This window comes from Magallana gigas, chromosome 3 (assembly GCF_963853765.1).
Source record: "Magallana gigas chromosome 3, xbMagGiga1.1, whole genome shotgun sequence".
NCBI classification, from domain to species: domain Eukaryota; kingdom Metazoa; phylum Mollusca; class Bivalvia; order Ostreida; family Ostreidae; genus Magallana; species Magallana gigas.
In genome coordinates, this window is record NC_088855.1 from 13,806,735 (window position 1) to 14,013,231 (window position 206,497).

At 34.0% G+C, this 206,497-nt stretch overlaps 12 protein-coding genes and 2 long non-coding RNA genes across 30 annotated transcripts; 4 read left to right on the forward strand and 10 right to left on the reverse strand.

The window, feature by feature from the left end:
* Positions 1 to 9,953: 9,953 nt before the first annotated feature.
* LOC105331924 (toll-like receptor 13) lies at positions 9,954 to 17,445 on the reverse strand. The gene is made up of 4 exons (XM_066078574.1): positions 17,307 to 17,445; positions 15,277 to 15,392; positions 15,055 to 15,176; positions 9,954 to 12,823 (listed from the first exon to the last, which is right to left on the reverse strand). The coding sequence occupies exons 3-4, from the start codon at positions 15,055 to 15,057 to the stop codon at positions 10,181 to 10,183; spliced, it is 2,646 nt and encodes an 881-aa protein (XP_065934646.1). The 5' UTR covers positions 15,058 to 15,176; positions 15,277 to 15,392; positions 17,307 to 17,445; the 3' UTR covers positions 9,954 to 10,180.
* Positions 17,446 to 23,697: 6,252 nt separating this feature from the next.
* LOC117692820 (uncharacterized) lies at positions 23,698 to 29,117 on the reverse strand. 8 transcript variants are annotated; one of them, XM_066078578.1, is made up of 9 exons: positions 28,976 to 29,114; positions 27,327 to 27,395; positions 27,077 to 27,107; positions 25,944 to 26,212; positions 25,408 to 25,650; positions 25,129 to 25,182; positions 24,647 to 24,706; positions 24,239 to 24,289; positions 23,698 to 24,046 (listed from the first exon to the last, which is right to left on the reverse strand). In XM_066078578.1, exons 4-9 carry the CDS (start codon positions 26,206 to 26,208, stop codon positions 23,910 to 23,912), a joined length of 810 nt encoding a protein of 269 aa, XP_065934650.1. In that variant the 5' UTR covers positions 26,209 to 26,212; positions 27,077 to 27,107; positions 27,327 to 27,395; positions 28,976 to 29,114; the 3' UTR covers positions 23,698 to 23,909. The 8 variants fall into 8 exon arrangements, with proteins under 8 accessions (XP_065934650.1, XP_065934651.1, XP_065934652.1 ...); XM_066078579.1 differs by lacking the exon at positions 28,976 to 29,114 and adding an exon at positions 28,379 to 28,511; XM_066078580.1 differs by lacking the exon at positions 28,976 to 29,114 and adding an exon at positions 28,182 to 28,356.
* Positions 29,118 to 36,805: 7,688 nt separating this feature from the next.
* LOC105331971 (uncharacterized) lies at positions 36,806 to 39,229 on the reverse strand. Its single transcript, XM_011434375.4, has 2 exons — positions 37,958 to 39,229; positions 36,806 to 37,824 (listed from the first exon to the last, which is right to left on the reverse strand). The coding sequence occupies exons 1-2, from the start codon at positions 39,187 to 39,189 to the stop codon at positions 37,554 to 37,556; spliced, it is 1,503 nt and encodes a 500-aa protein (XP_011432677.3). The 5' UTR covers positions 39,190 to 39,229; the 3' UTR covers positions 36,806 to 37,553.
* A 14,325-nt stretch (positions 39,230 to 53,554) lies between these two features.
* Positions 53,555 to 58,090, reverse strand: LOC117692824 (uncharacterized). Its single transcript, XM_034482000.2, has 2 exons — positions 56,545 to 58,090; positions 53,555 to 54,001 (listed from the first exon to the last, which is right to left on the reverse strand). The coding sequence occupies exons 1-2, from the start codon at positions 58,044 to 58,046 to the stop codon at positions 53,734 to 53,736; spliced, it is 1,770 nt and encodes a 589-aa protein (XP_034337891.2). The 5' UTR covers positions 58,047 to 58,090; the 3' UTR covers positions 53,555 to 53,733.
* A 7,461-nt stretch (positions 58,091 to 65,551) lies between these two features.
* Positions 65,552 to 68,691, reverse strand: LOC117692825 (uncharacterized). Its single transcript, XM_034482002.2, has 2 exons — positions 67,190 to 68,691; positions 65,552 to 66,116 (listed from the first exon to the last, which is right to left on the reverse strand). The coding sequence occupies exons 1-2, from the start codon at positions 68,623 to 68,625 to the stop codon at positions 65,837 to 65,839; spliced, it is 1,716 nt and encodes a 571-aa protein (XP_034337893.2). The 5' UTR covers positions 68,626 to 68,691; the 3' UTR covers positions 65,552 to 65,836.
* Positions 68,692 to 71,761: 3,070 nt separating this feature from the next.
* Positions 71,762 to 75,368, reverse strand: LOC109619211 (uncharacterized). Its single transcript, XR_002200004.3, has 3 exons — positions 74,600 to 75,368; positions 73,844 to 74,037; positions 71,762 to 72,013 (listed from the first exon to the last, which is right to left on the reverse strand). It is a non-coding gene; the product is annotated as an uncharacterized lncRNA (long non-coding RNA).
* Positions 75,369 to 76,271: 903 nt separating this feature from the next.
* On the reverse strand, positions 76,272 to 80,164 carry LOC105331917 (uncharacterized). The gene is made up of 2 exons (XM_011434283.4): positions 78,355 to 80,164; positions 76,272 to 76,868 (listed from the first exon to the last, which is right to left on the reverse strand). The coding sequence occupies exons 1-2, from the start codon at positions 79,860 to 79,862 to the stop codon at positions 76,595 to 76,597; spliced, it is 1,782 nt and encodes a 593-aa protein (XP_011432585.3). The 5' UTR covers positions 79,863 to 80,164; the 3' UTR covers positions 76,272 to 76,594.
* Positions 80,165 to 80,947: 783 nt separating this feature from the next.
* Positions 80,948 to 100,102, reverse strand: LOC105331919 (peroxisome biogenesis factor 2). Its single transcript, XM_034482003.2, has 8 exons — positions 99,981 to 100,102; positions 98,116 to 98,193; positions 97,153 to 97,215; positions 85,929 to 86,126; positions 85,269 to 85,421; positions 84,847 to 84,894; positions 82,678 to 82,872; positions 80,948 to 81,237 (listed from the first exon to the last, which is right to left on the reverse strand). Exons 1-8 carry the CDS (start codon positions 100,023 to 100,025, stop codon positions 81,139 to 81,141), a joined length of 879 nt encoding a protein of 292 aa, XP_034337894.2. The 5' UTR covers positions 100,026 to 100,102; the 3' UTR covers positions 80,948 to 81,138.
* LOC105331920 (rootletin) lies at positions 86,854 to 144,573 on the forward strand. Of its 9 annotated transcripts, none has more exons than XM_066078585.1 (33): positions 86,854 to 87,114; positions 104,460 to 104,735; positions 119,520 to 119,705; positions 120,626 to 120,709; positions 121,975 to 122,078; positions 123,807 to 123,972; positions 124,143 to 124,355; positions 124,654 to 124,775; positions 124,881 to 125,438; positions 125,669 to 125,920; positions 126,287 to 126,414; positions 126,773 to 126,936; positions 127,502 to 127,625; positions 128,461 to 128,567; positions 130,377 to 130,527; positions 130,905 to 131,075; positions 131,205 to 131,374; positions 131,469 to 131,648; positions 132,233 to 132,429; positions 132,563 to 132,738; positions 132,838 to 133,023; positions 133,156 to 133,400; positions 133,699 to 134,131; positions 134,407 to 134,630; positions 134,749 to 134,869; positions 138,096 to 138,259; positions 138,860 to 139,039; positions 140,114 to 140,394; positions 140,693 to 140,822; positions 140,911 to 141,111; positions 141,315 to 141,484; positions 142,602 to 142,743; positions 142,870 to 144,573. In XM_066078585.1, the coding sequence occupies exons 1-33, from the start codon at positions 86,857 to 86,859 to the stop codon at positions 143,212 to 143,214; spliced, it is 6,609 nt and encodes a 2,202-aa protein (XP_065934657.1). In that variant the 5' UTR covers positions 86,854 to 86,856; the 3' UTR covers positions 143,215 to 144,573. The 9 variants fall into 9 exon arrangements, with proteins under 9 accessions (XP_065934657.1, XP_011432588.3, XP_011432589.3 ...); XM_011434286.4 differs by lacking the exon at positions 86,854 to 87,114 and adding an exon at positions 91,542 to 92,497; XM_011434287.4 differs by lacking the exons at positions 86,854 to 87,114; positions 120,626 to 120,709 and adding exons at positions 91,542 to 92,497; positions 120,790 to 120,870.
* Positions 144,574 to 145,187: 614 nt separating this feature from the next.
* Positions 145,188 to 151,198, reverse strand: LOC105331916 (alanine--glyoxylate aminotransferase). Of its 2 annotated transcripts, none has more exons than XR_900699.4 (13): positions 150,823 to 151,198; positions 150,358 to 150,436; positions 150,063 to 150,176; positions 149,574 to 149,638; positions 149,204 to 149,304; positions 148,753 to 148,823; positions 148,440 to 148,524; positions 148,123 to 148,218; positions 147,863 to 147,932; positions 147,437 to 147,532; positions 147,201 to 147,283; positions 146,116 to 146,828; positions 145,188 to 145,413 (listed from the first exon to the last, which is right to left on the reverse strand). XR_900699.4 is itself a non-coding variant. In XM_011434282.4 (13 exons), the coding sequence occupies exons 1-13, from the start codon at positions 151,096 to 151,098 to the stop codon at positions 145,409 to 145,411; spliced, it is 1,281 nt and encodes a 426-aa protein (XP_011432584.3). In that variant the 5' UTR covers positions 151,099 to 151,197; the 3' UTR covers positions 145,188 to 145,408. The 2 variants fall into 2 exon arrangements, 1 of the variants encoding a protein (XP_011432584.3); XM_011434282.4 differs by having other exon boundaries at positions 146,689 to 146,828; positions 150,823 to 151,197.
* Positions 151,199 to 153,514: 2,316 nt separating this feature from the next.
* On the forward strand, positions 153,515 to 182,568 carry LOC105340678 (rho guanine nucleotide exchange factor 17). Its single transcript, XM_066077719.1, has 27 exons — positions 153,515 to 153,652; positions 154,391 to 154,536; positions 156,143 to 156,298; positions 156,841 to 157,588; positions 157,840 to 158,058; positions 158,288 to 158,320; positions 160,860 to 160,925; positions 164,383 to 164,517; positions 165,293 to 165,459; positions 166,068 to 166,112; positions 167,209 to 167,286; positions 167,971 to 168,144; positions 168,236 to 168,352; positions 168,459 to 168,551; positions 168,886 to 169,098; positions 169,340 to 169,419; positions 170,069 to 170,222; positions 170,469 to 170,627; positions 170,950 to 171,074; positions 172,359 to 172,447; positions 172,685 to 172,803; positions 173,080 to 173,345; positions 173,659 to 173,834; positions 174,069 to 174,217; positions 178,035 to 178,058; positions 179,015 to 179,183; positions 179,750 to 182,568. Exons 2-27 carry the CDS (start codon positions 154,483 to 154,485, stop codon positions 180,754 to 180,756), a joined length of 4,815 nt encoding a protein of 1,604 aa, XP_065933791.1. The 5' UTR covers positions 153,515 to 153,652; positions 154,391 to 154,482; the 3' UTR covers positions 180,757 to 182,568.
* A 3,353-nt stretch (positions 182,569 to 185,921) lies between these two features.
* On the forward strand, positions 185,922 to 189,948 carry LOC105331912 (pancreatic lipase-related protein 2). The gene is made up of 7 exons (XM_034482014.2): positions 185,922 to 186,019; positions 186,791 to 186,842; positions 187,269 to 187,576; positions 187,792 to 188,032; positions 188,280 to 188,396; positions 188,794 to 188,916; positions 189,657 to 189,948. The coding sequence occupies exons 1-7, from the start codon at positions 186,017 to 186,019 to the stop codon at positions 189,893 to 189,895; spliced, it is 1,083 nt and encodes a 360-aa protein (XP_034337905.2). The 5' UTR covers positions 185,922 to 186,016; the 3' UTR covers positions 189,896 to 189,948.
* A 2,837-nt stretch (positions 189,949 to 192,785) lies between these two features.
* LOC136269665 (inactive pancreatic lipase-related protein 1-like) lies at positions 192,786 to 198,510 on the forward strand. The gene is made up of 7 exons (XM_066078588.1): positions 192,786 to 192,883; positions 193,715 to 193,766; positions 194,984 to 195,300; positions 195,681 to 195,921; positions 197,271 to 197,387; positions 197,741 to 197,863; positions 198,206 to 198,510. The coding sequence occupies exons 1-7, from the start codon at positions 192,881 to 192,883 to the stop codon at positions 198,442 to 198,444; spliced, it is 1,092 nt and encodes a 363-aa protein (XP_065934660.1). The 5' UTR covers positions 192,786 to 192,880; the 3' UTR covers positions 198,445 to 198,510.
* Positions 198,511 to 201,675: 3,165 nt separating this feature from the next.
* Positions 201,676 to 206,257, reverse strand: LOC117692826 (uncharacterized). Its single transcript, XR_004604133.2, has 2 exons — positions 206,156 to 206,257; positions 201,676 to 202,770 (listed from the first exon to the last, which is right to left on the reverse strand). It is a non-coding gene; the product is annotated as an uncharacterized lncRNA (long non-coding RNA).
* Between the last annotated feature and the right edge of the window lie 240 nt (positions 206,258 to 206,497).

Below are 206,497 nucleotides of genomic sequence, written 5' to 3' on the forward strand. Positions count from 1 at the left end.
CCCTTGTTATGGTTCTTTATTCAAAATTTGTATAATTACTTTTTGATGTTTTATAGTACTACCAGGGACATTTATGTATATCACCGCCTGACATGGAATGCACCGATCCAGCTTGTTTTCCTTGGGGAGGTGGGGGGGGGGGGGGGTTGGGGGTTGGGTTCGGAGTGACATTTTAGTTTGCCAGGGGGTCAGAGGCATATTTTCGATATTTCTTTATGTAAATTTAAATTTTCAAGGGGGTCCGTCCGGTCAATGATACGCGTTTTGTCACTGCCGGTTTGATACTCAGCATAGCATTAGCTTTGAAATTCGTTATCATTTATATGTTCTAATTAGAAACCAATGATATTTTTTTCATTATAGCCGAAGCACTTGTTCATTCTTGAAAATGATTCTCAAAATCATGTATGTGTTGCATTTAACTTGGATTTACAGGAAATAATTTAATTGAATGATCAGCCCAAATTTGTGGCATCCCGTTTAATACATGTTAAGAAGCCCGATAATTAACAGTGTTTTAAAACTTACACACACTTGTATTGATTGGCAAGAAACGAATATATTAAAGCAACACAGCAGTTAATGTTGCCAGTTTATGAAAAGTTGTTCAATTTAGTTTTTTCGTCTGGTAAGATTCCCTCTATTTGGTTGGAGGGAAATATTATACCAATATACAAAAACAAGGGAGTTAAAACCAACCCACAAAACTACAGACCAATCACTATACTAAGCTGTATTGGAAAACTTTTTACCTCCATTCTTAACGAACGACTGAATACATTTTCAGATGAATTTAACGTATTACATGAAAACCAAACAGGTTTTAGAAAAGAATATTCAACCATTGATAATATTTTTACATTACATATTCTATTCGAACTTTTGAGAATGAAGAAGAAAAAACTTTATTGTATGTTTGTAGATTTCGAAAAAGCGTTTGATAACGTATGGCGAAAAGCATTGTGGTTTAAACTATTATCCCATAATATTTGTGGCAAAATGTTTAATATTATTTTCAATATGTACAGTCATATTAAGTCAAGAATTGTTTACAATAATGAAACCTCTACTTTTTTTCATTGTCAAAACGGAGTGAGGCAAGGTGAAAATATGTCAGCCTTCTTATTCTCTATGTACCTTAATGATTTGCATGACTTTTTAAATGAGTCTAATGTACAAGGTTTACCAACTATTACTGACATGTTAGAAAATAAGTTAGATATATTTTTCAAATTATTTGCTATATTATATGCAGACGACACTGTACTGTTAGCTGAATCTCCCGAGGAATTGCAAAGAGAGATAGATTGCTTTCATACTTATTGCATAAAATGGAACCTGAAAATGAATATCGATAAATCTAAAATAATAATATTTAGCAAAGGTAGACAGAAAGAAAACGTGCAGATAAAATATAACGATAAATTTATTGAAGTTGTTACTGATTTTAACTACTTGGGAATAGTATTTAGCAGAGCAGGATCTTTTAAAATTGCAATACAGAAATTAGCCGAAAAAGCTACAAAAGCATTATATGAAGTGTTAAAAAAGGGGAGATTTCATAATCTATCAGTACAGTGTCAACTAGATTTATTTGACAAAATTGTCCAACCTATACTGTTATATGGATGTGAAGTCTGGGGCTTTTCAAATATTGCAATTATAGAAAGAATTCATCTCAAATTTTGTAAACTTCTACTCCATTTAAAACAATCAACTCCAGATTTCATGATATATGGTGAACTTGGTCGATACCCACTTGAAATTCAAATTAAAACACGCATTATTTCTTATTGGTCAAGAATACTTACCGGAAAAGATACAAAAATTGCAAAGTTAATATATGATCTAGGAATTTGTATGAATCACGAAATTGGGGGGAAAATCCCTTGGTATGAAAATATCAAACATATTCTAAATAATTGCGGTTTATCTAATATATGGATTAATCAAACTATACATAACTCACAATGGCTAAAGGCAAAAATAAAACTCACGTTGGTAGACCAATTCAAACAAAATTGGCAATCTATTCTACAATCATCCCCAAAAGCTCTAAATTATAGAATTTATAAGGAAGAGTTGAAATTTGAACATTATTTTGATACATTATCAAAAAAAGATGCAATTACATTTTGTAGATTTCGAACATGTAATCACCATCTACCCATTGAAAGTGGACGTTGGGCAAATATTCCCAGACATGAAAGATTCTGTGCTCATTGTAATAAGTGTGAAATAGGAGATGAATTTCACTACATACTTAGTTGTAACTCGTTGCAGCAAGAACGCAAGCAATGCTTATCAAATATAAATATAAAAATAAAAAATGCTATTAGTTTTAAATTTATAATGGCAAGTACAAAACACTGTTCTTTGAGGAAATTATGTGCTTTTATTAGAAAAATAAATAAAAAATGCTCCCCAGGTTAGAACCCCCATACTTCACATTTGTATTAACGAGTCAGAGTTGTATATGTTTTTTTTTTCTCTCTCTCTCTCTCGCTTACGCATGCATTGTTAATTATTAAGAAATACCACATATTGTATTATTATAATCTCTGTGTACCATTGTGCAATGGTGTTGAGATTGAAATAAATGAATGAATGAATGAATGAGCAAAATGTGAATATAATAATCTTCGTTTCGGGATGGCATTGTAACGGGCTTAGCAAAACCAGGGACGTTGGTGTCTCACTGGCAAGACAACTACCATTTACTTAAAATGATATATGTCGCATTGATCCACGTAAATATCTTATGCCAAAAGCTATCTGAATCAATAATTCATTAATATTGATAGTAACGATTAAAAGTTGGTGAATAATGTTTACATTCACATAATAAAAACCGTGTTTGATTTCGTAGAGACGGAAGACCTTAATGATAAGTGTTCGGTAAAAATTTCTCGCTTCTGAACTTCCAAAAAAAAAAAATAATAAGAACGCAGAACCTTTAAAATGGATGAAAAACAATCCAAAATTAATATAAAGATTCACAATTCACTCCTTGTATGTGCCAAATTTCCATTTTATCATGCAACTTGATAAAGTGGTTCACAGCCAATTTCCAAAACTAGGAAGTGGAGTGAAGACTAACGAGGGGAATAATTTTGCTATCATGAGCAGTAAGTACATGTGTATGTTCTTAATTATTTTCTTCATCCAATTTTAGCCTCGAGCGAGTTCACCTGTGTCACGCGTTTCTGTTCAATCTGGTATCTGCTCGCACGTGTCTTACACGTGTATATCTCCATTCTTTGTAGAACAATAGGGTGCTAATTAATATACACATACTGACACCTGTAGATACTGCCATGTGAATTGGTAGATGCTTTAGGACAATAGGATAGTAATTAGGTATACACAGAATGTGTCTCCTTGGTCAGTTGACTTATCTATGAGGAATTCATAATGAACACAACAAAGACTTTTAATGCTACATGTACACAGCTGGCACATGTAAATTAAAGCTTATTTGTAATTGACATCAACACAATATTTAAAAGTTATTAAAATTATATTATAAATGAAATGAATGTGCAAGTAATAAAATGTTGAAAGAGCAGATTATCATATATAGTCAATATAATACAAATCATTGCATTCACAAAACTAGATGCATTGATCTATATTGATAAAGTTTAAATACAGTTTTGTTACTACACTTGTATTGTTTTCATTTTAAGGAAATATTTATAAGTAATATGAACAGATCCATATTTCAATTTTGTCATTAGTACAATTGGCAACATTTTAAAAAACATTATATAGTCTGGCATCATGTCTATTATAGACTGTGCACTGTTGCATTCTCTCATTGGGGGGGGGGGGGGGGGGCTTTTTTCAGGAACCGTTTCTGTCGTTATAGTCAAATTATTTTACTACTCCTATTACAAAGTAAACTAATATGTCAACTTATATTCTTCCAAAAATATTATACATGTGTATAAAATTATCAGTTATTAATGTCAAACACCTGCCCATTGGACCTATGATAAGTCACTGTTAACACTAAGTTATGATTTTATGCATGGGCAAGAACTTAATTTGTCTTAATTAAAATGCACAATGAATAAAATTTGCAGCTTGTCTTGGAAAATTACAAATGAGAGTTTGAATTTAGAAACTAGAGAAATTAGAGAGATTATTTGGAAAAAAAACAATTTGATATAGTTTTTTTCTGAGATTGTAAACTAAGTTCATTTTAGAAGAAATTGGAATGTGTCCTCTACATGTATTTCGTCTACAGAGTTTTCATGTGCACTCAGTCTAGACAAGTTCACCCTGAAATTGTGCAGTCTCTATTTTCAGGGGTAGTATACCCCACACCGAAACTGTGCCATTGTTGATCTAGCTAACAATATGTTTAGGAAATTGTTCATTGAGATGTTATTTTCTAGGCAAAAATTTTCCTTTGATAGTTTGTATGTTCTTAATTTAGGAGTATTTAATATGGATATCCATTTGCCATCTTAATTAGTTCATGTTCTAACGGCTGTTTGCTAATAAAATGAGTTAATATATACATGAAGTACATGGGGGCATATTTTCATAGGTTGCCAGCTAGTATATCTACATCATCTAGAATATAGACATTGTGCTTTTATGAATAGTCCTTGTCACACTACTACATGTACATTTTAATACGTGTATTGTCAAACAACAATTTATGTACATGATATACCATATGACTGCCCAGAAGACAACTTCAGTAAATAATGAGTAACATAAATACAAGGCTTTTAGTTACTAAAACATCTTGTCAATGAATAGAAGAAGTCGATCAGAAATAATTAAGTACTACATGTAGGTAACTGCAAGTTAAAAATCAGAATTAATCCTTTAAAACCTATGGCCAAAAATTTTCAGAGAGAGGGAGAGAGAGAACATACCCGGTATATATAATCATGTTCCTAATTAACTTTGAAACAAACCGAAATCATTCATTAGGAGAGAGAGAGAGAGAGAGAGAGAGAGAGAGAGAGAGAGAGAGAGAGAGAGAGAGAGTTGTTGAACATTAGAGTTCACTGGTTAAAAATACATGTACCTGGTATGTATTCAGAGCTTTATTTAAGCTCATTGAGCATTGTTGAGTAGAGTATTAGGAAAAATTTAATATGTAACATAACTATTGAATAAACATTTAAGTGTTTGTATAGTATAACCTCACAATATCCATAAAAGTACCACTGAGACCAACATAATACAACTGCATAATAAATAAATGTTATTTAAGAAACTAATGGGTTCTAGCCTCCGATCCGCCATTCAGTAAATATTTTAAAACAATCTTGACTAATAAATGTCAATCATATAATAATGATTCCAATATAAGTCAGATGAGCAAATCTAATATTTGTATAATCTGTATGAGCTATAATTTTTGAGAACCTTAAATTTATCACAATGATGGGACCCAGTTCATTTAACAGGCATGGGGCAATGACTTTTTTCATAAAGGAAAAGCATGGGACAAAAACTTCCTTAGTATTAATTAAGTACCCGTGGGATGAACACTTTTTTAAAAATAAGTTACAATTCCCAACTCAAGAGGAACAATTAATATCTTTAAACATATTTTATTTTTAAAAAAAAAATAATAAATTAGGAGGGAGTTACTCCCATTATTATCCAAAACTGTCTGACTTGCTCTCTTTAATTTACACTAAAATTCTATGAAAAGATGAAATTAGAAAGCTTATGCAATTCTGAGAAAAAATATGCATCATATTGCCAATTCCATTGAGGTTTAAGAAAAATATAGCCATTTAAGTGAACCTACCATTTCCCCACTCCTCTATTTAACACAGATTCATGGGGCTCTCCTTTAGCAAAACATATTAACTTAATCTTTTGGACATCAATTGTTGTTCAACCTCCTTGAATAAGAAACCTTATTCAGTACTGCATACATCTACATAATATTACCATGATAAAAGCATCAAATCACTTAGAAATACTCTTACATGTATTACACTCCCCGTATTTTGATTGTCAGAAAAAGCATTTATAGTTTGAAATATTTTACCTAATATTATGAAACTTGTGGCAATTTTCTTGGGTCATTTCTTACACATATTTGAAATAATCATCACTGATGCTAAGAAATTGCTCTTTTTTGGTAAATTGGATGATTTGTAGCATTTTTATTCACAACTAGACATGCCATCCTGCATGTGTTTTTTTTTTGTTTCCATGAAAATGGAAGTTAACAATCATATTTAGTGAATATCTTATCTATTCTGGTTTCTAGTCTCCTTTTGATAAACAGTAGGACCTGCAAGTATGATATGCCTACCTTTAATTTAAAAAAAATTAAAACACACCAGGGTAGCTGGAGATGGATATATATATAATTTCATGAAAAATGTTCAATTTTTACATGTATTTCTACATATTTGACGCATATATATATATACAATAAAAGGGTAAAAATATGTTGATTCTTGTTCGTTTCAATAGTAGTACCGTAATTATAGTAGCTAGATGTTATTTGAAGGTGAAGTGTACCTTTACATATCATACATGTATACGTAATGAAAGAAGGGAGATGATTTTTTAACTAATGTAAAAACATCTTAAATATCACTTTTGCACAGGATACATACACTTGGGTTTTTAAGGTTGATACTATAATAACTACATTTGTTTACATGTAATTACATTTGTACTACATTTGAAAGAATTTTAAACATATTCTTAAAAAAAAAATGGGTTTATAATTTGTCAGGTTTCTTAATGTTATTTCATAAAACCAGAGAGCAACTTCACTGCAGATTTATAAATTTAATGATTAAATTGATAAAAACTGTTTTAAAAGTATTAATTTATTTTTATCTCAGTAATTAACTTACAGGGGCGTAGCTAAGGCTGGCTTATTGCGGAAGCAAAATAAGGCAGAGGGTTTGGGGTCGCCTTGAGCGCCCCCCCCCCCCCCCACATGGGTACAGAGCGAAGCTCTGGTGGGGGCTCAGGACCCCGGAAGCCGGCGAGTTTTCAGCATTTCAGACACTTAATTTTGAGTATCCAGAAAAAGGAGTTTGATCAAAATAACCCCAGATTTTAATGTGTAAAATGATAACTTCATCATCATCATAAAATTAACGATAAAAAAAAGTAGTGCCTGATTTATAATGAAATTAATTCAAAACAATATGAGCTGCAATTTTCAATTTGAATTTGTCTTTTACAAAAATGTTATTTTCTACTAAAATGACAAAAAATGTCATGGTATTTAAATTTCTATAAGCTATATGTTTGTGGAAAAAGCCGTCAAGACGCCTTAATTGGAGCAAAATTGAATTATTATCCTATTATTATTGTCCTGTTCAAAAATTGAGCTGTTATATATTCCTTAGAAGAGAATTCTTTCTTTTGACAAAAATTAATGATGTTTTCAAATCTTATTTATCATAAAAGTTTAAGTTTCATGCAGACCTATTGTATTAGCAGGTTTTTGCACCAAAATAAAATTTTAAAAAAATACAGCTCATATTGCTTTAATTTATATCTAATAAGTTTTGTGCTTTCTCTCCTAATGGTCAGTAACATTTTTTTCTACAAAAATACTCTTATGATACAAAAGATTATTATATATTTAAACTTTAAGATTCCGTTATTTTATTCATAATCATTGTCAACCTGTCACTCAGGTTAGGTAATATTGTATGCAAATAATAATAGAAAATATCAGAAAAGCAATTTATTATTTTTTATTTATTGAAAAAGAAAGGCAAGTCGTCTATGCTATTTCTCAGCAAATTCTGAGATACCAACAGCTTAGTTTAATATTTATTCCTAAAATTTTTTTTTCATTAATCAGCATTATTTAAGGGTTTTTTTAATTTATTAATTTTTTGGTGAAAATGATGTGGAAGCACATGCGTACTTGCGTACGCCTAGCTAAGCGCCTGACTTAAGCCTATAAATTGTCATCAGAATAGGAAATTCCAACTTTCTGGGTAGGCCAAATTTTACTCAAGTGGTGGCCATTCTACACATGTAACCGAAGAGGGAGTATTAATAAACTCTCCTTCTGTATGTATATAAAAATAATTGTTTACATTGTACCTGTTGTAATTAAGTCTCCCAAAAGAAGTTTGGAGACATTGTTTTTGAAAGCGTTTTCTTCTTTTTCTTCTTTCTTGCCTCTGAACTTGTCCATCGCTTTTCTCAGAGATGGCTGCATGAACAGAGTTGTACACAACTCTAGATCTAGAATATGATAGGCCTGCATACCCTGTTTTAAATTTTAAATTTATTGTTTTTAAATTGGGGTTGGGCAACCATAGTTTTGGGGGTCAAATAGGGGTGGGGTCTAACACTGAATCCGTAGGGAAAAATTATACACTATATTGTAAATGGTTATCACTTGAAAACCGTTAAAGATATTGACATGGATTTTTCAAATGCTAAATATATTGAGTGTTAATTATGGTCAATACATGGTACATTATAGATATGATCTCTGGGGACTATATATATTCCCCAACCCCGAGGTTTGGGAAATTACTTAATATTTAAAAAACCGTGACTCCTCACCCCTAAACCATATAAATTCTTGTTCCTTGTGTAATGGGGCATCATATGGTACATTGTATATAGGTTATGGCCATATGGGGGTGGTTCCGTCTACCCCTGAAACAGGAAGTGCCCTAATTAAAATATCTCATTAAATTCCCATGAGATCCCCAACCCCAAACTACTTATATATATTCTTGTTCTTTGTGATAATGGGCATTAAATGGTATGTAGGTTATGGGCCCTGGGGGTTGTCCTGACCCCCATTGAACAGGAAGTGTCCAAATATCTCGAAAACGGTTGAGATCCCCACCCCTAAACCAAATAAATTCTTGTTCCTTGTGTCAAGGAACATCAAATAGTATATAGGTCATGGGCCCCAAGGGTGGTTATGACCCCCCCCCCCCCTTTTGAACAGGAAGTGCCCAAATATCTTGAAAACAGTTGAGATCCCTGCCCATAAATCATATATATTCTTCTTCCTTGGGTCATGCCGGTTCACCTGATGTAAAGTATCAAATCAAATCATATCAATCAATCAAAATTTAAAACAAAAATGAGTCTCCTTGCAGCAGTGAAAAGTAAGAGTTTATAGGTTTACATAAACAGAAATATTTTCATTAATATTCAATAGAATTGGTAATTTTTGGTATTTATTTTCTCAGAATTTGTTAAATCTTATTGTTATAAGCTCTATTAAGTCATTTCAAGAAGAATATGTTATTGTTGGTACATATAATTTAGCATGTGTAATTCATAAGATGGATATAATGACATTATGTAATAAATTGATACATTGGTTGTTTGAATATTGCTTTTACTAGACTATATGATCAGACAATTGAATCATAAGTGTTTAGTTAACCCCAACATACATATCTTTATATTTAGAGGACTTTTTATCCTCTGGGATAAAATATCCCAACATGGTCATTCATAGGATTTTAAATCCTATCATAGCCTTTTATAGGATTAATTATCCTATCAACACCAAAGATGGGAGAAAAAATCCCACAGGAGTTTATATCCCACAAAGATTTTTTTCTCCCATGGGATTTTGGTGGGGTTTGAGATGGGATGAAAAATCCCACCAAAATCCCATGGGATTTTGATATTTGAGAGACAATTATAAGGAAACTAGAGCAATGTGTACATTCATGCTGACATGATAGGATCAAAGTAAAATGTCCCACCAAGATATATAAACAAAAGTAAGCTATGTCCAACGGAAATGGTAGCTAAAAGCCCGGACCTTGTCATGTCTGGACTTAAATGTCGCACTGTTAATAACTTTGTAAAATACATCGGTACCATCTTAAAATCATTTAAATTTATTTATACAGTTTGAAAGAAAAATAACATTTTTATGATGTAAAAAGAACCTTGGAAGCTGAGGATCGGAGAACATTAAATTATTTTTCTACAAAATCTCAATCTCAGACATAACAACTTTATTTTATTCTATAATGCAAGCAGGTACATGTTTGTCTTTTTATAATGCTAAACAGCATATGAGTATATGAAAAAAAGCACACAAACAATAAAGAAGAATATTCCAACTTAGTACTTCATTGGCACCAATGTCAATATCACAGTCTATTTCAAACCATAAATATAAAAATAATTGCCCTTAGTTGACAACCAGTGAGTAAGTTTTTTAAACAATGACTTCCCTCGTTTTCCGTTTACTCGTCAGTGCTTCTATTAATCTCTGTTTAAATACTCTTCTGGCATTGACTTCATCTTCCCATAGTAGAAATTCGTCTCGAGACACTTTCCTTTGCAGCGATTTTGGAATGGATTGATATGGAACACCAAGAACATTAATCACAATGATATCATCAATGATGTCTTTTAATTTCAACATAACAGCAAGATCAATTTCAAATGTGTGCTGAGCACTAGAAAGATATTTCTTCGTCAAGACGATGATGACTTTTCTGCTCATTTCAATGTTGTCTGAGATGTTGGAAATCATACTGCTTCCAGGAACAGAGTCCCTGTCGTTAAAATACAACCTAAACTCCCCATTAAATGTTTCTCCCGGTGACAGCTCTCCGGAGTCTATACCTGGGAGTAAGTTTTCGAGGATCCACTGGTAATCTTCATCAGCATACGATAGATAGGCGTCATATTTCCATCCATGTTCACTATTAATTGGCTGATAACCAGCTCTGCTTCGTGGAGCCATGCAGGAGTTTTTCAGACGGTAACACCGATAGAGAATCCACCATCGCTTTCTATAGATGAAGACACAGATGATAAGCATAGCAACAGCAGATGCCACGCTAACCCCGATCACAAAATACAGGTTAAACCAAACACAGTTAATTTTAGTCCGATCAAATGACAAGAAAGGTTTCCCCTTCCATGCATCTGGGGAATTGCACACGTAATTTTCGACATTTGCAATATTCACCTTGGTTTGGTTTACCCAATCTCGGAACCATCGAAGGTCGCAAGTGCATGCAAATGGATTGTTGCTCAGGTTCAGCATCTGAAAATTTAGGTTTTGTGAAAGATCTTCCAAGGAAGTTGAATTCACCAACGATATAGAATTGTCACTAAGATCTAAGGTTTTGAGCGCAGAAGTTTGTTTGAATAAACCATTGTTCCACCCAGAAATTCTATTGCCCTGCATTGTTAATGTTTTTAAGGAGCTAAGATCTCTAAACATCGATGTTGGTAGGTTGTGGAGGAAATTCTTTGAAAGACTAAGTGTTTCTAGTTTGTGTAATCCAGCAAACAAAGTCCCAGAATTGTCACTTCCAATTAGATCTCCAAGATTATTGCCATCAAGTAACAAGTATTTCAGTGACTGCAAGTGTTTGAATGACGACAATGGCATTATACTACAGCCGTTATCAGCCAATGAAAGATACAACAAGGACGTCATTGATGAGAAAATGTCTGGTGAATTTTGAACTGTTTTCAAATTGTTCTTATTTAGTTCGAGGGAAATCAGCCTTCCGAATGGAGCAAACAGTTCTGCGGCTAGACTACTTATACTATTGGAAACCAAATGCAGTTTTTGTAGGCTGACCAAACCATTGAAAGCCAATTTGTTTACCTCAGAAATTTTGTTGGCACCCAGGTAAAGGTTTTTCAACGATACTAGATTCACGAATGAATTTTCACCAAGAGCAATGATTTGATTTCCATTGAGATATAGTATATTCAGCGATGATGGAAGATTTGTGGGAACTTTGTCCAAATAGTTGTCTGCAAGGTTCAAATTGGTGAGAAAGTGGAGTCCTGCAAAAGTGTCGTTGGCAATTGTCTGAATCTTGCAGCCCTTCAAGTCGATCTGCTCTAGCCTTTTTAAAGTGGCAAATGCACGACTAGGAAGTTGATTGATTTTGTTATTACTCATAAGCAATTGCTTCAGTACTGTTCCATTAAGAAGTGCAAATGTGGAAGAGGGCAATTGTCCTCCAAGTTGAAGTCTTGCTATATTAAGTGAGCTAAGCGAGGAGGATTTGAGACCTTCTAATCCAATTTTAAGTTTAGGAGCCGTTAAATGATTTTGGCTGATTGTAAGAGACACAAGTTTTGTTAAAGGCAGAAAAGCTTCCTTGGAAATGTCAGTTATTTTATTTCTCGATAACTCCAACTTTCTGACGGGACAATTTTGCAGACTCTGAAAAGTTTCCTTAGTGAGATTTTCTATGAAATTTGTGCTAAGACCAATTGTTGACAGCAGTGTGCAGTTTTCATAGCTAGTTGGAAATGTTGCGTTCTTTACTTTGTTTCCTTGTATGCTGAGCTGCTGTAGTCCAGTAAGAAATGATATCGCTGGAATGTGATCTAAATAGTTTTGTCCTAAATGCAAGAAAGACATCTTAAAACATTCAACAAATGAACGCGGATTAATATGTGTGATCACGTTATTAGTGAAATAGGTAATATTGAGGTTTGTCATGTTGAAAAATGCATTTTCTTCCAACGAACTGATGCGATTATTGTCAAGTCGTATCACTTTTAAATTCGGTACACATGTTCCGGTAAATGTCAAACTCTTTATAAAGGAAAGTTTGTTATTCTGTAGATAAAGTTCCTGCAATTCGGAAAGCCCACAGAGAGAGTTCGGCTCTAGATCAGCAATTTCGTTGTGCTGCAGATACAATTTTTCGACCGTTTTTGGCAGGTCTGTAGGTATTTTCATCAACCTTTTGCCTTCGCAATTCACCGACGTGAGTAATTTATTGCAAAAGCAGTACGCGGGACATGTATCTGCCCATGCAACACCAGCTTGCAACAGGCATATGCCGACTAGTAGAACTGGAGTAGTATGCATCTTCTGAAAAACAAACAGACAACAAATATTAAAATGACTATATTTGACTGTTATTGTAAAGGCTTTTGTGCGTTATATTATAATTTGACGTTTCACAAACTCTAGGCCCATTAAAAATGTTCTGTCTTTAGTCTTTAGTTATTTTGTCGCTAAACTTTGCTACACGTCTGATGAATATTAATGTGGTCCGCCATTTATAACGCCACTGCGCATGAGTACGGGAAAACATTGAAACAAGTTTGTTTATAAATTACCGAATTGCAAAACCCCAACAACTTCATGATGAAAACTTTGAAAGTTTAATTCGGCTTTAATTCCTACTCCATCAATCTACATGGTCTCCGATGACAATCTTCTCTTTATTCCTATCCTTGTCAGTCTGTCTCTTTTTTCTTCATTGCCAAACATGTCAAAACTTAACGGTATACCTATCTTTTTTCGTCGTCGCCATCGTTGTTGAGAGACCGACATGGATGTCACATAACCCTTTTAAGGCGGAGTTATTCAAATCTTTTGTATTTTTTTTTTTATACCGCGCCGGTAAAAGATATTTTTTTTTATTTCTTGTATCTTTGTTATGCGAGGGCCTTATAAGGCGTAATTTGTGTGAAAGTCCTATATTTAAGTAAAGAAATGAAGCATATAATTAGATCTTATTACTGTTATTCATTAAAAATACCCGACATATACCTTTAAACACAACTGTGACTGGGCGAATTTAAGATATGGTGAAACTGTTTGCAAGTATAAAAGGGTAAAAAATACATGGGGCAAAAATAACCCTGTAGTAAACTTAAAGTTTTTTTTTGTTCATACTAAACATATTTCCACTTGGATTCCTTGTTGTATATTTAGGAGTTTAAAATATATTTTTTGAAAAACATGCATTTTCTCCTTATATGATCAAAGATACTGCGCCAGTGCGGGTCCCAAAGTATGCATCCCCGCAAGCCATGGGTGGCGACGCAATAGCCAAGGTCGAAGATCCTCGGTGTCTTTGCACTGGCGTCAGAAGCAAATTGAAAGTGGGGGGGGGGGGGGGGGGCGGGGGTTAGACTGATCCTCAGAAATATTGAGAGAGAAAAAGCCTAATTCCCAAAATCATGAAAATCCTAATCCGCGGGGGGGGGGGGGGGGCTATAATATATACATTTACATAGAAAATAATACGACTTTATTTACGAACAAGTGCGTTGAGAAAAAACAAATTCTTAGAATCTATATTATATTTACCATGAGAATTCACTAGGACAAGAGCAAACAAGCAAATTCAAAGGTATAGAGAATACGACTTTATTTACGAACAAGTGCGTTGAGAAAAAACAAATTCTTAGAATCTTTATTATATTTACCATGAGAATTCACTAGGACAAGAGCAAACAAGCAAATTCAAAGGTGGCCTAATATCGAAGTCTTTAAAAAAAGAACATCTATGTGGAGATTATATATATATATGTTTTATGCAAAATAAAGATAAATAGTAAAATATTAACATGTTTTCAATAATTTTACTGATATTAAGTTCTACTAAACAGTAGGAGTGCATTTTGATTATATGCTCAGAATCAATTTTTATTTATGGGAATCGTTTATAGAGCTTGAAAAACTTATGTAACAATAAGATCTCGCAGACATCTTTGTTCAGTCTTGGATAATTTCCAAAACCGCTGTCTACACAACTTATTGCAGAGCACTATCGATTTGCCTACAGATAAAGAACGATGAAAAAATAGCTTGGGAAAACCGGTTTCGTTTTAGGGTTTTTACATATAAATATCTAATCTATCATTCTACATATAAAAAAAAACACTTCATCAAAACAAATATTAACTTTTCAGCGAAAATAAATAGATCTGGACCATTATTGAGCAGCCACAAACATACGTGGATCTAGTAGAGGAATTGATTCTTCATGAAAAATTACTTATTATATTCACATAAATTGACAAAAATAAGCAAAGGACCCACCTCTCCGAATAATTCATCTGCCCCCCCCCCCCCCCCCCCAACCCCAACCACTTAAAAAAAGAAAATGGATCCACGCAAAGATAATCAGAGAGATCGAGATAGAGAGAATATCTTTTGTAAAATACTTTGAAAACTTGTAAACTGTAAATCATATTGTATAAATTAAGAGACAGTTGTTAAATATAACAATTAAATAGCAAATTATTTATTTAAAAAAAAAAAAAAAAAAAAAAAAAAAAAACAATATTAAAAAAAAAACCACTTGCCATTTTTGATGTACTAGAATCACAAATCTTGTCAATATGTGCTCTCGATCTTTATTTTGTGGTCCGTAGCCGGATAATTGATATCATCAGCAGCACTGCAGGTAATAAACGTGCTGGCGGTGCTGTATATAAAAAAAAAAACAAATTGGCAATGACGTATACAGTATAATATCTGAAAACTTCATTATATAGAATCCTCACTCATAATGTCTCAACACCTACCTTGAGATCGAGTCCTTGGAAACTGTTTAACACAATTAAAATTGGCTCCTTTTTAGTCGGTGTTGCAATGAGTCAAACGGGAAATCCTGACCTAATTTAATAACAGCTGCCGTTTTCTGAAAATATATCTACAGGTATTTTCAAAATATAATGAATGCATTTTTATAAGATTATTATAATACTTCAAAGAATGAGTTATCAAACAAATTTTGTGATCTAGCTGAAGAATACGGTTTTTTTTTTACAAAACTTTTAAATTTTTTTAAAAAGATACTGAAAATAAACATTTATAAATGTTCCACAGGAAATTTGAAGCCATGTTTTGCTTTATTTTAGATACACTCTGTATTTTTCCACGTACCGTCTCTACTTTCATTTTATTCGCTACTGTACGGAAGCCGGTTAATACAATACAAAATAAAAATATCTAGCCGCCAGATGTCACCACTAAATTGCGCTCACCAGATAAAATTTCGGTAACTGTTTCACGGACTCAATTGCTTCATGTGGTGTATTGGATTCTTCAACTCGTTTTAATTATATTGAAAAGCCAGTGTTTAAATTTTTTTTTCATCTAGCACCAACCGGATTTCGTAATAATGCTCTAAAAATATGTGGGCTACCAAATGTAAATAAAGGCCAACTGGAAAGACCTAAATATTATCAACAGGAAAACCTGAATTTAATATTGAATGCATCGACAATATGGTATTTAAAAAATTGGTTTTTTTTTATTTGATCTAAGCCATTTGTGGAGTAATTTCTGTGTATAAATAGAATTTTTAATTTGCATCGTATAATGTATTTCTGTATACAACTCGCATGGAAAACTTTTCAAATCGAAAGTGTAGATGCTTTTAAAATAAAATGAAGAAGAACAAATATTGCAACCTTAGACTTGCAATATAACTACGGCATTCATTTCATAACTATGCTGAAGTTACATGTAGCAGCCATTTACAGCCATGTTAAGCCCGTGGTAATTATTCATCAAAGAACTGAAAGTACAAAGCTGTCAAATTATTTCATTGATAACTTATGACAATTGATGCAGAGATATTTTGCACTTCAAATGACGAATTCGGTGACAGACATGTAGATAGCTGTGCATGGTGCCGAGGAAGTGGCATTTCAGGTTTACATGTCATGCCTGGTCCAGGATTTTTTTTCTGTGGGAGGGGGATAGGTCCGAGACCTTTTTTTCCGTAAATTTCATAATTTGAATTTTTCTGAACCCCAGCCCTAGATCCGCGCAACCCTGTTTCGATATTTGATTTCATAATATATAATAACTAACGTTTTGTATTTTCTGAGAGAAAGCTAATTTAAAATTGATCAGCACACTTTAAAACACGCTCACTAGAACATCCCAGGTTGAAAATTATTTTTATCTTAATCAACTGTTTTAAAACAAAAATATTTAAGAAGACATCTAGCTTTTTTAAAACTTGTTTCGGTAATAAAAACACTCCTTAACTATACTTAGTGCAATAAAATAATTTTATATTAAGTTTATTTTCATATTTTCAGTAGCCTTACGACGAATTTAATGAAATTTATCTTTTTATAATGAAACATACATTGCATAACAAATAACTTTTCAAGAAAGACTTACTTTAAACGACCCACTTAATCAAATAAAACACTTTACAAAAGTTATGTCCCTTGGTCGCCATCTTTGGGGAAAAACCCATATATTTCTCACAGTAGTAGTTTAGAGGGTTGTAACTTCGTCATTTGACATTAAAAATCCGTTTCCGCTGTGAATTTTAATTGCCCCAAGTTGGGGCAACCCACACATCGAAGGAATAAATCATATCCCAAGAGATTTCTTCAGAGGACGCCCAAATATTTGGTTGCTTAAAGAAGGGAAAAGTTGCCTTTTCCCTTTTGACCTTTGGGTTGACCCCGCAAAGGGGAACAACTTTTGCAAAGTGTTGATTGGACTGTTTACCCCCTGCTTTCAAAACAGATCGATTGACACAACCGTATAAACATTTACTCGGAACTCTACACTATAGGTTACTTACCTTGTTACATTCCATTCAAAAGATATGAACTTTTATTTTGAGGAAAATTTATATGCGCTGTGTAAATTTGTACACGAGATCATGATTATAAAAACAATGTACTAATAACCCCAATGTGAAATTAACAAGAAAATCCAGAATGTATGCCTATTTATAGACATTGTTTACATGTTGCCATAGCAGGTATAAGGTGGTCTCGTAGAACTTGCATTTTCGTACCGGTTGTATCGCCCTAAAATTCAAAATTTTATTTACAGTTTGAGTAGAATAGGACGAGTTAATCGAATATTTTAAAAATATATAAATCTGTTTATTAATGGCCTGACAATCAATAAGTTTTTGAACGTAAATACACGTTATCAATCGTTTAATCGGTAAAAAAAAGTTACAGGGAAAATGTTTCAATATGAATCATCATGTTATTATTTTCTGCAGAATTAACTTATAATTATAAACAAGTTTAATACGATAAATAAAAAATGTATATATTTCTAGGATCTTGATGAAGTGATTTGGGAATTCTTCCTGCAACAAGAACAAAACTCTAATCCTGATAATAGAGCAGATAATGAAGAAACAATTTTCCCCGAATTGATAGAATCTGAAGAAGAGTTCTTTAGCAGACTTGCGTCAAATTTTTCGCAAGATCATGAAGATGAGTTACAAGAATGTGCCAGGTTTAGTGAAGATTCTGATTTGAATGGTGTTAGAGATAAAAATTTCAAGTGGTTGTTCTTGTCATTTTAATTGTTTTGACAAAATTCAATATGAAGAAATTAAAGATGATATACTTACTATGCAAGCACTTACTAGAGACGAAAAAGACATGTACATTATGGGAAAGCTAAAATGTAGAAATACTGGTATGGACGCCAGCGACAAAAAACGCCAGCGATGCATATAGTCATATAGTTTTGCTGATAGAGAGGTCTGTAAAGTAGCTTTCCTTATCATACATGATCTTGGCGAAAAGCAGCTAAAAAATTTGTTGAAACATCTGAAAATGAATGGACCGTTTCCTAGGAACCATGGCAACAAAGGAAGAAATCCGAAGCATGCCCTTTCATTTCTTGACATCAAAAGGGTGGTGAGTTTCATTATACGCTATCGTGAGGAATACGCCGGTTTCCTCTTCCAGCAGTGCCCCATGGAAATGCATCTGTCGAAAATCCAGTCCTTCTGCCAGCATCCTCAACTAAAATTGATACCCATACTAGATATCAATCTGTTTGTGAGGAGAGCAATGAAGGATATAACATTTTTAGAAAAAATTTAAAATTTAGTTTTGCGTGAGTGGCGTTTATGTTCCAATAAACACCAGAACAACATATGAATTTAAATGTTTTACTATCAAAGGTTTGTAGAACTATCAACGTTTAAGAGCATATGGCTCCAATATGCTCCTCACATCAAAATTGCCTCTCCACGAACTGATGTTTATCCAAAATGCGAATCTCTAAGATGTAATGTGACAGGCGCTGTCTCAGAGGAGGAAAAACTAACTGCACTGAATGATTATAAAAGTGATATATTTGATAAGTATATGTGTATTTTATATATTAATCCTTAAAGCTGCTTGGTCCGATTTTATATCAAATTTTATGCACGCTTTTAAACGATGGCTATGCTTAGTATATGTATAATAATAGATATTGCAGTAGTTTTCCCAGTCAATTAAGCCAAAATTCAATGACGAAAAATACGTACAAAATTTGCTAACAAAACAAACGACCGCGTTTGGTACCGCGTTATTTCGCCTCATGTTAAATTTCACCCCTGACGACGAGACGGGTATGGTTGTATTACGAATATGACATCGCTTTAAATAAAGGTCGAAAATGTCAGACAAATGATCAGACAAATTCAAATAAACATGTGTACGTTTTGTTCGCCAATAAATCTAAAGTCTGCTTTCTTTACAGTCGATGCATAGCATGCGGGTTGAATAACCCCAATCATTCAGGGGACGAAACCATGCGGTTTCCTTTTCTAAACATTCCCATGATGCATTTTGGTTTGTTTTTTCGTTTGCCCAAAGGGACATTATTTTTATTTACCTTGAATATTTTTTTAACCTTGAAAGGAGATGGATTCTGCTGGTATAAATAGGAGAAAGTCCATAACTTTCTTAGATAAATGATTTGTATGAACAAAATTTTGATACTGTAATTACGAAAAAATTGGACCAAGCAGCTTTAACATTTAAACATATAAGCTATGCTATCGTGAAAGTTGAGAAACTTAATATGGTAAAACCGTCGGTATTTACATTACTTACCCAATGCAATAGCAGCAGCATGGACAAATACACTTGATGCAATCCAAAAGACAGCCCTTCATGCACCCACCAAAGCGGGCAGCACATTTCTCAAACATACTTGAGCAGCTACATGAACCTTCGGATGAGACTTTGACGTGAGCTAGATAACGCCAGGCAGAACTATCCAATGAGGAAATTCCATTCAATATTCCTTGAACTTTTTGAGGGCTTACTTCAGCACCGTATTTTAGACAAATCTATGAAGACGATGTATCAGAAAGGTTGGTGGAAATTTAACGAATGCGTTGACAAAGAATACATCCGTTCTTTTGTCAAGATAATTTCTTACATGTATTTCGGTGTCGGGGCTTAAAGCTGACATTAATTCATAAAAGCATTCGGTCGCCATATTAGTTTTGATCATTCCTCAACTGCCACTGGGGTATATATACCGGTCGAGAAAGTTACGGTCCGACAACTAATATGGCGGCAGAAGGAGATAAAAGGGAAATAATGCGTATTTATGTCAGCTTTAACCTGTGATTCTGAACAATCTGGTAAATGATGTTACCCAATTGCAATACTGCTAAAATCGTACCAACGATTGTAAAGTACAAACACTGCTCTGGTACGTTCTCGTTTAGCTCTGTAGTGCAGACTTTCTGGGTTGGATAACCTGAAACAGAATCTTAAAGGGCACTAACTGGATCGTCCATGTCCGAGTACTCCAGCCAGTCTGACACCAGACTACTAATTATCAACAAGGCAGAGAATACCTGACTTGTTGTGTACCACCATATCTTCCGTGGCTTCTTCTCTTCCTTATCGACCTTCAGGCTGCTAAGAATGGTGCTTAAGTATTCTAGACCGCTGAATCAGGTTTGTTCTGCATGTCACATCCTCATCCCCAATTACTCCATGAAGGTCGAACACAAACAAAATTTGAAAAGTTGCAGGCAATTGTTTGTTATCAGCATCCAAAAAAGAGAGTACCTACATCTGTTCAAACAATACTTTAATTTTCTCTTTCTCTTTCTCAGTAACAATTTTGATAGAAATTGTGTTTCCGTCGAGGCTTTTTTTCTTGCTGTTAGGACTAGGAAAGTCCACACAGGTTCAACATAAAGTTTTCAATGGTAGCATAGAATGTTGTGAATGTGTCTTACTTGCTATGCATTTAAACCAAATTCTACCTAAAGATAGATTGAAACGTTGCATAGCGATAAAACAACGTCGCAATTCGCAATTCAAGAAATCTAACTTAAATACAGATATCAGCAATAACACAAAAGGCAGAGAGCTTTCAAATAAAATTCAAAGACAAATAAAACCTGGCAATATCCGGATTCCATAATAACCTGTTGTTTAAACTTTCGATCGTCTTGATTGTTTCTAGCCTTAATGTCCTTTATCTCATATATCTCATGCATTTCCAAGCTGCAGCCATTTTCTGCTATTAGTTAGACAAGCTTCGGTAATTATGTTCTAGGTCTGCCATCTTACTCTTGTGACTAAGATCTCAAGTATCAAAAACTTGTTTTAATGCAGACACGATCTATATGCAAGATGATAATAAATATAATGCAAGAGCTCGGGTACCAGCTATAGAAGAATGTGACAAGAGATAGTATGGGTATGCCATCGAACTCTTGGGACTGAATATTTAATTCGATTTTTTTCTTTACTATATAACAGTTTATCTTAAATTTGAAGAAAGGTCTGATAAGTAATTTGGTGTGCATTTAGCCTCCTTAATAACACATTATTTTAACTACAAATTTCATTAAAGATTATATACAAAATTACCCGCCAAAAATGATAATGAAGGTGTGATGTGTAAATGTAGTCAAATAGCCTCACTTTCTACATTTAATGGCAGATGATTTAGATTATGATTATATTATACTTATATAAAAACCGGAACGCTGCCAAGTATACGTTTGCCAGCGTTCCGGTTTTGTATTGCGGGTACCGTCACGGTGGAGGCAAGAGCCCCACTCTCTGTTGTAGGTTGCATCGACAAATGCTAAAGGTTGAAAACTTATCACGAAAACCTGGTACTTGACAAACTTGATTTTCAATATTTCCTCCATAACGGAAACCTTTGTGGACACCCACTGGTCATTGGATTTGACCTTCCTACCCAGGCGAAGGGTGGCAAGCGCATCATCGCGTTTTGCAATCGCGTTAGCAGAATCTAAATTGCGAACTGCTTTGATATACTGAAACGCGTGTTCTGTCGATTTATGTTTTACTCCATAAATTTCTAGTTCAAATAGTTCACATCTTGGGCACCGCAAAACGTTGTAAGATGTTTCTGTAGTTGATAATGAGGGCATGCTTTATTACCTGGAGAATGGACAAGTGTCTTGCACACCTTACAACAAGCATCATTTGCACACGCAGACCAATTATGATCGGTTTTCCAGCAGTTAATGCATATTAAATTAATATTTTGTTTTGATTGGCCATAGTGAAACAGTTTGCACTGAATACCGCCGCAGTAACTAATTCTGGGAAGATGCTTTCCTGTAAAAAGTGTTTCTACGTACATAAACCTAATCCCGTTCAGGAAGCTGGTGATGCATGTATGCTTTGAAACGGGGTGGCGGATTTTTTCGAATAGAATTGTGCTTGTTAATTAAACGTCTAGTTTGATAAATAATTCATGTCACTTTAATTCAATCAGCCACGGAAAGGGGAAGACGACATATCCGTAATTTGAGGGTTTTCTGAGATGCTGATGTAGCGCTAAAAGTTTAAGGGTTTGCCATAGAACTGGTGAGACACATTATTGATATCAATACCCTGTGAGAATAGCTGAAGCCTACTCTTTTGACTTTTCAGATAAATTCATCATATATTTCTGTCCAGTTGAACACACATAAAATCGTTACCGATTACCTGTTTGATCAAAATCAGTGATCTGTTTATCAATAGAGCCGCGGAGATCATTGCTCTTTTACCAAAAAGGGCTTGGATTTTTATCAACTGTAGCTGAGTCGAAATCCGCCATCTCCAGGTAAATTAATCCACAGGTAAACAAGTGAACAGAAATCACAGAAGAAATCAAAACATATATCACAAAGAACCAAACTTATTTACACAAAAGATAAGGTCCCAAAACGTGAGGTAATGTATGCACACAACAGTGTAAAGATCCAAAATGCAACACTTCAACAAACAAACTTTGATTCCGGGAAAAATCGTCAAAAAAATACAGAGCTTCACGTCCACCCGCGTCTTTGTCACGTCACCTTTTGGTTTTGTTTTTGTAATGTTTTACTCATTTACAGTTGTATGTCACTTTATTGGTTTTTTCCATATTCATCCAATTTCACTTTGTTTCTCTTTTATTCTTTATGGTTTGCTTAATTCTATGTTTCAATATTCTCTTCTTATTCGTGTAAATTCTCACTTCTATATCTGGTACAAACGTGAATTCCATCACGCAAACCATAAAGCTCTTTTTTTAATCATATGTTGATGTATGCTACACTAAATGTATTCACAATCAAAGCGAAATAGGCTATCAATAGCTATTTATAAAAAATATATATACCACTGGTATAAAAGGAGAAGAAAATTGGCAACTTGGGTTGGAACAGATTGGAATACTGTTGGAGGGGGGGGGGCAGGGGGGGGGGGTCCTGTCCCCAAGTACCTGTGTACGTAACGAGAGAAATTACTGGGAACTTATTAGATTACACATAGAAGTGAAAAGTTGACAACTGTTGAATGAATAGAATAAGGCCATTTGTTCCTTGAATTTGCAATTTTAGTTTTGATGGATGGGACTCATTCGCTTGCGAAGCACGACCTCTAGAGAGAGAACGGGACAGAACATTCCAGAACAGGGTAACAAAGAACCGGGTTGACTTATAAACGAAAGTGTATGATGAGTTTATCATGCATCGCGGGCAGATACCTTGGATCGGACCCATCTGGTTATTGTGAAAAGTAAATAAATAAAATTAATAACCCAAAGATCGACAGGTGTCCCAATCCACCTTTAGAAACACATTTTCTATATACAGTCTACAACAAATATAATAAGGCATTTACAAAACAAAAATATGACTAATGAATGAATCACAGGAAATCCTAAATGAAATACATTAAAAAATATTCATTATATCTTTTATTATAATCTGATTCAAAATTCAAAATTTACAACAGACGAACATCTTAAAATATGATAAGTATAAAACAATTATACTAGTATGTAATTATACAAAAGATATGTTTAATTCCAGCAGTATAACAATAAAAAATTTAAATAAAAATATATGAGCAAAAATAAAATTTGTTGATAATTATTGCAGTGAATACATGGAAATGTTCTATGCATCGGTGGTGTTACTGTCATCCATGCTAACCTCCAACGTTACGCATTGCCCTTTGAGGTCTGCTTTGTCATAGGAGCAGCTAGGCGCTACGGTGTGAGTATCCATATTCAGATGTTTCGGTTGAGTAGTATCTGAGAATGAGTTAAAATGTACTTAGGACAAACGTAATTTGTAATCATAGTCTTGATTTCAAGAAAGTAATTTCTATTGAAAAGTAATATCGAAATCTTTTATCATAATGATGATTTTAAATAAAGCTTTATGGCTATGAAGCCTAAACCTCATGTCTGTGCAGCTAAAGAAATATTTAAGTCCAAATTTACCCGCGGAAGCAGTTTGATTATCATCCATTGATTCTGTTGGCTCCCTTCTCACTGTTTAGAAAGACAGATTTTATTTAAGTTTTATATACATATAATATTCAAAGCTTCTGTAATATAAACACTTGTTGACATTTTTGATATTTTGTAATTCACTCGTTTTACACTTTTAAATAATATCTTCTAAGCAAATTAAATATATTTGTAGAGTGGTAAAGTTGTTGGTAATTATTCTTTTCATAAATCTTTATTTATGATTTTTAATCTATATAATCTATGATCACAATGAAAAAGAAAAGCGTTCTTGAACTAATTCATTTTCATGGTATACTAGTACTGGAATATTTTTTCATCCAATCTGTCTTTTTTCTCTCTCTTTCTCTCCCTTTTCGGAAGGGTGATGATACCTACGTATATCTGAACTAACGCTGTGATAGCCGCAATCGTGTTGATGCTGCTTCACATTTGATCCTGAAGATATTATTATAATTTTAGAAAAAAAAATTAAATATTTTCTTTAAAAATCATACATACATTTATTTCAAACAAACAAAAGAGTTTGCTAATTCGCTTGAATGATTGGGATTTAAATATTTAAACATTATTTCATGTGTTTGGTTTACTATATGGGCACAGTTAAAGGGGTCGTCAATACAAAGAGAATCATTCGATACAACACTGTACCACAGAAAACTGCAATTGTGTCAAATGTACTGTGACAGCAAGCGAGCTTAGGAAGCACATGTTGTTTGTGGTTATTTACAAAGAAATAGGAAAAACTAGAAAGATTACACATTGGTTGTCAATCTCTATTCCGAAACGTAACAAAAATTTATCCGTCTATGAAAAAAAAAATTGAAAGTAAAAAAAAAACTTTTTCTTTCTCAACTCACTTCCTTTTTTCCCACCCCTCAGTTCCACATGCATGACTTCACATTCGATACTATCTGTTTATTACAAGAGGAAAAGAGATATTTAGTGGATATACTCATTATATGTTTGAATACAAAGTAAAGTGAAACAATAGAAATTCGTTCATATAATTACCCTAACAGTATTACTAAATATATAAACATAGTATTTTTATTATCATATGTCTGTGTGCATGTTGAATGATACTACTGAAATAAAATGTTTTATTTTGATCTTGATATTTCAAGAAATGTGCTTACAATCACAGGGGCATTTGTTCTTCATGTTGCTTTCCTGAAACTGGTTATTTGCTCTCTGTAACTCTTCAACAAGTCCCTGACATTCTCGTAGGATTCTCTCTCTACACGTCTTACATGGTCTTCCATCTCCATCCTTGTAATTTAGATCATCAAGGTGGTCGTTGTATTGACGTATGCGTTTTCTTGTCTTTGACATGACCTTTTTAATACATGTGTTGTCTTGGGAAGCATTGTCAGTGTCCTCTGTAAAAGACAATTATTTTAATCATGCTTTTATAAACAAAATGACATTTTTATCATATATGTAATTTTGTGTTTATATGTATGTAGTATTGATGTGTATTGTATTCTATTGCGTTTTGTAATGTCTAGTAGAAATATAGTTGTTCTATTAACACAACAGTGTTTTGATACGTTTAAGCAATTAATATAAAATGTATTAAAATGTTTTTCTTAGAATGTATACAATATTTATTAAATATTGTTTTCTTTGATACAGTTGTTTTATTTCCAGATCCGAATTCTATTGAATTTACCTTTTGACCAACAGGTATCGCAGTAAACCTTTGAGCTCTGGGATGGAGAAATTTCATCCTTATAATAGTGTTCTATCAACCGACCACATTCCTTATTTAGCTCATTTGCTTCTTTAAGTATCGACTTTTCACAGTCTTTACAAGGCACATCATCATATATGTGTCCTAACTCTGCGTCTTTGATTTTATTATTAAATTCACGTACTCTAAATCTACAGTTTGAAATGCTATTTCCGGGCTCTTCAGCTATTTCAACGTCTGCCATAAATCTAAAAAACAAATATTATTTTTAAACTATTTAAAAAAAACAGCATAAAAATTATGCCTTTCATATTCTTGTTATAGTTCTTATTTTAAGATTAGTAACCAGAATGACAAAATGAAGCAGGCGAAATCTTTATTGTTTATTTACGTTTCAGCACTTCCGAAAGAAAATTTATAGTTCTTGGCTACTATTTCCTAGCACTGATATCCAGCAAGAGAAGACCACAAGGCTGAACGATGTCCCAAAATATACAGGATTAAAACGTAATGTAAATTAAAAAAAAACATGAGGATAAATAAAAAAAAAAAGAAAGATACAACAAGGAAGTAGACGAGGATTGAACTTTTTTTTTTACCTTGTAGCCACAATGGACAAGACCGAACGGACGGAAACAGGTATAAAGAAAAGACTAGAATTAGCCAGAAGTGCCTTTTCATTCCTGAACAACGTATGAAAATCAACTCAATACAGCACTAAGACCAAGCTGAGAATATTCGACTCAAATGCCATCTCTGTGTAACTGTATTCCTCTTAACTATGTTGAACCACAGAGGAAGCTGAGGAGAAGCTTGATGCATTTCATCAGAAATGTCTTCAGAAAATTTTGAAGATACACTGGCCACACATGATATCAAATCTGCAACTAAATGAAAGTACAGCAACGATCCCACTTTCATGAACAATGAAATGAACACGGTCTCATGCGTCCTCCGGGGCAGTAAAGGATAAGTAAGTAAGTAAGTAAAAAAGCAAGTTAATAAGTAAGTAAGCAAGACCACAATCTTCAAAGGGGGTATTTGATTCTCATAGTAGCTCTTGTAGGTTAAATGTTTGTTTCTTTGTTAGTGAAATATAAAAATTGATTTACCATCTTATTTCATTTGTCCAGGATGGATTAACTAATTGTAAAAGAAAAAAAAAACAAAGAGAATTTAACACAGGACTTCCTAATGTTAACTGGTGCAAATTTAACTATTTGATGGTCATACAATATATGTTAAAGAGGATCATGATGTTCCAGTCTAACTTTATTTGTCAATGAATGTTTTGGTTTTTTTTTAACACTTCAGCATTAAGATGTTTTCATACATACAATATTTTTGCGGCCACTTTCTTACCGTGAAATTGAGATATGGATAACCTCCCTTTTCTGGCATTAGGATTTTTGTTTTGGCAATTTCAATTTTCTGAAATTATAATTTAATTTGTGAAATTTATGTTTGCAAACGTGATTCAATGATTTTAAGAATAGAAATAAACTCAAAGATTAATATCAACATTGGCCTTTTTACATAGCAATATCATAATTTTACAAAACTATTGATAAAATTACCCATTCAAATGTTGAATTTTTTTTATTCTTCCTTTGAACAGAAATTGACAGCACATAGAAAAAACCCAATGGGGTTTTCTGTACAAAAAATTATATATCAACCTGTGCTTTATAATATTTATAAATTTCATTGCAATTTCTTGACATCCAACGAAGTTATTACAATCGAAATGTCCCTACCCTTATTTCTGGAATTAAGACTTTTTGTGACAATCGAAATGTCCCTACCCTTATTTCTGGAATTAAGACTTATTGTGACAATGTTTGTTTTAAAATTTAAAAATGGAAATCTGGTTATGTTATTTTGGTAGAGTCAGCATAAAGGTTAAAAGGAAAGTATTAAGTGAGTATAAACAATTTTTTAATTGTGTTAAAATTTGCCATCATACATGTATTTGAAACGAACACAAGGAAATATAAATACTTCAACAATTTCAAGTTCAGTTTTAGTCAAGTTGATTCAAATGGTATCTGTGATTATATTATAAATGGAAACAGATGCATGGAAATGTGTAACTGCCTTTCGGAACACCAGTAAGCATTCATGACCGTTTTAAGAATTTTTCCGATTTTTTTTAAACTGAAAAACAACCTATTATGCCTGACACATTGATAAAGTGTAGTATTCTTAAAAATATACCATAGAGGCTTGTGTAGAAAAAAAGCGTCGTTGAAAAAAGTGGGTGCCTCGGAGGAAAAAGAACAAAGGAGGACGCCATCTTGGATACCACCTCGCCTAATTAGCTAATTTTTCATTTAATTTTTTAAACTAGACGTCTGCATTGATTTGTATTCCTTTATAAATGATTCCCCTTTGAGCTATAACCTCCTGTTTACCTTTTTTTACATCAACATTAACAAACTCTTTGATTTCTTGCGTAAACTTTCAAAACCGACAACTCCCTGGCTTCCAAACAAAGCGAAAGTACGGCACAATAGATCCCAGTCATGCGATTGGTCATGTGAAAAGAAAATAATTTGTCAATTTCGGATGTATACGCAAAAAACGATATATTTTTTGGTGTAGACTTGAAAATAATTAAACTGAAAATGGGATCTTAAATAAGAGTCATTCATAAAGGAAGGCGAATTGGCGCAATTTTCCTGTTTAACATTTCAAAGGATAATTAGTGATGAAATGAGACGGCATCTAAGATGGCGTCCTCTCTTGTTATTTTTCCTCTGGGAAAACGAATTTGTTTCTACACAAGGCTCCTTCAACAAAATATAATGCAGAATTGCCCATAGACGTTTATCGATACCATTTTATTCTTTGAACAAGACCTCATTTCGTGCCACCGGAAACAGTCAAATACATCAATCACAACATCTTAAGTTCGTTTATTACAGGCAAAAATACAAACTAAAGTTTCATAGAAGTGCAAATAAATGTTTACTTATATACGTTTGCAGATAAATACAAGTTGTACTTACTTTTTTAACGTTTTATTAACGCCTACTGTTGACTTGGTGTGTTAGAAAACGATCGATAACTCATCTATGTTTATAGGGTATGACAAATCAATTGGCGGATCATATCAGTCAATCCAGTGAAGCGAAGAACATTGGTGACCAATTTTAAATTTGTTCAATAAACGTGTCATCTAATATATGACTGTTTTAGGCTTACTCTGTTTTCCTAAGAATTTCGATAAGCATATACATTTAACAAGAAATTAATTTCTTTCATGATTCATTTGTTTTCATTTTTATTTCCCTATTCCGGGTACATAAGCGTTCATAGTAACATTCGTGCTTAATAGTGCAGTGTTTTGCAGCTGGTTGTACGCATCGAACTTGCGAAAGCAGAGGTACAGATTCCCAAATAATGTTAGGGAAAGGAAGAGATAGATAGATAAAAATTAAACCAATGAATACTGAAACGTTCTGATTACAATCAATTAAAAATGGGAAATAAAAATGTTAAATTCTAGAACAATGAAATTTTTAATAGAAATTATGATAAGATAATTTGATTAGAAAATATATACCAGAGCAATGCTTATTTATATGAATGAAGTCTTTACAGAAGCTGAGAAAAAGCACCATTTATTGAAATAAAATACATGTAATTTAAAAATGGGAAAAACAGAATTACTTTCAATATACAATATCTTGCATGTATTAAAAATCATTTGACTTAACGACTCTTGTTACAAACAAAACACTTTATTGCACACACAAATATATATATATATATATATATATATATATATATATATATATATATATATATATATATATATATATATATATATATATATATATATATATATATATATATATATATAATTCAAAGATTTATATTCAAGACATATCCAAGATCAATATCATATCATATTTCAAATCAATGCTTTTAAATACGTGTGAAAATTTGAATATGACCTTTATATTTAAGATCATACAATATTAGTAAAAATTTGTATGCCAGTATTAGCTTCATATAGAGTAGGACCTGAAGGCATAATGTTGATCATCAAATTCTGTTTAATTTAGAAAAATATCTTAATGAGCATATTATACAGTAAGACATTAAATACCAGCCATTGCCTATGAATGTCATCATCATAAGGTACAACACAATACATGAACATATATTAGTTAATGGTATATATGTAAATCACACCACCATACGATATAACATAAAATATACACTGTACTTCAGTAAAACTGTTCACTGCAAATACGATTCAACACAGGTGCTTGTTTATGTAAAAAAAATTATCCTTGGTATAATAATATCACACGGTACATGTATCTTATTTCGAATTACGTTGAGTACCCCCTTCCCTTAATTGAAATCATTTTCGCTTTCAATACAAGCGTATGTAATGATGTTTTATATCAGAAAAAAAGATATCAACATTAATTACACGACAATTTGCATATATTCACAGAATAAATGATATATAATATACAATCTTACATCAAATGTAAAGCTTTTCTTGTTCTTTTTTTAAATTAATTCAAATGCATGTTAAGCACTATCAAACAAAATGTATAGTATAGATCTGCCGACCTGTACAGAAGAAATTTAGTTTCAGTATGCATAAATTGTTATACATACTCTAATCAATTACTAGTATAGTTTCCATATCGTATTTATGCGATGGTATATATGAGATTAAACAAATGGATTTATAGATTTAACAAGTACAAAAATGATATCTAAATTAATAAACGAATCTTATTTCAGATTAATTTAAAACGTTTTACATTTGCATTGACTTTTATTACTGACCTTCAAACCAAAATTTGACCAAAAAACCCATAATTAAATGATGAATTTGATGAAAATACTATGCAACTCAACTATTAGTAGGTTTAAGTGAGTAGGTTTAAGTGACAATGATCATCATCATTATGAAATTTGCTTTAAAATTTTTATGTTACATAGAAATGATATGCATAAAAATGTCTTTTAAGAAATAAATGTTTTTAAGAAACATAATGTCTCTTTACACTCTACATCAAATATATTAAGACATAAACAAAACGAAAATACAACTAAATAATGAATCACAGACAATATTGATAAATAAACAAAAACAAAACACAAAAACAAAACAAAACGGAGGAACAACCAGAAAAAATACACAAATAAAAGTTGTTTTTTTTTTATATAATAAACTGATTCTAAAATCAAAATAAAAAATATGACAATCACATAAAAAATATATGTAAATAAAAACTGTTTTCATAAATTCCTGCGGTATATGGACGAAATAAGTGATCTGTAAATATACAAACCAAAATTCTGTTAACACTTTCTGCAGAATATAGATGGAAAGATCATCTCCAGAAATGTTTTATACATCAATGGTGTTCATGTCATCCATGCTGCCCTCCAACGTAACGCAAACACCTCTAAGGTGTGCTTTGTCAAATGAGCTGTGCGTAAGTATATCATTTTTAAATTCTTAGGAAAAGTTGTATCTAAATATTAGTTACCGTCTTACTACAACGACAATCTTCAATGTTCAGTAGAGATGTAGATATTCTCTTAAAGGGTTTTAACGATAATATAATTCAATATATGGAATATTAAAATATTAGTTGATCAATGTCAATTTGATTGCTTCTTACATGTTAAATGTTACGAGTACTCCTCCCACCCAAGGCATATAACATCTACATGTGTAAATGTTTGACCAGTTAAATAGAAATGAACAGTTGGAAGAAGTAAGAGATATAATGTCACCATACTATGCACATTAAAGTATATGAAAATGTACTTTGATTTATTAAATAAGATAAGGTTAGAATGACCATTGTTGTAATTACAAGATCATGCAAAATTATGTCCGATTAAAGCATTTTAAAATGTCGTTTAATTGCCATATCTATTCCTCCGGTGAACTTAGCACATACATATACTAGCATATTTAAATGGATAAAAACTTACTTAAACAAGGAAGGAAGGAGGCACAAAAATATAAATACATAATGAATACATAAGTATATAATCAATGCAAAAAATGTTAGCATTTTAACACTTTCAGTTTACGCATATCAAAAAAACTTTATGAATTCAAATAATTATTGCAATAATAACACTTGCAGACAGTAACAAGATTCTTTTAGCCGGATTTTTACTAGTAGGACACGCATAATTTGTCATCATAGTTCACAGCCTTTGCATTGCACATAATCATAAACTTTGAGTTTATTAATAAATTCACATACACTAAGCCTGCAATTTTTCCGGGCGCTTCAACTGTTGTAATTTATGCCATAAGTATAAAAGAATAATAATATTTTTTCCCTTTTGAAACAACACCAAAATTGTGATTTCATATTCTTATCATTCTAATTTTCAGGCTAGTAACCAGATGGACTAAATAATGCAAAAAGATCTCAATTGCTCTCTGGTTTATTCCACTAAATTAAGCCGAACGATTATTATCTTTAAAAACTTCTTAAAGCATGAGGATGAATAGACAAAAGAACAATGCCATAAACCGAAACAACGAGGAAGTAGAGGAGGTGCAAACATTCATTTACCTTGGAGCCACAACGGACAAGGCCGGGAGGATGGAAAGCAGATGTAAAGAAAAGATAAGGATAAGCCGGGAGTGCCTTTTCACCACTCAACAACCTGCAGAAACTAGCTCAGTAAATACAGTACTAAGACAAAACTCAGATTTCTGGACACAAAAAGCGTCTGTGTTTCTGTAATGGTCTAAACTCTAGATAACCGTCAATAAGATGAGGAGGAGCTTGATACATTTCATCGGAAATTTGTGGAGAAATTACACTGGCCACACAAGATGTGAAATCAACAACTATATAAAAAGTACAGCGATGATAAAAAAATCAAGGTGTTAGGCACATGTAGGTACATATACCCCAGTGGCAGTAGAGGAGCGAGCGAAACTAATATGGCGACCAAACGCTTTTATGCTGACATGAATTCATAACATCATTTGGTCGCCATATTAGTTTTTGATCGGCTCCTCAACGGGATATATATACCAGTCTAGAAAGTTACGATGGGTTGCTTTCTGATGGAGGTACTCTGGTTTCACGGACTTCTAAATGCATGTATTACACATTGTAGTAAATTATTTGTTAAAAAAAAAACACAATCAAAATAACACAAAAGAAAATTGATTCTTTGAGCAGAACAATAGAAATCGACAACTAATATGGCAGTAGTCGGATATATAATGAAATATACGTATTTATGAATCCATGTCAGCTCTAATTATCGACATGGAACTGACGTGTTGAAGCAATCTACGAATGTACTTATGTTCTTCGTCTTTTATGTATTCAAGTTTTCCAGATCCCTTTCTAAAAATTTTGCAAATCTGTAACATCTGAAAACTTTTCATTTTTCTCAGATGTCCTCCCATAAATCTCGTCATTTAGTCGGTCGCTTTACTACTTCTTTTTTGTTATGGACTTTTCTTAATCTCGAAATATCTCGTGTTCTTGAGCTGATACGTCTTTCTGTATAGCGAAGTTCTTCATGTGTAAATTTCTTTTACGATTTTTTTTTCAACTTAAACATAAAAAGCAAAGGCAAATTAATATTAGCATTAATATTAATATTAAGGGCATGGAAAAAAGAGGTAGACATGAAATGAAAATTGCTACTATTTTGAAAATATGTCTACGTACTCTGTTACTTCTATCCATAAGACGAAGAGATAGTTTGGTGAGCCTAGACTTACATAACTACAAAAGATACCAAATGAACAATTACGTAACATCACAAACTTAGTAGTGATTAAATACCAACAAATTGGACCAAATAATCAATTAATGTTAGTAACTTTCAATAGTTATAGCATAACAAGTAAAGATGATCCTGACCTAATTAGTTTTAATACAAATAAATGGGTAATAGTTACAAATTAAAAGAAGCAAAAAACTCCTTTGTCAGGACTTCAAAGCACATAATGCTAGAATCCTAAACCAGTTTATAGGGACTTAGGACACGATTTTAGATCAACATTTTCTTTTTCTTTTTTTATGTATAAAATGATTTACTTGCTCATTTTCAATGATTGACCAAATCTTGAATGTTGAAAGTCAAGCAAGCTATAAGAGAGATACAGAGGTAAAAAATCATTATTATGTAAACAAAGCTCGAGTCTTATATTTGTTTACAAATAATGTAAAGTATGAGATTACCATTTCTTTGACCAAATGACTCGTGGCAAACAAGGTAAACTGATTCAATGTGTTTATAGATAATATGATAAACCGAAAAAAGGAACATTTGATTGAGACTTATACCAATAAAACATATATATATATATATATATATATATATATATATATATATATATATATATATATGTAAACCATAACAAAGCTCACGATTTGTTTACAAAACAAAAAATTTTATACTCTGTATCTTGCTTATACCTCAATATTTAAGCTTTGGAGTTTAGAAACGTGGGACAGCAATTATTATGTAAATGGTTTGCCTTTTGGTATAAATTCATGGTTATGGTATTGTTGAAATTACAGGTATAGATACAAAGATAACTTACATTCTTAAGTTTATCTCCCTTAGTTGGCATTACTAACATTTTCACCCTATATCCAACTTCAAACTTTCCAACATTCAACTTACTTGTACAAAAAACTTATAACTATTGAGGATATGAAATATCTAAACAGAAGGAGTTTCTTTAAAGCTGACATGAATTGTAGTTATAAAGAATAAAGAAAACAACAATCAATGAAATACAAAACATATCTGTTCTTTGAAAGGATGTCCAAGGTATCCGTATTATTTTGCACAGACTGTGCTGCCTTACTTCGCATGCACATCGAACACGATGTCGTTCATACAGCGTGCATAACGTCTGCATCTTCTTGAAAACCCTGGTGAGACTACATCCAACACAGTAGCTAAATGATAGTAAATCCAAGAAGGTAACAACATTTCCATCCGTTCTTACAAAAAACTCCCCGTTTATAAAATCCATGCGATAATTGACATTGCTCGATCTGCCACCGTGTGTGGTTTGCGCATATGCGATGTTATAACATACACAGGAAAACGGTCTACAATTATCGAGGAATTTTTGAAGTATCTACGCCTGGATTTCAGTCGGTCTTGTTTCGTCGTATTGGACATATCTTGCCAGTGCAGTGGTTGGCATATTATTTTTCTTCAAAACACTTTTCTGTGCGTCTTCTCGTCCAAGTAACGTGTTTGGGTGTATGAAATTCCTGAATGCGGTGGAGCATGAATAGTATTCTCGGCCTTATATAGGGTGTGTGTAGCGATGAACAGAACAATAGAAATCGACAACTAATATGGCGGTAGTCGGAGATAAAAGGGAAATAATGCGTATTTATAAATTTATGTCAGCTTAAAGAAAAAAAATAATATTCACTCACTTCACCCTAAATAGGTATATATACTTATGTTAAAAAATAATTTCGATAAATTGACATTTGATCATAATTCTTATAAAATAACCAACGAAAAGAATTACGGATAAAATTTTTCGTTTAAGAGGAAATGATGAGTCCTTCCAGCGACCAAAGTGGTTTGTTTTATTTTTCCCTACGTTTCACCTCGAAAATGAATCTTTTCATTTCTAATTTAATACATATATGAAATTACAATACCTTAAGTCAAGAAACAAATTTTACATAACGTTAACATAAAAACAATTACATACATGTAATTTATACAGTGTATAGGGCGGGTTAGAGGAGGGAAACTATCAACTGACAGACTTCGAACATCGCAATGACCAAACCAACACCCATAATACGATTAATACAGCTCGCCAAGTGAGTCTTACACGATGAAATTACTAAGAATAGAATTAGAATTGCCGTAATGTCATAGAATCAAAATCTTTTGGAATTTTTTTAATACAATGTACAATTCTCGGATTGAAATACTTTAATTACTGAGTAAAGTCACACCCCCATCGCAGATTACTCACTGAAGGTCGAAGACACAAAAGTACATATGTAATTGAAAAGTTGCAGACAATTGTATATGATCAGCACCTTAAATACAGATTAACAACACCTGTTCAAACATTAATTTTCTCTGTTGATCAGTAGCAATTTTGAAAGAAATTGTGTTGTTGTTGTTGTTGATGAGGATTTTGTTTTGCTGTAAATATCTGGAAAATCCACAAAGGTAAAACTGACTCAAGATAGATTTTTCAATGTCAGCATACAAAGTTATCTTACCTGCTAGGCATTTAAACCAAATTTTACTTAAATATAGGTTGGAACGTTGCACTGCGATAAGACAACGTCGCAATTCAAGAATACAAATCTCTGCAATAGCATAAAGAGCAGGGACGTTCAAACTAAATTGCAGTTTAATTGCAACCGCTCGCCTTGAATATCATTCATTTACAAGGATATTCTGTAATAAAATTCGTATAATGGAGACATCGTATCTGCATTACAGCAAACCTAAATTATAATCACCAAACATTTTATAAAATTTTCCTATCGCTTTTTTAAGTGGATGTTTTTGTAATTCTTTATATACATCTGTATTTATTGTCGTAACAGTGGTAGCAATAAAAATGCTAAACAATTTCACTGTCACTTTAATGAATGTCTCAGGGATAAAACTACAAAATTCCTTGATTAAATATGGTTAGAAACAAAACTCAATAAATGAAAGTACGGTGTACAAAAAATTCACAAAGAATCTTTAAATACGGTTTTGTTTTAACTATACAATACGCTAAGATTAAATAATAGTACAATAATAAAATGGCATTGAAAACCATAGTTTGCAAAAAGCGTGATAAAAATGTTATTTTCAGGGGGAAATTGAATTACTTAAAATAAAGGGTTTTTATCTTTCTCGATTAATTGATTAAAGTATTAAGCAAGCATCTTTATCATTTACATAATCTTAACTGTAAAATCATTTTATTCATGGAAACATTTTTTTGTGGATTTATAATTAATAAAAGTTCGTTAAGATTTTAATTACATGGATTTGTTACTATGTTTACAGACATATGTTCAATTATTAAATGTGAATGTTAACTCGTGGATATGGGGTACAAGTAATGAATGAATCTCCATGAATATTAATGAGTCTACAGTGTATCGTCACAATGGTCCGTAATTAAAATTTTAAAAAATGTGGGGTTGTTCTTTTTTTTCTTTTTTTTTTTTTTTTTACATATTAATCAAATATACATGTATATGCAAGACTAAATCAGCGTTCGTCAGCGTTAGGAAATAATACAAAAATAACATGAATTTATAAATGGATTATATATAAAAATATATAAATTAAAAAATAAAATATATAAATTTATAATAAAAAAATATTATTTAATGCAAACACGTTTACTGCTGTAGCGAAAAAGTACTTTTGTCTTTATACATTTAATTTTGTCAATTCTATCAAGCATAACATCTATACCCTAACATTATCGAAAGTATTATTTATTGTACGTTTATATGTAACGATTGATCTCATATAAAGCTGGAACCGTTTTATTCACTGATGTTTGAAAAATTATGTTTATCGAGTACTTGAACATCTTCATTTAAACACCCAGTCCCACAGGCAGCCTAGTACAGTGTCGTAAACAAAATCACTGACCAACGATATGTCAATTGTGCAGGCGTATTTGATAAACCTTAGCACGTTCAGAAAAGCGACGAGTGATGTTGGAAAACTAGCTAGATCCGCTAACAAGGAGGACGAATCTGGTTCACACAGCTTACATCCACCTTTGCAGGCACTTTCAGTAGACATCTTGGAATTTTTACAAATGACGTAGACACAGCAGCAGGGAAGAAATGTTTTACAACTAAATCATAAAACATAAACAAGGAATTAAAATTGAATAATGAGAGCAAAGAATGAAGAGCTTATTGCTCCGGAATTTTTTTTTATAAAGATTGTAAAACTGAAAAGATATAGTTTAAATGTACATGACTTACTCAATACAACAACAGCAACATGGACAAAGGCACTTGATGCAACCCAAAAGGCAACCTTTTATGCATTTCCCGCAGCGTGCAGCGCACTTTTCAAACAAGCTTGAGCAGCTACAAGAACCCCCAGATCCAGCTGAGACTTTGACATAAGTAAGATAACGCCAGATAGAACTTGCCATTGAAGAAATTCCATTGAACAATCCTTTTATCTTTTTAGGGTTTATTTCAGTGCCACATTTAAGACATATGTTACTTTCATATCGATGTATCAGGAACGATTGGGGAAATTTAACAAATGCGTTGACGAGAAAAACTTCGGTTCGTTCGTCTAGCCAGTCTCTTATATCTGTATCAGGGGGTAATCTGTGATTCTGAACGATCTGGTAAATTATGTTAGCCAACTGCAATGCAGCCAAAACCGTACCAGCTATTGTGAAATACAAAAACTGTTTTGTTTCATCTTCGTTTGGCTCTTTACTGCAAAACTCCTGTTTAAAAGAGTCTCCAACTTTGTCTTTTACGTCACCAATTGCATCATTCATATCCGAGTATTCCAGCCAGTCTGACACTAGACTTGTTATAATCAAAGCGGCAGAGAATACCCGACTTGTTGTGTACCACCATACCTTTCGCGGCTTCTTCTCCTTCTTCCCCTCCTGACATTCTGGTTGCCCTACTGTTTGATACTGTACGTTTAATGGTACCTGAGTATTCCAAGCCGTTGAACCGGGTTGCAAATGCATATTTAATTGTGGAAATCCGTCGCCGCGATCAATATACTGGGCATTTGGTGGAAATCCGTATCCACGTTCAATAAACTGGGCATTTGGTGCAGGATAGCAAAGAACGCTTTCTTGATGATGTAACGTGCTTTCCTGGTATCCTCCATTCCAACCATGCCCTCCATCATTGCGGATTCCAGTTTTGATATAATCCGTTGCTTCGAATTTAGATGAATGGTCATTTTTTCTAGCTCCAGTTTCCGGTATTTCATACATCCGAGATCTTTCTCCAAAACGTCCCTGATGGTTTTCGCCAAGTTGTTCCATGTGTTCTTGTATGGGGTTGTCATGTATTGTAGAATTCCATTTACCGCTTTCTTTATATTTTTCCTCGGTTTGGTAACCTGAATTTCTAGACCCTTGCAGACCTGAAGCTTTTGCATGTTGAGACATCTCATTTTCCTCGAATCCCCTCTCAGGGATCTCATTAAGTCGATGGTTTCCTTTATGCATTTCCAAACTGTAGCCATTTTCTCCTATAGACAAACCTCGGCAATTATGTTCTAGGTCTGCCATTTCTCTTGTGACTGTGTGACTGAGATCTTTGATATCAAGTATCAAATACCTGTAATATTGCAAACGAGTTTCATATGCAAGGTGAAAAAAAATATAATGCAAATTCTTGGTTCCTAGCAATGGAAGAATGTGACAAGAGATAGTCAATAAATACGCTTAAAAACCGTTAACGGAAATTTGCCGAGACCCGATTTTAAAGTTTCAAGAGGTAATAAATTTACATTAAAAAAAATAAATTTAAATGCAAGATTATTGCTGTCACATTCAGCAAAATACAAAACACGCATGCCCGCTAACCACTCGGCCATCTAGGCCGCTTTCGATGACGAACGAAACCTAGCAATCCGTTCGCTCACTACACGTCGTTTTAGATACAGGTGGAATACAGTTAAACGACGATTTGAGCGGATCGAGACGATACACATTGCAATAACTCTCAAACTGACATATACCTTCCTATAATGAATGACATAGATATACAAAAAGCTCCACCTCCGGCCCGGTCGGGACGTCACAATACTCTAAGAATGACGTTATAATACTCAAGGGGAGATATAATTCGTACTAACTGTGTATGGAATATACACGGTCTCCACGTGACTGCTGTTCACTAATTGTTTCCTTACAATTTAGCAGGAGGTAAGATTTATTTAAACAATAAAATGCTTTCTTTGGTGATTCATTCGGGATATGAAGGTGGTGACATTGCAGAAAAAATACATAACCCGCGTTAGCGCGTTATGGAAATTTTTCTACAATGATCACTACCTTCATAACCCGAATGAATCATGAAAGAAAGCATTTTATTGTTTATATTAACATCTTTCTTTAAGTTAATCGATAAATTGATTAGGAAAAGTAAGTAAAATTCACTAAATTACTGTTGATGTACGTAAGTAAGTTAACAAAAAGAAACAGCCAAATCGTCTCCTGTGAGACTTTTAGTCTGACATCGTCATGATTATCTCGTGCAGTCCGTGACTTTTCCTAGGTCGCTATAGGTTTGGACCAATCGATAAACAGGTCGTGTCGATATCTGTCCTGTCATTTTCTTGTCAGTTCAGCCGCTGTAGATTTCGACCAATCGATAAATGGGCGTGTAGATTTCAGTCTGGCTGTTTCTATAGAGCTATGAATTAACTATAAGTTTCCGTAAGAAATAGAAAGAATAATACTTGGGAGATGTAAATATACATATATTGAGCACAAGCATTGCATTAACTCTCAAATTGACATCTATCTCATACGTGTGGTGTGTATTACCCGTGTGATAAACCTTTGCTATATCAAACGGTTGATGCTTTATCAAATACGTCCGGTCCGAACTATTCGCTTTAACGCTTCAGTGACCTATTTTCAAAGATTAGCAAGTACTTTCAACATAACTATATCTACTACCAAACATGACATAAAATTTTGATAAGATTTTGTCAGAGATTTAAATTACAATTATGAAGAAAAACACATAACATTGTAGCATATGTGTCAGAACAGTTAGATTTATCTCCGAAATGACATACTAATTTGTATTGCGCAAGATCACAATAACCGCTTAACAAAACGTTGCATCATCTATTTTTTTATCGTTAAAAAAAATTTAATTCGGGTCATATAAGGGACTCTCTCAAAAGCTTTATAATAGAAAATCAAATTGTATGAGATAAATAGAACATCTATAATTGTGTGATACTATATTTGCTTTATCCAACTCGTTGAAATGGTTATATTCGCTCGGCAAGCCGCGCGAATATATACATCATTTCAACTCGTTGGATATAAAAAATACAAACTCACACAATATAGATATTCTCTATAATTCTGTTTATACTGACTGCTATAGATATACATAAAGCACAGGGAAGTCCACTATACCGGAGCTCCAAACGCCCTAGTTTCCGTTCGAGTGGGTTCCAAAGGTCGTGAATTCAAGCCCCGTCCTGGGCGGAGGTGGAGCTTCAATATAGTGAATTCCCTGTGATATATATATATATATATATATATATATATATATATATATATATATATATATATATATATATATATATATATATATATATATATATATATATATATATATATGTATTTGGTTTGTAGTTGCCCAAATATGGTTTATTAGTGGTCAGTAAATTCCATACGGGGCGAGCGCTGAGCTCGAGTCCTATGTAGAATTTACTGACCAAGTATAAACCATTTCGGGTCAACTACTTACCATATAACGATTATATCTTACCGTTCTGAATAAATGGCAGAGAATGAATATACCATTGCAAAAAAATAACGTTTTATAATAGAATTATAATTTCAATTTAGGTACGAAACCCAACAACATATCAGACTTAAAATTATATTATAATGCTCATAGGGAGTAATAATTTGTACTGACTGTGTACGACATATACCTGGTCTCCACGTGACCGCTGTTATGTAAGTACAAACATAACAAGTATTGTTTGGTACATGTACCTGTATCTTAGTATTATATTATTTTCGTATAACTGTTAAAAAATAATGTCATAAAATTTACCATAACCGGATAAAAATGTATGCTTAGAGCAAATATTTTTGTTTGGTACCCTGGCAGCAGGAAAGGTTTACTGTAGACTGAAAAAATGAGACGAGGGGTAAACATTAAAGGTTATTAAATGTCATCGGATTTCCCTACAATGAGGATATTATTCCACTTTTTCAACATTTATGGCCTTGATATGGGTATTTTAAGAAGATTGAAAGCCTGTTTTAAACGAATTTAAATTGGTACTTCGTGTGTAAAAGACACAAACGTTGTATCGAGAGGAAGTGCTTATGGACTAAAGAGTCCTATCACGTAAAAAAAAGTTCCTTGAAGAAATGAGACGACACTGAATGTTTTTCATTAAAAGTAAATTTTTATTCAAATATTTAAAAAAAAAACAAAATTTTGTCTGAATTGATTAAAAATAGAATATGATAAGGCGAGCTTGTTACTTAATCAGATGGGGTTGCGGCGACAGTTTACTTGATTAAGGCCAATAATTCTGTTTGTATAAGAACATTTCATTTAGTTGTCTGACATCTGACAATCTGCAACGACATTGTTTTTTCTGGAATTTCATTAAATTCAACATACATATTTGTAAAAGATATCCCCATTTTAACATCTTATAGAAGATGGAATCGCTAAATAACGTTTCTAAAAACATACCAATAAGCGTTTAATTTCTTACATGTAGCCATAACATTTTTTGTGTAATATGTTCTAGAATTGTATAACAAATTACCATCAAGTTTGTCTTAAAATTTTGAAAACTATTTTTTCAACCATTAACTGTTTTTAGCAATAAAATCCTCGTAATATTTTTGCTCTAAAAATTGCATTTTTTGCAAAACCCTTCTTCTTAAGAAGATAAATGTTGTCTTAAGGTCACAACCATGAAGTCCTTTTAAATCCTTTTGTCAAACTGATAGATTAGATAGACGCAGCAAAGACTTCAAATTTAGGAACCGCCAAAACGAAATTGTTTTATCAAAATAAACTGATATATTTATAAACACAACATTACACTTTTATTTTGAGTTTATTGAGTCATGTGACACCAATTTTTGAGGCTCAATGTTTACACAGAACTGAATTAAAATATGAATAAAGAATAAGTAATACTGAGTCATTGAGTCACGTGTACCAATTTTTTCAATGTTCTACAAAAATATGAATATATGAAATACGATAAGTTAACTTTGGTTATACCATGCAATTGGTGGGAAGACAAATATACATACAAATATTTAATAAAAGTTTGTTTTTTTTAATTCATAGTGTGTTATTTGCAGACAAAACGTTATTTTTACAAATGGTTTAATTAAATATCTTGAACCAAAAGAAACCTACAACAGTATCAAACACAAAAACAAAGACATCCGAAATATCGATAATGCAGGAGTATTTCACAACCGTAAGTCCATATAGAAATGTCACGAGAGCTATTGGTATACTAGCTAGTTCCGCCAATAAAGATGGCATCTTTGGGTCGCACATCTTACATTCACATTGGCAGACATTGCCTAGGCAGACACACTTGGTAAACATCCGGGAATTTTTACAGATGGCATACATACAGCAGCATAGAAAAAAGATCTCGCAACTAGAACAAAAAAATATATATTATAATAAAATAGTTAAACGCATTAAAGAATTAAGTTGAAACATCTTCATAAAACAACAATTGACACTGCCATACTAGAATGAAAAAGGCAATGCATGATACTCTGAAATATGAAATTGACAAAAGTACTTGAACACAAAATTATTATAAGAATAATGAAAGAAAATAAAGGGGGAGGGACGTTTTAACAAGGTATCAAACATTAATTCCTCAAATACATAAAGCAATTACTAGACCTGAAACATGAGTTATAAAAGCATAAGATAATGCATTGACAATTTGAGTAACAAAATCAAACTAGTATAATATGTGTTGCAGAAGTCGTATGATATTTTTATTAAAACAATATTTTATTATGCAAACATAACATAATAATGATTCGGCAGTAGGCAATCTGTCTATTTGATCCCTCTCCTTTAGTATGATATTTTAAAAAGCAAGGCGATGAGAAGTTGCACCACAAGTATTTAAGCCGGCTGGATGGTCGTGGCCATATTAGGGCTATATAAATCTCCTTTAAAAGAAGAGTTCTATATAAAGATATGGACAAACATCCACGTTATTTGTTGACCACCGATCTTCCTCAAAGGTGACAAAACAGAACCGAAAATATGATGCTTAAAAAGACAAATAATTTGATTAAAAATTAATTATAACAATTAGTGAATGAAGCACTGAATTATGTAAAATAAAGTATCATTAAATAAGCCACCAAATCATTGAATTATTATAGAAATGAAAAGAGCAAAGATACATTGTAGAATAAAATCGGTGAAGAAAGCAAAACAACCTGGTATAATTAAATAATTAAATATTTCTTTTGGCGTTTTATGCGGAATTAAGGGTTGCGAATTTTGCAGAAGAAATTTATAACCCAATATCTCATGTACAAGTCTTAAGCTCCGGTAACACTGTCACAATTAGAGCTACGAGTTGTTGCGAGTTATAACTCTCCACAACTTTACAGGAGCCCTGTAGGACTCGAGCAAAATAGTTTGATCGTGTTCTGAGGACATTAATACAATTTATGCTCAACATGCGCCCGATATGCAGCGAATTTGAAAGCATTCTGTTGGAAGTTTTTTTTCTATTTACTCTTTACTTGATTAAATGCATTAACATGAGATATCTTCAAGCAGTATCTTCCTACATTACTTTAAAGCAGTCTTAGCTTCTTAGCCTTTGATGAGCAATAGTGATAATGTTGTATCTATATATCTGAGTTGTTACAGGTCGTCTACACTTGTTAGTGTTTCGTAGAACGAATGTCACAAATCGTGCAAGTGTTGACTACAGTCGCCTGAGATCCTTCATTCTTGTACATTCTAAATTCTTGAAAAAATGTCGTACACACATCGTACAGATGTAAGGCCCCTGTCGCTCTTTCACGATTTTGATCTACCATAACGCACGAATATAAAAATTTCTCTTATTATTAGTTCATCGTTGACACTCGTAGGCCATCTTTCTTCATCGTTGGAAGCTTCGCTAACTCATAACACTCATCAATCTTACAAGACTGCTATGTCTGTTTTTCAGAAATTTCATAAGAAAATATATAAGACAAGTCCTGAATTTCCCATCAATGTAGCACAGGTTATATATTTTGTGTCATGGCAACATACGAACGGAAAAATCACACAATACCAACAACACTTATGTAACGGGTCTTTATCATCGGCTTAATGGTTTTCAGACCCAACACAATTTTTTATTATCAAAAAGCTAATTAAAGGTGCACAACAGTTGTCAAGCACACCCGATATTAGGCTTCCCATAACACCACAGATATTGCAAAAACTTGTCCAGGCAGTTAAATACACAGTCTCTGGTAAATACAATGGGCTCATTCTTAGGGCAATGTTTATTCTCAGTTTCTTCGCTTTTTTGCGTGTTGGAGAAATAAGTGCAAAATCCCTCGGTAACATGAAAAAATCCAAATGAATAACTTGACCATAAGCGAACCTTCAAAAATGTAAAGTGTATGACATTAACTTAAAGACATTTCAAGCATAATGATTCCTGCAGACCAGTGTCTTTACAAATAGCAACTCAGAAGTGTAAATCTATTTGTCCTGTCCGAGCTATGGTGAAATACATAAAAAGCGCGTAATTTCGCTTGCAGACCTTTGTTTACTTTTGATGAGTGTAATCCCATTTCACAATCATATTATACACCAGAGCTTAAGAATGCACTGATGTATTGTGGTCTTGATTCCAAGCTTTATAAATCACATAGTTTTCGCATAGACGCAGCTTCATATGCTTTCCATTCAAAAATCTCTGAGGAAAAAATACGCCTTATGGGCCGATGGAACTCTAGTGGAGCAAAACGTTATTTCTCCTCAGAACTAAAGTCAGACTGACTGTGGCCGCTGACTGCATTTCCTGTGCCAATATTATTGTATGTTATTATTGTATATTATCGAACTCTTATTGTTTTATTATATTTGGACTGTATGAGGCAGCTGAATGTAAATAGTTTATATTGTTAATATTTTCTGAACAGTGTGGCCTTAGTTCAGTCTCCATTCCCGTTCTTTAGACTAGTGCAAGATATTTGACGATTTAAGGTCATTTGTTGGGACTTAACATCAAGTAATGTTGTTGATGGAGACAGCTATGCATAAGTAGTGTTAAGAATACATATACTGTATTAAGACTGAGGCAACTTGGATTGTGCATATATGTTTTTGTTTCTGTTCAAATAGCAGCTATTTTTCTACAAGTATTGTTAGCTACCGGTAGATATATTAAATTTAGACTGTCTGAGGCAGCTAAATAAATGTCATATATATTTGTGTTGGATTGTGGCCATTCTCCAATACTCAGTATTTTGGTGCATTAGTTATGTTTCATGTAACATGTGATTTCATAAGTCTACTGACTTGTTCATGTGTTTTATTTTACATGGAATAATGTACTTGATAAACTATGACTGTCTGAGGCGGCATAGTGGAATCATTTCTATCTGCATACTCAGAGAAAAATGTTGATTTTGCTAACAGAAAAATGTCGATTTTGCTAAATCAAGTTATGCAGGTTTGTTCATGATGTAAATAACTGTGTTTTGCTATTCCCCTGCAGTATGACATAATCTTTATTATGCTGCGGTTCAACTTTACTGTACTCAATAATTCATAATCAACATGTATATGTTACCCTGTTAAGGTTATAAACATTTTTTTTTCTCCCATTCGTCTCCACTGGATGGGGCACTTGTCTATAACCTGCTAGTTCTCGACAAGTTTTTGGCATGTTTTCATAGAGATATAGTAGTCCCATATTTTTTGCCATTCCTTAGTCATGTGTTATTTATTGTGTATGTACATTGATAGCGGACAATACCACTACATTTACATTGGCATTTGTAATTAAATGCTCTTTTCAATTCAACATGTTGTTTACATTGTCTTTCAAATTGGCAAAAAACAAAGCAGTGTAGTCTGGTTGAAAAAATTAATATAGGTTATATGATCGATAGAAACATGGACGATGGTATGATAAAAATAATTATGCCCACAGTAGGATTTTTAGGTATTTTAAGACTTTCGTGTGACACTCGCACTGCACACATGCGCAGTAAATCTTTAACATTCATAGAAAACTAACGAGTTCCTGCGATTGTTTCTCGAGTCTTCCCTGAGTGTCCTCCGAATGAGTAGGAATGTGATTCAAATTAATGCAAATACAATACGAAAACAAAACAAAAACAGGCGATTGGAGGCGAGTGCAAGACGAGAACTTTGCGAGTGAACTATGAGTTGGTACGAAAATACGAAATAGGTTTTTCGCAATAAGCAATAATAGTTTTATGTTACTCATGAGTACCATGTATATCATTTGGTAATTTTGTAGGTTACTTTCACAAAACTTTGTCTTCTAAATTTTACATATATTTGTAATTTCTGCTTCCTTTTAAAAAATGAATATTTTGTTCTATTTTGATAGTATTATTCAGCAAATAAATTAAACATGACTGCTGCTGGTTTCATGCTAAGAGGGCTCGATATCATGGCCATTTTTATATGGTATTTGTCTTCCTCTAAAGAAGAGCTCTATATAAAAAAAATAGGAAAATACACAAATACAAATTCAAAACGTAAAATGAAATTGAATTTATATACTTTATTATAGTTTCTAGCTTATCAATTCGTAACTTAAAATTTTAGAAAACTCTGATGGTTAATTTGTTGATCGTCCAGCCTCCTTAATTAAAATAATTCATGAACAATACAATGATTTTTTGTTCATTTATTATTACAATAATAATCGTCCGCCATAAAATTATTAAAACTTTTCGTCACAGTTGCAAACATTGTAACAAAATGGATTTTGTTGGTCACCTAAACTCACTAAGTAACATATCTATGTACGTGTTTTCATGTGTATCTAGTATTATGTAATAATCTCTGGGAATAAATATTATTCTGATAGCATCATTTATCTAATGTTCTACATATAAAAAATATTGAATAAAATAAATTTTAAGGGTAAAAATACCTCAAATGATTAATGTATAAATACCTGTACCATATATTCATTTTTTTCAATTAACAAACCACTCGGCAGATAAAAATCCCTAAAATCTCGTAACTATTTACGGTTATATCGTGTTTCAATCGTACAGTTTCGTAGTCATTCTTAAGTGTATTGTATAAAAATCTTCCTCCATCTTACCTGCTTGTAGGAGGTTCTCAACGTGTTCATTACTCAATCGCCTAAATTCGTACATAAATCGCCACAAATCGTCCGGAACACACATTGTAACCGCAATGTACTTGATTTTAAAAAAGCACCGTCTCTAGAGTCTTGTCTGAAAAATAATGGTAATTTTTTAACTTTTAGTAGTTCATGGGTAATCGTAGTATAAATTTTAGCAGTTCGACAGGGGTTTAAAATATGCGATACAAAAAATTGTCCTGATCTCGTGTCAATTTGGAAGGGAACTCGAGTAATAATCAAACTCAGGTCCCCATCATATGGTGTCCTGATAAGGCCATTTAAGTTTTGCGAAAATGTACAGAGTGCGTTAGGAAGAACGGGCTAGTGCAAAGTGACACCGCTAGCGCATTTATAATAACGCGCATTGATTACAACAACTACTCACTAACACAACACACAGCAGCGATACAAAGTCGCAGAGTTTATGTCAAGCTATAACTCACCAGAACTCATGATAGCTCGTAGCTATAAATCGTGAGAGTATGACTTAGGCTGAAGACCATGTTTCAGATTTTAGATTATGAGTTTTTTCTGCGATGTTGATCTTTATCCCCGCATTAAACATCAGAAGAAATATATTTTATTGTTTAAACTATGCTATGTTTGGTGGAGTTATAATATATATGTAATTTATATAAACAAATTTAAATACAATATCAGCAGAGTGTAAAAAGTGAAGGACTTACTCAATGCAGCAACAGCAACATGGGCAAAGGCACTTGATGCAATTCAAGAGGCAGCTCTTTAGACATTTCCTGCAGCGTGTGTCGCATCTTTCACACATTTCGGAACAGCTAAAAGAGTTACATCAGCTAGAAGAGGTTCCGGTAGAGACTATACCGTGAGATAAATGACGCAAAATGGAACTAACAATTGAGGAATGTCCATTTAATAACTTTTAATTTTTTTAGGACTTATTTCAGTGCCACATGTGAAACAAATGTTTTCTTCATGACGATGGATCAGAAACGTTTGCGGGAATTTGACAAACGCGTTCACGAGAAAAACTTCGGTTCGTTCGTCAAGCCAGTCCCTTATATCTGTATCAGGAGGTAATCTGTGATTCTGAACGATCTGGTAAATGATGTTAGCCAATTGCAAAGCTGCCAGAACCGTACCAGCTATTGTAAAATATAAAAATTGCTCTGATGTAGCTTCATTAGCTTTGATATTTTTAATGCAGACTTCCTTTATATTATTTTTCACTTCTTGCTTTGCGTCACCTATGGGATCGCTCATGTCTGAGTACTCCAGCCAGTCTGACACCAGACTACTAATTATCAACAAGGCAGAGAATACCCGACTTGTTGTGTACCACCACCTTTTCCGCGGCTTCTTCTCTTCTTTTTCATCATGACTATCTGTCTCTCCCACTGGTGGATATTGTACGGTTAATGATACCTGAGTATTCCAGGTCGATGAATCGGATTGGCACTGCATAGTTGATTGTTGGGTTCCGTGGCCACGATCAATGTACTGATCATTTGGTGCTGGATAATATGGAGTCGAATCTGGATGAGTAAGCCAGCGATCCATGTATCCCATTTCATTTTTTTCTAGATATGCTCGTCCATTTTGATCAATTGCATTGTTATCGTAGAGTTCTGTTTCTCCATAACCTGTTTCATCCATTTCTTGATAGTAGGTGTATTTATCTCCCCTTTCTTTACGGAATTCTGTTTCTCTACAATCTGTTTCTTTCAGTTTTGGATATGTTTTTCTGTTTTGATCAATTGCCTTTTTATCGTAGAATTCTTTTTCTCTATAATCTGTTTCATTCATTTCATGATAATAATTGAATTTATCTCTCCTTTCTTTGCGCAATTCTGATTCTCTATAACCGGCTTTATTCGTTTCTGGATATGTTCTTTTATTTCTATCGATTGGTTTGTTATCGTAGAATTCTGTTTCTCCATTACCTGTTTCATTCATATCTTGATAGTAGTTGTATTTATTGTTCCTTTCAATACGGAATTCTGTTTCTGAAAAACCGGTTTTATTCGTCTCTGGATATGTTTTTCTATTTCGATCAATTGTTTTGTTATCGTAGAATTCTGTTTCTCCATAACCTGTTTCATTCATTTCTTGAAAGTAGTTGTATTTATCTCTCCTTTCATTACGGAATTCTGTTTCTCTATAACCTGTTTCATTCGTTTCTGGATATGTTCTTCTATTTCGAAAAATTGTCTTACTATCGTAGAATTCTGTTTCTCCATAACCTGTTTCATTCATGTCTTGATAAAAGTTGGATTTTTCTTTCGTTTCTTTGCGAAATTTTGTTTCTCTATAACCTGTTTCATTCATTTTTGGATATATTTGTCGATTTTGGTCCTTTGCTTTATTATCGCAGAAATCTGTTTCTCTATAGCCATAACTCATTTCTTGAGAAGGGTTGTATTTATCTCTCCTTTCATTACGAAATTCTGTTTCTCTATAACAGGTTTTATTCGTTTCTGGAAATGTTCTTCTAATTCGATCAATTGTTTTGTTATCGTAGAATTTTGTTTCTCCATAACCTGTTTCATTCGTTTCTGGATATGTATTTCTATTTCGATCAATTGCTTTATTATAGTAGAATGTTGTTTCTCCATAGCCTGTTTTATTCATTTCTTGAAAGAGGTATTTATCTCTCCTTTCATTACGGAATTCTGGGTCTTTGTAATCTTTCTCCTCTATTTTCTGATAATAATTTAGGTAATTTCTTTTACCTTTGCCGAAGTTTGCTTCTCTCTGATCCGTTTCATCCATTTCCTGATAATGATGGCGGCAATCCCTCCTTACTTTGTGGGATTCGGTTTCCTTGTAACCCCTGCCTTTAAGATTGCGACCGTCATCGCGTCTATGCTCATTATCCGATATTTGATACATCCGTGACCTTTTTACAAAATGTCCCCGATTTCCTGCGTAATGAGCTTCCATATTTCTTTGATATCTTTGTACCATGTCATCAGACATCCTGAAATCTCTTCTGTGACTGACCTCACGTTCCTCATCATCGTAGTATCCAAGGTTTCTTGACCCAGATTTGACTCTTTGCGGGCTCGAACGTTCAGCTCCGGTGAATCTCTCATCTCTACTGAATCTCCTATCCACAATCTGATCATTCAGTCTATTCATTCGATAGTTCCAGTCATGAATTTTCGAACGACTGCTGTTAATCCCTGCGAGACGGGACATGTTTTAGTCTTGGTGTCCCTTGCAAGTCTACTTGCAACTAATACAACCCTTGTTATCAAATATCAAAGAAGAAAATCAATGTGTATGCATTTCATTTTTTCCGTGAAAAATAAATGCACGTGGTATAAAGATTGAAAAAAAATTACCCTTAAGATTCAAAACACAGTACATAGTGTATAGTGTATGTCCATATTGTATGCTATCTGGATTGAAAAATTGGAAGGCGTGATAACCTCAACGTTTCTAACTTCCACAATCCACTAAAGGCTAGTCGACGCCTTGCACACCTTATTCTTCACGTAGATATGTTTGTAAAACGATAAAATGTTAGTAATCGTAAGATTATTTTACCCCCCCCCCCCTAAAAAAAAAATAGAAAGGTGCAAACATATCTTTAATTATTTTTGAGATTTGACATAAGAGTTCTTATATCTAACCACTGACAAACGATATATCCCCCGTACAGGAATACTCAGTGTTGGATAAACATGAGCACGTTAAAAAAAAGCAACGAGGAATGTCGGAAAACTAGCTAGATCCCCTAGCAAGGAGAACGAATCTGGTCCACACATCCTACATCCACTGAATTAAAATACTAACATTAATGTACAGGACTAAACTCAACAACAGCACCAAAGGCAAATTCACTTGATGCAACCCAAAAGGCAACCTTTTAAGCACTACCCGCAGCGTGCGAGCAGCTACAAGAAGTTTCAAGTAAGATAACGCCAGAGAGATCTTGCAAATGAATAAATTCCATTAATCATTTTTTAATATCTTTTTTGGACTTATTTCAGTGCCACATTTTTAACATGTTTTCTTTATATCGATGTATTAGAAATGATTGTAGAAATTTTACAAAGGCGTCCACGACAAAAACTTTGGTTTGTTCGCTAAGCCAGTCTCTTAATACTAAAACTGTATCAGGGGATACTCAGTTATTCTCAACAACTTAGTGAATGATCCAAGCTAATTGCAATGATGCCAGAACGAACCGTACCAGCTATTTTAAAAAATAAAAACTGCTTTGTTTCATCTTTGTTTTTTTACAGCAAGATATTTTCGTAAAAGAGTCTCTCATTTCATCAATTGCATCGTTCATGTCCGAGTTCTCCAGTCGGTCTGACAGCAAACTTATTTTACAGTAATCAAAATAGCAGAGAATACCCGTTGTTGTATACTACTATACTGTCCGCGACTTCTACTCCTTTTTTCACTCTTTCCCTACTGCCCCCCCCCCCCCACTGGATTCTGTATGTAAATGGTACCCGAGTATTTCGTCATCACATGTTTCTACAAATAGGATCTTATATCATTTTTTCAACATTTAAGACCTTGACACGTGTCTCCTCAGAGTATTTTAGGGAATTGGGGAACTGTTTTAAATAAACCTAAATAGGTATCTCGTGTGTCAAAGACACAAGCGTTGAATCGAGAGGGGGGTTATGGACTTATGAACGCATGAAGACCATTGAGTCCTATCACACAAGAAATGTTCTTTGAAGAAATGAGACAATACTAATTAGTATGCATTAAGCATATTATATATTCAAATATTTTATTCAAAAAATCCTTTCATTACTTGAATAAGGCCAATAAAATATAATAATGTAATTCAGTTGTCTAACAAGTCTGCAATAACATTGATTTTTTGATGATGTTTTTACAACATGCAGATTTGTAATAAATACATGTATCCTCATTTAAACATCTATGAAAGATGTTATCGTTAAACAAGCTGTCAATCAGCTTTTAATTTCATGATTACTTTATGATAACTTCTATGCAGGTATTGTGTTTTAGAATTGTCTAACACAGTACCATTAAATGTACCTTAATATTTTGAAAATGAAAATTACCCCCTCCCCCACCCCCCCCCCCCCCAAAACCAACCCTATTTTAGTAATAAAATATTAGCTCTTTAAATTGAATTTTATACAAAGCTCCTCTTCTAAAAGAAATTCATATTATCTAATGATGTAAACGATAATCAAGCCCTTTTGGTATCCTCTTTAAACTACCAAATGGAAAAGTCAAAACGACACAGCAAATAGGATCTACCAAAACGATTTTTTTTATCTAAATAAACCACTATATAGACAAAAACAACAACATGAACCAAGTTTTGATTTTGAGTTTATTCAGTCTTGTTATACCAAGTTCTGATGCTCAATGTTTTACATGCCTAAATTTAAACATGAATAAATTAAGAAGCACTGTTCATTGCCTCATGTGTATCATTTTTTTATGAACCGCTGAAGTTACCGTTTTCACATGTCTGATTAAAATATGAATAAAATGATAAGAAATAGGATGGGTAATACAGTATTTGGTTACAACACGTATTATAAATGCAAACATGCATACATATCGCTTCATAAAATGTGTCGTATTCCATAACGTGTTATCTGCACATGTCAACATTGTTGAAAGAAAAGCTTTATTTATTGTGAAACACCAAGTCCCAAAAGTAGGCAATAATCTTATCAAAGACTAAGGTACCAAGATCCGATAAATGAATCATACAGAAGTATTTCGCAACCTTAAGCATATACAGAAATGCCACAAAGCTTGTTGGGATACTAGCTAATTCCGCTAATAAAGATGACTTCTTGGAATCCCTTTTGCATTGGCAGCAACAGTTGGTAAACATCCAGAAATTGCTACAGAAGAGGTGCATAAAGCAGCAAGGATAGGCATTCTTTATTCTAAAACAAAATAACAACAGAAATTAATGAAGCACTGAAGCACATATACAGGTCATTGATATTCAAAAGAAGTTAAAACCTCACATAAAACAACAAACCAAAACACTGTTAAAGAATAAAGAACGACAATACATAATGCACTGAGATATGTTTAAGCGGTTGAACACTAACTCGTTAAAATATAAAAGAAAACAAAAAAAAAATATTTTTAGAACAATCAAGTTGAATGAGTTATCAAATTTAATTTCATAAAACACTTTTAGTAAGCACTGGCTTCCATATGAAACTAGAATTATAAAAACATTATTAAAAGCTTTGACAATTTGAGTATTAAATTAAAAAAAATGTGCTTCAAGAAGGTTCGATGGTTGGGTCCATTCTTTGATTGTACTGATCTTCATTAGAAGAGAAGCTCTATGTGAAATGATAGGAAAATACCAAAATTTAAAAGGAAAAATATAGGGATTTTTTTCTTTACTAAATAAAAGTTTATAGATGAACAAATCTGATCTTAAAATTTTAGGTAAATCTGATGGCTAATTTTTTTTACCATCCAGCCGTATTAAAAATCTTACAGGTGTAGTATAATGTTTTTAAAGACACTAGGAGGTTACATCTTAAGTATGTAAATGTAACGAAAGAAAATCGGAACATATGCTTCAGAAATTAATGGGGCATTGGTATACTTGATATCTAAAACAATGAATGAATGTTACAGCATTAAATCATTAAATAATGTATCAATGAAGAAGGCATAAAATGATTGCTTTATAATATATATTTTTAAAGCTCAACCCACTCATAAAAAGGCGTCACACATATATATAAATATTTGCATCCACCAAATAAAATTCCCTCTATTTACTCAAGGAAATTGATTATATTATTATAATTCACAGGTCTTTATAAAATGACAGAATTGAAATCCACACGCCCGTTTAACGACTGGTCATAACATTAGCAACCTTAGAAAAATCACAGACTGCACGAAATAATGATGGTGTCAGATTCGAGTTCCCATGGAAGACGATTTGGCTGTTTCTTTTATCTAATGTACTGATGTACATAACAATTAATTAGTTAATATATCCGACCACCAGTTTATTTAAAAAAAATTAATATAAAGATGTAAATATAAACAATGAAATGTTTTCTTTGATAATTCATGTGAGTAATGAAGGTTCCTTCACATATATTATTTATTTCATTGCATACCTAAAACTCATGGCCGACGTGTACTTTGCGGAACCGAGCGGAACTATCTAAGAGGCAATTAACGGGGAAACTAAATAAAAAAAACCCACAATAATTTCAATAAACCCATCCTAAATGGAATATTGATTTTTTTGTTTCGTTTTGTTTTTGTTTTTGGGTTTTGTTTTGGGGGTTTTTTTTGGGGGGGGGGGGGGGGTAAATTTGATGTATTAATAAATTATGCTACTCATTGTACATAAATCATTACACGTTTCTTTCCGAAAAGAACTAAAAGTCATAAGTTATTTGTTTTAACATGTTAGAATGACAATGTACATATAAATTTGAGATATAAACCAAAAAGTCTGTAGGTGAAATAATCGATGAAAAATAGTGATCTTTCTTCTGAATAACCAAAAGAAAATTATTCAGAAAAAAAGAAAACCAAAGTATTTTTTATCGATGTTTAGATTTGTTAAGTTTGGTTTAATTCTCAACTTTATTTAACATTGTCATTATAACATCTTATAACAACTAGCTACTGTAAAATTAAGTTTCTTCATGAAAAAAAACGTGTAATAATTTAAAAAACAATGAGTAGCATATTTTTTTTATCTGTCATCGACTTTAAATGTCTCATATTATTTCGCTTTAAAAACAAAAAACTTTGTATGGGCAAATTCAAGATAGGTTGGGACCGTTTGAAAATGAAAAGGGGCGAAAATAAAACGGGGCGTAATAAAAAAAAAAAAAAAACCTGTATACAGTAATTTTCCTGAGTAGCTTCGAGAAAATATTCCATCTGATGTGACAGTTTTAATAAAACCAAGATGGCTGTGATTTGTACCTTGTGGATTATTAGGAAGAAGGTAAATATTATTTCATTATAAGAAAAATATAAAACGTCATGTGCCTGTGCACGCCAACGCGGGTTACGCAATTTTTCCTGCAATGTTGCTACCATCATAAACCGCATGAATCATACACCAAGGAAGTATTTCACTGTTTAAATGAGCCAAATTAAAACATTGTCTATGTTAAACAACTAATTGACAAACACGTGCAGATATGTATACAACCTTTGGATGTAATAACTTTTAATTGTTAATCCCATTGGCTAATTTCCGTAAATTTTTTTTTTCAAAAATCTGAGCCAAAATCGCAGGATAGATATTATGACTCTAGCTGGGAAAAAGATGCTTTACAACATATTAAAAATTATATCAGGTAACGTTAGAGCCATCATGTACAGACAAAACTGAGGAATTATTATACTAGAAGGCCTGTGTAATGTGCAATGTATACCATATTAATGCAGGATCAGCAGATTGAAAAAGTACATGACTTACTCCGGGCAGCAATAGCGAGCTGGACAACGGCACAGGCACCTGATGCAACCCAAGAGGCAGTTCTTAATGCGGAGTCCACAGCGTGTCGTACATCTTTTACACATGTCGGAACAGCTACAAGTCGAGACTTTTAAGTGAGTTACATAGCGCCAGATAGAACTAGCCAATGAAGAAAACCCATTCAAGAAACCTTTCAATTGTTTAGAGTTTCCAGTACCGCATCCAAGACATAAGTTTACTTCATTACGATGTATAAGAAACGTTTGTGGAAATTTGACGAACATATTGACTAGAAAAACTTCAGTTCGTTCGTCAATATAATCTTTAATATCCGTATCGATGGGTGTTCGGTGGTTCTGAACGATCTGGTAAATGATGTTAGCCAATTGCAATGCTGCCAGAACTGTACCAGCTATTGTAAAATACAAAAACTGACTTGCTGTGTCTTTTGTGGACTCTTTAGTACATTTTTTCGACATAAAAGTATCTTTTACTTTCTCTTGCACTTCACCGATTGGATCGTCCATTTCCAAGTACTGCAGCCAGTCTGACACCAGACTAATAATAATCAAAACGGCAGAAAATACCCGGCTTGTTGTGTACCACCATACCTTCCGTGGCTTCTTCTCTTCATTTTCCTCCTGACCTTTAGGCTCCCCCACTAGTTGATATTCTACGGTTAATGGTGCCTGAGTATTCAAAGCCACTGAACCGGATTGGTTTTGCATATTCGATCGTGGAAAATCCGATCCACGATCAATGTACTGGGCATTTGGTGCCGGATAATTTAGAGGTGTTCTTGGATGGTGAAGCCCGCGATCCATGTATCCCATATTCTTATAAGCTCTTCCAATTCCATTAACTGCTTTGCCATTGCAGAATTCTGTTTCTTTGCAACCTGTTTCATCATCCATTTCCTGATGATACCTGCGATTATTTCTCCTTTCTTTGCGGAATTCTGAGTCTCTGTAACCTGTTTCATCTATTTCCTGATAATTATTTGTGTCATTTTTTCTACCTTTGCCGAATTCTGTTTCTCTGTAACCCATTTCATCCATTTCGAGGTAATGATGGCGGTCATCTCTCATTTTCTTGCGGAAGTCTGTACCTCTGTTACCCTTTTTATCTATTTCTTGACCATGATTACGGTTAAAGCTTCGAGTTCTATCCTCGTCATTCGGTATTTGATACAGCCGAGACCTTTCACCGAACTGCCCTCGATATCCAGCGTTACGTCTTTCCCCATTTCTTTGATATCTTTGTTCCATGTCACCAGGCATCCCAAAACTCCTTCCGTTATTGACCTTACGTTCATCATCATCGTCGTATCCAAGGTTTCTAGACCCAGAATCGGCTCTTGGTGGGCTCAAACCTTCAGCGCCATAAAATCCCCCATCCCTTCTGAATCTCCTCTCTGCAATCTGATCATTCAATCTATTCATTCGATAGTTCCAGTCATGGATTTCTGAACGACTGTTATTAGTTACTGTGTTGTTTGACATGTCTTAGTCTTGATGTCCCTCAGTTATCTGTCAAGTCTACTTACAACTGAGATCCTTGTTATCAAATAATCATAGCAATGTACATGCATTTATCTTTTTTTCGTGGAAAATAAAGGCACGTGATATGAAGATTGAAAAAGGTTAAGAGTTTAAGAGTCAAAACATAGTACATTGTGTATGTGTACATATCATGTGCTATCTGGAATGAAAGATAGGGTGACATGATAGCCTCAGTGCTTCTTACTCCAACAATCCATCTCATGCAGTGAGCCAAAGGACAGGGGACACCGCACACGTCTTATTCAAATGTTAGTGCTTGTAAAATTATTTACCCCCCCCCCCCCCAAAAAAAAATATTTTAATGTAATCCTACGAATAAAATCGTGAAACCGAATTAAAAATAGTTGAGTAAATATATGAATAAAAATTCATAAACGAAAAAAATTACTTACCCAATTAAAGGACATCCAGTATACTTATTTCACCAAGAGCTTCTCGTATGATAACTATGATAGCACTCCAATGTTACTCAAATGACCTATTACATGTACCATTACTATCGAACAAAAAATAGAACAAAAAAGGCAAAAATGTATGCAATTTTAAAAGAACTTTTTTAATTGAGCATATTCAGCTGACAAACTAAGCAAATAGTTATGATGAGCATGGACACCTTTACCATAGTTGTGAAAATTACTGCCCAAGTTCAGAGGTACTTGTGCCAGAGCGGGGCTATCGGTCATATTATGAACATGGAACAACTCTTTAGAAAAAGACTTATAGATTTGTAAAATATGACACCATTGTGGGTTATGGTTTTTGTTGAGGAGGGGGGGGGGGATTCTCAGGTCCATGTTCATAAAGTGAATGCACATTTATCATTGAAAGATAAAAATGGTCTTGTCTAATAATGGCCATCTAGCAGGCAAACTACGTTTAGCATAAGGATGAAGGAAGGGGCCTTTTATGAATTTTTGATAACCCCTAGGTAAGTGGTTCAGATGTTCGAAGGGAGAAGGTTTTATTGGTGGTCATATTGTAAATATGCACCAAATCTTTAAAAATCCCACAATTGGGCATAAAGTAGATAAACAGAGTATAAATGTTAGAGTGAGCGAGAAGGTGAATGTAAAGTTAATGACGTTTGGGTGATTGGATCTTTTTAGGGCGTGACTTTACTGATTATAAAGGAGAAAATTGTAATTTAAATTCGTTTCCTTAAATAATTCTGAGTCAAAAGAATTTGATTTGAGAATATGAAAATCTTGTGACATACTTACTCACCCTTCAACCCCCATCCCCGATTTTTGACACGTCGATGTATTCTCTATTTAATGCATTCTCGATATGACAGTATTATTCCTTACACTACATCATTGGTTTATCCAACAAAAAATTAACAGTGATCTTTAAATTGACGTGGTTACGATTTTGGTCAAAAATTATTTTATCGATTTATATGTTTTAAATGCAAAGGTACGGTATTTTTAATAGGCAATCAAATTTGAGTGTCATTCGTTGAGTCATAAGCAACTTACAGAACAGAAAAAAACTTTTGCTATGTAGACAAAGTCTTTGTTTCAGTTTTAGACCTATAATGGTTAAACATTAGGAACTCTTCATTAATGCTTAAAATGAATAAAAAAATAGACAAATCAGAATGAAAAAGATTTTGCTGGTATAGAGAACTTATGTAAATAAATACAAGGGGACGAGCCTTGTTTACTTGACAAAGAAATGTAAGCCCTGTATCTTGCTTATAACTCAACGACTGACTCTCAAATGTCAATTTATCATTAGAAATGCATTACTAAAGCATTCTAAATAATAGAAACAGAAAAACAGAATGTTGTTTAAATATTTACACACAACAATTTACTAATAATTCCGAAAGTCATTAATTGGATTCAGTAGGGTTTTCTGGTTATCGGAAAATCTAAAAGAAAAATTTAAAGGAAAGATCATTTTACCATATATGGAAGTTCCTACGGTTTGTTTATCTAAAGTTAATTAAGTTAGTCCGTGTATTCCTATTAAGGAGTTTTGGCCGTAGGGCAGGGCCAATATCGTCATTTTGTAGAAATCTTTTAAAATCTTTTAAAATCTTCTTCTCTACTTTCATATATATTTGACAAAAACTAAATGCATGGCTATGATGTCCATGAAGCCCTCTATCGAAATGGTGACATTCATGATGCCTGGGCCATGGGTTCAAGCCCTAGGATGAGCCAATGTGGCTAAATAGTAAAAATGTATTGATTTAATATTATTTTTCTGTACTATTATATAACAGTCATGAAAGATAAGTCGGGCATTATATTTGTACATAATGTCCTGATGTTAAATTGTGAAATTGACTGCCCAGGCCATGGGGCAGAATTTGATGCTTTTTATCTATCTTTGGAAATTTACTTTATTTTCCTGTGCATTGCATATTTGTAGAAAAAAGCTGTATGCAGTGTGTGGCTATTGTAAAAGAAACTGAATGAAATAACAGACTGACCATTAAAAGCCTGCATGTCTCTTATTATCAAAAGTTTAAAATTGTTGGCCCCTGGAACTAAGGTATAGATAATTAACCAAGATTCTTGAACGCTACCCCCTTTTTATAAATAAATATTTTTCAAACATCAAACAACAAAAGCAGGGTAGCCAAATTAGAATTTAGACTCCAAAATGAAGCTTAAAGCTGGCATGAATTCATAAAAGCATTTGGTCGCCATATTAGTTTTGATCGCTCCTCTACTGTCACTGGGGTATATATACCGGTTGAGCAAGTTACGGTCGGTTGCCTTCTGATCGAGGCATTCAGGTTGCACGGACTTCTGAATGCATGAACTACACAATGTAGTACATTATGTAAAATGTTTGTAATAAATAATAAAGGAAACAACAATCAATAAAATACAAAATGCATTTACTCTTTGAAAGAATTTCCAAGGTATCTGTAATATTTTGCACAGATAGTGCTGCCTTACTTCGCATGCACATCGAACACGTGTGTCGTTCATGCAGAATGCATAATGTATGCATCATTTTTAAAGCCCCGGCGGCAGTAACTGTTCATCTAACACAGTAGCTAAATGATCGTCAATCCAAGAAAGTAACAACGTAACATCGTTTCCATCCGTTTCTACAAAAACGCTCCGTTTCTTGAAATCCATGCGATCATTGACATTGCTCGATCTGCCACAGTGTGTTGTTTGTGCATGTGCGATGTTATATTATACACAGGAGAACGGTCTACATTTATTGAGGATTTTTTAAGTATTCGTGGTTGGATTTCAGTCTGTCTTGATTCGTCATTCATGGGATATGCCTTGCCAGTGAAGTGGTTGTCATATTATTTTTGTTTCAAACGTGTTTCTACACGTCTTTTCGTCCAAGGTAATGTGTTAGGGTGAATGAAATACCTGAATGCGGTGAAGCATGAATCATGCTGTAGGTACTGAGTCTATAATATATTACTGGTGTATGACAAAGAAACTTCGCCGCTTAAAGCAGCAGTTCCCATATCTCATCATCACAATACTTAGGCATGATAAAGAGCCCTTATTGTTTAAGGCAATTAGAGGTACCTAGGTCTCAAATTACAGAAACGTTTATAGTTTTATGATAAGAAAACTATTCTTCTCTTAGGTAAGGTCATTAAGAGGTAATGTTACCGAAATTGCTCAGTTAAAGCACTCATTAATTTTATACATTAATATGTCTCATAATACAGAAAACATTGTTTGTTGAGAAACCCTCATTACTCTAAGGTAAGGAACACTGGCTCAATGTTACAGTAACTGCTGTCCGATAAAGTGTCTAAACATTTCTAAGCTTGTAAGAGCAAAGCATGCATGGGTTAAAACCCAACAACTGTAACAACAATCAATCATTAATTTAAAAATATCTGTCATTCCTATATTTAGTTTTCATTTATTTTCATCCAGTAAATTGATTTCACGTTTAATTTTTGGTCTTTCATTCACCCTAGCTCTCAATTCAAAGTACAGAGCAAAATAAAATAGTTGTTTGACTACCATTTTATCATGGTTTACATGAATTATGTAATCTGTTATCAGGAAAGATTGCAAAGCTGTGCATAAAGCAAATATAAGATTACCACTATATCAAGCCAAATGGTTTGAGGCACAACCGTAAGCCATTCAAAAGTTCTTGACTATCTGATGTCGGATGTTTAAACATTAAAAAGAAAGAACATTACTGTGAAATCATTAAAATTCATTGGGGCTAATTTTTTTGATTATAAATATATCGTTATCCAATGAGGATGAAAATTGGTTGGAGAAGGTTGCCCATGAAATCCATGATAATAAAGTCATCATGAATATTCATGATTCCAAAGTATCTAAAATACTGCCAGGAATTGTACTGGACATCAGTAGTTATTGTACTTGACATCAGTAGTTACCTGTACACATAAGTAACAAAATAAATGGGGACAGCCTATCTTCTGGGGATTCACACACTGCGCACTCCATCACCCTCAGGCCATCGAGAGCAGGGTCCTCATGGCGATTTAAAACGTGTCGCCTCAAAAAGTTCTTCTCTTGTTGATAATTCACTAGCGGAAGGGTGAAAACCAAGAATTCCTGAACATAAATATATGTACCACATTTGATCTTAAAATGAATTTGTGTAAAAAAGACTTCTTTTCAATGAAAATAGTTGACAATATCATGTTTAGATGCATGAAACTCTAGTTCTAAGAAGGTAGTAAGTACATGTAAAATGTTTATAGATGGGGGGGGGGACAGACAGAGTGATCGCAGCCAGACCAGAAATGTTCAGTTTAGCTTATATATGTAGCTCGGGTGAGCTAAACAATTAAGGACAACAAATTTATTTCTATAAGTCTCAAAGGGGTGAAATGAGTCACTTGAGTACAAGGCTTTTGACTCATATCTACTCTCCTCTTTACATATTGTTTGTTAAAGAAAATGCTACACTTAGCGCTTAATGAAGTGGCCCCCTCGATTATCAAACAGACATGCATATATACGTGTTGTAAGCATGTAACACCAACATTCAGGGGAAACATCAGACTTAGCCATTTATCTTCTCATATATACATTTGCTCACAAAAAAAGGTTTACCTGTTTCTAATTTTACAAAATTGCACTAAATTTGTAGGTAAAAAATTCAGTATAGATATAAGTATGGTACCGTAGGAATTTTAAACCGAGAATCCGTGGCAAAGTAACTCCCTTGTCAGTTGCAGACCTGAACCTTTTGCATGTTGAGATATCTCATCTTGCCAGAATATCCTCTCAGTGATCTCACTAAGTCGATTGTTCCTATCATGCATTTTCAAGCTGTATAAATTTTCTGCTACAGACAAGCCTCGGTAATTAATTTCTAGGTCTGCCATCTTACTCTTGTGACTGAGATTTTTGATATCAAGTATCAAAAACTTGTATTTATGCAGACAAGATCTATATGCAAGGTGATAAAATATATAATGCACTGGCGTCGGAGGTAAATTGAAAGTGGGGGGGGGGGGGGCTAGACTAATCCTCAGAAATATTGAGGAAAAAAAAAATAATTCCCAAAATCATGGAAATCCTAATCCGTTGGGGGGGGGGGGGGGGGGGGGGAGTATACCTATACTTCCAAAAAAATTCTTACCTACCAAATATTTTTTTTTCCCAAATCATGAAATTCCTAATCCGTCGGGGGGGGGGGGGTAGGCTAGTGTGCCTATGACTTCAAGGTAAATTTAGGAACATTTATCTTTGCTGTGAGAAAAAGTGGGGGGGGGGGGCTGAACCATCTATGATGCTATGTCCCTAATGGTTAGGTCTAACTTTGCAAAAAATAGCCCCCCTGGTTCCGACGCCTATGTAATGCAAGTGATTATTTCCCAGCGATAGAAGAATGTGACAAACAGATAGTCTGTAAAATACGTTTCAAAACCACGAACTGAAATTTACCAAGTTCTAGTTTTAAAGATTTATTAGGTTATAAATAAATTGACATGGACAAAAAATATTTGAGTGCCTGAGTTTTGCGGTCACATTCAGCTAAACAGGACACACACAAAAATATATATATATATATATATATATATATATATATATATATATATATATATATATATATATATATATATATATATATATATATATATATATATATATAAATGTATTGTTTAGGATTTTGTCTCAAAGTTTTAATTTATTTTGTATAAATTTGTAAAATGAAATAAAATTCTTTACCATAACCGGATAAAAATGTATGCTTAGAGCAAATTGATTTGTTTGGTACCTTGGCAACAGGAGGATTTACTCTAGACTGAAGAAAATGAGACGTGGGGTGAACATTAAAGGTTATTCAGTGTCATTGGATTTCCCTATAATAAGGATATTAATTAAGGTGGAATAACACACCTGGAAAATGTCACTCAAATTAAAGGGAATTTTTTGATAAGGAAAGATATTATGATAAATAAACTGTACAAATGTCAAATAAGCGAAAAATTTGCAGTTTTGGGATTAAAATGAAAGCCTCTGCGAGATTCGAACCCGGGATGTACGGATCACAAGTCCGACACTTTATCCACTCGGCTATGGAGTGAGTTATATGTTTCTGTCCATAAAATTCTTTTAATTAAACGACATGTTGTTTCGATAAGCGGTCAGCCATTTTGTGATGATGTGTTATTCCACCTTAATAAACTTTTTCAACATTTAAGACCTTGACATATGACTCTACTGAGACACGAACGTTGAGTGGGGAGGAGAAGAAAGGGTCTGCTTATGGACCTATGGACGCATAAAGGCCAATGAGTTCTTTTGCGTAAAAAAGTTCTTTGAAGAAATGAGACAATACTGGATGTCATTTATTAAAAACAAGTAAGGTATCAAAATCATATCTGTAAAAACAAACTCTTTTGCCTGAAATGGATGAAAACATGAGAAGACATGTTACTAAGTTTGGTTGGGTAGGGCCGACACTTAAAATAAGGCCAATAATATATGATAAGGCTGTTCAGTTTTTTAGCAAGTCTGCAATTACATTGTTTTTCTGAAATGACGTTTTATGCATTATACAGATTTGTAATGAATAACTTTATTTACACATCCTCAGAAAGATGGGATCGTTAAATACGTTATTTCCTTTAAGATGTAAAGAAACGTTAAATATCATAATTATAATGATTCTATTTTGTTTTAGAATTGTATAAAAAATTACCATCATTTCAGTCTTAAAATTTTGAAAATTGAATATTTGAAAAAAAATATTTTTAAAAATAAAAACTTCCTAGCATTTAAGCTCTTAAAATTTAATTTCATAAACACCTCTTCTTCTAAATGAGATAAATATTATCTTAAGATGGCCACGACCATCCAACCATTTTTAATATCCTCTCAAAGGTTTTAAACCGAAAAATCAAAACGACGCAGCATTTTAGATTATAACTTTAGGATCTACCAAAAACGAGATTGTTTTTATCAAAATAAACTTTTTTATCTACAAATACAACAACACTAAGGTTTCATTTTCAGTTTATTGAGTTGAGTCACGTGATACCAAATCTTGATGAGTCTCAATCTTTACACATGTCTGAATAAAAATTAATTAACATTGAGTCATTGCGTCAATTTTTTTGAGATTTTCTGAAGTCAATGTTTACACATATATAATTAAGAAAGGATAAGTTATATTTGTTTATACTATATGCAGTTGGTATGTAAACATACATGTATGGATATCACGTCTTAAAAAATGTTTCCTATTTCTTAACATGTTATCTGCACGTGTAAATATTTTTGAAAGTGTTAAAGAAGGTTATTTATTATTGAAGAAAGTGTGTCCCAAACGTATCCAATAGCGGTATCAAAGACAAAAGTAACGACGACTTCTGATAATGATGACATTAAGCAGATGTATTTCCAAACCCTCAACCCATACAGAAACGCCACAAGGGTTGTCGGGTAAACAGCTGATACCGCAAATATAGATGGAGACTTCTTTTCGCACTGGCAGGCACACTTGGTAGACATCCGGGAATTTTTACAGCTGACATACAGACAGCAGCATGGAAAAAAGGTCTTGCAACTAGAACAAAAGATTGCAATTGAAATAAATGAAGCATTGAAAGTTATAAAGGTCATAGCAATTAAAAAGATGTTGATACATTACAATAAACAAGACACTGGTCATAGTTTTAGAACGACAATATATGAGGCTTGGGAATTTAAAAGTTATGAAAATGATAAATAAGGCACTTGAACGTAAAATTATGAAAGCAATATGAAATAAAGAAATAAAAGCCCTGTAAAATTATAATAGCAATTTTAAAAATCAGAACAATTTCTTTAAAGCATTAAACCAAATATTAACTTTAATTCACAATACACATAAAGTTATAATCATCTCAGGAGCATAAATTATACAAGTAATGAAAAATGCCTTGTTTATTCGAAATATAAAATCAAAATTATTAAGTAAATATTGCACTAATATAACTTATAAAGGTTAAGACATAAGTGTATAAAGTGAGAAAAAAGGAATCAATAGATAAAACGCTTAAAGCAATTGAAAACCCAGAATAACTATAACTTTAAAGATTAAAGCACTAAATGATCAAATAAAGCATCTCTAGCATTACATCACAAGAGCAAAGAAAAATGAACTGGCACAATTTATTATAAGAAAGTTGAATAAGGCAGCAAATCATAATATTATTTAAACAATGAAACGCTCTCTTTGATTTTCAATTAGGTATGAGGGCTATGAGCATGGCAGAGATAATTCATAATTCGAATTTTCAACTACATGTACCTTTATTGCATGTTTGAAAATGTACAAGGTACCTTTAAAACAACCTTTTCACATAAATAACTATGGAGTGATCTTAGGTTCATGTAATGTACTGTGGAATCATTAAAATTCGTAGAGGCCAAATTTCATGGATTACTGACATTTTACAGGTTCGTGGGGACGTTATTTTGTGTATTTTCTTATATCTACAAAAGTACATAAGACTTTTTAACCAAAATTTAATAATTCATGGAGGATGTCAATTCATGGTTGAGAGGTACCCACGAATTCCACGGAAATTGGGCCACCGTGAAATCTAATTAATCCACAGTATACGATATCAACTCAACATCAGCAGCTAAACTTACTCAATGCACCAACAGCAACATGGACAAATGCACTTGATGCAACTCCAAAGGCAGCTCTTTATGCAGTTCCCACAGCATGCAGCGCATCTTTTACACATGTTGGAGCAGCTACAGGAGCTTCCAGCCGAGACTTTGACATGAGTTAGATATCGCCAGACAGTACTAGCCAATGAGGAAAATCCATTCAATATTCTTCTGACCTTTTTAATGTCTAGTTCGCATGTATTATCTAGACATAGGTATGCTTCATAGCGATGTATCAGAAATATTTGTGGAAACTCGACGAATGCATTGACGAGAAAAACTTCGGTTCGTTCGTCTAGCCAATCTCTTATCTCTTTATCAGGGAGTGATCTGTGATTCTCAACGATCTGGTAAATTATGTTAGCCAACTGCAATGCTGCCAGGACAGTTCCTGCGATTGTAAAATACAAAAATTGCTTTGTTATATCCTCTCTTGACTTATCAGAGCAGGCTTCCGATCGAGTGGATGTTTTATTTGTTTCTTTGGCCACGCCATTTGGAGCGTCCATATCCGAGTATTCAAGCCAGTCTGACACCAGACTACTTATAATCAACAATGCCGAGAATACACGGCTTGTTGTGTAAAACCATACCTTCCGCGGCTTCTTCTCTTCTTTTTCCTCCTGGTCGTCTGGTCGCTCAACTGGCGGATTCTGTACGGAGAATGGTACCTGAGTATTCCAAGCCGATGAACCGGGTTGGTACTGCATATTTGATTGTTGGATTCCGGATCCACGATCAATGTACTGGGCATTTGGTGCTGGATAATATTGAGTGGTTTCTGGATAAAGAAGCCCGCGATCCATGTATCTCATTTCAAGACTTTCTTGATATGCTATTCCATTTCGATTAATTGCTTTACCATTACAGAATTCTGTTTTTCTGTGGCCTGCTTCATCCATTACCAGATATTGGTTGTGACTATCTCTCCTTTTTTGGCGGAATTCTGAGTCTCTGTAACCTGTTTCATCTATTTCCTGATAATGATGGCGGTCATTTCTGATTTCTCCGTGGGATTTTGTTTGCCTGTATCCCTTGCCTTCCATTTCTTGATTATGACTGCGGCCATTGCTTCTATCCTCATCGTCTGGCATTTGATACATCCGAGATCTTTCTACAAAATGTCCCCGATTCCCTGCATTATGAGGTCCCCTATTTCTTTGATATCTTTGTTCCGTGTCATCAGACATCCCAAAACTCCTTCTGTTACTGACCTCACGTTCCTCATCATCGTAGTATCCAAGGTTTCTAGACCCAGAATTAACTCTTTGGGGGCTCGAACCTTCGGGGCCATGAAATCCATCATCTCCTCTGAATCTCCTCTCTGCAATCTGATCATTAAGTCTATTCATTCGATAGTTCCAGTCATAAATCTCTGAACGACTGTTGTTAGTCACTGTTACAATGGACATGTCTAAGTCTTGGTGTCCCTCAGTTATCTGGCAAGTCTACTTGTAACTGAGATCCTTGTTATCATTTCAAATAATCATATCACATGCATTTATCTTTTTCGTGGAAAATAAAGGTATATGGTATAAAGATTGAAAACGTTTAAGAGTCAAAACATAGTACAAAGTGTATGTGTACATGTCATGTGCTATCTGGAATGAAAGATATAGGGTGGCATGATAGCCTCAATTTTCTGACTCCAACAGTCCACCTCAAGCAGTGAACCAAAGAACAGGGGACACCGTGCACGTCTTATTCTACATGTAGATATGATTGAAAGATGATAAAATGTTGGCGCTCGTAAAATTATTTTAACCCCTCCTCCCCCCCCAAAAAAATTTTTTTTAATCATAATCATAAATTAAAATGATCATAAAAGAAAAATTACATAAGCAATTACAGGGCTTCCAGTATACTTATTTCACCATGAGCCTCTCCTAAATATAACAATCATAGCACTCTTTTAGGTCACCTAAGTTACTCAGATGACCAATTGCCATTACTTTCGAACAAAAACTGCAAAGATGTATGCTATTTTCTAAAACATATTTTCTAATTGTGCATATTCAACTGACAAACTAAGCACATGATTATACTGTAAATTCCTAATTAAACGCGAGGAATTAATATCCGCGTAAAATCGCGAGAAGCCTGTCTTGCGAATTTTAACATTTCGGCATTCGCGATGATGTGTTCTCGTAATTTGTTGGAAAACCGTTAATATTCATGGCCCGAACTTCAGGGGCTCAGGCCAAAGATGGTCATATAGTAAACATTATTAGATTTTTAAAATCTTCTACACTGCCATATATATTTGACAAAAACTTAATGCATGGTTATGGTGTCCATGAAGGCCTCTATCTAAATGGTGAAATTCATGCCCCGTGGGTCAGGAGTTCAGACCCTAGGGCAGGACCAATATAGTCATTTAGTAAAACACATTAAATCTTCAAAAAAACTTCTATTCCAATGTATATTTAACAAAAACTAGTTGCATGGCTATGATGTCCATGAAGTCTTATATCTAAATTGTGAAATTCATGCTCCCTGGGTCATGGGTTCAGGCCCTAGGATGAGCCAATAAGGCCAAATAGTGAAAATGTATTGATTCAATACTGTGGTTTCATCAATATTCGTTGAATACCAATTTTCGTGGATTTCGTTGTCAAGTTGATCCATAAAATTGTTCATTGAAGTTCAATTTAACTAACATTTTGTATTGATTGGATCATTGGCCACGAAATTACGTATCCTTGAAACTGTTTTCAGAAAATCCACACGAAAATTGATACCTACGAAAATTAATGAAACCACTGTATTATTTTGCTGTACTATAACAGTCATGGGAGATAAAGGCATGCATTATAAAGGACGAGTGCACTTATGGGCCCCGGTGAAAAGTGAAAAAATGAAGAATCAAATTAAGCATATTTTTTTCCTTAACATTATCTATTGATATCTATTCCATAAGAATTAACAAGTTTTAGCGCTGAAATTATTGTTTATGAAAAGCACGAAGCTTTAAAACATAGTAGGGGTCAGCAGACATTCGTGATTTTGTATAGTAAATCGAGGACAGGCATTCATTTTAAAGCCTTTGTTTACTGTCAGCCTAACCGAGTACAAACTTGTGGAAAAGACAATATACGCATTATACATTTAGTAAACTCCTGTGAAAGTAAGAAGATTGTACTCGGTTAGGCTGGTACCTAAAAATTAAAAACGTATGAAAATTTCAAGGTTTTTCCTATAGCAAGCGAAATCTATTACCTGCGTGACCCATGTTTGAACTCGCGCATGGAATAAATTATTTCAAACAATCACGTGGTTTCTATCCAGGTAAACTTTTGTCAAATGTGCTCACTGTAAAACATTGACACGTTTTAGATCGCTTTCCTTCATCTTTGTATGGTCAGGAATATTTGTTTGTCACTATGGTAATATGCAACTTCAAAGCTTCATTCGATTTTTTTTTCAGACGTAAAATAATGCATAAAGTATAATTCAGCAAACGCGCCAATCGATCCACCAACAGAGCAATGTTGATTTAAATGTCTCCTCCCTCTGATTTAAATAGACACAATTCAAGTAGGTTCGGTTCGATTTTTCCGGATTTAGATTATTTATAGGCATTTAAAAATCCTCAATTTTTTTAATTGTATTCTAATTTTGGTAAATTTAAGCGTGCATATAAATCAGAAGTATCCATGAGTGCTTAACTATTATGAGAAAAAAGCAATTTGATGATATTTTCTACATATAAACGGCACTGAAAAAGGGCCCATTCTCTATAGCTTAAGTGCACTTGTTCTTTGTTCATAATGTCCTGATGTTAAATTCACTGCCCAGGCCATGGGGCAGAATTTGATCCTTTTTATCTATCTTAGAAAATTTACTTTAATATCCTATACATTGCATACTTGAAGAAAAAAGCTGTATGCATTTTGTGGCCTGTGAATATAATAAAGACTGACCATTAAAAGCCTGCAAGTCTCTTGTTACCAAAGGTTTTTTAATTTTTGTCCCTGGAACTAAGGTATAGATAACCAAGATTCCTCCGACTCTTGAACCCCAAACCCTCTTTTTATTCATAAATATTTTTCAAACATCAAACAATAAACGAAGGGTAGTCAAATTAGAATTTAGACTTCAAAATTAAGCTTTAAATTCAAACATGGCGCTCTCTGACATGTCAATTTTCGGGCTTTGGTAGTAGGCTGACCGTCAAGGCCTGAGGGTCTCTTGTTGATGTAGCAAATAATTTTGATCATTAGGGAAAAAACCAAGTACATTAACAAAACAATAAACTATCATACAATTTAAGGACATTACCATTATTTTTTTTAAATCATGTCACTCGTTAGACTGAACACTGCTAAATATTACATTTGAATGCATATTAAAAAAATTAAGAAAAGATAGATTTCTACGAAGACAAATTGGTTTCAACTTGTTAATCTATTGTTTATCCTGTTTGTCACTAGAAGTACGAATACATTGGAATACTTAGTGGATGAAAAATACAGTTGGATGTATATTTTGCCAGATGATGCACAATAATTCTTTACGGAAATATAATTTGTTATGTTATATCTCTAATGTTGTCCCTCAAGTTTAAATATAAACAAAGATTTTTTTATTCAAATTTTATTCAGCATGCTCTCTCTCTCTCTCTCTCTCTCTCTCTCTCTCTCTCTCTCTCTCTCTCTCAATTGAAAGACATATGGAATATGATGGGGATAAAGGAATTGGCTATGAAATAACAGTTCTGTATGGACAGATAGTGTCAACACATGGAATACTTGTCCGACATCTTCGACACGAGAAACCAGGATCGGCTTTATAGTAACTCTGAAAACATAAAAATCGTTTGATAACCAAATTGAAAATATTTTTTTTATATTAATCTCACTACATGTATACACCTACTGAACTCGATTTAATTTACGGTATTTGGAAAAATGGAAGGACATGTATACAATTTGATCCCCCCAAAAATGCAAGCAACAAATCCATAGGCCACATTGCTTGCCTTGCTATGTAATGGTTCTAAAGATTAGTTTATAGTAATTAATGCTAAACTATTTTTGGCTCTAAATGTGTGTCTTTATAAGGTGGCAACAAAATATGACAATCATTAAATTAGACAATTAGTCTAAGTTCCCATGTTACAATGTATTGTCACCAACTATTACTAGTCTCATGCTAGAAAAGGCGTTTGCCTTTCTAGAACATCTATAGGAAAAGGCACAACTGTGGGAGAAGTACTGAAATTGTCAAAAAAAAAAAAACAAAAAAAAAAACGTATAAACACCAACGGGATTAGAAACTTCTTTTCCGCCATGGTTACATTTACTTCCGAAAATATTATGCACGTTTTGAAAACAATCGCAAAGTTTGCGTTATCTTCCCTCATTAAGGACCATATAGCGTCAAACATCCGTACTAACGAGAGACATTACTTTAAGATCTTTCTTGTCAATCGTTGTGAAATAAATAAGTTAAATATAATTTTTTTTGTTAAAACATTGCTTCTGATTGAAGCAAATGAATGTGTTCTTGTTGATATGGATCTATTTCATAAATTTAGAATATTGAATGAGATATAAGGAAAATAAAAACCTGATTTAAACGTCAAGTTGACACGGTATATGTGAAAATTTAATCATCGTAATTATGATCCTGTACGGGAATGAAGTAGAATAACATATTCCTTATTTCTTAAAGGATATTCTGTTAATGTTTTCAATAGAATAAAAGAGAATTGATGCATAAAACGACCTATGGAATCGCAATACTTACGCATGATTAAGAACCCTTACTGCTTAAGGCAATTTGAGGTACCTAGGTCTCAAATTACAGTAATTGTTTCATGATGAGAAAACCTTTCTTCTCACAAAGTCAAAAAGGAGTAATGATACAGTAATTGTTGCATGGCAAAGAGCACTCTTTACTTTTATACATTAATAAGAAGGTACCATGTCTCATAAAACAGAAACCGTTGTATGTTGAGAAACCTTCATTGCTCTAAGGTAAGGTACCCTTGTTCAATGTTACAGTAACCGTTGCTTGATAAAGAACCTTAATATTTCTAAGCTTGTAGGAGGCATGCAAGTTCTCAAGCAGGATCATTTAAAAAATAACAATCAATCATGCTTTTAAAAATATGTGTCATTCAAAAATTTACTTTTTATTTATATTTATCCAGTAAATTGATTTCAGTTTTGATTTTTGGTTCATTCACCGTTTGAAATCAAAGTACATAGCTAAACATAAAATAGTTGTTTGGTGACCATTTTATCATGTTTTACATGGATTATGTAATCTGTTATCAGGAAAGATTGCCAAGCTGTGCTAAAGCAAATAAAAGATAACCACTATGTCAAACCAATATGGTTTGAAGCACAACCTAAAGCCATTCAAAGTTCTTAACTATCTGACCTCAGATGTTTAAACATTAAAAAGAAAGAAAACATTAATGCGAAATCAATAAAATTCAATTGGAGCCAAATTTTTGTGTATAATAAATATACACGTAGATCAAATTCATTATCCAGTGCGGATGAAAATTGGTTGGAGAAAGTTTCCCATGAAATCCATGACAATAGAGTCATCATGAATATTTATGATTCAAAAGTATTTAAAATACTGCCAGGTATTGAACTGGTTATTGGTAGTTACCTGTACACAGTAGTAACAAAACAGATGGGAGCAGCCTATCTCCTGGGGGTTGGTTGGAACATCCTCATACACTGCACACTCCATCACCCTCAGGCCATCGATATCAGTGTCCTCATGGCGATATAAACGTGTCGCCTCAAAAAATTCTTCACTCGTTGAGAATTCACCAGCAGAAGGGTGAAAAGCAAGAATTACTGAAAAAGAAATACATGTGCCACATTTGATTTTAAAAAGACTTTGTGTGAAAAAAAAACTTCTTTTCTATGTTAATGGTTGACAATATCATGTATTATATGCATGGACCTCTAGAAGTTAGTAAGTAAATGCAAAATGTGTACAAATGGGGGGGGGGGGGCAGACAAATTGATCGCAGCCAGACCATAAATGTTCAGTTTAACTAATATATGTACATGTAGCTCGGGTAAGCTTAACACTAAAGGACAACAAATTCATTTTACAAGTCTCAAAGGGGAGAAATGAGTCACTTGAGTACAAGGCTTTTAACTCATCTTCTCTCCTCTTTACATACTGTTTGAGAAAGAAAATGCTGCACTTAGCACTTAATGAAGGGGCACACAGGACTATCAAACAGGCATGCATATATACGTGTTGTAAGCATGTAACACCAAAATTCAGGGGAAACAATAAAACTATAATAGAGATTTGCTCACAAAAAAGGTTTAACTGTTTCTAATATTACAAAATTGGACTAAAATTGTTGGTAAAAAACATTAGTATAGATAAAAAGGATGGTACCGTAGGAATTTTAAACTTTTCGAGAATCCGTACCAAAGTAACTCCCTTGTTAGTTGCAGACCTGAACCTTTTGCATGTTGAGATATCTTATCTTCCCCGAATCTCCTCTCAGTGATCTCACTAAGTCGATGGTTCCTATCATGCATTTCCAAGCTGTAGACATTTTCTGCTACATATAGGCAAGCCTCGGTAATTATGTTCTAGGTCTGCCATCTTACTCTTGTGACTGAGATCTTTGATATCAAGTATCAAAAACTTGTATTAATGCAGACAAGATCTATATGCAAAGTGATAATAAATATAATGCAAGCGCTTGAGTCTTAGCGATAGAAGAATGTGACAAGTCTGTCAAATACGTTTCAAAACCATGAACGGAAATTTACCGAGTTCTAGTTATAAAGTTTTATTGGGTAATAAATAAATTGGCATGGCAAGTGCCTTAGTTTTGCGGTCACATTCAGCTAAACAGGACACACACACAAACTAATATATATAAATGTATTGTTTAGTATTTTGTCTAAAAGTACTAATTTTTTTGTGTATAAATTTGTAAAACGAAATAAGAAAATTTACCATAACCGGATAAAAATGTATGCTTAGAGCAAATTGATTTGTTTGGCACCTTGGCAACAGGAGGATTTACTCTAGACTGATGAAAATGAGACGTGGGGTAAACATAAAAGGTTATTAAGTGTCATTGGATTTCCCTGCTATGAGGATAATATTAAACTTATTTAAAATATAAGACCTTGATATTTGTCTCTACTGAGTATAAACTCAGTAGAGCCAAATGTCAACGTCTTATATTTTGAAAAAGTTAAATAGTATCTTTATAGTAGTGAAATATATAATTTTGAAAATCTAAAAAGGTGCCTCGTGTCTCAAAGACACAAACGTTAATTGGGGGATGAGAAGGAAGGGGATGCTTATGGGCCTATGGACGCATAAAAACCAATGAGTCCTATCCCGTTAAAAAGTTCTTACAAATAAAAATTAGACAAAACTTGATGTTATTCATTTAAAACAACTAAAGGTACATTTATGTATCAAAATTTTATCTTAAAAACAAACTTTTTTGCCTGAAATGGATGAAAACATGAGAAGGCGTGTTACTAAGTTTGGTTGGGTAGGGACGATACTTTACTTAAATAAGGCCAATAATATATAAGGTTGTTCAGTTTGCAATTACATTGTTTTTCGGGAATTACTTTTTTATGCATTTTACAGATTTGTGACGAATAACTTCATTTATACATCTTCAGAAAGATCGAATCGTTAAAAAAGTTATTTCGGAATCCATTAAAATGTTAACAAGCGTTAAATATTAAAAATTATAATGATTTTTGGCAAGTATTATGTATTATGTTCTAGAATTGTATAACATATTACCATCAGATCAGTATTAAAATTTTTAAAATATCTATTTAAAGAAAACAACCTATTTTTAACATTCCTAACATTCAAGCTCTTGAAATTGAATTTCATAATCAGCTTTTATTTTAAATAAGATGAAGTTTATCTAAAGATGGCCACGACCAACCAGCCTTAAGTTTTTATTATTCTCTCTTAGTTGTTAAACTGAAAAATCAAATGAACGCAGAATTTCAGATTTCAGATTTTAACTTTATGATTTACCAAAAACGAGATTTTCTTATCTAAATAAACTGCTGTATTTACAAATTCAACAACACATCAGTTTATTGCGTCATGTGATACCAAGTTCTGGTGAGGCTCAATGTTTACACATTTCTGAATGTAAATTAAATAACATTGAGTCATTGCGACATTGCGTATTTCATTTTTTCCCAAGAACTTTTGAAGTCAATGTTTACACATGTCCAATTAAAATTTGAATATAAGAAAGGGTAAGTTATATTTCTTTATACTATATGCGGTTGGTAAACATATATACATATCACACCTAATAAGAATGTTTCCAATTTCATAACATAGGATCCGCACACGTAAATATTGTTGAACAAGAATGTTTACTTATTATTTAAAAATCTTGTCCCAAACGTAGCCAATAACAGTCTCAAAGACGAAAGTAGTGACGTCTGATGATATAGAGATTGTGCAGGTGTATTTCCAAACCCTCAGCCCATACAGAAAAGCCACAAGGGTTGTTGGGAAACCAGCTAATTCCGCCAATATAGATGAAGACTTTGGGTCACACGTCTTACTTCCGCCCTGGCAGACACACTTGGTAGACATATGGGAATTTTTACAGATGACATGCATACAGCAGCATGGAATAAAGGTCTTGCAACTAAAACAAAAGATTGCAATTTATATGAATGAAGCGTTGAACGTTATAATAGTCATAGCGATTTAAAAAATGTTGAACTATAACAATAATACAATAAACAAGACACTGGTCATAGAATTACATGTAGAACGACAACGCATGATCAAGATATTGAAACATAAAATTATGAAAATGGTAAATAAGATAATGGCACTTTAAAATATAGTTTTGAAAGCAATGAAATGAATGCCCTAAGAGTCATAACAGCGATAAAAGAGAATCAATATTATAAAAGCATTAAATGAGGTATTGAGCTTTGAATCATATCAGAAGCGTAAATTATATAATCAAGCAGAAGGGCATTGATAATTTGAAATACAAAATCAAAATACAACGTATTAAAACAAATGATACACTTATATTATTTATGAAGGTAATGATTGGTTGAGACATCAGTGTAACAAGTAATAAGAAAGAACTCAAAACATAAAAATATGGGGAATTGAAATAAAGAATAATTAAGAAAAATCATAAAATGAAGTAACAATTGATAAGCCGAGATTGCATTATAATCTATACTACTATATTAAAATAATAGACTCGAATTTTTTAGCTTTAAATCCGATAAATCGGAAGAGTACTGTCTTAAACATAATTGGTACTTGAAGATTACCAATTTAATTTTATTTTTTCTAAATCAAGCTTCGTTAATTAATAATCAACGAAAATTTCTCAAAAAATTCCGGAAATCATCTGAATTTTTTGGATTTTACAATCTTGCGCGTGCGCATTACATTCACATTAAATCACGGGAGGCTCTTTATTTTATGTTTCCACAATATCACATTTGCGTGGATTAACTTGGAAACGATAAAACAAATGTGTGCTAATTTTCATTGGAAATTTTTTTTTTGCAACTTTATCAATTTTCTCGATAACTCTAAATCGAAAATCGTTTTGGAGCAATTCTGCAATTTTCTGCTACATTACGGGTATATGGGAGGCATTTTAACTGTGATGAAGGCATTTCCCGAGACACAGTTAGATTATTCCAACTCAGCATAAAGTAGTGAAATTAATAGCATTATTGTAGGCTTGAAGTTTGGTTATGCAAATGTCAACAATAAACGGTGTTTCGATGTATCTATTTTGTAAATGTCCGATATCATATCATGCAACGTGCACGCACGGGTCAAAGTCTAGTAGCAATTAAAAATGCACTTAAACATTGTATTATGAAAACGTGAATAAGCCAACGAAACATAGAATTATTATAATTTAAACAACAAAATGCTTTTGTTAATGTTTTGTGTGGGTATGAGGGTTACGAGCATTGCAGAGAAAAAAATAATCCAGATATTTAAATACCGGTATTACATGTTCAAAATATTTTAGGTAATGTTAATATTACCTTCAACATAAATGCTGAGTGTTATTAGCTTTTTTTTAATGTACATATACGATATCAACTCAACATCAGTAGCGGGTAAGAGATTGCAAAACTTACTCAATGCAACAACAGCAACATGGACAAAGGCACTTGATGCAACCAAAAAGACAGCTCTTTATGCAGTTACCACATCGTGCAGCGCATCTTTCACATATGTTGGAGCAGCTACAGGAGTTTCCAGCCGAGACTTTGACATGAGTTAGATATCGCCAAACAGTACTAGCCAACGCGGAAAGTCCATTCAATATGCCTTTGATCTTTTTACGGTCTAGTCCGCATGTAACACTTAGACATATGTTTTCTTCATATCGATATATCAGAAAAGTTTGCGGAAACTTGACGAACGCGTTGACGAGAAAAACTTCGGTTCGTTCATCAATATAATCTGTAATATCCGTATCGATGGGTACTCGGTGGTTCTGAACGATCTGGTAAATGATGTTGGCCAATTGCAATGCTGCCAGAACCGTTCCAGTGATTGTAAAATACAGAAATTGTTTTTTTATGTCCTCTCTTGGCTCACCAGAGCAGGCTATCTTTACACGTTTGCCTGATAGTTTATCTTTTACATAAGTTATTGGGTCGTCCATGTCCGAGTACTGCAGCCAGTCTGACACCAGACTACTTATTATCAACACGGCAGAGAATACCCGACTTGTTGTGTACCACCATACCTTCCGCGGCTTCTTCTCTTCTTTATCCTCCTGACTTCCTTGTTGCCCCACTGGTGTATACTGTACGGTAAATGGTACCTGGGTATTCCAAGCCGCTGAACCGGGCTGGTATTGCATATTTGGTTGTTGAATTCCGGATCCACGATCAATGTACTGGGCATTTGGTGCTGGATAATATAGAGTGGTTTCTGGATGAGGAAGCCCGCGATCCATGTATCCCATTTCAATATTTTCTGGATATGCTCTTCCATTTCGTTCAATTGCTTTACCATTACAGAATTCTGTTTCTCTGTAACCTGTTTCATCCATTTCCTGATAATGGTTGGGACTATCTCTCGTTTTTTGGCGGAATTCTGAGTCTCTGTAAACTGTTTCATCTATTTCCTGATAATAATTTGGGTCATTGCTTTTATCTTTGCAAAATACTGTTTCTTTGTGACCCGTTCCATCCATTTCCTGATACTGCTGGCGATCATCTCTCATTTCTTTGCAGGATTCTGTTTCCTTGTAATTCTTGCCTTCTATTTCTTGATTAGAATTGTGGCCAATACTTCTATCCTCATCATCCGGTATTTGATACATCCGAGATCTTTCAACAGACTGTCCTCGATATTCTGCGTCACGACTTTCCCCATTTCTTTGATACTTTTGTTCCATGTCATCAGACATCGTGAAATCTCTTCTGTTATTGACCTCAAGTTCCTCCCTATCGTCGTATCCAAAGTTTCTAGACCCATAATTGACTCTTTGTGGGCTCGAACCTTCAGCGCCATAAAATCCCCCATCCCTTCTGAATCTCCTCTCCGCGTTCTGATCATTCAGTCCGTTCATTTGATAGTTCCAGTCATGAATTTCCGAACGACTGTTGTTGGTCACTTTGCCACTGGACATGTCTTAGTCTTGGTGTTCCCCTGTAATCTGTCAAGTCTACTTGTAACTGAGATCCTTGTTATCAAATATCAAATAATTTAATCAATTTACATGCATTTATCTTTTTCGTGGAAAATAAAGGTACGCGATATAGAGTTTGAATATGTTCACCTTAAGATGAGATGCGTACGGTCAGAAAACTAAATGTTACACACACAGTATTCTGGAGCAGAAACGTGCTCTCTTTGGTAATGATAACCTCGATATGCTTTCAACTCATGCAGTGAACTGAAGGCCGGGGCAAACCGTGCATTATTTTATTAAACATATAGCAGTGGCGTCGGAAGCAAATTGAAAGTGGGGGGGGGGGGGGGCTAGACTAATCCAAAATCTTGACAAGCCAAAAAAAAAAACAACTAATTACCAAAATCATCGAAATCCTAATCTTTGGAGGGGGTGGAATCTATTGATCGAAAAAAATCTTACCTACCAAAAATTTTCCTCAATCATTACTTTCTTAATCCCGGGGGGAGGGTGGGGGCTAGTGTACCTACTTCTTAGTATTTCAATCATTTTAAGGTTAACTGAGGAACTATAATTTTTGATGCGAGAAAAAGTGGGAGGACTGAATCCTCCATGATGGTATGTGCCTAATGGTTAAGTCTAACTTTAATTTGCAAAAAAAAGTGTGGGGGGGGGGCTAAGGCCCCTCTAGCCCCCCCCCCCCCATACCTATGTATAGATAGGAATGCAAAATGATATAATGCTAGTGTCATAATCAACATAAAAAATCATTAACTATGGTTTTTATATAATATGATAAAGGTGGTCTCATAAGGGTGATACTTCATAAAGGTGATGCCTCGTCTCGGTGAGCTTTGTAATCTGTGATTACCCATGCTTTACTAGTATTATGAATTATGACACTTGTAACTTTTCACTTAAATGCAATTACTTAAGGTCAGAAAACATAAAAATTCTTCACTTCATACACTTTTTTTTATTTTATATCTCCAATGCTCCCTCTCAAGTTTGAACATAAGTGAACAGCTTTTTTCAAATTTTCAAAATTTTATTTTTCAACAAAAACAAACTCTCTTTCTCGTTTTTCTTTTCTCTCTCTCTCTCTCTCCTCTCTCTCTCTCTCTCTCTCTCTCTCTCTCTCTCTCTCTCTCTCTCTCTCTTCCTCTCTCTCTCTCTCTCTCTCTCTCTCTCTCTCTCTCTCTCTCTCTCTCTCTCTCTCTCTTTGAAAGACGTAAGGCTTATATGTTGAATGTTGGTGATAATGCAAAAGAGGCTATGAAATAACAGTTCTGTATGGGCGGATACTGTCAACACTTGGAATACTTGTCCGACATCTGGGACATGAGAAACCAGGATCAGCTTTGTAGTTACTCTGAAAAACATAAAAAAAATCTTTTGATAAGTAAATTGAATATACTATCTTAATATTATTCTTAATATACACCTACTGAACACCATTTTAATTTAAAGTATTTTGAAAACTGAATGATTGGTATCTTATTATCAACAAAAAAAGAGAGAGAATATATTATAAAAAAATATTTTTTCAGATAAGAAATCTATGAGCCACATTGCTCAACTGGGTTCATAGTGGCTCTAAAGATAATGTTATATTGGGATTTAAGATAAATGATTCCTGGCACTGAATGTGTGTCTAAAGAGGCAAAAAATTAGAAGAGTCATTGAATCAGACGAGACTCAGTTCCCAAGTTACAATGTATTGACACTATCTCTTACTGGTCTCATGCTGTAGGTTCTGAGTACCTAATACATCTGTTGCATGACAAAGAAACTTCACTGCTAAAAGCAGTAGTGTCCATGTCCCATTATAACAATAACTATGCATGATAATTAAAGAACTCTTACTGCTTAAGGAAATTTTAGGTACCTAGGTCTCAAATAACAGTAACTGTTTCATGATGAAAAAACCTTTCTTCTCCTGAGCTAAGTTACAAAGGAGCCATGATACAGTAGTTGATGCATGACGAAGAGCACTCTTTACTTTAAGAAACTGATTCAAAGGTCCCAGGTTTCATAATACAGTAACTGTTGTATGTTGAAGATCCCTTATTACTCTAAGGTAAGGTACCATGGTTTAATGTTCCAGTAACTGTTGCATGACAAAGGACCTTAACATATCTTAGCTTGTAAGTGCAAGGCATGTATGGGTTTAACTCCAAGAACTGTGACCATGTCTCCATTTGAATGAAAAGTTCTCAAGCAGGATTGTTTAATAATTAACATTTAAAAAACATTCATAATCATTAATTCAAAAATATATCTATCATCCATATATTTGTTAGCTTTTTATTAATATCCATCCAGTAAATTAACTTCACTTTTGATTTTGGGTATTTCATTTACACTCTCTTTTGAAGTACAGAGCTAAACATAAAATAGTTCTTTGGTGACATTTTATCATGTTTTAAATAGATTATGTAATCTGTTATCAGGTAAGATAGCCAAGCTGTGCATAAAGCAAATATAAGATAACCACTATGTCAAACCAAATGGTTTGAAGCACAACTTAAAGCCATTCAAAGGTCTTGGCTATCTGATGTCAGATGATTAAACATAAAAAAAAAAAAATGAGAACATTACTGTGGAATCATCAGAATTCAAAGGGGCCAATTTTTATATTAGACAAAATTTTATGCCTAATAAATATAAATCAAATTAATTATCCAGTGAGGATGAAAATTGGTTAGAGAAAGTTTTCCATGAAATCCATGGCAACAGAGTCATCATGAATATTCATGATTCCAAAGTATCTAAAATACTGCCAGGTACTTTACTGGACATCAGTAGTTACCTGTATACAGTAGTAACAAAATAAATGGGGGCAGCCAATCTCCTGGGGATTGGTTGGGACATCCTCACACACTGCACACTCCATCACCCTCAGGCCGTCGAGAGCAGGGTCCTCATGGTGATTTAAAATGTGTCGCCTCACAAAGTTTTTCACTCGTTGAAAATTCACCAGTGGGAGGGTGAAAAACAGGAATTCCTGAAAAATTAATACCACATTTTAAAAAAAAAAAGATTTTCTATTCTATGATAATTGTTAACATTATCAAGTATTATATGCATGGACCTCTAGTTCGAAGAAGTTAGTAACTAAATATAAAACGTTTACTGATGGGGGAACAGATAAATGGATAGCAGCCAGACCAGAAATGTTCAATTTAGCTAATACGAGGGTCAATCAAAAAATACGAAGACAATGTGGCTGTCTATCATATTTTTTTCATGAAAGTCATACTTAACAGATTAATCTGTGCATCAACACTTATGTCATTGATATGCGAAGTTTAAGTCCATTTGATGAAACGGTATTTTTGTTACCCCTTTTTAAAAACAACATGTTTTGTCACCACGGCGCACTGTTACGTTCAAAACATGACGTCAAGATTAAACACGCACAGTTTATTGATATACCCCATCTTTATATCATGCTTAGTCTCTTGAGCCTTTCTCCTTACAATTTAAAATGGCACTGAACCACTTAACATCTCATTTTCACACATTTGTTCGAGAATCATAAGTTAGTTCTTCAAAGTTTTCATTTTCTAACCGTGTATCTATTAGTTTACAGTAAGGATAACCCTAAACGTCGGTTGACGTTACTTATTTTTTGACAAAATATTTACAGATATTCTACTCTCTCTTGGACTGTTTTATATTCAAAATACAATTACCACCACCCCCAAAAAATTTATTACAGTTAAACACAAACTTGCAAATAATTGTTGACTTATATTTGCACCATTGAGCATTTTCACAACTTGTATCGGCTTTTTCCTGGGTTAAATCTATTTGGTTTGTACTTCTCGTTGCGCCGTGACGTCCGGTGACGTCGATGTTTTTAGTCAATTCTAAAGAGGACTACCTGTCTTTAGTTACAAATATCTGTTCGAAAAAACAATATAACCCGTCATTATTTGGAACATGGAATTCCATGTCTACACTTAATGTGAGGTTTCAATGTTATTTGGTTTTAAGCCCAATTTATAGAGATATTACTTTCAACATTATATGGTTTATTGTTGACATAACACAAATGTTGACCGTGCGCCGTGACCTCATTTTTGCAGGATTTGATTCTAAATAATTATTAGAAATAAAGGAATTAATTAACTTTTTTTCTTGCAAATTGTTTGAAACTATTGCTAAATTATGTCTTCAAAATTTAGTAATGATATGACGTTAAGTAACATAGCTATGACAAAAGTCTTCGTATTTTTTTATTGACCCTCGTACATGTAGCTCAGGTGAGCTAAATACAATGGGACATCAAATTCAGTTGTGTATATAAAAGAAACAAAGTCTCAAAGAGGAGAAATGAGTCACTTGAGTACAAGGCTTTTGACTCATCTATTCTCCTCTTTACATACTGTTTGTTAAAGAAAATGCTGCACTTAGCACTTAATGAAGTGGCTCACTCCACCCACCAACGGACATGCATATATATACACATGTGTTGTAAGCAATATGTCACACCGAAATTCAGGGGAAACAAACAGACATACCACCTATCTGTCCATACATAAAAGGTTTTAAGGTGGAATAACACACCTTGTAAAAGTCACTCAAATTAACTGTACATTATTTGATTATGAAAGATATAATGATAAATAAACTATACATATGTCAAGTAAGCAAAAATTTGCAAATTGGGGATAAAAATTGATATCTAAAAAAATCAATTCAGTAAGTAACAACAAAATCCCCTGCGGGATTCAAACTCGGTATGTACGGATCGCAAGCCCAACACTTTATCCACTCGGCTATGAGGTAAGTATATGTTGCCATCAATAAAATCCTTTTAATAAAACAAAATGTTATTTCGATCAGAGGTCAGCCATTTTATGACTATGTGTTATTCCACCATAACTGTTTCTAATTTTACAAAATTGCACTAAAATTGTTGGTACAAAAAAATCAGCATTGATGACAAGTATGGTAGCATTTTCAAACTTACCGAGAATCCGTGCCAAAGTAGTTCCCTTGTCATGTATTCGAAACTGACCTAAAATACATATACATACATGTATATTTCATTTTACAATGCAGCCTATTTGATTAAATAGTAAATGAACAATCATTTACAACTAAGATTTTATGAAAAACTACAGTTGACAAAAAGTTTCTCCAGTATCAAAATCACAAGAAGTTAATAATAAATCCATAGATATGCAGGGGGGGTCTATTTCTATTTTCTTTACTGTTACATGCTGAGAGTTAATAGGAGAAAATAGCCCTCCTCTAGATTTAATCATCATCTAAGTATTTATTAATGAAATTCTATTATTAAATACCAGTAATAATATTAGACTTAAACCATTTCACTTTGTAATTTGGATACAGTTATGATGATAAACTTGCTGGAGCAGGTTTACCCACCTGTCTGATTCCTTGCCGGGAGGGAAACATGGCCTGTATCCCCAGAAGTCTCTCTGTGATAGTCTGGTACACGCCCCTCTGAAGGAAGACAAGGAAGTTCCACACTGCTGCCAACTTCAGGGAGATATCAAGCCATCTCAACACTTTACGGATCTATAAAAATATCTATAAATTAGATACTAAGTTTTGAAATTCAAATAAAAAGATATTAGCTAAAACAATAATCTGCTGATTTTAATTTTAAATATTATAATTCTTCTGATTTCTATTATACATAATACTGTTAAATCATTAGATTTAGTGGTGGCTGATTTTTTATGGAATTTGTGGGTACCTCTTATCCACGAATTAATGAATAAGGGTTTAATAATGTCACATTTCCTTATGCTGCTACATGTATAAGAAAACACACAGAATTACATTCCTACATACCAGGTCCTGTAAAATTTAAGAAATCCATGAAAATTGGCCCCCGCAAATTTTAATGTTTCCACAGTATTCATTTCTTATCATTAATATTTACTTTAAACCTAATTAAGTAAATCAATGTCAAATGATATCAAATACATTTTACCCGGTAAATCATTATTTTTCCCTAAATATAAGGAAATTGAAATAAAACTCTGACTGGGTGCCTTTTCTCTGCTAAAATATTTATACCTTGCCCTTATATTTTGATAATCCAACAAAACTGGCCAGGGTTTCTGCCCGCTCCCTCAGCCAAGGACAAACGATAAGAATCAGACCATACAGAATCTTTTGCCGTCTGCTCATCCATGACGACTGTCCTTCAGAGCCACTGTATTTCAAGTTTAAAATATGCTGCCCAATAGTGCTGTCATGAGCATATATGGTAAACTGAAATAAAAGTGATGAAATGGTTAGAGTTATCTTTCTTAACCTTTCTGGTACCTGCATATTTCCATGTCTGTTAGAGATTAAAGTTTGGGTTTTTTCTTACTAAACTTCATACAATCATGTAATTTTCAAGAAAATGATATGTTTAAGGTTCAGAGGTAATCACCATTAAAGTTATAGAAAACGTAAAATTCTATTGAAAATTTAATTTTAAAGGTTCTAGTGCAAAGTTATAACCGTTTCAGTATAAAAATTAAAGAATCTAAAAAAGTAACCTGTGTAATTGGTTTAAAGGTCTTATGAATGATAAAGCACCAAAGAGCAGAATTTCCTCATCATCAAATTACAGGGTTGTATTTCAAATAGTAATATATTTGATCCAACTACACTTCTTAACTTTCGTGATACCTATATGGCAAAACTTTAACCCAAATTATAATAATGTATCACTTGTTTGATTTGATTTGAGTCAATTTTGGAGCTTAAACTGCTCTCTTTATATTCAGTCAATCTTCAAGCTCAATCTTGCTTCCATCTACAGAACACCCATTCAGAAAAAACTCTATTATTCTGGATCCCTGACTCAATGAGAACAAGCCCTCACACATTCAACTATTTAATTACTTACTTCTAATGTATAGGCCATTGTCATATTGTTTAGCATTTTTAAAAAAATTGAATTAAACCAACAAGAAAATCTCAGTTTAAAAAGTTTAATTGATATTAAACTATGGAGAACAACATCTCTGAGAGAATTTCTGTTGGAAGTAGGCAAACTTCCATCACCAGGACAAGTCAATACAGCAAGCATTTGGCCATTGAAACTCAAAGCCAGTCCTCTGAATCTTCAAGAACCAGTGGCTATGGAAGTTTTACCAATGGAAGTGTGCCCAATGGGCATCAGATATCAGTAGCAAGCCAATCGCAGTATTTGTTAGATGGTCAAGACACAGATTTGATACAGAGCAAGGGATTGGTCACATCACATGTGAGTAGAGTTTCTTTTTCCCACTTAATTCTGTCAATAACCATCCATTACCCAAATTTCTTTTTTATGGAGCATACGTCTTGAAGATCAGCCAAAACAGTTCAATATGTACCTTTATGAAAATTCCATATATGCTACAAATGGCTTATAATCAAAACATCCTCAAACACAATTAAGATATTGCGTCTCCTAAGATAAGAGTTTAACAGCTTAACCCACGAACAGGTATATACAACACACTTTTGGCTAATTTCAAATTCAATGACCTTGACCTTTACCCATGGCATGTGTTTAGGGTTGATTCCCTGATTGTGTGCATGTTTGTCTTTAGAAACCTGATTGTGTTTTATACAGCATGTACAGTTACAAGGCAAAAAAAAAACCCCGTTTTTTCCTGCATATGAATATATAATTTCGATATAAACTTTTTAAAAACTGCCCTTCAAATGCATATAATTTAGCTCAATCTTGTTCATTAAGTGATACCATTTATTCAATTCTTTAGTGAACAACCAGATATTCTCATCTCAGCCAATCATGGCCAAATGGGAGATTATAAACATATTGTCTGTGGTTTAATTATGACAACTGAAGAAACACTTTGACCACTAGTTTTTTATGTTGGAGCATAACAAAGAACAGACACTTTTTTGCAGCATTTAAAACACTTGTTTTTTGATTATCTTTGTAAACTAAAAATCCTTCCATCAAACCTTATAAGAACTTGAGCAGTCTGTGCAAAACAAATAAGAGACCACCCTTTGTTAAAATGCCAGCTAAGACAAAAGGGTTATCTAAATCAATTCTTATATATCTACTTTTGTACAGTTTACAATCTAGAAGTAATCAACAAATACAAATCACAATATAACATCAAATTTCAACACCTAACTAAAAACTCAACCATTAAAGATTAAATTTTAAAGTCCATCATAAAACAATGTCTCACAAATAAATCTTTATCTAACTTTATTTATGTGCTGGTCTTTATTTGTCAACCCGATAAACATTCTTAGAACCAAAATCAGATAAAACTGTGATACACAAATATTCAAAGGGGGACAATTCCCTTATAAAAAAAAAGAAGGTACAACAAATTTTGAAATAACACCTTTGGTTTTTCATGGCTATTACAACCAATCTGTGTACACAGTTGTGTTATACTCTTGTGTAGATTCCACGAGTAATTCTAATTTCGACTTGATTTAATGATGAAAATACTTCTATAAGTACACACAATTATTTAGAAATGAATTCAGTCATCCCCCCGAGTTACACATATTATAGGACAGGTAATGGTACATGGTAAAAATTTCTGTTTATAACTTTAACAAAGCCCAGCAGGTCATTGAATCTTGAATTATTGATGGTTACACCACCATTGTAATGGCTAATATGCCAGCTAGTACATTAGGTAAGAAGGGTTCAAAGTACCCTGTTCAGTTTATGTCACAATAATTATACACTATTTACAACTTACTGATAAGCTGTACTTATTGCTTGTGAATAATTAAAGACCTTGGATAAGGAAACTGCATGCAGAGACACTTAATGGCTGGATTTCCATTTCAATCAAAAAAATTGAAAATTTAAAAAAAGAAAGTATTCTTCATTGTAGTAAATATAATCTCCCAAGGAGTGCATTGTCAAACATTTCCAAATTCATATGACAAAGGCATTAAGGATGCACCACTCTTTAACTACATATAATCAAGTAACAACAGCCATGCAGTAACATAGCAAGAATCATACAATGGTCAACTTACAGAAATTTTCATTACTGTATGTTCATGTTGGCTAACCAAATTACCTTTTAAAAGGGCTCAAGGATACGTATCTTTGTGATTTACATGCAAGCTAGGGCAAACTAACCTTAAATCAATTATCAAATGCATACACAAGTGTCTTTTTGAAGTCCTATTTGCTTTGATCCATTTAAAAAAAAAATGAAGCTTTGCCAACGTACTATGTGCAAACATGCAATACCTGGATTCTTTGAAACTGAGCCTCAAGACTAAGCAGGTATGAAGGAAAGACGTACCATCAGATGTATTGATTGAAGACTTTATGTCTGACTTGCGTGACCTGTTCATAACACAGCATATTTAATTTTGAGACCCTTCATAAGACATCAACTTCATTGAGGCATTGACTTCATTAAAGCCACTACAACAATTTAGGTCAGAAGAGTAGTATCTTATATTTTATTTATTGAGAACAACTGCTCGTAAAAAATTCATTGGAAACAGCTCTTTCATGTCCATTTAAAGATTTGAAGTCATCAATTTTGGCGTTGTTGGGAAATTTTCGATTATCTGAGAGTCGGAGATGCTGCCTGTACGTGCAAGGCATCTCGAGTCAAACAGTTAGAGTTATAAGTACTACTGTAACAATTCATTCTAAAAAAAAAAAAAAGATTTATGGCTAAGCTGGCAAATTTAATTGTTTCAATACATTGTAGTACCATTGTAGCAAATCTTGCAATCTAAAGATAAAGACATAAAGTACATTCAATCTTACAGGATATTGATCAATGTACCCCTCTGTGTGTGAGACATTGAGATAAAGTCTTAGACACCTCCGATAAGGATCATCTACAGAGCTGCCATTATTCCAATAAATCTGCCGTAAATACCTCTCAACTCCAAAGAGTTTCATGTCTGCAATATTTACCTTATTCGATGCAAATTGTCTCAAAGAAAGATAAGTCCTTACCAAAATCCAAGTTACAAGACAAACAATTGTCACTCATGTGATTTAATTAGGAAACTGCTTGTGTTTGTACTTAGAGTTTGCAAAAAAATTATGTTGATTCAAGATTTGAATTTTTGTTTTGATTTTTTTAAACTACACCCATAACCCTCAATTTTTAACCCTTTGATACAAAAGGTTTGAGTTTTGCATTGATTTATTAACATCTTTTCCCTTGTCATTGAATGGTTAGGATCATGCATTATGCAGTTGGGATTTTGGCCTTACTTTTCTTAACCGAACTGTAAAATCTATGGTTCCAATTGTTACAATAAGAACAAAATATAATCTACATGACTGAAATAAGACCACTGTAGACTAGAGTAAAGTTAATTTTTAAATATCTGAATCATTTCACCTGAAGCAGGTGACAAAAGAGTTGGATTGATTAAAAATCATATATGAAGAACACAGCATGGCAGATCAATGGACTATTGGCACTCTTCTTTGTCTATAAACATAAGTCATCTTCAATCTTAACAAGCGTCATTTAATTGCACTGTGGAGAGTAACAAATTAAAGCTCATTGCAAACATTGCTGCATGCAGGTAATAATAATTACATTGTTTTAAAATACATGTAAATGGTGTCACACAAAGCGCATGTCAATATTGCATTTAATTTTGTACAGTTATACTTATCTACTATACATAATCTGTGATCATATATTCCTGACCATCTGGGAAAGTTAAGGGCCACTGGTCAATTCTTTCCGCTTAAATAGGTACACCTTCATGACTTAAATTAAAAGGCTTAATGCTGAAAAGCCAACATGTGATTTGTGAATTAATAACCCTGTATTATTCAGTGGTTTGGTTATGGGCACTTGATGGTCTTGTGTTAAAGTATAATGCTTTAATTGAATCAGACCTGTTTGCATGTCGTTGCCTGAATTTTTGGATCTTAAATAATGAAAATGTTATGTGCTAGCTTACTTTGCCTTATTATTGGCAGTGCCCATAAAGCTTCTTAGGGGTAGCCAACAATAGCATAATTATTAAATGATTTACATTTAAACAAACAATGGTGATATTATAGTCCCACCATATTCAATCTAGGAACAAACAAAAGTGCAATGAGAACCTACCCTCAGCTTCTCAGTGTAGGCATTTCTATATGATATAGGTTTCATGTTATTCTACTCAAAAGTAAGATTTTTGTAAAATACGGCAATGATATATACATGTGTATGTATATCGATTCAACCGGTTTTTATTGATCTTGACATTATTTTTTAAAGTCAGACAGTTATTCCATTATTATGTATTAAATACCTGTGTTTAAAGGTCCATGCTGTAAGTGTTAAAGAAATCCAAAAGTTTAAAAAAAAAATAAAACAAAACTAATTTGAGCATAAAATTTTCATTTCAATTTCAATAATTCGCCCAAACAAAGCAAATACATAAAGAATATGACAATAGAGCTCAGAGCTGCATGTAGTTCAATTCGCTTGATTTCATTTCATGAAAGTCCTCAAGACCATCAAATAAAACAAAATGAAAGTAACTTTACAACATCTACATTTACAACATCTTTCTGAACCTCTCCTGATTTTCCTTACTTTCAACTGATAAGAACAGAGAACAGGATCAATGAATGGTTACCTGCAACTATAGTACACTGAAGGAATTGATTACTCTACCTTATTGGGAAAATATCATTGAGATTTGGCACACGGCCATTTGTATTCAGGAAACATGTGGTAGTTAAAGTGACATAACCTTACAAGACTTCTGGTGTATAACAATTGCACCCTTCCAGACAGATTTACAGGAACAATTCCATTGTGCAACAGTTTATGTTGGGACATTTTTCTAAGAATAAACTCTAGCTGTGGAGAGATTGCTATTTTGATTCTGTGCACCTAAATCTGGAAATTTCTGGAGCTATAAATATGGATGATAGGGAGACCCAACAGGAAAGTCAGGAAGAGATGAATGAAAGTGAGGCCTCAGACAGGGAATCGGAGGAAATTCCAGAGAAAATCATCATTGAGAGTGGCAACACCAGTGGACGAAGCTCTGCAGCCATAGAAATCAGTGCAGAGGACATGGAAAATGGGAAAGACTTTGACAATGAAAAAGAAGAGGACAGTTCTTCAGTGACACTTAGACAGAATGAAAGTGCATATAGGTCACCAATAACTAGCCTTCAACCTGAGCCGAATGAATATGAAGATGATTTTGAGAATGATTCGTTGAGTGAAGAGGGTAGTGATACTGGCAGGAGGCAAATGGCAGAAAGTGATGATGATCAAGATGAAGACAATATTGGCAGTGTAAGTGATGGTGAAGATCAGGACTTTACAGGCGTGAATCTCCAGAATGGCCACTTCATCTTGCGGGACACGGAACGAGCTCCTAGCTCCAGTACCGATGAGCTGATGGCTGGATACAGGGAGGGGGGCTCAGTGGTCAGTGACAGGTTCTCCGACTTCAGCACACAGTACAACATCCAGCCCCACCCTACTCAACCAGACTCAGCTCCCTCGCCCTCACGAGGATCCAAGTTTGACCGTCTGAGATCTGCCTACACACGTCCAATGAAGCAACGACCTCCAGCTCACCTGCCCCCACAGGTTGAAAGGTCAAGGCCATCCTATGGTTATTACATGGATTCTGATGAATTAGAGGTAAGGAAAAGATGTCAAGGTTAATGACGGATAACTAGATAACACCAGGTGTATGCAGTTGTACTGCTAGTTTATTCATTGGGTTTTTATGGCAGTCATGCTTATTTTGTTACCTAATGCATATCGTAAATCAGTGTACACACAAGTTAGCTAAACTAGACCACATACAATATGGCAAGACATGGATTGTAAAAGAATCAGTTGTTAAAAAAAATAACTCAAGTGGCCTGAGTCACAAATTTAAATTCTAAATGAATACATGTAATGCACACACTCTGTGCAACATTGCTGATTACAGGCATTTACCGGTAAGTATGATTCATTATAATTCAAAAGTGTTTTCAATTTTTTATAAAGGTAGACCAAATTAGAGATATTTGCTTTCAAGATAAGGCATACCTTCGACACTTTGTTAAGCTGAATCTCAAACAGTGCTATGACCAATCATCTACAAACATTAGTTACTCTATAAATGTCACATGCTTGAATATATATGTACTGATATTTACATGTAATATTTTCTTTTGATGTAGATATACATATCTATATCACTAGAATCCCATTTCTCCTTTGCATCATCTTGAATCTCTTTATATGAGAGCCATTAATTTCCATTATAACAAACTTTTATGAGCACCACACACTTTTATGATTCAAGAAAACAATTCAATTTTTTTTTTTTTTTTTTTTGGGGGGGGGGGGGGGTCCTAAAAAACAATACTGTTGCCCATGTCTGTTTAGCTGAAGTCAAAAGTTTGACCAGAGGTCAGAATATATCCTATACAATGTATATATATTCTCAAGAATACAGTCAATCTATGTTTTTTGTAATCTAATAATTTTTTATGTTAGATGGAGAGATGCAGGTTGAATGCTGTTTATGACGTAGGGTAGCTGCTATAAAACATATTGAATACAGAAACACAAATTTGTAAGATTATTGTATAGATTTTGGTGCAATTAACTCTCAACACGATAACTATCATTACAAAAATTCTCCCTATTAATCAAGTTGAACAGGTTCAAATGGGGTCATGTATGGATGGTTGATAAGGAACTCTTAAAAACCAAATAATGTGGTATCAAATTCAGTGCTCTTTAAAAAACTGAATAGCTATAGATCAGCTATTTACATTTAATTCATTAATTTAAACATGGCAGCATAATATTACTTTGTATGATTCAGCAAATAATCTCGTCTCTCTTGGTAATTGTCATTATCAAGGAATACACAATTATATGCAAATCAAATGCCAGGCAAACAATAGAATATGCAATCATGATATTGATTTTATTGATTTTACACACGTATGTGAGAATCACTCTTTTAATAATACATGCATTCTTAAATGTGTCAAAATGAACACATTTCCCGTTTACATCAATTTGAAAATTGACAACAATGTGTTCAACATAAAGAACACACAAGGGTTTATTAAATTGGACTCCTTAAAATATATATCATCTTGTAGTTTTCCTTATCATATTTGGCATTAACAATATTTCAAATTCAATGTCAAATATAGCCATACATTTCCTGGCACAATCAACTTCACTGACAAAATCTGAGTGCAATCAGGAAGGAAAAAAAAAAGATCAAGATTCAGCAAATTTCAGTTTCGCTGGAAATCAATCAATAGTTAATTGAAATTCTATTGATTTTCCTGAATGATATGGCCTCACTGATTGTTACACTCTGCAGTAAACAATAAAATCAGGGACCCTGACTTGCTTTCTGATCAATCATCTTTCGTATTCTTTACATCATTCTTTGGCCATTACCAAAGCATATATGGTACATTTGGCGCAGAAATATTACAGTCATATGCTAATTTTCTGTCTTGCATGCATCACATTTTTCAGAAGTATGCTTTATCTAGTAATAAAGTAACATTAAAATCTACAGCCTAAGAACCTTCATTTATTTCCCTACATTTAGTAAAAAATGAGGTTTCTAGTGTATTGGAACTGATCAAATCATTAACTAAGGGACTAAATCAGCAGACTTAATGTTTACCAATAAATCTAATCTACAAATGCATAATTTAGAGAGACCGTTTGCCTAACACTGATTTTTTCTGGATAAGGTAAATAGTCAATATTTACAACCCATTGACTGAGCAGTTCAGTTCATCTGCAACTCAGCACAGAGTTTATTAAAATGTTTTTCAATTTTTTCTTCATCAAACAAACTAAAAAACAAATTAACTTTAACATTTAATATAACATATTTTAGATGTCACATTTAAATATTCTTGTGGTTTTAGCATTCAAATATCAAATCAAACATGCTTTATACCTGCATACATATACAGGATACAAACAAGACATTGTTAAGAGGATTGGAGATCACTCCTGCACTCACATCTACAAAAACTTTTTCACTATTAGCTTACTTATATCTCAGAGGGGAATTTACACTTTCCAAAATTTGAATCAATTAGACCCCCATCAACTTCCCTTGATCCACTTATCACTCGATGAACCAGTAGATTTCTGCCATTGTTGGAATACATTAACAGGTATAGGCCAAAACACAACCCATTCAATATCTTTGAATTAAAGGTTTTAAGACTTAAATTCAACGATGATTTGGTGCAATAAACAAACTATATTTTTCTTTTTTAAAAGCTTTATGCTATGTCCTCTTTCATCAATTTTATGTGCAACAAAGTTTAAGCCATTCTATTATACCAGCTTAAAAGTCTGGATCAGTGTGTCAAACTAATATAAATTTATGACGGTAGATGCATGTACTTCTTCCTTCCTTAAGCATCACTGACAGGGTCACTCCTTTAAGAAAAATCAAAGCACGAAAGATATATAATTATGCAGCAACGTCCATAATACTTTGCTAGCCAATGGTTTATGATCTGCTCCTCTCCTCTACAACTCTTCAAAGATTTAGTACCAAATTGTAGGGGAGGGGAGCCGTTTGTAAACCCTAGACCGGTGATGGTACATCTCAAAGGACCCATTAAGTACCGGTACATGTTGTTTAGGAGAGGACTGGATCATAAACCCTTTGCTAGCAAAGGTACCGGTACACCTCAGAAGAACTCAGAGTACAGTCCACTGCCACTGATTCCCAAATTGTGATCATATAAGTCAACTGATGCCCAAATGAAACTCTTGTTGTACTGTTGGAGACCTTGCCTTGCTGTCACAACAACTTTATTTCATTTCTATTTTGTGTTTACCAGAATGCATAGCCACAGCACATCCTTTGTTGATGCTCAAGATGTGATCTGTTAGAGTACTTGGTTCTGGGCAACCTATTTACATCAAATGTAGACAGCACTGCTGGTTGTTCAGGTGCTGTATGAGACTCTACCGTGTGCACAATTTGATATTCTGCATTTTTCGTAGATGCTATAATATGACTTTCAGAATACAGCCTTTATGTTACAGGGGTTTTATTTAATAATTTTACAAAATTTTCAGGCTCTTCTCTGACGAAGGACTTTTTTCTTGATGTATTTCTTTGTAAAATATTATGCACCTTAAATGTGTGGCCCCTTTCTGGCCTCCATGGGTCATGGTTTTAAAAATAATTACCGGTACTTTTTTTCTCTTTCTTTTACAATGATTTTGAGAGAAATAGCAATCATGGTTTTAAGAGGAAGATTTCAAAGATTTTTCCAATCTATTTGTATAACGAACTTTGACCCCCTTCTTTTGGTGCCCTTATGCAGTACTAGTTTGAACCTAAAAAATATGATGTAGCTGAGGAAAGAGGTTTTTATTACTTTCTTTAGGGTTACCAAAATAGAAGAATCCTATCGTTTTTTTAATTATTCCCATATTGTCTTCCCTTAGACTCCCCTTAAAACTTTCAACTACGATGCATTCAATTGAAGAAAATGCAGCTGCAAATGTGAAAAGTTATGTGTTGGAGAGTAACAACAGATTATTGCCTTTATTTTTATTCCATTTAGTTGCAACTCAGCCTACTACTGTTTGTATGAATTTGTTCCTTCTAAAACCTTGCAATATTTTCAAAATAAAGTTAAATACTTCACTTCCTTTATTTATCACAAGCAAAAGCATAGATGGAAACAACCTTGAAAGAATAATCTTAACATGACCAGGCTACGCTCAGGTCACAGTAAGAATTTGTCCCATATACTTGCAATGTAGCAGCTGCGAAGCGGATCTGCTTAGCGTCGATTTTAAATCTGTTAAAAATAATCTGCAGGGGAAAAACACATTTTCATACATAACAAACCTTTTTAAACATGCACATGTAGTTAAGTCCACAAAATATCCATTTAATGGGTCATACCAAGGCATTTTGTTAATATACACCTTTGAATTTGCCTGCCATTTTGTGATTTCATTACAAAAACATTTACTGTGGTAAAATGGGATTATAAAAAAGCAACATTGTAGGTATTTGAGACCAATCATATGAAAATTTAGGCAAGATACAGTGCGATATATTTTTTTAAATTTGCTACGAAGCGAGTATATGGGATGAATTCTATTGTTAAACAGGATCCATAGGACATCTGCCATTTTAACGATAGAACATTCTATCTAGAAACAACCATAGTTGTTCTGAGTATGTGAAATGGGTTCATTTCTCTACAGCCTTGAATCTATTCATATCTTCTAATATTTAATGAAATTTTAAAAAATCTCTTTGTACTTACTCTCCATATGAGGGTCTTTATCAGCGCAGATACCTCCGGATCATATGTAACCAAAATGTTACTCTGCAGAGAATTAAATAAAACATCATTAATGCTAATCTTTTTCAGCTGAAAAGCACATTATTTGTTCTCTGACTTTGAAATGGTGCTAAAGGGATACAGTGAAACACAGTTATCCCAAAGTGCCAATTTTTGGCTGAGCAATTTTGATTTGTATTTAATCTTCTTTATATCCAATGAATATATATTTCAAGATTTGGAGGAACAAAGCCGTCTTGCTAGATAAGTGTGATTTGTTATAAATGATATTGCTGTTAAAATACTGAATTATTAAATCAAAGTAAAAAAAAAACACTTTTAAACTAAATGACAGTTCTTGCCAATCATCTTATAGCTAACAAGTGAAAAGCTGTCAATGTGACAGCAAACCGGGTTTTCTTTAATGTGAACTGTATCCATAATCCATGTCAACCCGAATCCAGTGAAATGGAGTATCCTATATGCAACATTTTGCCAAAAAATGACTAAGTTCAAAAGCTAGTATTTTTTTCATAAATAATTAGAAATCAAAATCCTAGCAATATGCACACCTCTAATATATGTACAATTGATCTGCAAAAGAACAACTTCCTATCTTGAAAACTGTAGGAGGAGTTATCCGTACAATGAGGGTACCCTATATGCAATATTTTGCCAAAAAATGACTAAGTTCAAAAGCTGGTATTTTTTCGATAAATTATCAGAAATCAAAATCCTAGCAATATGCACACCTCTGATATATGTACAATTGATCTGCAAAAGAACAACTTCCTATCTTGAAAACTGTAGGAGGAGTTATCCGTACAATGAAGGTACCCTTTTGGCAGCCGCCCGCCCGCCCGCCATTTTGACCATTTTAATAACCGGATTTTTCCGTTGGAAAACCCGGTTAAAAACAACTTTTTACAAATACTATTTATTTACCTTGTGGTATTTGAACAATTTGTTTAGCTGTGCCTTCACTATGTGTACAACTTCACTGTCTAGCTCTGAAGCATCTAGCTGTGGAATGAAAGAAAACAGAAATGGGTCATTTTTGTAGTACCATATCACAAGATATATCCACAGCTCCATTGGCCTCAGATTTGTAAGGTACCTGTTCATGTATCTTAGCAAAAATCTTAAACATTTTCATTATTTTTACAAACAAAGAGAACAAATTAAAAGTTACAGCTTTGAAAAATATTTTGTAGGATCAATCATTGACAATTTTCTGCCAGACCCACAACCTTAGTGTTCATGTATTCCATGGATACCCCTAACCCTAGTTAAAATAAGCTGTGTCTCAAAACAAGCCCTTACTACAAATAGAATATGACTGTCCCATATAATTGCAGTATACTAAATCAGAGCAGATACACTCCCAAACAATTTTGAAGAATTCAATAGGAGTTGCACTGAAAACTACTTCCAGGTTAATCATAACAAATCTTTTTTAACTTCTATATATATTCTAGCAGTATCGGGTCTATTCGCCTTACCTACCTGTTTGCCTGAGTCTATGTTTCCCCAGAGTCCGTTCGCTCTTAATATCGTTTGCTCTAATTATCGTTTGCCCTAAACCTTGTTTGCTCCACCTAGTAAACCTCTTTCATAAACTACATCATTTTATAATAAGATAAAAATCTTTATTTATATTCTTTTTTACTTTTTAAATGAGAAATTCTATTTACTAAATACTTTAATATCAAATTGCTTTACTTCTAAAAGCTATTTCTTACATTTTATGATTTTCATTTTCAAAGTCGTAACTGGTCTAATTTTTATATTTCAATGCCGTGAAATATGTATAACTGTTTAGTGTTTTTTTTAATGATTTGCTAAGATGTTTTTATACAATTAAAGAAATTGAGACATTAATAAGTTGGCCCCGTTACAAGGTCAGCAGTGGATAAGCACCTTTTCTGTCTTTAAAGAAGTTATATACCAAGGCAAAACACAATCCATTGATCGCTAAATGAGATATATCCGTGTTGGAACATGAAACTGTATCAAACTACAGTACTGTGAACCATATATAATTATAATTCACAATAAGTCATTGTAATGTTATCAGGTCAGTCAGTTCGTTGTTATTATTATGTAAACATGCTTATGTTGTTTTATATAATATTATATCTCTTCATAATGTTAAAATGATCAGAATACAAAAAAGATACAACTACATTAATTCTGTATTAAATTAAGGCAAATGGACCTTGGGTGAATGGAATTCAGGGCGAACGGACTAGGACAAACAGCGTCAAGGGTGAATGCGTTTTAAGGCAAACTAACATACATTCTATTCTAATTTAATATCTATTAAGTGTAATTCATTCTGCTATCAAGATATCACATGGAATAGATTCTGTCATTAAACTGATCTGTACTCTGTTGGACAATATCATATTAACTACATAACATTCTATCCACTTATTGATCTTTATTTATAATTTCGTAAGTGAATCCATACAGTGAAGTCTTCACAATCCTGTATAAAACTGTTAATCAACAAAAATAGCCCCTAAGAATTTTAATGATTTCACAGTATTCACAGAATGACGAACGAATATAATTTATCAGCTTGGGCATAATTTGTCATAGTTATTTAGTCGATGGTGATAGCTTATTGCGGAAACAGCATGACTTTTTCTTAACTGTTTAAGATATTAAGATCATTCAGAAGGGCCTATATTCACTATAAAACTTATCTTTTACTACCAAATCTATTGATAAATTCCTCACAAGATATTAATTTGCACATATGTAACATGTGATGGGAATGTCAATCCGTTAATTGGTGAACTTACTTGACTAACTCTGAGAGCTGGCGTTTTCTCAAGGGAGTCCGCCATTTTGCAGTGAATGCCGAACTTTATTTGTAAGGGTAGATCTTATTGGATAAAAATATATTTGTTGCATTTTCATTATCTTCATAGCTGCTTTATATAATATAATATAATTTTTTTAATGATTATTAAAATAAAAATAAATGTGAAAAGAATTGTTGAATTAATTTCGATTAATTTATGCGAAGATTGGAATTTTATAAAACTCAGACCTAAACGTATACAAATTTCCGGAAAGAAATGAAGATCATGTAAAATAATCAAGATAGCTACAAGAGCTTATTATTTAAACGATTTTTTCTATTTTGAATAGGACATATACCTAATATCCTGAAAACTGAAAATTCAAAAATTAATACATTTGTAATATGATATGGTGCATTGAGATACACATGCAAGTTTATTTATTTGAAAATTTTCCATAATTTACTTTTAGTACGTTTATTATACAATTTTAATTTTTATAAGAATGCGTCATACCACAGTTCAAACGGTTTCACTTACAAATATTTTGGCAAAATTGCAAAGCTTAATATTTAAATGTGTATTCAAAATGCAGGAAAACAAAAGATTACGTCAGTTCGAAAGACCAGCATTATTCTTGGAACAATAGAAATATGAATAATATATAGTCTAATATTTTGATTATCAGTAATTGCATTTACATTGCATATAATGACTTTATATTCAATTCGCATGCATGGTGACTACTAAACAATGCGAAGTATCTCCTCATCTTAATATAAACTCAAATATCCCACATATATATAAGAAACAAAAACGGTTCATGGTTAAAATGCTTATCCAATTATGCAATTCTTTAAAGTTATATTTCCATTTTAAAGTACGTTGTGTCAAAACAGTTAAAAGTCAAAGCTAACACACATATACATGGCGCTGTTAAAAGGACATGTACAAACATGAATTAAAAGTTCCGGCCAGCCATTATTGGAAAACGAAATTACAGGTGTTCGGGGGAATCTGCACCGTGAGGTGTGTTTACTGAAGCGTGTGAGAATCTGGGTGACATTTGATGCAGAGTTTGGTCCTACAGATACACAGTTAAGGAGTTGTTAGTTTCATCCCTTGGAGGTCAACTTGTGCTTAGGGACCCCATGTCATCAGACGACGAGCTTGATAGGGTCATACAGGTGACACGTTTTAATTCATTTATTTTTCTATCTTACGGGCGGGTTCGGGAAAACCACACATGCCGATGACTGAATTGAATCTTGTCATTTTTTCCGTCAATTTTATTCACTGAAAGCAGTCTGATAGACTGTCTTAAACAGTAAACAATAATTGGTTTTGAAGTTAAAATTAGATTTACCTTTGTAGATTATGATTGAAATGCATATTGTTGGTTTTTTTAATTATCTGAACGAGTGTACGTTATGCTTTCACAAGGGGAAATTTTCAGAGATATTATGTAAACATGCATGATCAGTTATATTATCCATCATTTTTTCACCACTGACCACTAATGCACCATTACATTACCTCATAAACGTAGTCGTATGTCGTTTGACAGGTGCGCGTCACGGCTGTTAAGGACGCCGTTACTATAGAAACATTTTCTATTACTGCGGAACTAACATTCTCCACAAAGAATCTCAAATTACATGGTATTATTTACTTCCGGTTTGGATTGACGAAGTTTGCAACTTTTTATTGACACGGTTTGCAAAGATTTTATCGAAGTGCTCGTAATGAGCAGGTCTGAATACCGCAGGCATTCTCCACCTGTGAGAGATTTATTTGGAAACTCCTCGTCTTTTGAATCCGATGATTCCATGGCAGGGTTCTCCTTTCTGCAGTGGAAGGAACACGAAATTAAGTTCAATGCACGTTATCCCATTGTTTATATACACTCTACAGTAGATATGATTGATAGGAAGAAATGCATACATTTTTGATAGTTATTTTTGTTGCATGCTGGACAATTTTGAATGGTAAAAGCATTTTTACATAAATGAAAAATGCATATCTTAGTCTCTACACATAATAATTACATGTAATTCATTCTACCGCAACATAGTTTAGATTTTTTTGCATTGGTTTCATTTCTCTGATACCTGTTACATTTTTTGAAATTTGTAGCAGTAACAAATTTGCAAGTCAGTTTTTTTCATTGCTAGGTGCTTTATATACATGGCAATTGATCTTTTATTGAATTTTGATGATAACATAATAACCATGATTACCCCCCTCCAATATTATTTTATTCATTTAGCCATTGGCAAAGTAATTAAAGTAGATGCTGTGGTGCTGTATTTGGGTTAATTGAATTAATTGAAATTGGTTGATTATAGTTAAGCTTTGATTTGAACATATTTTATTGTATATGTATGGGATACATATAGAAATGGTTAGGACACAAGTTCTATCAACTTAAGAGGTATTCACCATAACAATAGTGAAATTGAACAAAACTTACAACAGTTATAACATGATATAAATTTATAATTACAAAATTAGTAAGCTATTGTTAATATGATATTCAAAGGCATGATAATTAATTAATATCTTGACGACTTCTTCTAATTAAATCTCTCATCATCGTTTTGTAGAATGACATTGCTAAAGAAGTCTTCTAAACAAATTTGTTTTTTCACAAAGAAAAAACCTAGAATTTTATCAAACTATGTCAGATTTTTTTTATATCATAAAGTTACTTCCATTTATATCTGCTCCTTTCATAAAACTCAAAAATTCATTCAAGGCTTGTACAAAAGTGGTTGAGCTTTGTTTATTTATCAGATGGAACTCATTCTCTAAACAAATAAAACACTGTAACCCCTTCTGTTAATGTAAGACTTGCCTTTAACTCTCCTTAATTGAAAACAAATTTCATGCTTGAGGAACACTTTGTAGTTTATTTGTTGGGACAAGAAGTGTTTGAAGTCTTTGTTGGAATAAGATGTGTATTGAGCTGCATAAATGATGTAACTGGATTTGTGTCTCGATATTTATAGTTTAGAATTTTACCTCATTTTGCAAGGATGAGATTCATGAAAATGTACAACAACACATCAGCATGTAGGAAACAGAATTTGAAAAAATTAGCAACACCTCATACAAATTTAAACAGTATTACAAAATAATCACACATACGATTGGATAAAGTATGCAGTTTTTACTTGCAAAATTATTAGTGAAATCTTTTTTTTTTGGTCACATAATAATTCATTGGAAATACAATGGACTTTTGGCTCTACAAAATCGTATACCAAACTAATATAATGAATGCCAAGATTTTAAAACTTACCACTTAAGTAGGATGAGTAGCAAAACTTTTTGTATACATTATTTTTTCAATAACTGGTATGAAGGAGACATTGAAAACTTATATGTATGTCATGTTTAATATGTATAATGAGCAAAACCAAAAGTAAGAAAAGATAATAACAATGTGACACAGTATTTTTTCCAAATTATGTTTCAATATCTCCAAGTCTTACAGGAGTGTAACAATTAAAACAAAATTGCGCAGCCCTTATAACAAGTACCGGTAGCAAGCTCAGTACTTTCAAAAGTGTTTGTTCAGCTTTGTAGGACAACATTACCAAGAGCTGATGCCTGTGAGAATTAAATCTGTCATGTTGACTATCAGAGGGAAAGTAGTAGTCAACAATATTTAAACAGCAAACACAGCATATGTACGCTGTAGGTATTGTCAACATTGGGGTTCCATTTCAAAATGGAGTGAAACAGCAAGTTTTGTCACCAGCTCAGATCAATAAGCATAAATATTCCATTGTATGCTTTCTAGAAGCAGTAGAAAAAGTTTGACAATTGAGAAATTTTCGATTGTATTCTAATAAACAGATTGAATAATTGATGAAGTAATACTTTTCTAATCAGCACAAAGACGCGGTGTGGGTTAAATGGTACTGTAACATTGTGTATGTGTGGGTTAAATGGTACATTAATTGATAAATTGCTGGCTCTGCATTATCGTTTTGTACAATGACATTGCTAACTTCAGCTCATTTATAGTCGGTATAGACTCCCTAGAATGTTCCAATGTGAACGTCCTTTAAACTGAAAGTAAAAAATAAAAAAGACATCTGCTAGGTATATTGAGAGTTGACTGTACCATACCATGTATTCATTTGTAATCTATATTATTTATTAAAATATGTATCATGTTTAGATATTGCACTCTTATTCATTTTAATCTTTGTTGATAGTATGTCATTAAAAAGAAAATCAATGATTTTTCGAAGCATGATTTTTTGAAATGGGAAATGTTGATTAAATCTTGCAGAGTTACTAATCAATAGTTGATATTGCATGTATTCCTTTTTATTCATTCATCTTAGTCATATGCATTGAAAATTTATCTTTTGTTATTTGTAAAATACAATTTGAAGGAAAAATGTTTATTGTGAAAATTAATTACGTTCTAGAAGAATAAATATTGACGTATTCTTACAGAGATTAGAAGACTCGCTGCGAGACGATATCACAGTCCTTGGTGAGGACAACCAGCCCGCCAAGCTCCCCGCCCGTGTCAGGGAAATCATCACCAAGCACCTGCAGGAGGACGAAGACTACACCCCACCCACCATGTCCACCACCCCCACAGTGGGTCAGCTCCAGGAGGAGAACAGGCTCCTCGCCACCGAGCTCAACAGAGTCGAGGACCTGTTGGCAGCGAGTCGAGCTGAGCGAGATGAGCTCGGGATCAAGTACAACGCTATCAGTGACAAGGTGAGTCTGGAGTGTAGAGAGATGGCTTAGACACTGGAGATATCAAGAGATGAAGAAAGGTAGGAAAGCTTCAGGCTTACACAGAATATTTAGAGAAATTGGAAGAGTTGTAACTATATAGAGACAGCTTTAATGCTGATGAGAGGTAAAGAAAGGTAGGTAAGCTTCAGGCTTATACACAAAAAGTTTAAAGAAATTGAAAGTTTGGAAACTAGAAAATATAGACAGGTAAAGATGACTGAATGGATAGCCTTGGTAAACATAAAAGATGAGGAGAGCAAGATTGCAGAAAGTATAGTTTTGAAAAATAAAAGGCAAGAAGAGAGATTTGTAGACAAAAGTATTGAATTGTATTGAAGGTAAGGGAAAGTGAAAAACAGATTGCATGGATCGAGCTATAACTGTGTGCAATAAATTTCATCCCAGTAAACCTGTTCTTAGCTGTTATGATAATCTCTGAATGAAAACCTGTTTATTGAATGGCTTCTATAGTTAATAGTATGTTTAATTGATATGAAATCACTCTGCAGGTTTACATTTGTTCAAAACAAATGTAAACATTTTAATGAATTTTTCGGAAATTGATCGCTGCAGTTTGGGAAGCAGACACATTATGTGACATAGATCAATGATGCAAAAGATGACTGTAATGAAAAATAGATTAAAGCAGATCCGATTGGTGAAGCATGAATCTTATGCTCCACTTTATGTAGCATACGGATCAATCAACAGAACGATCGATCATTGTGTGAAATCAAACACTTAGCTCAGCGAAAACCTCAATTAACCAAATAAAGTGAAAGGGAAACTTCTAATGTGATACATTAGACAAGAAAGTTATTATTACACAACTTGCCACACAGAGATTGCATGGGTGGGAAGAGTCTATTTTAAAAAATTGCATTTTCACCACTTGAGCAGTTTTCCTTTCATTGAGGGCTCAAAGATACTGAACATACTGTATTCTTTGATTGAGATAACCATGTTTTGTTACCAGTAATAAACGCGACTCGTCACATAGAATCATTTGTCAACTCTAACCTTACTTTCACCCAGACACACTAATATAAATAGACATGATAGATTGTGTTGAATTTTCCTAAGAGATAATCTGTAAGATAAATACAGTTGTGTATTTAACCAGGACTGTACTATTTCTCCATTGTCATCAAGGGTATCGAGGTAAAATATATGTTCACAGGCAAAGTGTCCTGTTCTTGGATTGCACCAGTTGATAAGGACTTATTTCTGTGAATATTTCACACCAAAAAACAATAAAATTAATGCACGGTCTGCTCCGCGGGAGGGCTTAGATTAAGTTATTTGTTGCAATAAAGCCCCTCAGATCTACAAAGCATACGAGTGACAGCTAGTGCTAGCTCTATTGAAATTTTCTTTGTTAATTCAGAAGTGTTTATGATGTAAAAAAAACAAAATGAATTTAGTAAAAGATGTAAAAGGAATAATAATAGTGCAAAGCTCCATTGGTTATCAAAAGTTTATTGAAAACCTAAAATGAATATGAAAATAAAGACCCATTCAAGTTTATTTTTTCGATCAACTCGGAGTATATTGTACATGCATGCATTATTAACCAGACTCAATTAAAAGTTAGGGTTTTCAATTTTTAACAACATGTTAAATGATTTTATTGATTTATTTCCATGCGTTTGCTCTATACGTGTTACTGGAACTGTCCGATATTTTTCAAACCAAACCTATATATTAAACTTGTTCAAATACAATAACTGTCACCCCTCAAAACTTTTTTTCATTCACACTTGCAGTTGCATAGTAGTTGATCCTCAATGCAAGAATGTAAAAATCCAAAATATTAAAGTTCAAGCTGATACGATACCAGGTAAAACTCCATCTACCGAGAATCAGTGAATGATGAATATGTTATTGATCATTTAAGTCCCTATTGGCATATTTCATCATAAAAAAACTGACTTAGTCAGAAAAAATTGCATGAAGCATTAGGAAAGATCATACAAAATGAGTGATCTCCGTCGGAAGTCAGGAATGCTGTTTATACGGAGAGTTCTATATGAAACAAACCCTACAACAGCTAGGGAACTTTTCCTCAGAAGGCCCTTTATATATCCTGGAGATTTTACTATTTATTTTGATATCTCTGATCTCTGATCTATTTGTGCTCTATGGGTAATGGAAATTTGCATAGTACCTTGTACTTTGTAGACCAAAGTTATCCTAAACTTGATTTTTAACAACAGCTAACAGCCTGCCTTCAGATTTTACATGCATCACAAATTTAGATGGGTTCTTAATATATACACACGAGCAAAAACATGGTATGGAAGTCTCAGGATTTTTCAAGGATTTCTAATCTGTGTTGAATTTAGGGAATTTTTTTTGGTAAATAGTTCAATATACTGAACAATTTGTCTGAAAAAAGAATTGTTCAAATGTTATTTGGATTAGTTTTTGTTTGATTTTTAATTGATATGGAATACTTCTCTTAGAAAACATGGAGAAGTATTAAATAGCCATTAATTTTGTCATTAAAAATGCATTTATGCAATTTATTGCAAATAAAATAGACCTTTAAGTTCTCTGTATTTAATCAGAGTCTGTAGAAAGTATAACCACCGAAGAGAAAAACCATTGTAAATTGATTCAGTTAAAAGCGGATCTTCTTACTATTTACCAGATAACTAAGATATTAAACATGGAAATACCCAGAACTTGTCAATGTTTTCCAAGAATCTAATTGATGGAAGGTATTTACCTTGAATACATTACAGTAACTCATATTTTATATGTATCCGCATTGGATATTTTAGTGTACAAAGCTTGAATACCAGGCTTATAGACATGTCTTCAAACCTATGTCATTTGTTTTTTATGAGTGGACAAGGGAAAGGAAATTTACATTACACTCTGAAATGAAACCTGGGGAGTGCTCTAATGCTAATACACGTACATGTAACGGTATAACAAATTTACCGGCAAGCAACTTTAAAAGGGCTGGTAGATGGCTAGTGATGATAGTGAAATGAAATCTTCTGGGCCTATTTAGATCAAAGCTAGACTTTTAAAAAGGGGTAATCACATGTTTGATAGTTCATGCTATGAAATAATCCGTTTACATTTTGACCTATGTATATTAATGTTCCGATCCTTTGGGTTGGTACGTTGGATTTTTTCCTTAATCAGGTTTGAAATGGCATGTAATTTGTCTTCAATGTAGGTAAATGCCCTTGAAAATTGCACTCAATGGTGATGTTTTCAAGGTACATACCTAACTGTTGACTAAAAATGCCTTGTTTGTAACAAACCATAACAAGTGTGATATTAAGAAACATTATTTGTATAAAAATGATTAATGTTTGAGGTTATGTATTACAAGTACAGCAACATCATATATGATGTTTCAAGCCATTATTTGTTTCATGAAACATGAATACACTGAATGAATTTGAAAAAGAAATAAACAAAATCAATCATCGGGTAGCATAGAATACAGAGCTAGATTTCGAGATCATTATGTATTTCATATAAACTATTGCTTGTTTGAAAAAATTTCTATGCTGAAAAAGTGAGAAGAAATTGTAGGAAATGCCAACTGATCAAAACCATTATTTGTCATTGCATGTGTTACTGCCTGTAGTTGTTTTGTAAAGACTTGGAGTAGGTGCATATGTCCTTATTAATAAAACACTTCATGACAACTCAAGATTATAGTTAGATTAACTTGAGTCTTCACGATTTGAATCTTAAATTGTACTCAAACAGTAATTTTTAATGAATTCCAAACAGTAGGTGAATTCATGAATAAACCTATCTGAATTGTAAAGAGTGCGCTTAAATGGTTTCTATTCTTCCAGTGTTACAATTTGATTAAAAGGTACTTACTCTTTTCTAAAGTCTTTAATTAATCAAACAGAAATTATGTAAGAACAGGCACAGCTTGATTTGTTGATAATGCCTCATAGGCACATGAGACATGTCTCGTTACCCAGAAAAAGAAATTCAGTGAAAACTATTATTTCCAGTTTTTTCTTGGTTCTTATCGATTTTGAATGGAAACCTGCCACCCCAATGTCAAATTAAAAATGGAAGTACAATAGTATAGTCAATATGCTTCGATCATGTTTGACATAGTAGTTTTGTGGAATAACAAGTCGTAGCATATCCAAAAAGCATTTAGTGCATAAGTGGCAGAAATATATATGTTAACATGGGAAGGGCCAAGAGGTTGGAATGTTTTCATTCTAAGAAATGTAGATTTTAGGTCTTAATGTATTTTCTGCCACTCCCAAGGAAACTGAGCACGCATTAACTGGCTAAAGGGTATAATGGTGTTCAGTTTCTTATTGGCAAGGTTTCCAAGAAGGTTTTCAATGTATACAAAGACATATTTTCCAAATATTAAAGGGATCTGCATGGGAGTAATAGAAATTCATGCTGTAGTTCAATCCACTTGAAAGATATATGCTGAGAATAGTTACAGATTATTTGTCAACAGAAAAGTCATGTAAATTACATGTATCATATATGGGAATTAGATTTTCTTAAATCTATAGTGGGAATTTGTGCCTTTATATATTGAATTTTATTCAGTGTTTATTGGGATGGAGTTTGTTCCCTTGGTATTGGTCTCTATAATCCTATCGATTATCTAAAAAGATCACAATGATATAAAAACAAACATTTCTTGTTTTTTTTTCTAGGATTGTTTAGCAATTAAATCCCAATTTAATTGTAGTGAGGGAAAAAACCTCCGTGTACGTGTGATCATGCCTGCATGTTAAAGATTTGAATAAAATGATTACCTTATTCAGTTCTGACCTTAAATGGCAAATCTTTACACCAATGTACATGTCTAAATATGTGTCAAACAACTTAATCAGATTGAGTATTTAAAAAATAATCATTTTTGAAAGCTCATGTTTCATGATGAGAGAGATTTTTTTTTACGTTTAATGATAAAAATCAGATTAAGTAATGTGTAGACAAATATATGTGAATGGTAAGGCTTATTTGCGTTGTTGGTATTTATTATATATCTGATATTTATGCTTTATGAAGATAAGACCAACTTGGGAATATTTGGACCTCTTTTTTATTCATGTTTGTAAATACTAAACAGATCTGAAATAAATGCGTGTTTGGTTGATATTAAAATCAAAATCCATGGTTCAAAATTATAAAAATAACCTGATTGTCAATGAAGTTATCGTGATAAGTAGACTAAAATCCTCCGATTTTGAAGTTCATTCTCGATTGAAATCAGCTAGGGTTTTATGAAGTTATGTAATTTTAAAATTGAGATAATCAGAATTCGAAAGATCTAACCATAGTAATCACCCTGATTATCCAGAATGATTTGATGTATGTCTTATCTACCCCAGCTAGTCTATCTTGCTGGTCTTCTTCTGAGCTTGCAGTCCCTTTGTATTTTGTATACCAGACAGACCTATCTTTACATCTATCTGCCAAAATTTGCTAATACATGTACGCAAAATATGATTTAACAGCTAGCACATCCATTCAATAGATTGGCCAATACTGGGTCACTTCATTGTGGTGTGTTTAATGGGGTTATGAACAATAGCTTCAAAAATATCAATTAAGCAGTGTTTTTTACACGTAGCTCCGGAACCTGGGTTTGTTCTATAGTCTTATATATGCAGTGAGTATTTTTACTCATATTTTTTTGGCAATTTCTGTTTGTTATTTTGTCAGCTTATATATTGGTTATATGGTTTTGTCTGTACGTGACATTTGTATTTCACAATGTAAGCATATATACTTAGCAACCATTTATTTCTACATAGTAGATGTGCTCTTCAACTTTTAATATCGGCAAATCAAAGCATCATCTTCTGCTTGTATTATATTGCAATGAATTAAGTACCTGCAAAGGTTGATTTTAGTAAATGAATTGTGGGCCATTAACATTTCACGACAATATTTTCTGTGCTTTTGCAAATAGTTCCATTCTTCTGGATCTATAGCCAACCGTTTAATACTGAGTTTTCTGCTGTTGTGTGTGACTTTGATGTTTTGTAGAATGCAGTACCCTTGTGGAGGACAATTCAACATAGAGCAAACAGGATTATAATTCTGTTTGTTTTTCATTGTTCAGCTCTGAAAATATGAAGTTTTTAATATGAGTGTTAGAATAGAATCTAGCCAATTTTGCATTGTGAAATGAGAATGAATTCTTTAGTTTGTATCCTCGTCCCCCTGTTATGGTTTTGGTAATGAAAATATTTTTGACTTTGAAATTTGTAGACATTTAAATGCTCACTCTTGGTGTTATAAGTCGCCTTTAATAAGAATTGACGAGATAAGGAAAAGAGGGGGGGGGGGGGGGGGGGGGGTAGAGGATAGATATTACTTTGTGTCAAAGAAAATTTAAAACTTTACTGTGTCAAATAATTGTCACCTTTTACATAGCTTTTATCTTATAATACAACCAATTCTGCCCCTGGGGCTCAATGAATATCTCCTCTCAAAACCTTTGTTCAAGTTTAAATGTCAAATAGCTGTAGTGTGGCTAGAAATTAATCATCCATTTTTCATTTTCTATAAAATACAAAGGGATTAAGCTCTAGTACTGGGGCTTAGCCGTCTATATATTATTTTGTGTGCGCAATGTATAATAGCATACCGTGGACCACTGGCCAAAACAGAAAATGAAAATTAATCATTACTTAAGCTTTTATTTCACCTAGATCCGCAAAAACCTTTTAAATATCAAACATGATAAGACCAAGCCTATTGTTTAGTCTGAGTTCCTTACTTGGGTGCAAATTTAAATGGCAGAGCTATAAGCATGCGGATATCTACCAATAAATGAACTCAGCGGGAAATTTCATAAAACATGTCCGTACAGAACTAGTGTGTGCAAAGAGAGGTTACATGACATGAACGCATTGTGAGAGAGAGGACCTTGCAGACACATCCAGGTGAATATCTGTTATATTATCCTGCTTCAGTGCTTGTCAAAGATAAAAACAAGTATTAAGGGAGATAACTGAGGGCATCTATTGGGGAGATCTTCTTTTTGGAGGTGATTTCTCCTGTAAGACCTATGATTTACCAATGTTATCTCTTTAAATTTGCTGGGAAAAATTTATTGCCTCTTTATGAGCAATCTTGGGCAGAATTTTAAATGGAGAGAATGGACTATTCTCAGGTATTTTGTTTGTTTGTTGCTCTTAATTGTAGCAATTATTTCAAGTGAGGGACCGTGGCTAAATTTGTCAATCCTTGGGATTTTATTAGATTACATTGGAACTGTGAATTTGTTGTATTGCATTGTAGTTTAGGCAAAAGTATTATTTGCAATTTTTTAACTATCACATTCTCAAAGAAGAAGTGATATATTTTTATATTGAAAGCTTAATTTTTGGATTTTTAATGACTCTCTGGAATGAATGTTTTAATTACTGTTTTGTTTTGTTTTTTCATTGAATTTTAAGAACGATAGATAAAAAAGAAGTGTACAAGAATTTGATTAAGGAACTAATAAAATTATTTAATGGACATATTCTTCTGTACATTTTGCAATCTCTAAGCAGTATGTTTGCAAATATAGAAATGTGTTGTTGCATAGAAGGAATATTGATATTGTGAATTCTTCAGTTTAAACAAGTTGCATAGAAGGAGATACTGTCAAGTCAGCTCCAAATGTAGCTAGTGTATACAATAACATGTAGATTGGTATCGATGGATCTATCTCTCATTGTGAAGTCCACCGAGTTTGAGACGTCTTTTGTCTACTGACAATAGCGAGCATTTTGTCCAGATATAAATTAATTAGGTCAGAATTGAAGTCTTTGCATGTTAAAGGAAGAATTTTAAGGTAGAAATTCTTGCAATAGCCGAGTAATTAATCATTCGTTAAAGTTATTAATTGTGTATTCTGGCACATATAAATTTCGCACATATAAAACAATGCATGCAGTGAATTGTGACTCTGCCTGTCCAAGAGAAAGACACGCCATGTCAGTTATATTGGAAAATGTTTGATTTTGCAACAATAGTGAAAGTTAAAATCCCCAGTGTAGAGTTTGTGTTGTCATTAGAATTGAACTTTAAAAGATTACAGCCTTTATTTGCAATACTTACTGCAGATTAACAAAGCAAGCAAAGAGAGAGAGAAAAAATGCCTCGCAGACACTTTTGTTACGTTGAAATTTAAGAAAGACATAGCTTGAGCTGCATATATACCATTTCTATGTAAAAGATCCGAGTTACCTTCCTTATTGAAAACTTTGCATAAGTTGTTGATTCAAATCATTCAACTGTTCATAACAGAATATAGTCAGCACTTGAAAATTTTAATCAGTGAAACATTTGACTAATTGCTCAGATTGAAAGTTCTGGCAGAGGTATAAGGGTCATTAAGTGACCTCAGAATTAGAAATAGTCTGTCAAGAAAAACCTAGGTTCGCTTTTTCTTGTTCAATTATATTCTAGCTAAGCAATAAACTTTCCTTATTGATTGATGAAATTAAAATGAATCGATAGTATAAGTACATGCAAGAGTTCCTTTGAAGTAGTATATCCCCAGTAAATTTTGTCTCTGTAAACATGCTTTATCAGCAAAAGACAGTCAGACCAATATAGTCTGCAGACTGGCAGGAATAATAGAAGCTCTGCATTAGACAGTTGGCCATGCACAAGTATACAGATTTATGTACCCCCATTACATAATACTTCTCAACAAGGTGTATATTGGCAGAATTTGCGGGGCGAAATCAAATAGGCTTTATGTACAATACAGGGTTATACAATGCTCCAGGTGTGATATCCGGGTGGGTTTTTGGTGCCTCCTAAGCCGTCTGGATTGGTTACGTAGGTAAAGCCTATTACCTCTTATTGGCCATACAGTGCCTTAATGTATGCTTGATTTATCACATTTATGGATTAGCCTTTTTTTGTTGAAATCAGAAAATGTATTTAGATGTAGATTGATTTTTGACGATATTGTGATTTTAATTTAAAACATGACTTATCCATTAGGTATGGTTAATTGGTACTTCATGTATATGATAACTACTGTATATGTGTTTACAATTTTTGATAAGCCAGATAAAAACAGTGTTCATGCTGTTTTTGAGGATTTGATGAACATTCCTGATGATATATCATAACACCTAAGAGGGTTATTTGACATGAACAACTTTATATATGCATCAGCCATATTGAAAAATTTCCTTTGAAGGGTGTAAATCTTCACTTCTGAAATTAGATTTTGGTATTACCCTTAGTAAGCAGTCTTTGGGAAGGGTTAAGTGAACTAAAGGACAAATGCCTTTCCTATACCCCCAGTGGCCAAAATGTCTCAGCATGTCACAAGATAAGTTATAGGAAGTTTAACTGTCGATATAGATGTGAAGAGGCTCGTGAGAGCTGAACAAGCACTAGTTATGGAGGAATATGTTGACATAAGTCCAATTCGTGGAGTGAGAACAGTGGTCAAAGCCAGAGGTCTGCTCTGGAATGCAAGTTAGAGACCCAATCAGTTTTTATCTGAAACACGGTGTTAATTTGACTGAAATTGGTCAGTCCCTTTGGAATCGTTGTGTGCTTTGTGCTAAGTTATCTCACAATTTACCACTTTGCTCTGCGATTTTATTGACTTGGGGGCTGAGCATGTAGAGGAACTGGTATCATTCTGGGCAACTTTTGTTGACTTCTGTTTACACAGGCACTCTCCGTGTTTGACTTCAGTGATATGGTCAATCGTCGGAGCTTCGAGAAAACAGTTACTTATCTGATAGAAGGTTTTGATTGGAGGAACCAAGAACCAGTTCAAGAACAAAATCATCTTTCATTACATGCATTGTTATATAGAAATACATTTGTACTGCAAGAAATTGGATTTTTAGTTTTTGATGATTAATGCTATTGAACTTTATGCAAATCCTGATAAATCAAATTTTAATTCTTTTTCAAGTTATGATAATGATAAAAAGGGGTTTACCCCCAAAACACACCCATTTTTTAGTAAATCTTTAGGCTCTTTCTTATTTGAATAGCATTAATCCCAGCATTAAAACAAGGCCCATATTTTCCCAAAGAATCATTCATTTTTATCTCCGCCTGATAAAGTTGTGATATGAGGAAATTTGAATCAGATACGAATTGCTGTTATCAAACCCCCAATTTCTTATATGCTTTATCATCAACTGAAGAACACAAGTATTTGCATTTCAAAGACTAAATGGGCCCTTTGTCTTCACTCCAATGATATATGACGGAATGCACTTTAACCAGTAATCTTTTGGAGACTTGGCAAATGATTTGGGACGTACCCTTTAAGTTAGGTAATTGTATGAAAATTTGTCTGAGCCTGAGATGGAAATGTTTGCCAACAATTCTATATCCATCTTGTTTGTGAGTCATTCATTCATATTGACCCGATTGTAAAACAGAGAGCTTTTTGCTGATAAAGCTTTCTAGTGACCAAGAAGTTTGGAGACACTCTCGGTTATTCAAAGTTTTGATTTCCATGTCACATTTAGAAATGGAAGTTTTGTCAACTTGTCAGTTTAAAAATTTTGAACAAATTTGATTTCATACAGATTAATAAAGATGTTTACTTCACAAAGACTTAGAAAAGCCTGACAAAAATAAATCTACCACTAATTGTATTGTTCTGAAGTGGTAGTATTATGTTCTTGACAGTATTTAAGTGAAAGAAATAATCTGATATTGAGAACCACTGAAAACAAAGACATTTAATTGAATAAATCCATTTCAACACACAATCCTTTGTTTGCCCCGCAGTTCTAGCTATGCAAAACTGAAAGGAACAAAGTTCAACAGCCACTTCATGTAATTGGAATGGAATTTACCTAGTAAGGGAAACTTGTTCTAAACTAATCAATATGTATTTAAGAATTATTGGCTACTGGTTTAAACTTTAACTAGAAACACTAAACATTTTTTCTAGAATTTCTATAAATATTTTAGTATTGATAAAAAGCTGTATAAATGAAAAATTGAAAATCAATCCTTTACTTTGCCAATAGATTTTTGTTAACGGTAAGTCATGAAAGTGATTTAGTGTACTATAAATCGTTGCAGAAAGAACTGGATTAACTAAATTAAAAGCTTAGTGGTAATTGGTGTGTAGTTGTGTTAAAACTGTGCATTACTGTATCTATGGTTGACCCCCACAAGGCATTCAGGTGCTGGATGTGTCAAACAGTGGTGTATTTAAACTTAAGACAATAGTCACAAAACGTGTCAACACTTATCGAAAAGATTTACAACTCAGTATACCCATAATGCCCTGACTTCTAGAACTCTTCAGGTCTTCTTGATTCTTTGGTATGGACTTTGATATGCTAGTTTTATGTCCACAATTGCATGCATCTCAACTCAGATGGTAGAACTTTTCATCTATACCAAAGGGAGATAATTCATGACTCTGGAACTTCGTGCTTCTTCTCTTCAACATCTGAGTAGAACTTCTATTTCGGGGTTTATTAATGCTTCGATCTATACAAACATTTCTTTTGTGACCATACAATGCACATTCAGATGAAATTTGTGATCATTTAAGAAATCTGAATGAATTGTATTGAAAGGATTATTATTTCTTTGTTGAGCATTTTACATTGATAAGGGGCCCTGAGACACAAAATCAATGGCTTCATGCTAGGTGTTGTCCTTGTTTCCGGAGTTCTAAATGGGAATTTCTGTGTTTGAATTCATGCACCTGACTCTAAAACTCCTGTGGATTATCTGACCTTCATTGCAAGTTGATTAACTTTCCGTAAGAAAAGTATGTTTAGGTTTTAAGTCCCCGTGTGATAGAATTGAACTTCGGTGGATAAATACTTGCAAAGTAAAAGCTAGGAACACTGATAAGAATTGGCCTGTGCAAAAACTTTCTGGAAGTTTATTGAAGTTTTGAACAGGTCTCATGGATTGCCTTTGATATTTGTTTTTCAATTGAAGTTCTCCTCGTGCGCAAGAACTTGACATCTTGGAAAAAAAGAACAAGCCTATTGATGAGCACATCAGTTGTATTGATTACATAAACGATAGTTTACATTGAAAGAGTGTAATACGTGGAGGATTTGGTTGTTCGTGCATTTCATTCAACAGTGAGAGTCTTTGTCAGGTGGAGGGGCCTGGTTCAGCAAAGTGTTTCAAACTTTCATTTCATTTTCTGATCGTGCAAATACAAAACTGTACAACCTACTTGTTTCCAAGCCGGAATGGTCGATAAAGATTAATAGTCAATTCCAGGGAAATATTGAAGTTTTCAAGTGGTCTTAATACACACTGACAGAATATTATTATCTTTTACTGGCTGTCAACAGCTTGGGATATTGACCCTTGGCAAAGCTGACTTTGGAAGGGAATGCAAACATATCATCACCTCACTGTAGATCTTTACTACCTTTGTACATACAATTCTTAACAAATGCTCAATATCAATAACTGGACAATTCTAAATAGTTGAAAGTAGAAAAATATTACTTCTTTGGAGGAGATCAAATGAAGTGATCAATTTGTTTACCAGGGAAAATGTCAGAAGATTTCCAGATAGAGAAAGAGGGCAGTGACATGGAATCCGATGTTCCGGAAGTTCCTAAGCCGGGATTTGTTCGGCAGAAAGTTGATGCAGTCAGTATCCCATAATGCATCTAGATGTGCATTTTGCAAAATTTGTTGAATGCTTTATAATGATGCTTCATTGTACATGTCTACTTGTGGGTACCCTATTTGAGTGCTATAATAACTGCTTATAAAGAAAAAGTGTCTTTAGGATATGGTAAACATGAATGGAAAATGGGAACACCCATTGTCATTAAATTTGAAGATTTAATTTCAACATTTGGAAATAACCTTTTTTGAATTTTGCTTTCATTGGACCACCATTTTGTTCGGTCTTCAGTATACTTTCACTGGCAGCAAGTTTTAGCTCAGGTTTAGGCATGACATCAGGTTTTTGGTTGTTGTTCAAGGAATAGATATTTGTCTGTTATTGTAGAGTGAAAACTCAATCCGGTTCAAAGCATTTAAGGCACTACATTGTATATACAAAATAGGGCAAAGAACATCCAATAGAGAGTGCAAGCCTTCTCCATTGCAGTGTTTGTAATGATCTTCATTACGTAGAACCTATGACAGTCTGCAGTTCTTTTTTACTTAATAAAACTGATATATGGATAAGTCAATAATGTGTTGGTTGTACAAAAGTGAATCTGTATTTGCAAATTAAAGCATTTTGTTCTGATGTCAGATACACTAATCTCTCCATTTTTATACCTGGTAAATGCTCATAATTTCTAATACCGGTAATTATAGAGGGTTATGTATGACAGAAAAGCATCTGACATTTGCCTATTGAATCTGTTTTAAGGACTTCCATAGAATGGTTGAAGCTTCAGTTAAAGTTTGTTTTTAACTCTAAGGTTTGGTAACAGGACAGAATTTTAAATGCATTAAAAGGATCAGTGTATCATCGAATAAGCAAACAATGGCCGTGTGTGTGACTGATTGCCATCAGGTGTTGGTAAAGCTTTTTAGTTAAATGAGGCAAGAAGAGTTAACACGAAGGTCAAACATTGGCTGGCCACAGGAAAGGAACCTAACTACAATGGTTCTATTTCTCAATGCCTTTAATCTCTTATATAGAAACAAAAAAGGGTAGAGAATAAGAGAGAAAGGGGGTTGCAGTGGAGAAACTTTAGTCCAATTCTTATTTCTTTTCTTTTGTGCAAAATCCTCAACTATGATAAATATAACAGGCTTTTTATAATGGACCATTTGTTGGATCATTTGACGTATGTATAAAGTACTAAACCTTGATGATGCAGTTAACTCAAGGTAGTGACATCAATTGAGATCCTTATGATCGTGTTAACTTTTTATGTCCTTTAAATCACTACTTTATGGCATATGAAATTCAGAGCTATGGTAGATTGGCCGGCAATTGAATTTAATGTTATATATTAAAGGATAAGGAAAAGTATTTTGCTTAGATAAGCCTTTTCTAATTAGAGAGTATTAGAGTTTATGGGAATAATCTATTATTGGCTATTCATGGTTATAATCTGAAATGTTGTAATAATCCCCAATCGCACAATCAGCATTTAAATTGCTTAGTTTGTAAGGTTCTTTGTTGAGTATGAATATTTGAATACTTAGGAGAAAAAAGGGATAGTTAATTTAGTTGAATAATATAAGACACACCAAAGACTTATTTTAAGCAACAGTAAAATTTAATAATTTCAGAGAGCAATCATAAACATGACATGACTTGAAAAAAAAATAGTTTAAGTTCTGTTGAGGTTAATTTATTTACTGATGTTTATTAGGAATACAATAGGTATATATTCAGAGTTCTTGCCATCAGAGCATTTCAGTCACTGATGGATATTGAATTTCAATTATAGAACTCATCTACCTGTGCAAATAAGCCGTGAGCTTGTAGTCTGTCCCCAGTAACGATTATTTGATAGCATTTGGGTGTGAATCCATGACACAATGTCAGAGGAAGGGTCTTTGGTGCTTTCAGAGGCTGTATCCAATATGGAATAATGGCTGATGTTTTAAGGAATTAGGAGGGGAAGGAATATATACTATAGAAGCTATTAACAGGTGAAAATGGTGATTATGTAAGCCTGAGGAGATAATCTAGATGTTGAATTATTCATTGTCTTTAAGGCAGCAATATGTTTTCTTTCTAGATTGCAGAGTCCAGTTTTATGATGCTGTGTATTTTGTTTATACATTTTCTAAGTGTATTATGACGAGTCCCTTTGTCTGGTTTTACAGTTAGAACAGTCTTTGAGAGGACAAGGAGGTGAATCACTAGAGGCCCCCTCCAAAAACCTTGTCCAACAGAACATCGAGCTCAGACGCAAGCTCGAGGACGAGCACGCAAGCTACAAGCGCAAACTACAAGCTTATCAAGACGGACAGCAGCGACAAGCTCAGCTTGTTCAGAAGCTACAAGCTAAGGTAAATATCGTGTGCACTTCACTGCCTTATAAGGTAAATATCATGAGCACTTTACTGCCTAATGTTTTGAATTCTTTTCATAACAAAAGTATATATTCATGTTCTGACTTCAAAGTCTCCGAAATGTAACATTGTATAAAACCTTATTTCAATGATCTGATTGGCTTGGTGCAAGGTAAATATTGTAACATTATCCTCCCAGGGCTCCTGTCTGAAGGTGTGAATAGAAAGTTAATTACTTACCATGGTATATAAATATTAAAGCTGAGCGAAAAATTTTAGCGGGAAATGATTCCCCAATGTAAACACATCCTAATGAGAGCATGAACTTGTGAGGATGTAGGAATTATTTATGTTAGGCTAATAGTGATTTCTGTTGGAGTAAGACATACAAGATTCTATAGAGAGCTACCCATAATGCTGTTTATATTGATGAAATTGTTGGATTTGAAAATTTCAGGTGTGTATTTATATAAAGATGATTAATGTTAGTTTTACATAGATTTGAACAAATAATTTTGATTTCTTCACTTCAGGTTGAGATAAAGAGGGTGAATTTCTCATCAGATTTTTTACTAGTTTTCCCCTCAATATATTTTCCATAAAGTAGTCAGAAGAGAAATTGCTACCATTATATAGAACAGATAATTGACCCAATGCATGTTTATGTTATATTTGAACAACATTTTTTAATGCAACTTTTTATTTCAAACTACCGGTAGATTAGAATTTTATAGTAATTAACTTAAATAGGTACTAGTCTAGGTAATTTTATGTTGGAAAGAATATCTTTAATTTTGATAGTATGACTTTTCTGATTAAAATATCCACTTGTCTTTCAAGTTAAGAAGATCACCAGAGCCCCTACATAAGAGAAATGATTGCACTGTCATATCATTATAAGATTTTGATTTTAACAGCTTTTGCAATACAAGAAAAAATGTACAGACTTGGAAGATGCTATGCGCAACAAAGATTTTCATTACCAATTCGCCAACCAGAAGGTAAAAGGCCACAACGATGGCCAAAAACACCATGTATATCAGTGTATATCTCAAATAACCCTCCATATATACAACTCTAGGTCTTACAGTACAAGAAAAAGTGTGAGGATTTTGAGGCAGAAAACGGGGATTTGAAATCCCGTAACGATAACCTTAAGTTGGTAAGGGTCATGTGAAGGTGCCATCTAGTGGTGCTGTGTTCTCTCATCACTGTTGGTGTCTTCATTTTGTTGGGTGTGCTTCTCTAAAACACTTGCATGACCAGGAATCAGATCAACTGCGTTGGGTTGATGGTAGCTTGTTCATTATTTTATTCTTTCTGCAACAGCATTGTCTTGTTTCATTTCATAGGTCCTACAATACAAGCATAAATGCTCTGATCTCGAGGATCAGATAGAAAGTAAAGTGAGTATTATTTCCCCTGCAACCCCTTATGGCTTCAGCCATCCTAATACGAAGTGATTATAATTTCTAATGGTGTGGTTTTTGGCTAGACTTACAAACTAAATCCATCAATCTAGACTCTAGATTTTCAAAATTCAGTTACTGTAATGCTTTTTGATAAAAAAAAAGATTTTGATCAAAATTTATTAATTTTTGATACTGATAATATCTATGTGTAACTAGTGAAAATATAAAATCGATGTCTAAAAAATCAATGAAAATTGGTTATATTTATGTTAAAAATATAAAGTAGCTTTTGGAAACTTCAAGAATAAAGATTTGACATTAGTTTTGGATTGCCTCAGGTGATGGTTTCCATGGATAGGTTGATAGGATTCTTTCTGCACAGCTTCTGCCTCTATTCTCCTCTTAAATAACTTTAGCAACTCTCCCACCCTTTTACTTGTGTGTTACCTTCACTGTGGAAACTATTAAGCACTATTTTGCTATCCACTGCACTATTTGACCTCACTTTTGACTTCTGACCTTTGCAAAGGGTTGTGATGTCAAGGTCATTAGTTTGAGGGGAAGTGTTATTTCTGTATTTTGACGTGAACTGACGCTTAAATTCTCACAGGTTCAATTATGTGTTCATTTTTGTGTCTAATATGTGAAATTCAATCTTACAAGTCAAATGGAACTTTCATAACTGAGCTGCTGAAAGAATTCATAGAGTATTATATAGAATAATGATAATTAATCTGGCATGTTTGAAAACACAAATCTCTAATAAATTAGTAATTAAACTTTCTACCTGTAATGAGAATAAAACTAATATTCACAAGTACTGTACTCAGCTAAGATTATTTCCTTTTTCACAGCTTCAATCTACAGAAGAGTCATACAAAAAGAGTTTGGAAGCCTCCGAGAGCCGCAACATGGACTTGGAGAACACGCTGATAAAGCTGGAGGAGGAACAGCAGAGGTAAGGGTACAGGCTATAGGCTACAGACTTTAGGCTATAGGCTACAGACCATAGGCTACATGGCCCATATTCACAGGTCCAGGTTTAGGCTACAAGGCCATAGGCCATAAACTTACTCTCCTCTTGTGTGAAACATTGAGGGGATTCAAGATATGCTATAGTGATTTACATGTAACATGTGTAATTCATGCTATTGATTGGACCTGTATTTTTTGGAATTTAATAGACAGACGATCTTCATAGCCATAGTTTAGATATTAGCTGGTAGATGTCTTTTTTTTTAAAGAATGAATTAGCAGGATTTCAGAGGAATTTTTAATGCCTTTCACCAGGGTTAAGAAAAATGGCATTCAGCAACTGAAATTTTATTTCTGAGCTTTGCATAAAAATCTATGCAATTCAATCTACAAGCATCCTATACCTTCATTTAAAATTCAAATTTAATGGAATCAAACCCAAGAGATTTTGTCATTTCAACATTTGCTGAGTTGGTACTTATTAGGATTTATCACTGATCACTGAGTTAAAACATGTAAAGCCATTGCCAAACAGTTTAAAGGTTTCAAAAGTCACGCAGAACTTTAAAGAATGAACGTTAATTGGAAGACATTGTTCTGTATGAAAACTGTGAATGGGAACCAGGTACACTCCTGATGGAAAATCACTGATAATAGAAGCCTTGCCCAAAAATGGGATTTATCTACGACAGAGAATGACTGGGATATCTCCCCGAGCCATTTAAAATGGAATGCAGAAATCCAGTCATTATTTATTGAAAACTAGCCACTTCCAAAGTCATGAAACTTTCACAAGACCCCCATTAACTAGGAAGGTTTTAAAATGATTCGCAGTTTTTAACGGCGATGAATATTTGATGTGGAGAGCTTTGGCCAGTTTGTTCTATGCTTTTAATTATTAAACATTACCTTGTCATAGATAAGGCCATAGGTTTGTTTTTATCTTTTCTCTATGGTTTCCGCTACGTAGGGGTCCTTTATAGTAGCTGAAGCCTATCCACAGATCTGCCAAGATCCTTTTTTTTTCTATTTCATTCACCGTTCATTAAGTTTCCATTGCATTATTAATCATGTGGACTTGACTCAGGTCAATGTTTGTTTAAGATGAATAGTTTTTGCTACATGATGAGATGAATTTAGAGTATATTGAAATAAAGATATGATTGATTATGAATTAAAGCTTCACTTATCAAAAACCAACGTAGAACAATGCCTCTGTAATATTTATGACCTATTTTGTTCTCCAATAGGCCTGAATTGCAAGTTAAGGAAATCTTAATAGTGCAGACTTGAAAGCTAAATGGTTTTTTAATCAAATATAGATGCAAGGCAAACTTTAGTTTTCTAATAGATATTATCATTTAGTCATGGTTTTCATAACTCTCTGTATCTTAAACAACATACTCCGTATGCAAATAGGTCATCAACATGCAGAACTAGAATTTTCTTTTTGTTAAATGTACCAGTATGTATCTGGTAAGTTAACTTTCATAATACATGTACTGGTGTATTTTCATGAAGAAAGAAAACAATATTGAAGGATGACAAATTTTTAAATGATATCTTTTTTAATGGAAAGATATATACAATTTCCAAGCGCACAGTTTTCAAATACTTGTATATTCATATCCATAACCATAATAATAAAAAAAACAAATAAAAAAGAAAGATTGAGATATGTTAAGTTTTATGATGTATTTTTTTATGACAGGAGTGCCAGTCTGGCCCATGTGAATGCCATGCTGAGGGAACAGCTGGATCAGGCGACCGCCGCCAACCAGTCCTTGACCTCCGACATCCACAAACTGACCCAGGATTGGCAGGCTGCCAGGGAAGAGCTTGACATCAAGGAACGAGAGTGGCGCGATGAAGAACAGGTAAATAGGCTGTGATAACAAGGTTAAATACTTATTGCATTCCAAGATGTCTGACTTACAGTGTCTCGGCCAGCGCATATTATGATTCAAAGAATAATGACACGTGCACTCATGCAAAAAATGTATAAAAAAAAATTTCGCTAGAAAGAGTATCTCTTGTTTTTTTTTAGTCCTTCAATGAGTACTTCAGTGCTGAGCACGGTCGACTTCTGGCTCTCTGGAGACAGGTCGTGGCCTTCCGTCGATCTTTCGGAGATCTGAAGACGGCAACGGAGCGCGACTTGTCCCACGTGAGGAATGACGTGACCCGCACCTCCAGAAGCATGCATTCTGCCTGCCTCAATCTGGCCGCCAACGTCAGAAACTCAGACACTCAGTCCCAGGTAAGAAAAACAGGTTTATTCACAAGTACACATTCGTTTGACTTACCTGGCATGTGTGCATTTCATGATTTTTTGACACATTCATGATTGTGAATGTGCTAGGTGAAAGTACTGATTGACATTCTGAATTTTTCACTATAATAAAAGAATCCTTTCTGCTCAATTGGTTGATATATATTGAAAAGTTCTTTTATGTGTGGCTCACTAACAAAAAAGGTAAATATCAGTTTATGAGTAGGGTTCATGTAGATTATTGAATGAGAACTTTTCATTGATTTTTGATAATGGTCAATTATAGGTTTTGTTGGATCGTGAACGTTCAGACAGGGCAGCCATTGACAACCAGCTGAGAGAGAAGAACCGTGAAATTTCTGAACTTCAGTCTCGTTATGATGCTCACAGCTACGAACTGAACGCCAAGTAAGTCATTTTGTATTTAGAATCTTCATAACTGAAAGCTCTAAAGCTTTGTGCAATATTGGAAGAAAACGTCCACAGACTGATATTTTGATTTGTTACTTGCAGGGTAAATGAACTGACCATGATGAACGAGAAACTGAAGATACAGCTGGAGGAGAGAGACAAGTCCATCAACACTCTGCAGCGCCAGATCAACAACCTGGAGACCAGACTTGGAGAAAGAACCAGCTACGACCTTCCTGAGACAGACACAGCTAGACAGATCCGAGGCGAGACCGAGGCTCTTCATGATGCCCTCCGTAACATCGCCGAGGCTGTCATTAATGACGCTGACGAGTTTGATGGCGAGGAAGGCCGAAGATCTATCTCTCCATCCAGGGCTCGATCCATCTCTCCATCTGCCCGAGCACGCTCTCCAATGCTCAGGGATAGGTCCAAGTCTCCCATGGCTAGGTCCAGGTCCCCAGCACTGGCTGATGCCACATTCTCTGCTGTCCAGGCAGCTCTGAACAAGCGCCAGCTTCAGTTGTCCGAGGCCCGGGCCAAACTGAGGGCCAGCCAGGACCACAACGCTGCCATCAGGAAGCAGATGGATGACCTGGATAATGAGCGCAGGCGCATGGAGTTACAAATCCTGCAGCTGAAGGAGGATGTAGACATTCTGTAAGTTGTTTAATGTATTTCATATTTACCGTTTTAAAAAGGTTGTAGACATTTTGTAAGTTTCTCAAATAATTATAATAATTCTCATTATTAAAGATGTTTAGAGATTGTTAGTTTCTTTAATAACTTTAATACAAGCCAGTTGAAGAAATACAAGTAGTACTGGTATTATTTTGAACAATTTTGCAGTATTTTTTGTATATATTTTACAAATTATTATATTTTTGCAGGAGAAGAGAGAGAGAGGACACATCCAGAGACCGTGACAGGGTGAAGAACGCGTTGAGCCTTACAGGAACCGAGAAATCTCAGCTGGAGAAGATCAGGAATGAGCTGAATGAGCAGATTGAGATGATGCAGCAGGAGAATGAGAAACTCCAGGCGGCTAACACGGATCTCCAGAGACAGAGGGACCAACTGGAGGACGAGAAAGACGACGTCACCAAGGACAAGGAGCGACAGGTCAAGGAGAACGACAGATGGTAAGGAGAATTTGGATTCTTTGTCAGTTAGGGCTCATTGAGTGAGCATAAACGCCTGTGCCTGCCCTCTTATTGTCTGAAGTGACCATTGTGGTGCTTCATGTTTACTTTTTGTGTAAACATCCTGACCCAAGCTTTATTCTATTATGAATATGATTAAAACCAACACAGACATTCAAGTACCCCTTATTAATATTTTTTTTTTGAAAAGCCTAGTAAATAGTATGTAAACTTCTGTATATGAATGACCTGATTAACACAGACACTCAAGTACCCCTTTTTAATATATTTTTTTGAAATGCCTATGTAAACTTCTATATATGAATGACCTGTCTGCTGTGTATTAATTGGGTGTCTGCCTTTCAGCCACCGAGTAATTGATCAGCTGGAGCACAAGAATAGCACCATCAAGGAGGAACTGGTCTCCACAAAGGAGGCTCTCAATAGAGCTCTCCTGGACAAGGAGGTGCTGGAGCAACAGAAGTCCGAAGTCAGTAAGTCAATTAAAACTTGGTCAAATAATGCATGGATATTGACACATGAAAACCAGGTAGAGTGCATGTGTCATGATTTTCGCATACCTACAAGTACATAGAAATATGTGATTGCAGAAAAATATGGTTACAGTGTACATACTTAATTTTACAACAATGTCAGTTTTATCCCCCCCCCCATCTTGAAATGTACTGTAAATAATTTATGAGGTAAAATGAATTATGTTTATAAGGAATAATTATTTTAAAAAGCTTGTTCCTGGCTCTTTACTTCAACTGTCTTTACTGTTATGTAATACATTTTATCACAAAGTCTTTTTATTTCCTTAAGATAATGGATTTTGTTTCCTCTCTTCAGGTGATGCTCTGTCAAAGGCTGAGCTACAGAAGGCTGAGTTGGAGCTGGAGATCAACAAGGCTAAGACAGAGGAGGCCACCCTGAAGGACGCCCTGCTGAAGATGCAGGCCATGAACGAGGGTCTGGGCCAGGACAAGGTCGAGCTCAACAAAATCATCATGCAGGTAACATACCCCCACCCCACACACACAGTCTCTTACCTGTCTTTTATCAAAGAAGGAGTTTGTATGTGTAAATCTAGAGAGAGTAAGATTTACATGCAAGAATGGAAAATTACTCTTGATGAAAGCATTGAAAATGTTTTATATCAAGAAGATGCTGAGTGTGTAGAGAATAGGATTTACATATGGATTTTGTTGTAAAAGGTGTTAGATTTGTTAAATATGAACAGTAGTTGAGAGATAGAGTAAAAGGGGTATACTTCAGCATAAAATGGTAGAGTTAACATTTATGGATCAAGGGAAAACTACATTTGATGAAAGCATTGAATATTCATGAAGTTAAATTCTTCCTTTGTTTTTGGGGTTATATTTTTTTACAAGGTACTTGATTATATCATGCATTTTTGGAATAACAAAATTTTAAAGTAAAAAGATAAAAATCAGCATTTAAATTTTGGAAAAGTGTATGTTTATAAGCAGCGTGGAAAAGTCTTACAAAGTAAATGGAGGCATGTAAAAGTAAAACAAGTTGAGCAATGTTAACAGTGATGGTTTGGTATGGTTGTAGATGGAGGCTGAGCAGGCCAGTCTGACTGGAGAGAAGGACGCTCTCGAGATGGAGAAGACCGGCATCAAGGAGGAACTGGTCCGCGTGGAGCAGGAGAAGATGGACCTCGACACCGAGAAGATGGGTAGGTGCAGAAAGGTTATCAACTGTAGGCATGTCAAAGGGGGTTATATACTAGACACAGAGAAGATGGGTAGGTGCAGAAAGATAATCAATGGTAGGCATGTCAGAGGGGGCTATGTACTAGACATGGAGAAGATGGGTAGATGTACAACTCACTGCATTAAAGTTATCACTGCAATGATAGGAATGTTGGATGGGGGGGGGGGGGGGGGGGGGGTATATAGTTACTGTAGACATCAAAATGATGGGTAGGTGCATAAAGGTTATCAATGGTAGGCATATCAGAGGGGGTTATGTACGAGACATTGAGAAGATGAGTAGGTGCACTGTACAGTTTCACAACTCACTGCATAAGGCTATCAGTAATAAGCGTATTGGATGAGGGGGTTACCTATGTTGTCATTAGAAGCGTTACAGGTTATGAATTTATAATGATCATATAACACTTGATAACTTTGTACAAGTTTTTTTATGCAAAAATTGGTATCCTGTATCCTTATGTGAAAATGAAACAAAAGGATGTATCTAATGGCAAGTTCATCCCATGAGGATATAAAATGTGTCACAGGAGATCATGTGTCCTTATCTTTTCATATACAATATCAATTTTGCATGTCAGCTCGCAAAGTTGTTCTTTTATCACTTCAGATAAATTGATAATTATAATCTGATCTGTTCTGTTTGGATCTCTGTAATGGAATACACCATTACATATTTATAAATGCATTTCCTCCAAGCCCTACCCAGCTGTAGGAGATCTGTCTTTTATTTTAGTGCATGCTACTGTGATATTTTTTTTGACTTCCACTATATTGTTGGACTTTCTGTTTATGTAGGCTTGAACCAGACTCTGGAGTTGAGTGAGATGACGCGCCAGCAGCTGGAGGAAGAAATCCAGGCCCTGAACCGTGAGAAGGGAGACATTCAAGAACAACTGTCTTCTGTAAGCAAACAAACCAGCATCTCAAGAACCCACTGTAATATTATTATAATGACTTTCTCCAAAAGAGCTAACATTATAAAAACTTGAACTACGTCCTCAGGCAATTACAGAATCCACTATGATGATAAGTTTCCCCCCCCCCCCCAAAAAAAACAACTAACATTGAAAACATAAACTTTGTCATTAGGTGTGTGTTTTTAAAATTAAAAATAAAAATAGAAAATTTATAGGGTTGAGCAGTCTGCATTTATTACACATTTTACAATTCCTTATACCGTATATATTCGCTTATAAGTCGGTATTTTGGGAGTAGAAATTTGAATAAAAAGTAGGGGTCCGACTTATAGGCATGACATACAATCAGATAATTTTTCCACTGAGTAAAACTTCGTTTTTGGGCGCCATTTTGCTTCCAACTTTTTACTTGCGATCCCTATACTTGACATTTTTTTTTTTAATTACTAAAAAGATAAACACTTAATAAATACATTGAAAGTTTCAACTGTATTTCTTAAAATATGAACAAGGTGTATTTGATACTATTTTTTATTTAAACAGGCAATTATTTACACCTGAGGTGATATTAGCTGTTGGTATAACTGTACTTAAAACAACACAAGCCAACACTGAGTTTAGGAGGCTAATTACCAACCCTAATCAGTCAGTAGGGGATAAAATCACTGTCATTTTATTTCCAGTAGCATTTAAAATAGTTTTTGAGCTATAATCTAGTTGTAATGAGTGTTTAAAAAATATAATGGCGTCCACAATCGTAAGTTACAAACTTCAAGAAAGATAACTCTGTTTACAGAAAACTATTAAAAAACATGGCGTCTAAAAGCGATCTAGAGGGATTACAAAACAGCAATTTCTGTTTTATACTTAAAAAATTAAACACAAGAATAATTGCTGGTCTGTTAAAAAAAAATAAAGATCGTTTCATAATTATTCATAATAAATTACGCATGAGGTGATAATAGCTGTATTGGTGGCTGTAGGTGGCATGTCACCTAAAACAACACAAGCTAACACACCCCTTTTAAAAGGGGCTATACCATCATAATCAGTCAACAGGGGATCAAAATCACTGTCATTTTATTTTCAATAGTATTTTAAATATTTTCATAGCTTACACCAAGTTTTCATCAGTGTATCAATAAAAAAAAAAAGGCGTCCAAAATCGAAAGTTATTCATCCAGGATAGATGTCTTAACTGCACTTTTAAAATGCATTGCATCTAGAAAGATAACAGAGGGGTCAAGCATCAATATTTTTTTTCTAGAATATAGTCATGCTTGATAAAATGTGCTTATTTGATTGGCAATCTGTAGACTGATTATCCAAAAAAAATTACCCGACTTATAAGAGGGTCAATGGCAAAATCTTGAAAATAAACTTGAAAAATGGCAACCGACTTATAGGCGAACAATACTTATAGGCGAGTATATACGGTAATACAGAGGTCGTTCTTTGTTTATAAACCACTTATCAATCTTTGCAGGAGGAGGTATACTAATGAAATACTGGTTCTGAAAATTAATGTTTCAAAATTTTTAGTTCTGCAAGATTTTTTTTTTTAAAAACTGTAAAAATCTGTATTCAAAATTTTGGTTCTAGTTGCATTTTTTTGTTTTGTTATTTGATTATGATTGTTCATTATGTTTATTCTGTGTGAACAATTGCCAGTAAATTCATTTTAATACAATGCTTTAAATGCGATGATATCAACCACACTTATGGTTTTAACTGTAATTGACTTACTTTGAATGAATTGACCACTGATGTGAGCTGTATACTTCTGCTGTGTAGGTTTCCCGCCAGAAACAGGCTCTTGCTGAAGAGCTGTTGCAGGCTCGCCGGGAAGTGGAGAGACAAAACCAAAACTATGTCAAGGTCGCCAAGGAGAAGGAGATGCTGACCCAGGACAAAGGAGAACTCATTGTCCAGGTCACCGCCACAGGTAACAAAAGGGAATCATGTTACATGTAAATATTAATTCCATATACATGTACATGGACTACATTGTACACAGAAAGAAAGAATAAAAAGAAACAATGTTATGATAGATTGGAATCATTTGAATTCAGGGGAGCTAATTTTTGTGGATTGTCAGTTTTTTAAAGATTTATTAGAAGGTTATAAATAGATGTGCCTAAATATACAATGAACAAAGACTGTGTTTCATAATTTGTTTGGAGTTGTTTATTTGATGGCGTACTTATAAAAGCATAGAAAATTGAGCCATTACAAATATTAATAATTTACTGTATCTTGTACCATGTAAAACACAAAAAGATAGAAAATTTTTGATAACATTGAGCTTTGATTCTTCCACAGAGCGTGAGAATCGGCAGCAGAGTGAGGTAATTTCGTCCCTTCGCAGCGAGAAGGACAGCTTGGAGAGTGCCCTCTATGAGTCTCAGCAGTCTGAGAGTCAGCTCAATGTCAGGAAGGAGCAGCTCGAAGGAGAGAACCAGGAACTGATCCTCAGGAAAGAAAACCTGCAGAGTAAGCCCCCTTTGTATATACTAACATCAGTTGTTGTATTAATAACACATGTTAACATATCTACATGTAATTGTTATAGGTCTTGGGTTATGTCTTTTGCTAACTTTTATTTTTTTCATTGTGTCTCAGGTGAGATCAACCGTCTCATTAAGGAGAAGGAGGCTGACCTGGAGAAGTTTGAGCGCATTAAGGAGGACTTACAGAGACGTTTGGCTCAACTCGAGCGAGACATGTCTCTGGCCCTCACCCAGGAGAAACAGGCTCATGAAGATGATGTGGAGAGACTTGTGAAAGAGAGGGTAAGACAGGACTAAATTTTAAAATATGCTAAAATAGAGATATGTGCCTTGTATCTGGTCACAGAGAATAATGGTTGTTGTATTTGTGACACAGGAGCAGCAGCGTCACGAGTTTGAGACAGAGCGAGATGAGAATGTGCACCAGAATGCCATGGAGAAGGAGGAGTTGTTGAACCGTTTCGACCGAGAGCGAGAGGATCTCCAGGAGGAACTGGCCAATCTGCAGCGAGAGCGAGACAACCAGCTCCTGATGGCTGAGAATGACAAGCAACAGGTAACTACCTGTTGATGTATACAATCATGTTATGTATTTAGTGTATTCGCATGTTATGAGTGAAAGAAAATCTCTGTAACGGACTTATGATTCCTAAATGGTGATGCCTTTATAACTTAAAAGTCTTCTCTCGAGTTGCTTCCCAAAAGTTTTTGAAAATATTGATTGCCAGTAATCATGCATGATAAAGATATCTTCATCACAGCTGTTTGTGTAATGTTTATTTACTACAAGATTTATACAATTATTATGTTGATCCACATTTGCCCTTTAATTTGTCATTCTAGAAGATAACAGTTGTTATAAACTCTCCAAACTCAGTGTTAAGTGTTTTATTGCAGTCATAAAATTTTTAAAATATCACTGGTGTTCACATATGTAAATATGCCCTACTTTCACTTTCAGTCTTACATGCAACACTACATACATGTACATGTTGTAAATAGGAGAGAGTTATTTGCTTGTACATGCATGTTTGAAATAGAATGGTGCCTTTTGCTGGATCATGCATGCTGTAAATAAGACAGTGCTTTTTCATATAATTGCTATGTGTACGTGAATTTTCATCTTGACTCCTTTTGTAGACCATGTCTCTTCTGGAACAAGAGAAGAGCACTCTGGCTGAGAAGAACAACACTCTGACAATGGAGCTCGCCAATATCAATGTAGAATATGAGCGTCTGAAGCGCGAGTACCTCGCTCGCCAGGAGCAGGACAAGAACAACATGAACGCACTCAACCAGGAGCTCAGGAACCTCCGAGGACAGTTTGAGGACACCTGGTGAGTGTTATTGCTCTTTGAATTATCCTCTCTTAATTCTGTGTAATATTGTAACAACTGAACATAATATTGTAACAAGAAATTGGATTTGAAATGATTTTGTAGTTAATGTAATGTTCTTTTTAATATGCAGCATGAACCATCAGAAGGAGATCAAGGATCTGACCAATCAGATCAGAGATCTAGAGAGACAGAGAGAGGCTGCTTTGAGAGAGGTTGCTGATCTCAAGACTCAGCTCAAGCTCGTTGAGGAAGCTCGGGATAATGTCCGCCGAGATCTGATTGATTCCAACAGGAAAGTCAGAGAAGGTCAGTACATGTACCGGTATATCAAGAATCAATCAAGGAAATTATTAGTAAATCGGTCACTGAAGTCTTGATTGTAATGTTCTGTAATTTTGTTTATAGAGGAGGAAATGTTGGAGCTAATGAGGAAGGATATGGTGGAACTGAAGAGAAACCTGAATGACGAGGTCAGAGAGAAGGAGCTGTTCTCCAAGATTAACGATGAGCTGAGGGGCACCATCAAAAAGAACGAGGGAGAGAAAACCGAGCTCAACAGGGACCTTTGTGACCACAGACAGAGATGTAGCAGTAAGTATGGAGTGATTAATGCTAGTCTCCAGTCCTTTGATTTTTATCAACGGATAGAATAGTTTAGTTGGACATTGAAATTATGTAATAAAAAATATCACTTTTAAATTGTTTCTTACTTTACTTTTACAGTTTTGGAGGAGCAGAAGGCAAATGTTCAGAAGGAGGCTGCTGACCTGAGGGCCAGTCTGCGTGAGGTGGAGAAGGCACGACTTGAGGCAAGACGTGAGCTGCAGGACCTGAGACGCCAGGTCAAGATGCTGGATGGCGAGAGATCCAAGCTCGGCAAGGAAGTGAATGATCTACAGGCGCGTGTTGCCAAGGATGAGGAGAAAGAGGAGGAAGGCAGACGACATGCTTTTGATCTCAAGCAGAAGGTGGGATATCTCAGATACTGTTAGCAGAATGAAATGTTATCAAAAATATCGTCAGAATTTTAATTTCTCAGTGGTTATCAAATTTCTTTTAGGAAGAGAAAGATGCTTCGGTAACTTGAAAGACAATTTGTAGTTTAATTTTTTAATTTATTTTGAAACAGATTGACAATTTATGGTTGAGAAAATTTCCTCAGCCTTTCGTTTTGCATGGTGTTTTTTCCCAATTATTTATTTTGTTATTTGCACAAAACATGCATTGTTACTTCACAAAAATACAGTTTTTATTTGCATTAATTAGGTGGTTGAGACTGAAGCTAGCCGTGAAGCTGTTCGTAAAGAACTCGCCAATCTTCAGCGCAAGATGGGTGAATTGATTGATGAATCCAGACTGAAAGAGAAGGACTACCAGATGGCACTAGAAGACAGCCGCAGGGCTGAGAGAAAGTTGGAGGATCAGCGTCGTAACTTGGAAATTAATATGGAGAACACCAACGCCGAGGCTGCTGAACTGAAGCTGAGGCTGAGCGGATCAGAGGGAAGAGTAAATGCCCTTGAGGCTCAGCTCGCCAGGATAGAGGGAGCTAAACAAGATGTTGAGTTTAAACTGAGCAGCATTGTGTCCAGTCTGAAGAGAACTATTGGGTTCAGACAGGAAATGCCACGAGCCAGAAGTCCCGTCAGATCCCGCAGTCAGAGTCCCAGGAGATCCCGACCCAACTCCCCATCTAAAGGTAACCATCAATCTTATTGAATAGACCTAAATGTACTGTAGAATCTTGGTTCTGTTCATGCTTTACTAGATTAGACCTGGGGGCCATAAAACTTAGATGAGCTCTTATTTGATATAAATGTAAAGTGGAAAAGTGAGTGCAAAAGTTTGCTCGTCTAAGTTTTATGGTCCAAAACTAGTCTTAATTTTTTAAAATTTGATATTTTAAATTCAGACATACAAGACATAGAATAGTTTGAAAAAGGAGACTTAATCTTTTTTGCATTATTTGTATAGGATTTGAGAACACATATGCCACCACCACTGAGGGTCGTGGAAGCCCCATCCCCAGGACTGGTTCCCCTGAGAGAAGTGGTAGCCCTCACCGCATGTCTCGCGGTGCATCACCGATCAGGTTTGACAGGACTGGAGAAGTTAACGCTCTCGACGTAGACCCAGAGGCAGTCCGAATGGCCCTCAGAGATTTCGTACAACAGCTTGCTGGAGCAGAGCGAGAAAGGGTGAGTATAAACTGTTAAGTCCCATAAAAATAGTGCATCTGCCAAAACAAAGAAAATAAAGGTAATTTTCCTTTGAAGTCATGAAGGATGATAAGACAGATTGTTGGTTTGGTTGTAGGATGATGCTCTGGCCAATGTTCGCAGCATGGCCATCCAGCTGAAGGAGCTGGAGGAAGAGAAGGACAGGACCGAGAGGAGACACCAGATCCTCCAGAAGTCCCTCGGTGATGTGGAAGAAGGTAAGGGGCACCTGTAGATTATTTGGCAATACTGTGAAATCATTTTAATTATTGGGGGCCAATCCAGTTATTTAATAACTTTAAAACTTGTTCTATGGAACTTTTTTCATGGCTTTATATTCATGAATAGTAAATGAAGATAGAATTGTATGTAATTTGTTGAAGATGTGAAGATGAGTACCCACAAAATCAGGAACTCAAATAGAGCCACCTCAAATATTAATGATTTCACAGTATCTTTGCCCATTGGTAACAATTCAATCAAACACATATTAAACATCTACTCATGTCTTAATCACAGAGGATGATTACTCAAGACATTTGAAGCCAATTTAAGTTAAAAGGTTAAACTTTAAACACCAAATGATGACCAGAATTAATTTGCAAGTTGACAGTAAGCCACACATAACTCAATCATGCCCCATACATCGAATATTTGATCGAATAATAATTTATGGTTTAAAGATTTTTATTATTTTCAATAAGGGTTTGCACAGAGCTGGCACCTGTAGTACATTGAATTTAATAGCAGTGATTTGATCGTTGATATGCGGAACAAGTGTCGGCAATATCTCTGCTACATTGCTTCTGGTGGCATTAACATGTTTGGTCAGCTCTTGTTAAAGTTCATTAGAATCGTTGCCTGATTTCCCACAGTGTTTGACAATCATCAAAGACCACTCAAAGGCGATGAAATTGAATTCCTCTGATAAAATGGAATCCCAGGGATTGAATATGTATTGTAGTCTTTAAATATGTCCATTCAAAATTAAAGATTGCCACATGTCCGTGTGAACCCTCTGGCTCTCTGTGTGTGAAGCCATTGATAAAACAGGAAATTATTCCACATTGAAGAGTGTACTCTGTCAATTCATTTTGGGGTTCACTCAGAACAGAAGTGAATGGTAGAGTTTGATATATCCGCTGTGCTCTTACAATTAATAGTTAGTTTCTGCCTAATGGTTTAGCTGATAAAAACTCTTGAATATTAATAAGTTTGATTACCTGATAAGAAACATATTCTTAAGTTGTGTGATTGATATTATGAAATATATAAATAAATATTTGAGGTACTGGGTATATTATAGTTTGTATCAGTTTAATAAGTTCATATTCCATTCAAATTAAATACTGTGCTACTGTGCCTCTACAAATTTTAGAGGCATCAGATTTCAAATGACGTAAAATTAAACAAATACAATTCTCTTTTGAATCTTATCCATGATGTAATATTTAATTCCAAATTTTGACACACTGAAACATTTACTCAGCATATTGTTTTCATATGCTCAAACAAAAATACCCCAGCAGTACATATGTATTGTTTGATCAGGTTTCAGGTTTTTGTCCAAATTAGTAAAAACGGGCATGAATAGCACAATGACCATTCTCTCATTTATTTCATTGGTCGCTGAGGGAATTCTAAAGGGGTTATTGTATATCTCTGATCCCTATGATAAACTGTTGACACGATGCATTAACGATATATACTAGTAGGTAAAAGAAACTTCCCGCCCAATGTCCAATTGGGGTGGACATGTTGGAACTTGTCTCATGGGCTCAAAATCAATAGTGCTTATTGCCTGTCTACGAACCATAAAAGTTTAAAGGGAAATGCAGTTATTGTTTTTCACTGCATAGATTTTTAAGGTGAAATGGTGGTATGATAAAGAGAAGACCTTAGTTTTAGGGGGGATGGAAGAAAAATGAAGGTTTTGGGCCTAAAATGAGATCATCGGGAGGAGAGGAGATTATCTCAGGGATTTTTCTGTGATATTTTTTGTGATAGGCAGCTATTTTTTGCCATAATCATGGCGTACAGAATTTATATGATGAACTATACTCCTCCGGTTGACTTTGAAAGTATCTCAGCAAAAGTTCCGCTCAGCAAACCTATTCCGTCTGTGCAATATTACGACATTTTTGGTATGTAGAATGCTTATCTGAACAATTGTTATTTACTTTGGCAAGAAAGACGAGAAATCAAACTAATTTATCTCAATGCTGTCTCAATTTGATAAGGATATGTTCATTTTTGAACACATGCATATCAGGAAATTTGCAGTTAAGTTTTACAAATTCAGCAATATTTTTTTATGATTATAGAATATAAAAATGGTAGGTAGATTTTTTTAAAGTTAACCTTATAAAGAGATTATGAGGTAACGACCTGAATTCAACTGAAATCTATTGTGCTGGGACGGTGACTTGCGTGCTCCATAATCCTTGTGTCTCTGTGAAGAAAAAATCCCATATATATATATATATATTGAATTTTTGCTGAATAAGCTAATGCAGTCTTCTGTTATTGTGCCAGATATTAAAAAATTCCTTACAAAAACTAGCTGTTCAATAGAGCCATTGTTATCAATCAATTTTCACACAAAAACAAAACGATTTAAACAAATTAACATCTACTGAAGCAATTAAAATTAGCTTTTGTATGGTTTTTGAAACTTTCTGTTGTTGAAATTCATCAATTTTGTTCCATTTAAAGACCTGGAAGGTTGTAAAAATAATTTGAGAAATTCCCATGGACAATAAGTGTTCGATAAACTTGTTTAAATCCCTCAAGTGACAATTGAATGTTGCTAGTTTAGTGAATAGGTGGGGGAGATTGCGATCTTTTGCCACACATTCCCCATACAGATTAAGGTTTTTATCGCTTCTTTGTACTATTACATACCAAAGTGTCAAGTTGAGAGAATCATTAGGCTCTAGAGGACAAAGTTCACTAAGCCAAAACTCCAGGTATCATACCAATATAGCGAACTTCTCAGATTCTTGATGACTTTAAAGAGACTTGTGGATAAGCTACGATAAAGTCCCGCAAAGATCCGCAGGACTTTATTTATCCAAGATAGCTGACTTGCTAAAATAGCCACTTAATCCTAACAGTTGTTTAAAGTCTATTAAGCATTGTTTGGATTAATGAAATGAAAGTAGCTGAATTAAATTCGTAATATTTTGGCCTCTGCAGAGTTTAATGATATTGGTATCTCATGTATAAATAATGCTGGAGATATATCTCGCACACACTGTCATACAATTACAATTTTTTATGATGAACTCATTTAAAAATCATAATCATATACAATGTATTTTGAAGCCAGTTCAAATTTGAACAGATATTGGTTAATTTGCTCTGACAATACATTAATTGAGAAATATTTTATGAATTTCTTTCATTTGACAATGCACTAATGAGAATTTTTTTTTTCCACAGACAAGAGGGGAATTGACAGCCGCCTTGCCAGCGCTCAGACTGCGCTTATGCTGCAAGAGGAAACCATCCGTAGAAATGAGAGAGAACGTAAAGTCATGACCGACAAGATCAACAGCCTGGAGAGGAGTCTGGCTGCAGCAGACACAGAAAAGAGGCAGCAGGAGGTCAGCTGACATATTTATATCTCTGTCGATATCTGTCCAAACACTCCGGCCTACTTTGAGATCACCCCTTGATATCAGATCTGTTAGCTGTGACCTAGATAAGATATATTTTGTATAAAATGGAATGCACTGGACTTGTATTGTACTAAGAAAAATATAGGAAATCTATTGCGACAGTCATAATAACAGCCATTAACAGCTACAAAGAGACTGTAGATTGGGTGTAATTTACTCCTTCATTAAATATTGATGGAATTTGTTTCCCTCGAGTACACTCCAGTTTCCCACTGTGACCTTTTATCACACTTGAATCCATACAATTTTAATGAGTATTTTTAATTGGCTCTTCTGAAAGAATAGATTAATTAACATACAGTTACACACTAAAATGCAGTATATAAAGTCTCAATCTAACTCAGATTATTGGCTTTTTTGAAACAAGATTACCACACACACACAAAATGCAGTATACACTCAATCAAAGGTAATTAGAATTGGCCCTCCAAAAGCAATAGATTTATACTCACTTACACACTGAAAATACAGTACAGCATCAATCCAACTTGGATATCATATTAAAGATTTGTTTTTGCTAAACAGGAGAAGATTGCCAAGCTGAAGACCAATGAGATGCGCAATGACGAGAACAGGAAGGCCCTTAAGATGGCCCTGGATGAAGCAGAGAACCGCTGCACTAAACTGGAACTTGGGAGACGGTCCCTTGACGGAGACCTCCAGAGATTCAAGCTGGTCATGAATGACAAGGAGACCGAGAACCAGGTGAGAGGTAGATTCAGTGTCTGTGTGTGAGGTGGATCCAGCTTCTATGTATCAGAGAGGTGGATCCATATTTATTGTAAAGGGGAGAATCCTATTGTTTGGGATGGATCCATCTTGTGTGAAGGGGTGGATCCAGCTTTTTCATGAGAGGTGGGTATATCTTCTATATGGTGTATGGACATCAGATTCTTTCCACTACTTGTTGTAGGTGTCTTATTGATTATTTAGCTCCTAAAAATGAAAAGACCAGCATTTTGTTCACACTCCTCCCCACCTGTTTTCTGTAACAAACTGACTCCAGATTTTCTGAATTCCCATTTAGAAACCCAAGAAGGACTCAGAAAGGCTTATTTTATAGAAGTCCAGTGAATAATTGATTACATGAGGGAGGAACATAGAAAGTCTTAGACAGAGAAGTCATTTATTATTGATATTCAGTCAGACCTGCTTTAATCTTGGTGCCTTCATCAGTGTTTAACCTGTGCAGTTTACTGGTGCTGACTTTTGGTGTGGTGCATTTTGTTTTTGGTGCTTAAAAAACAATGTATACTCCTGATAAGCCACCTACTGGGAAAAGAACCAGAAAAACAAATGTTAAGAGCGAGCAGTATGAAAGAAGTTGGGGTTCTTACAACATGGAGGACAAAAAGATTTACCAGTGTCAGAATGACTTGTCTCGTGGACCGATTCCTGATATTGTGCTCAGACACTTACAACAAGACAGGTTTAGGATGGTTTTCGTGGCAGAAGACTCGGGGGCTGGTGATACCAATAGTGTTGAAATGAGGCACATCAAGGTCATGATTCTGATGAGAGGCTTGTGAAATGCAAACCTTTTCAATGCTTTGTGTTGTTAGATTATTTTGAGAGAAATGTTGTTGCCATATTGAAATTTTAGTTTCTTTGGGTTCTGTTTTTCTTGTTTTCATGTGCAAGGTGGAAATCTTTGCTCGTACATTAAAACTCATATTGTGAAAATAAAGATATTGTGGAACCTTCTACAAAAAGTAAGTATTTTTTGTAAATTTGTGGAAACTTCTTCAAAAAGGATTTTTTCTGTAATTTCACAAACAGGTCTTACAAGATCGCATTGAGGCCCTAAACAAACAAATCCAGGGCCTTGAGTCCAAGTCTCAGTCCCTCCAGCTGACCATTGACCGCTTGTCCACCAACCTACAGAAGACAGAGGAGGAGGAATCCAACCAGAAGGAGCGTGTGCAGTCCCTCAATCTGACCCTGTCCGACAACCAGGCCATCATTAACGAGCTCCAGGACCGCATCAGCCAGCTCCAGAAGGGACTCACCAGCAGTGAGCACGATCGCCGAGTCCTGCAGGAGAGGCTTGACTCCACCAGGTAAACTTGGCTCGTCCGTTTAGTGTGTATAGGTGTTTAATTATTTTATTACAGGTACAATTCGATAGAATGCTGTAATTTTTGCCTAAAGTGATTTACCATTGTAAATGCTTAATTTTTTATAACACAGGAATTTTCAAAATACAATGTACTTAAGAATTACACCAAGAAATGATTGCTGGAAATAGCCTGGAATGTTAAAGCTGAATTAAAATCCTTTATCTAAAGACAAGAAATACCATGTTAATGGTCCATTTTACCAGTTTGTCATGGTTATTATTTGATCACTTTTTTGTAGACAAGCCCTGAATGAAGCTAAGAAACAGAATCATGGTTTATTGGAGCGTGTCCAGGGACTTCAGAATGAGGTTGCCGATAGCGACGTCCGTCGCGCTGAATTGGAGGGTCAGCTCCGTCAATCCCACACAGTCAGTATATTTTATCATCACAAATATAATGCAAAGCATGTAATGCTAACACTGTAAGGTATCAAAAAATTTGTGTTTGTTCTTTTAGATGTTGGTGCAGAGACAAGAGAGAGAGCAGGACCTTAACCAAAACATTCAGAAGATCAGCTCAGAGAAACAGCTGTTGCACGAGCGAGTCCAGGAACTGTCTCGACAGATGGCCAATCTCGAGACCGAGAAATCTGAGATGGAGCGCTCTTCTGTCAGACTTGAGAAGGACAAGTCTGCCCTGAAGAAGACGTTGGACAAAGTATGAATCTTGTATATTTGTCAACATTTAGCAAGCATGTAATTCATAAAGAGATGTAAAAAAAAAAAATGATGATCTTTGATGAATAATAAAATTGTTTCCTCTAACAGTCCTTTCACATGTACTATATATTACAAGCACCTTTTTATAACAATTACATGTCTGTGGTTTTGATATTTTAAGAGATTATTACATTGTTTTAGGTTGAGAGAGAAAAGCTTCGTACTGAGGAGATCGCCAGTAAGTCGGTCCTGGAGAAAGGTAACCTGGATCGCACTTTGAACCGTCTGGAGGACGACAACACGGATCTCCAGAAACAGGTCCAGCAACTCCAGGCGCAGCTTGCTGAGGCGGAACAACAGCATGCCCAGAGGTAGGCCCCAAAACATTGTCCTCACTCAGCACTTAATTCACTCACATGTCCCCAATGTCTGTCGGAAGACTATCGTAATCTGTGACTGTGATTCAAAAAGATTTCTTTATGACATATTGTATAACTGGAATTTTTCAAAAAAGCCAAAAAATGAACCTGCAGAAAAAAACAGTTACATTGTATATGGTACTATAATTGGAAGAAATTCCTTAGGGGATCTTTTCTAGCCTACTATTTGTCTCAGAAAATAAGAAATAAGGAAAAGAATTTTAATGTATAGGTCCTTTCCTTAGCTTCAGTACAATGCAGACCGAACATATTTGGAGGTACGGGTAAACTAGTGTTGTCGATTGTTCACATCAATAAGGAATGCTGAATGTCACATGATTTATGAACACTAAGGCAAATCTCACTCTGTTTTATTTAGTTTGAGCGGAACTTTTGTAAAAAATATTTGGAAAAACCACGTTCTGAGTTTCGGACAAATGCAAGTGAATGTTTTTATTTGTTGGAGCAGGAGTTAATTGCTAAAGGAGCTTTGTGAATTGGGTTGCTATGTAGAAATTAAGGTTCAGAGAGATGTAGGCTGAGGGTTTGCAGAATTAGGCTCTCCTAGCATCCAGCTGCAAGGGGATTGATACATCTGCTATTTACATTGTTTTTAAGACACTTTGCCTCCAGATTGAGCATTCTCTTGTCCTCATCAGAGAATAAATGGTGTATCAAGGATGTGTTAAAGTATGCCCAAAGCATGATCCAAACTTTTCTTTAGTTATGACTGATTTATTTTATAAAGTTGATGCATGCATTTAGTTGGATTTTATCTTTTTAGTTAATAGCTTTTTTTTAATGATTCATTGTTGGTTTCCGTTGAATTGATGAAGAGTTCCTGTACATAAATATGGATGTTAAATATTTTTTATATATAACAGACTTAAAAATTTCAGAAGTTCAAAATATTTTAACAATTTGTAATTGATCTTTTGGCTTCATTTGACTGCGTTCCCATTCAGAAGCCAAATTTATGAATGGTTATAAATAGTGGATGCCATTGTTTTTATATGAGCATGATATTTATAGTGTAACAATTACCTAATATGCATATATTATATTACAGGTTGATTGATCTGACCACAAGACACAGAGCCGAGACAGAGATGGAGACTGAGAGACTGAGATCAGCTCAAACTCAGGCTGAGAGAATGCTGGAAACCCGTGAGCGCGCTCACCGGGCTAAGGTCAAGGGACTGGAAGAAACAGTGAGTTATAGATTATAAAATACAATCTATGTAAACAATTTTCTCATAGCTGTGTTGCTTGTAGAATCTTGTGTCTTTGGAGAACCCAGTGCAAATTTTTAGCCGATTTCTTTGTTTGAATTTTAGGTTGCCACACTGAAGGATCAGCTTGCCACCGAGATGAGGAAGAGACAGCAGTACATCTCACGAAGCGCCCGCACTGGGGATGAAATCCGAGACATCCGCGGTGTCTTGGATAACTCCCTGACCAACGTCATGCGGGATCAATCCCTGGATCCGCTGCTTCTGGAAACAGAGACCAGGAAACTGGACGATTCCATGAACTTCGAACGCAGTTATCCGAGCCAGTCCGCCCCTCGCCGTAGGTTGAGTCCTGGGCGGGATTACAGAAGATACGGCGGACTAACATCCACCCCCAGCGTCCGTCGTAGCATGAGTCCGCTATCCCTCCGAAAGAAACTCCAGAAATAACTGCCTATTTAAAAGATATCACTTGTGTAGATATAACAGACTATGTTTATTTTTGTAACATCTTGCTTTGAAATCTATGCAAGAACGAACATTTCATGTTGGAAAGAAAGGGGAAAATTGATGATTAGAAGTTTGTGTGAATCTTTCATTCCATTTTTATGAGAGAAAAAAATAAGACATTCCAGCATTAAGAGCATGGCAGCAGTCTTGTGGCTGAAAGAAAATCAAATGTTTAGATAGGTATATAATTTAGGTTTTTATATTTATGATTTTGAGTCACAATTGTGATGAGGATTCACTGTATTAATCATAGCATCTGGGTGTTTCTGTGAAAAAATTGAAATGGGAAAAGGTTTTATATGGAAGAATTTCTTGTTATTCCAGAGTTGATTTTTTTTTTAATGTTGTGTGTCTTTAGGAATATTATATATATCCATCAGTATTATGTTACTATGTAGGCTGTCTTTGTTAATTAATCATGAACACAGTGCTGTGATATGACGACCAATTTGAATTCTTTTTTTTTTAGAGATTCATTTTGGTTATTTTTACTGCATATTCCGTCCATGGAACTGACTTAGCGTTAAAAAAAAGCAAGGATCTTTTTTCGGAGCTGGTCCCAGTATGAGAATTAATTATCAGAATAAATGTTGGTAATTTGATATTAAAAGATTTTTTCGCCAATCAGTGATATTTTAATTAGAATATATTTTCAAGATGCTGCTTTTTTCGGTCAGTTATGCAAATTATGATAAATGAAATCCATCTTGGGCCGGTTCGTTTCAAAGAGCAAAAAGATGCTGTAGGTATTTAGTTATATTATTTATTGATGTTACTTAATTAGAATTAGTTGATGATATATTACCATTATACTAGAGGTTTTTTTTGGCTTTTTGTCCCAGCACATAAAGTTACTAGTATGGTAACAGTAGAAAAAGGTCCACCGATTATTCTATTTTACCAAATATTGTTTTGTATTTGTTGTGAATTCTTCATTTTTTTGAATTATTGTATGATTTTTATCTTGATTCAAAAGTTTTACCTGATTTTATTTTAATTCATTTTCTGTGATAAAGCAATGAATTTCTTTAATCTATTTTTATGTTTACATGATTAGGCAATGAACAAATTGTGATGAACTCTGACTCTGAGTCAGAGTTGTACTAAGTCAATTCATTTCGTCCAATTTTATCTGAATTTTATTTTTTAAGATTTTTTTTTCTCCTTGCAAGTTTGTTTTGTTTTGATGTTGATTTTTGCTATCTCTTTCTTTCTCTCATCGTGTTTTGTACATCTGTTCACTTTTTTATCTTTATTTCTTCACAGCAGAGAGCAATGATTAAAGTGTGCATACATATACTACAGTTTTGTTGTCTTTATACCCAATAACAGTGAGCAAATCCTGTTTGCTTACTTAGTCTGCAAGTATCAGCTATATTCAAGAGGTTGATGACAAAATTGATACAAATGTGCTTGTAAAAAATGTTCATTTAAATTTTTTTTAATTGTTGCAAGTGGTGGAGTTCAATCATAGAAGATTGCTTGTACAAATCTCATTTTCAACTGGAAGTTCTGCATGTTTTACTGAATGCGCAGACAAGGAGTACCGTACTTTGCATTAGGGGCTCTTATTGAGCAGTAAAGATGAGTAGTGAGTAGTGATCGACATATTTGGAATCAGAAATATTGTACCGACCCATTTGGTCATTTATTTTGGTATCTGAACTAATGTATACCGGTATGTTCTTTTTTTCCAAAAAAAAACATCTTTCTTGTACCCTTATATAATATGCTGGAGTTGCAGAATTGAATTTTTTCCTAGTGCTTTGATCTGATCAAATCAGAACATCTTCCGACTACAAGGTACACTTACAAATGTTAACAGCTGTACACTATACCTGTACCTGTATTACCAGGCATTATGCTTATACTGCTTCAGATACATAACTAAAAAGGACAAAGGAAGACTTGACTTGCTTTTCTAATTTTAATGATTTTACAACTATAATTATAGGTAATTTGTTATAATAAATGTATGTATAATGTATAAAATATTCATAACAGGATCAATAACAATCATATAAAATAGATGTAAATTATTGGAATGATGAGCAACTAGGAATGTTTAACATTATCAATGTTCATTGTTCCACAGAAAGTGGGGGTCAAAAGGTCAAATCTACAGAGCTGGCAATCAACCTGAAATAAAAAGGGAAATGCTTATGAATGTTGGCAATGGTATGTTTAAAATACAACTATTGTTTACACTGTACATGCCATGTCATTCAAAATTAATACAAGGTTTGTAAATAATGTAAGAAATTAAATATGGGGTAATGGTTCCTCATTCTATATATACATTCAGACACACAAATACAAAATCTTCATAACAGTACATGCAGTTCTAGCGGGTTCTGATTGTCTGTAGCACAGGGCTGGACTAATAATCTGTCTCATGCAGTACATGTTCATTAATAATTTGTTTTCTGGATAATCAACAATTTTAAACATGGGATAAACTTGAAGCCATAAAAACTCAGTGTTACATATGTTTGTAGTAAATCAACCACAAGTTTTAATGCCTACATCAAGTCATTCAGTCATATAGGTTTGGTGATCAATAGTTCCTCAAAACATTAGTTAATTTACTGATAACATCTTTGCACAGTAAAATAAAAACCTCTTGCATTTTGAAATTTAAAATTCATCAAAATTATCTGAAAACATTTTCATAAAATTGCATTCACCTCCTAACCTTCAAAAGTAGCAAAAGTAACAATTGAAAAGAAAACACAAACTTGAATTCAAACTCAACAAACAGCAAAATAAACTTTACATGCTGTAAAAAAGCTCCCGCAGAAAAAGTTAGTAACAAACTGAAGGAAATATCTGAAGTCTTACCCCATGAACTTATAGGTCAACAGGGCAGAGGTTATTGCTATGGTAACCTTTGACCTCCCAATCAGTGTTGATTTAATGGATTGGTTACAAAAATACATTGTACGTGTACATAATTAAAAGTAAAAAATTATAAAATCAATGTACATTCATAAAAGCAACAACACAAAAATGTTATTAACATTGAATCTGGAATTCTGGATATGTACATCTATTGTATAAATATTGTATGTAACAACTGAACATTTGGGAATTGAATAACATTGGTACATACAATAAGATAAACAGATTTTAACAAATTTAAGGCACAGAAATTTCATCAATGAAATGCATGAAGTCTCTAGCTGTCATTTGGGGGGAAAATATACAGATCAACGATTTACTCTACATGTATATCAGTACAATCATATCACATAGGTAATACATTAATTATCACAATACTGTAGCTAGCGGTGGGATTGAACCACAATCATGTATACCAGTCCTTGCAGCTGCCTCGTGACGGTCTTAAATCATGTGACCTGTCGTACCCTAGCAACAACAAGTTGGCGGCCTACAATTGGGAGCGGGGATTACCTCTGACACTCTTCAGTCCCTCATCTAGAGCTCGTAATACTTTCTGGACATTTTCTGGGGTAGCGTTGTATCCCATGATTCCAACTCGCCAAATCTTTCCAGCCTGAGCTCCCAGACCTCCAGATATCTCTACTTTATATCTGAAAAGTGAAAGTTTTACACAGGTTTTTTAAATGGAAACACATGTATAGACATGGGGCATATCCATGTACTAATTGTTGCTGTCTACAAGTAACAAAAAAAAAATAAATACATGTATCTACATGTATTTGTAAATGTTTTGGCATTACGCATGTACTTAACAATTACACTGTAATGGTAAATACTTTTTCAGTTATAAAAACTTACACACTTAAAGCTGTAAAATTCTAATGAATTTATATCTTATTTTGAAAGCAATGTGTACCAGGTACTAAAAAATAGTAAACATGAACTTAGAAATATAAAACTACCCCAACCTTGTTTTCATGACCCCATAAGTTTGTATATACATGTATGTATAAAGTACTTACGTCTTCATGGCGTAATCGGATACGTCCTTCCAGTTGACCCCCTCTGGAACTTTGATCCCTGTCACACATGGCAGTCTGTTGGCCTAGTATGTAAAATGAGAGTATACTAATAATTTTTTTCTAACGTAAGAACGTAAACCATAAAACTAAAATCTAAATGCAAATCTCTTACAATACAAATCTGATGGTAATGTATTTTTTTGAGACCTCAATATAATTTTATTTCCCTCACAAACCTTTTCCTGGACCAGCAATTCCAATCCCAGTTTTTCCGCTCCTTCCCACAGCATTTCAGCACACTTCCTGTGTGTTTCCCAACTCTTCTCTAATCCCTGTACAACATATGTACATGTATGCATTATCTCCCTTGTATTAAGCTCCACTCAAGACCAGTCAAAAGCAATCATTTGCATCATCACATGACAATAAACTAATAATAGTAAATTAACTTTTACATGCAACCATTATGCAAAACGATTGGATAGTCCTATGACAAACTTATTTTTTCTTGACCAGGTTTATGTTGATAACCTCAAACCAATACAAGAAGCACAAAAGGGCTGATTTGATTGGCAGAAAAACATTTTGCAGCGACAATATTCTTGCCAACCTAGCTATTAAAGTTTTCTCCCATTTGAATACTAGATGTATTTGATTCTGACCTCCTCTGCCAGCCTGGCCAGACCCTCCCTGATGGCATACACGCTGGATATGGGACCGGTATGGTGGTACCTAACATGGGGGAACAAACAAAGAACTGGTTGAGAGTCCATCAAAGGCATTCTCATCAGTTACCATTATATCCACATTGATATAAAAAAAAATATTCAAGTTTCATTAGTGAAATATTTCAAATGATCTGTGTATGTTAAAATATTTTTTTATACAAATTCTTAAAAAATTATTTCCTGTAGTTGAATACCTTCGAGCACTGCCATCACAGCCCCAGTAGTTGGCCAGGTGTGTCATGTCAAAGTAGTACGACCTGATAGGTGTCTTACGATTCAGCACCTTGTTCCTGCAAAATGTTGGATATACTGACTTCTTATAAAATGAAATATAACTACATGTACTAGCTCACATAATCCATACAGGTACATACATGTATTTATATACCTGTTCATACAATATATAAAATACCTGGTACAATAAAATTGTCAAACATGAAAATTGTATCCTCAGATAAATTTCAACAAATATACAAATTTGTTTGCATCATTACATTAGCTGGATACATACTTGGCCCTCTCAGAAAAGGATAAGGGACTGGCCCCTGGGGGTGCACTCAACACTTTCTGAGCCCCTGTGTAAATGGCATCTATCTCTATAATGGGAAAACAAACATTAGTCTGAATACGGTTTGCGTACAATAAATCATTAAATACTGTATACCAGTATATGTGCTCATTCTTGATAAATAGAGAATACACAAAAAATGAACATACTGCAGCAAAAATAAATCTCTCTCTCTCTCTCTCTCTCTCTCTCTCTCTCTCTCTCTGAGATCAGACTGTATTTATATAAATATTTATATAAATAGAACAGGAATTACCCCAGTCATCCACAAACAGAGGTACTCCACCACAAGCTGCCACAGAGTCCACCAACAGTAGACTGTTATACCTGTAAACAAAAATAAACAAAAGTCAGACGAGTGGAATGGTGAACATTCTATAATCATTGCATGAATAATGCAACTGACTTTAGACCTTCTGCTCTTTACTGAACTTTTCATGAATTATTGTTAATATCAGCAGCAATCTAAATTCAATGCAGATTTATCAAAATTTCAAGAAATATTTAAACCTAATGTATATCACAACTCTATTTAAGAAATAAGGAAACATTCTTTGAGTATTATGAGGTGATAATTTTGGATAACATTGGAATTCGCCTGCTGACAACGAGGGCAAAAGGGGTGAAAATAAAATGGGAGCGAATATTTCCCTGTATACAGTAATTTGTTTCTGACTCAATATCAAAAGTTTTTTTTTAGTTCTTACTTGTGGCAGAGCTGCCCCAGCCCTTCCAGGGGCTGCAGGGTGGATCCCGAGGATTCTCCGTGGGTCACAAACACCAGCACCGGCTTATGCTGCTGCAGTCCCTGTGTTATGTCAAAAACGATTCTTGAATATATTTTTCCCAACAAAATTTATCCTTACAATACAAAACTCTCATATTTTTTCAGACGATTTTTAAAAAAGCAAGAATTTAGTTTTGGTGAAACAAATCTTAGCAGCTTATCTTCAAAGAGATTTCAAGTATTCATCAATCATTTAAAATTTCATTAGTGGATATTAAGAATAATAACAAGGATATCATGAGAGCATGCAGCTGGAATACCATTTGACCACAGAATACAATCTGACTTACTGCCTCCACATCCTGTAGTGTAAACACCTGTCCCATTGGCTTTACGATTTTCTGGACGACAGCACCTAAAATAATACATGCTGCCTTGTCAGGATAAATTGCTACTCATTTTCGCATGACACTTTCATTCTGTAATTGTTAAGCCAAGCATATGATATCAATATGTCCAACTTACTTTTAGATGCATAGAAATTAGGTCATATACAAAATGTGCTGTTTTTGCTGGATTTATTAAAATTGATTTTGTTATTTGATTTGACAACATCTATTGTATAAAACTGGACAAAATAAAATTCTTAAATTTCCTTTTGCCTTAATTAATTCCTCCTTAAATTCATCTATTTCTTTCTCATACTGCCTGAATCAAATTTTTCCTATTACAAAGGACTGTACGTCAACTGCATGATGTATACAAATCAAGTTGCTTTGAAATGGCGAGATATTTCACAGTTTGCAGAACTGCATTCTTTCTTGCAAGAAAATATTTACCATTTCGAGTACACATGTCCGCAAACCTCTGCCCCCACAGTCCATTCTCACACACCAGGACGGTCTCACCGGGCTCTAACAGATTGGTGCAGGCAGCCTCCATAGCACCATGACCTACAACACAGTACTTCTATTATAAATCATTGTTTACAAATAAAAAATTCTATAAGATATATTTGAGCAGTTTTGTAAGTGTACATGTATTACGATTTTCCACATTCGTAGTTAAGCTTTCTATTATTTATTTTAATTCATAATTGATCTCAGGTTTTCATCTATTCAATATGTTATTAACCTGTTCCAGAAACACACACTGTCCACTGATTTTTGGTCTGAAATGCATACTGGATTCCTGCTTTAACTTCATCCATTATCTGTTGAAAATCACAAATTTTCACGTTATTGAATTCTAGTTCAATAAATTTTATACACAGGCACCATATTAATTACTCTGAAATATAATTTAATTATTTTGAATGAAAAAGATCAATTCTAAAAATAAAGAGACACATTATTCAGCTGTTATTATGTTATGTGAATTAAGGTCAACTTTCTTTGAAACTTTTGAGACAACCCCTAATGTAGTTGTCCTACATATTAATTCTGGTTGAATATCTTGGTGAATCGCAAACAACAGCACATACATGTAATTCTAGACAGCCATCCATCCATAACAATGTACGTCTGACTTTATATAAACAAGTCATGAATATCTATGTCGCGTACACGCTAAACCACGTAAACTAAGTCATGTCGGTACCTGAGTAAATTCGGGGTGCAGGTGTCCGAGCAGCGGTAATGCAGAGGCATTCAGTACACGTGGAGGGCAATTAGACGGCCCTGGTCCCATCAACAGCTTCTGTGGGAAATCCATTGGCTTCATCAGACTCTGGGGCGGTGGTGAAAGGGTCGGCATTTTGGTGGACAAACACTGTATGTGTACACGTCCTGTCTTATTCACTGGGATTAACACGCAACTCCGGGCGACGCTCTTAACAGGGGCAATAACTCGTAATGCGGACAGTCCCCGCATCATGTGTAGCTCCCAATATGCAATGGTTTATAAAGGAAATAGCATGCACATCTCTTCCCTACATGTAGCTACTCAGATTACCATAAGCTGTGGGTAAAGAAATTATGGAATTACATTCGGGGTCAAAATTTTGACACATGAGTGGTTGTGTCGTCAGCTCTCAGGTGATAGCTGCTTATCGTCTGTTCCAAACTTATAAAGGTACCCGATCGAAAGCAAATTTGAAAACAATTTTGAATATAAGAACATCAAATGCTTAAGGGGCGGAGGCCATGCCCTTAGCTCTCTCTCTCTCTCTCTCTCTCTCTCTCTCTCTCTCTCTCCTAAATCTTGACAAACAGAAAAAGGGGGAAACGGGAACCCTACTCGCAAGTCTCATGTTAATTTTCTTAATAATTCTATCATTTTTTTTTTCTCCTAAAGAATTTAGGGGGTGGGGGGACTGCTCCAATATTCATTTATCTATGTATATATGTAAATTTAAGGAAAATGCTACAATATGCTCGTGAGGTGGAGGCCATTTCCCTGAGGCTTTTTTGGCATTTGTGTAGTTGATGGGTAAATTGTTAGAACAAAACAGACGTGCAATGCAGAAAGTTATGATTCAACTCGTACAATATACGCACTGCATGATCAAATGTGATCTTGAAGGCATATTCAACATTAATTGAACATTTCCATGTGAATAGACTTCGTTTCATGCATTGATACAGTGGTAACATAGTAGAGGAATATGAAGCGCCATTATAGTATTTTTTAGGTATTTTCTGATATCAACAAATGTCATTTTTGTATATAAATGAATAAACATTGAATATAGCAAAAATTTATCGTTCCTATGTAAGAAAAATCGAAGTTTTGATATCGGGAAATGATGTTGATATCAAAACACCGAATTTCTGCTATTAAAAAGACCCTTTTCTAATATCAAATAAAGAAGATCGATTTTTCCATAGAAGGTAATGGCTGTTATATTTATATATTAAGAATTATTTTTCACATCGAAAAATGTTAGGTTTCTAATATCAAAAAACCATTTTTTGGTATCAGAAAAAAAATTGTACCTAACAATGTCAAAACAGTGTCTGATAGACATCGAAACGAATTCGAATCGAGTCGAATACATTTGCATAAGAAAAGTTTTTAGTCCTAGTCGTATCGTTGGAGAAAAAACAGAATACGGTCCAAACAAAACTTTACATTCGAATAATGGTTTAATTGATTAATTCGGATGATGCAGTGGAGTAGCTAGGTGCTAGGTGTAAAATATTTGTAAGCGCGGGGGGGGGGGGGGGGGGAGCTAGGGGGCTGTCGCCAAAATTTCATACCTGTTGTTAATTCACTTCTACCAAATGATGCAAACGCGTATTTATTGCCTGTTATGAAAGGAGATTGGTGGATTAAAGGCGTGTGAAGTGCATTTATAAGGACGGATAAAATACTAAAGAGTTATAGAATACATGTATCAACAAATCTGATAAAAAAAAAAAAAATCATTCACAACAACATACTAGTATATGAACATAACATCGATTTGTAATGCGTATCAAAACCTCCAAATAGTGTATTTTTTAAAAACTTCAATGCCTTTTATTTTATGGAGTGAGTCTGTGCTCCAGGTCTCAGCAACCTTTGTTTTTGGAGGTTAGATTTTCCCTCAAAAGAGGATACTTACCCAAACTATGCTCTGATAAAGCAGTGCTGCTTCTTTTCATTTTGATACGCATTGATGCGCTGATCAGTTGTAATGAAATGAATTAATATTTGTTATTACTTTGTACTATATCATAGATCTAAATTTTGAACTTACGACTCAGTCTATTTTAAATTAATTCTTTTGGAAAATTTCGACTGAAACACAAAAGTTTTTCCCGGAGAATTTTCATGAAAAAATAATTATCATTAATGTTTTGCGTTTGAAAAATTGGAAATTCAGCTTAGAATTTGCACGTGTTTACAATGCATCAATGTAGATATGCAATTGTGATTTTTATTGATTTATTCGCATGTGAAAAAAAGATGTCCTGAATGAAATATATCTGAGACCTGTATACATGTATAACAGTTTATAAAAAGTTTCATTTATCAATTTAAACTTAACTATGACAGTTTATCATCTGTTATAGTTAAGTTCAAATTGATAGATTTTAATGTAACAAAATATTTGTTATAAATGGATTTCCTAGAAATATTGATCTTTTATTAATTACAATCTATGTAAATAAAAATTTAGCTGTGTACTCAAATTTGGTCGTGGGTTAAATTAACCTTTTATACAGTCAAGAGACATGATTATTTGCCACCTGTTTGCAAATCATGATGTTCGCTTTATCAGAAAATAACGACTTTTGATATCCCCATATTTTAGCCAATGAAAATGCCTCTTACAAACAGTAGTTCCACATGGAATTGGACTTCCGGATTACTTGACAGGTAAATAAACATCGATTAGAAAAGAAATCGATTTAAATGATATTGATAAATATGTTGGCGTCCCGTGATCGGTTTAAAGGTTATAACAGCTAATGAAGGAATGCACCTGTGTAATGGGAGATAGGTAAAAGTCATAGCATCTAAACAAATTCTTTCTATCTTTTGACAGATCGGGTATCATATTTTACAGTGCAGTGATCGACAGTGTTACAAAGATCAAGTACGTAGATAGACACTCTACTTTCAATTTTACTTCCTTTACGAAGTATATGCAATTTTTTGGAACATGCGATTTTATAGTACTGTCATCAATTTTTAAAAATATTGCATCGTATGAAAACTTTTTCTTCTTCCAAATTTGACTTCCACATTATGCTGTTATGTATTGGTTTGATATCCATTAGGCAACTACCAATATAACATCAATGAGTGAACGATTATTGAATGCATTGGACAGACAGCTTTATAACTATTTCTTAGTTGTATACCTTTTTAGCTCACCAGAGCCTAAAGGTTGTAATGCGCTTTTTGGTGAACAAGCTGTCTGTTAATTGTTGTTGTCATTTTCATCGTCATTAACTTTTCCCACTTCATCTTAAAATCACCAAGCCAATTTCAAACAAATAACTAGGCATAGAGCATCATTGGGTTAAGAGTATCCAGGATTGTCCAATTGAAGGCCAGGCTAAACCCACTTAATTTTTCTAGGAAAGATTATAATGAAAATGGGTTGGGGTGTTTTAAAATCTTCTCATGAACCAAATGACCAGTAATATCCAAACGTTTATATTTGATTAGCTTCTGTATGAATAGAGAAAGAGATTGAGTTGATACTTATAAATCTGTTGTATAATATTGTCAGGTGACAGATTCCTGAAAATGGTGGAACAGCTACAGGCTTAACCAATTAATTAAGACATGGTCAAGAATTTGGGTGATGCAAAACTCTAGGATATGGCTGGAAGAGATAAAGAAACCACCATTCCAAGGACTTCAAGTACACATTTGGTATGATGTCAGGATTTAACATTCATCATTGTTTTCTTAATCATCCTCTCATTTATATATCGATCCATAAAATCTTGTTAACTCAAACTCCTTAAATATCTCAAAATCTGGGAGATATTTCCAAATACTTGGAGGTTAAGTGGTTTAAGATTTCCAAATCAAGTGCACAGAGTCCCGAATCCCGAGGTTCAGCTGTATAGTACACGGAAACTATAATACTTTTAAGTTTTTAAAAATTCCTATTTTTGCAGTATGTGCACTTAATGAATATCATATAGCCTTAATAGAGACATATCTGATTAAGATGTGTAGAGGCAGACATAATTTAATTTAAATAAATACCTTTCTTGCGTTTTGTTTGATTGAAGTTATTTCAATTATGTGACATTTTGTATAAAAAAAATTCGTTAAATTGTGCTCTCATTGACCATAATGGTTTGGGTATAGTTTCGTAAAGAGTTCATGTGTCCTGGTAAGAAGCTGTCTCCAGGATATGTCCCTTTTCTGAGTATGAAACTATTGGAGGTAAATACTAATGGAAGTGTAAAGTACTTGTTTCTGTTTATGTTTGACGGCATGGGAAAGTAGCACTTAAAATTCACATGTGTGCTGTCAGTCACTTGAAAGGAATGCTATAGCCTGATAATCTGTGTACAGTAGTAGGGCAATGTTAGGATGATTCGTCAAAGTACTAATGATATTAATCAGAATCAACGGGCCATGAGACGAATTTCCTGGCCCCATTAGTTTGACAGGAAACTCTTGTAGAAACAGTGATGTGATGCAATGGAGCAAGTGTTTTGACTGAGGCTTAAATTGGTTATAGCGCTTATAAATATACATGTACTTTAAATTACATAAAAAATATATAAAAAAAAGTCTTTGTCAGCTGCACTAACTTATTTCCATTTATAAGACATATGCTTCTTTTAATATTGAGAGATTTGTTGCTGCTGTCATGTACATTTAACAGTTCATGTAAAAAATGAATTGCAGTGGTATACAAATTTAGACTGTTCACCGGGATATGATCTTGGTTGGTCCAGTGAGCAATCAAATATATTGATGTCCAAAGAATTTGATAATGTACCATTTTAATTCAAACAAAGTTTGAAGTCAACAAATTAACCATCAGATCTACCTTAGATATTTTAATAAATGAGATTTTTTAAGCTATCATAATCTATCTTTATCTATCATTTGGTTATATAAAAAAAATCAATGTATTTAATATCTAAGTTTTTAAATTTGATGTACTGTGGAATCATTAGATTTCATTGTGGCTCAATTTTCGTGGAATTTGTTGGTACCTCTCATCCACGAATTAACATCTTCCATGAATTAATAATTTAGGGTTATAAGGTCCATTAAATTCCTTTTGTAGGTATAATATAAAAGACGAAATTACGTCCCCACAAACCTGTAAATTTTAAGCAATCCACGAAAAATAGCCCCAATGATTCCACAGTATTTTCCAATACATGTATCTATTGGGAGCTCTTCTTTTCAAGGAGACCGATATAGCCTTAAAATGGCCACAATCATTTAACCCTCTTAAAAGTAATTCTGTCATTTTTACAATATTGTTTGATCTATTCTGTAACAGATCGAGCAGGCAGAGGCTGTGCAGGGCCTGTCTCAGACCGACTTCCTGTTTACTGTCCAATCCTCGGGGTCCCAGGATGAGGAGGGAGAGGACTCTGGCAGGGAGGGGTACACAGTCGACGACATACAGGGTGTACTGCAGAATGATGCTGCACCTGTGAGTTTTTAGCATAAACACATCAGATTCTGAAAATGATGTTTTAACCATTTTGGGGGGGGGGGTTCTGACCATGATCTCAAGATACATATTAAAAGGAACATAAAGGGTTTTAAAGACACATGATAGCCATTATATCATTTTAACAAGTGGTTTAAAGATACTTTATTATAAAGAAGAGTTGTTTATTGTGGAATCATGTCAATTTATGGGTCAGAGATCAAATTTCATGGACTATGTGGTATCACCCATAAAAGGTAGCAGCACATGGATTGTTTTTCAGCCTAGCTATTACTATTAGGTTATAAGTTAAAGTGTCATTGACATTATAAATTCAAAGAAGATGGTCTTATTACACACTTGCTGGAGTATGTGTATAAGCAAACTGTGAAAGAAGGAGATAATTTAAAGGTTTTTTGTCAGGAACAATTAAGAAAAAAATGCATGGATTAATTTTGTGTGCATTTATTTGACTTTTTTCTGAAGAAATTTGATGATACATGTATTTGTCTTTGTTTGATCCTGTTAACTTTCATTCCTAGATTCTGGGAGATAAATTGAAATCAGACAGCTTTTCACATAATGGCGACCAGTCTCCAACATATGATGATGCATGGAGTGTCAAACCTGGTTTTACCCAGAATTCTCAGTCATCCAGTGGTCAACCAGGCCATGACCGGGAACCAGCAAGCAGTGACTCTTCAGGGACTGTGAAACAGCCAAATTCCTCCCCACTTTTGCTTCCAGAGTTACACGTAGACCAGGACCAATCTCTCCATCCGAGTGTGGATGCTGACAGTGACAATTCCTCAAAGCCAGGTTCTCCGGGGCATGTGCTTAAAATTGTAGAATCTTGGGAGGGGAACATTGATGAGTATCACTTGTCAGGGAGGGACTCAAAATCTCCTGTCTTAGGGTCAGGGGGCAACTTGGAATCACCGAGGTCAGAATCTTCGGGGAATGAATCTTCACCCCGGTCTGGTTCCCATGGACATTCTACAGACAAGGAGAATCCATGGAAACCTTCGGCATTTAAGACAGCCCCTCAGCCTCTTCCAGGCATGGTGAAGCCCAGTATTTATTCATTGGCCAGAAACGTGAATCTGGATTCTGACCCTAATTCTGAAAACTTGGTAGAGGAGAATGTGTATGAATTTGTTGCCCCTGTGAATAAGAAACCAGAGAAGAAACTCAGTCCATACGATCCTCCATGGTCAGATGACTATGCTGATCCCACTGATGCCATGAAGGAAGCCAATGCTCTCAAAGCAGCTAATGGAAAAAATACAGGTGACTCCATTTCATATACTGGTACCTGTACATAGTTTGAATTTGAAAACGAAAAATTTCACATTTTAAATGATGATGAAAAGAGGGTAATTTTAGTGCATGTAACAAAAAATAAAAATATTTGGAACTTTAATCCAGTTTTAAGGTCATTATTTTGACTATAATAGAGAATTCTAAAGTGGAAGATTACAATGTTTATTTGAAGTAGACATTTTTTCTAGAAATTGTAATTGATTGCATTTTGACTACAGAGACAGACCATAGCCATATTGACCCCACCACAGGGGAGCCTCTTTATGACACGCCCCTGGAATCCAGTGCTTGCTATGACCACCTAAATCTTGGGAAATCCCAGAGGGAGCCCACCAACACAGATCATCCTTATGGCTTCCATAGTGGGAAGAGACTGCTTGCTTCAGTGGAAGAGGGATCTGATGGCAGGGTTTACAGGAAGAAGCAAGGAGGAAGAGGTAATACTGGGCATTTATTATTGATGTCCCTGTGCAAGGTCTGAAATCGTGTTCAGTAAATGTTTATTACCGGTATGGTATGTGGCAGCAAGTTCATTTTCTAGTATCGGAAGATGAGTATGCAAGCATACATGCATGCTTATTTATGTAAGAATACACATGTTTATGTTTAAGAATGTAAAGATTTTAACATATACATGTATAAGCACAATCTGATTATTATTGTCAGAGAAGAGTAAGAAAAAAGTTCGAATATCACAAAGTAAGTGACTTTAAATAATTAACCTAAGCAGAAAAAAAAGCTTGATAAATACTAACGATATCATGCACAACTCAGATGTATGGCCACACACAAACTCCAGGGCTGCTTCTTCCCAGGTTCCTATCCAATGTCCTTCCAATTGAAGATTATTGAGCTTAATTCCTGATTGTATGTCATACATATTAAATTTTGTCCTTCATTTTTAGAGCAATACATATTCACATGCCTATCATGTTAATGTTAAGTTGGCTCTCTTCTCCACACACATGCAATGTCGTTGATTATCAAGGAAATGACAAAGTGTGTGTAACACTCTCTGAGCTCCGACCAGCGTTTCCTGGTCTTCAATGGTTAATTAACTTTCAGTATCTGTTACCTTAGTTATTCTGTTGAATTATAACCCTGTGAAGTTATTTACGGATGACTAAACGTTATTGTGATTTCTGATTGAGGATGCAGCTAGCAGATCCTTGGAATGTTTGGGAACATTCAGAAAGTTTACCATGAATTACAAAATCAAGGAGTTTATCTAGATTCAAATTTTTGCGAAATTATATAAAAATTGGAAAATAACCATTTGAGTACTTAGGTATTTTCATGGTAATTTACTTTTGGATTGAAGACAATTATGTTGATCTTTATGATGTTGCTTTTCTACATGGAACTCGATCTCTTGTTTAGAAGCTAGAGTTACTGATGTAACAAATCTTCACTGATCACTTCATAGCCTGCAGTTCAAAACCTAGGACTTGTGAAATACAGATCCTCTGTTTCTACTCTACATGTGTGATGGTATATTATGGAAATGATTACAATGAAGTGGGTTTTCCTATTGTTTTTGTGGCCTGTAATTGGTCCCAAAGCATGTGAATGTTTCAGAGTGTGTCGGGCAAACCCCCATACATGTATCTGAAGTGGACACTTCACTCTTTACTGCTAAATATGGATGAAAGAGAAAGTATTTATCAAAACATTGAGACTTGTGATTCTGTACCAGAGGGACCCCATACCTACATCACAGTTTTGGGTGATAGTAGTCCAACATACGAGGATGGGGACATTTATGAGGAAGTGGACACTAATTCTATGTGTGATGAAAAAACGAAATGCAATACAATGTTGAGTACTAATCAATTTTTCGGAAATGGGCTACGTAGTGGAAATGATTTAAAAATGAAGAGTCCTAATAGGCCAATTAAAGTTTTAAAGACAAACGAAGCTCAAGAGAGGGCGGAGAAGAGACTCAGTCGATATATATCGGAGGAGGAATATGTCACTCCAAATGTTCCCGAAATTCAGCTGGAAGAATGTTGTGTCTATGGAAACGTAAGTGATGAGGATGAGCCCAGGTTGAGGGTCAAGCAGGGAGAAACGATGCGAGCCGAGATAGAAACCTTGTATGGAAACTGTGTGCAGGAACTGTATCATCTGCAAGGCAGGTTCCTTAGTTTATGAAAAATATGGTGCATTTGATTGCATGTGGAAATCCAGATTCTCTTGTCAATGTAGAAACCTATGGTACAAGTAGTTGATCTAAGTTCTATTCCCATAGTTATATGCATATTTTGTTTAATGCCTCATGAGTTAACTTATTACATAATACATGCTCTTTATGTGTCTCTTACATTGTATTTGGAAAAATATAAGTTTTATATGCGTGTCTCTATGGTAACACAAAATATCTCTCAATTTTAACTCAGACACAGTTTGAACATCTTATCCTTTTCACAGGTAACAGTTGGATTTGAAATTAGGTAACATTTGATTCTAATTCCTGTATCATCTTGAGTTGTACCATTGACAAATCCTGCTTTAAGTTTGATTATTAGCTTCAATGCTTGTTAAAGTTAATAAATTCATGTCTGTTGGGCATGATATTCATGTTAAAGAAATTAAACAATTGATGGGGCTTAATTTATTTTAGTTTTTCAGTTTCATGATCTTTTAATTTACTGATTTTACATAAATAAGCAAGGAAAATTTAAATTATTTTTTTTATCAAATTGATATAGCAAAAAAAAATAATGATAATTGAAAGATTGGTAAAACTGACTTCTACTCAAAGATAAAACATTGTAAGTTACACTTAAGGGTAGATATAAGGAGGAATTTGAATTTGTTTACATTACATCCTTATGAATATATTTTATAGATTCTCTGTTCAATTTTGACACATTAATATTATCTTGTTAAGGTTTTTTTTCATGATATGTGTTAACTTCTTGTCTGAACAAAAACATTATGATTATGAAATGATTGAAGCATAAACAGACATACCGGTACATGGTGGAGGCAGTTTGCTTTGATTTGATTTGTTTTTCATTATTATTTTATGTTGCTTTTGTTTAGAAATGGATTTTCACTCTTCTATTTTATGTAAATAATCAAGGTTTAGTATGTTGAATCTTTAGAATGCCATTTCAGTTGAATTTTGGCATTTTGAAATCTTGTCATTCTTTGATGAAGGGACTGATATGATTATAATAACATAATGATATCTTATGTCTTATCTAATTTATTAATGAATTGTTTTTTGCAGATCCCCCAAAGACATACGAAGTTGAGAAACACCCAGAATTTGTAGGGTCAGGGAAATATGATGAAGGTAAATTTAGATATATGTTACTATTGTAGAGGTGTTGGCTTAACCGATCAGCATATATAAGTACATATGTACCAGTGTCATATAATATTTTAATACCACGAAAGATTGAACCCGGTTTCAATATATTATGCGATATTATGAACCCGGGTTCAATATATAACATACAGCGAAATATTGAACCCCCCCCCCCCCCCCCTTATAAAATATTGAACCCTGGGTTCAATATATTATGGCCGTGATATATATTGAACTATTTTTTATTTGCTATTGGAGTAGTAATATCAAAATATTATGGAAGCGTTGAACCCCCTGATAAATTTCCTTGCTATTGGAGAGGGGGTTTTTAAATATTTTTTTGCTGCTATATATTTAGCCCCCCCCCCCCCCTTCTATTTCAAATCCCAATGGAAAGGGGGTTCAAACTATCATGGCCGCAATATATTGAAACCCCTTATTCTTCCAATTTCCAATTCAAAGGGGTTCAAAATATTATGGCTGCAAAATAATTTGAATAATTATTGAAATAATTTTGAAACCCCTTTCTAAAGGAAATAGGTAATAGGAAGAGGGTTCAATTTATTGCGGCTATAATATTTTGACCCCCTCTCCAAAGGGAATTGGACATGGGAGAGGGATTCAAAATATTACATCCATAATATTTTAAATCTCCTCTCCAATGGGAATGGGAAATAGGAGGATGGGGTTGAATATAGCGCAGCCATAATATTTATGGACCCCCTTTCGAATAGCAATTGAAAAGCAGACTGGGTTCAAAATATCGTGACAATAATACAGCAAAACACCCTTATAACGAAGTACCAGGGATGTGCAATTTTGCTTCGTTATAAGCATAATTTGTTATATCCTTCAAGTTTACAGCGTAATAAATTCACTGGGAATTAAAATCACTTCACTATAAGCATCAATTCATTACAAGCATGTTCGCTATAACCATGTTTTACTGTATATTGAATCCAGGGTTCAATATTTTATGGGGGGGGGGGGGGGGGGGTCAAGTCAATATATCGCAGTGGTATTTTGAAACCAGGTCCAATATATAGTGGGGTTCATACATAATCACAACCCCCCCCCCCCCCTTTAAAAAAAAATATATGGGTTGTTATTTTTTCTTCAATATTCCACTTGAAATATTGTTTGTCACATATTATTTTGTGTGCTTCAAAGAATGAAGTTACTGTACAGATAGTTATTTATAGCCACCTGCAAAATAAGGAGATCACTTTACTGTGGTTCAATTTGAAAGCAAATGCTACACTTTGCACCCTTAGATATAGGAAATATTTCTCATAACTTCACAATTCCAGTGACCTCATCATACTGCAGTCACAGTTACCACATATTAGGTGTCATTCAGCTTTCTACATTCCGGAAAAGGGAGAATACACGAACCTTAAAGTTTTTTATTACCATACATGAACAAATAGTTAGAGATGAACTGTCCAATATAGGCAATCTTATATGGTACACTTCTATCCGTATAATGAACAAATGTATGTACGTGTGTATATATACAGTCATGTAGAAATCCTTGTGAACAGGAAAATAGTGTGAGATTTGACCTAGTGAACAATCATGCAAATATTTAACGATTTATTTACTGAGATAATTTAAGGAATAAATGTTAGAGACATATACAACAGAAAGATGTAAAAATACTGTACAATGAAACACGCTTATAATGAAAAGCAAGGAACGGGCGATTTTACTTCGTTATAATCATAATTCGTTATATATGTCAAGTTTTTAACATGTAATAAAGTCATGGGGAATGAAAACTGCTTCACTGTAAGCGTCAATTCATTATAAGCCTGTTTGCTATATCCCTGTTTTACTGTATATTTTTTCTTGCTATATCTGGAGAATATAACCATCATTAAGATATTTTTCAACACAGTCAAAATGTTCTTCAGATGAAGAAACTGGATCTTTCTATACTTGTGAATAAAAACCAGGAGACTACCAAGTTCATATGATTATTAATATAATGTCATTATATATTCAATAATTTGAACACCTTTAAAATTTTTTATCATATTCCTCTTCAATACAGTTGGATTACGTGTCAATTTGTCTTGAAGTTGCACAAAAAATGAATTAATGATATTGATTGAATAACTGCATACAACTTGATATAATAACATTACTATTAAAATTAAGATTAATAAAAATATTCATTACCAGTTTAGTCTGGTACTCTAGATCTTTCTTCAATCAGTCGGGAGAGAGGAAACTAACAACTTCTTTAATGGTGGCCTGCATGAGCATATCATATTTGGCATACAAACAGTTAGTTATAAAGAACAACCGACCCTAATTATTTGTTTTTAAAGGCAAATTTCATGAGGTCAAGGTCATGTTCTGTATGTCTTCCTTCATTTATTATAAACATTAGAATGTCTAAGGGGTAATTATTTCCATAACATTTAACTTTATTGTGATAGATTTCTATATCGTTGTTATTCAATTCTTTGACCAATGAATACACCATTTTAAAAGATAATTTTGATTGAAATGTGATCTGTAAATGACTGTAATTGATTCAGGAAATAGAGGGAAATGGGAATTTTAATATTGAGTTTTTATTTCTGAAGAGCTAGCACTTGATATACATGTAGTATTTTAGAAAATGAATATACAACTAAGAAATGAATTGTTAAATGTTCTTAATGGATTTGCACTTGTCGGTAAGCTAGATTTCGCTTCGAAAAAGTACATACTGTCTATTATTATCAATTTTAACATTTAGTTTGAATGATATGATCTGAAATTTTCCTAATCAAAGTATACACAATGAAACAATTAAAATAATCAATTTAGAAAAACTGTATTTGATACAAAATAAAAAAATATTGTAATCTTGAAGGACAATGTTAATCTTTATATTTTTTGTGTCGTCTGAATAAATTTGCAAAAATGGGGTAAATATATGATATTTAAATTTTATTTGTGATAGTGACATTTTATGCAAATTAAGATGGTTGGATCCTGCAATCAAAAGTTTTGTTTTTTTTAAAGAATTTTTTTATCCACATACACAGCTTAACTAAATTAAAAACAAAAATTGATGTCCTATTTGCTTCTTTCCAAGCTACTGTGAATTTAACTTTACCTTTCTGCACTGAAAGTGCAATTATTAGATAAATTGGTTTTTAAAACTTTTTTATTGAATATAAGTTATTTGGCATTGCATAATATAAATACATGAGTGTATACGATGCAGAATTTTAGACAAGAGGTGACCCAAAATGTCTACCCAATAGCAGAGGAACAAACCTCTTTAATAAGTTTCTACCGGGTATATTCAATTTCTGCATAGTGTATAGTTTGCGATTTAAAAGTGATCACAAAAAAGGCAAAAAACTATAGCTAGTTCATATTGATAATAACTGGATATATAGTAATAAGCACATGTAGTTGTGTTGTTGTATTTTGGCAGTGGCTAGTGACAGTGAGGAATTCTACGAGCCCGTGGGGACACGGTCTCCTCACCGAGACCATCGGAACTCCACCATCGACAGCACGATATCCTGGGGGTCAGACTTCAGGGGGTCATCAGAGGAGGAATACATCAGTTAGTGCTGTTGATTAATTTTGTGTCCTCTAGAGGTTACTTAATGAAATTTTACCTTAATTATATAGCAATTTAATCTATTATTAAAATATATCGCAGTGAAATAAAAGCCAGTATTAATTTCACAAGTTAATGGATGTTGGTATCACATGGGAAATACCATTAATATAACTGGTAATACTAAATTGTGTTGAGGACATATCTCAAAACATGTAATTAAACTTGAGTAAAACTTGAGGCCCCTCACACTGCAAAAACTAAAATCATTTTACTTTTCACCATTCCATGAGCTCGAGAGTGCTATTTCAAATACCAGAGTGTTAAAATTTTTAGAACTTGTATGTGACAGCTTGAGGTGAAAAATGCTCGATTTTTTAAGAGAAATAGCATAAAAATAACAGGTACCTGATGCATATACTAGACATAAAATCTATAGAACTCTTCATAGTGCATGGCAGGAAAAGTTGAAATCATATTTAAATTGTTCTACATGAACGAAGCAATTCAGTACACTATCATAATTTTAATCTCAAAATGACTGCAGCCTATTGAACAGCTTATCTAAATTTTTATGTATTAATTTTAAAACCTTTTTTATGGATATCAAGTACTCAAAGTACTTCAATTGATTTTGTTAAAGGAAGTACTATAAAGTAAGTAAGGAAGTATTGTGGAAAAGTAATACTAGTAATTGCTTTGGGAACTACATGTATTATAAATAATATATGTAGCATATTGTATCAAGAGTTGGTCTAAGGTAGATTTTTATTGATAGATACATCGGAGTACCCAGATAAACCCCTCCCACCAACCCCGGATAGGATCCGACCGGAAAGGACCCCCTCAGAGGAGGAGTGTCCAGTCAAACCTGTGAAGATCAATCTGGAGAAACACCCACCCCCCAATCTACCACCCCCGCCAGAGGGTATAAAAAAGGAACAGGTGATATTCACTACAAAGTTTATTTCTGGTTACAGATGCATATCCATCCTTATTTTAAGGAAAGAGAAGTACATGTGCAAGCAGTTTCCTCATGTTGTTGTTTTTTTAACATTTCAAAAGATATTTATGAGTTTGTTGGAAGGAGGGGGAGGGGGGGGGGGGGGGGGGGGTGATGCATGTACTCTTATTAAGGTTTGCTGGTACTTGAAGCAACAAGGAACATTAATATTGTATATAAAAGGTTTATAAATGTTTAAAGGAAATAATTCTAAATTTGATTATTATTTGATTTTGTATTTCATATGTATTTACTGGAAAACCAAATTTACACTCAGGAAATTTTTTTTCACTAAGTCTTACAACAAATTTTTTAAAGAAATTATGACTTTTATTGAAACACATACAATTGTAGCTTAACGGTACATTGTTTGACAAAATTTAACATTAACCTTAGCCTTGGATTTGTTTATTACTTTAAGGAATTCTAGCAATATCAATAAGGAATCCAAGGACTATCAGATGTAAAACATTGATGTATATTGTTATCTTGGTCCAGAGAATAATGTTCATGATTTATTATTAATGTTGCAAATTTGATTACTAATTAGGTAAAAATCAGTTCCTCTCAGTTTTTCAAAACAACAAAGCATGGAGTGAGTATGAATTGGTTGAATTGAGGGGGCACTATGCCATGAAGAGGCCTTAAACTCTTCTATACCATTGCTTACTTTAGGGATTGCAACACTTATGAAGGTTCTAGCTCCTATACAATAATAGCTGTCATACTGAGACTTACTAAGCTTTAGTTCAGCAAATGTTAATGAAACCGTTGGATACATTTATTGTGTAGACGATTATCATATTCATTCTTTTGTATTCTGATGTGCTTAATGCAGGTACATGTATGTGTTTGTAGCTTTGCTTTGACGTTTTTGTTACTTTAACTATATTTTTAAAAGAGGTTTTAAAAGATACTTTGATATGCATGTATACCTACAAATTATACAGTACTATGGATATAGATATTGCATGATAGTTAGTGTACTATTGAGACTTGTCACCCAGAGAAAACTACTGTTGGATGAGGCTACAATGTAGATGTATGTTTTGAGTTTATCAAGCTTATAATCACTATAGGTATACCTGCCTTTTTACCCCCCAAAAAACATCAAAATCAACAAAGTATACTGATAATTATAAACCCTTTTTTCTTTACTAAAATCAGAGGGAAAACACAATACATGTACACGTAATCATGCAAATAAGGTTTTTATTTTAGTCTAATATATCTAATCTAATGTATAGAATACACAATAATACACATTATAACACATGTTCCAAGCATGCGTAATGTAGGTGGATTCTACTGTATTTATTAATATATGTTTACATTTGCAAATATGATTCCTTATATGAACCCAAAGAATAGCTAAAGCGTTCAATTCTGTATGAACTTTTTCGTGATTTCACAATGATAATACCTTTAGCAAGAGCCAATCATGTTTTGTTCAATTGAATTAATATATTGCACTCCTCCAAAAAAACATCTTGAGATGGAATTGACTGTAGTACTACCTATGAAAATATATCATGTCTCTTTATGCAACAGTATCTAACCACATCTCATTTAGATATATTAAACTATTATTGGATGATATTTATATTACCTCCTTGCATGTGAAATTATGCTGAAATATTTGGACTCCTTGATGTTAAACATAGTGTAACCATGAATATTGTGTATTTCAGGAGAAGAAAGCTCACGTAGTGAGAAACATCATTGATAGCGAGAAGTCTTACTTAGACGCACTGGATAGGATTGTTAATGTAAGAAATCTTACAACCTTTGTTTGAACTCGCATTAAAAATCCCATTCCAAGACTTTTTGTAGCATATGATTCAATTATTAGATTAATCAAAATAGTAGACTTTTGATTGAACAAAAATTTTGTATTAATATAATTTTTCGATTATTTAAAAAACCATATTTAAAAAACCAATAAAATGAAATACGTTACAAATTTGCATCCATTATAAAGCTTAATTGTGAAAGTTTATATTAAATTCATTTCTTGTTTTTATCAAATGTTGTACCTAGTTTTACAGTTGCATAGAAGTTTCTTACATAAATTTCTTCAGATTTAAACAATTATAATTGTATAAAAGATTAAAAATGGCATCACATTTGCTATTTAAACTGTTCATGGTATGTACAAGTGTTGACAATGAAGACAGTTTTTCTTCTGTAGATTCCTTAGTAAACACAAGAAATTAATATTCACGTAAAATCACAAGAAGCAACCCTCCCAGAATTTTAAAATCTTTTTTGAACTAAATGATTTATTATTGTAAAAAATTGGTGCTTACGACCTTAATATAGTCTTGCGACTTAATTAAAATCAGCGGAATCACTGAATTAAGTTCTCATGTAAAATAGGGAATTTACAGAAATGTTTAAAGATTCACAAAGAAAGAGAAAACTAATATGAGACACAACTGTGGTTATTGTAGGACTACAAGAGCGCCATTTTGTTTACATTTAACCTGGACAAGGAGAGTGTTCCAGTGGTTTTCTCCAAGGCTCAGGAAATTCTTCATCACCACAGGATGTTCCAGATAGAACTAGCGGAAAGCGTAAAAAACTGGTACACAGAGGAAAAAATCGGAGCAATATTTACAGCATCAGTAAGAGGTTTCAACCATTCATAAATGGTAGATTATTCTGGGGGTTTTTCTTGTGAACCACTGTGACATGATTTTGGTCTTCTGCTTTTAGTTTTCTAGAGACATGGTTGTGAATGTGTACAGTGAATATGTCAACAACTTTCCCATGGCAATGGAGGAAATCAAGGCAGCTCAGATCTCAAAACCAGGCCTAGAGGAATTCCTAAATGTCAGTTAAGATAGAGTAACCTACTGCCAGTACTGATTGTTTTGTTATTTCTTAAAAAACAGATTAAGTGAAGTAAAACAATTTTTTTTTAACTTTTCTGAAACAGAATACGTCAAAGAAGAGTATAGATCGCCTGACATTGTTTGGTCTCATGGTTAAACCAATACAGAGATTCCCTCAATTCATCATGCTCATTAAGGTAATACAACCCACTAGTGTAAAGGGCAACTACCCACCACCAGTACCTAATACTGAGGTTAAGGTTACAGAATGTATAACTTAAAAATATTGAATTCTAGTGAATGTTAATGCATCTCAATAAAGCCTACAAAGGCTGTGTACAAATCTAGCATTAGTTAAATAAATGCAGCTAAATAATCATGATAATGTGCTAAACTTGGGCACTGTATTTCATTGAGGTCAAGGTTATATACCGGTATATGTGTCACATTTAAACAAAGCATTGGAGAAGAACTTTAGAGGATAAAGACAAGTTGATTTCTGATATGACCTTGAAATGTCCTTTACCCCAGGATCTACTGAAGTACACCCCTCATCATCACCATGACAGGTCGTCCCTCCAGACCGCCCTCACTGACCTGGAGAACGTCACCCACATGCTCAACGAGCGTAAACGCGAGTCCGAGGAACTCTTCCAGTCCAAGAAACTTCAGAAAACGCTCAACTTCAAGATTCCTGGAGAGAAACAGTGCCGCCTCGTCAGACAGGATGACATGGAGGAAGTCGTAAGAGTCTGAGCTTTAATTCGTGCATATAATTGCTAGTTCTTTAACACAAATATTATAATAATTGTATTTTTTTAAATACTAGGATATTGCTTTGTGTAGCTCTGGTGTAGATATCGGATTGAATTTTATCAAAAGTGAAATATGAAAACTTTTTAAGTTAAATAAAGACTCTCTTGATTTGTTCATTGACTTTCTCTTTCCTGCATTTGTACTGTATGGTGGTGGTTGTGTTTTGTAGTCACCAGAACGAGGCACACCTGTCAAGGTGAGGAAGCTCTACCTGTTGGACGACTGCGTCATCTGCTGCTCTATGCAGGGGTACGGCTCTATATAAATACTTGTCTCAGGTGGAGATAACATTACAACTTCACACTTACACCTATAATCTTAAGCCATTATAACAAGGCTTATAAACTTGTATGAAACGATAGGATTGTTGCAATTAAGTCATGCATAGTTTATTGAATTCATCATTTACAATTTTATTTTCATCTTACAAAAAACACTTGCATACAGATGTAACCAAAGTTTATTAGACGTAAATGCAAAAAAAAAACCCAATAAACTTACTCAAACCTCTAGTCTGGTAGAAGGCGATAAAAAGTGATACTGTAAACCACTTTTTATTCGCGTACGAATACTTGGTTGCGAACATTAGTCGTTGCGAACCAGTTTATTGGAAGTAAATCGCGAAATGAAGTAGCCATGAATATATGTTGGTTTACAGTAGTTAGCTCCAATTAGTGAAATCAAGAGGCCTGTTATAGAACAAGACTTGCTAAAATTTCCTTTATCTCTATCAGAATTGTTTGTCAGAGCCTTTCTGTTTAACAGGCCTCAGGAATACCATTATGTTCTTGTACTATTGATATACTGATAGATCAGAAAGTTTTAGTGAATACATGTAAAGGAGATACTCCTTTCCTATTGTGTTCAGTTAAGGAAATATAATTCTTTTATTCCAAAGGAATAATCAGCAGAAGATCAAATGGGTGAAGCCTCTGTGTGACTTGGAGTTAAAAGACACGGCCATTACTCCAGACATGCAGAGCATCGTGAGAGTCAACACAAACAAATACAGTATACACTCGGCAGTAGTAGGCAAGTTTACTTCAATGAATCATTAATACACTAGCTGTCTCATATGTAACACTTGTTATCATGTTGACTTCGTCTATTTCTTCATGATGTCATGCACTCGATTTTGACAAAAATTTTAGAATAGATTTTCATAAAATATGTCGGCAGGTTTGATTTCTAGAACTATAGATTTTTATTAAGAATATTTGTGACTCTTACTTTAACAATCTCATTAAAAAGACTCTTATTAGATTATTCAGTGATTTAAATTTTTACAACATTTTTAGAACAGATTTTTGTTATGTATGTATTTATATTGTGTTTTTCCAGAGAGTAAAGAGGATGACATTTTTAACCTTCATCGTGACATCAGTGACATGATGCATGACGTTTCCGTCCTTGGTCAAATCAGCACGCTCACCAACTCACTCAAACTCTCATATGAGGTATATCTATACATGTACTGGTACTTACTTTTAAAAAATAACTCACCTACTTTTAGAGGTATTAGTGTATGATTAATATCCACAGTAGCTCAGTTATTGAAGATTTGATTGGTACCTCCGCATACACTAACGTTAATCTTCATCAGCAATAATCAATGAAATCTAACCTCTGGTCATCATTTATAAAATTGAATCCACAAAACATTGACTCATGATTCTTGCGGCCCACAAAAATTTACCCCAACCTTGTGAACATAAGAAAATTTTCTAACATGTGAATAAAATTTAAAGTTGAGTTATAATGTAATGTTTTTTTTTGTAGGGTATAACTGAGGATAAAATCCAAGAAGCCATAACAGACCTTCAGCTGCAAATCCAGTCAAAGGATCAACAGCTTCAGGTCCTCAATAGTTCTACCATCACTTTACAGGATCCCAAATACAATGGGTAAGAAATAACACACTCACAGGTCTCCCAAAGTTCAATGATCACTCTTTAGGGCTTCCAAGTTTGTGTTAACAGAATTCAATTTATTTTACAATAAGGCGGTCTGTTATATTATAACATACGAGGGTTGTTCGGAAATTATTGAGACAACACGGATATTTCCCTTTCTAAGTGACGAATTATGGTGAACATTGGCATGGACTTTGAATAAACCTTAATAAATAACTAAAGAAAGTAATATTTAAAAATTGTTTAACATTTTGTTTTCAACGGTAGATAAACAAATCTGTGGTCGGGGTACCCGGCGCAATCATAAACTCGGAGAATAATAAAACTAAAACTTCATCTATCTAAGTGTCCGCAAACTTACCGTTTATAATAAAAGAAATCAGATTATATATTTTCATTTTGCTATTTTTTGTGACTAACTTTTGATCAAGTTTCACTACTGTTCGAGTTGAAATACGGATATGGTACAGGTATATTTACCAAGCAATAGAAATCTGACAGCGACGGTATATTGAATTTTGACGTCAATGCGGCGCAGCGAATATCATCAAATTGGTGGAAATTTCGGAAAAAACCTTTTCAGGGCACCCAATTGCTTTAACAAAAAATATACGATGGCAAGGGATAAAGAGCTTCAGTTTATCGTCTTTGTTCACTAATTGATTAACTAGAATTCAGACAAAGTGACTAAATATCAAGTACCTTTTACACACTTACAAATGTCAACAGTTCTAAAATATGTACACAGAATGACTGTAGGAGACATCTTACAGTAATTTGACTTTTACTTAGAAATAACCCGATTTTTTTCCACAAAAATCTAGAATGGAGAGAATGTGCAATTGTTGACAACTTAAAATGTAAACAAAAGATGAGAAATGAAAAATTAATTCTATTTAATTTTGTTTGTAAGGTGTTTAGAACATATGATCAATGAGCTGCGTTAAAATGCCGTTGCGGTAAGTTTGCGGTTGCGCCGGTCCACTGGACGAAGGCAAGTTGGTCAGTTTACCAGGAATGATCTAATCATGCTATGGACACGAAACTTTTCGCAGTGATGAACCCTATCCTGGTTTACATTTTGGGGAAATTTGAAGGGTTTATCTTTTTCCCTAAGGAAATAAGAGTAAATGTCTCAATAATTTCCGAACAACCCTCGTATATGCTCCTTATATGATTTTTGTAGTCAGTTCCTTTCATTTACCAAGAATTCAAATGGTGAAAATTGTATTAAATGCTTCATGGAAAAATTTGTTATGATTTTATCATTTTTAGGAAAGAATGTCGGTTTGTTTTCAAGACGTCTTCACCAGAGATAAGACAGGAATGGAGCATAGACTTCATCATGACCAAACTCACAAAAGGTTTGTAATGTGTCTTTAATATGCTATAAAGAATGATGGTAGTACATGTTTGTCACACTAAGGAGACCATCTCAGGTTACTACTAAATGCCAGTTAACATTTTAAAAAAAGTAATACATACCGGTATGTATTTAAAATTAGAAACTTTAGATGATCAGAAGATGTAACTAAAACTATTTTACTTTATCAAGTTGAGTTGAGTTGAGCATATATTACGAGTCTGTTGTGTTATTACAGATCCATTAAACAACCCCAGCTGGCACATGTCCAGTACCTCAGGTAAACAGAAATCCATTCACCAACCTGCCATGTATGTCAGACATATGTCAGTGGACTTGCCCAAACACTTCACAAAGGTACGTATAAATGTCCTTTTTTCTCTTAATTTTTTGTTTTCCATTCTTTTTTATAAACAGTCACAAATATTACATTAGGATCTACATTTGTCATATGAACAAGTGTTTAGATTTTAAAATGTTTGTAAATAGGTAAAAAAAATAACCTTTTACTGGTAATTGAAAAAAATCAGATTACATAGCATCAAGTTTCTTGAGTTTAGAATGATGTATTATAATGATATTGTAAACAGCTATATTTAAAAGTAAGTGTTTTGTGATTTCACTCATGACCAGGTGAAGTGTGCTGTGCCCGTCTACCTGTCCGGCAGGGGGAGTAACTCTGACATCAGCATGCAGCATCTGTGGGTGGTGACGACCTCCGAAACCCGTGCTCAGGTGTCCCTGGTCTCTGTCCACACAACACGACTCACCCTCATTGAATCCTTCAAGGCAGCAGACACAGAGATTGTTACTGTGGAAACAGTACCAGCCATTTCCATCACTGACCAAGACGAGGCGTTTGTGGAAGACACAGTGTGGATGTCAACAGAAAAGTGCGAGTAAGTAGAGAACATATTCATATTTTAACTCATCTCCTTTTCTTTTCTTGCTGATCAGGACTGTTTCCATCTTCATTTATCTCTCATCTCTTTCTTGCTCTCTGTCTCTCTCTCACTCTCTCTCAATTTCTTTCTCTCTCTCAATTTCTGTCAAATACACATCTCTCTCTCTTTCAAATACACCTTTCTCTATTTCTAATGCATCTCTTTTTTTCTCTCTCTCACACATCTCTTTCAATCTCTTTCTTTTCTCTCCTGTTCTGGAGTCATATTACCTTAGGATAATTGATTGGTCATCCAAATTTATTTACAGAATACTTGTATACAGTCTCTTGGATGAGAATGGAGTGAGGAACTTTACCAGTGGAGGAAGAAAGCCCCGCAGTAAATTCTATTGCCATGGCATTGCAGTGGCAATAAAGTATGCAGACGACAGGGTCTTTGTTGGGCTTCGAGATGGAAAACTTGTCATCTATGACAGAGATGATAGTATGTAACAAACAATCATTGAGAAATATGTGATCACCATATGTATGAATGAATGGGTGATTGCATACATGGTGTAGTGATATCTATTGTAATGTATGTGGAAAAAGCTCTTAGAAGTTAATTATCAAGTTTAATATTGCATGCAGTGTCAAAGTTACAATTGTAAAAGTAGTTCTGAATTGTTGAATTCACCGTCTAATTTCCATCATTCGTTACATGTTTGTCTTATTACAGAGGATGGGAAGTGGAATGTGGATTCTCCACATATAGTGGAGATAGGCAGTGACATGCCCATCTCGTGTATCATTGCTATAGAGGATGAGATATGGGTGGCCTGCGGGGATACTATATATATCATACCGGTGGATGAAAACGAGTTCCAGGTAAAAGCAGTACCGTATATATTCGCTTATAAGTCGGTATTTTGGGAGTAGAAATTTGAATAAAAAGTAGGGGTCCGACTTATAGGCATGACATACAATCAGATAATTTTTCCACTGAGTAAAACTTCGTTTTTGGGCGCCATTTTGCTTCCAACTTTTTACTTGCGATCCCTATACTTGACATTTTTTTTTTTAATTACTAAAAAGATAAACACTTAATAAATACATTGAAAGTTTCAACTGTATTTCTTAAAATATGAACAAGGTGTATTTGATACTATTTTTTATTTAAACAGGCAATTATTTACACCTGAGGTGATATTAGCTGTTGGTATAACTGTACTTAAAACAACACAAGCCAACACTGAGTTTAGGAGGCTAATTACCAACCCTAATCAGTCAGTAGGGGATAAAATCACTGTCATTTTATTTCCAGTAGCATTTAAAATAGTTTTTGAGCTATAATCTAGTTGTAATGAGTGTTTAAAAAATATAATGGCGTCCACAATCGTAAGTTACAAACTTCAAGAAAGATAACTCTGTTTACAGAAAACTATTAAAAAACATGGCGTCTAAAAGCGATCTAGAGGGATTACAAAACAGCAATTTCTGTTTTATACTTAAAAAATTAAACACAAGAATAATTGCTGGTCTGTTAAAAAAAAATAAAGATCGTTTCATAATTATTCATAATAAATTACGCATGAGGTGATAATAGCTGTATTGGTGGCTGTAGGTGGCATGTCACCTAAAACAACACAAGCTAACACACCCCTTTTAAAAGGGGCTATACCATCATAATCAGTCAACAGGGGATCAAAATCACTGTCATTTTATTTTCAATAGTATTTTAAATATTTTCATAGCTTACACCAAGTTTTCATCAGTGTATCAATAAAAAAAAAAAGGCGTCCAAAATCGAAAGTTATTCATCCAGGATAGATGTCTTAACTGCACTTTTAAAATGCATTGCATCTAGAAAGATAACAGAGGGGTCAAGCATCAATATTTTTTTTCTAGAATATAGTCATGCTTGATAAAATGTGCTTATTTGATTGGCAATCTGTAGACTGATTATCCAAAAAAAATTACCCGACTTATAAGAGGGTCAATGGCAAAATCTTGAAAATAAACTTGAAAAATGGCAACCGACTTATAGGCGAACAATACTTATAGGCGAGTATATACGGTAATTAATAATGGGTGCAATTATTCAGCTTTTTAATTAAGCTATCAACTGCATAGCAATTTTTATAAAGCATATTACTTACATGTACCATATATTTATTAGATTATTAAACTGTTCTTAATGCAGCATATATTACATATATCTAATAGATTATATAACTGAACTTGTCATGAGCAGTATATACATAGATAATTTTGCTCCTGTGTGATTTGAGAGGATTATTGCAGAAAAAATTAAGGACCCTCTCTACACTGCAAACTAATTTGAGGGCTTTTGTAGTTTGAATGACAAATAATTTGATGTGAATTAAAAAAAAACAACCGCATTTTACATAGTGTATCACATAATTTTTTATCAATTTAAGTATTATAACCATTGAATAGATAAAGATAAAATGGTAATTTAAATTGTAAACTTTATTTTGCACATTTTTCTCTCATAATATACAATAAGCAAATGCTATCTCTATACAATAGTACTTCATTGTTTTTCACTGGAAAAAAATAAACTTATAACATTTTCACCTTGATAACTGTTTATAAAATATTATTAACTCAAAGTAAAAAAAAATCAGTGAATGGAGGGTCCTTGTAATTTTTGGCAAAATAGTCCAGCTTTTACTAGTTTATTTGTTTAATATCTGCACTTCTGTATAAAATGGTGGCTTTTAGACTATTATTGATTGTGATCTTAGTTTTATAGGTTTGGAACCTGTTGATAAGTTACATACTGCATGGAATTATAATAGATTAAAATATTATGACTCGGATAGATTTCCCCAAAGAATAAACAAATGCCACAATAGCATGTGCACTGTATTATCATTTCTTAGGGAAAATGTATTGTATACCAGTATTAGTTTTATTATTAAGAAACGGCCCCCATTTCTACCTCTCAACTAATTTGTCATTAGATTTACGACTGATCAATACAGATGTAAAATCTTTAATCTCAATTTAGTAACTCCAAAAATCTAGAATTAATAAAAAAATTAAATAACTCTATATCAGGCTTGGGGCGAATTACATTGTAAAGTAATGCATTACATTACCATTACTTCATGAATTTGGGCATTAAATTACCATTACCATTACTTGATTTTCTTGAAGTAATGCATTACATTACCATTACATGAGTAAAGTAATGCATTACCATTACCATTACTTTTTTTTTAAGTAAAGCTAATAAAGAGTTTTTGCAAATGTTTCAAATATACAACACTCTTTAACATATCTACAGCTTCATACTCAGTATCAGGTTCAGATTCAATGAATAAACAAGAGTCATTCTTTATTTGCTCAATATATAATCATATTGTGGCAATATGAACAACATATAACATAAGTAAAATTATATTTATATAGACATTTGGCATGATACAATATGAGATATGAAACAGAGACACAGGATAACATGCGTAACAAAAAACAATTTATGAAATAATGTTGCGGTTTTTAAAAGCTAAATATAGATATATCCCCAGATTACACAAATCTTTATAATTTTGGACACTTAATTTTATTAATTTATAAACAGATGATTTTTCCCAGTTATATTTCTTAATATATTTTAATCGTATTTCTTTTTACGGAGGACACTTGAAGACAAAAGATTGCTGTTGCACTTATGATCGAAGTTTCAAAGGGTTCATCTTTTAAATGCATCCATCTTCCGGGCTATACTAAATAAATGTTTTGCAGGAGCAGTCAAAGCTTGGGCTGGAAAATACTGTTTGACGATCTTTATCTTAGGATATATTAAGTGCAATAATAGATTAAATACATAAATCTTGTATTTTTTATCAGTCCAAACTAATGTACAGTGTAATTATTATACAAGAGAGAGAGGGAGAGAGAGACAAAGAGACAGAGACAGAGAGAAAATAAGTAAAATTATTTTCAAATGGGTTATAATATTGGAAGTGATATTTATTTTCATCATGGATGGACAGTGCATTCATTTTGCTTTAAAAGGTGCATGTCTGTCTCCTATTCTATTGTGACATAGCGAAGGGAAGGGGATTGGGGTGTTTAGCACTTCTTATAACAATAGATTGTTTTAATACTTAGATTATCCTGGGGGCATAGTGTGTTGTTGACACATTTCTTATTGAAGTGCAAACTAATTGGAGTAAATTGTTTAAATGATTAAAAACTCTTCATAACAACACTCTTAAAAATGTTATGAAATTGTGCTGTTATCTTTAGTAATATAAACAATTCAAAAAAGAATTTTAAAAAATCTTTTTTAATAAAACATGTACAATTTAAACATTTTTTACTTAATTAGAATTGTTTCTTTCTTCTTTAAAAATAAATTTAATCAAATTCAATTTCAACTATTCATTTATTCATCACATTTTTTAAAAGTGAAAATGCATAAATATGCAAAGTAATGCAAAGTAATGCCATGTAATGCCAGCATTACACTAGATTTTGGAAAGTAATGCATTACATTAGCATTACTTGTAATGCTATTTTTGAGGCATTACACATTACTAGCATTACTTTGAAAACATGTAATGCATTGCAATGCATTACCATTACATTTAGCATTACCCCAAGCCTGCTCTATATCATTATGGTTTGCAAAATACAAACTCATCCAAAACCTCTTTAAACTTTACAGAACAGAAAACAATATTTACAGTGGGTGAGGGATATTTATACTTGACATTTCTATAGTTCCACTCCTCTACAAAATTTAAAATTTCCATCAGTCGACAAACACTGACTGCTAGTCACCTTCTAGTGCTTCAGTACTGTGGAATCATTAAAATTTGAGATGGCTCAATTTTGGAAGGTTTTGTTGATTCTCCTCTGCTTGAAGTTTATATTTTCAACAAATAATGAAACATCAATCTTTCAAATTTCAAAATTACGCCCCCATGAAGCTGTAAATGTATGACAATTCACTCAAATTTACCCCTATTAAATTTAATGATTTCACAGTATTATCATTCAGTTTTATCATTTTCATGCTGTTTTAGCATTCAATGATATTGAAATTGATAAACTAAAAATTTAATTAACAATTTCTTATTTCATCTGTGCTACGGAAGTTTTGTTTCTCATTTTAAGTTCAAACAAAAAATTAGAATTTTGATACTAATTTGATTAAAATATGCCTCTACATTCTACATTTGTTTATGAAGGGTTTCAAGATTTAGCTGCTAAAATTTGCATCCCGCTTGAAATTATATTTGCTCTATATCACTTCCCTGACTATAACCTGCATGCATGATATCAGTTTTCAGAAATCCTATGTTTTCAGAAGTCTAGGTATGCTAATAAAGGTATTGGTATTAGGATGTGGTTCAAGGCAATGAACTAGCTAGATGTAAAATTTTAAAACGTATTATTGAAAATTGAATCTTTAAAGTTAACATTCTTTTCTTTAAAAAAAATTCTTTTTTGACTTATAGTTAAACACGACATTTAAAATTTCATGTGACTGATTGATCAAACTCTAAAGCAGCAAAGAGTAAATTGTTTGATTGAAGAAAAATTCCTATTTATTCATACTTATTCAAATGGTTCTTCAAAAATATATCTCATCCAATAATGCATGTACTTTCAATAATTTGACTTCTGTTTTGTTTGTTTAAGGATCGCCTGGTGTGTGACGGAGAGGCGGTGATAGCTGACATGGTCCGCTCTGGATGTGGCCTGTGGATGTCATTCAAGGACAAGTCGTACGTCCGCCTCTACCACATAGAGACGAAGGAGAACCTTCAGGAGATCAACATAGGCTCCACAGTGGACAGGATGATGTCAGGTAAGAGTTCTCTCCCTTGTCACTGAATATAGACAGGGATATTGGATTTTCTTTTTTAATTGAATTGTAACATTTTTAGATATACCCTACTAGTATATCCGGTATCACAATTATCTAATGTTCCCTTTTTTCGCGTTCTCTTTTTAATGGCAAATTATTAATTACACAGAAATTATGTCCTGTATTATTTTCTATAAGATACATTTGAAATCGCAAAAAGGGGCCGACGCAAATTAAAAATGCTACACATTTTCCTCATTATCCCAAATTTTGTCACACGCGAAAAACCCCAGATATAAGGTATTATGTCACTCTGTATACGTAATATGCACTCATGTACTGGCAAGCAGTCTTGTATACTCCTTTTAATTTACTGTTAAGTGAATGCATACTGGTAATCAATAGGGAAATGCGCAAATTTGAATAAAATAGTTTTTCAAACACATGATTATATAGCTATCTTTGCCTTATTATTTGAGTATTGAATTAATAGATTATGTGTAGAGTCGCATAATATACTTGATGATGATATATTTATTATCTTGCCTATGACATTTATTTTACAGAAAGTAAATATTGTTCAGAGGAGAAAAGCCCCAAGACGACCACAGTGACCAGCCTGATGGCCAGCCGAGGTTTGTTGTGGGTGGGGACGAGCCTGGGTATTGTCTGTTCCCTCCCTCTACCCCGGCTACGGGATGGGGTACCCCTTATTAAGGGGAGGCCAGACGTGTCCCTACATGCTCATAATGGACCAGTGCAGTTTCTGATCCCTATTTACTGCGGAACTGTTAATCTATGGCAGAAGGCTCAGGGTTTGAACTCTACAGAGTCTGTCGCATGGAGGGAGAATGCAACGAGTGTGAAAAGACGGAAAGGCAGCAAAGACTCCATTGATGAGACTGTAGCTACAGAAGTGGAAATTGACAGTCAGACAGAAATATTGGATATCAAAACAAATGGTCCCAAAAACAATGAAATAGACAGTGTATCCGAGTCGGACAGTAGTAGTCTTGATCGAAGGAAATCCAAGTCTGCTGAAGAGTTAGTGTCAGCGAAACCTCAGGCGGAGTTTCTGTGTTCTGAGAATATTCAGAGTAAAGCATTGACACTTAGAACAGAGTTGATGCAAAAATTAGCTAAAAGGAATTTAGCCACCCCAGACACCAGTTCCCAAGGGGATGAAAATGAAATCAGGATGTATTATGGAGATTTGATGTCCAATGAGGACGTCAAAAGAGATCAAACTGTGAAATGTGACATATCCCCTCAAATGATACCCAAATCATCAATTAAGGAAAAACCAGGAAAAGAGAGACCAAACTTTAAGAAAAGGCTATCAGTGGGTCTTAAGGACATTAAGAAAAGTATAATTCATAAACAGCCATCTGTTCGTATCCATGGTGATGACCGATCTTCCTCCGCGGTGTACGAGACACTGCGGAGAAGAAACTGTAATGCGGTGGTGGTGGTTAGCGGTGGTGATGGATACATAGACTGGAGAAGCACCACTCAGTCCCACAAAATCCACAGCACGGAGGCATCCATGATGTTGTGGATTTACAAATTTTAAAAATTTCAAGAAAATACCTTATTCTGTTAGAAATTATGTTTTGGTTTTTACAAGTGCCTGCATGTAATGAATTTTATCAACTAACTTTCATATATTAAACTTACCCAGTACATATAAATGTTACAACAATTACTTTATATAATTTGAATTTTTAAAGCATTATACTCATAAGATTTTTAAATCTTTTTTAATTGTTTATTTAAAAAAAATTTATTTCATTTGGATAAAATGTTAATTAAAGTTGGAATTTGAAGCAAGCAAAATAATGGTATGTTTTGTTGCTTGGTTTAAAAAGAGGATATTGGTACATGCATTGTAAACAAAAAAGCCCTTTAAAGATTTCTTTATAACAAAATTAGATACAAGTCTTTTTTAGTTACACTTGTGTAAACACGGATTTACATTCCAACGAACCTTGATAAAATGGATAAACCATGAAAATTGGCCTCCACAAATTTAAATTATTTCACAATGTTATGAAATAGCATACATGTATTTCATTTTGACATCTTCCTTTTTTTTTCATACATAACCATCATGCTTTTAAATGACCAGTTACTGCATAGAAGGAAATATTCGCCCGTTTTATTTTTGCTCCTTTAACCCCTGTTGTCAGAGGGCAAATTTAGGACTGGACGAACTGCAATACTCATATTGTTTCTCTTTAAACACAACTTTGTCTAGGCAAATTCAAGTCAGGGCAAAACTGTATGCAAGTGATGAAGGGTAAAAATAACGTGGCGAAAATAACCCTGTATACAGTATCTCAATGAAACCAAATTCTTAAATTTGTGTGTAATTGATGTGAAATCATTTCCCCAGGAAAAAAAAATATTATTCTGAAGCTTATTTTGTTCAACATATTTCATTTCACTGATGTTTTCATTTTGTTTTTAAAGTTCTCTATGTGTAATATATATATGTGTTAAATTCATTGATATATGTAGAACTGTTACAGTCTTAATTTGAGATGAACTCTCAACAAGAAACAAGGGCCAATCAATACATTTATCATATTCCATTTTTCTGAAGAGATAATTCATTGCTGCAACAAAGTTGTCATTGAACTTGTACCGTGAAAGTATAATACACGTATTAAGTTTGTACAATATTTGGCGGAAATTAATTATTCATCAATTTTGCGTGGAGTTAAATATGTGAATTACTGAAAGTACCTTTTTTTCTACATAGGCCTAATTATCTGTAAGGCATAAAGCAGTGTAATCGATTAAGTGGATGCTGCTTTCTGCCAAAAGCAATAAATAGAATACACAACCAAATAAAACACATTTATGTTAACTTTGCAGTATGTATTCTAACAAAATGAGTGCTGTTTGTTTGTGAAATATGAATTAAATTGTTCTAAATGTCCTCCATTACATGTGCAGTGTTTGATTATACAGTTAATTCACATCCTTGTATTCTGATTAGAGTGCTGTATGTATGTATTGAATTTTAGAATTGTCAATTTTTATACAGATAAGTGGGTCACAAGATGGAGTGCAATACATGTAGAGTAGTTTTGTTGATAGCAAGTTATTTCCCCTGTATTTTAATAGTCCCAGTGTGTTTACCTATCTACTGGTGCAAAACTTCTGTGATAGACTTGTAAAAATTGAAATTTGTTGAAAATTGTATCATTGTTTATAAATTTAATATTTTTAACCTTTTGATTTTGATATTTGTCGAATATCGTAGGTTTGTTATGTTTGTTTTTTAAATCTTATGATTGTATTTTAAATTTATTCAACAACAACAACAAAATATTCAACAATGGGTATAATAAAACATCATAATCATAAACAAACTAAATCATTGTGATGAGTTATTATTTCAAATCTTGGGGAAAAATTCTTATTAAATAAGAAAAAAATGGTTGATCTTGAAAGATATAAACATTGTATCAGTGCATGCATATTTAGATATGAAACATAATTTTCATATAGCATGATAAGCAAATTTACCGCCATAGAGCACTGTATTCGTATTAAAATCGGTATGCGATGTGTGATTCATCCACTGAGATGTGAATTTAAACAAAGGTAGATTTTACCGTGATCGGACACCCTGGGATTGTTCTTTCTGATTCTGCATCAATTGTGGTCCGAATAATAATTACATGTATTATGTTTGGTAATTACACCCATCTAATTATCAAAATTTTGCACATTTTATATTAGTATAATCATGACAATTTAAAAATAAGTTTGAATGCTTTTTAGCTCACCGAGACGAAGTCAAGGAGAGCTTATGCTATACCCTCGGCGTCGGCGTCGGCGGTGGCGTCGGTGTCGGCGTCGGCGTCCGGACCTGGTTAAAGTTTTTGTTGCAGGTCCTGTATCTAAGCTATTACTTGTCCTGTCTTCACCAAACTTGCATGGATGATGCATCTGGACCTACTTATGGACTTGAAAGACTTGGATGCTGAATCTGGGTCCTAAATTTCAGATGCTGGAGGAGGTTAAGGTGGTTGGACCAGGTTAAAGTTTTTGTTGCAGGTGCCCTTTGATAGCAATAACTTAGTTACTGCTGGTCCGTACTTCACCAAACTTGCATGGATGGTGTGTCTTATGATACTGATGCACCAGACAGGTTTGAGTGCTGAATCTGAGCTATAGGTTGCGGATGCTGGAGGAGGTTAAGGTTTTTGGAGCAGGTTAAAGTTTTTGTTGCAGGTGCCCATTGATAGCAATATCTAAGTTACTACTGGTCCTAACTTCACCAAACTTGTATGAATGATGCGTCTTATGATATTAATGCACCTGACAAGCTTGAATGCTGAATATGAGCAATAGGTTTCGGATGCTGGAAGAGGTTAAGGTTTTTAGAGCTGGTTAAAGTTTTTGTTGCAGTTGCCCTCTGATGATTATATCTTAGTTACTACTGGTCCTAACTTCACCAAACTTGTATGGATGGTGCGTCTTATGATACTGATGCACCTGACAAGCTTGAATGCTGAATCTGAGCAATAGGTTTCGGATGCTGGAGGAGGTTAAGGTTTTAAAAGCTGGTTAAATAAAGTTTTTGAAACAGGTGCCCTCTGATGATGATATCTTAGTTATTACTTGTCCTTACTTCACCAGACTTCCATGGATGGTGTGTCTTATGATACTGATGCACCTGACAGGCTTGAATGCTGAGTGTGAGCCATAGGTTTCGGATGCTGGATAAAGTTAAGTTTTTTGGAACAGGTCACAAGTTTAATAGATGATAGTACTATTTCAAACTTGCATAGTTGATTTAACTGTAATATGAATGAATCGCAGAGGTAACTTCAGATGCAGAGCTTGATCTCCTTTATCAAGGATGCTAAAAAATAGTTCTTAGTTATTACAGGTCCTAACTTCACCAAACTTGAATGTATGGTGTGTCTTATGATACAGATGCACCTGACAGGCATGGATGCTGAATCTGAGCTATAAGTTACGGATGCTGGAGGAAGTAAAGGTTTTAATTGCTAGTGCCCTCTGATGATGATATCTTAGTTATTACCGGTCCAAACTTCACCAAACTTGCATGGATGATGCGTCTTATGATACCAATGCACCTGATGGGCTTGAATGCTGAATCTCAGCCATAGGTTTCGAATGCTGGATGAGGTTTAGTTTTTTGGAACAGGTCACATGTTTTATAGATGAAAGCTTGCATAGTTGATTTAACTTTATCATAAATTAAACGCAGAGGTTGCTTCAGATGCAGAGCCTGATCTCCATTATCAAGGATGCTAAAGAAATCTCCTACCTCACTCAAACCAGCTTGATAGATAAATGTGTTTGTTGATAAATAATATAACATGATTCCTATGATATTGTATGATATGAAACAATATTGTTTGATATGATATAATATGATATCATATGTTATATTATAAAAAGTTATACGATATGATATGATATTGTATCAATTTTTTTGATATTTTATGATATGATATTGTATCATGATATTGTTATGTATAGTATTGTATATTATGATACAATATTGTATAATATTATATTGTATTTTTAATATATTATTTTATCACATGGTACAATTACATAAGATATTGCAAAATATTATATTGTATCCTATGATACAATATTGTATATTCTATAATATTGTATCATACAATATTGTATAATATGATATTGGTTTCAGTAATATAGAATTACATCACATGAAATTGTATTATATGATATTGTAATATTATATAATATTGTATCATATGATATTGTATGATATGATATTGGTTTATATAATATATTATCATATCACATGAAATTGTATTATATGATATTGTAATATATATTATTGTGTCATATGATACTATATGTATAATATAATAATGTATTTTATAATATTTTACTTTATCACATAATATTGTATCATTTGATAAGATACAATGTTGGAATCAAATTATATTGTATTATATGATATAATATCATATAATGTATCAAATATGTTTCAGTGTCACTCAATACAATATCATACTATATTATACAATATAATATCATGTTTCAATGTTATGATGTATTATGTAATATGATATTGTAATATAATACTATATTGTATTATATTTTATGATATTGTATTATGTGATCAAATACAATTAGGTATAACACAATACAATGTCATATCATACGTTACAATATCATATCTCATTATTGTTTATTACGGTACTTTATTGTATTATATGATATATATTATAAATATGACATGATGCAATATTTAATTTTATATCATTGAATTGATTAACATATGAACATATGATTATCATAAAAAAATTTATCAGATGATATACGATATTTTGTCAAAACAGAATCCATGAATATCCAAGATCATAAAGTATGATTTTCATATAAAATGATAAAGGTGGTCTTATGAAGGTGATGTCTCATAAGGGTGATGCTTCGTCTCGGTGAGCTTAGTAATCTATGATTACCTATGTTTATTTGTCTTTTGGGGTTTTTTTTATGCATAATTATTCTTTTTTCTTTTGGGAGGGAGCGCTGTAAACTGAAAGTCACGTGATCAAAATTTAGTGTTCACAAATCGGAACTCCTTTGGTGTCTCAGTGATTGTTGATTGTGTAAGACATCAGAGGAGTTCCGATTGGAGTCTTTACTTTACGCTGACACATCAGAAATTGTCATGGAATAATCAGCCAATCAAACAACGCGCGTATTTTTCTATAAATAGACACAACTCGTCAAACACCCTCTGTACTATAAATACCGTGAAGGCGCTTAAAGCGTGCATTCGACGGAAACGTCGGCAGCAAATCATGGTAAGATTTTGGACAATTTTCTTTTAAAATTTTGACTTTAAAACATTAATAAAAACAGATGAATGTGTATTGCATGATTTACAAATGTTGATAATTCAATAAAGGCAAGACTAGTTTACACGGTAAAGTAAATTGTATAAACCTTGTCGTATACAGCAAAATGCTACCGTGTGTACAGCGCTATTTCATGAAATTTTAACTTCCCCGGAGTCATGTAATTCACGCGTTCGAATAGAGCATGTCTATTTTTTACAGCGAGTCGTATAATACTTTCTCTAGCCAGCTAATCAGAGGCCTGGGGTTTGAACGTCTATTTGTTTCCATGATTATACAGAATGTGACTGAATGTCTATATTTATACGTGCAAATTTATAATTTAAGTTATTCAGTCAGCAAAATTTACTTGAAGTAAACATCATCCCACTCTCTCTGGCGCATTAATATCGACAAAAATAGTGAACTTGAGAGGGGCGTGTTGTTTCTCTTTTTACCGTATAACAATAAAGGGAAATTATATCCGTTTTATCGCGTGGACTTTGTTGTGCGCCGTAAATTGCAAGTTTTTAGCACGTTAGGTACTGTACATGTAGCTTCCAGGTTGTTCATCTTTTCAGACCGGGAGCTACATACCACCGCACTACTAGTATTTACAATGATTTAAACTGGCCAATTGCATGAATTCGCTGCAACAGTTGATGTGGCTTTCGAGCTATCAGCCTATTTCAATTATATTGTCGATCATTTCAATTCATGTTTATATTTATTTCCCAGTTTTCCCCGATGACAAACGCCATTTTCCTCCTCTTCCTGACGGCAGTACATGGTGAGTATAAGTAAATGTTGTAAATGTTATAGCATGGCGGCTTTCTTCCCGCTGGAATGGAATGTCTGGTTCCGAAAGTTCGTAATCAATTTTATATTACGTATTTCACTGTTAATTATATTACAATTTACATGTAATATTTCAGCTTGTTGAATTATTGAGCCCAATATTAAATATTAAAACTTTCTTTTTAATATCGTCAGCAGGTCAGAGTTGCTGGTAGAGCTATTTCCATTTATAGTTCTTTTTTTTTCAAATTCCAAAAAACGAGAATTAGGATTTACATGTAGTTTAAATCACACATGGTCTCGTGTAAACAAAAAGTATGACCTGCATAGAAATATTCAAATGGTTTGAATACGTTTAAATATCACGTCGAATGCTTGCAAGTATTGTAGATAAGATTTTTTTTTCTTTCATTTTAAGGTTTTTGGATATCATCAATCATCAAACGGAAGGTTTGTTACCCCCATATTGGGTGCTTCAGCAACAAATCTCCATTCAATAATGCCAAGGGAATCCTCCCATCCTCGCCTGATGCCATCGGTATAACCTTCAGGCTATACACCAGGAAAAACCAAGATCAAGGACAGATACTCAAACCTTACCAGCCCCAGACGATCACTAGCTCCAGCTTCGTGGGAAGTCGACGGACTATTTTCATTACCCATGGTTTCACAGACACCGTAAAATCTGGATGGGCTTTGAAAATGAAGGACGCATTATTAAAAAAGGTTTGTTGGCAGTACTGATAAACATACATTTACATATATATAAAGCAATAATTTATAGAGCCGAACGCAGTTTTTATTTCGCTCCTTTTCTTTAGTCGTATAAGAAAGAGAAAAGAACTAGTGCGTTCTTGGAACTTTTGTTTTTGAAATTCTTTGTAATATGTAGAATAAAATGTGTTTAAACCAATTGTATCATCGTAACTGGTCATATTCAGGATGATTTGAACGTGATTACCGTGGACTGGTCACGTGGTACACGAGGCATCCGTTACGACAAGTCAACAGCGAACACTCGCGTGGTGGGGGCCACGGTGGGGAAAATGGTGGAGGCCCTAATGAAGAATACTGGGGTGTCTCTCAGTAATGTTCATCTGATCGGTCACAGCCTGGGCGCCCAGATCATGGGGTACGCCGGAAAAGAGCTACGCCGTTTTGGTCAAGTTGGCAGAATCTCTGGTAAGTTCAGATATAGTGTACCTCTGTTAACGGAGATAACTTATTATATCAAGGGTGTCGCTGAAGATTACTGTTGTTCTGTTGTTGTTGTTGTTGTTGTTGTTGTTGTTATGATATTTTGTTGTTATGATATTATCATTATACAAGAAAATTAAATGTATACTATGCGGATAAATTAAAGTTTTCATTCTACATGCTTAAGCGATGTACATGTACATAACAACTGCAGAAAATTATCTTTTTTAAGGCCTAGATCCTGCTGGTTTGAATTTCGAGAGATATTCCAATGAAGTCAAATTGGATCCATCTGACGCTGCTTTCGTCGACGTCATCCATACAGACGGAGCCTCGCTATGGGAAATGGGTACAGAATTTTATCTAAACATTTCCGTATGCTACAAACATTTTTGGCAAATGGAGAATTTAGGTGGTATGGAACACCAGCATGTAAAAATATCAAAATGAATGAAAGTACATCATATTCATAAAAATTTTTTTTTTTTACAAAGTTTGACAAAATGTCTATAGGAAATTATTCGAGAGATAAAATGTGAAAGCGGGTTTCGCACTCGTGACTTGCAGATCAGTCGCTAGTGCTAAACCCATTATGATTAGGTTATTTTTATTGTTTATTGTGCACAGTATAGAGATGTGTCATGCCTCTATAAGTGCTTTTGTTCAAGCTAAATGTGTCATATACAGTTTGCCATTTGTTAAATGCCTGTATGTAGTTTTTTAACTTTATTTTCCTCTTTCCTTAGCATTTGGCATCAGAATACCCAATGGACATGCTGACTTTTACCCCAATGGTGGCAGAAAGCAACCGGGGTGCAAACGTTACTTGTGGAAAAACATACGGAACATGTTCACTGGGAAAATAAGTGGTTGGTGCTCATTTTTAATTTTTTTTTTACATGGAATTCAATCCGTAGCTTTAAATAATTGTTCCAATAAAATATAAAACCCGTCTTTCTACTTTAGGTAAACTTTATATTTTCTCTCACCCAATAAATTAAAAATTTACAAAATGACAGATTACGTTAATACCCCAGTCACACATTCACGGATTAAATGCCGGATTAGCTACGGAAGCGACCCGGAATCATTCGTGGCGATATGTATTGACCCGTGGCTTTTCCGTTTGTTATCGTATCCAAACGTAGCAATACTTGTATAGCTGCGACAATTTTTGAACATGTTCAAAATTCCACTACGGATGAAACCACCGTAGTACTTCCTTAGAAAAACTTACTAAACCGTTTTAGAACGTAGAAGTCCGTTTTAACTCCGTATAAATCCTTAGTAAATCGTATGTATCAATTTGTATCCATTCCGTAGTGCATCCGTACTAACTCCATATCAATAGATTTTCCGGTGTCAACCGTGGAAAATATTCCGTAGTAGAACCGTGGAGTTGATCCGTGAATGTGTGGGTGGGGCATAATAAAAATAATTTTTCATCAAAATTTGATATACAATGTATTTTATACCCCGTAGATGTTGATTACAAATTTATGACTAATTTAAATAGTCTTTAAATAAACAAAGTTAAAACGTTTAGAAATACCGTATACATGTTCAATTATTTTGACGCATAATTGTCATTTGTTTTCTTTTTGCACAGTTATCGCCAGCAATGTTGGCTGCAGCCACTCCAGGGCTATCCACTTTTTCATCGAGTCCATTAACACGTCCTGTAAATTCACGGCGGTTCCCTGTAAATCCTACTTGAGCTTCTACACCGGAACCTGTGATAATTCATGCAAGAACGGCTGCAACAGAATGGGCTACCATGCTAGCAAAACGGCAACTGGGAATTTTTACTTGAAAACAAATGCTGCCGCGCCTTATTGCAAAAACTAATGATTGCATATATGTATCTGGTGCTCCATTGTTTAATAAAACATGAAACAATTTTTCTTTTCAATTTAATCAATTCATCATACATATTTTATACAAACTACACGAATGAGGTGATAGGTTTTGATGGGTAAATGATTAAACGTTATTTAAAAAAATTTGTTTTTTTTAAACCTTGCATTGGTAATTAGATAAGTGTTTGGTGGTTCAGTAACCCTTAATTGATTAAAAAAGATTTTCTAACAAAAATGGACAATTTCATTTTATATATACCTTGCAAACCTTGATAAAAAAAAAGCTCATTCGTAGTATATCTAATTGAAGGTGTTACCTGTTTCGTTTTTCTATATTTTTTGTGGGCTGAAGCAAGTGTGGGCCCAATGCGTGGCCTTGTGAAACATTTTGAACATTAATTAGTTTATAAGTTAGTAATACCTTCAGTTTAAAGTGCACATGTCAGGGGATTTCTATTTCATTTCATTTTTTTGGGTATCGGCATACAAGAATTCAGACTGAGGATGGCGACTAATAACAATCAAAATCGGTGCCTAATTTAAAAACATCTCGAAAGAGCGAATCATAAGTCATAACATCTTGCCCGGAATTATATGTGGTCCTTAATCCACAAAGGTGCCTGGAAATTGGAAGTAAATTAATTTGTTTTAACAATATTTTAAGAAGTTTAAACCCACTATAGATATAAAAACAACATTGTATCGCTACACAAATAAAAATCGAAATAAAATTTTGTATCACTACGCAAAAGTTTAGGTACGTTACTTCACTACACCGAGACTTATACTTTTTAAGACACTACGTCACAAGATGGCGATTTAAATGTTTTGTTAAACTGTTTGTATCAATCGATTCAGATGTATATCGTCATAGCTCAGTGGTTAAAGTATCAGGCTTGTGAACCGCAGGTCATGAGTTCGAATCCACCTGGGGCATTTGTTTATGTTTACTGAATTATATTTTTTAACTAACATTGCACATTTTTTCGCTTATTTGACATATGTACTTCTTATCCATCATGCTTTCTATCATAATCCAGTAATTTTCTGCTGATTTGAGAAACTTTTCCAAGGTGTAGTGGGGCACTATTTTTGTCTTATACTGGACTTGATCCGATCTGACAATCGGTCAATCGCAGCTAACCCCCGCCGATTACTATAGAACACGGTTAAACGTATCAGACTTCTTTTACTTTACTTTCTTTTTATCCATTTGAATTCAAATTCTGAAAATGTGCATTATCAATATTTTTGGTAAAATTAAAAATCTATCTATAATTAAAACAACGACAAGACATGCATAAAACAAATGTCTTAATCATATGTAGTATTTTAATCAACTTTCATCCTCGCCTACATTGGATTAAAAAAAGCCATAATTTTATGATTATAATAAATGTACATGTGCTTTAATTTACAATATCAGATCAATCACCTTTTCCAAAAGTTTACTAAAAACATTTTTACCTTTTCAAACATTTTTAAATGCTTTTTTTTTTTGGGGGGGGGGGGGGGGTAAATAATGTAAAGGACAGGGGCACACAAGGCGTTGTATATCCCCCTCTTGGAGCAATGAAGACGGAAGAATTTCAATTTCAATTTGAATATTAATTATTGGCATGTATGCATTGTCGTGTTTTTAGTATAAATTTCACGATGAAAGTAAATATTGTGCTTTCATTCTATAAACACGACAATTTTAGGTTTCCAAATTAAGCTGCTCATCGTTTTATGCCAAATCTTGGATCATTTACTGTTCTAAATTGCAAAATTTAGGTATGAATGGGTCTCGACTCCATCCTAAAAGTACTTTTATTTAAAGAATAAGTTTTTATTGATTTTTATCATTGACTTATAAAATGGAGTCTAGACCCATAATGGGTCAAAACGTTTTACTTTATTAGTTATTGTCAAACAGTTAAATTTATTCACCTATACCCTAATGTGTCAACGTAGCTCAATGGGATAGGCGGAGGCTCGTACTACATTCCTCTATTGAGAAGGTGTTCGTATCGTATAGACGGCGTTCTATTTTTAATTCATTTGCTTTTAAGTAAACATTTTTTTGCTTTTTTACTGGATTATTATGAAAAAAATATCTTATACCATTTATATAAAGACAAAAATTTACATAATGTTCATTTTACACACAATGTCGGATAAAAATAGCGCTAGCACAGATAAGAGATCATGCTGTAATGTCTAGAAAGCAAACAAATAAACCAAAGGAACTAAGTACCGAGTGCATTTACATGTATTAATGTATAATATTTGTCTGTCAGAAAGCGCAGTTCTATATTATAAAGGTACATGTCCTAATGTACACTTTCAAATGTAAAGGTTTTTTCATATGTTCATATGACATTTCAAAATCTTGGTTACGGGGGGGATTTTTCAGGCCTTGTACGCTCTTGTCCTTTGAAAATTCTAAACTGATGAAAGAATTTTAATTACAATGTACTTTATTCCACATCGATGTCGACAGATGTACCGATTGAGCGATATTAAAGCGAACGAAGGTCATTCGTGTCATTTTAGGAGGGGGTGGGAAGGAATTGCAGCCTGCGCTAAAAAGTACATGTATTTTCTATAGCCAAACCTGTTCTATTCCATCGGTGATTGTAGAAAATGAAAGTTTAGTTTAAAATCGATAAATATTTGATTCTTAAATCAACTATGAGAAACAGACTTCCACTAAGTGTATACTTTTAACCGCAAACTGAAATTCAAATAGTATTCACATTAGGAACTCCTTTGGTCTCTAGGTGATTGATCGTTGTGTAAGACACCAGAGAAGTTCCGACTGGGGTCTTACCTGTAAGCTAACACAGCAGAAATTGTCATGCGATAATCAGCCAATCAAACACCATCTGCATTTTCTATAAATAGATGCAACTCGTCAAACACCTTCTGTACTATAAATACCGTGAAGGCGCTTTGGGCTTGCATTCGATGGAAACTCGAATTGCAAATCATGGTAAGATTTTTGTTATATTTTTAATCATGACTTTAAAACATTGACAAAAACTAGCAAATGTGTAATTGCGTGATTTATACATTTTGATCATTTGAATAAAGGTCAGTTTACACGGTAAAATAAGTTGTATACACCTTGTCGTATGCAGCAAAATGCTACCCTGTGTAAAGCGCTATTTCATGAAATTTAAAACCTCCACGGAGTCGTATATTTCACGCGTTAGAATATAGCAAGTCTATACTACACATGCAGCGAGTCGTATGATACCTGCTTTCTTTCGTCAATCAGAGGTCTATTTATGTTCCATTCATTAATTAATAACTATATACAGAATGTCTATATTTAGACATGTACATCTTTAATATAACTTATCTAGTCAGTAAAATGTACCGGAAGTAAACATCATCCTTCTTTTCTGGTGCTACAATGTCGACAAAATTTTTTTTTTAAGGGGCGTCTGATTTTTTTGTGTATAACAATAGAGGGGAATCTATAGCTGTTTTATCGTGTGGACATGTAAGGAACATTATACAAATTAAAGTTGTATGTATGACTATAATCGACCAAAACTAGGGCATTTTTTGTGCGCCGTTAATTGAGACTTTTTAACACGTTTGGAACTGTTGCACCCAGGTTGTCCATCTGAATTTGTTCAGACCGGGAGCTACAGATCTGCAGCTAAAATCAACTGTACTAATAGTATGTACAGTGCTAACCCGGCTAATTGCGTGGATTCGCTGCCATAGTAGAAATGAATCTCGAGCTATCAGTCTATATCAATTATATTGTCGATCATCCTGTTATAAATTCATGTTTATATTTTTTTTTCAGTTTTTCCCGATGACAAACGCCATCTTCCTTCTCTTCCTGACGACGGTACATGGTGAGTATAGTTAAAGCTGACATGAATTCATAAAAGCGTTTGGTCGCCATATTAGTTTTGATCGCTCCTCTACTGCCACTGGGGTATATATACTGGTCGAGAATGTTACGGTCGGATGCTTTTCGATCGATGCATTCAGGTTACACGGACTTCTAAATGCATGAACTACATATTGTAGAGGAAACAGCAATCAATAAAATACAAAATATATTTATTCTTTGAAAGAATTTCCAAGGTATCCGTACTATTTTGCACAAATAGTGCTGCCTTACTTCACATGCATATCGAACACGTATGTCGTTCATACAGAGTGCATAACGTCTGCATCTTTTTGAAAACCACTGGCGATATTCCATCCAAAACAGTAGATGAATGATAGTAAATCCAAGAAAGTAAAAACGTAACATCGTTTCCATCGCTTTCTACAAAAAAAATCCATGCGATCATTGACAAAGCTCGATCTGCCACAGTGTGTGATTGCGCATGTGCAATGGTATAACATACACAGGAAAATGGTCTACAATTATCGAGGATTTTTGAAGTATCTGTGTCTGGAATTCAGTTTGTCTTGTTTCTTCGTTCATTGGATATTCCTTGCCAGTGCAGTGGTTGTCTTATTATTTTTGTTCAAAACGCGTTTCTTCGCGTCTTTTTGTCCAAGGTAACGTGTTCGGGTGCATGAAATACCTGAATGCGATGAAGCATGAATAGTGCTCTCGGCTTTATATAGGGGGTGTGTAGCGATGAGCAGAACAATAGAAATCGACAACTAATATGGCGGTAGTCGTAGATAAAAGGGAAATAATGCGTATTTATGAATTCATGTCAGCTTTAAAGGGCGAATGTTAAAAAGGTTAGAGCATGACGACCTTCTTCATGCATGCTGGAATGGAATGTCCGATTCCGAAAAATCATAGTCAATTTTATATTACGTATCTATGAGACTAAAACGCGATCTAATTCTTTCCAATATGTAACTGCAATAAACTTGCAGCTTGTTGAGGCATGGGGCCTTAATCATTAGGTTTTGTTTTCACTATCGTCAAAGTTTCCCAAATTCAAAATTCTAAAAACGAGAATTAGCATTTAGTTTAAATTGGACGTTGTCTCGTGTGAAAAAAAATATATTAGCTTAACTCACTACAAAAAAAACGTACTATGTTAACCTTTTAAATTTGCAAGTATCTTAAATAATTTTTTTTTCTCTTCATTTTAAGGTTTTTGGATATCATCAGTTATGAAAGTTTTCAACCGCAAGGTTTGCTACCCACATATTGGGTGCTTCCGAAGCAGACCTCCATTTCATAATGCGAAGGGAATCCTCCCATCCTCGCCTGATGCAATCGGTATAACCTTCATGCTATACACCAGGAAAAACCACGATCAAGGACAGATACTCAAACCTTACCAGCCCCAGACGATCACAAGCTCCAGCTTCGTTGGCAGTCGACGGACTATTTTCATTACCCATGGTTTCACAGACACCGTAAAATCTGGATGGGCTTTGCAAATGAAGGACACTCTATTGAACAAAGTTGGTTGGCAGTACTGATTTAGATACATGTGTATCTATCAGTGGCGAGAAAATTAAAAGTGGGGGCGGGGGGGGGGGGAGCTACACTTGTCAGAAATCTTGACACCCCCCCCCTCCATAAAAAAGGGGTTTCTGGGTTATGGATATGGTTATGTATAACTTTGCGAAAGGGGGGTTGAGCCCCCTCTACCCCCCCCCCCAGTTACGACGCCTTTGTTTATAAAGTAGTAATTAGAGCCCACTTCACTTTAAAAAAAATGGCTTCCTTTTCTTTAATCTTATCATAAAGTAAAGAACTAACATTGTGCATTGTTAGTACTTTTTTCCGAATTTTTTGAAATCTGTAGAGTAATGTGTTTAAACTAATCGTATCTATTTAGGATGATTTGAACGTGATAACCGTGGACTGGTCACGTGGTACACGAGGCATCCGTTACGACAAGTCAACAGCGAACACTCGCGTGGTTGGGGCCACGGTGGGGAAAATGGTGGAGGCCCTAACGAAGAATGCCGTAGTGTCTCCCAGTTATGTTCATCTGATCGGTCACAGCCTAGGTGCCCAGATCATGGGGTACGCCGGAAAAGAGCTACGCCATTTTGGTCAAGTTGGCAGAATCACTGGTACGTTAAGGTACTGTGTTCATCAGTTTAGGGAGATAGCTCTTCCATGGGGATTAGACATGAGATTCGCTTTCGTTTTCATTCTTCATGCTTAGAGTATATGTACACAGCAACTGAGGAAAAGTATGGGTTTATAGGTCACCTGAGTCACTCATGTGACCTATTACAAATTGTCTTCTTCAGTCGTCGCGCGTCTGTGCGTTAACAATTTTACATTTTTAACGTCTTCTTAAAAACTACAAGGCCAAATGTTACCATTTGGTGTAAAACATCTCTATGGTAAGAAAAATCTAAATTGTGAAATTCATTGCTCTACCTCCCCTGGGGGCACAGGCGGGGCAAAATATCAAAAAACCAAATTTTCAAAAATCTTCTTCTCTATTCCCACACATATGAGGAAAAAAACTGAATGCAGGGTTATGATGTCCATGAAGCTCTCTACCAAAATTGTGAAATTCATGGTCCCTGGATAGGGGTTCAGGTCGGAGGGGTGGGGGGGGGGGGCAATATGGCCATATAATGTCAATGCACAGAATATTTTTAAAAAATGTTCTTCTCTACAGACACAGAACACGGAATAAAAACAAACTGCGTGCATATTTAGAAAAAAAATATCTTGTCATCTTTAATATTTCTTGTCACCTGCATGTATGGCAAGGGTTATGGCTGGGAAGGGGTATATATATGTCTTATTTTACTTTGCTCAGGAATTTCTATGAAAGAAATGAGTTAATTCACATGTTTAGAAAAGAAAAATAATAAAGCTGTCCATCAAAGTCATCGATAGAATATTGTGAAAGCATTTGAAAGGAGTTCAGGGAAGAGGATTATAACAGTAAATAGAGTTATCTGTCCTTGCCTCTTCAAAATGGAGTTCCTACCTTTGCTTGTTCATATTTAGTAATTGATAATTAAATATAATGTAATTTAGAAGCTGTATGATCAAAATAGTTATGCAAGTTATTTATCAATTGAAACAAAAACAGTTTTTAAATTTCTTAAAATAAACAAGTTGATGGAAGCTGTGCATCTTTTCAGTAGAAGGTCATACACTCTGATACGAGCGATAGGTCTTGTGCGAAAATAACAGATTAAGAGTCCTTTCCAAAAGAATTCAGGCATGCAGGGATGAAATGTATGATACTCCTTCACAATTTTGTGTTTAGGTTATAGTACTCAGGTGACCGTTAAAGCTGAACATGACTGTACCAGGGAATACTGTCGCTAGTGAATACGGTTGTTCTAAAAAATAGAATTAGAAAACGGTAGCCATGCAATTCGACCCTTGTATGGTGCCTATTTACGAGCGGTGTTAATCTTTAAGGCCTATTGGCCTCTTGTTTTTCCAGGTCTAGATCCTGCTGGTTTGAATTTTGAGAGATATTCCAATGAAGTCAAATTGGATCCTTCTGACGCTGCGTTTGTTGACGTCATCCATACAGACGGAGCCTCGCTATGGGAAATGGGTACAAAATTATGTCTAAACATTTCCGTATGCTACAAACATTTTAAAGGTTCATATTCTGCACCTACATGTATTGCAAATGGAAAATTAAGATGGTTAGGAACAGCACCATATAAAATTATCCAAAATTAATGAATGAACCTCATGCTCAATACAAAATCATCATTTTAGAATTGTCAAATTTTACAATATTTGACAAAATATCTTTTGGAAATTATTCGATTGATACAATTTGAAAGCGGGTTTCTATAAATGTTTTGTTCGAGCTAAACCTGTCCTACACATATTTTGTTAATTGTTATACACGTCTATAGATAGTTTTTCTTTTTAATTTGTGTTTTCCCTTTTTTTTAGCGTTTGGCATCAGGATACCCAATGGACATGCTGACTTTTACCCCAATGGTGGCAGAAATCAACCGGGGTGCAAACGTAACTGGTGGGACAACATATGGAACATGTTCAATGGGAAAATAAGTGGTTGGTGCTCATTTTTTAAAAGACTTTACATGGAATTAAATTCGTAGCTTTGAATTGTTGCTATAAAATATAAAACATGTCTCTCTACTTCTTGTTAACCTTTTTTTTTCTCGCTCAATAAACTTACATGTTAATTACAACATGACAGATTACGTTAACAAAAGTACTTTTTAATTTTTAACAAAACTGATAACAGTGTATGATATATTTTATACCCCGTATTTGTCGATTACAAATAACCGTTTACGACTAATCTAAATAGTTAAAACGTTATGGATATACCGTCAACTCATTCATTTTCACACATATTAATTATTTGTTATTTCTATTGTTTTTTAACAGTTATAGCCAGCAATGTTGGCTGCAGCCACTCCAGGGCTATCCACTTTTTCATCGAGTCCATTAACACGTCCTGTAAATTCACGGCGTTTCCCTGTAAATCCTACTTGAGCTTCTACACCGGAGCCTGTGATAAGTCATGCAAGAACGGCTGCAACAGAATGGGCTACCATGCTAGCAAAACGGCAACTGGGATTTTTTACCTGAAAACAAATGCTGCCGCGCCTTATTGCAAAAATTAAATAAATAATTATTGTTTGTACGTATATGTATCTAGTGCTTGACTGTTTAATAAAACGCAAATTGTTTTTGTTATGTGTTAATTATTTTACATGTATCATGGATCCTGTTTTCAGACTTTATAATAAATGGAGTTGATTGCTTTGATGGGTAATCGATTAAAAGATTTTTTAAAATCCTGACAACGGCAATTAGACGAGTGATTGATTACTCAGTTGTGATGTTTGTTGATTTAAACTTTGTTTCGTAGACACAATTTTATCCTACATTACAAACCTTGATTTAAATCATAGTTATAGTTGAAATTTTCGTATTTAATTAATACGAGTCTTAAGATGTAATCTGATCCGTATCAGCATATATAATGTTTAAGTATCAGCATGTAATGACAAATGTTAAAGTATCATGATGTTGAAGTATTATCATATGATGTTAATGTATCATCATATTATGAAGATTATCTACATAAGGCACCCGAGACGTTCCATACTTTTACTTTATATCGTACACACTTTGTTTGCATTTGTGTCAATCTTTTTCAACAAAGTCTTTAAAGTATTGTCCTTACTTGCAAAAGACATGTGTGGACATCTTGAGAAAAAAGGACAATAATGATTTTTATTTGCTTTAAAAAGAAAACTAAATGCAGGCACGTAGCATCGTTTTTGAAAGTGGGGGGGGGGGGGGGGGGCAGACTCATCCAAAAAATCTTGACAAGCCAAAAAAAAAAAAAAAAAAAAAAGGGGGGAAATAAGAAGGGGGGGGGGGGGCTGGCGTTGTATATAACTTCAACTTCAATCCTAATTTCCTTATTTTCAAATCAATTTTTTACATCCTCCAAAAAAGTGGGGGGGGCAACTCCATGATAATTTATTTTTTTATATGTGAATTTAAAAAAAATAGTTGTGTGAAAAAAGTGGGGGGAGGCCCCCTCCCCCCCCTCCCCGATGCTACGTGCCTGAAATGTGGGCTGTTGAATAATTCAAATAATTCTGATGTTGAATAGAAATGACATACTATGTTGTTATTATATTCCACAGGCAATTATAACACATATTATACTATAAGGTAATTTTTTTCCCTCAGAAACAAGTGCCTGGGTTATATTCCTAAAATTAAACGACTTTGTGATGATTTTTTTTTTTAATAAAAAAAAATATGACGGTCGCGGTGTTCCATTCCCTGTAACTTAAAACTCAATCGCTATTATTATACCATTCATACATTATCTATCAAAAATACAATTCATGGGTAACGTTTCCTGGATAATTCTACATGTAATATGTGGTGCTTCCCCATATAATTTTTTAAATAAAAATGTTAATCTATTTACACAATTTTATCTACCCTAGTTGTCTACCTTATAAAATAAATTTGATTTTATATTTATATTAGTCTTACCACTCCTTATTTAATTGGATAGAAATGCCTGTAAATTGTACTTGTGGTTTGTTAAATGTCAATGTATTTTTGGATTCATCTCCAATGCATTTATCATTTAGTGAAAAAAGATAATGAATCTCTACAGCCTATGAATAATCATATAATATCTTAAAATCAAAATACAGTAATAATGCTTTGTTTCAACTCATTAACTTACCATGTGATCTTGTCGGCGTTTTAATATGCCCCAGTTTGTTGTAAAACGCCCAAAGAGGGACATTAAGGGGGCAACTTAAAGAAACCACGTACGTGGTTACATTTTATTGTCTTGTTATTTGATACCACCTTTAGATGTAGAGTGTACATGGAACTTTTCCTGACACAATGAGCGCGAACGGAGTGGACCGGAGAGAGCAAGTGAACGCACAGTGCACTTATGGAAAAAAGGGAAACTAAAACTTTTCAAGGGACTTTACCCCGGCATCTTACTTCTGTAAAGCGCCAAGTTTGGGTGAAAATATATTTCATTGGAGAAAAATTGTTTTCTAAATATACAAACAACATACTCTAATTAGGAGGTGGTGTTTATTGACCATTACTGACTCAAATCATCGAAGGATATAATGTTCACAAATGATCTTGATTAAATTTGACCGTGTGAAATGTTAAATAACAAGGTAAGCAATGAATCTGACCTTAATGTAGCAGAATAGCGGCAGAAGAGAGTGATATGCGGAATGAAATTTGAGCATGATGGGTGTTAACATGTAAAGAAACTGGCAATTTTAAAATGCATTTCACAGTGATAAAGAAATGATGCTTTGTACCAGTTTACAAATGTTTTGGATATCAACATGTATTGGCATAATCTTTTTCTTGACAATAGTAAGAGCGGTGGTGTGTGTGCATGTTGTCAGTATTTTTTGTGTTTTTATACATGGATGAAATTAATTTAACTCGAACAGTCGGTCACTTGTCAAATATATCTTTCATATGATTAATTATTCTTTAAACATTAAAAAAAACCATTGAATTTTCAATTTCTAAATCTAAGAAAATGAAAACAATTTTTTTTAAAATTTGATCGAGGAGAAATGCTTTTGAAGAGGCCAAATTAGGGGCCAGGCCAAAATTTGAGACCAAACCAATTTTGAAGCCAAAGGTGAGGACAGGCCAGGTTTTAGCGTAGGCCATTCAACAGAGGCCGGTACCTAATTTCTGCTGGGGAGGGAAATTTGGGCTTGGTTGATGTTGACAAGTAATGAAGCAAACTGGTCATTTTAAACTGCTTTGCACACTAACAGAGATAGCAAATTGATGTTATGAATCAGTTTACAAAAGTTTGAGATATTATTTATCAATACTTTACTCACGTCAGTCTTTTAAAATGTTATTTTGCTTTAATATTCTAATAACAGTTTGTGTATTTTTGCATACTCTAAAACCTGGTCTGGCTTTCCTGGGCCCATTATCCTGGCCTGGCCTCAAAGTTGGCGTGGCCTCACTTTTGGCCTCAAACACATTTTAACAAACTATTTCTTTGCTAAAACATACAATTATAGCCTTTTAATGAGGTCAATACATAGTTTTATAGACCTGATGAGAATATATCGACCGAGGACGAAGTCCGAGGATGATATATTCTTATCAGGTCTATAAACCTCAATCAGTCAGGTCACTTCACTTGAATATAAATAAAAAAAATTCCCATGATTTATGGGATATGATTATCCCATATACATCTAAAAAATCATTTCTTGAGAAATCAATGAAGATTCAGTTTAAAAAAAACTATGCATGATAATGTAAAAAAAGAAAATTAATATTTGAGGCCAAAAGTTTTTGAAGAGGCCAAGTTTGGGGCCAGGCCAAAAGTGAAGCCATGTCAATTTTGAGGCCAGGTCAGATTTCAGAGGATGCCTACTTAAACATCTAAATGTTATTTCGTTGCCACTTGTCCATATGTAACAACCTGGAGTGTGTACAGGCTAGTCTGTAAAGCTGCTTAAAGGGTGAAGAGAATGTAAAAATCACTCTGTCCAGGGTTGCAACAACAGCAGCTATATGTTAAGATTCATATTTTCATTAATACTATCAGCTATAATAATTATTTGCTCCAATATGTCCAACGGAACCTGAGAATCTGGTATTTCTCCAAAGACATTTTCAAGAAGATCTCCGGGAATTGGCATTGGTGTGAAATCAGAACAGATGACGTTTCTTAGAGCGGGAACTTTACTTAGATTGTCATTTTCCGATCTGTGTGCAATCAGATTTAAAGCATTCTTTATCTTTAAAAGAGCTTCGTTCTTTACAGCAGCTTGTTTTGCTTTTGACAATATTTCGTTTACTTTTTCTTTCTGCTGTTGTAGAATCTTTGCATCAGCTTGTTTCCTCAGCTGGACTTTGGCTTTGTACTTGGATACAACTTCATCAACTTTTCTATGAAGAACTTTGCCACGCTCCTCAATAGATGACTCCAATTTGTCGTATGCTTCATTCAATTTCTTGAGATTTTCATCCTCCTCACGTGACATTTTTTCAAAAGCTGGTATGATGCGCTGTTGCAGTTCCTTCGTTTCGTTTTGAATGTCCTCACAGAGTTTTGGACACAACTCTGTTAGTACTTCAATCGTGTGGTTGTTGTGATTTGAGAGAAAACAGTTCAGACAAATCGTAATCAAACATTTCCTGCAAAACAAGTCGCATTTTAGTTGGGGATGAAAGAAACATGGAGGCAAGATAATTTTTGTGTCCTCAAAATCAAAGAGAAATAAATCGTGTTTCTTTGATTTATCAAATGACATGTGCCTGGCGACACAAGGGCTGCAGACGTTAGTGTCACATGTGTTGCAGTGGACTTCCGCCGGGGATTTTTCCCGCTCTTTGTCTGAGCAGACGTCACATCTGATGACATCCTGTGCTCCTTTTATTGGGTCCATAACCTTCATTTAAAAAATAAAGAAAGTTAGAGAGAGCAAAATGCAACGAGCTAGCTTGTCTTTTGGATTGTAATTAAAATGGATTCTACACTTACGTATACATTAACAACAGGTTTATTAAGACGTATTGATCACCCTTAACAACACATTCCATGACTTATTGGTAGAAATTCATAGGAATGTGTATAAACCTTGTTGCGTTAAATTGTGTTTCTATTTTTAAAAAACCAACCAGTAATACGTGTATCATTCATTGATTTAGATTTGATTGTCTTTAAATGAACAATAAATAAATCATTTTTAGCAAACCCTGAAGACAACTCTTCTCATACCAAAAGAGGACGACCGAGAAACTGTAAATGTAGGTTACAAAAATTGGGTCTATACCTTTTAACCGATTTGCTCCGGAAAAGTAAAATTCCTGAAACTTAGGGATTCCCAGAAAAACAGAGAAAGATGGGAACAAACACAGTTGGCGAATCCCTTTCTTCAATTCAGGCCCTTGTTTGAAGTACATCACTGCAGTAATTCCTTGCATTATATTTCAAAACATGGATGAAGCAAAAAAATTCCCGAATTCCCCTTTGAATTTGTGCGTTTCCATCCGCGAAAGGAGCTGATTTTTTTAAAAAGATGTTTGACTATCCAAGTCTTGTAACAATGCGAGGTTTTTTTTTGTGCGTGTTTTATTTATGGAGGGAGGTGAAGAGACCTGGATTTGATTTTCAAGCCCATATGTTACTCGACGTTAACAAGGTATCGTGTTCCCAGGATGCATGATATTGCTACTTGAATGTAATGAGTGCTTTTTTAAAGGATGTTAAGAGGATTTTTCCAGAATTTCGTTTTGAAGTTATCAGGCACGTAGCATCGTTTTTAAAAGTAGGGGGGGGGGGCAGACCCATCCAAAAAATTTTCACAAGCAAAAAAAAAAGGAAAAAGGTTTCTTTCCAAAACTCTGAAAAATCCTAGTCCGTGAGGGGTGGGGGGGGGGGGGGGGGCGGAAATAGGGAGGTAGTATACCTTTAACTTCAATTTCACTGATTATTTCCTTATTTCCAATTCAATTTTTTTTACATGGTCCCATAAAATAGGGGGGCCAACTCCATGTTAATTTAATTTTTTGTATGTAAATTTAAGAAAATTCTTTGCTGCGCCAAAAAGTGCATGGGGGGGGGGGGGGGGCAGCCGCCCCCCTCCCCCGATGCTACGTGCCTAGTTATAACCTGTATCTAAAATTGCGCTGGCTACAACCTGTATCTAAAATTGCGCAAATCTGGTAAGAATACTAGTATATACATGTACTAAAATTTAAACCTATAGTGACACCTTATCGTGCCTATCGTACGAAAGATCGTCAGTCGCAACTTCTCGGGCAAGCTCAGAACAGCACCCCAAATGTACATTTATTATATACCCATCAATTTTCCCTTCTTGATACAGTCGATTTTACAGTGTGGTCCGATTTTCCGGATCACCACACAGTTGTTATAACTATTTAATAGACAAGGGTATATAATAAATTTACCATACAACAGTTAAACTTGATCCAAAGAGCCGAATCACGTCTCGGTGCCAGGCACAGCATAACGCAGAATAATACATCATCACAAAATGGCTGACCTCTGATCGAAATGACATTTCGTTTTATCAAAAGGATTTTATCGACGACAACAAGTAACTTACTCTTTAGCCGTGTGGATTAAGCCTAGGGCATGTGATCCGTACATCCCGAGTTAGAATCCCACAGGGGCTTTTGTTGTTTACTTACTGAATTGATTTTTTTGATATTGGGGGTAGGGTTTGAGGATAGTTGTACCAATATCAGTATCAAACAAAACAAACAAAAATATTAAGAGTTTTTAAAGCATTAAAATTGTTTTAATTTGCCAAATAGCACCAGAACTGACTGCTTTGAGTCTTTATAATCTGATGAGAAAAAGTGGGACAATTTTGCATGCTGACAGAATTCTTAATAATTCCTGAGAGAATAACTCTCCTGAATTTGGAGGTTATGACCTGTAAAATTAATATAAAAGCAAAGTAAAACACAGAATCCATCCATATTCGTCAACGAAGAGCCACTATTAGGGGAGGGTCCAAATAAGAAATATGTAGTAGAAAAAAAATCTTAAAAAGATGGAGGGTATAATTTTCGAGATAAACATATATAAGCAATCTACTGATGCCAGTACACAGAATTTCTAAGTTTAGTTATGACATAAACTAAGAGAAAAGGGCTACATAAGGGAATATAAAAGAAATATACAAATATTTGATTTTTCAAACCATCACATGCATTATATGAATGTTCCTTATCACTTGTCACATTTTCTTAATCAACTTTCAACCTTTCCTACGTTGAAGTTTCAATAAAAATTAATTTATAATTATGATGAATGTACACGTACTCCAATTTAAATCACCAGATCGCTCATCTTTTACAAAACCTTATATAATCACTCCGATTGTTGTTATCAAATGCTTTAGTTATATGGTATAATTTTTGTGTGCATTTTGTACATGTTTTTTTCTTCAATAAAGTCCCATTCTTTACCCTTCAATGGACTTCTTTGGAAAAAAAAAAGGACAACACTGATTTTTTTATTTGCTTTAAAAAGAAAATTAAAGATTGGTCGTTACATAATTCAAGTACAGATTATAAATCCTATACACTATACTCTGTCCCGAGCTTTTGCTTCCACCACTTTTTGCTTGATATTTCATTAATAGTAAATACCTTTGTGCTCAAACTACGTTCATCCACTAATTAATATGAAAAATGTCCAGATTATCTGTTTTGAAACGCCCCCTCTACCGCTTCAGGTTTCAATACACATCCAAAAATTGAAAGTCTACGGAGATTTTGCATTGCATCAGCTATTAATAAGCCCGGATGATAATGTTGAAAAATTGCGAGATCTATTCCGAGTGCATTCTGAATGGAGAAAAGATGTAAACATTTCCCATTACAAATCTCCGTAAGAAGATTGTTTTCGTTCCTGTGAATTTTTATGAGTGAAAGGGGATAATTGTTCAAAGAGGATATCTTGGATATATTCCCTTTCATCGATTTCAGTTGTATTTCTTTCACAGGTATGTGTATTTTTTTATTAAAAATCATCAAAAATTGATGGAAGCAATAACTTGGGACAGACTATAGTAGTTATCGCATACTTGTGTACTATGCATAAATACTTTTAATACAATAATAATGAGTTAATTGGTACATCTGTGTATTATTATATTGACATGAGTAGGATACCATAGTGTTACAGTTAAAGCCGTATTTTTATGGTAGGGGAAGTCAAATGGTACATTGATAGGATTTGATTTTATAAATGAAATAGTGTAATATGTTTTAAAACTTATAACATAAAACACTTACCAAAGGAAATGAGGTGAAAATGTCCAAAGTAAATAAACGTCTAACCAAAGGAAAATGCAGAAATAGAACGGCGTAACTAATGGATACAATTATGGAATTAGACGCGCCCGCGACTTACAGTGAGTCATGTGATATAATTCCCGCTGAACAAGTGGTGTTGGAGCTAAAAGCAGGATTTATAGTTATTGTTGCTATAAGATTTTAAAAAGATTTTGGAGAAATTTTAGTAAACTACTATACAAGTATGGTGAACTTGGGAAAAAGGGATTAAGTTTATAATTTATTAACGTTGCGAACAGTGGTTTAAACAATTGAATCAAATTGGTAATAATCAATAATGAA

Bases quoted from the DNA above. Each gene is read 5' to 3' on its own strand.
- LOC117692820 (XM_066078581.1), bottom strand. From the start codon at position 26,208: ATGGCAGACGTTGAAATAGCTGAAGAGCCCGGAAATAGCATTTCAAAC. The intron at 25,183-25,407 runs GTAAGCACATTT...TGTAATAAACAG, and splicing joins GAACAAATGCCCCTGTGATT to ATAGTATCGAATGTGAAGTC. The intron at 24,707-25,128 runs GTGAGTTGAGAA...TAATATCTTCAG, and splicing joins GAGGGGTGGGAAAAAAGGAA to GATCAAATGTGAAGCAGCAT.
- LOC105331971 (XM_011434375.4), bottom strand. From the start codon at position 39,189: ATGCATAAAGGAAACCATCGACTTAATGAGATCCCTGAGAGGGGATTC. The intron at 37,825-37,957 runs GTAAGTCATGTA...TTTATGATTTAG, and splicing joins TGTTGCTGTTGTTGTATTGA to TTGTAAAACATTTCTTCCCT.
- LOC117692824 (XM_034482000.2), bottom strand. From the start codon at position 58,046: ATGTCAAACAACACAGTAACTAATAACAGTCGTTCAGAAATCCATGAC. The intron at 54,002-56,544 runs GTAAGTCATGTA...ATTTTGTTTTAG, and splicing joins GCTCGCTATTGCTGCCCGGA to AATAAAGAATGCCTATCCTT.
- LOC117692825 (XM_034482002.2), bottom strand. From the start codon at position 68,625: ATGTCCATTGTAACAGTGACTAACAACAGTCGTTCAGAGATTTATGAC. The intron at 66,117-67,189 runs GTAAGTTTAGCT...CTTTTGTTCTAG, and splicing joins TGTTGCTGTTGGTGCATTGA to TTGCAAGACCTTTTTTCCAT.
- LOC105331917 (XM_011434283.4), bottom strand. From the start codon at position 79,862: ATGTCCAGTGGCAAAGTGACCAACAACAGTCGTTCGGAAATTCATGAC. The intron at 76,869-78,354 runs GTAAGTTTTGCA...CTTTTGTTTTAG, and splicing joins TGTTGCTGTTGTTGCATTGA to TTGCAAGACCTTTATTCCAT.
- LOC105331920 (XM_011434286.4), top strand. From the start codon at position 91,760: ATGGATGATAGGGAGACCCAACAGGAAAGTCAGGAAGAGATGAATGAA. The intron at 122,079-123,806 runs GTAAGGGTACAG...TTTTTATGACAG, and splicing joins CTGGAGGAGGAACAGCAGAG to GAGTGCCAGTCTGGCCCATG. The intron at 127,626-128,460 runs GTAGGTGCAGAA...CTGTTTATGTAG, and splicing joins CCTCGACACCGAGAAGATGG to GCTTGAACCAGACTCTGGAG.
- LOC105331919 (XM_034482003.2), bottom strand. From the start codon at position 100,025: ATGGCGGACTCCCTTGAGAAAACGCCAGCTCTCAGAGTTAGTCAA. The intron at 98,194-99,980 runs GTAAGTTCACCA...TTCATTCCACAG, and splicing joins CAGCTCTCAGAGTTAGTCAA to CTAGATGCTTCAGAGCTAGA. The intron at 97,216-98,115 runs GTAAATAAATAG...AATTCTCTGCAG, and splicing joins AATTGTTCAAATACCACAAG to AGTAACATTTTGGTTACATA.
- LOC105331916 (XM_011434282.4), bottom strand. From the start codon at position 151,098: ATGATGCGGGGACTGTCCGCATTACGAGTTATTGCCCCTGTTAAGAGC. The intron at 149,639-150,062 runs GTAAATATTTTC...GTATTATTTTAG, and splicing joins GGACATGTGTACTCGAAATG to GTGCTGTCGTCCAGAAAATC. The intron at 148,219-148,439 runs GTATGTATCCAG...AACATTTTGCAG, and splicing joins TCCTTTTCTGAGAGGGCCAA to GAACAAGGTGCTGAATCGTA.
- LOC105340678 (XM_066077719.1), top strand. From the start codon at position 154,483: ATGGCTGGAAGAGATAAAGAAACCACCATTCCAAGGACTTCAAGTACA. The intron at 164,518-165,292 runs GTTAGTGCTGTT...TTTTATTGATAG, and splicing joins ATCAGAGGAGGAATACATCA to ATACATCGGAGTACCCAGAT. The intron at 170,223-170,468 runs CATTAATACACT...CAACATTTTTAG, and splicing joins GCAAGTTTACTTCAATGAAT to AACAGATTTTTGTTATGTAT.
- LOC105331912 (XM_034482014.2), top strand. The intron at 186,843-187,268 runs GTGAGTATAAGT...TTTCATTTTAAG, and splicing joins CTTCCTGACGGCAGTACATG to GTTTTTGGATATCATCAATC. The intron at 188,917-189,656 runs GTTGGTGCTCAT...CTTTTTGCACAG, and splicing joins GTTCACTGGGAAAATAAGTG to TTATCGCCAGCAATGTTGGC.
- LOC136269665 (XM_066078588.1), top strand. The intron at 195,922-197,270 runs GTACGTTAAGGT...TTGTTTTTCCAG, and splicing joins TCAAGTTGGCAGAATCACTG to GTCTAGATCCTGCTGGTTTG. The intron at 197,864-198,205 runs GTTGGTGCTCAT...GTTTTTTAACAG, and splicing joins GTTCAATGGGAAAATAAGTG to TTATAGCCAGCAATGTTGGC.